The sequence below is a fragment of the Stegodyphus dumicola genome, chromosome 12 (genome assembly GCF_044657685.1).
Source record: "Stegodyphus dumicola isolate Sdum_Otavi_A_Nest chromosome 12, ASM4465768v1".
In the NCBI taxonomy this organism is placed as follows: Eukaryota; Metazoa; Arthropoda; class Arachnida; order Araneae; family Eresidae; genus Stegodyphus; species Stegodyphus dumicola.
In genome coordinates, this window is record NC_140779.1 from 66,786,945 (window position 1) to 67,019,531 (window position 232,587).

Genomic DNA, 232,587 nt, shown 5'->3' on the forward strand with positions numbered 1-232,587 from the left:
AACTTAACAACATGATTCAACCTTTATAATCATGAAATCAAATGTCTAAAATTAAAATTCTATTATTACAAAAGTTGGGATTTTCCATGGACACATTTCATGAAATGGATATTCACTTCATATTTCATCTAGAAAAAATGTTTAACGAAAAAATGCTAGCATTTACCCTTTTCAGCTTTCCATTTACAATTTCATAAAACCTTTTACTAATTTGCTTTCTCTAAATTTAATTTTTCACCGGTGCTTTCTAGCCTTGTAATACATGGAAGTTTTTCTAGCCTTGTAGTACATGGAAGTTTTTCTAGCCTTGTAATACATGGAAGTTTTTCTAGCCTTGTAATACATGGAAGTTTTTCTAGCCTTGTAATACGTGGAAGTTTTTCTAGCCTTGTAATACATGGAAGTTGTGTAAAATTGCTCAGAGTTTCAACAGCTGTCTGCTAATCAAAATCCTACATTATTAACAGCTATTATTAACAGCCTCATTAAAACTCAGAAACACCCTACTTAACAAATATGTATCTAATATTTTTTCTAATGGCGGGCATTAGCTGTTATACACGTTGGTCACTACTAAGGCCGGAAGTGGTGGTCTTTGTATTATGGAGGCACCTAATGAGTGGACCAACGTTGCGTTCTATGAAGTGATACAGACAATTTATATCTTTCTTTGAGAAACATTTTGCATAAATAGCTACCAAATAAGGCATTATTTAATCGTCGACAGAAAGATGTTTTGAAAAAGGCCTCATACTGCATGGAACTAGTATTTAAAATATTTAAATAGTTTAGTCAGTTTTTCAATTTTATTCAATGCATTATTATCAGTTAAACGCACGTTCTGCTTGATATTAGTATACGTAGAACGTGGTTTCTTGTTGAAGGACAACAGATACCTTCAACAACAAACCAATTAAATCTTTCTTGAGGAGGACATACATTGACAGCGTAAAGCAGAAAGCCTACAAGGCGCTTCAGAACAGAAGCAAAACTTTTTGCCGATTTTTCTGATTTGCATATTTTACGGTTTCTTGGGTGATATGTTTCAGAAGACTGTGATTATATAATTATAAAAATATATCTATAGTCTCTAGGTTATGCAAGTTTTCTAAACTTACTTCCTTTTTTGCCTTTCTATGAATATTTTGTCGACAGGCGTTACTGCGTATACGGAAGAACACTTTTTAAAAGCTTTTTAAAAGTTCTTTTCTCTCTTCGTTAGATGATTCAATACTTTTTATCCTTTTTTTTCCGATAAATTCCATATATTTTTGCACATTTCGGATAAAAAAATCCCTATCTCACCTAATACTTTCGCCATTGGTAAATTATCACTAACATATCATTCTCAATGAATTCCTCAACGGTCACAATGCCTAGGTCTGGAATGAAAGTTCTAAAACATCATCTTCATCTAGAAATATATCTATAGTCTCTAGTCGTTCGAAAATTTTGCCAAGGCTGGATAACAAACTGATTGGACAATAAAGGGAGAGAGTAGGATTGCCACGATATTTATAGTAAAATATTTCGTTAATATAATTGGCTAAAACTTATAGGCATTGCAGTAGTTTCTAGATGACATAATGCGGAATACGTTTTCAGATATGACGCAGTTTAGAGAAAGTTATTACTAGAGACAAAAGTACTTAAATTAAAAATGAGTATTAAAGAGACATTTTAAATTATAACTTTGATTTGCATTTTTTTTATCTAAACATATATATCAGAAATTTTTTATAATTGTATTAATTGTTTTTCTGAGATAAAAGTAAATGTTTACTACTTGAAATAAAGTAGCAATTATTTTAAACTTCACGTCCTTTTTACTTATTTCTTTTTTAATTCTTTCGTTGCACCAAACCCCTGATGACGATACAGCAAAGGTATAGCTTTCTTATTCCATTTTTGCTTTTGACATGTTTTGCTCCCCTTTTTCTCGCAGCTTACCAGTGTGATCATTTTTTTTTTTTTTTTTTTTTTTTCCATTTTTTTAGTTCGAATTGAATATGGGATGAATTTTAAACATATAATTTATTTTATAAACGTATAATTTATTTATTCATTTAATTTAATTTACATTATATATATATATATATATATATGTATGTACATACATGCACATATATTGAACTGTATGTGTGTACATACATACAATACAAAACAACTTACAAAAGTTATGCATGCATTGAAATGCAATATATAACTTTTGAAAGTTTATACTTTGGAACATTCACACAGCTGGCTTAATTCCGGCAGAACTTATTGTTTTGAAATTCTATTTAAATATCTGGTTTCAGTTTTCTGAATCTCTTCAATATTATAACAATTATGACCTTCGAGGTGAGAATTCACTTTATTGAAGAAAAAGTGGTCAGCAGGTGTCAGATCTGGTGGATAAGGGAAAAGGTTGAGCATTGTAACACCTATTTTTTTTACTAGAAACTGCTTGATGAGAGTATAATTATGTGTCGCCGCATTATCATGCAGCAGGAGTCAGTCTCAGTTGTGCTTTAAGTTCGAACGCGCCGAATATGCATCAGAAATCTGATAACTACGTTATTTGTAAAATGAGGAAGTTCACCACTTGCCCTTCAAGAATAAATTCCTTATGAATTTTTACCTTCCAATCAAAAACGTTCAGTGCTGTGGTCTTTACTTGATATTTCTAAAAGTAAAATTTCTGTAACCGTGGTGAAACTTCACCAGAATTTCTGCTTTATAGAAAACTTTATAGCTGTTCTTTATTAAGCTTTCGAATGCATAATACCATATGTTTACGGAATCAAAGCAAACTGCACAGAGATGTGTATTCATTTAATATTTTATGAAACGAAATTTGAGATATCATAGTAATAATTGCTGTCACTTATCTTTTAGCAGGTTTGTTGGAATTTGAAAAAAAAATACTTAAAAAAAACAGTAAACTAAAACTTTGTAGATGCATTTCGTATGCTAAAAATGCTAGGAGAGAGACAACGTGGGAGGACTCTTCATTTAAGCCTTTCTATCAAAACTGCGTGATTTTCCCCTCTCGATTTTCAAGAGGTAAAATAGTTTATAAAAGGGAGGAATAAGCGAGTAAACATGGAATTTTTATTAGTCTGGCAGGTAAGGTTATTCTGGTATATCAGAATTTATGTTGCTATTAAATCCGCATGCCGGTAAATTCATGATTCCCTTCAGTGAGCTTTCGGAGCAGGTTATCTATTTGGGTTTTCGCGCTTGACCTACTTCAGATAAATCACTTTCATTTTCTGTTTATTAGATCATACATTGCCATTGGAATACAGTGATGGTCAAATAAGAGTACAAAGTCAGAGAAATGAATCATATGTTTTGGGGAGTTAAAGCAATTTTATCTAGTTTATGTTTATAGAATTAACGTAGCAAACATTTCAATGAGGCGTAAATTTTCTGAAATTTTGATTTGTGTTTGTTTCAGCCATAACAGACGTCCATCAAATATTAAAAAATTTGAACTGTTTAACCGATGCGAAGTAATATTGAGAAGTATTGTCTTTTATTATAATAGTTTATAGGAATGTAGCGAAGCTTTGTGTATGTACTTGAAGTTATGTTCAGATGAATGGGAATTAAAGCCACATATGCGCGTGCAAATGTTTTCTTACTATGATACTCGTACGTCAGAGCTTTCTTTGAAGTAATAAATACAGTAACTCCAGATGAAAGAATTTATATATATTTTTAAATCAATTAAAGATTAATTATTTTACATATTGATAAGTCAAAATTCATTTCTTGGATATTCTTTCGATTAGATAATGAATGTATTTCGAATACGAAAAAAATTCTCTCTTCCTGGATATATTCAGTTGGAAACTGAAAATATTTCAGGTATAAAATTATTCATTTTCTGACCATCCCTTTAGTTTAACGAATGCATTTTGTATATGAAACTAAGCACTTCCTCTACTTTCTTTCGATTATTGCTACGAATGAATTTTCGGCTGTGAAATAATTGACTTCCTGGGCATTCCTTCAATTGGAAAATGGATGCAATTCAGATATGGAAACAATTAACTTCTTGGTACAAAGTCTTCATTCTTCAGTTGGGAAATGAACCAATTCAATCACTTCAGTTGGGAAATGAACCCATTTTGTATACGAAATTATTCCCTTTCTGGACATCCCTTAAATTAGGTAATGAATGCATTTTGGATATTCAACAATTCACTTCTTGGAAGTCACTTCAGTTGCGAAACAAATGCATTTCGGTTCGGATAAAACCTTTTTTTGATTTGCTGGATATCACTTGGAAAATGAATTTATTTCGTTTATGAAACAATTCACTTCCTAGATATCTTTTCAATTCAATAAATTGAACACTTCGGATATGCAAAATTCACTTCTTGAAAGTTTTTCATTTGAAAAATAAATGCATTTCAGTGTTATTGGATTCATTTTTCTAACTGGCATACTAAGGAAATATTCGTCGACCGATTTCCGCCAAGTACATCCTGTATAGTCTTTTATAAAAATCCCCGTAAGGATGACAAAGTTATACTCCTCTAAGATACACTACTAACATGTCATGTTTTCACCATGTTAGCTTTCAGCTGCAGAAGCGTACACGAAGATATTGCTTTAAAATTGTTTATATAATGGATGTTGTGCGTTCGCTCTGCAAAGCGAAGGGACACAGAACCTTGGTAGGTATGGAAGACTCCTGATAACGGAAATGAATACAAGGCTGTCAGAATTACTTCCGTAATCTTAGAAATTCGAACCAGTTTCACCTGCAATGCTCTCTCTGGTGGGTGATTAATCTTTGACGAAATTAATTAACCGACGATTTAAATATGAGTAGCTATTTAAAAAAAGCGTGATTAGAAATATACTGACATGATTTAAATAATAATAAGTCAGGCATGAAATTTTTAAAATTCTCTGTCTTTGGAATCTAGTAATACTGCTGAAGGTAAAAATTTGTTTAAACCAAAATTTATTTCCTTGCTGTTTCATATTCTAAATTTTAATCATTAAGTTCTCTTAAAACATTACAGAAATTCCGAAATTCGAATTCTTGTGCCATAGAAGTCCAAAAGCTATATATATTTAAAATAGCTATAAACAACTCTTTAAAATTTCAAATTATTATCGTTTAATTATAATACAGATTATTACCTAAATTTTGAAATTTCCATTTATTTTCAGAATTTATTGAGCCTTTAAGAAATTACTTGAGATTAAAAAAAAACGTAAACTTATTTTTTGATTTCTTACTTCTTCCTACTGCAAAACAATTCATTAGATCAAAATTGCTTAGGAAACAATATTCCTCTTCTAATTTCTGCTTTAATTTTTGCCAACAAAAGCATATTCCTTTTAATAAATTAACGTTCAAATTATTCAATTTTTAGTTGCAATTTTATATCGTCAACATGGCTTCACTGAAAAGAAAATATTTGATTTTGATGTCAAAAGGAAGGAATTTTGTGTCAGGATACGATTAACTGATATATTAGTATTAATAATCCAGCAATAATAATTTACTAAGCATCTAACATTGTTTTATTTTTATCATTCATTTAATAAACTAAATAAATTAATTTATTTAAATAACATATTAAAAATTTAAAATATACTTAAATTACCAAGAATTTTGTTAAAAAAATTTAAAAAACATTATTTTTATCGCATTAAACATCGGACTGATTCCTTTATACATACATTACTTATAGAAAATAAGTTACATATTGAAGTAATACACTCTTTCTTTTGAGATTTTTAGAGTCATTTAAAATAAAATATGTTTTCCCTCGGTGTCCCTATGCCTATTCATGTTATTCCTACGACATGGTATCGGTATTTTTCTTCCATACCTCCAACGCAAAGGCTGTTGTTGTTGTCTTGTCTACGTAGTTCACGGAAGAAGGGTTGCTAAAGCCTCAAGGAGGTAGGATTTCTACTTCCAACCCCAAATTTTAAGGAGAGCACCCCTCTTCCCTACCACAAAACCACACGAGAGGATTTTCGGCTCGCCATATTTTTACTGTTCCAATGCCGCAAAGAGATGACTGCTTGTTTACAAACATCGATACCTTCTCCTAGATTTGAACCAGACCCTTCGGTACCACAGGTTCTCTAACCACTAAACCGTTTGGGAGACGCAATAACTGCTAATAAAAGAATAAAAAGAATAAAAGAATATTTTAATGATTATTATTCCATTCTTAACAGAGAGTACACCATTTTAAAGGCCATGTGCTTTCCTTTCCCAAATACATAATCTGAGCTAGGCAAAATTATCATTAAACTTTTCACAATTCTCAGCTTTCTTTTGTATTATTGATTTTTTAATGTATTTATTAATAGGATAATACAGAATCTGTAAATGCCAAAATCATTGAATTTTGATTTGGATATCAGTAGCCATTCATTTTTCCAGACTATGCTTATTGTCGCTATTTTAATCTCAGAGTATCCCGCTCTGAATCAATGATCTAGAATTTGGCTGCCCGTTTTTAGTAGTAGATGTTAGTAGTTGACCTTCCTCGAAGGAGTAGATATGGTTGTTCTGAACTACTCAAAATGTTGAACGAGTCAAGGCTAGTATTCGGACGTCCTAGAACATCAGCACAAAGACATGTTTGTCAACTTAATATGCTTCAGCTGTCTCTGAGAAGAATTTTGAAGGACTTAAGAATATTTCTGAGTAAACTCTAGTTAGTGCAAAAAATCAAAAATCATTGTAAACTTCAACCATAGAGTTAAAAAAAGCTATGTCTCGCTATATATTTTTGTATATTTTGTAAATTAAGATAAATTTATGCAGCTTTAAACTATCAAAAAAATATTTACATTCTTTTTTGGTGAACTCCTGCAAATAATGAAAATATGAAAGCATATCCAACATGATAAGAGACAGCCATCTGTGGCAGCATTAGAATACTGAAAATAGTTCCCATTGGTTCCCTTTGGTAAATTTTGGTATGTTTATTGTAACAAATTCAGCCAAAATACGACAAAGTACAAAGTTTATGCGCTTACATACCACAGAATAATCGTATTTATTTAGTTGCAAGCCTATTTTTTTTTATTTCAAAAAAAAAAAATTTCCAAATAAAATGTTTACTCAAAAATGTCCCTCGGTCCCTCGGTACAGTTGATAAAATGAGTGACACTCTTATCGACGTTGTCTAAAGTTCGGAGGAATATCTCCACAGATCACCACACATAAAATTTTGCAAATTGCATATATTATTGAGCATGAAGAAGCTTGAATTATGAAGTTCGTGTTATTCAATGGGAATTTTGACAGTTGTTTTATAATGAGGTACTGTAACTGTAATGTTGATTTTAAAAGGAAACGAATTTTGTTTATTGAGGCGATATCTAATCTTACTATGGAAAGACGATATAGAATTGATAAAAGAATACCAAAAGATAGGGAGACTATATCTGCTTTCAGTAAAAGAAAAACTTTTGGTAGGGCAAAAAGTAGTCAGCCTCTTGCAGTGTTTATTTTATAATGATTCACGAATCAGTAGTTTAGTATATGTCTACCACTGGCTGCCAAAGTAATTAAAATTAAGATTCATGACTTTTTTGAGATTAGAAAATCAACAATTTCTCTTCAAGTCGGCACTCGGCTTAATCTTCGTAAAGCACTTTTTTCTTCTTATACATGTATATCAGCTGCACAGTAGTTTTCAGAAAGTTATGACGAAAAATTGGTAGAATTTCACTGCTTCATATAAAAGAAAGCACTGCACTGAAAATAACAATCTTTTCGATTAAACAGGAAATGCTGACCGAACACCAATATTTTTCGATATGCCAGTAAATTATCCATCACACAAAGACGGAAAAAGATAGAATAAGTATTGTCTGCAAAACTGAAAAACAATGCATGAATTGCTTAGTACGTATTCTGCTGATAGGCAAAAGCTTCCTACATTAGATGTGTTCAAACACAAGATACTCTTGAGAAATTTATAGAAAGCACCATCCTACGTGTAGAAGAAAGCGAATGGTTCACTATCTCATCTGAAGAAATAAGTTTAACTGATGTGCCAACGTCGCTTCGGCACTTTAGTTGGGTTTCCTAGCCTCGTTTTATTGAAATTTTATATAGCCTACGTAACATAGGCGGTGAAAATAAAATTTAAAAAGTCCAAAACGGAACTGGCTAAAATTCGAAGAGAGATGACCTCAATTCTTCAACCTCTCGATATCTTTCAAGTTGATAAAATAATGTACATAAAACTGAGAATTTAGAGATAGAATGCTCACGCTTACGTGTAATGTAAAAGCGGGTTAGTTTATCTCAAATGTGTGCGAATATGAACTGGAACTATTACAAATTTGTAGAGACATTAGGTATTTTGGAAGCAGTAGAGATGAAAAATATGCAACGCTTTCGCTGGGAATCGAACCTTGGACCTCTCAATTACGCGCTGAGCGCGCAGACCACTACTCCACGAAGGGTCGCTAAGAAGGCGGGAGAAATACCTTATATACTCCCCCTTTTAAAGGGCCACTGGGATTTTTAGGGGACCCAATCGCCAAATCCTGGGTGAGGAGAATCATCATCCAACACCTTTTTAGTTCGAGCACCACTGTAGAGACATTAGGTTTTTTGGAAGCAGGAAGAAAAATGTGCAATGACTTCGCCGGGAATCGAACCGCGGACCTCTCAATTACGCGCTGAGCGTACAGACCACTACACCACCAAGGCTCGCTAAAAAGGCGAGAGAAATACCTTATAAACTGACAACGCATGGTAAAGTATTTTGAAATGCATCGGTCCCTGCCATCTCAAACATTCCTGATGGCATAGAAGATGATATTCTGTAGAAGGACACTAGCAAAGAATCAAATGCCAATTAATCTGACTCATTTGGTGACAGCATTCAAATAACTGAAAGATATAAAATTTATTCCTTACGGTTGATTACGAGTAATTTACCTTCATCTTTTGCTCATTTCCATCTTTTATTTCCTGCAATCGGCTTATAGTCAGTACCAATATAAAATGGAATAAATATTTGTCATTTCGTGAAAAACCAATATTTATTCGAATCTCAAATAATATCAGATTTTCGTACAATTTCAGAAGTTTCTTACATTATTTAAAGATACATTATTTAAATCTCCATCCCTATATATAATTTGTTACTGTATTTATATTGTTGTACGTATTTATAACAAAAAACTTCTGATTTAAGTAAAGGTTTCTAGATATTGATGCAAGTGAAAAAAAAAAAAAAAGTTTATATTTCAAAATCCATTTAAATCTGTATTCAAGAAACTTCCACCTAATCTTCAGTTAGACGTTATTAATCAGCAATGTAAACGACATTCTAAAATTCAAATATTAAGAGAACAGTCTAATAAAATTTTATCAATATTTTATTAGACTGTTCTTCCAGTTCATAAATAAGCTGAATAAAAATCAAGATAACGTGATTGTATTTCATATGATCATAGATCATATGATCTTTCCTCTGAGGATACATTTTCAAGGATTAAGAGGGAACATCTCGCTAAATATGAGCAGACGAAATTTTAAAGTCGGTTTTTGTAGCAGGAAACATAAAACTTTAACTTTCAATTAAGCAAAATATTGATTGTGCCAAAAAAAATTATGTATAAACCAGGGTCACAAAGAAGATTTATTGAAGCCGTCTATTGAATTTCGTAAATAAAAGATTTGTGGAAAATGTTTTTGTTCATAGCAACGAATAACAGATAAATGGCACCCGAATAGAAATAGCAAGTTTTGACTAATTTTAATATGTCATGTTAATTGATTTAAATTTTGAGCATCCACTGAAATGCGCTCGTTCATAAGTGGAGGCTGTGACAAAGGAATATGTCTGTTCCTGCTACAAATATCAAAATGTAACAGAAAGTTAGTAATTAATAATATTTTTCTTGCTTTTTAAACTTTTCTTCGTTGTGAAAACATTAAAAATGAATGTCAAAATGCAATTTAGATGCGGAAGACAATCGTATAAAGAATTATGCTACTGTTTATGGACATAAAATGATTGCGAAAGCAGATTTGAAACCAAAATAAGGAACGTAAATTTATTTACTTAAATTTAATTCAAGGACTTAATTTTCAATTAATTTGAAATTTCTAATTAATCATTTACAGAGTGTCCAAGCCTTGTAAGAGACAGATTACCTTCTTCGAGTTCATTTCTGTCATTGGTTCTTGCAGCAGTGTGCGGCGCAGGCGGATTTCCCATCGGATATGCTATTCACGGACGAGGCAACTTTTTCGCAGGACGGCATCTTCAATAGCCACAACATGCACGTGTGGGCAACTCCTAATCCACACGACTCACATCCACATGCATTCCAAACCCGCTTCTCCGTGAATGTGTGGGCGGGTATTGTTAACTACTACCTCATAGGCCCATACCTCTTATCTGCACGTGCAAATGGCTTATGTTATCATATTTTTCTGCAAGAGGTGCTACCGGAATTGCTGCAGGATGTTCCAACTGTCGTTCGTGATCGCATGTGGTTCCAGCTTGATGGTGATTCAGTCCATAACCACGTGCGGGTCCGCAATTACTTGGATGGGGCATTTCCGTGCCGATGGATTGGCCGTGGGGGACCCGTTCGATGGCCACCCCGTTTGCCAGATTTATCCAGCTTGGATTTTTTTTTTATGGGGCCATCTGAAGAGCATCATTTACGAGACTACCGTTGACTCACTGGAGGACCTCGTTGCACGACTATCCATTGCGGCTGCAAGCGTGCGCGAAATTCGTGTCGTTTTGCAAAATGTTCGTTAATCACTTCTGCGACGTTATTAAGCATATATTACTGCTGGTGGTCGCAATTTTGATCATTTATTGTAAATACTGTATTGCTACAAAGAAGCACTTTGTGTTGATTTTGTACATAGACACATTTTCCTCTCGTGTCGTTTTTTTGCATTCCTTCCTTAACCCGTCACTTTAGACCCTACATTCCTATAAAAAATGCATGTTTTAGTACGCTCCACCACCCCTCGAAGTTTGTACCATGATCTATGAAACACCCTGTATACAAAGAAATTGTAAGTTAGATATACAGTGGAACTTCGTATCAAGAACATCTCTCTTCGCGAATAAATTGGTTGACTAATGAATTATCTGAACAGAAAGCATCACAGGTGATGAACAATGTCTAGAATCTCGAACACATAAATGGGCAACAAATGGTTTTCAGGCAGCTTTTGACAAAAAGTAAACACTCAAAGACTTCTAAAAGCATCGTTTTAATATTTAGTGTTGCTTAACTCTCATCAACAAGGCCTGGCAGCAAGTGACTTACAGAATCAAGACTTTGGATTGTATACGCCAGACTAAGTCGCTGGCAGATATTTTGAAGTTTTGAATCTGAAAATGTTTTTATGTATAACATTGTGTCTCTGCACAAATTCATGGTCTTGGAAGATAAGAATAAGGACATGGAGGAGTTACTAAAAGACCATAAAAACGAACAACAATAAGGAACTGGAACAGCTTCAGAAGCAGCAATAAATGTGACTGGGGAGGAAATGTTTTCAGAGGAATTAAAAGGAGAACAAGATGAATTTAATTCTTTAATTCGTGAAATTATTTCAAAATGGAATAAAGGTACTTTCTCCCGTCTTCCAGCATGCCTTCGTACTATAACGGTAGCACACTCGGCGCGTATTCCAGGGGTCCAGGGTTCGAATTTCGGTAAGGGCATTGCACATTTTTTAAGTCTCCAGCATCAAAAAGCCTAATGACTATACAAAATAATACGGTTCATGTAATGATACCACCTTGATAAAGTAGTAGCAAACTACAAAAAAGCATTTTCAATAAAAATGCCATTTCTCATTTTAGAATGATTTTAAAGGGCAGATAACAACAAATCTCACGGGATAGTGAAATGGAGGAGCAATTAGTCAGTGTCGAGTGGTGCTAATCCACAAAGAAAATATTTTAAAAAATAGGTATCGGAAAAACAGTTGCTTTTGATACCTGGAGAGAATTTCTTAGACAGCATCTCTTTCTTTTCACTTTCCATCTATGCCGTACACTCTCCTTCGTAAAGGTGCAGTAAATTTAAATTAAATTTGATCTGTTTAATATTATTTTATGCTTTTTGATTCAGATTTAATATTCTCCATTGATTTTTTATCATGAACCTGTGCACCAAATGCAGCTGCAAATTTAAAAAAAAATTGTCTATGGTTCACGAACGAATTAATCGATTTTGCATTAATTGCTTTTATATATATATAAGCAATCGTTTAAAATGATATACATATATATAATTTTAAAATATTTTTATTATCTTTATTAATCATTCTATAAATATTCATAAAACTTGCTGATTCTTTCAGACTCATATTTTTCAACAACAGTGTGGATTCATTAGGTTTTTGAAGCAAGAGATGTGAAAAATGGACAATGCCCTCGCCAAGACTCGAACCTGGACCTCTATAATACGCGTCGAGTATGTTTCCAATTAAACCACTAAGGCATGTGGAAAGGAGAGAGAAAATATCTTAGAACAGTGTCCCCCCCCCACAATTTTTTTATTAGAAGAAATGTTTTTTAAAAATATTTATTGTGATCATATTGATACTAATTTTGTACATAGATATATGTGAAATCGCTGTATTTTTCTGTATAATGTCGCATGAAAAATCTAGGGAGACAAACTATCCGGAATAGTACGAATACAGGGAAAAGTCCATTTAACATTGAGTAAATGGGTATCTCGGTAATTTGGCGAGATATTGGCAAGCCAAACTATTGGTGACTAATTTTTGTCACCAAATTTTTAGAGAAATCGCCAAAAGTAGCCAAACTTGGCGACCTTTCGGTCTTGTTCCTGTATCACCGTAATAGGTATTTTAATTGAATAAAGGCAATTGATCACTTATTAGTTGTAACTGTAACTCGACCTTCATATTGCCTTATAATAATTTCCGGAAGCAGAGAGTACTAGCAATATCTCGGCGGCAGGACGAAAAGGCTCAGTTTGTTGTTTTTAGCTGTTAGCTCAGCGTGTGTTCCGAGTACAATCTCCGGTGTAGCTTCGCTGTTTAACTGTGTTTTGCATTGTGTTGTGTTGTGTTTAACGTTCATAGGGGCTTGAAGTGTAACTACTGATTGTATTTTCTGATACTGTGGGGAGTTATACGACTATATTTGTGCAAAATTCCAAATCTCTGAAGTGTTTCTTTTGCTAAAATTAATTTTATCGGCCTATTTTTTATCGAATTTTATCGGAACTGTGCATTTAGGAACCCGTACTCATGCAGCAATATAAGTTTTAATAAAACACATTCTCATTGAAGAGTACTGCAGTGTTATAAAAAACAGAACACTGTTTGATCATGGTTGTGCAGTAATAACAAACAATGTAGTGTTATAATTTGAAAGATTTTTGAAAGTTTTTTACGACGTGTATAATGGAAACAGCTTTCTGTTATAATGGAAAAGGATTTTCTTGGCAAAGTGAAACAAGGATTCTGCATTCAAAGTAAAATTGTAAAATGGAGTAGAATTTAAATTTTGCAGATTCGAGATATAATTTCCGCCCCCCCCCGAGTTTTTCCCCGCGTAATTATAATTTTCAAATTAGTTTTTTTTTCCTCTATTGGAAGGGAAATCAAGTTTTATTATTAACCTATTAATGAGTTTTAAAATTTTATCTGTTAATTTAAATAATATAGAAATTTAATACATGTGTCAGCAAATTTTTTTATTATAAAGGCATATTTCAGAAATTAGAGATATCTACGAGTACTGTAGTGGCACTGCAGTAGTGATCAAAAGTCTCTCCACTTTACATTTTTTAGCAATCGCTGCAGTCGGTATTGCATAAAAAGCATTCACCTTTTTCTTTATAATAAGCAAAGAAGCAAAGTCAAGTCTATCTACGAACAGAGGTTATGGATGTAAACGACATATGTATACGAGGTTAAAATGTACGAAAGCAATGTATGCGAAAATCATGCGGGCAGAAAGTAATTCTCTGTATGCGGAATCATGTTTCCAAAAGTCAAAAATTGATTGTTCTAGCCATGCAGTATTATCTTAATGTCACTAAAGTTCACTTTTTATAGAAATTTTAATAATAGAATTTGTACATTTGCTAAAATGGCGAAGATATATTAATATCTTTAGTCCAAAGGAGCTTTGTCCCTGAGGGACTATTGCTTTCGTTTTGCGAATTTGCGTCGAATCACTCCGAATGTCCGTTTCACTTTTCAAACGGTTGCCACCAAATATTATCGCCCTGTATTATATTTGAAGAAATTAAATAATGAAGAATCTGAATAAATGTATGTATGTTTCTCGCACTGTGATAAAACAACGGTACCTAGAGCCATCCAATTTTGAATGACGTAATCCTACTGCGAATATGGGCATGTGGAAGCCCAAATTTGAAATTTGGAATTTGTTTTATTATCGATTTCATATTTTGTAAAACTTTAACATATATTTTATTAAAAAAACAAGGATTTCAAAGCGAGCAATGGCAACGTTGTACAGAACAAAAATTTATATCTCCAGCGCGTGAGACTATATATCGGAAGGTCTAAAGATATGCTCAAATTAAAATTATTTTGCAATATTGCTTTTGAACTGAATTTTATGATTTATGTTCGAAGAACATGATATTTAATGAATAAAGGCAACACACAAAATGTTAAAAAAACAGCCCTTTGGACGTAATTTAAAATCTGAAATCTTTCATATTTTACTTTCTTTTTTACTAAAATTGTTCGTTACAATTACAGGCGTTTTTTTCAAGATACCTAAAATTTCAATTTAGATGGTTGAACGGCAGCACTTGAAAACTGTCTCGCGAGCACGACGTTTTCGATCCCTGATCTTCCTTTGTTTTAATTCATTCGAAATAAAAATTTTCTAAGCAAGTAAATTTACTTTATAATGTGTCATTTTTCCCGGAATAAAATCCGATAAAAATAGAGAAACAGAATCCCCCCACTTTCGATGCAGGAAACACAAATTTGGAATATCCAGATATGCTGTATTCCATTTAGTCTGAGTATTTCAAATGCTTTTGCATTTGTAACGAATAGAAACAAAATGGGAAAACAAGTAAGATTATTGAGATTAAAATTACGCAATAAAATTATGACTATTTCTTTTGGGAAAATACTGCAACGCACCCAAAAAAAAAAAAAAAAAAATCGCTCACTTGTCTGAGCTGGAGAACTTCGCCGTACAGAATAATAACCAGCTCACGTGTGGGAATTACATTCATTCCCAGATTATGTAAGATCTTACTTCCAGTTATCCATTTCATGGCCTTCACGTTCCGATAGCACCAACTACCTCATTTGTTTAACATGCACGAGAAAAGAAGCTCACGTGTATCTGAAATCAAAAATTCCTAAAATTGAAAGAAACACGTGATTGTTTCTCCATTTCCCTTATCTATGCATGGGAAATTATTTTAAACTGTTCCATATGACAGAATGATAGTCTGATTACAATACTACTTTCAATAATCTCTTCAGATAACATTCGCTTTCTTAGGAATTGCCCTTTTCTTGCTACAATATGATAAGAAATGCAAATGAACCGGCCATGTGCCCTAAAATGACGTCATCCTTGCGGAAAATGACGTCAGTTTTGGGAGCATCAGCCTTTAGACGTGCTTACACATTGTATTCAGAGTTATTTATGGTACTTAGTTGCAGACTAACTAAATTCCTTTTTTATGACAGATATTAAGAATAGCATCCACAGTTGTTCATAAGTAGTTGAGAAAATACAGACAAAAATTATTTTTACAAAAGTTATTTATGCAACATGATTCTGCTAAAATACGCTTGAAAAATCGAGGAAATCTCTTTATCACATGGGATGCTTACATCACAAGCTCATCACTGGCCAAGCGAATCAAGCTGTTAAACTATGGTAGTTGATCCGAGATTCTATTCCTGGTAAACCAAATTGGAATTTCCGTGGTTTCCATTATGAAAATGTCGTTACAGAATTCTATAAAATAAATCGTTGTTAAACTTCTTCAGGGTGCTTTAGAATTGTGGCTTAATTTGCTATAACTTAGGTCAGAGACCTCCAGAATTCTACAAAATTTTAGATACAGCTTCTACAGAGTTACGTATAGAGATTCTATAGAGATGTGTGTAGAAATTCTATAAAAATTTGTGCAAAGATTCTATAAAAATTTGCACAGAATTTCAAAAGGCTGTATGTATAAAGTCTGTTACAATGCGTATACATTCAACTAATAGGTCTTACTGAAAATATCAGATCCAGTTTATTGAAAAATATTTTACATCACAAAACTTCGATAAACCATTTTAAAGTTCTAAAGCAACTGTCCTTATTTTAATTTTCTATAAAAATATTATAGAAGCTTTTGGATATTTAAAAGCATCATATACTCAACAAAATTTTCTTTTGCAATTAAAAAAATGAATTAAATTTCCCTTTTCGAATAAAATTCTTTAACCATTTCTAAATTTTGAGGAATCACTGATATGGGCGAAAAGTTTTCGGAACACGCTGGAATAAGGTTTTACTACTGAAAATCTTTATGCCGTTTCGTTTCAAAAATATTTTAATCAAATTAATATTTTAATAAATTTAATCATTTAATTAGTTTTATGATTTAAATTGACTGTCCTCTTTTACGAGATTTAATTTTTGTATTTTAAATGCAATTCTTTATAAAAACTTGCATATAATATTAAGTTAATTGAGAAGTTAAAAAAGTTAAGCTGGAAGAAAAAATGTCAAAAACTTCCTTCCAAAGTGATTCAGTCCTTATGAATAAAAAAAAATGTTTATTTTTGCTCTGCTATATCCCAAATAAAACAACAGAAATTGAAAGTTTGCTTACAGTTTGAAATCTTTGCATATGTACGAAAACAAACTGGCTTACTACTCTTACCTTTTCAGGAAGGTTTACATTTTAAATAGCTTTCCGGTAAAAAAACGAAGCAGCAAAAAGCAGTCTATCTAGGCGGAAGTGTAGAAAGTAAGTGACTTGTGTTCAGGATGAAATCTTAATTCAGAATGCGTTAGTTTCTGTTTTCAATGCAGTTGATTTAATAATTAATAAAGCTGTAAAATTATTATTGGCTGTTTGAATTTACTTCCATTTAAATTACCAGCTATATGTAAGTCATACAACATGGATGAGTCTCGAAATAGCACAGTACAGAAAAAGATTGCTATTTTTGAAATACAGAGGGAAATAACCAAATTAAACATTAAGATGCTATTGCTAATTTTTAATTATAATTTATATATACTTTTTCTTTGATCTTTATATATATGAGAAAGTGAGAGGTAATTGGATCGCATTGGCAAAAGGCAAATTATCATACTTTCAATAAACCTTATTTTTAAATGAGCCTACAATCTGAATTACTGAGAAAAATGAAATGACACTTAAAAGCCTTAACGTTATTCTAATGAAGATATTTCTCTGCAAAGAAAACTCTTTCATTTAAACATGCGCAATAAAAATGAAAACAATAGAAGACGCACTGCCTTATTTAATATTAAATTGAAGGTGCAACACGTTTGATCATTAACTAAACATCTTTAACGAATATATCTTTATGGTACACGGTCTTCCAAAAGTTAAGAACGCAGTTCAAGTTAGCAACTTTGAAAGCGTAATTGAATTTGAGTGGTTGAAAATCGCTGTAAATGCAGACAGTAGTATGCAGATATCATATGTGACAGCCAATCACGATTGACTATCCGAACATATGCAGTTCGACAGTTGTTGAAAACTTGAAGGGTTTGAGGATATTCATTTAAATACTGACACGTAGTGTTTATAAATTTCATAGAATAATTGGGATGATATTTGTGTTTCCATGGCTAAAAGAAGACGAAAGTCGGGTAGTGAGGACCTCTGCTCTTTTGAATACCTTGAAGTAAGACAGTCATCAAAGACGTTGTTCTTCTCTTTAGCATTCATTATTCGGTAATTTATCTAATATCAAAACATTTCCAAAAACGTCAAACAGTTGTCCGCAGACCTATGCCGGTCCACCAAGGATTACTTTCCCTTCTTAAGATAGGTATATTGCTATAGTACCCAAACTGATTCGACGAACTGTTGTCCGCAGAAATCAGAGATATTAATAAAAAATCGGAAAAACGATAATTTTCGCCATCATTTTTCCGAGTGGCAACAGTTTCGCAAGCTGGAGAGGAAAATCTTCTTTATTTCGAAATTTGTTGCTACTGCTCTCTTTTTAATCCTACAGTTTGTTAATAAAAATTTTCTAAGTTTTAGGATGAAATAAAAATAGCACTGTAAACATTTAATACATTATTTCCGATTCCAAAAATTTGTGGGAAGCCATTTCGGCTGTTCCCATCTTCGTATGACTTTAATCAGCTGAAATATTAATTTAAAAAAAAAATCTGAAAGGCTTCAGATTTCATATCAAGTCCACAGAGGCGTTTTTTTAACGTTTCGTGTGTTACCTTTATTTATTAAATATCATGTTCCTTGCACTTAAAACATAAAATCCAGTTCAGCAGCAATGTCGCAAAATAATTTTAAAATGAGCATATCTGTAGAATTTCCGATACACAGTTCCACGCCGCTGCAGATAAAAAGGTTTTTTTTTTTTCCTCCGTAGAGTGTTGCCATTGCTCACTTTTGAATCGTTGAGTTTTCTAATCAAAAATTCGTTAAAGTTTTACAAAACATGAAATAATATAATATGAACGATAATAAAACAAATTTCAAATTGGGCTTTCCGATGCCCATATTCGCAGTAGGATTACGTCATTCAAAACTGAATGGCTCTAGGTACCGTTGTTTTATCACAATGCGAGAAACATACATACATTTATGCAGATTCTTAACTATTTAATTTTTTCAAATATAATGCAGGGCGATAGTATTTGGTGGCAACGATTTGAAAAGTGATACGCCGTTTATAGGGTTTCGAGGCAAAATCGCAAAACGAAAACAATAGTTCTTCAGAGCCCCTTTGGACTAAAAATCTGAAAGCGCTAATTTTTGCACTCATTTTTCCGAGTGGCAACAATGTTGCGCGTTGAAGATAAAAATGCTTTATTTCAAAAAGTGTTGCTACTGCTCACTTTCAAATCGTAGGGTTTGTTAATCAAAAATTTGTAAATTTTACAAATCTATACATGTAAAGAAGAATGTTTGTTTGGGTGTTTGTTCGCGTTATTGATATCTGATCAATTACAATATATTTTTTGCCACATTTAATCGACTAAAATTGAATATATGTGAAATACTGGATGAAAACTGAGCCTTTACGATCATTTGATTAGAAAGACGAAAACCATTAAAAATTGCATGCCATTGTTGCTAATATAATGAGAGAGAATTAGCCTATTTTTTTATCGAAATGTTTTATGTGGGTTCCATATCGCATCAGAGTGAAAAATTGTTTGACTATGGATCATATTTTTTGCATCGTTATTAGAGAAGGATTACAGCCGTATGATTCTCTCTGTTGTTAGATGCATTATTCTCAATCTAAGTTAACTGGCATCGGGTATTACCGCTAGTATTAAATACTTTACAATTTGAGTTCTTACAATTTAACAAATGAAATACTTAAATTTTTTAAATAAAGGTAATATTTTAAACAAAGCAAAAGATGATAAATAAAATTTTTATAAAAGCAGGAGTATGCTAGTAATTCATCAATAGCATTAAAACTCTATACCTGAAATATAGATATCACATTTATTAAATTTCGATTATATGTCTTTTCCATTTATATATTTTTGAGCCGTCGTTGGAAGATGTACAAAACGTATTAATAAATGTTATTAGCAAACATTAATAAAGCTTGCCATTCGATGGAAGCATTAATTTACTGCTGTAATCTGGAAGTTAAATGAAAGATTTCTTTCCTGTCAATTTATAGTATCTTTTAACAGCAGACTGAAGGTAAGAGGCACAATCAAAAGAACACATCTTAAATGATAGTAATAACGATCCTGTTTGTTAATATTTAAACATTTTTTTTATTATTATGTGCTGCATAATAATCATAATCATATTAATGTTTGTACATTCGGATTATTGAATATTTGAAACATAATAATCGTTCACTTTTTAAGTCAATAGAGTTATACCGAAAAGATAGATAAACTACATATTATTATCTTAGAAAACTGCGATCATTATGCTCAACAGCTTAAGGTGATTCGGAGGAATTAAGTGCAATGTTTGAAGGTTAGTTTCAGGTATTCTGTGTAAATGACCTGCTCAATAACAAGAAACAATGAAAAAAATTTGTTTATAAAGATTGCCTTCAAATTTGTAAACAGATTAAATATACATTAGCAAATTTGTTATTTTCAAATAAATGATTTATTTACAGATTTTCAGATACAATCACGATTGCTCTAAGAGTTTACCTTTCAGTTTACAAGAAAGGTTAATGACTGATGTTACATTCGACAAAAGTGACATTACATACTTCTATTCTTATACTCTAATGTTTTTTAAAACCATTTCCAGGTATTTATTATCTTCCGCTTATAATAAAGTACATCCTCAGTAAACTGATATTGTTGCAAAATGACAATAATAAATTATTTCATTCCTTTTTAGTATTATTTAAATTGCGTTTTCTAGTATGTGGTTATTCCTAAACTGTGCCCATAGCCAGAAGAGCTGTATGAATTTAAAGCTTGGCCAAAAGGTAGATGTTCTACTTGTCGTCGCTTTAGACTTTCGAAATCATGTAGGTGATAGTACGAGATATTCAGCTTATTTTCAGTTTTGAGACAGAATCCAAGCGAGAAGGAAGAATTTAAGGGTCTCCCAATCATCTTTCTCCATGGGACCCTGCTGCTACGTGCTAAAAAGAATTTTCGGCTCTTCAATACTTTAACTGCAGACATGCAACAAAAACACTATAAACTAGCAAACATCTATGGATTATCCAGGATTCGAGAGAATTATTCATTTACAATTCACTTTGACATGGACTTCTTAAAAATGCTGTTTTACTCTATGCGTATATTATGATAAAATAATAAAATTAGTAGATCGATCCAGAGTCAAAGCTTGCCTGCATGGGCGTTTCGGCATGCGCTCTGTCCAGGAAGCACAGGGACACCCTATAAAGCGACTAACGATGACGATACCTTATAGAGCAACTAACACGACCATACGCCATAGAGCGACTGACTCGCAATGATGCGAGAAACTTTTCTGAGGAAAAGATTTCTTCCTTCACTATTTTGGTATCATCAGGGTAGAATCGTAAAATTCCTGTTCACTGCTATTCGATCTGGACAGGCTGACTGCATGGGCGTTTTCTTGGTTTCCTCATACTTGTAGATACGAATAAAAGTCCCTCAGAAAGGCATGAAAAGCAAATACCTACGAAGGTTTCTCTCTCTTTAGGCAGATAGCCTCGCATGCTTTACCGTAACCAAACAAAGTAAACCACACCAGCACTATTTTGAAACGGAAGTCTTCTAGCCGAAATAGTTCCACTCCGTGATATATCACAACTACTTACCCAAGACATTTTACATGCCCGGGCAAAGTACTTCTCCTTGTCTTGCGTAGGTCTTAGATACGTAACTGGTCTTCGCGCAAATCAACCAATCAGATGCACTAGAAGAGAAGATTTTTGAAAATGTTCCCTTAGACGAGCTAGACATGTTTGACACACAGCGCTGTGATTAAATTAACGGAATATTCGCATAAATTTCATTGATTGATACTACTTATGGTCAAAAATAAAGAAATTTATTAGAATACTTTCTTATTGTATTAATTATCAGTGTGTATCAGTATTTCACCGTTACAATAAATTAGGTAGAAATTCCAGCATTACTTGGGACATCGTACATGTAAGCATCCTATGAAGTCTAGAACTTTCCCACAATTCCCACAATATGTGCATAATGATTTCCTTATATTCTTTGTGACACATCGATCCAGTTTATGATGCCATTTTATTAACAGCCGTTCGAATGCAGTAGGATGAATTTAATGATACGCAAGACTAATTCTACTAGTGATCTTGCTTAAGGAAGCTTATAAGGTATCACTTAAGTTTATAACCGGTTACTTTATGTTAATTTTCGTCCTATCGTTCTAATTTGCATTTTCCTGCCAGACTAAATTTCTATCTCGTGTGATATTCAAACGAGGTTGAAAGAAGAGACTATTTAAAGGAAGGTTGTAGAGGATAAAATCACAGCGTGTTCTACTTGTTTGAATGCCAGACTGCTAGTTTGATTATCTTGCGAATAGTATTCTGCATAGTTGAGTTATTCTCACCATTAGGTTTGTTAATGTCAACCTTAGATCGAAGCCAGTTTGCGCGTTATTCCAATTGTTAAGCCGTTAGGCTAACTTACTTCGTAGCTTTAGTTAATCCGTTATGTTTGATTTCAGCTATAGCTGTTGGCTTCTGTAAGCACGAGTTGGTCTGTTAACCTTTATTTGAGTTAACGAAAGGGTCTTTCACACCCTTTCCCTGTCTCTGTGGTGCTTACAAGGCTTAATGAAAATTTACATATATTCTTTTAGAGTTTTAGTCTATTTTATGCTACCTGAGAATACCAAACTGTACAAGACTTTTTAAGAGACAAAACAAGTTAATGTCAAATAGTGTCAGGCATAACTTTCGTATGGATCACTTAATACTCCTCAGCAAAGTACCGGTATCGTGACGTTTGATTGCTGTGATGTTTAGTTTAAGTTAAGAAGAAAGAGAAACAGTCTATTCTATAGAAAATATTCTACATAAATCAGAAGCGTAATCCTTCTGAGATAAAATATATGAACGTCCAGGGAATTATTATTTTCTTCCGTATGTACATTTGTGATGTAAATGGTTGGTACGTCCATCTATCGCTCATAGGTACGTGGTTCAAATCCCAAGGAGAGCACAGTTCGTGCTTCCTGCTATGAAATATTTAGTCTTTACAGCTGTAGAGATTAAATTTAGATTTATCATTAGATTTTCGAAGCAGAAATGCGGAAAAACGAGCGATGCCCTCGCTGGTTTCGAATTCCGGACTCCCGACTGCTACTCCACGTCCTTTCAGTTACGGGCGGTATGAAGGAAGCAACCTAAAGGAAGGCGGGCATGAAGGAAGGAAAAAAAATTCTTACATTCTTCATCATTTAAAAGGCGACTTTGGAGGAAGAACCCAGTGATTAAATTCAGGTAGTGACGAATTATCAGCCACATCGTTTATTTCGGATGCCACTTGTAAGGTTATTCAAAACGTTTTAAAAGGCAGGAAAGCGAAAAATCAACAATGCCCTCGCCTGGATTCGAACTCCGGGCCTTCTGATTGCTAACTGGACGCGCTTCCATTTACATCATGAAGGCCTGCTGTGAGGAAGGAGAAAATTTCTTACGCAAAAATCGATATAAAATGTTACAAATGATAAATTACTCCTATTAAAATTCGACTGGGTCTCGTGTCTCTCGACAGTCGTGCTTTAAATATGAAAAAAAAAAAAGTGGTTTTCTTATTCTCACATGCGTACTCTTGTCGGGTAATGAGTTATCACGGCCATCTTGCAGTGGGAAATCAGATGCTGAAATTCTGTCGAAGACACAATTGATTTTTCTCGTTTCCTGGTCTGAAATATCTTAAATCATCATAAAAGGAATTAAAATCATATATGTGCATTTAAACACGTTAGTAAGGCATTGAAAACCCGAATTTCAGTGGCAATATTTATTTCCATATGTGTTAGAAAGAAACGAGAAAAATAAAAATATATATTTTACCAATATTAAGGGCTTATAATTAATAAACCTTACTACAATTTGTTTCTGTTATTATAAAATTACGAAATATATATTACCCTATCCTTTTAAATATCAAATCTTCCCTGTTATCCCTTTAACGCCTAATGCTTACACGGATTTTTCATATGCTCCCATAAACAAGTGCCTCTTTGCGAAATAATAGGCTTTTTTCCTCCTGGTGCAATCTCTGTTGTTATTCTGCCGTAAGTTGCACTCGCACGGTTGGGCAGATCTACAGCTGTCGAAGCCAGGGAAGGAAATCTCCCTTCCCCCTATTTGGAACGATCACCACGAAATATGTTAACACAAATAGATATGCAATTAATATTTATTTAAGTAAAATTAAATAGTTAAAGCGACTTGGAAAACAAAAGCACTTAAGACTAAAGCAGACAAACAGATATTTAAAAAAGTTTATTAATCTATATTTTCTGATGATTTAAAAATTGTTTTAAATTTTGCTGTCAATAAAAAAAATAAAAATGCTTTTCGGAAGTTTTGACTTCTTAATTTTTTTTCCCCCATCAAAATTAACGTGTTTAGCTACTGCATTTTCAACGGAACCGTTAAAATGAGGAACCGTTAAAATCAAAGGCAGCTTTCAATCAACTACTTTGAAAAGCTTCTTTTGCAAGAAGCAACTGTCAACTGGAACACACACTGCCAGAAAAGGCTTTGGTGTGAAATTTAAGTTAGTGACTGATTCTTGGAAGTCCATCTCGACAATAAACTAACATTTTAAATGTAGACAAGTTTATAGCTTCCTTTTTTATATTCCTGCATATAAACGTATATAATATTACTGAAAAACTTAAGGTTCTAAGGATGCGTCTTCCTGATCAGTGGTCCGAGGCTGTCCACCCGTCCTTCCTTCCCTCGTTACGACCCTGACGGTTGACTCGGCTTTAAGGCCAGCCTTCACATGGTGACAGTGGGGAATATATTTAAATTTATTGGATTTTTTATTGCTATTCATAATAAAAAGGCTATTTATAATAAAATTATAATATTTATTATAAATTTATTTATACAATTATTATAAATTAATTTTTATTTATAATATTTATTATAAATTACTATTTATAAAAAAATAAGGAAATTCGCATAAAGGATTTTAAAAATAAAAAGTTAGCACTGCATAGTTCTCATTTTTCCTGTAAAAAGAAAAAGAAAACCTCTTTTCTGTATATTCCTTTTCTGAAATAAAATACAGAGATAAGACGTACCTGTTTTATTCCTTTGATTAAACAAAGATACTTAAGTCTTTGCCTAGACCCATAGAGATCGCATCCTCTTTTTTTGACGGAAAAATACGCCCACCTTAGATATGGTGGCGGATATATTTTCTGGGTTACGTGGAGGCACGGAAGTGTCAAAAGTAATTGTTAGTAGCGATTGAGCGCAGTATGTCAAGGCACTTTCTCTTGGGAAGAACTAAACATTTATGAAACTGGTGAATCTTGCAAAATTTTAACCACTTTTTAAAAAACTAGGGCGTTGATATAAGAAATGAAGAAGTATATGATCTTGACTGTGATTTGTTTTATATGTGAATATCTCTAAAATACATAATCAAACCAAAACAATTGTAATAAAGAAAAAAATTGCGAAATTAAAAATATGCTTGAATAGAACTAATTGCAAATATCTTGAACGAATTTTCTCAATATTAAACCTAATTTAAATTATACTTTATATTTGAATAAAGAGTACAAATGGTAATATCATTTTTTACGGACAGAATTAAGAGGAAAATATATCAAATTGAAAATATTACTTACAATATGTTTCAATTTTTATTTTGAAAGAATACTTAAAATCAACATTATGAAAGTAAATTCAACCTACAGATGATAGTTTTTCCATTTGTTAATCTAGTATTCGCAAATAAATTATGCAAATTATTAATATTTAATTATAATTGCAGTCATTTAGATATATGCAAGTAAAGTTATTAAAAAGTCAAAAATTATGATGGTATTCCTGTATTGCTATGGAATTTTATTGTTAGTCCAAAGGAGTAGTTTGCCCTGAAGAATTCGTTTTGGCATTTTGCGTCGAAAACTTTAAAAGGCTGTATCACTTTTCAAATCGTTGCCACCATATATTATCGCCCTGTCTTATATTTAAAGAAATTAAATAATGGAGAATCTGCATAAATGTACGTATGTTTCTCGCATTCTGAACAAACCACGTTACCTAGAGCCCTCAAAATTTGAATAACATAATCTTCCATATAATATGGGATGTGGAAGCCCTAATTTTAATTTGAAATTTGTTTTAGTATCGATTTCAGACTCTGTAACACTTCAACGAATTCTTGATTAAAAACTAAACGATTTCAAAGCGAGCAATGGCAACACTGTTCGGAAAAAAAAAAAAAAAAAAAAAATTGTCTCCAGCGCTATTGCTGTTGAACTGAATTTTATAGTTTGAATACGTAGAACATGATATTTAATAAATAGAGATAACACACAAAACGTTCAAAAAACGCCCCTTTGGACGTAATTTAAAATATAAAACCTTTCGGGTTTTTTTTTTTTTTTTTTTTAAATCTTTAAGTTAATTTTTAATGCAGACGATAATTCTAAGAAAATTTGCGCATAAATCCAGTTATTGAATTACAGATATCTAATAATAATCTGACTGTCCACAAATACTACAAAATTATTATTGTGAACTATTTTTACTTCCTTGTACGAAGTAAAAAGAAAGTATTGCAATCGCAAAAAATTTCGGGTATCATATTTCAACGAAAATATCCATTTTGACTGCTATCGAATGCAGTTTAACGATGTTTTTGCGTGACATCGGTACGTAAGGACAGAATAAAGGACTTTTCCCACAAAAAAATTATAAAACTGATTTAAAATGAATTCTGAAGAGATTTTTTCGTGGCGTCTGTACGTACGTACGTATCTCGCATAACTCGAAAACGAATAGTCTCAGAACGTTGAAATTTTGTATATAGCACTGCTATAACATGTAGATGTGCACCTCTCGTTTTGGTTGTAATAGGTCTCACCAAAAGTATATAAATATATGTTCACTCTGTTACACGGCTCAGTGAGCTCAGTTTCTTTATTCTTATACGTTTATAAATTGTGCATTTTTTGCTTTAAAAATGATTGAATTATGTTGTTCTCATCTTCCGGTTTTGGTTTTTATCCTTTTAGTTAACCTGCATGCAATAATTGTGGAGTTAGCAACCATTTAAAAATATTTTAAGTGCGACTAAGCTTAATTTTTGGTTACAATTGCAATTATATTTGTTTACATTTGAAATTTAGCAGAATAGTGGATTTGTTACCAGTCTAAACAAAGTAACGTCTTCTTTCATTATTGCGAATTAAATTATGCTTAATTCATTCTGGAATTATCATTTAAGTTATTAGCTTCTTTTTGCGTAGTAACTGTGATTTTAATTGTAAAAATTGCTTTTAATTGTTTTAACTGTACTTGGTGTTTTATGTTTTCCTATATCTTTCAATTTTTTATGAAAATATTTTGAATTTTTATGTATTTTTGGCTTGCCGTGAACTGAATTAATTAGTAGCGTATACACATTAGGTTAGCGGCCCTGAATCGTCTGTGAAGAACTGTTCCTTTTTTATTTGTTTAATTTCTTTTATACATCATTTTATATTTACTATAGTATTTGAATAGAACATGTGGTAATTCTTCAGAGGATATAATTTTTGTGCATTCTGAGTTATAAAATGAATGAGATATAATGCTGTTAAGTGAACCTAGCGCCGAAGTGTCGCTATGGTAAATAAAGAATAGTGAATTTTAAGGAGTGCATTTATTCTATTGTAGTTTATGCGCTATCTACGAAGTATATTTAATTCAAAATTCGTTTACTGTTAATTCAATATGTTTAACTGAAATGCAGGAAAGTTTGATATAATTTAATATTCCGTACAAGGACGTCATGTGGTGTACACATCAGATTTTTTTTTACTTTTAAAACATGCATGTCAGATGTTAATGTTTATCCTTGTTGCAATTCTTAGTAATGAATTTTCTTTTGAGTTACGTTAGAGGAATGTTGTAAAAGAAATAAGAGACAAGCATTAGAAGAGGTAAAGATTCTAGAATATGCACTCAAATATTTATTCAAACGTAGAAATCTTTAAAGGAAATGAGTGATACAGACTTTTTCTATTATTATCCATTTTCAACCAATATGAACAGCGATTAAAACTTTGATTTCAGTTTCCTTATGTTGCATTATCTTAGAGTATATATCAAACTTTATTCGGTAAGAAATTAACAAATTATCTTCATGCTCTGATTGTATATTATAATCCTTTTTAAAAGTTGGCTGCAAATAGGTGAATTGTAAACGATCTGTAATACAAACAATACCGGCAAAAATGAAATAGCTGTTCTTCGATAATAACTGGCAATTAGTTTCTAAAAACTGGCAAATATTTAACAGAATAAAGTTTAAATAATTAATTAACATTTTTTGGAAAGTATTTTTACGCCAATTTAGAGTTCGAGATCTTTGTTTGTGTACAGTTACAACCTTAGGGAAAAGTAAAAGACCCATTTTCTGGAAAAGTAAGACGCATTTTCTAGGCACAAAATTTTAAGTTGTCATATTTCTTTAAAATTCATAATATTTAAGAGGAATTCATAATATCAATAATATATTATTCATAATATCTCACTCTTCCCATATATTCTCCTTGTGCAAGTGGAAAACCATCCAACTAGCAATCGGAAGCTGCATGGGTACCTGCCCCTTGTTCCCGCCGACCTTGCAAATAGGAGGATATTCTGCTGAAACTGGGCCGATGATCGGTGGAAGTCTGCAGGAATAGATTGCTGCTTATTTAGTTAAATAATTACAAATCGCTCTTTATTTAATTAAATAATCAACACATACAATTTATAGATATGTATATAAAATCTTAAATAACTATGAGCTCAAGTTCTGAGATTATCTGGCAAAGAAATTCATTAAAACTACCGCCAAATATTCCTACTGAAAGTTCCCAAGTCCCTAATGGAATTCAAAATAACATAAAATTATTCACCTTCTTAACGAACTCGAAGCCACATAAATTCACTTAAATACTGAGTGGTGTCGCATTATTTCACAATATCTTTTATTGCGCCATTTTGATAAATCTAGTGTTGTTTTAATGTTTTGAATATGCCAGTCAGTATATCAAATTTTAAAATACTCCACAGCCTGCTATGCTGTAGAAGGCAGGTCACAAATGTCGATCTTTATTTCAAATATTTATTTATTTTAATCTTTATTTTAATCCTTATATTTATTATTCTCAGTGAATTTACAACTTATTTTTAACTGTTTATTTATAAACTTGCAAAATTTTTTTTTAAAAAAAATTACAAATTCTCTTCTATTCAAGCATAAGATCAGGATTACGTAAAACCAAAGCTAAGTTCTTGTGAGTGCGCTGTGACGTCATGCGTATCCATTATTGGCGATAAATTGCGGTGTTTGGCGATATAATCGGAAACTTTTGACAGCAAAATAGTATGTAAATATTCGATCTGTGGCTCATATCCGTCAAAGACACAACTCATTTTACGTATTTCCTGATAAAGAATAAATAAATAAAAATTTTTAAAGAAGTAATTTTTCAATAAACCAAACAAGTAATTCTTCAATAGATCAAACAAGTAATTTTTCAATAAATCAAACAAGTAATTTTTCAATAAATCAAACAATGTCCATTTGAAATGTAAGGTCTTTGGACTCCATTTCAGATTTATATTCCAAGCCTCATCCTCAACGTATACTATTGTTAAACTACTGTTACCCTTTGAAATGCTGAAGACAGAAATGGGCTTCGGTTAGCTTTCGTTTCATGAGGAGATATGGATGATTAGACCATAGAGGTGATCCTCTGTGTTATTAGTACTTTTCGATGCAAAATCTCCAGAAGCAATTTACACTCGCCTTTTTACTTGAGATGAGGTATGTCCCGACGGAGTGAAGTAACAGTGGAAGGGAGCATACGATAAAGTCTGGCTTACATTTGAACCTTGCACCACCTGCTTGGTTGAAACAAACTGTGGAATTTTTTTTTTTTTTTTTTTTTTTAAATTTCTTCTTAAATCTTAGACATGAACGTGATCTGGTGATACTTATGATGCCAGTAGCTTGACCGATGTAGTCTTTCATAAGATTTCAGTTTAAATTGCTTGGAAATAATTTATACAATTTTGGCTTCTAGTATATAAAATTTATGAGCTATAAATTCTCGTATGAATAATGTAACACCAATGTGTCAAATTTTCCAATACCAGTTCCTTCAAGGAGTAAGAAATTACTGAGCCTACTAAACTCATTCATAAAATCGTTGCCAAATAAAAGTGTATTTTTCAGAGGAAAAAACCTTTTATTTAGCAACGATTTTATTTTCTTCTCAAATATGAGCTGAACTTCACAGTTAGAAGATCGAAAATTTCGCTATCGAAAATTACGGAGAGAATCGAAAATGGTGGGATCGTATTTCGGTTTGCAAGCATTTTTTCCAGGCACAACGAAAAATTTGAAACGAACTACTGCAATCATGTCCCAGTCTGAAATATTGCTGATCCCTTCAATGTGTGTAACACATACATAAACAAGTTCCAGTTTGAAATTATAAATCATAAGTTAAGAAACAGGTTTAAAGTACTATCCTTGTCATTTCAAGAGCAGAAGTCATTGCTAATCTTCGAGCGCGTAAACTGTTTAATGGACCATATCGGAGGTAAAAGTGTTTCAAGCAATAAGTCAACAATTTGCCACTGCCACTGTTAGTCGTTTACTTTCAGTTAACCTTGACGACCGTTTCACATATTCCATCATCAAATACAACATTGAATATCACGAGATCGAAAAGAGGAAGAATTATTTTTTTGCTCTGTCTTAGAATAAGAATATAACAGAATTTAGAAGGTCAATATGGGCAATAAAACTTCTAAGAAGGGCAAATAAAATAATGTTATCAGGTACGTTTAGCTCCGCTATTTATGATGAAGCTCTTAGTATATAATTTTCTGCGGCTTCTGTGAAACGTGCAGAATAAAAACGTTTCAAACTGCAGTGAATTCTGTTAATGTTGATCCCGACTCGAGATGATTTTGTTCTCCTGTGAAGGTGGATCGCCTTGATCCAGCTGCATAGTTCATTTGCATTCTCAGAAATGTTGGCCACTTTCTCAGAGGCGTTTTTCTTAGGGAGATCATCGACAAGAGAGTTCACTGCATTAGTATTTTACTAATCTCTCTCAGCTCACTTGTTGGATTTCTACTGCAAGTGGAGATTTATTTGCTAGACTACGTTTAACTAATTTAAATACAATAACGGAAAAGAAGCCGCATAAAAGTATTGTTGAATTTCAAATATTCGGAATAGTTGGAACTCCAGTCCAAACCAAAATTTGAATTACTTCCTTTTTGTACCTCAAATACGTATTTATTGTTAGAAAATAATGTAAATCACATTATTCCCAGCAGGGAATTCACCTTTTTTCATACGTAGCAATGTTAATTTTGTCTTTGAATGCTTAAATAATGCACTTTTACCTTACTGGCATATTAGCTAAGTTAAAAAAAGTATTATATTTAATACTCAAGTAACAAAATAAAATGAAAAGTCACAAAAAAAGTCAATGGGGCAAAAACAAAAGGCTAAAAAAAGTAACAGTCTGTAATTAAACTGTACTTGATAAGCCATTTTTACTCGAACATAAATTAGTGTGACGTCCCCATGTCTGTTTAATCTTTTCAAAAAATAACAGTGAGTCATTTCGGCTCAAAGGCGGTTTTAGGTTTTTTTCGGGTTTAGGTTTATTTCGATTTAGGCAAAGCAGACTAGTTCTGTTTGCCTAAGGGCCGAAAACTTTGTGAAGGCTTTTTTAAGAAAACTGGCTCATGCTCAGGTTACGTACTAGAAAGTCATAAAAACTCTCATGCAGCTAATCAGTTTGCAAGGAATAGAACCCTAGTCAAACATCTTTTTTTCAAGAAAATTAAAAAATGAAATTGTTTTTTTATTTACCTAAATGTTTAATGCACTTCTGCTTCAAGCATAACAAAACAGTGAAATCAATTTTCATTGATATATGATCTTAGTTTATTTTTATTGCTCTCTAGAATTAACAAAGAAATTATTTCTCGTTTTCATAAAACTAGCTCTAACTATAGTGGTGTCTCACAAAATGAAGACGATCTGTTCTGGACTAGCAATTGTTATACTATAATGTTCATGTAATATCAACGCATTATTTTACTATTTTATTTGTATTTTCACTTCTACTTTCGTTATCTCCCACCAGAATGCACATAAGTTATAGAATTCATAAGAACAGAATCCTCGAAGTTAAAGGAAAAACGGTTGGCAATGGCATTTCTCGCACAGTTCATTAGAAGTGCGTAATTTCGCTTTAGCCCTATCGTAGCCGTGTTGCTCGCGCATTTAAGAAAATTTGAGCCAAAATTTGACACGATTCTTTCTTGTAAATTTCAAGCTTTGAGTATTTTACTTTAATAGTTTTCTCTTAGTTTAGATCCCGCAAATTTCGAAAACTGATTGTAAGCACGAGCTGTGCATTTTGTTGAGTTCAAGTTGCAAGATTCCAGCTAATTTTATAGTTTTTAGCTGCCAGAATACTTAAGAAGTGTGTAGAGACTAATTGCTTACTTCTAAGGCTTTAAGAAGAAGTCCAAAGAAGCGGTTAAATCAACCTTTTATTCAACTCAAGAATATTTACAGTTGGCCCCTCTCGGGCTTACAGGAAGCCTCTACTTAAAGTATAAAATAAGAAACAAATCTAATGCTAACTAAACTAAAACCAGCCTAAGCTGCACAGCAATAACTGACAGAGTTAAAGCCTACCGGCGAAGGGTAATAGACACATAACAGTACTAAGATCATATATCAAGTTCTTCTGACGTGGCCAGAAGGTAGAACACGCTCTACTAAGACCTTCTAAGCTCTTCTATTGAAGTTGACGGTCGCTTAGATATTGGTTCTACCACATGAAACGCGATCCTGAAAACTAATTTTGGCAGGGAATTGTAAATGGAAAAATAAGAATTTAAAGGAAAGCATGTTTAAAAATAAAGATAACTGCTAGGAAATTAAAATAAACCTCTACAAAATTTTAATGAAAGATTTATATAAATATTCTTTTAAGTTTGCAGTTGATTTCCTAAGATGAGGTGATAAGTTGCCTGATTACCTTATATGGAACCAAGTTTAGTAAAAGAAATGAGCTGTTCCCTACAACACGGGATGCTATTTTCGATACGTTACTATGGGAATAATTTTATAAGAAATTTCCGAGTTCGATCCCAAACTGCGAAACACAGAAAAAAAATTAGAGGATGTTAAAAAAATCACTAATCTTAGATATGTTGGGAATGTTTTGACTTAATACAGATAAAAAAATGTTTACGTACAGTTTTTCTCTTTGATTTACTATGAAATTATTCAGTTGAAAATGGAAAACAGTTATCCTTAATTTTCTTGCGTATTTGCTTTTAGATTTGTGGAATATCCAGGATTCTAGAAGTTTTCTTAAATAATTGACTTATGCCTTTTGTCCAGTGTGGCCATATTAAAGAAACTTATTTTTGTTACTTGCCAACCGCGTGCCCGAATCTCTAGCTGTAATTGTAACGGAGATTTTTGGGACGCACTAAAATCAGTTCACGCTCTGTCGCCATCTCCGCTCGGTCACATTTTGTCCTCCAATGCAAATGTCTTTAATGCTAATGTAATGCATAGGTGGTAATTTTTGTAATTAAATGTTTATTATTTAAAATCAACCATCTCTATGTGTATTAATCCATCATCTAGTGAAACCTAGCCAGGCCTCTATAGATATTAATTGTCGCATTCCGCACACCGCGACACCAGTATGGCAGTTAAGTAGCTCACGCCATTGACAAAGCAGATTTCTCATTATCCCTTTCGGTTTGATTTGGATAGCCGCTTTAATTGTGGTCTGGATTTCATCAGGCTTCTTTAGACGATATTGGATAGGCAGAAGGCTTCGATTCTTTTGCGTTCTCCAATTTATTGCCAGAATGAATTTCCTTCTGAATTTCTTAAAAACAAAGACTCGCATTTCTTCAGTGGTGAGCTCCTCTTGAAACTCTTCTAACAGCTCCTGGGCATTTCTTCGTCAATATCCAAATCTAGTTTCTTTGATATTGAAACAAGCTCCTCTACCACGTCGTCATCATCAGCTGATCATTCTAGACGTGAACAGGGAAAAGATTGCTTTGAGAGAAGGATCCTTTGAGTAACATCTGGATCTACTTCATAGCTTTTAATAGATTGAATTTTTCTCTGCTACGTCTGATGTCAGGTGAAAATTGCAGCACCTTCTAAAAAGTACTTTTACGCATATTTTTTTAAGGCGGAAATCCTCATGCTGGCCTATCAGTTTAGGAAGAGGTAACTGGATCTTTAGATAGTTATATCTAAAACGAATGATTCTCCTACAGGTATATCAGGTATTTTTATCAAATAACATAGATTAGATTGGTTCAACGCTAAACTGTTTCTAAGCTACGATTGACTGGGAAAACAGATAGTATTATTTTTTTTTTAATTTTTATATACTGTATAATATTAGAAACTGTATTTAATTGCCCATTCCGGTGCACTTTTTTATTCAAGCTGGTTTTATGAATTTTTGTTTTCATACTTATGCTCTGACTAAACGAAAAGTAGTGCTAATTTATTTTCGAGCTTAATAGGAAAATAATGTTGGACCATATAAGTTACCATACTAGAGTTCTGTTCTTTATGTGCCTGTTTGTTGCGTGAGACGCCATTGTTAGTTCTATTTAACTAAACTGAAATAAAGTCATTGCTTTCCATTGATGTAAAATAACAGAATGAAAGCTATTCATTTATTAATACACAATTTACTAAATCTCCTGAACTTTCGCACATGCATTCTGTAATAATTTTTTTATTTTAATGTAAAAACTTCTTAAATCAACGGGAAATAGCTGTGAATAAAATACCAACAGGTTTAAATTTTATTTCCTCTAGAAAGAAATGGAAAAGTGACTCAGGTATTTCGGAGGTTTGAACATCGGGAGCCCATTCCATTTATTTCATTTCGCCGATGTGAAGAATTTTAAGACGATAACTATTAAGTCACATAGTCCTTACAAAAATATCCTATACAATTCAATAAAAGAAATCAATGTTAAATTTCTTTACAATTCTTTCAAATTATGGTCCAATTTTCTGTAAACTAGGTGAGAGATCTTTTACAGATTTCTATAAAATTTCCGATAATGCTTTCGTTATGGAGCGATTTCCTACAGAGATGAGTGTAGATATTCTTTAGATATCTGTGCAGAGATTCTATAAAAATTTGTACAGAGTATCTAAATATGTAAAACTTTTCAAGTATGGAGTCTAATATAATGAATGTAGAATCAACTAATAAAATTCTACCAAAACTGTCAGATCAACGTATAAAAAATTTATCCGTAATTCTAATTCTAAACAAGTTTCCTTGCTTTAATTTTTTGTGAAAAATATGTTTGAATAGAATTTTTTACCCTCGTATAATTTCTAATAGGATCTACGACATAGAAGAAGAGGAGGGGTAACTTTCCGAAGAGATGGTGATTTCTATCTCTAATGAAAAATGTTAATATCGTTTTGATTTCAAAAAATATTTAAATATAAATAAATATATTTAAAACAACAGTTTCTTTTAATTAAAATTAAAAAAATTAAAAATTTCTCTTATCAGATGTGCACATACAATTTGCTTGATTTTCTACAATAATTAAAAGCAATTATTTCAGGAGTTTTTTTAATTTACTGCATAAATTTAATCTTTTAATTAATTTCATATTTAAACTGAATTCACCCTTTTGAAGGATCTAATTTTTTTATTATATAAGCCACACTATGCAAAAATTTGCCCAAAATATTGCACAAATTTAACAGCTAAAAAATGGAAAGCTAAAAAAAGAAGAAAAACGAAAAGAAGCCCAATATTCCCTTTAAAAATAGTTCACCACTTATAAATAAAAACTACTTCTTTTTTACATACAGACACACATATATATATGTGTGTGTGTGTATCATACAGTACATCAAAAACCGAAATTTTGCTTTTATTACAGTAGTAATGATTTGCAGATTTCTGTAAAACATAAAATACTTTATAAAATTTCTATAAGATTTTATAAAGTAATATTTCTATAGAATCCTGCTTTGTGAGAGCTTTAAAAATTTTAAAGAGAATTTTATGAATAAATTTCATAAGATGTACCTCTGAAGTTCTGTAGAGATCTATCAGCCTCTATAAAAAATTTTCTTAAGGGAGAACTGTTGCCAGCTCATCGTAATTTTAAGATAGTTGTTGATTTATTGGCTGGAATACATTACATGTTCAGAAAACTAAATTACACACTGCACTGCGATACTTATTAACAGAAAGTACTAACACTATATAAATTAAAAATAATTTAATAAATCTAGTATTACAGCGCAAGTTTGAAATAGCAGCATACTTTGAAATTTTACAGCAAAATAATAAACGGTAACCGAATTAGAGTCTGAATTACACCCAAACATATTTAGTTCAAGTCATAGTAATTGCATATTAAGTAGAGGACTATTTCTATGATATAGGGAGCTCAGGAAACTGAAGTAATTAGAAATACTCTTAACAATATTAAGTATGTAACTGACCACCTCTTTCGTGTGCCTGCTTAAAATCTGACCCACTTCTAATTAAATATAGTTCTAGTTAATTTCTTTAAGTAGTTATGCTACTCTGCTCTCCGAATACGTAAAAGATAGTAGTGCTGTGTGTAAAAGGTAGCAATGTTTCTATTAAACAAGTTTATTCCTTTTGCATATGACGGCATTATTCAAGTACATTGAGAAGACCGAAGGGCTCTAAAGAGGCCGTAAACTAATAGGTTTGCTGTCAATATTGAATGACGAATATCCTTGGAAGGAAAAGAAAAAAGAAAAAATGATGCTATTTCGTCCTACAGTATGTCAAGTTTTCTTTCAAACTCGTTTCAGCCTTAATTTAGTTAAATTGTTTCAAGCCTTCTTTTTTGCACTTTTTTCCTTTCTCACGTTTTAAGAACAACCTGCAGTTTTATAAAATGTGGGATTTACTCCTCGATATTCTATAATAAAATACTAATAATATTGATTGATTGAATGATTTGCTATAAATATATAATTGCTTGATCAATGATTTGCTATAAATATATAATTGCTTGATCTTCTACAATAAAATTCGGGGCACCAAATATATTATAAATACTCTAAAAGAAAGTGTTGTTGCTGTTGTCACGCTCTGAGAATGTACTCTTAACAAAACTTCAACTTTGCAAAGGATCTAAGTCAGTACATTTTGGGGGTTAACGAAATAAATTCGAAGATTTTCGCTTTTGCAAAGAAAGAAGAAAAGCAGAAGTGTGGTTCGCTATTTGTTTCATACAATGATGACGAAAAAGCAAGACTTTTAATGATATAGAATATAAATTTGCATATTTTGTAAAATGTTCTGATCGCTTGCAAAGAACTGTATGGAAGAAAAGAAATGCATCAGCCTTAGAAACTAAGATTGTTGTTTTATTTGCAAGGTTCTTCGCGTCAACCATGGCAGAAAGTTTCGACTTTCGACACAAAAGGTGCAAATTCAGTGATCTGATAGATACAAATGAGATGAGATGATTGATTTTAGACTTATTAGGATTCTTAAGAGCCGGAAAATTGGAGAAATGAGCAGTGCCCTTACCAGGATTCGAAATCTGGGCCTCCCGATTGCTAACTTGATGCACTTTCCAATTACACCACGAAGGCATGCGGTAAAAAGCAAGAAAGGACTTTACATTCTCCTCCATTAAAGGGAGACAAAGTGTGGACTAATTAGCCAAATTCTGTTAGTGACGATAAATATCGTCCATCACATTTTAGCTCGAGCGCCAATGTAGAGTCATCTAGAAATTTTTGCTGCTAAACATGAAAAACATTCCATTCTATTGCAGGGAGTCAAACTATGGCTATCCCGATGCTAACCGGACGTGCTTCTAATTACACCACGAAGGCATGCGGTAAGGTGGAGAAAATATTTCACAAGATGGCTTCTCATCCTCTTTCTCCTGCACCGTAAGCCGTATATTCCCACACGACTGCTTCCTAACAGTGTATCCTTAAAAAACAGCTGGCGGCTGTACGCCACTGTTCTCTAATATACAAACTTTCTCAAAGTGTCCCGTAATGAAGGTGCATGCACCCTTTCAAAATTCAGTTATGATTTTTATAGGAATATATATACTTTAATATCGGGGTACTGTTTTATAAGTAAGATTTCAGTTTTGGACTCTGAGCAAGAAAAAAACAAAAATACAATTCGAATTCTACTGTAACAAAATGTAAAGGAGCTAAAGCTTAGTTCGCTATATCCGATAGGATAAGAAAAATGAATGATATAACTAAATAGTCTAAAAATTGATTGACAAATCACAAAAAAAAAAAAAAAAATGATTTGCATCTTCACTTTCCCCAACGGAAGTGAATAATAACTATAAATTTAATAAATTATATTTACTGTTAATTGCAATTATCATTATGTACAAATACTAATATTTTCGGTTTCACCATAGGTTAATAATTTTGCACAATTAAATTACTTATCATAAAAGTCATGATTTAATTCCGACCCTCCAGTTACACATCTCCTAAATTACACATTAATAATAAGCATTTGCCCCAAAAAATGGCAAATTGCGACTTATTCAAAGCAATCTATTTTAACAGTACTTTGTTGATATGCTTATGCTCGGTATTTTTAAACTGTTTTTTCGCATCCAAATTTTTTTCCATGAGTAAAAATTATTAAGTCTCGGTTTTTCAACATGCTGCCAACTGTAGATTTGGATAACTGTATTTCTGTTATCGATTGGCCATTATAGAGATTTCCGGTTATGTTTTTACCACCAATCCTCAAATTCCATATCACAGATTATGTTCTTACTGCATTAATATAAATATTAACAAGACATAGTGCACAATAAAAATTAAGCTTTATTTCGGAACTTCGCGCACACTGCCCGACAGCCTGCCTGTTTCGCTCTGCTCGCTACTCGTAAGAAACTTCTCCTCTAGGGTTGCCACACTTATCGGAGGGCGCAAGGCGCGCTCCTTATCGCCATCACCACAGAGTTTCCCCGCCCAGTTCCTTTAATGGCTATTCAAAGGAACGACATAGGTTATGAAATTATCTCAGAGTATCCGTGCTGTCGGGTATTTTTTTTATGATTACAAAATTAGAATATAAAATTAGAAAAGATCAAAATGCAATTCAATATATAACAAGGTATTGACACATATAATAAACATGAAATAACAAGAAATATGTTAAGATATGAATTTTAAAAAAGTGTTTTAAATTGTTATGTAAGAAGCAAGTTTCTTAGGGAAGTGAACATGTCTTCCCGATCTGGTGACAGTTTGTGTCTTAGAGAGTTCGTTTGCAGATTTATTCTGCTGAACTGTCTTTAAGTCTTTATTTGTTTTTAGTTCAGGCAAATTAGAGTCCGAAAGCAAATAGGCTGGTTTCACACGGTCTATAGACACAGTAGATTTCAGACCGTTAACATCAATTGTGAAAGTTTTGTTCGTTCTAGAAAGAACTTTATGCGGACCTGTGTATGGTTGGCACAGAGGTGGCTTTACTCGATCGACACGTAAGTATACATGCGTACACGACTTTAAGGTAGCACTTACGTAACATTTTTCTTGGCAATGTGCAGATGTTGCTATTGGATTCAATTGTTGCATTCTATGCCTAAGATTCGTGATAAATTGTGTGTCATACGGAGATATCTTAGATGACGTTATCATATCACTAGGCAGCTTGAGAGTTGTGCCGTACACCAGTTCAGCACAAGATGACTGTAGATCTTCCTTTACGGCTGTCCGAATACCAAGCATAACAACTGGTAGTGTTTCAGTCCAGTTATTGGTCTCGTGAGCCTTGAGAGAAGATTTTAAATGTCGATGAAATAGTTCAACAATGCCGTTTGACATTGGATGATAGGCTGTTGTTGTGATTCTGTTCGTACCCAAAATGCGCGTAAATTCTGCAAAAAGTGCGGATCTCATTTGAGAACCTTGGTCTGTTGTTATGATCGATGGGCAGCCAAAACGAGATATCCAACAGTTGAAGATGGCTCTGCAAATGGTTTCCGTTTTCATATCCGGGATGGGAATGACTTCAGGCCATCTGGAGAATCTATCTATTAGAGTCAAAAGGTACACATTGCCTTCTGATGGAGGTAACGGTCCAACGATATCCATATGGATTTCTGAAAAACGTGCATCAGGAAGAGAGAATGTGCCCAGTGGTGCTTTAGTATGCCTAGTAATTTTCGATTTTTGGCAAGATTCACAGGATATCACCCAATTTTTGATATGACGTTTCATATCGGGCCATACATAACGAGAACAAATAAGCTTCGTAGTAGCTGCAATTCCTGGATGTGACAGATTATGCAGATGATTAAAGATGAGTCTGCGAAAGGAATTCGGAACACATGGACGAGGAATGTCTGTTGATATGTCACAAAGAATATTACCATCAGAATATTGGCACGGTTTAAATTCCAGTTTCAAAGATGATGTGTTGTTTTTGAGAAGGTCTTGTACCTCCGGATCATGCCGTTGAGCTTCCGAAAATTTTTTAAAATCCAAAAATGGAGATTTTGTTATGGAATCAATTTCCATTCTTGAAAGAGCGTCAGCAACGACGTTTTTTGAACCTTGCACATGCCTAATATCAGTAGAGTACTGAGAAATAAAATCTAAATGTCGCAATTGTCGAGGTGAACATTTATGAGGGTTCTGTTTAAAAGCGTATATTAACGGTTTTTGATCCGTATAAATTATAAAATTTCTGCCCTCTAACATGTGTCGGAATTTCTTAATTGCAGAATAAATAGAAAATAATTCCCTATCGTACGCGGACCATTTCTGTTGACTTTTATTGAGTTTCATAGAGAAAAATGCTATAGGTTCCCATGTTTGTTGAGACAACTGCATAAGTGTGCCGCCGATTGCGACGTCTGAGGCATCTACCCAGATGCTTAGCTGGGCTCCGGGAATAGGGTGTCTCAAAAGGGTAGCCTGAGCAATGGCATTTTTGGCAGCAATAAAGGCTTGTTCAGCATTCTCGTTCCAATTTAATTGTGGGGATGAATCCTGAACACGAGAATGAGGTTTCTTTTTATTAATATAGCCTTCTGACAATTTTATTAAAGGAGAAAGAATATGTGCTGCTTTAGGTATGAAACATCTGTAAAAGTTAAACATGCCTAAAAATCGGCGAAGCTGAGTGAGAGTGGTAGGTTGAGGAAAATCTAAAATACATTTGACTTTGTCAGGAAGAGGTTCAATTCCGTTTTCACTAAGGTGAAAACCTAAGAAATCAATAGACGTTTGACCAAAGGTGCATTTTGAAACATTTATGCAAAGTCCATATTCCTGAAGTTTGGAAAATAAAGCTTTCAAATGCCTGCAATGTTCCTCAGAATCTTTAGAGGCTATGAGCAAGTCATCGACAAAAGCGTAAACGCCTTCTAAATCCCGCGTGACTTCATCTATAAAACGTTGAAAAGTCGCAGATGCATTGCATAAGCCGAATTTCATACGGATACTTTCGAATAAATCGAATGGTGTGCATATGGCGGTTTTGTGGATGTCGGCTGGGTTAATTGGTATTTGATGGTATGCCTTAATCAGGTCGACATGACTAAAAATTTTAGTACCGTGCAATGCAGCAGTAAAATCGGTTAAACATGGAATAGGGTATTTGTCTTTTATTGTTTGAGCGTTCAATGCTCGATAATCTCCTACAGGTCTCCATTCCAGACTTCCCTTTTTTGGAACCATGTGAAGTGGGGATGCATAATTGCTGCTCGAAGGTCTCAAATGCCCCAATTGCATCATAGTTTGAAATTCTTGTTTTGCTATTTTTAAGCGATCTGGAGCTAACCGACGAGGTTTTGCAACCACAGGTGGACCTTTAGTTATGATATAATGAACGGTGTTATGTTTAACAGGTTGGTTAGGATCTGGTAATCTAGTAATTGAAGGAAATTCTTTTAAAATTTTGTGATATGGTGTATCACTAAATACAGTTTTTACTGAATAAATGCTTGCATTTTTCACGCAACCGACGGTTTTAAAATGCGTTTCTAAATCTTTGAGACATTTGTTTCTGAGATCAGGCACCAATTCAAAGAAATGGAGAAAATCTGCTCCAAGAATGGGTGTACTAACATTTGCTATAAGAAAAGTCCATGTAAACTGTCGTCTTAATTTGAAATCCAAAGAAAGTGTTTTTTGACCATAAACATGAATAGTAGAAGAATTAGCAGCGAAAAGTGTTTGTTGGGACGAATTCCGTTTTTGAGAATTATTTGCTGGAAGTAAGGACGCGTCAGAGCCGGTATCGACCAAGAATGAAAGGTTTGTTCTACGGTCACGAACGAACAGGCGACGTGAAACTTGAGGCAAAGAATAAGTCGCCTCTATTCTTTGCTGGTTTCGTTTCCCTGCCATGAACAAGGTTTTGTACATTTGTCATCTCTAAACTTTTTCCCAAAACGTCTATGATACCAGCAAACAGAATAATCTCTCCTTTTGGAATTGCTTCTTTCCTTATTGCGATCTCCGCGATTTGGCGAGCGACCACGAGAAAGAGAAATGCGATCAATACGTTTGTTTAATTTTTCTATTTGTTTAAATAATTTATCCTCAAGAGACTGATCGACTGTGCGAGAAACGGCACAAGTCCCTGGGGTTGGATTTACTTCTAAAATTCTGTCGGCAATTTCTGCAGCTTTATCTACAGTTAAATTGGACACCGCTGCCAAAATAGACTGAACAGTCGAAGGCAAACGTTGAAGGAATAATTCTAACATTAAGTTATCAGGAACATTTAAAGATTCTGCTCGACGTTTCATATTTCTAAGCAAATCGGAAGGTTTTCGAGAACCTAATTCTTCTCCAGATAATAATTGGCGAATTTCTTGCTGAGAAGATTCTCCTGAACGATTTATTAACTCAGTTTTAAGCTTTGCATATGGATCAATAGGGTCTGGTTTCATAAGTAAATCCCGTACTAGTGATGCGATATCTGGAGGAAGATGAGAAACTACATAATTATATTTAGTAATGGATTCTGTGATAGGTTTGGGGGTGGCAAGAGCAAAAGTACTTTCACACATAATAAACCATAAAGATGGGTCTGATCGGTTATAAACCGGAATTTGGACGGCATAAACATCAGACATTGTGCAAGGTTTTTAAGCCAAAATAAAAGCAAAAATTTTACTAAAGAAAATGAAATTAAATGATAAGTAGAAAACAGAATGATAAAATGATCTATAATTACTACTCATCTGTGATCCGGAGGACGAAAACCGATGTAATCCATTACTTCTGGTTTGGAGATCTTGAGTGATGGCTTGTAGTCAAAACCGAAAGTGCTTGAGAACTGTTCATACGATTTAACACAGTCCGGGTTACCATTATGGAGATTTCCGGTTATGTTTTTACCACCAATCCTCAAATTCCATATCACAGATTATGTTCTTACTGCATTAATATAAATATTAACAAGACATAGTGCACAATAAAAATTAAGCTTTATTTCGGAACTTCGCGCACACTGCCCGACAGCCTGCCTGTTTCGCTCTGCTCGCTACTCGTAAGAAACTTCTCCTCTAGGGTTGCCACACTTATCGGAGGGCGCAAGGCGCGCTCCTTATCGCCATCACCACACCATATCCTTTCTTTTCAAATAGTGCTAACCCGTATTTTCAATGAAGAATGCTATACGTTTACCACTCAGTATACGGATGACCTTTTTACTCCGAAAATTTGCCCAAGTACAGAGTGAACAAATTTAGGTACAAAGAAAATGTAAAATTTCACCGTTCTGGAAGATATGAAAATTTTATCACTAATCTGTTTTATCCAATTTCTAGTAATAATTCATTCATTTCCTCAGAAATATGTATACTTGGCAAAGCTCTTATAAAGAATAGCCTATATCTTTCGACAGACCATAAGAATGAAAAATTCTTCATTGAAGAGGCTGTAATTAAGATAGCAATCTAAATATTGAAAGCAATCAAACCGATTAGGATAAAAAAAATTCCATTGCACAAAAGGCGAAGACCAGCTGGAAAGAAACAGTAATGAGACCATAGCGCAATTTGTACGGCTCTGTGAAGGCAAGAAACTCACCATCTCGGAGGAAAAGTCAGAGTATTTGATCGTACACAAACCAGGTCAAACTCTTGCAAGAAATCCAGTTTTGAAACTAAAGGGCAGTCCGCACGAGGACACACGCAATTGCAAATACTTTAAGGGCCCTTTAAGGCTCAGACTTGGGCCTTAGACCACATATCCTAAAAATCCTCTATCAGTCCGTCGTGAAAAAAATGGCCCTTTATGGAGCGGCAATCTGGGCAACTCCAATGAACTAAAGGAAGTGGAAATTTCTCAGTAGTTTATACATAGCAAAATTTTTGATTTGTTATCATAGCATCAGTCCTTGCAAAAAAGAATTCTTTCTGACAGCTCAATCAAAGACCTTAATTGAATCAGAGAAACCATTCAAGTTTTCACTCGCTGGTCACGGACAACATACCGTGTTTCAATATGCTTATTGTGCTTCCTGGTTCTCCGAAAACTAGGTTTTACACCTTCCTCGCATGGCGTTTGTTTAGATCACAGAGAAAGGTGGACTGAAGTTGAAATAAACAATAATGTAACCAGAGTAGTAGCTAGGGTTTTCAGCGCCCAGGGACAGCTGAAGATTTCGCTCCCCTACTGCTTGCTAAGGATGGAAAACATTTAATTCTAAAATTTCGTAATATAAATTTGGCGTCCCTTGGATGCTGCGTCCGGAGACAGATGTCCTCCCTTGACCCCCTCTAGCTATGCCCCTGAATGTAACAGTAAATCATTGCTATTCTAACATGGATCGAATTCTAATATTCTAGACATGGATGATTTTAAGGGTTAAAAAGAATGTTAAAAAAAAAAAAAATCTGAAGCGTTTCAGATTTAAAATTACGTCTAATTACGTCTACATTTTCTGTGTTACCTTTATTTATTAAATATCATGTTCTTCGCGCTTAAATCATAAAATTCAGTTCAACAGCAATATCGCAAAATAATTTTAAAATGAGCGTATCTTCAGAATTTGCGATACACAATCTCGCGCGCTGGAGGTAAAAATGCTTTTTCTGTACAACGTTTCCATTGCTCGCTTTGAAATCCTTGAGTTTGTTATTCAAAAATTCGTTAAAGGTTTAGAAAATATGAAATCGATAATAAAACAAATTCCAGATTTCAAATTTGGGCTTCCAGATGTCCATATTCGCAGGAGGATTACGTTATTCAAAACTGGATGGCTCTAGGTCGTTGTTTTATAACAGTGCGAGAAACATACATACATTTATGCAGGTTCTTCGTTATTTAATTTCTCTAAACATAATACAGGGCAATAATATTTGCTGGCAACAATTTGAAAAATGAGACAACGCTTGTAGTGAATCGACGAACGAAAATAATAGTCCGTTTGGGTAAATTGATCCTTTGGACTAACAATTTTTCAAATACAAGTTGCTCAGTTTCTGGAATAAAATTAAAAAAAAAAAAAAAAAAAAATTAAATTTAGATAAAGTTTATTATAACTGGTTTTCATACATTTTAAAGTTCGCTACAGCCATATCAAATAACACTGAGCGTATAGGAAAACGGACGGAGTCAAAAAAAATTGTTCGTTACAAACTAGATTTTGCATAGGAGGTTTTGATTGTTATACTACTATCAATATTTAAAATTCCAATTTGTCTGAATCTCCTACTCTTCTTTCTAGGGTAGGCAAATTAAATTTATGCTTAACTTCACATCCGAAGACCAGAAAAATCCCTTGAAACTGTGGGTGCTTATCTTAATGTTTCACTCTGTTTATTACATTAATTTATAACATTAATGTTATGAAGGATAGCACTTTCGAATCCTAATCCTGTAGTCTAACGAATATTGAGAAAGATTTGAAATTATCTCGCCAACTCGAAAAAACTTGAAAATCTTCTTACTTTTTTTCGTTATTCGCATGTTCCAGATCCAAACCTAAAGAATAATTGTATGTTTTAAAGCTTTGGAAAGTTTATTCTGATTGACGTATAATAAAGGCATTCATTAAAAAAAGAACACGACTCTTCAAGTATTATCAGCCTTAGGTGATTAATAGCATCTCGTGGTAGCCCTGCCTGCCACAATTTTAATACTTCATATTTAATGCTTATCTGTATTAACTCTTCGAATAATACCCTCTTAACTTCAAAAAAATTACGAAAAACTGAAAAAAGTTTGAGTATTTAGTCAAATATATTTTTCCTAATTATATTGATGAAATGAACCTCAAATTTCAAGAGTTTATGTACGGCATTTAATAAATGCCAGATATATCATCTTAATAAACAGAATTTACATTTTTAAAACCTATATACCCCGTTATAGCTAACCCTTTTTATAGCAAACCCATGGATATAGCGAACGAACATTGGTCTTGTCCAATTTCCTGTACGCTTAATATTATTTTACAGGGCTATAGAGAACTTCCAATACTTCTGTATTTTTCATCATTTTCCCATAATATTTTCAAATTTTAATTGAAAGAATTATTAATTCTTAAATTCATCCTTGTTTAGAACACTAAGCTGGTACGACTACATCCACGTTAGAATAACGGTAAATACTTCTGCTTCACTTAATTTTTTTATAGTGATCTAACCAAAGACTATACGAGGCAGGTGTAACACCTAACTCTTGGAGAAGCGAGACATACAATAATCATAGCTTAGTACAGCATATGGTACCTGTAACCGTTAAATTATTAAAATAAATAAATAAAATAAAATAAAATTTGAAAGCTTTCAGATTTTATATTACGCCCTCAGAGGCGTTTATTTTCACTGGGTATTCAAAACGGGATTTGAAAAGTGATACAGACATTCAAAGTCATTCGACGAAAAATATCGTTAGACATTGTAACGTCTTTGCGTTGCTACGTTACCAACATAACACCAGGAAGAAATGTAAAAAAAACCTCCCGCATAAATTATAGATACTTGAAGATACAAGAGATGTTAATATTAGTGAACCACTTTGAAATCGTTGAGTTTTATAATCAAAAATTCGTTAAATCTTTACAAAATAAGAAATAGATAGTAAAACAAATTCCAAAGTCCACATTTGGGTTTCCAGATGTCTATATTCGAGTAGAGGACTACGTTATTCAGAATTTGATGTCTCTAGGTACCGATGTTTTTTCAAAATGCGAGAAATGTATATACATTCATCCAGATTCTTCATTATTTAATTTCTTTAAATATAATGCAGGGCTGTAATATTTGGTGGCAAAAATTTGAAAAGTGAAACTCTGTTTTATAGTGAACCAAAGCAAAATGCCAAAACGAAATTAATAGCCCTTCTGAGCTAACGCTCTTTTGGTTAAAAAAGACTTTAACAGCTCAGATTTTAATGGTCACTCCAAACGGCTCTTTTGAAGTTTAATATGATTTATCAGTAGAGTTTGCTTATAGAGATGAGCCAATTGAAGTAGCGAAACATTTTATGGAACATTATATGCATACATTTAGATTAACATAGGAAAATTATACATCTTTTTAATATTTGAAAATGTAAAAATATATAATGTTCATTATACGAGTATATATATTTAAAGCTTTCAGTTAGAAATATCATGAATTAAATGCATTTTTCGTTTAAATCCCCCCAATTAAGAATTAAAAAAATTATATTCTTAAGAACTGCATATATTGATTTTAAATAGTTTAGTTCATTAGTTAATTGCAGGCAGAGTAAATCTGAAACATAAATTGAAAAAAAAAAAAAAAAGAGAGAGAAAGTCTGAAGTCTGAAAGGTTTCAGATTTTAAAATTACGTCCAAAGGGGCATTTTTTTTACATTTTGTGTGTTACCTTTATTTATTAAATATCATGTTGTTCACACTTAAACCATAAAATTCAGATCAAGAGCAATACCGCAAAATAATTTTAAATTGGGCGTATCTTTAAAGAATTTCCGATACACTACAGTCTCGCGCGCTGGATATAAAAAAGGTTTTTTTTTTTTTTTTTTTTTTTTTTTTTCTGTACAACGTTGCCATTACTCGATTTGAAATCCTTGAGTTTGTTAATAAAAAATTCGTTAAAGGTTTACAAAATATGAAAGCGATAATAAAACAAATTCTAAATTTCAAATTTGGGCTTCCAGATGCCCATATTCGCAGTAGTCATTGGCACGCATTATGTCATTCAAAATTGGATGGCTCTAGGTACGGTTGTTTTATCGCAATGCGAGAAATATACATACATTTATGCAGATTCTTCATTAATTTCTTCAAATATAATACAGGGCGATAATATTTGGTGGCAACCGTTTGGAAAGTGAAACGGATATTCAGAGGGATTCGACGCAAAATCGCAAAACGAAAACAATAGTTCCTCAGGGACAACTCCCTTTGGACTAATAACATTTCGCCAAATAGCAACAGGATTGAATGAAAAGTGAAATAACGCATTTAAAGTGAATTAAGGGAAAATCGTCTTTCCAAAGAAATTTTTGCTATTCTGAAAAAGAGAAAATAGTGAATTGATTCTTTTGAGTTTCAGGCGTTAGAGAGGATTCGGAAATAGAAATTTTTTATCTTTATCATTTTGTTTTGTTTTAGTATTTAAAGCATTTTCAATGTTATTTCGTTTCAATCAGGTAATTTGCATTCTTTAGATCTTTAGCAAGATTTAGAACATAAGAGCTATTGCACATTTGCTTTGCAGCGATGCATATCTTGAAGAAAATTAATGTGCATTCTCACAGAACAGTGTAAGTATAGATTAATGATGAAATTATCTTTACTTTTGAACCTTTATTTTACTTTCAATCATATTTCGCATGTTTTCCAAAAGAACGAATCTCATGCTTTTATCCAACTCACTTCATGAAAAATTCGAGTGTCAAATATTCATCCGTATGCCGAGCTGTGAACGTATACCGTTCTGCATCCAAGCTGAGATGAAAAGAAAGAAAAAAAAATTGGATACGAGGAAAAATTTTAAAAAGGCCGAAAATAAGGAAGTTCAAGAAGCATTTTTGATATGGTTCACTATTCAAAGAAGCCGCAATCTGCCATTATCTGAACTAATTATAAAAGTATATTTCATATTGAAATACTCAGCTGGGGGATAAATATAAACCATAACATTTCTACTAAGTAATTTACCGTGTAAAATTATTAAAGTGTGATAAAACTGAAAAACAACGAAAGTAAAATTTTTAGTAACTTAACGTAAAAGTAATCGCAATTAAACCTTAAAATAATTCTAAAATTAAAGCTTTTATTCACTTTAAAAACAACGTAAGTAAAATTTTTAGTAACTTAACGTAAAAGTAATCGCAATTAAACCTTAAAATAATTCTAAAATTAAAGCTTTTATTCATTTCATTTTGGAGATGTAACAATGCTAATCGGGTTTTTTTTTTTTTTTTTTTTTTTTTTTTTTTTTTTTAAGTCAAAAGGGGCAATTTGCCCAGAAGGACTATTAATTTCGTTTTGGCATTTTGCGCTAATTCACTACAAGCGTTGTTTCACTTTTCAAATTGTTGCCACCAAATATTATCGTCCTGTATTATATTTAAAGAAATTAAATAATGAAGAATCTGCATGTATGTATGTTTCTCGCATTGTGATAAAACAACGGTACCTAGAGACATCCGGTTTTGAATGACGTAATCCACCTGCGAATATGGGCATTTGGAAGCCCCAATTTGAAATTTGGAATTTGTTTTATTATTGATTTCATATTTTGTAAAACTTTAACGATTTTTTATTATTATTAACACAACGGAAGGATTTCAAAGCGAGCAATGCCAACGCTGTACGAAAAAAAAAAAATTTTTATCTCCAGCGCGAGACTGTGTATAGGAAATTCTAAAGATACGCTCATTTTAAAATTATTTTGCGATATTGCTCTTGAACTGAATTTTATGGTATAAGTGCGAAGAACATGATAGCAAGGAAGAACATGATAAATAAATGTAGCGCACAAAATGTTAAAAAAACGCCACTTTTGACGTAATTTAAAATCTGAAACCTTTCAGATTTATTATCATTATTAGCGAAACGGAGCGTTAGCTCAAAAGGGCTATTAATTTCGTTTTGGCATTTTGCGTTGGTTCACTATAAACGGCGTTTCACTTTACAAATTGTTGCCACTAAATATTAGAGAACTGCATTATATTAAAAGAAATAAAATAATGAAGAATCTCCATGAATATTTGTATGTTTTTCGCGCTGAAAAAACAACGGCTTCTAGAGACATCAAATTTTGAATAACGTAGTCCTCCACTATAATATGGGCTCTTGGAAGACCAAATTTGGAATTTGTTTTATTATCTGTTTTGTAAATCTTGAACGAATTTTTTATTAACAAACTCAACGGGGGGAAAAATTATGTCTAGAGCGCGAGATTGTGTATCAGAAATTCTAAAGATACGCTCTTTTTAAATTATTTTGTGACTGCTGTTGAATTGAATTTTACGATTTAACTGCGAAGAACATTATAGTGTTCAATAAATAGAGGTAGCACGCAAAACGTTAAAGAAAAGCCCTTTCGGGGGTAATATAAAGTCTGAAAGCGTTCAGATTTTTTATTTGTTTATTTATTTATCTTGTGTGTGTGTGTACGTGTGAGATACTTTAAAAAAAAAACAAATTAACGGAAAATTGTTTTTTTTTTTTCATTTGCTTCAAATCGCGGCTGGGTTTAGATGCGTAAGACTAGTTACATTCTTAAGATTTTTTAATGTTTCTTAACGTTTATTTTATTAACGTTATTTCTTAACGTTTATTTATTATTTTTTTTTTGCGGGGCATGTTACTTTGTTATATTAAGTATGAGTGTTTAAGTAAATATAGAGAAAAATAAAATGAGATATTAATGTATTAATTATTTATTGCTTAACATTATTCCTGAATAGTTTAGCATTGTTGTTTTCGTAAAAGTAAGATCTGTATATGAATTCTAAAGTACTTGGATAATTGTTTGGTACTACGTTAAATTAAAGTGCTGTTTCATAAAACTGGACGCTGTATCATCTCTTTTTGCACTGATTTCAAAATCCCCCATAATAATCATTAGTATATTTTTGTCGACATGAAACTCTTCATCAATTAGCAGACTTGTCTGTAAATATTTTATGATCGCACTAAAAAGGAACATTTTTCAATCCGATACATCTACTGCAGGATGAATATAGTCAGATGACAACATACATCGCGAATAACCAACCGACCACACAAATATCCCCTGTACCAATGACTTGCAATCTACGCCTATTGTATACCTCAATATACTATATTGGTGTACAATCTGCAACACTGTTTAAATGTCTATAAATCGCTGCACCACTAGCTTTTCGGTTTTGAGTGTTCTTCTTACTCTTCAGTGAACTACTTATGAATGCTTTTAATTCAAATCCCTCTAAGTGAATATATTTCTCTTTAAACATCCAATTTGGTCCACTAGCGGCCGAGCGGTAAAAGCCGCAGAACGCTAGTAATTCGGTCCTGAGTTGGAGTCCCGGCGAACAGGCTGGCTGCATGAGCGTTTTCGAGGTTTTTTCCATTGTAACGTGGATACGAACAAGTTTTCCTTAAAAAGACCTCCACGGGGCATCTTTTCCTTTTCGTGTAGTGCTAAGGGCGGAGCACGTAATAAGTAAAAAAAATCAAAATTTCGGGGAGAACAATAAAATCAATATGTCGCACTCACAGCCACTCTAGCATAGAAATGAACGACGTTGTAACCTAACTCGTGATTACGCTCTTGTTATGTCATCAAAAAATTGTGTATTTTCACCTTAATTTGAGATTTATATAAAACTCACTCGACAAGGATTAATTTAGCAGTGACGTCGTTTAAAGAGGTTTTTTTATAAGCAATTACTTGTTTTAGAACAGAAAGAGAAAGTATATCAAGTTTAAAATAGAGACATATAAAAATATTGTAAAATAGAAGTGCAAATCTCCATACTGTATTTATCTCCATAGACCTTTAAGGGCGCCTTTAGACCCTCTGGTAGCCGGTTATAAATAGCGCGCTTCAGGCAGTTCATTTAATAGCAGATCTGTTCAAAATTTATGGTAGTTATCTGACAGAACTTTATTAATAGCACGGCATAATGGTGTAAGTTCCAAAACTCAGAAAAGAGTTTATTAGCAGGGATCCTCTGTGCGCTCTCTCCTGTTGAATTTATTATTTAATTCCATCCTCATAACGAAATGGCCGGATAATATTAATATATTTACGTATGCTGACAACGCTGGCATCCTAATCAAAGAACGTACCAGAAAAGAGCTCGAAACCTATGCCTCAACTGCATGCACAAAATTCGCATCTGTATACCAAAGTTTAACTTGAAATATCAATAGAAATATCAGTAGCAATAATAATACCAAGACTATGTACTGATCCATCAAGAGGCAGCTGTATTAAACTCCTAGCTAAAAATATTAAAGTTGTGAAACAACTAAGATATCTCAGTCTTACATGGGATCCAGGACTTAAATGGATTTTACCACATTCAACTCATAAATAATGCAATAGATCATAAAATACGTCAGTTTCAAGGAGCGAACTGGAGCCAAAATCCATATACCGCATTAACTGAAAAGATAGCACTTTACACAACAGCATTATGGACACAACCAAAAAAAAGGGGGGGGGAAGGAAAAAAAGTCAAATATCTTTTAACGCTCCAAAGTCCGTTTACCCTGAACCTGTGTGAAGCACGTCGAATAACTGTCACCAACACAGCAAATAGTTCTTGCAGAACTGATCTCGCTTCATATACGAGTTGAATAGGAAGCTTTGTATTCAAGAATCATTCAACTAAGAAAAAATACTATTTTCAACAATATCACATATACTAGTCAATATAATATCAACGACCTATAAAAAAATTATAGACACATCCTGAACTGAAAGGTTCAAGGTTTACTAGATTACGGAAAGCACTCTAGGGCTATCTGCCTTAAGGGATAGATGCCTTTGTGGAGGACTTTTTAAGGAAAACTGGCTCGTATACACGTTACACATGGGGAAAACCACGAAAGCACCCATGCAGCCAGCCCGTTCGCGGGATTCGAACATCGGACCGAATTACCAGTGTTCAGCGACGTTACCGCTCGGCCGCTGGTGGGCTACCAGGACTGAAAGGATCGGGTACGTACATTCTAATCAACAATATGTAAAGTGACCTTATTATATTCACAGATGATTTCAAAACTACTGAATTCTACTGCTGAAAGAACTGGAAGCTCTTTTGTAAGATTAGAAGGCGAACGGGAACTTTATACCTGGAAAGAACATCCCAAATAACAGAATAGCATTTTTCAAGCTGAAGCATTAGCTGTTACAACAACCATCCAATACGTAATTAAAATACCATCAGGAATATAGTAATCTACACTTACAGTATGAAAACTTTATTTACAATAATGAATCACAAGCACATCTCTCGCTGTAGTATATATACAACACCTTTTACAGTATAACAATCAAGACTATATACAACTTGTATGGGTTAAAGCCCATGTAGACCTTATAAGTAACGAACCAGAGGACATTCTTATTAAAGAAGCGAATAGTCACTATAAAGCCAAAGGAGCTAAATATCCCAGCACCTTCCTCTCACATAAAAAAGAATTGTACACGAAATGATAATTCAACTGTGGCAAATGGAATGGCTAGGAGTAACTGGTAGACGCACATATAGTTTGATTTCTAAAGTCAGCACAAACATACACATAGCCATCTCACAACTAAATAATTTTGTTACGGAGAGTGGGCCTTTTCTCACTTATTTTCATAGCTTTTGCATTTCAAATTCAAGTATATTTGTCTGCGGATTATACAATTACATTTGTCTACAAGTATATTTGTCTGCAATACAATCAACACTATTTCAGCTACAGGAAAAGATATTTGCCAAACAAAATGAAGACGCTATTAAAGTACGGAAGTGATAATTACAATAAAACAAGTTCTAAAGAACTATCCGAAAACCTTTAAATCAAATTCTAAGAACTGACATAGACATTTAACTGTTAAACATAGTGATTAAAATTTTACTTTAGGTTGCAACAGTTATAACATGTGCGGTTTAAAACTTGGTTTTAAATGTTCAGCTATAATTTTACTAATGAATAAATAAGGGAAAGACCCGTTTGCATTAAAAACCTTAAATGGATTTGTATTTAATCTAAACACTTAAGTTATTTCTTTTTATTTAATTGACCGTAAATTTAAAATTTTTGCATACTTTTAATGTTTAATTTAGTTACATTTTAAGTGTTCTATTTAGATACATTGTTATGTTTATTTATTTATGTTTTTAATGTATAGTATTTACTGCATACATTGCACGCACATTTTATTGTCATAGTATAATATTGGATATTAGTCTGTAAACACAAAAAATATTGTATACTTTGCCACCTCCATACTTGTGTCTGAATCTGTTGTTTATGTATTCCCGATAGCATGTGACCTCACCGGAGTGTTAACAACGCCATATAGTGGAAGACGTGGGATAAATACCTGCTACACGTCTCAGACATCAGCTATTCCTGTTCCCTGTATAAAACTTTGGGGTGTTTGTCGCATCCATTATGATAATGTGAAAAGAGGAATATCTGTCCTCAGAATTAGTTATCAAGGAATAAGATTATGCGTTGAAAGGCCAAGTCTGTCTTCAAATCTTGATCTACGCTGTAACGAATTTCTAAGTTATTATGACGCGGTAAAAACATCGGCAGTCTACTACAGCTATTCTCGAATCTTCCTGTTACACGCACAGACACACGCAAGTGACAGGTGACGGAAGACGGGGACGCCTGGTGCTTAACAGTGGTAACCAGGCATATGTCCACGCCTTCCCCTAGATAGAAGCAGCAACTCCCTGGAGTCCCACGGGGCTGCATCGGGAGTTTATTGAAATTAATAAAAATATTTACAGTGCTATATATATATATATGTAAAATAAAAAAATACAAATCAAAATTATAATTTAAAATGCTTCTTGATTGCTCATTTTTGGTAAGCTCAATTTGGGTTCTTTATCTCTAGTAATAGCTTTCTCTATAGTGTGTCATATTTGAAAACGTATTCCGCATTATGTCATCTTGAAACTTCTGCATTGCCTATAATTTTTAGCCAATCAGATTAACCAAAAATTTTACTATAAATATTGTTGCAATCCTTTCTCTGCTTGTGCTTGCTGAAGGAGGTTTCTTGCTTTGCTGCTTTTGTGTAATGCGCCATCATCAAAATTGCGGGGTGCAGATTGGCCCCCATTGTGAAGTGCCACAAGTAATAAAGGTTTATTTGGAATATCAAGTAATTTTTGTGATTCTTCAAGAGCTCCCGACTGCCAAACTAAATTTTATCATCACACACACATACGAGATATATATCTAACAGCATATCGCTATTTATTTTATTTTGTACGTCGGCATTTCCATTCCATTATTTATTATCCTTATTACACCTTATAAAGTATTTCTCCCACTTCCCTAGCGTGCCTTCGTGGTGTAACGGTAGCACGCTGGGCCGGTATTCCAGAGGTCCGTGGTTCGATTCCCGGCGAAGGCGGTTGCTAATTTTTCATCTTGCCTGCTTCCAAAAAAACCTAATGTCTCTACAAGTGGCGCCCGAACTAAAAGAGTTGTGGATGATGATTCTCCTTAATGTGTTTCTTCAAGCGGACGCGTCGGGAAATTGGAACAGAGAATTGAGACTCAAGATTCTGACAAAGTTTATTTAATTAATTGAAAAATGTGTCGCGCACAGTATCAATTGTCTGTTTCGGCGAAACGCGTGATGGAGTTAGCTTAGTTCGAAATTCATCAAAAAAATATTTCCCCTGACGTGCCTTAATGAAGTTCGAATTGGGTTAATCTGCCATTTACCGCTTCTTAATTTTTATTTTTAACTCGAATAATTAATTAATACTTTTACTAATGTTTTAAATATACCTTAATTAGATTAGCATATTGCTTACTATTAGTATTGATTTTACTTGTAAATAATCAAATGTTATATTTTTTTCTCATAACACATTTCATTGCTACTTATTTTGCTTATGTTAAAGTTTTCACGGAACCACAGTATTTCAGCGGCTTTTTAGCGTTCGAACTAAAATTTTTCTTTTAATTTTTTTAAATTTTGCAGCACAATGCGCAAAGTTTTTGACCACATAGGTCTTTTATCGTTTGTTCTTTCTACTTTACTTTAAATTTGGGGGGATGATGATGTAGTTTTCCAGAAGATGAAACCAATCCGCTTATTAATCATGGCCGAGAAAAACTGATGCGTAAATAGACTGGAGAGAAAGTCACTACTGCCTTGAGAACTAGTTTGGTTAAAACGTCCTTTTCATTTTGAACAAGAACAAGTCTCCAGAAAATGCAATTTTGCTTTTAATTGGCACAACACTAGGGTACTAAATACGCCCTATAATTTTTACATACTCAATTTAGATTTTGGATAATAGAAAAGGAAGCTTAGCGAAGAGACACAACTTTCCTAGGAAAAGAAAGCAACTAAAAGTGTAATGCGTACTGATTGCAATAGTATTTATAAGCTCGAAAAGTCTTTGCTTTAATCCCCAGCAGCGATTATTATTATTATGTTATGTTTTCGTATTTTTAAATTTAAAGAAACCAGTTTTGTCGAAATTACTAAATCTAACTTCTTATGCATCCATCCGATTCCTATATTTATGTTTAGAAAAATGTTATTCTCCTTAGTAAAAAACAAAATGCAAAAAGTTTGACTATCATCCGGCAAAAACTGACTGGTTAGTTAAATTTAAAATTTTGCATTTCTCACATCATTTTTAATTGGCACTTACGATTCGAAGATGATTTAAATTCTCCTTAAAGCTGATTTCTCCTTAAATACTGTTCAATGATATTCTTTTATTATTTACTAGTGTCTTTAATTTATAATTTTGTTGTTGTGTCTGGTGAGCAGAAATTTTCACATTATAAATTTTCTAAAGTAATTTAGAAATTTTCAAAATTTAAAAATGCATTATTAATATAGGCATAAAGTTTTATTCTTTTAGAATCCTAATTTGATAATCATAAAAAAAACTTCATTAAACTATAAATGTATTTTTCATATTTGGGTGCGTACCAATACTGAAGCCTAACAGTGTTTTCTAGAACATGAATTCTATAAAATTTTGTGAATAAGATTTCCATTTCGAAGAAACATTTATATTGATTAATTCTTTTCACATTAATCTGCATAGAAATGCTCGTCATACACTTGACATCAGCTACATTTTTTTAAACTGATATTTTATTTTTTGTTAAGTACAAATTTTTAATTAGTGTTTTCGCTGTTTAATTAGTTTAAGGCTCTTAAATAGGATGTTCAACTCTAATTTTAAATATCTAAGTCAAGTTTTTTGCATTTTATTTTTCATAACGAATACAAAATTTTTCTCAGCGTAAGTATAGGGACCGGAGGAACATGTAAAAAGTTTGATTTCGTAATTTTTGCAAAATTAACGTCTTTAAATTTAAAAATTTCAAAACAAAAAATTTTGCTTCATTTAAACATTTTTGTAACTGGAAGTATATGCGTGCCAACTAATGTCTAATTGGAAGAATATGACTGCGACCAACATATGGTTTATATATAACCGTTTATTGATTGGCACAAAAGTGTGGATCGAGACTAGTAGCCACTCTGGTGCTTGGGGGGGGGAACCTCATTTATATTACTGTACTTGGTCATTTATTTATGCATTTGGTCTATGCGAGGAAAAATAAAAAAGAAAGAAAAAATAATAATAATAACTCAGTTTCTGGATGTGATATAGTCGCAGTCAGTTTAGATATTACGAATTTTACTGTGTTCCCAACATAGCATCATTTCGCTAAAAGGTCTGTACAACACGTAACGAGTATTTCGGTTTTTTTATAAAAGCACTTCAGTCATATCCCAACGGCGCCAGCGTTACCTCAGATAAAATTCTAACCTCCTTGGTCCTCCTGCAACATCTTGCAAGCACCTGTCCAGAAACAACAAAGGAGAACACTGCCGAACTAGAAAAAAGAGAGAGGGGGAGTTTGGGGGCAAGCGGCGCAATCCGGATTTAGCGAATACATCTGTCCTGTCTCGATCTTTAAAAATCTAAGAGAGAGAGAGAGAGGGGGGGGAACTTCTGATATGTTTCTGCTAAATACTTCTTCTATTGCCATTCACCTTTTCAGAAACTAGCGGAGGAAACTATATTCCAGTTTACAATCGGGGTCATTTCTTTTTTCCCCCATCGCCTGCTCTGTTGTACAACAGCGAGCCACAACTGGTGACGAGGAAAGGAGGGGAGAATTTCTTTCCAAAGGAAGTGAAAGAAATAGCTAAAAGTAGTCGTTCAACCCCAAAAAATATTGCATTGCACGTTTCTTGCCACTAGAAAACGTTTTAGAAAAACGTTTCATAGAGATAACCAGATTTTATCAGTTTTGTAAGAAAACTGATGGAAGACAAAATCCCAAATAATGTAAGAGGAGGAAGGGAGAGAAACTTTTCATTGCCACAAACGATTTCTCAATTTTTATAAAATAATGCTAGTAATTAAAATATAATTATTAATAACTTAAATAACAATATGTTACATTTCAGCTTAAAATATGGTATAGTAATATCGTACTTTGATAATTACATATAGGAAGATAAGTCATCAAAGGAAAATGATAAATAATCGTCAAGTGTTGTCATTGCACGAGACAAAAGATTATTAATTTATTTTCCGTATGACTTGACAAACAGACTGCTTCCACAGTGTTTGCTAGGATATGATTAAATATCTTCAATTCTTTAAAATTGTATCTGCTTAACCAAATTGAATGGCTTAAAAGCAATAAACATATAATAATAATAATAATTTAAATCTTTATTTAATCTTAATTAAAAATCATTAAATAATAATAATTTAAGTGTTCATTATATTTTTATAACATAGCTAACTGATATAATCTAAAATACATTTTATTTAATAATTCAACGGATAATTATGAATTTTCGTAGTGTAACTAGTTAATAAAAATGTTTCGAGAGCCATATATGAAGTACTACTTATATACAGAAAGTTTCATTTAGATTATAGATATGGGATTATAAATGTCTTTCCAAATCTTGGAAAGCTACGTTACGCTGTCATTCTATGTATTATTCTCAGAGCCTAACAAGTGTTGTCATTAAACGAGACATAAGATGTTTAATTCAACCTCTGTGTGCTCTAAGAAACCGTCTACTGTCATTTGGATGACATAAAATTTCAATTTTCGTCTTCTAGATTTCTGCACTGTTTAGCAAACTAAGCGATTTAAAATAGTTTCCCATTAATACAACATTATAAAATGCTAAATGTTTTCGCCAGTTTCGCGCTAAACCAAAATGAGACCTATGCTAACGCTATGCTGTTAATTATAAACAAAAGAATATTGCTATTCGTGAAAGGAGAGCTGTTATTATAAACTTATAATAACAGCTTATATAATTTAAAGCTGTTAATTATAAACAAAAGAATATTGCTATTCGTGAAAGGAGAGGGGGAAAAAAGTATTTTAATCCCTCGTAATTACCTTCATAAAGCAATTCTGCCAATTTAAATTCATGAAACCATAGCGTAATGTCTCAATTATAAAATTATTTAATTTGTTTCAAGTTAAAATACTAAAGTTGCTTAATATTATGTAAGAAGGAAGAAAAATGTTAAAACTGTTAAAAGAAGAAAGCAAAAACTTATTTACTAATTCGTTTAATAATTCAAACTCTGGTAAAAATTACGAACCAAAAACCGTATGAATTATATAAATAGCTATTTTATTAAATTTCAAAGAAAATTAATAAATAAATAAAAAATTAATAAATAAAAATTCTGAAAGCTTTCAGATTTTACATTAAGCCCATAGAGGCGTGGTTTTTTTTTTTTTTTTTTTTATTATTGTTTTGCGTGTTATCTTTATTTATTAAATATCATGTTGTTCGCATTTAAACCATAAGATTCAATTCAACAGCGATAATAATAGCAAAATAATTTTAAAACGACTATATCTTTAGAATTTCCGACACACAGTCTCGCGCGCTGCTAGCTTTGAAATTGTTGAGTTTTAATCAAAAATTCGTTAAAGTCTCACAAAATATGAAATTGATAATAAAACAAATTTCAAATTAGGGCCTTACGTTATTCAGAATTCAATGGCTCTAGGTATCGTTATTTTATCACAATGTAAGAAGTATGTATGCATTTATGCAGATTTTTCATTATTTAATTTCTTTAAGGGAGATAATATTTGGTGGCAACAGTTTGAAAAGTGAAAAGGACATTTAAAGTTTTCGACGCAAAATGCCAAAAAGAAACTAATAGCCTTTCTGGTCTAACGCCCGTTTGGGCAAATAAACTTGCTCAACAGTACGTAACATACATATGCAATGCTATGCAAAAAAAAAAAAATTTAAAATCTTTTAAATTTTTATTTGTTTTGATATTAATTTGTTTTAAATCGGTTTTAGGCTACACATGCAAGACTGTTATAATTTTCAGAAGGGAAAAAAAAGCACAGCATTATATTCGTTAAATAGTAAGTAAACTATTGAGGAAATAATATTAGCTAACAACAAAGAAATAATATTTACTCATTTTTTTATTATCCTATATTACTTCTTCATTAACAACTTAGCAAGTACTTTTGCCCAATCAACTGAATTCCATGGCCCAAATTATATTTAAATTTGCCATGAATGCTTCGCAACGACACTGAGAAGAAGCATTCTAAGTTCGAAGAACTTTCAGTTTATTACAAAAGTAAATAAAAAAAAAAAGAATTCTTCCATAATGGTTGCTTAATTTATAACAGGTCATGGTTCGTTTCATTCCTATTTCTTTTCGAGAAACCTTTCTCTTTCAAACCTGTGCATATGTGGAGAAATGGGAGATCCGGATCATTACCTGTTCTTCTCTTCCATCAAAAAGAATTTTCATTTCGAAGAATCTCCTAGTGATTGGAACTCTTACATGAAACGTATAATTAAACCTCCGCAGCTTAACCAAAAATTCAATGCAGTGGCGTAGCTAGAGGGGGCAACCCGTCATGAACGACATTCTTTATGAGCAGCATTTTTCATGAAAAAAAACGTGATTTTATAAGGATAGTCAACCTTTTCCCTACCTCCCACTAGTGGGCGATTAAATCCTTAATGGTGGGCAATGGAAGCTTTTGTCCATAAAGTCCGTTCTCCCGCGTGCACCTCTCTTCTGTTTCTATATGGTCTATGATTGTACTATTCTTCAAGTACCTTGTTTGCACATGTATATGTTTCTTTTTGCATTTAATAAATGCTTTCTGTTTTGTCGGGGTGGTCCAGGACTACGGCGGCCGAGGCTGTTTGACTCTCGTTGAGTTGCTAACAATTTCTACCATACCGGGTCGGGAGCCAATTCAGCGGTTTACTGTCACTAACCACTACACCGGCTGGGCGACGGAACAAAATGTGCAGGAAATCTGAGCACCTTATGAGAAAAATCCCTCATTTCCAAATGCTGTCTCTTTCGGAAGGGGAATATTTATAGACTCCGTCCATCCGACCAAGAAGATTTTTACGAATTAGAAAATAAGAAAAGCAATTCTACCTGTCCTCGGAGATACAAAGTTATTCAAAAGCTTTCCTTTGCCTTGGATTATAAGGTATTTCTTCCGCCTTCGTAGTGTAGTGGTCTGCACACTAGGCGCGTATTCCAGAGGTCCGTGGTTCGATTGCCGGAGAAAACGATGCTCATTTTTCACTTCTCGTGCTCCCCCCCCCCGAAAAAAAACCTAATGTCTCTACAAGGTAAACTATGCCTTATCATTCATTTAGTACCCATTCATTAATTTATAATTTATCATTAATTTAGACACCGCTTTTCATTTCTTCACTTTTACAATGTATTCGTATAATTTAATTAATTGACACATTAATCGGTAATTTATATTATAAATATTTCTTTAATTTTATTTTTACTATGGATTTATTTATTGATTTCTCTTCGTAAACGGCTTTCCATAGGGTTCCAGTACTTTTAATTTTAGAAATCAAACTCTGTCTATATCTTACCGCAGCTTAATAAAATTCTAGCTATTAACCTTAAAAATTTAAGGGAACAGTTTAGAAAATTTAATATTTTTTTCTGCTGTGTACATAAAGTAGGGCTTTTAAAATCCGTTGGTACGAAAGTATCCTAACAAGTTGGTAGAAGAAAAAAGTTCCAAAAACCCTGATATTCCATTCTCTGGCATTCATGATCTGATTATGGGACGGCATTAAGCAAAAGTGAATTCTCTTACAACCTGGTTATCTAAGCTAGTGAAACACTCTCATTCTACCCATAATTATTAATGGATCCGTCCACTGAAAAACTCAGAATAAGCAAAAGGCAAACTATTTAGCTTAAAATAGCACTTACTAGCATGGAAAGAAACTGTCAACGAATCTGCGAGGATACATTGACTTATTTGGAGCACCTTTCTGCAGATTTTACAATATGTATGTTACGCCTGCATTTCCTGATTTAATGGTTATTAAGAAATGGGTAAAATTATAAATTTAATTACCATATTTTCCGGCGTATAAGACGCACTAGTCTATAAGAGGCATCCACTTTTTTGTACACATTTTTCAAGGATAAAACTTTATTACTGATCATTATAATGAATTTACAGTATTTTAAATATAAAGTAATACAAATACAAAGTAAGAATTTCTGCAAATATCCAATCTATCCAGGAAGGAACACCTTTTAATTTCCTTCGTCAAAACCCGAACAGTCATCTCCAGAGCTAAATGAAGAGTCACTTGAAACCTCTTTTAAATCAGCATCTGAGTCCTCATACAAAAAATTGTCCTCTGAACCATCCAGTGCATTACTAATGCCACACTTCTTAAATGATTTAACCACTGTCTCTGTTTTTGCAGCATCCCATGAAGCTTTGACCCATTCACAAACAACGTATCGATGCAATAAGGATCGACATAATAAGACGCACCCCATTTTTCAGACCTATTTTCAAAGAAAAATAATGCGCGGGAAAATACGGGAGTTTTAAAGTGGAAAAGAGTTTAATAACAGAGAAAACTTGAGGATTAATTTGGGTTATTGATTTTAAAATAAAAAGACTGTATTGCTGAAAGAAGACTTAGTAAACAATCAGTGCTGAGGTAGAATAAGAGAGTTAATAATTTGATTAGAAGAAAGAATCAAAACTCTCAAAGGAAGTTCAAAAATACCCTTGACTTCTTCGTTAAAATATGCGTACAAGTTTCTTTGTATTAGCAGCAGTCACGCCTTATCAAACTTTCATTCTCCTTAGGGCATTTAAGAATTTCCTCTCAACTTCATTTCTGTTTCCTAGTAAATACGCATGACCTAAATACATTCTGGAAAAAAAAAAAAAAAAAAAAAAAAAAAAGATTAACTTTCCTATTTTAAGCATATATCTATAATAATTTTGACTACCTGCGTGAGATGGATGTTTCTGAAATTAGAATGAGACAGTTATTCTCTGTGGCCGTTTTAGAGTCACAAACTGTTCCGAATTCTACCTCCCAAAGCGTGATGCTCAATAATTTGCTTTCATACGCCTTTTTTTCATTTAACAGATGTTGCACTAACAATACTCTCCATGGCTCAGGAGTGAATATACGTATAATAAGACACAGTTTATTCTCAATTATCCGAACTAATGTCAGGGAAGCAGGTCGCGGATAATTCAAACTATCAATTTTCATGCATATTGTATGCGTTATTTTCTTTAAATAAATCAATACTTTGTTTCTGAGAGCATTTAAATATTTGTCGAATTTTACTGTGCGTTTTCCAAGTCCTATTTCATCATTGTATTCGATTTCAAGTTGGTCGACGTAGTCTAACAGAATTTCGAGAGAAGTTACTGCTATCTCTGGATTAATGTAGTTGCCAGTATCTTCTTCGCTTGTATTTTCAGTATCACTCACTACCTTTTCTGTTCTTTTACATTTGAAACGATATACTCATCACTCAGGCACTGAAAGCCCGGGTCAGTCGAATTGCTATCAAACCATTTCTCGATGCTTTCCCGATCGACAAATTTGAAGAATTTTCCTTTTCTTGCTTTTTTTTTTTTTTTTCCCATACAGCTTTAGTTTATTGTCTTGACTTCTTTACAATTAGATAAATAGATAAACCTCATTTTCGTATTAGGAAGATTAAATTTATTTTATTATGGCTGTAAGGATTATGTTAATTTTATTAACAGCTAAATTTTGAGTTAAACTTCCTTTCCTATCGCTTCTTAACTTCAACTTACCACTTCCCGCCAGAACGTAGTTTTGGAATCACGTCTAAATGCTAATGAGGAGGAGCGGTATTTAACCGCGAAGTTCTTCTGTCTTAATGAGAGAGATACCAGATATTCTGGCTGCACGCGTCCGCCTTTTCAGGCTACTCACTCGTAAGCTATTATTACGCTCGGCCGTACTTTAGACCCTTGATAGCTTCGCAGTCAATTAGCGTTAAGGGGCCAACTCTGTTAGAATCTTGATAGCATCGGCTATATCTCTTTAGTTAAAATTAGTTTAGTTTAATTCTTAGTTTTTTAAGTTCAAGCCCAAGTGTCGGCTTTATTGTACAACTCCAAGACAGAATTCTGTTAAATCTTATTTTGAATAATAAAGGGTTATTTTAGCCTTCTTACTTGTTGTTTCCTGTCACACGAACTCAAGCGATTACTCGCTTATCAGTTCTTAAGATTCTTCACATTCAACTGTAACTTAAAGTAAACAGTACAGAATCTTTATATGGCAAAGTACACGAGGGCTATCTGCCTATGAAAGGATGGGTGCATTCGTGGAGATCTTTCTAAGAGAAATTGGCTTGTATAGACGTTACATATGGGGAAACACGAAAACGTCCATACAGCCAGCTCGTTCTCCTGGATTCGAACTCCAGACCGAACTACCAGTGTTTAGCGACTTTATCGCTCGGCCGCTGATGTGTCGTATTAGAAAGAATCTTTTCACCGTGATCAGACTTACCCCTGTTTATTGTTACGCACTCTCACGTGTAGCGTTGAATGAAATAATCGATAGTACAGATAATGTAAAACTATATATATAAGAACAACGTAAAAAGAATGTATAAGGTTAAACTAAATTACACTTAAATTAAATAATTGTTTGATCTTCCTGGGCTGCAGAAGACTTATCGCCCTCTCCTCAGATTTTAAATCTAAGTACAGCGAGAGCTGTATGCCCAAGGAAAGATGTCTTCATTGAGAAATTTTAAAGCGAAATTAGCTTGTATTTACATTATGCATGGGAAAAAATACGAAAACTCCCATGCAGACAGCCTGTTCACCGGGATTTGAACAGAGATCGAACTACTTTTGTTTTTATTTCTAACCTTCCTGATTTAACAGATCTCTTCATTTATCGAATTTATCGTCGCCAAGTGGTATTGCGTTCATATAGTTGGCTTGGTCTTGGGCAGCTTACAGGTACAACTTTTGCCCAACTCCTCTTTCCAGTTTTGTAGGAAAGCCTCCAGGAGACGGAGCCTAGGTCTTTTCCTTACAGCTAGCTTCTTAAGGAGATTTTCGGCTAACCAGAATTTCAGCTATCCATTGCATGAAAACGTTACACATGTTTAAACAACCATGCCTTCTCAGAGATATCAGTCAGGCCCCAACTCTATGGCAACTGTCCCCTCTACCATCATATCAACAGGACGGCCCAGGCATCGCGTAAAAAGGGCAGTCTTCAGAGATTATACCCTTGGACACTGGTTAGTAGTACAAGAGAAAATCAAATTAAAAGTTTATTTATATTACAACAGATAGACGCAATTTAAGACGTAACTATTTAATCGTCGCTCGTTGTGGTGTCAAGCACAAAATAAACAGTAAATTAAATACCTTGTAGAGTCATTACGTTATACCGAAGCCGGAACGTGAAAAATGTGCTATCTCTCTCCCGGATTCGAACTCTGAACCTCCCGATTAAGCATCGAGCGTGCTTTCAATTACACTACGAAGGCATACGGAAAGAACGAAGAAAATGACAAGCAGCCTGTTATTTTAAAACAGGCATTTCAGGTTCATTTTTCTCACGCAGGAATTGCCTCATAACCATAGTAACGAGAACTGCAGCAGAGTTATGAGTCTTCTAATAGTTCTCCCCACCCACCCCCACACTTCATTTCTGTATAGTGTGTTTTTCTTCGTAAAAAACGAACAGATAAAAGCTGGCTATAGTTTCAAATCAGCTGGAGAAAATAAGTGCTGACAACACGTATTACTATCGCAAATGGAGGAGAGTTGGAGCTCAAGGAATCAGATTTTACTATTAGTTGAAAGTGATTAATACAATATCTCCTAATAAATATGTGCTAATGTTATGAATAAATAAAATTATGTTATAATAAGAAAACTTGTTAGATTTGCTTTAGCATTTTATTTCATTTGTTGATTATTTTAAAACTAAATTTCCTTTCAGTAAATGGTACTGAAACTAAAAAATGCACCTGATAATCAACGCAATCTTATCAATGGATAAATGTTTATTGGAGTCTAATTATTTTTTCAGGGCTTAATTAAAGTCGTACTTACTTCTGCTGAAACATAATACAAACTCTTTATATATTCTAAAAACCTAACTTCAAATTTAAGATAATAACACTATCACCTTTCGGATTTTTTTAACAAACATTATTAGATCATCTGTGTGAGCACGTTTGTTAGAAGCTAAGTTACGAAATGCAACCCTATTCGTCTAACAAGCTTTCGCCAAAGTTTTCTGAGGGTAAGAATACCACGATATTTCAACTTTCTGTTTTTAGATGTGAAATCTTATTGCAACAGTCTTTCGAAAAATCTTATGATTAATGAACTGTCGTTGCATATACGGTTATCTAATAAAGGAAAATCTTGCTAATCTGTTGGTAAGAGTATAATGAAGTGAAAGGAAATCTTCCAGCCAGACTGCTTTTATCTTTTTGTGAGCTTCTACTACAGTATGAAGTCTCGCATTGTCTTGAATCCGAAGTGGTCCTTTACGATTAGCTAACGCCAGATAGTACTGACGTAATTTTGTGTGTATTCTTAGTGACAGATAATAGACAGTTTTACTAATGATACTTTGGCTGCGTCAAATAACTCCTCATGTATTATACAAACAGATATCCAGAAAATAAGAAGAAGAAGTCGCAACTTTTTGAAAAGGAAGTCTTAGTTTGAAACATTTGGAGAGATTCTTCTAGAGATAAACATTGCTAAAATCAAAAGGTACTATATAAAGAGCAAGATTGTCGAGCTTTTTTGTATGAAAGACCCCTTAAAATTTTTGTTCGCAACATGTATTCCACAAGTTGCTCTATATACAATGTAATAAATGCCAGAAATGAATCGTAGAATTAAAAATAAAATTATCATGATATTATACTACAGTCCGTTACTTTGAAACAGGCAATTCAATGCCTTTCTGACTCTTACCTATTAGCAATCGCAACACATATCACCTCAGAGCATTTATTTTATTCCCCGACCATCTGAAGCCCAGCTTTCAAGTCATGTTTCGTTCGTTTGCTTTTCACGAGGCAAAATACGCTAAATGAAAATGATGAGGTAGGCAGAAAAGAATTAGGGAAGCCGATAATCTGCCACAACTGTCATTACTATGGTTACGAAGCAAGCAGGGAGGGAAGAAATGACCTTGAAATGCCTTTTATAAATAGCAGGCTAGAGCATTAGTCTGTACTCATATTACGTCAGCTATTAGTTTTCCTTTGCTAAGACCATTGTTTACGTACTTAATTGTTTGACATGATTGATTGATTTAATTATCATTGATTCTAATTGCCATGTTGTTGTTTCTTATACTGTCAATAGTAGTCCTTGATAGTCACTGCTTGTCTAAACAGTGTAACTGTTTGCCCGAACACTTGATGCGAAGAGCAAAGAACTCCAAACGGGCATTCCTGGGTTTGCATTTATGATTTCTATTTTTGAAAATAGTTGTTCGTAATAATATATGCTATCAAGCAGTGAAATTAATCGAAAGGCATATTTTGCCATTTGTATAAGAATATTAATTTCTCCTTCCGAAAATAAGATTATCATTCCTTGACATAAAATTTTAGCTGTTTTAGTTTGACCAATATATGGAGAACTATGGTATTTAACGCTACGTGGAACCAAACTAAACGTTTGGCTGAATCATCATTTGGCATCAAGGATCACGAACCTTATATTTGAAAAGGAAAAATAAAAAAAAATTTACTAGCTAATCATAATTGGACGTTTGATCAGAATTTCGAATTTGGTTCAGAGAAAATTATCTACGAAACTTCTTCAGCTGATGAACTGGATTTCCTTGAGAAAAATTATCTTCTTAGTTAATGGGACTAATTGCAATCTTGCTCTTCCTAACGCTTTCAGAATTCTAATATTTTAGTTTTTCATATTTTATTAGTATTTCACCTTGACTAATGATTCTACGTTCGTTTTCGCTTTGCTCCAACCGTTGTTTTAAATAGAAGGTTATCTCTCCTTCAATGTTTGCAATTTTGCTGTTGTTGCTATTTTGTTTTAAAGAAGAGGATCTGTGCCTTATCACTCGCGAAATCGATAGTTTTTATTTAAAATCTATGCCAAACTATGATTGCTGTTTCTCCTAATTTAAAATAATTTGTTAGTGAGAACTAAACGGTTATTTTTTAATACGTTAGGCAAAGTTTTACTTCATTAAGTTCTCTTAAAATGTCATCATAAAAGGTAATCTGTTGATTTTCAAGTAGCACTTCATGTCTTTCACTACGAACCAATACTGAGTTTTCGTAATTGGCAGTGCAACTTGATCATACGTAAGGTGCATACTTTAACAAATTTCATGCTTGCATTATGTGTTAAACTCAACAGTAAAGCGACTCGATTTTACTCTTTCACAAAATTTTGGAAACCAGAATTGTCCTTTCCTGGTTTGCAATGAGAATTTAGATCCCATACTAAGCACAAATTTTAATGCGCTGTATTCTCATTACGAACTGGACTGAACTGAACTAATTGAACTGATTTTCAGTTTATTGTGTATTCTTTCATTTACGTGTGAAAGGAAAATTTGGTCTAGCTTTCTGTCGTTTTCAAAATCACAAGACATTTTGTTCTTGAAAAAGTGAAACTTCGAGTATTCCTCCTCTCCCAAATTTAAATTTTACATTTAAAGTTATAATAAATTTAAATTAATTTTATTAAATTTAAAATTTTCATTTAATGAAATTAAAAATTATTGTTGTTAAACTATTTCTGATTTTACAATTCATTCTGGGAATATTTTATGCGGGATAATTCTTATGATATATTGAAGAGAAGCAAACCATTCTGAAATTTAAAATCAAGCACAAATTTAGATTAATAATGATTTTATTGATTACATGTACATATTGACCCTTTTATTTTCTATCAAATCTGAAAATAAGAGGGGAAAAAATGCGCAATGCAGAAACTTCTTCCGTTTACAATCGAATACCTCAAAGAAGAATTTATTACTAAATATTCCTTAATTAAAAAAATTAATTAAGAAATTAAATATAATACTTATATAAACAATATCCTGCTCTATTTTAAATAAAAAGAGCAATTACCGTTTTAAATCTTAAATCAAAACTTAGTTATAAAATAAAATTAAAATTCAACACGCTGCCCAACTAGGATAGTAGTTAGCGACGCTGACTGCCGTACCGAAGAGCCCAGGTTAGAGTCTCGGAGAAAACATGGATATTTGTAAATGTATAATGCGTGTGCGGCCCGGGGGAGGACTCTAAATACGCGGCGACCCGAGTGTCCTCTGGAGGGGTTGCGGATAGGGCAAGAGGGCTGGGAAACCCTTGGACTCCGTATCCCCTGAGTGCTCCCTATGGAGGTAGGAAGTAATGGTAGGAAGTTCCTACCTCCATGGTGCTCCCCATAAAAACTGGGGGGGGGGGAACTGAACAAAGTCGTTCTGTCACCTTTATTGTACTCAACGCTCTTACCAACGATAGATGCAATCTTGCTCGCTTTGCCACGATGAATTTCGTGAGTTTGTTCTGATGTTACTGTCGAACAAGTGAGATAAGTCGCAATAAAAACAATAATAACAAAATTCAAAACAAAAGGAACTTTATAAAAACCTGGAGTTTGTTTTTGTAATTTCTTTTTGAACGCAAAATAATGCAGAAAGGGAACTACAAAAATAATATTTAAACACCATAATATGATTTGAATAATGTAAGAAAATAAGATATTACTGTCTATACATTACTTAATTTTATCATCACCAACTGAACTTATTCTGGTTTCTGAGAAACTGCAAAAAGAAACAGTAGAGTCAGAAAACCTGAAAACGATGTACTATTAAACATCAGAAACATATTTTATTTGCCACATTTAGAGTAAAAAGCAACACTCATTTCAAAATAATTTTAAGAAGGACAGATAAGTTAACTCCTTAAACGATTCATTTCATATGCAAACAAGAAACTCACTCTTATAAAATAAAAACTCTTATGCATTGTGGATTATTAACAGCATACTTTCGTGCTTCTGATCTTTATTTGCAATGAAAAGTCACAATAACGCGTTTAAAAAACAAAACACGCAAACACAAAGAAAAAGCCATTTGCGACCTGATCATTTTGGATTTCAACCAGTCGTAAACATATATTTTTAAATAAAAGGTGAACCATAACAAATCAGTTTGAAAATGTTACATTTAAAATGTTTGGTAACATAGTGTAAATGTAGCGTTAAACTTTTTAAATAAGAAAGAGAAGAAAAAGAAGTGTTGAAGAATGAAAGAATTGCATTATTGTCTCATAAATCGCTTATTTTATAAATGTTGAACAGCTGAAGGTAAATACAATTTATTTTATTGTATTTTATTGAGATAGAACAAGGCATAATTCCTCTACCTGACTCCGAAAAAATAATTACAAACATAAGTCGACTGTTTTATTTTAGGTTCTAACTCCTCAGAAAACGCTTTATATTTCCCAGACGTAGAATGGCAACAGTTTCCTATTTTGAAAGGGCGTTATATTCGGTGATCACAGAATTATAGGGTCACATTAGCTAATGCAAACAGTAACACCTGCTTTCATGTGTTAATAATATTTTTTATTAAAATTCTTAGTCTTCTTGTTCGGTAGGCTGCTTGTAGGAAACTGACTACGCAAGTTCTGAGCATGGGTTCTAATCCTGGGCTAGACATAAACTTCATCTCGAGAGATAGCTGGTAGAGAAAGAGAAAAAAACTGGTTGAATCTTAGGCCGATAGCTTTCGTATGTTTTTAAATCATAAAATCCAATTTAAAAGTCTTAAGAGCAGAAAATTAATAAAGCACGTATGACAGTAATTAACAAAGTATTAGCTCTAAAAATTAAAATAATAGCATAGCAAAATATCATAAGACATTTAGTGCAAAATAATCAGCTAATTAAAACGAAAACAGCCATTTATCGATAACCTGCTGATTAATCTTAATAAAATTTGCAAAATTAAATTAGATCTTACTCATCCTTATTGGAGCACCTCGATAATATGCACTAAAATTTCAGTAAATCGTCTTTTTAAGCGACTGGAGAGCTTGCTAGTCCAGATCAGTCTCCTTCTCACTTGAGTGCTGATTTTAAATATAAAAAATATTCAGAAAAGTAAAGTCTCGTCTTACACGTCTGAAAAATGAAGAAAGAAAAAATATCCCCCCCCCTCAAAAAAACGAATAATGAAGAAATTGCTTTTTCCGAGGAATACGGAAATTCTCGGAAAACGCTAAACGAGTTTTGCATCAAAACAAAGCACCGAAGACAGTGACCAAAAAAACAAAAACACCACGAGTGAACAAATCAGAATTTCGAGACATTAAACGAGTTTTGCATTAAAACAAAGCACCGAAGACAGTGACCAAAAAAACAAAAATACCACGAGTGAACAAATCAGAATTTCGAGACATTAAAGAAATATTACTGTGATAATAGCTCAAATTTCTGAGATCTTGAAATGTGACAGTTTTTATTGCACTTCTCAAAGAAAAAGCTACGAAAATCTCTTGAAAAAAAACTTGATGATGAAAACTTTTAATGTTATTATTGGTTGGACAGAACGTTTTAAAGAAACAAAGTGGGAGTAAAAGTTGTCCTAGTAAAAAATACAGTAAGCACCTCATTGACAATTTTTTTTTATGCAGACATGAGTGGAAAAGGAAAATGGAAGTCATTGGTGATCAAGTAATGCAAAAGCTAAGGTGCTTTAAATATCTGCACTTTATTCCGAACAATGATTACTAATATTTGACGAATTTGCTTATTGCTTTTATGGCTAGAACAGAAAAATGAAGTATTCAGCCATCAGAAAAGCAGTTCCTTAGATTGTGTATGACAAAGCCACGAGCAGATGATCAAGAGCTTCAAAATTCTGAACTTGATTAAGAACAACATTTTATAATATTGTTTGATACCCGTAGAACCGCCCAGATGGAAAAGTGGTTAGTGACGCTGACTACCGTGTGCCGAAGGGCCGGATTCGAATCAGGGTAGAAGGATGGAAACCCTTCGGTCAATCCCCAGGCGTGTTCTCCTTCGGAAGCCCGATGGTATACCATGGGACGAAATTTTAGCAGTTAGCATAAAATTTTAAACCTCCAGCAATCTGTATAAACCAAATACACAGATAATTTTATCCGGGCAAACGGGCTGGCTATATGGAAGTTGTCGCCATTTTCTCCATGTTTGACATCAATACAAGCCAGTTTTAATAAAGAAGGTCCTCCACTAAAGCATCATTTCCCTTACGCAAATCGAGTTTTTTGTCATTATCAAGTAAATAACGAAGAATCTAAACTGCTTTGGAAACGTGACAGCTCTCTCTTTCAATAATTAACTTAAAGCATATTAATTAATTAATTAAAAGGTAAAGCTAATTAAAGCATATTAATTTTCAAGTAATTTCTGGAGAGGGTATGACAAATTGGAATATCGCATCAGACAAAATGTTAGCCGCCTTTCTGTTTTCAAAAGGAATCAAATTAAGCGGACTCGATTATTTATGAAGTCCTAAAAACAAAAAAGCTTATAAATTATTGGGTTCATAATTTAGAAACTACATTTAAAACGATGTAAATTTTCTGAATAAATGTCATAGCTCATAAAAACGTATACCATAGTACATAAAAGGCGTTCATTAAAATTCAAGTTCACTGCACGAATTATATATAATTGGAAATGTGAAGTAGATAGCAAAGATGTAGGATACTGAGATAAAGTATAATCGCAATAATGGTCCTGTAAGTCAAACAACACTATGGGAGAATACACTGGTGTGCAAAAATTAAGGACGAAGACGAAAAATTAGCATATCAGCTGAACGAAGAGGCAGAGCGGACAGAAAGACCAATCAGGAGATTAAGTAAGGTGATGTATGGTAGCACATGCGCAGATATGCAGGTAGACGTGATGGGGAAGTGTCTGAGTAGTATAAAGCATGTTGTCGGTGTAAGATCAGTATTTCTGGCAAAGAGATTGCACGCCGTATAGCAGTTAAAATCACACCGAGTTGCTGCCTCAGCGAGAAATGGCGAATAATCAATCTGTTAGACGACATCTGGATGCTTTTACCCGAGGTCGAATCATTGGAAAGTTGGAGGAAGGCCGCAGTGTGACAAGTGTGGCTGCAGAGTTCCTAATTGCTCACAGCATCGTTTCACGACTTTGGAGACAATTTCAAACTACAGGAACAGCTATCCGGGGGATTTAGTAGTGGTCGTCCACGAGGAACCACACCCGCAGATGACCGGTATATTGCCTTTACAGGCCAGAAGAAACAGGCGGCAGACAGCGGGAGAAATCGCTAGACACACGACACAGGCGACTGGACGACCGATATCGCGGTTTACCGTGGCCAGAAGACTGCACGGTGGTGGTCTGTTTGCACGACGCCCAGTACGGTGTGTACCTCTAATGCCTGCCCATCGGAGAAGGCGTTCTCTGTGGTGCCGGGAACACCGGAATTGGAGAGACAATGAATGGGGACGAGTACTCTCTACAGATGAGAGCAGATTCAGTCTGAGTAGCGATTCTCATCGCATACTCATCTGGAGAGAGCGGAGAAGCCGCAATCATCCCTCGAACATCATTGAAAGGGACAGGTATGGAGGTAGCGGTGTTCTCGTTTGGGGAGGCATCATGCTTGGTAGTCGTACAGACCTTCACATCTTCGACGCAGGTTCAGTCAACGGGACCCGTTATTGTAACGAGATTCTTCTTCCATATGTGCGTCTTTTTAGAGGCGCTATGGTTCCGCAGTTCCTTTTCATGGACGACAATGCACCATGTCATCGCACAGTAGCTGCCGAACAGCTCTTAGAGAGTGAGATATTGAACGTATGGATTGGCCGGCATGATCTCCGGATCTCAATCCCATCGAGCATGTATGGGATTTTCTAGGCAGACGCTTGGCAGCTCGTACCTTACCACCAGTAACGATTCCGGAGCTTCGATTGGCGCTGCAAGACGAATGGGCAGCAATGCTTCAACAACTCATTGACACCCTCATTCTCAGCATGGGCAGACGCTGTAAAACCTGCCTAGCAGTCAGGGGAGATCATATACCCTATTAAAGACCGGATGTTTCTTGCTGGACACCCATCATAGGGATGTTTCGGCCTTCAGTCGCATTGCGCTCCATGCTACTTTTTCAATAAAGCTTCTTTTTATCCCTCTGATTTCTCTTTTAGTAAGTGTTGCTTACATTACTCATGTCCTTACGTATTGGGGATCTTACGGTATTAAATGTGTTGATTTGGAAAGCTTTTGTACAAAGTTATATTGAAAAAACCGTCTCGTCCTTAATTTCTGCACACCAGTGTATTATGACGGTTTTTCCTACTGAAGGAACTACTTGATTCAAATAACGCTTTGTTAAGATTCTAAGAATTTACATAATGAATGTAAGAAAGAACTTCTTTTGGAAATTCAGAGATTTCATAATTTTGAAATGAACAGATATTGAAACTTGGGCAAACGCGAAATGATAAATTTAGCTTTCATAAAATTTCATTTCATAGAATAAAAGCAGTATGAATTTATGAAGAATTTATCAGTTTTATTGGCAAAATCTTTGATTTTACACTTTGTATACAAAAATAGTTATTAAAAATTTTTAAATTAATTTTCTTACGACTGCTTTTATATTTTGATTTTGTTGGCATTTGTTTCTATAGCCTTTTTTAAAAAGATTTCAAACAACCTGTCCAATGATGATTAAGCCTATCGCTAGTTTAACACTTAATCCTAAAATGATTAATGTCAGTATTATTGAAGATATTGGTGGCTCAAGAAATTACAGCTTGGTTTGGATAGTTAATTAGTTATGCTGTTGCTTCAGTATACTGAAAAATTTCTTTCACATCGTCTCTTGTAATTGCTCTCGTTTTGTTGCTGTCTTCTTCATTCTCTAAAGACATTGGCTTTCTCCCTCATCCTTTTCTTTTTCTTGCTCCCTTCTTGCCTCCTGTAGCTTTTCAATGGTCAGTTGAAGCCCTGTGCTTCTGTACCAGCTTCTCTGTAATTAATCTGAGCTAATAAGTCAAACAAAATAAATAAATGAATACGTTTAAAAACAAACTAACACAACTGAAAACGGCTTAGATAAAAATTACTTGCGTGTATTATGGCCTTGATTAAGCAAAAACGAAAATTAAATTTTTAAACTGTAACTATTTAATTTTAAAGACAAAAGTGCACATTGTACACGTAGTAAATAAAAAAATTTAATATATACTTACGAAGTTTACTGCTTGTTTAAGAAATAAAATGAAAAATTGCAAACAGCGCTCGTCGCACATTAGGTAGGCAACCAAAAATATAGGCAAAGTAAGTAACAACTAAATTACAGTACAGTAAAATCTTTCGTAGGCAAATAAAGGCAATTTTGAAAATCATAATAAAAGCAATTTTGAATGCGAAATTTAGACTGTGAGATAAAAATACGTAATGGGCTAACAGTCTGAAGACTAATATGTGGTAAACATTTGTACTGTGTTTCTGCCATCTAGTGTAACAAGCCTTATCCAATTAGTAAACCAAAAGCTAAATCATATAAAGGTAAACAAAAAGGTAAATTACAGATCTCTTTCTACCTGTCGATATGTAAATTTTGAAAATAATGTCTATGATTTTTCAGAAACACTTCGCTTTAAAATAAGTCAAATTTAGTTTATCTCTCGTTTGAGAAGCTATAAAGAAGAATACTCTACGTAGTTGTTGGCGTAAATTGTGGACTAGGATCACGCTCGTAGATGACGATTCGAGTAACGAAGATTCTTTTGGTTATAAAACACGTTACCTGCTCGTGATTGGGATCTTGGATGTAGTTATATATTCGGAGAAAGTTAGCCTCACTGGAGAGATCAGGCTTTGGTGGATGTAGACAATTCTCTTTCCAACAGACTCTTTGAAGATGACGAAGAAATAATCGGACAGTACTGCAAAAAGAGAAAAATGATGATGAGGGAGAGGGTGAAGTTGAAGACGACACTTACAACAAGAAAATTAGGTGGAATAGAGGAGATGAAGGATTGCAGTTTTTCATAAGAAGTGCTAAGAAATGTTCATCTATGTCAGTACAAGATGTTATAAGGCTTCATTGGACACACAAAGAATTAGTTAAATTACAGAGGCAATTTTGTAAGCAGGAAGCCATTTTCGAATGGCTTCCTGCTTACAGACTTACTGCTGCTGCTGGTTATACGCAATCAGAATAAGAAATTTGCAGCTTTCATGTGATAATATATATGGTAATTTTAAAATGTTGTTTTTAATTTTGTTTTTCTGAAATACGAAATCATGTGTAAACGTTTTAATCTTAAATAATCTACACGATTTTTAATTTTGTTTATTTAATTGTGTCGAATAGCTCGAAAACCTTGACCAATGGACATCGCATGCTGCAATTTCTACAGATGGCATCATAAATCATGAATAAGTTCGTTCTAGAAATATATTCAATTAAGTAGAATCCCCTAGGTCCCGTTACTGCTGATCTGCTGTACATACTAAAGAAACTTTAATACTGACATTTTAAAGCTTAGTCAGGCCACGATACTATAAAGGATTCCACAATCCAAACAATAAAAGCCAAGTAAACAGACAAAGGAATTAAAACTTCGGCATAGTTGAAAATTACTTAAAAATAATTTAATTAGTAATTATTATTTATACCTCTAATATTATCAAGAATGAGCGGTCTTTATCACGTTAACTGTTATATGCACGTATATGTTTTTAAAAATTAAATCAGATTGGTAATTTTTTTAACTTATAGAAAATATTTTATCCAATTTTAAGAAGTATCCGAAGAATTTATTTGTATTGCAATGTTAAAAATATTGTAATGGCTCATAGCTAGAGTAATTTCGGATCTAGAGACCAAAATGGTATACAGGAAATGTTCCTACCACAAGAATAAGTTCATATCCAGAGATCGAAATGGAATCTAAGAAATGTTTGTTCTGGAAAACTTCGCACTTTAAGCTGTTCGTAAGTCGATGTACCACTGTAGAATATATTTCACTGACTGTTCTCTAAATTGTTTAATACAAATTTAGAGAACAGTCAGTCTCAAAACATCCATTAAATCAAATTCTTAATTGAAAGATTATGTATCATTTCTATTCATTTGTTTAAGAGAGTTTTGGTTTGTGTAGGCGTATCATTAAAGCAGAATACAGCATTAGTCTTTGAACAAAATAATCAATAATATCAAATTTTAAAATTTAGTAAACACTCGGCTATATCACTGGCGCATTAGTAACTCAAATCAAATATCGAATAAATTGATAAGCATGTACAATTCACTAGTTAGATACCTCAAACAGTAGATCACAGCCAGTAATAAAATACCACCGCCTGTTGAACTAGCGCTCTATATGTCTTATATTTAACTTTATGTATTATATTTACTCATTTCACAATAGCTTTTTGAGAAAAGAAGAAAAAAGAAGAATAAATAACAAATTATTCAATACACTTTAATTATTACTCCTTACATATATAAAAGTATTTTTTAGACTTTATGCCTAGGTGATTTTATATATTAAATCAGTGCTCCGCAACCTTTACTCACCTGCGACGTGCAAAAAAATCTTTCTGGAATTTCGTGGCACACCAAAGAGTTCCGAGTTATCAAGGAAGTGCCGAAGAAATTCAAATGCTGACACACTTACAATCACACGCACAACCACACAACAGTGAAATATATAAAAACTTTTAAAATAGACATTATTAAGGAAAAAAAATTGTCATTGTGTATTAAATACATGATAAAAAATTGGAAAATGTCAAATACATGTATTTGATTGCGGCACACCTATATACTACTCATGGCACACCAGTGTGCCGCGGCACACCGGTTGCGGAGCACTGTATTAAATGATGAACGTATGTTGCTACGAACTTCTGTTCAAAATACAACCTTTCAAATAACTTTCATTTATTTCATAAAATATTTATAACATGATACATTGATTTGAATTTCTCTTGTTAATAAAGCTTTGCTTAAAAAACATAGACTCCTGTGAAACTTTAATTTCTAAATTTCATCATTAAGAAAATTTGGTTAAAGCGACCTTCCCGATCTTGCTGTGTTCTAGCAAGAAAAAGGGGAATCCGCTAAATTTTCCTGAAGTAAACATAACTTATGATATCAGTGCTGAAACGAATTAACGTACCGAATGCATGTGTACATTTAAAACAAGAATGAATTTTTCTTAATTACAGCTGGCATCCCATTATAACCTAGTATGTACAATAATTACAGCTGGCATCCCATTATAACCTAGTATGTACAGAAATTATTTTTGAATAAATTGAATGTACGTATAATTTTAAGAGCATAGTTCCCACTTTTGATACTTCCCGTTCATTCAGTCCTTTCGATAAATTCGCGCCCACCAGCGGCCGAGCGGTAAAGTCGCTGAACACTGATAGTTCGGTCCGAGGTTCGAATCCCGCCAACGGGCTGGCTGCATGTGCGTTTTCGTGGTTTTCCCCATGTGCACCATGTATACGAGCCAGTTTCCCTTAGAAAGTCCTCCACGAAGGCATTCCTCCCCTTAGGCAGTTAGCCCTCGAGGCTTTGCCATAATCACACACACACACATTTCGATAAATTCAATGTTTATATCTCGTTATTAATTAATTCTATAAACATGTTTGTTGATTCTTGTTTTGTAATCAGTCATAAATTATTATTCATAACTTGTAATTCTGTGTCAGAAATGTAAGCATGTTTGATGGGTTTCAATCATATTTTCTTTCGCAAGAAAACTCTTCTTTTATGCTGCAATAAATGTACGGAGATCCTTATTTAAAATTATGATTGTTGTTTGCGAAAGATCAGGCCTCTACATTTCGAACATACATTTCCTTAAATAAAAAATCTGATGTGTACACCACATGACTTCCTTGTACGGAATATTAAATTATACGCATTTTTTCTTGCATTTCATTTAAACTTATTGGATTGAATTAAATCTACTTCGCCGACAGCGCATAAACCACAATAGAATAAATGCATTCTTTAAAATTCACTCTAGTATTTGTTTACCATAGCGACACTCTGGCGCTAGATTCACTTAACAGTACTATATTTCGTTCATATTATAACTCATAATGCACAAAATTTATATCATTTAAAGAATAGAATTATCTAATCGTTGCCACATGTTCTATTCAAATACTATAATAAAGCTAGAATGATATATAAAAGTAATTAAGCAAACAAAACAAAAAAGAAACAGTTTTTCACAGACGATTGAGTATTTCTCATTCAATTAATTCAGTACTCACTTCGCGAGAAAGCAAACATACATAAAAACTCAAAACATCTATATTAAAAATTACGAAGTAAATCTTAAACACTTATTTCCTCGAAAAAATTCCAGAAAGGATTAAGCATGATTTAATTGGCAATAATAAATGAAGGCGTTATCTTTGCTGTTGCGAAGCTAAGTTTCTCTAGATTGGCAACAAATCCACTAATCTGCTGTTTCAAATGTAAACAATAAATGGCCGCCGTCACAAAAAAGGGCTTAGCGGCACTTAAACAACTTTAAAATTGTTGATAATTCTAAAAGTATTGCACACAGATTTACTAAAGGCATAAAAACCTTAACCGGAAGATAAATACAACATAATTCAACCATTTTTAAAGCAAAAAATGTATAATTTACAAACATATAAGTGTAAAGAAACTGAGATCGCTGAGCCGGGTAACAGAGTGGATATATATATAAATATATTTATACACGTTTGGTGCTGCCGATTGCAACCAAAATACGAGGTGCACATCTACATGTTATAGCAGTCCTATATACAAAATGCGAGATACGTACGCACGTACCTACATACGTTCGTACAGACGACACGAAAAATTCTCTTCAGAATTCATTTTAAAGCAGTTTTATAATTTTTTTGGAGGAAACGAGTCTTTTATTCTGTCCTTACGTTCAGATGTCACGCAAAAACATCGTTAAATTGCATTCGATAGCGGTCAAAATGGATATTTTTGTTGAAATATGCTGCCTGAAACTTTTCGCGATTACAATACTTCCTTTTTACTCCGTACAAGGAAGTAAAAAAGCAGTAGTTCAGCTACAGAAGCAAATCTTTCAAACAATTTAGAACAGAGGAAAAGGAAAATATATGTTATTATTACTAATAAAAAGATATCTAAAATTATTGTTAGCTTAAAAAAAAGTTAACGAAGTTAAAGTTTTTTTTTTTTTTTTTTTTTTTTTTTTTTTTTTTTTTTTTTAATAATAAATGAGAATTTCTGTGAAAGCAGCTTAGAATATGGGAATACGGTCTAGCAAATGGGTAGAACACTAACAAATGGGTTCTATTAAGGAAGACATCTAAAGTGAAGATTTCGTCACACCTTCCAAACTGAAGAAACTCAGGTATTCCATCAAAGGACCCAGAGCTTCAATTATGTAGGAATATACCGAATCCAAGTTTCTGCATTTCTCACTTTCCAAACGAAATTGCAGTTATAACCAGACCCTTATGTAAGATGAGCTGCGATACATTATATAACTGATTCGTAAAACAAGCAGAAATTTCACTTACTCTATAATATTAAAATAGGAACCTCAAGGTTATTTTCTGTCCCTTTCCCGATTTGACTCGTAACCATGGAAATACCAGTTGCGGAAAAAGGTCGAATCGCTTGATTTTCCTCTCGAAAGAAATCTGACTAGAACTACAGCCTCTAATGATATGGAAAAAATAAATGCTATGCGGTAATGATGATGAGAAGTACATTACAAATGATGGGGCTAATAATGTCCTCGAAGGACCTGTTTTAAATAACAGACTACAGTACAATACTTTTGTTAGAAGTTAGTAAAACTCTCATTAATTCGAATAACTCAATGTATACTGAATTTCAGTTTTCCTCAGAAGAACAAAGTGTGCGGGAAAATTTAACCACCTAAGCTACAAGTGGTCGGAATGGGAATAATTTAAGAAATTTCATTTATTTTTTACATTTTTTATTATTGATTTTTTAGTAATTGATACATTAAATAATTATTAATGCATCAATAACTGTATTATTAATGTATCAATAACTGTATTATTAATGTATCAATAACTGTATTGATACATTACAAAGTATTTAATATATTCCTTCAAAAGGGAATTTGGAACTTTTAGAAACTAATAAAATAAACTCTTTAAAATCTATAAAGATTCGATGCGTGGAGTAAAGAGCCTACTCCTGTATCGGATAGAACAAATACAGACTTTTTCTTATTTTCAGAAATTTGTAGAACACATCTAAACTTTCATGATTTTTGTAAGAGTACGATTCATTCTTGAATTTTTAAGCCATTCTGTTTACTTCACCTGTGAAAGAATATCTTCTGTTATGAACCGTATTCAGTCGATGATAAATCCAGGTAAAATAATTTTTAGACACTAAAAGCTGTACCATTTGCGAGAACGACGTTGGATCATACAACATGACAAATTTTAAGATACGATATTTCATTAGCAAAATATTCATGGTATGATCCTGTTGATCTCCAAGAAGTTCTTGAGCTTTGATATGAGTTCTATTCCTTAAGAATTCAAGCTCAACATATATTACATATTTCTAACTTTGTACCATCTCGATATCCTGCTCTATCCGACCCAAATTATTCTAATCTTAAAATATTTTAATGAAAAGAATATTTAAAAAATAATAAAAATCTGAAAGCCTTCAGATATTACATTACGCCGGGCGTTTTTTTAACATTTTGTGTGTTACCTTTATTTATTAAATATCATGTTCTTCGCTCTTAAACGATAAAATTCAGTTCAACTGCAATATCGCAAAATAATTTTTAAATGAGCATATCTTTAGAATTTCCGATACACAGTCTCGCGAGCTAGAGAAATTTTTTTTGTACAGTGTTGCCATTCCTTGCTTTGAAATAGTGGAGTTTGTTAATCAAAAATTCTTTAATGCCTGACAAAATATGAAATAGGTAATAACACAAATTCCAAATTAGGGCTTCCAAATGTCCATATTCGGTGGAGGATTACGTTTTCCAAAATTCGATGGCTCTAGGTACCGTTGTTTCATTACAATGCGAGAAACATACCTACATTTAATCAGATTCCTCATTGTTTAATTTCTTTATATATAATACAGGGCTGTATTATTTGGTGGCAACAGTATGAAAAGGGAATCGAGGCAGAAAGTTAATCAACGCAAAATGCCAAAACAAAATTAATAATCCTTCTGGGCTCACACCGTATGGGCTAAGAACTATTATATTTCGATCACAAGAGCACACATTTTTTAATAGTAGTATATTTACTCTTTAATCATTCACTAAACTGCTTCTTTAATCTCTAATTTTCATAATCAAATTATTTGCATAAACTTAATCTTGATATCCTTTCCACTGATATTCCTACAAAAAAAGAAGTGGCTGAATTAGATCAAAATTTATTATTGCGAACTGTAGAACTCTCTGCCTAGGAAAGAAGAAAACAACTCAACTCTCTTTTAAGGCTAAAGACTCCACAGATGTTCAGAGCGTTGACTGAGTGCGGGGCGTTGTGCTTCAGAACGGAACGGGAATGGTGGTGCATTGTTTCGTGTCGCGTCGTGCATTTCATTGTGTGCCAGTGTTTACAAGTTAATGCAGGTGTATGTTTCTAAATGTAATCATATAAGCAATGGCTGTTCGATTGTTAATGTTGTAAAAACTGTGCTATAATATTATGATCGATTGGAAATACATGGATCGGTCGTCAGCAGGAAATTTTAATTCCTTGCGGCCTTTTCTTTAGAATGTTAAATGGCGCTTGTGGGATCTCGAGCTACTCAGCAAATGAGAGCTTTTCAGACTGTCAATTCTGCATCGCAGCATGCTATTTTGGCTGCTGCACAACCTTTTTATCATCCTACTGTAAATTCACAGGATGCGAAACCTGACAGACCCATAGGCTATGGTGCATTCGGAGTGGTTTGGTGAGTGCCCAACTTCCTTTGTTTGGTTTAGTTGAGATGGCCGCGTAAAGGCATTTTTGTTGTAAACATTAGTTGCACCTGGTTTTGTTTATTATTATTTGTTAGAACTTTGTGTTTATACGTAATGTTTTGTCACACAATCGAAATTTTACATTATAGTAAAAGTTTTCGTTTATATTCAAATAATTTAATTACTTTTTGGTACACAGCTTTTTAGGGCATTTAAACGCGCTAAGCATTCTGTAATGAAAGAAAAATATGTTGCTGTCTTTTTCAGTGCAGTTTGAAATTTTTAATGGCTTATTAAATTAATGCCTTAGTTAATATACTTCCAGAATATTTTAGAATGTTAATTTTTTTCCAAATGAAGAATTTTAGCTAGTACGGAAATTTAATTTTCTGGAAAGTGTTTTTAACAGGTAATGAAGAATATGTTAGTGAAATTCTAAAATGTTAATTCTAATTTAATATTTTAAAGGATAAGTAGATATATTTATTAATAATAATACATTAATACAAATAATTACTATGTATACATTTTTCTTGCCTTGAATGAAGCAAATTTATCAATTACTTCATCAAAGTCGATCCTTTCAAATTTTTCTGTTTCCACACTTTTAAAAATCTAGATGACTTAGGGGATCTTGTCCCAGCATTGATTGTAAATATGTCAAAATTTATTTTAATTTGCTGAACGAACGTTCATAGCTGGCATTTGATAATGAAATAGTAAGGAGTATTTGAAGTGTGATTCTTAGGTTTAGAAAAACATTTTATCCATAGATCTGTAATGGAGTTTTAGGTTCCTTTTTTTTCTACTGCGGATTAGCATCTTGCAGTCACATTGACTGCCCAAAACGATTAGGAGATATTGTGGGTTTGGTATGAAATAAGCATATAATCGACAACCTTTTTAACAAAAGGAAATAGAAGACTTTATAAAGGAAAATTATAACGGCTACAAAGTTGGGAATATTCAAATTTAGTCTGTGGCATCGAAAACTATGCGTTTTAGATATGGAGTAAGGAGCGACTTGCAGCATTCCTTTTGTAGTAGGTGATTGACATGCGTTGAATGCTTCGTAGCAGTGAATATACAATGCCTCAACAAGATGAATTGAGTCGGTAGCCAGGAAGGCCATCAGTCGTTTACAAGTCAAATGCAATCCATTGTAGTGGAAGTATTGGGAGTTTCTCAAAATGTCATTTCCAGACCATGGAATCGGTTTCTGGAAACTAATTATGTTTGAGGAATTTGGGACAAGGTCGTGTTATCGTTTTAAAATAAAAAGCAGAAGCTATACATGCATTTCGTTAAAAAAATAAAAATATATCTCTTAGAGAAATAGTCTTTTAGAGAAAGAACGTTTTGTATGTGGAGGTATTTAATTGATGTACTGCAAATATTTTATTACATATTTTATCAGACAAATCAGGAAAATAAATAATTATATTACAATAATTATTAATTTTAAATATATTTTTCAGAAATCGATCAAAATAAAAACTGAAATTTTCCAGAAAATCTTGTTTGGAGACCCTTTGCGAGCGGCGCATATTATAATTTCATCATACACCTCCTTTCCCCCCCCCCATCGCTACACCACTGCTTTAAATGTTTGATTTATATTAAGGTACAAGCATCGGTAAAATCCTAGTATACGGTGCAGCCTTGGCACGACTTAAAAATTATCTCCAACACCAAAAATGATCCAAAGAACGTCTATATATATATATATACTATACACTATATGTGTGTATACTAGTATATACTATGTTTAACTATATATTTTCTTTGAATGACACGTTAACTACTCATCGTATATGTCCCGTTTTTACTGCTCATCATAAAGTCGCCAAATCCTGTGCGCACCGGATACTAGGATTAAACCCAAACATCTTACACCACTTCTCTCCTTTTGTACATTTTTTATTTTATTCTTATATTAGTAAAAAAGAAAAGGGGTTTAAAATGTGTAGTTTGACTTTCTACCTTATGTTTGGAACAAATAAATGTGTATTTTTTATACACAATATCTTAAGACAAAAGCTTTAAATATTCATACATTCAATAATTTTGAGGTTACAAAATGATCCTTTTCATGCACCATTTTTCTTTCCTTTGCTTACTTATTTATGTACTTCTTAATAAATAAAATTCTGGAAGTAAAAAATTAAGTTTTTAATGCATTTAAACAAGTGAAAAAAAATTTTAAAGTTTCCTTGTTGTTTGGAAGGAAATTTTTAACTTTTAAATATTTGTTAAAGGTTAAAAAGTTGATATTGACATTTGTAATGCAATTTACTGTTATGAAACTTATGCAATAGTAATATATTTTCTAGTCTTAAAGTGTGACAGGTTTTGAAAAGTTAAAACAGTTTACACAAAATTAAATTTTGAAAGTAAAAGAAATAGTATTTATAGTTTATACTTTAAAATAATGATACTTAACCCACAAACGTTGTATTTAGGGCTATCAGCGGTGTTTCCTTTCTGTAAAGAATTATAATTTTTGTGTATGAAATTTAGCATTTAAAAGGCCTTATAAATATGGAATATTTTCCATTTTGATATCTGACTCTATGTAAGCATGAAATATTGAGGATTTTTAACCCATCTATGGGTTAGAAAGCCATATGAACATTTATTTGTTGTTAAAGAAAAGTAATGATGAGGGAGAGAGTGAAGTTGAATACAACACATATAGCAAGAAAATTAGATGGAAGAGAGCTGATGAAGGATTGCAGATTGCTATAAGAATTGCTAAGAAATAAATGTTCATCTATGTCAGTACAAGATGTTATGAAGCTTCATTGTACACACAAAGACTTATTTAAATTACAGAGGCAATTTTGTAAGCAGAAAGCAATTCAGTATCTTACTTATTAGGTTAAAAATACAAGTTGTTGCTTAAGTGAATGTCATTGATAATAGTAGCTTAACTTATTTTGAATACAGAACATGGTGTTTAGCTTGAATTGTGCTGAAGCAGTGCCGCAAAGGTAACATCATATTCAAATCGTACAGAATAAATGATAACATGCAGTACTAAAATTTGAAAAACTTGGGTACATTGTTTGATTATTTCCACTTAATGAATCCAGTTGAAGCTGTATATGTTATTGGCTTTATTATGTAGAACTGTAGTTTAGAGCATTTCCTTATTGAAGCATAAAGAATCATGAGGAATTTCTTAATATTTATCATACAAGCATTCAGTATTTTATCTTTTAACATTATATAATACAGTCAAAAGTCGTTAATCCGGACTCGTCGGGACTTCGGCGATTCCGGATTATAGATCATCAGTTTAAATCTGGTAAGATGGCATGCAAAAATTACAAAATTAAAAATATGAAACCGTAATTTATGAAATAAAGAACAATTATGATCTAAAGGGTATCAAAATTTACAAAAAGAAAAAGCTTAATATTTATTTGTTTACTTTATTAAAACATTTCCTTCAATGTAAGTTGCTTCGTTTCATGTGATAATACTTTCTCTTTAATTCTATTAAACAGACATAATTTCTCGTTTAGTTACAAAGTTCCGCTGTTCATTATAATCCACATAAAATAAAAACATCTGCTCTGAAGATAAGGATAGTGTTTACAGATCAACTTCCAATCGGCTGTGTGAAATTCATAAACAGATTTCGGATTTCAAAACATACTTTCGCTTTGTAGATACAAATTACGTATTAGTAAATATATATTGGAAATTCTATTTGACATAATCTTTCTAATCTATCATAATCTAATAATGACGTTTCTGCCCCCACCTCTGCGGCAGAGCAGCATGAAATTGATAAACAGATTTCGGATTTCAAAACATACTTTCGCTTTGTAGTAAATATATATCGGAAATTCTATTTGACATAATCGAAAGTTCAAGCTTACTTTTATAAAATTGCTGTAACAGTCTGCAAAAAATAATAAGCCGGATCCAATTCGAAGATTAAGGAACAACGCAATCTGCAACATTAACTGAATTAGATAACTTTAGCTTAGCGTATAACTCCGTTAAACATTAAACGCGCATGCGCACAAACATATTCGCAGCCGTAAGGGTCTTATGCGCACTCGTAAACGCCTGTGTGCATGCGTGAACGCGAAGCATGCGCAGAAAGTTTGTAGCTTTGAGGTCCGGATTATAGATCATTCCGGATTATGGGTGTCCGAATTAACGACTTTTGACTGTATATGTTATTGTATGATGCTACTGTTTCAGTTAGACTAGAAATTTTATGAAGAAATTAGTTTCTATTTCTCATTTGTTTAAATAGATATGTTTGTTCTTTAACCCTTTCGCTGTCTTCTCCTGTCCACGAAAATTTTCCCCCCAGCGGCCGTCAATGTTTTTCGTAGCATGTAATGTTGTTTTCTCTGTACATCATAACTTTCCATACATGACTTTCGTAGTGGTTTCAATGAATTCGTAGTTTCATTTCAATGAATATTAAGTAAAATTATAAGGAAATAAAGCATCGTGTAAAAATAATAATATCTGCTTATTTCTAACAGCAGTATAATTTGATATCTGATCCAGACAGTCCACTCCTCCCATTTTGTTGTTGTAATCTTTTACAATTACAGTCAAAAGTCGTTAATCTGGACTCGTCGGGACTTCGGCGATTCTGGATTATCGATTTTTCCGGATTATAGATCATCAGTTTAAATCTGGTAAGATGACATGCAGAAATTACAAAATTAAAAATATGAAACCGTAATTTATGGAATAAAGAACAATTATGATCTAAAGGGTATCAAAATTTACAAAAAGAAAAAGCTTAATATTTATTTGTTTACTTTATTAAACATTTCCTTCAATGTAAGTTGCTTCGTTTCATGTGATAATACTTTCTCTTTAATTCTATTAAACAGACATAATTTCTTGTTTAGTTACAAAGTTCCGCTGTTCAAGTCCTATAATTGCTGTGTTGAGAATACGGACTAATTTGTCAATCAAAATGTTTTCGTTTTCAATAACCTCTGGGTCACTTTCTTCACTATCAAAAGCGAATTATAATGACCAGGAACTTGATTTAAATCATATCAAAGACTGAGTATATGGAGATGAAATACTACACTTAGTACTGAATTATAAACCAAATAAAATAAAAACATCTGAAGATAAGGATAGTGCTGACAGATCAACTTCCAATCCCCAGCGTGAAATTCGCTTTGTAGATACAAATTACATATTAGTAAATATATATGGGAAATTCTATTTGACATAATCTTTCTAATCTATCATAATCTAATAATGACGTTTCTGCCCCCCCTCTGCCCCAGAGCAGCGTGAAATTGATAAACAGATTTCGGATTTCAAAACATACTTTCGCTTTGTAGTAAATATATATCGGAAATTCTATTTGACATAATCGAAAGTTCAAGCTTACTTTTATAAAATTGCTCTGACAGTCTGCAAAAAATAATAAGCCGAATCCAATTCGAAGATTAAGGAACAACGCAATCTGCAACATTAACTGCATTAGATAACTTTAGCTTAGCGTATAACTCCGTTACACATTAAACGCGCATGCGCACAAACATATTCGCAGCTGTAAGGGTCTTATGCGCTCTCGTAAACACCTGTGCACATGCGTGAAAGCGACGCATGCGCAGAAAGTTTGTAGCTTTGAGGTCCGGATTATAGATCATTCCGGATTATGGGTGTCCGAATTAACGACTTTTGACTGTATTGGTTTTTTTACAGTTCTTTTCCGTGTTCCAACATCAATCATCGAGTTATTATGGACTGTACTCATCAAATGTATATCCTTCTTGTCTTTACAATTCACAACCTCATTTTTTCTCTTTTTCTGCTGAGAAGACATTGAAGCCATCTCTCACTGTCTTGCATCTTATGTAAAATGCCGCGAATATTCATAAAACCTGGGGCAAATTTAATTAGAAATAGAATGCCTGATTAGTGCTACCCTCTAGGAGGTATTAGAACAAACAAAAATAAAAACTCAAACAAGTAAACATTTAGAAAGCATTTTAAAACGTTGAAGAACGCTTGAGGCATGTTACGGCCATTCTGCGGAAGTTTCACTTGAACGTGCTAGACGTCCTACGCATGAGAAAGAGGTTAAAATTCTTCTACTTTATAGACATTTATTTTGAGCACATAATTTTTCTGCATTACATTATAATGCTAAATCTGTTCTCTGAGCATACCTAAAAAAAAGTCTTTAAAGTTTCCGTGAAGGGTAAAATTTTGTAGCTTGAAAAAAAAATTGTGTTTCAGATAATGTGAAGATATTAATGTATATACTAACGTTTCGTAACGATGTAGTATGTAATCTAGGGCATTTATTTATTTATATTTTACATGACACTGTGAAAATTAGTTTTAATAATTTGTTTCTTATTTTATTGTATGTTCCAATATACTGTGGAATTTTTATTTTATAAAGTTATTGAAATTTGAATTAAATGAAATTAGAAATATAATGGGTTATTAAATTATCTTTTCAAACTGAATCTGTTTAACTAACTAAGCTATTTGAAAGCAGAGGATTTCAGTGCTTAAGAATATTCATTTCTTTTGAATCAGATTGATTTAAGTAATAAAAATAGTAGTACTTTTCCGTTTTGCCGGCGCAAATGATAAAGTCGCCAATAATGGTTTAACTGATGCCAGACGGAATATCTTCGCTGGTAACCTTTTACGCCTCAGTTTCAAAACAAGTTGAAGCCATTTCTTATCAGATTGTTTCTTTCAATACTGGGATACAATAATATAGAATTTTTACACGATATTTAAATTTTATCCCCTAAGACAATTCACGGTAATTAAGTCAATTAGAACGCAATTACACCGCTCATCCGAATGCGAAATCAAGTGTTAAATTCATCAATTCTAATGAGAATGCACTAGCGAAGTAAAGCACTGCGGTTTTACATAATTTCTGAGTAAGCTATTCGTACGAATTGAAATAATTCTTGCATTTAATCTTGTATTCCAAATTAAGATTTAACTTAAAATTAATGTAGATAATTACTGAGCAAATTAAATTTTAGTAGCGTAGTTTACGTGAGATGAGATCGTTTGGAGTCACGTAATACGAACCGGCGAATCAGGATTTTGAACCATGAAATCATAGTAAATTCTTAAATTAATGTCTTTTTACAAATTTATTGTCTTTATTTATTGGCTTTTTACAAAATTTTAAACCATATTAAAATGTTTATGCCTTCACAATAAAAAAAAAAAATTCTTAGAATTAACATTTTTTATGTGTATACTGTATGTTGTCGCCAACAAAGTCTGCTTGGCGAGATTTGCGCCGGCGAAACGAAAAAGTACCAAAATAGTTCATGATCTGTATAATTAAAATATTTAATATTTTCATAGAATAACATTATATTTATTTTATATTTAGTAAAACTTTAATGGGTTTTTTGGCGACATTTGGGCACAATAAATGAAAATTATGATAATAGTGTTATTTATGGTAACCCTAAATACTGAGCTGAAAACATACCGCCATTTTTTTCCATGTAACTTTAACGAATTTGGTAGGTGTAGGTATCAGAGCTTGGTTAATCTTTGGATTTATGGTAACTTGTCAATTTTTTGGCGAAAATTTGGCGACCAACCCTGCTACAGCAGCCTGGTTTTTTTTTTTTTTTTTAACTTAACATTTTTTTCCAACAATCTGCTAGCCAAATTACGCTTATGCTAGAACTTTTATGGAACAAAAGTGCTTAATCATGACGAAGATTAGGTACGAAATTGGGAGAAAGTGCAGAATCACAAACTGCTTGCCGCGTTTTTAAGAATTCCACATACACGGTATCCATGTACACGTCGACCTATTTTCACTTAAAAAAACTTCCCAGAATTGCACAAAAATGACATTGCGCACACTCTTGACTTTATCCATGTACACTGCTAAAGTCCTAGCTAGTAACCTTTTATCGCCTTACCAAAATGTCGCCAAACGACCTGTTACCAAAGATTAGCCCAGAGGGTTGATTGCATGTTTTACGTGTTAGGGTGTTAGGAAAGCACAACTTTAAAAATATTTTTAAAAAAGTCAAAATTTGATAGTTAAAACTGATGCTGTTTATATTACACATAAGTCTATGCACATGAGTCTTATGTCAACTCTGCATATTATAACCCCCCCCCCCCCAAGGAAAAAAAAAACACATTTTTAGTAGCATGAGGAAAACTTGGTGGTGATTCCTATGCAAAGGAACCACATGCAAATTTAGACTTATTGCATGCTTCTTAAAATGGGCAATGGTCAAAATCACCATGGTCTAAAAGTAAGTTTTTTGCTTCATTTCTTAAATTAGAACTATAGGGATGTGTAATTGCATGAATTCATAGACCAAAATCAGGTTTCATTATAGCTTTTATAACATTTTTATAATTTGTCTGACTATAAAAAATCTAATGTTGCTTAGATTATGGAATATATTGCTTATAATTAACAGTTATGAAATTTTGTAAATCTCACAATATATATGAGCTGTATATGAATAACTTTCACTGACTATTATTACTTTTTATTAATAGTATGTTGACATAACAGTCGACTTTTTATTTTAAATTTTATGCAAAACATTTAATCTAACAGAAATCTGAATTTTTTATAATAAAAACTCTATAATAAAAGTAAGACTACAAATTATATATAAAAATTTGACTATATGGCAAGAACTTAGATACTGATTTCAGTATCTTTAAATGTAATTATTATAAAGTTTAGATATATTTTTATTAAGATTTACTCTTATTTTGTTATAAAGTTTGAATGTACAGAACAGTAGGCACACTTTGTGCTTACGACTCGGTCAACTACTGTGGCAAGATAACTTATGATAACAATTAAGTTCAAATGTAAAATTTAAATTCAAATAAACTTGTAACCAAAGGCTGCACAAATCAATTTAATGCAAAGTTGGTTCAAAACTTAACTGGCATGGAATTCAACTATCAGCAATTATAATGCAAGACTGAAGACTACAAATCTTATTGTATCCAGCAACCTAGTTACGTGGCCTCGAAATGCAAAACACGGTTTGTTTTACAAACTAAAAGCTTCATTTGGATTATGGTGAGAACATGTATGGGGAAATTAACAGTAAAGATCCCAAACATAAAATAACCCTGGTTACAAAATAAAGGAACATTACATTATAAAGTCTAAGCTCAAAGCTACAAACTTTCTGCTCAAGCTACAAAAGCTCAAAGCTACAAAAACGTGCATGCGCGTAATACCTTTACGCATGCACGTTTAATGTATAACAGACGGTGTAAGCTAAGCTAAAATTATCTAATTATCTATTTCAGTTAATGTTGCAGATTGCATTGTTCCTTAATCTTCTATTTGGATCCGGCTTATTATTTTTTGCAGAATGAGCAATTTTATAAAAGTAAGCTTTATGTATGCGTATGCAGTAAATTTTGTAAATAATATACTGAAAGAGATACTAGATGTCTAACAAAGCCATGCTAAAAGCAGGATGTTGATCAGCATTCCATTTTACTATGGATCAACTTCAGTGTACATACAGATATAACCTTGAATAATTAGGCAAGGTAATTGAGTTGCTACCTTGAACAACTGGATAATATAATTGAACTTCATTTGAAAGTAATCATTTAATTCATTTTGCATTAAGTTTCAGCAGCATTAATAATTTTAAGCCCTTTGCCATAATCAGTTTTGTAATATCTTAAAATAGTAAACTTTAACTGAAAGAAGAATATGCAAAATTGTTGTTAAATATGCAAAATCCTCTTCATAAACATTGATCAAGTTAGGTAATTTATTATCATTTGTTGGTGTTTTCAAAACTGATTTTCACAGAAAGCTCAAAGATCTTTACTTCTGGCATTTTAATTTTTTAATTTAATCTCAAATTAATTAAAGCTGTTTGAAAAACATATCTCATCTATTTCAAAGCATTTAAGCAAGTTATTCCTTTAAGAAACTATTGTTGAATATTTTATTTTCATCATGATCATCACAGTTTACATTTGAAGAGTAATGATTTTACTTGTTTCTAGTGTTTAGTATTTGTGTCCGTGAATTCCACTGTGATATCAGATGGATGTAATCTCCAGAATATAATTTTAATGCAGTATTTCAGGTTTCCTAAGATTATATTGTATGTTTCTTACAAAATGTTCTGTGTTCTGTAAAGTTTCTTCCTGCTGTTACATAAACTTATGTAATTTATTTTCTGACCATAAACCAAATAGGTAATCTTATTAATTGCTATTATTTTGCTACAGATTTGACACCTAATGATTAAATGAATGGCTGCATTAACTCTCCCCCTCAAAAAATTATGTTAAGTGCCCCTATATGTGCATGCCTGCACAGAGTTTGAGCAGGTGTTTTTATTTCATGCAGACACAATCAGCTACAGGACATAAATACTGCATTGCAAGGTTACAAGAAAATTTAGGGAGCATTGCTTATGAATGTGGAGTAGTTTTTAGAAAAGCGATATCCCTTCTAGGACAAGAGTTCTCATATGTTTTGATGTAATAAGAAAATATTAAAACAAGGAAATTTATAATAATTGTATAAATTTCCTCCCAAAGAAATTCAAGATTTTAATTTTATTTACATTACATTTAAAGCAGCTGGTTAAATATATTTTGTAATTAAGACACAATAACACGCCGAATAAATACTGATTCAGAAGTCAAACAACAAAAATCAGCGTTAATTCACAAAATTTTCACAGGACTAGTTTCGATGGTTTTACCGAACCATCATCTTCAGCTGCAAAACCGCAAATGAACAAGATAGGAAATAATGTTAAGATAAGATAAGAAAGCCTGGACAAGAATAAGCAAGTGGCGCCATCTGTTGGCGAAACCAGAACTAAAACATAATTTCTCTAAAAGCCGAAGGCAAATTTGGATTGGAATTAGGATCGTTAACTAGAACAGAAAGATTTTTGTGAATGTGAAATGCCTCTAGAAAATCCAGTTCTCCAATGGAAGATGTTTTTTGAATAATTTTGGCAGCAGAAAAATTGAAAGTGTGATTTTCGGACCAACAATGTTGAGCAACAGAAGACTTCTGTGTTTCCTTTTTTCTAACATATGCCTCATGTTCTTTGACGCGAAATTTTAAGGCTCTCTTAGTTTGGCCAATGTAAATTAAACCGCACTGGCAAGGAATCCTATAAATACCCCAGGAATTCATATCCGGAATGGGGTCCTTGAGTATAGAAGTTGGAATTTTATTGATGGGAGAATAAACAACCCGAAAGTTAAATTTCTGCAAAATATGTGCAACTTTATAGCTAATTGATGGAAAGAAGGGAATGACAACAGAATTTTTATAATCTCCTAAAATAAGAGTGTGGCTTTTAGTGTGTTGAGATGAGAATTTTTTAACTGCTTGATTAATAATGTTGGGTGAAAAGCCCCTGTCAATAGCTATTGCTTTTAAATAATTTAGTTCTTCATCAAGGGCTAGTTTGGAGGAGCAAACTTGAAGAGCACGGAAAACATAAGAATAAAATGAAGCTAACTTTTGTTTAGTCGGATGACATGATTTAAAGTGTGGTGGAAGGCAAACCGATGAAGGTTTACGGTAAACTGTAGTACTGAAGTTGGATGTGTTACGTGTGACCAGAATGTCGAGAAACGGAAGAGAATTGCAAGTCTCAAGTTCAAAAGTGAACTGAATAGCAGAATCAATAAAATTCATTGTTGAAAGAACTCTATTTAAATCATCTTTATTACCTTCAAACAGGGTAAAAGTATCGTCTACGTAGCGGAACCATGCCGGGAAGTTTAAAGTTTCAAACAATTTTGATTCATAATAATGCATGTAGATATCAGCCAGGATGGGACTGAGGGGGCTTCCCATGGCTAATCCCTCAGTTTGCTTGTAATATTTATTTTGGAAAACAAAATGTGTTTGTTTCAAACAGAATTGAGTGAGAGAAATTAGCTCATCAATTTCGATGCAAGAGAAATGAAATTCGCGAAGTCTGGTTTCTAGACATCTTAATGCACCCTCCACTGGGACATTGGTGAATAATGATTTTACATCAAAAGAAACCATGAGTAAATTACAAGGAGAAATGTTTTTAACCTTTTTTACAAACTCTATTGAATTTTTTATGGTGTAAATGTTATTGTCTAATAGAGTGGAAAATCTAGAAACTAAATATTTAGCTAATGGATACGAGGCAGTACCTAAATTTGATACAATAGGGCGGAAAGGAATACCACTTTTATGAATTTTGGGAAGAGCATATAATCTGGCACAATTCGCAACAGATGGGATAAGCGAATGTTTTAAGTTGCTTGAAATGATTTGCGAAGATTTGATCGCAGTTTTTATTTTGGATAAGTCCGAAGGTGAAGGATCTTTAGGGATCGGATTATATGGTCCTTCGTTTAAGAGTTTAGTGACACCACAACATGACATTCGTTTAAGAGTTTAGTAAACTCTTAAACGAAGGACCATATAATCCGATCCCTAAAGATCCTTCACCTTCGGACTTATCCAAAATAAAAACTGCGATCAAATCTTCGCAAATCATTTCAAGCAACTTAAAACATTCGCTTATCCCATCTGTTGCGAATTGTGCCAGATTATATGCTCTTCCCAAAATTCATAAAAGTGGTATTCCTTTCCGCCCTATTGTATCAAATTTAGGTACTGCCTCGTATCCATTAGCTAAATATTTAGTTTCTAGATTTTCCACTCTATTAGACAATAACATTTACACCATAAAAAATTCAATAGAGTTTGTAAAAAAGGTTAAAAACATTTCTCCTTGTAATTTACTCATGGTTTCTTTTGATGTAAAATCATTATTCACCAATGTCCCAGTGGAGGGTGCATTAAGATGTCTAGAAACCAGACTTCGCGAATTTCATTTCTCTTGCATCGAAATTGATGAGCTAATTTCTCTCACTCAACTCTGTTTGAAACAAACACATTTTGTTTTCCAAAATAAATATTACAAGCAAACTGAGGGATTAGCCATGGGAAGCCCCCTCAGTCCCATCCTGGCTGATATCTACATGCATTATTATGAATCAAAATTGTTTGAAACTTTAAACTTCCCGGCATGGTTCCGCTACGTAGACGATACTTTTACCCTGTTTGAAGGTAATAAAGATGATTTAAATAGAGTTCTTTCAACAATGAATTCTATTGATCCTGCTATTCAGTTCACTTTTGAACTTGAGACTTGCAATTCTCTTCCGTTTCTCGACATTCTGGTCACACGTAACACATCCAACTTCAGTACTACAGTTTACCGTAAACCTTCATCGGTTTGCCTTCCACCACACTTTAAATCATGTCATCCGACTAAACAAAAGTTAGCTTCATTTTATTCCTATGTTTTCCGTGCTCTTCAAGTTTGCTCCTCCAAACTAGCCCTTGATGAAGAACTAAATTATTTAAAAGCAATAGCTATTGACAGGGGCTTTTCACCCAACATTATTAATCAAGCAGTTAAAAAATTCTCATCTCAACACACTAAAAGCCACACTCTTATTTTAGGAGATTATAAAAATTCTGTTGTCATTCCCTTCTTTCCATCAATTAGCTATAAAGTTGCACATATTTTGCAGAAATTTAACTTTCGGGTTGTTTATTCTCCCATCAATAAAATTCCAACTTCTATACTCAAGGACCCCATTCCGGATATGAATTCCTGGGGTATTTATAGGATTCCTTGCCAGTGCGGTTTAATTTACATTGGCCAAACTAAGAGAACCTTAAAATTTCGCGTCAAAGAACATGAGGCATATGTTAGAAAAAAGGAAACACAGAAGTCTTCTATTGCTCAACATTGTTGGTCCGAAAATCACACTTTCAATTTTTCTGCTGCCAAAATTATTCAAAAAACATCTTCCATTGGAGAACTGGATTTTCTAGAGGCATTTCACATTCACAAAAATCTTTCTGTTCTATTTAACGATCCTAATTCCAATCCAAATTTGCCTTCGGCTTTTAGAGAAATTATGTTTTAGTTCTGGTTTCGCCAACAGATGGCGCCATTTGCTTATTCTTGTCCAGACTTTCTTATCTTATCTAAACATTATTTCCTATCTTGTTCATTTGCGGTTTTGCAGCTGAAGATGATGGTTCAGTAAAACCATTGAAACTAGTCCTGTGAAAATTTTGTGAATTAACGCTGATTTTTGTTGTTTGACTTCTGAATCAATATTTTGTAATGTTTATTAATTATGCACTTTATGGAGAAAAAATGGTACTTTTCGGTTTCGAGGGCCGTAAAAAATCACCAAATTATCCTTGATGCCAATGCTGCCGAAAAGAATTGCAGCAAGAAAAAAAGTATAATAGTAGATAACTATCTAAGATTGATGTTTTAATTTAGATGAAAGGTTAATTTTATATAATACTTTATTATTATAATTTATATAAAAAAGGCTAAACATGACTGAATGGAAGCATAAGAGTAAATAACTATTTCAGATCATTATTATAATTTATATAAAAATTGCTAAACATAACTGAATGGATGCCTGCATCGCTATTTCGCTAGCGACTTATCGCTAAAGCATAATTTCATCTCGTTGGTTGTCCAAACGTAATTTTCTATAATGAATGATGTCTTTTCTTTGAAAATATTCTCGGTAAAGTGCAGAATCGCTCACTTATTTGCCGCTTTTTTCAAGGGTAAAAACAATTGGATTTTTGTCAATTTTCATTTACTTAAGTGAAAATAGGTCGATGTGTACATAGAAAAAGTCAAGGGTGTGCGCAGAGCGATTTTTGTGCAATTCTAGGATTTTTTTTTTAAGTGAAAAGAGGTCGATATGCACATGGATACCGTGCAATTATGTATCAATTGACATGGCAATGTTGACACGTTTTCAAGAATTGCACAATCCAGTATGTGCAATTCTTAAAAACGCGTCAAGCAATGGGTGATTCTGCACTTTACCCAAAATTCTATTGCCTACTTTTCGTCATGGGCAATTCCCAAATTGTTAAATCCATAGGATATCAAAAAAGAATTTAAAAATTAAACTAGTATTTCAATGGCGTCTTAAGAAATATAGAACTATATAAACTTACGCAATCTCAAATCAACGCGTACGCTAGATTTGGCACTCTGTTAAATGGGCGTGTTTGCTAGATTTGGCGCTTTTGCGCATACATTTTCGCTGCAATTTTCTTACGGCTCTCAAAACAGAATAATACCGAAAAAATTTATTTCATAGTAATGAAATTTGGATGATTTTTTAAAATATCTGAAGTTATGATGTTTTTATAAAATTAATAGTGTTTATTTAACATAAATTTTATTTTGTAGGTCTGTAACTGATCCTCGTGATGGAAAATTAGTTGCATTAAAGAAAATGCCTAATGTCTTCCAGAATTTAGTTTCCAGCAAAAGAGTATATAGGGAGATAAAAATGCTTTGTTTTTTCAAGCATGAAAATGTATGTACATTTTTAGTTACAATTATAAAAATACATTTTTTCTAAAATTATGAAAAATTTTATACTTAGTATAAATCTAATTAAAAATTTTGTGTTTAGGATTAAATGCATTAACAGTTTTTGATTATTTATTGAAACCAAAAAGTGTAAATTAATCTATAGATAGTAAGTTCTTAAGTACGATTATTTTTCAGACTATTCAGAAAGGTAACTGGAATTTATAGTGTGGAACTGTATTGGCTAAAAATATATATTATGAAATGAAAAGATTCATAATCTATCCATGTGTGACCATTTTCTTAAAAAAGTCACCATACGATCTTCCAAAGATTGGTACAGGAAGCAGTCAATATGCAAAGATCTTGAACATTTTCATGAAAACTATATTTAAAATTTAGTTTTTTATTTAAAAAAGGGGGAATGGAAAATCAGTGAAGCATAGCAAAAATTTGTATGTTCAATTTAGTTGTGTGTGTTGTGACTTATCTCACTTGTCTGACAGTAATATCAGAACAAGCCCACGAAATTCATTGTAGCAAGTAGAGTTAGATTGCGTCTATTGTTGGCTAGAGCAGTGATTCTCAACCGTTTTTTGTCGTGGCACACTTTTAACGATTTCAAAATTTGGCAGCACACAGAGAAAAAGATAAGGTTAAAAGTAGTTTACTTACCCCTGTGTAATATAGTTTATGATAATAAATTTAAATGTAAAATAAAATATGCACTACGTTTATTAAGGGATTAATTACAAGTTAACAACAAAAATACTTTTAATGAGAAATTTTGAGCTTGATGTTTTTTATAATTTCATGTATATTCGGTCGTAAAAATGACAATGCTACTCTCATATCGTCTTCTACATTTAACAGTCTCAATCTTTTTTATCGTTTTTATGTTGGTTAATACTGAAAATCCGAATTCACACAAATAAGATGTAGGAAACTGTAATAATATTTTTAAAGTTTTTGGGATAATCGCATCTAAAGTTAATCAAAAATGAATTAATTGATTCTTCCGATAATTTAAAAATTAAATCTCAATTATTAGAAAGCGAAGTTAGTTCTTCCTCTTTGCTAAAAGTTAATTCAAATACAGAAGTCTTCGGCACTAAAATCAGCTTGGATACCACAATTGGCGCGCATATTAATGTCTTAAAAATCTAATTTTGCCAATTCTCATGTGTACCCTCATTATAATTTTGACTATATACATTTCTAAAATTTGGCGGCACATAAAAGTGCCCCGACACAGTGGTTAAGAATCACTGGGCTATAGCCTTGATCACCATATAAAACTTCCTTCAGTGACAATACGACTTACCTCAGTTTCACCTCAATTTTGATGAATAGCATCCCGTGAGAGCAGGTCCAAGGGTCTCCCAATTAGTGCAATATAATATACACTAATTCAAAAAAAAGTCCCTATTCCTGACTAGTAGGACCATTTATTCATATCAACAGCAGAAGAATTCTTCCCTTTCCTTACCACTAACCTCTTGAGAGGACTTTCAGCTCGGCGAGTATTTATGAGGGTTGGAACTTTAATAGTGGCAACACAGCTGAAAAAACGCTACGCAACAAAACCAAAGAATATCGCGTATACCACACGTAAACTACATACCTACCTTACCTCTCAGCAAAAAGACTCGTCCTGCCTACGTCAAGCGCATGCGGAGTAACGCGAAGAACGAATCCTTGTATTAGCTTGCAGTCTAAAGTAAGTGTTGTCAGTATATTTTCAAAACAAGAACAACGATGTTGGATAAAAATTAAATGTGCCAGAGGTCGTACAGCATGACAGTGTCATCAAGGGCTTCAAGAGGCTTGCGGAGAATCTGCATTGCCTTACAGAACCGTAGTAAGATGGGTGAAAGCATTCAATGAAGGACGCCAAAACGTGCCAGACATGCTGCAACCAGGTCGTCCGAGTGTCAGCGATGCAGACGTGCAAGCTGTTGCTGCACAAATGGACAGTGATCGCCGCCAAACGTTTCGTCAGCTGGCCAGACAAACAGGATTAGCGCATACGACTGTGCTGCACATTCTGAAGGAATGCCTGTCCATGAGAAAAATTGCTTCACAATGGGTTCCACATCAATTGACGGAAATGCAGAAATGGCTACGATACGATGCTGCCCGAACCCACCTGGAGCGCTATGAGGAGATGCTTTTTTATGCCATATCATTACGCTGGATGAGACTTGGGCCCGATCGTACCAGCCAGAACTGAAACGCCAATCAAACGAATGGCATCATCACAGTTCACCACGACGTTTGAAATTTCGTCAGAACCCCAGCAATGTGAAAGTTATGGTGATTCTCATGTACGACTGTGATGGTGTCATCCTAACGCATACCGTTCCTCCACAGCAGACCGTCACTGCACATTATTACTGCTCAATTTTGGAGCACAATCTCCGACCAGCTTTGAGAAAAAAACGGCGACACTTTCTGCAGAACGCTCCTCTCATTTTGCATGACAATGCTCGGCCGCATGCAGCGCAAGCTGTGACTGATTTGTTCAAGCGATGGGGCTGGGAAGTGCTTTACCATCCACCATACTCCCCAGATCTAAGCCCTTGTGACTATGACTTAATTCGTAAGATGAAGGAAACACTTCGTGGCACTCGCTTCTTGTGGCAGTAGACTGGTCCATTCAAACTATCAACAAAACAGGCGTTGCTACAGGTATTCTGCGACTTCCACATCGTTGGAAACGGGTTGTACACAATGCTGGCGACTATATTGAAGGACTGTAAAACATGGTGACATGAATCACTTTTGTATTCCTTGTAAATAAATAGTTGCCACTATTAAAGTTCCAACCCTCGTATAATACCTCCGTGCTTACAAAGACACTATACATTTACACATCCATGTCTTCGGGATTAGAACCCGGGCCTTTCAGTATCGCAGTAGGCTCTTCTAACCAGTATACCCTCCGAGTGGCATATGTGCAATATAATATACACAAATTAACAAAAAATGTCCTTATTCCTGACTAGTAGGACCATTTATTCATATCAACAGCAGAAGAATAATTCAGTATTTTATTGTGTCACTTTTAAATTGGTAACAATCTGCTAACCAGCATAAATACTTTTATATTCAGTTTTTGTGTGGTGTCATTTGGTAGCTTGACAATTGTCAGTCCCTGTGGCAAGTCAATTCATTACAGTTCCTGTATGAGTTTGGGAGAGCATTTTTATTTTCCAAAAGTGTGTGATTATGGGGACATTGAGCAGTCAGGTTGGCCTAAATTAGAGTTAGCAGTATGCAGCTATTCTTTTCGGAAACATACTGTTTGAACTTGAATATTTACGTGTTGCTAAGGGTGCTTGTGCTAAAATGTGTAAGTAGCAAAGCAGAAATATGTGATCAGTGTAGTGCTGTGAATGTATTGACAGTCGATGGTGTAATGTAAAATACAGTTTACTCTGTCTGGGTATGGGAGATATGATGGAAGCAGATGTAATGTGATAAGCAGATTCACTGTAGTTAGCTATCCATGCAAACTATAGAGGAAGGAAAGATATGAAAGACCTGAACTGGTTTTCCCCATGAACTCTGTTGAAGCAGTGACCCGTCTTGTTTATCAAAACATTTAGAAATTTGCTATTAAGATCAGTAGGTTTTGACATGTTCAGAAATTCATTTTGTAATTACATAAGTATAAATACATAAGTATAAATGTGCATATATATATTTTTTTCTATAATGTTCCGGTATTCTAAATATGTGAAAGAATATGTGTTTAAACAGCATTTCATTCTGAATGGAATCAAATGTACCTTTCCCATGCTCAGAACAATTTGAATTTGAATGAAATATTTTCACTAATAGCATTAAAACAAATTTTAATGTAATTCAATTTTATTCGGTTAATGATTACAAAAATTAAAATCGAAGTTTATTGTATTATTAATATTAAAATCATGCATTATTTCCTTTATGTTTACAAAGCTTTCTAAAATATGAGATAATTTTCAGCTTCTAAGGCATGTTTTAAATCAAAAATCCCTCTATAATTAATGCTCCATTAGGTTCATTACAAATTAGAGCGGCTTTTATTTTAATAGCTATAAATATGTTGAATATAGCTGCTGATTTCTGATTTTCCTGTACTTAACTTTCTATAAGGATGTCAGAAAGGGATAAAATAGGATTTATTAATATTATTTAAAATTTTAACTGAATTATTATAAAACATAAGGAAATAATTATTTTTAATACGTATCAAAATTTTTGGTTAATCTATCTTTTAGGGTACCCCTTGGATTATTGCAAAGTTGTTGTTATGGTAACCTGAGTAGTTGAGTGTTATAGAAACCCTATTATGATGTGATTGGTTTAATATGTGATTGCGGTGATTTTGACTGATGGAAAAATATTTGTAAGGGCTTACTTAGGTATGGATGTTGGCTATTTTGCTTATTTTGTGCTTTACACCATTAAATGCCTGCTGGGGATATGATTAACCTGAAGTGTCTGTACACTATGAAATGATTGGGGAAGAAATATTGATTATCTGGTGTGTAAATGAAGATTTAAATGGCTTTGTTCGCCTCTTGGTAAATTACGCAGCGAGATTTAAGGATTTTGAAACCAGAGCTCTTATCAACACTTAAGGAAGGTATGTGGAGTGTAATAAAAATAGATTTTCGAAAGAAATGCTATCGACAGTACGAGGGATATTTTTCGTATTTACTTTTGTGAATTAATGTGTCGACGGCAGCATACAGATTCCGGTTTAGATAATTTTAAATAGTTTTTGGATGCTGATAAAGAATTCTGTAGAAGTCGATATTTCCTTTTTGTACTGCATAGATTAGATAACATGTATTTCCATTCTTATTTCCTTGTTTGATTTAAAATGCAATTTATGGAGGTTATATATTTTTTGTTTTAATTATGTTTTGGACTCAATTTTACTGGGAAGGGCATTGGACGTAAACATGAATGGTGCCAAAAAATCCCCAATTTTTGCCAAAGGGTACCCTGAAATATATTTTTACCAATTTTTTTTTTACTTTTTATTCCAACAATGCAAATTCTACTTTATATACTTCCGTAAGTACACATCTCGTACACCATGCTTTACAAATCCTTTAATAGATTGTTTCCCTTTACAAACAATTTTTGTTTATTTTTGTAAATATATTTGCTAACAGAATTCTAACTGTAATCATTATAAATTTAGATATATTTAATAACTAGATCATAGTAACATTCACAGGAGTTTATGAGTGAATAAATCCTTCATTTCCAAATACATTTATAAGTAATTTAATTAACATTTACATATCAAATTAAAGCCAAGTGTGTGTTTTTACAAGGATATGGATAAATTTTCATACATATTTAATATTTTTCAATTTCTAAATGTGAAAATCTTTTATTTTTATTATCTGTGCTTGGAGTAAAGTAATTATAATTATTTAGCATATAGCAGGAATTTTACATAAGAAATATGTATAAATATAAAGTGAATGAAAATTACGTGCATTTTTTTAATGTACATTAAAAAAAGTCAGTTTTCCTACAAAAGCCCTCTATGAAGGCATCTCTCTCTCCTTCAAGGCAGTTATCCCTTCCTTACTTAAAATACTTGACCTGACGCTGAATAATAAATACTGTATATTAAACATGTATAACTTTATATTTACGTTTTGCCATCAAGTTCCAAACTTTTGCCTTAAAATGTATTTTTGGATATTCATTATAAAATTCAAATTTTCTAATATATATTTTGACAAAGTATTTAATACCTCTCTTAACAATTTTATCAAGTTTAATAGTTCTCTGATAGTGTAATAATTAATAACTCTCCATTCCACATTTAAACATTAACCTCGTTGTCATCAGATTGCAGTCTTGATTGCTTTACTCTGCATACCAAAATTGCTTCATTTTTTGAAACAGTTAAAAGCAACTAATTGATCTAAATTCACAAATAAGGCATCTTGTAACTCTTGTGCGTTGTGATTTAAGGCATCTTGTAACAGTTCAGATTTATACATTCCCATAGTTCTGGATGATATTGCTGTAAGTAATGGAAATTAGTGACATGCGTAATGGAAACCTGTTCTCATGATTTCATAAAATATGCTATATCAATTGTAGTATTAGTTTCTTTATCTGTTTCAGTTTTTTTTATCTATTTCAATGAGTGTATTTCACTGGTTATGTCTCTGCTGAGCTACTGCTATGCTGATTTATATACTGGATTATAAGTTAAGTGGGTTAACTGGGCATGTATGTATTCAAATGTGACATCTAAGTAACCAACCACAGGAATCCACATAATTCCATTTACTATTAGAATTACCCTAGTGTTTTGCTCTTAACACCTCTAGCACATCAGCTGCATAATGTTCATACATAATGTTGAGTATTTGTATGCTGAATTTCATTTAGATATTTTTTTTATTTTTGTCTAAGCATGTGCATGCAAACAGTAGATCATAATTTAGTAATTTAGTATGTGATAATAATAATGGCAGTTTAGAGGCTTCACCCTTCCATACACACAAGTGATTTCTTGTAGTGGGATGGCTTGAATTATGAAAAAAGAATGTCAGAGAATGTTTAAAATCATTTAGTTTAACACAATTTAGATTTTAACAGTTCTGTTTTTGTAATCTAAGCTTTGAGATTTTTAGAATGCTCTTTCTGGAGATTGTAACATTATATGTAGTTTATGCCCTTTTCTGAAAGCCTTTTTATGTAAAATTAATTGGTTTTATTTATTTTGTTGCATTATAATATATATAGTAAACATTGTATGTGTTTATGAAATAGGTACTCTCTGCTCTTGATCTGCTGCAACCACCACATATTGATTTCTTTCAAGAAATGTATCCTTTATTTTTAATATAGATAACATACTTATTAATGCCAGATATTTAGTTTTTTTTTTTTTTTTTGGTAATGAATAATATAGTTATAAATTTTCCTTAATAACTTCTTAGTTATGTTATTACAGAACTGATGCAAAGCGATCTGCATAAGATAATTGTTTCACCTCAGCCACTGAGTGCTGATCATATCAAAGTCTTTTTATATCAGATTTTAAGAGGTAAAAAGAATTTTACTTTGTCTTTAAAAATTGCATATTTTCAAAACTGTGCTTTATGTAGTGAAATGTATTTGCTAGTTGTAATCGTGTTTATTATATGTACTAATAATAGTTCTTCAATTCTGAATTAGTTTCTATTCATATAAGCATTTTTTAACCAAGTGGTATGACCATGTCGTGAGACTTTTTGTCACCTAATATAATTAGATTATGATTTAAAATATTTTACTTTCTTATTTTCTTTAATAATGTAAATACCATTGTAATGAATGAAAGTTTATAAAAGCAGAGATGAAAATAAATAATTATAAAAGTTTACCTAACGGAGGCCATTTAAGGATGTATCTTTATGAGCAAATCCAAAAAGACATGCACTCAGATGGTTAAAATGTAATGCAGTTTTTTTCTTTTTTCCCCTCTGCACCTTTGTACATATTATCCCTTCACTCCTCAGATTTTGTTCATTGAGAAAAATGACACATTTATTGAAATTCTCAATGGGTTGAAAAACTGTATGTTTTGTAATAGTGAAGATCAAAATGTCTTAAAAGAACTAGATTTAATATGAAGTATATTATGATGTAAAAGTGCAGATATTTCTGGGTAAAAATAACCATAAGTATAGTTGTTAATATAGACATATAAGTATAGTTGTTAAATAAAATTATGTTAGAAAAAAGTATTTTATTAGATATAGTTTAGTATTTTATTTAATTAATTGTATTTAAATATGCCTCCTTCCATGAGCATAACTATTTAATACCTATTACTTTTGACTAATGTAGCAAAAACCTTGTTTACTCAGCACATACTTTAGTTAATATAAATGTAGTTAACGTGTTTTATGGGTCTATATTTTTTGTCTGATTGTAATTTCATGAAATTTGTTATTGGCCGTATTTATCATTACATTTTAATTGACTCTGCAAACTTTGACTAATTTTTGGTAATTGACTGTTAACTGTTTGTTCTTAATTGCATATTGCTGAAAGCTGTTTGTGTATATAATATTGGATGTTGTTATATTTCCAAGTAAAAATCTTGTATTTACATAAGTATTACAGGGTTCATACTGTCCTTAAGAGTCCTTAAAATACCTTGGATTTTTTGGAATTGGTTTTTGGTCCTTAAAAGTCCTTAATTCTGGCCAAAATCAGCAGAATGTCCTTAATTTTAATCATCTGAAATTTCTGTCTATTTTAACGACTGTTATTTTGAGTGTGAATTAGCATTTTGAAGGAATATTTTTGGCGATTCACTGACATATATGGTTATCTTTTGTATGGGTGCATGGGTTATAATTTATTTCTATTTCTAATATAAATAATGGGATACACGAGTTTCTAAGCATGAAGTGAAACATAAGCTTTTCGTTTTTTTTTTTTTTTTTCCTTTAATAAAGAGCTCTTAAACAACTTTTCACTTTTGGGGATGTGAATTCTTTTATTAAATGGTTCTAAATTTGGCGACTTATCAACATTTTGGTGATTTTAAAATCAGTTTGTATAGAAAATTTTTAATTCTGAAATCTGAGAATTTTTCAGCGATTTTTTTTAAAAACATCGTAACATTGATAAATTTCATTAAAATAATGGTAATATATGAAATTATATTTAAAAAATAACATTAAAATAAAACATTTTTATTTTTCACTCTCATTTTATAAATTTTCGTTTTGGCAACTTATTTATACAATATTTTGAATCAGAAAAATAAACAAGGTATAATGCTATAAAGCACAATTAATGAAACAGCTCTTAGCAAAAGCAAAATTAGCTATGTAATTAATTAAAAATGTTGTTTTAAGTTTTTTCCATGTAATTGTCTCAGAATATGCATCAGTTTTCTCTATAAAATTAATTTTACACTTTTTCCCTCCTTTTTTTTTTCTAAAATACAGCTTTTTCGTGTTATACAGAATTGTTAGGGATAATTTTTCTTTCGTATTTTAAACATTGCAACTTAGAAAGTTTAGAAGGATTTGAATGCAAGATTTATAGACCCACGATTCTAGAATATTCGAGAAATGTGTGACAAAATAAAAAAATGTCTCTATGGTATTAACACGTAAGGGACGTATTTTACAGAAAGTTTGCAATGATTTTTTTACTTTTTGCAAAACGTCTGGAAGAACAATGAAAATATAATATTTTACTCCTGATACTAGAATCTTTTTCTTAACATGTTTATCTTCCCTTTATTTTCTCTACTTTTCACTAGCCACAAGCAGGGAAATATCAAAAATGCTTCTAATCTTATCACATGGGCAGGCATTATAGAAAGGGATTTTTTTAAATAATAAAGAAATTGAAAACTTACAATTTAAAAGATTCATGTAATATGTCTTAATGCATAATACACAAAGCTGGCACTAAACATTTTCCCACCTGATGCAATCTCTGTGGATCTTAAATTCTGCTGCCTAGTTCCTTTCTAAATTCTGCTTCCAATGCCTCTTCTAAATTCTAAAAGTTTTGCCATTTCTAGATTTGTTGTTCTGTGTGTCATTAAATTCTAAAAATTCTGCCACGCAAGCTCTGTAACCAGCCTTTACCATATATATTTCAACTTTTGGTACTTTTCCGTTTTGCCAGTGCAGACGATGAAGTCGCCAATAATGATACAACCGATGCCAAATGGAATATCCTCGCTGGTAACCTTTTACTCTTCATTTTCAAAAACAATTTGCACCATTTCTTATCAGATTGATTGTTTCTTTCAATACTGGAATACAATTACATAGAATTTTTACCAGATAGTTCAATTTTATGCCCTAAGGCCAGTTACTGGAGGTAATTAAGTGAATTAGAATGCAATCGCACAGCTTACCCAATGGCAAAAATATAGAATAGATGAATTCAAGTGTTAAATTCATCAATTGTATTTAAAATGCACTAGCGAAGTAAAGCACTGCGGTTTTACATAATTTCTGAGTAAGTTATTCGTACGAATTGAAATAATTATTGCATTTAAACTTAATTTTCCAAATTAAGATTTAATTTGAAATTAATGTAGATAATTACTGAGAGAATTAGATTTTTGTAGCGGAGTTTATATGTGAGATGAGATCACTTGGGGTCACGTGATATGAAGTGGCGAATCAGGATTAGTAAATTCTTAAATTAATGTCTTTTTACAAATTTATTGGCTTTTTTACAAAATTTTAAACGACATTAAAATGTTTATACCTTCAAAGTAAAAAATTCTTAGAACTAACATTTCTCAACATTTTTTATGTGTATACTCTGTGTTTGTAGCCAATAAAGTCTACTTGGCGAGATTTGCGCCGCCGAAACAGAAAAGTACCCATCTTTCTTCTGAATGTTCATATTACTAAAATAAAATTAGCCACTTTAAACATTCTAAATGCATATAGTGTTTTTTACAATAACATAAATCCTTAATTAAATCCCAAAATTCTAAAATGTAAAGGAAGCGTGTTGAAGAAAGAAACTGAGTACATAAAATTATTCTTCAAAGAGATGTGCAGTTATTATTATGTAAATTACCAAATTGTTTATGATTTCAGCCTTTACTATAATTTCCCATTTTTGTTTCCTCATATGATAGAGTTATTAAGTCAAATTAAATTTTATGATCTTTGACCACTAGTCCACATTTTAAGTTTGAATTTGATTGTTCTTGTTTAATTACGTCACCCTAAGCTGTAATTGATTTTGTCAGCATCAGAACATGCCTTTATGTTCTAAGTTATTTTTAAATAAGATGCTGATTTAAACCTTTGTCTGATATTCTAGTTACTTTCAGACATAGCAATAATTTGCTTCATGTCTATCGGGAGTTTTGGACTATTTAACTTTACCAGATCAAGTAAAACATCGTTACGTGCACTGTTAAGAGACTGGCAAATTAGGAGATAATACACGCAGAAACTAGCGAGAGCATTGGTTTGCATTTTGAGACAAATCTCTGATTGTTAGAAAAGATACTTAAAGAGAAGGAAATTGTTATAAACTAGCCAAAATGTTTGGGAAGGCTTCAAATTAAAATGATGGATAAATATTTGAGTGTTGTTACAGAACATAAATGTTTTGTAGCTTTTAATGTGTAATTATCCTAATATCGTTTAAGAATCAATGTCATAAATTACATGTATTTTAAACTGTGGAATTTTATTAGATTTTATTTTAGTATGGCTTTTTTTAACAAATATTCTTAAAAAATAAAATCTAATAGTGGCCATGTAAATCCATAATGACTAAGGTTATCCAATTACCTAATTTAATTATTTATAACTAACTGCTTTCCCTTTAAAATTATCTCTACATGTTAAAACAAGTTATTGCTTTTCATTAATACTCGCTATGGAAACAAGATAAAACACAAAAATGTAAAAATTCAAGTAAAACTTATTCTTTGCATTTAGTGAAACTTAAAATAAAACAACTTATCACCTCTGGTGCTTTAATGGCTTAAACCTTAAAGTATATTAACTGTGTTACAACCCCTGGAATTCTACATGAAGCTACGACACTAACTGCATCAAACAGAGCCTGACTAACTTTTCTAATCAGCAGGTCTCTCATTCTAGACAAGTAGCAGCAGTGACAACATTCAGTCTTTTATTATGAATCATGCTGATTACAATCTTACTTCTCATTTTAACCAATGCCATTTGATATAAAATCTACCTGCTATTTACTAAACCTCTAGACTGATCAAGTATGTGACAAAATGAGACAAAAAAAAAAAAAAAAAATCAACATAAAGCTGTTAGTAAAATGTAAATGTCACTTATCATCTTTCATATATGTCCAACTATTATAAGTGTAAAATATTTAATGATACTTAATAAATTGCATAAAGTTTATTTTATTCTCAAATTTATTTTAGGGTGGTATTACAAAAGTGAAATTCAGGCATAGATAATATTTTTAATTGAATTTATTCAGTTCCCATTTGCTCATAGATCCTTAATCTTTTCATTAATGGGCCTTAAAAGTACTTAATTTCCGTGTGCAGAAATGTGTATGAACCCTGTATTAGTACTAAGTAGGTGACAAATATCAGATTAACTATCAATAAAATGCTTCTTAATTTTGTTGCTTTGTGGGAGAAAAGTAACAATTATACTAATACAATTCTTCATCTTTGTTTGCTTTTACAGGTTTAAAATATCTTCATTCATCCAATATTTTACATCGAGACATTAAACCTGGTAATCTTTTAGTCAACAGTAATTGCGTGTTAAAGGTAATATTACTAGTTTTCTCTTTTAGTTAGTTAATTTGCATGTTCTTTTCCTATTTTACCTTTTTAAAGTTTATAATTTATATTTATTTTGATATATATACAATCTGTTTTTATAGATTTGTGATTTTGGCCTAGCTCGAGTTGCTGAATCTGATTGTAACAAGAATATGACGTTAGAGGTTGTGACTCAGTATTACAGAGCACCAGAACTTTTGATGGGAGCTAGACACTACACGTGGGCTGTTGATATTTGGTCAGTAGGTTGCATTTTTGCTGAACTTCTTGGACGCCGAATATTATTTCAAGCTCAGTCACCTATACAGCAAGTAAGTAAGAATGATGAGTGCATTGTATTTTTAAATTCTTGAGTAGATTTTCTTTTAAATCTAAATTGCATGATTGCAGTGTGTGGTCTGTTGTAGTCAATTTCAGGGTATTTAGTTATTTAGAAACATTGTATAATTGAGTTTTGTAGTTTTACCTTCTAAAGTTGTCATCTTGTATAGTTTACTCAGATGTATTGTAATTGCCAAAGAATTTCAAACCAACTTGTCTTATCGTAATAGTTTTAGGTGAGCATTATTTTCACAGAGAACCAATTTCAGTATTTTTCTGTTAACTGGACACCAGTCACCAAATATGCACCAAAGCATTACATGTGGTAGCTTGTGCAGTGTTTAATATACACAATGCCAAATTTTTTTTACATTTTTGCTTAAAAAATCAGAGAATTGCTCTCATTACATTTGTTATTACAAGCTCATTCCCCCTGAAGTTTTACATATCATTAGGATGACCATCATCTAGTTAACATTTTGTGCCAACATTTACACTTCACACAAAATTCTACAACATATTAAGGATGTTTTTTTATACAAATTCCATCAAATATACCAAACTATAATTGACAGCATTTATTACTATGTTATCTCAGTTTACACTGGTCATTAAAATTAAAGGATAACGAGAAAAAAATATGCTTACTAAGTTAATGTTGCAACTAGTGCTCAATTCTATAATTATTTATGTTAATTAAATGCAATAGAACACCTAATTGCACTTATTTGCATACGACAGAGCCAGAAATATGTAAATTCAGTGATTGACAGTGTGGTATACAATGGATACATGTTGGAATTTTGGTCTGTAGTGTTGTATAAATTAAATGTGCTTTCTGAGAGTGATCAATATTCAGTAGTTATGGCTCAATGGCAAGATTTAAGTGACGTTCAAAAGTGGCGAATAATTGAAAGAATGAAGGAAAGTCAAACGCAAATGGAGGTCACCCAGGATTTGAATATATCCTTCAAAGTGTCGTATCAGATGTTTGGAGGCACCTTTTTAAGCACTGGATCAATTGTTAGACAGCCTGGTCAAGGGCAACCAAGAGCAACAACTGCATCCAGAAGGTTGTTTTCTGTCATTGTCGACTCGAAGAATCCATGAAGTGACTACAAGAGATTTGATTTTAGACCTTCAGGGCAGGCACAGGAATTCGAATTAGCCATTCTATTGCTGCATGAAGTCTTAACAAGATTGGACTGTATGTGAGAAAACCAATATTTATGCCCCATTCACTCCAGCTTCCAGAGGGGCCTGTTTAAATTAGTACCATCATGTTCAATGGAGCCAAGACGACTGGGCCTGAGTATTGTTTACTGACAAGCCCAGATATAGTCTGAACAGTGATTCTAAACATGTTTTGATCTGCAGAGAGGAAGGATCATGCAACTTGCCCTCCCTAGTCTGTGAAAAATCTCGTTTCTGTGACCACAATTTTTTAGGGGGAGGAATCAAGACAAATAGCCACTGAGCTGCATATCTTTCAAAGAGGGTCTGTAAGTGCTCAGAGATATGGGGACGAGGTACTGGAATCTCAAATTAGGCTGTTTAGGGGTGCTGTTGGCCCAGATATTTTGCTAATGGATGACTGTTCTGAGCCTTATCAAGCATATGTGCTGTCAGAATAGTTTCAAACAGAAGATATCATGTGAATGGGTTGACCACCTTACTCACCTGACTTGAACTTGATTGAGCATGTGTGGAATGCCTTAACCCTTTGCGACACGCATATTTAAAATATATTTTAATCTTTAAAAAAATGTCTTAGAATAAGTCAGATGGACTTACTTAAGTGCCTTTAGGGCTTGAAAAAAATTCTGCGCTTTTATTTTTTACGGTGGAAGGTGGGATACCGTTTGTCCCACCATGCAACTAGCACATGTCTTACAGCATATTGGTGTATAGCAGGGAAAAAAAATCCTATGTGGAATGAATAAACAAAATAAAGCGTGCATTCTAAAATATTCAGAATAAACACACTAAAATGCATTTTGTACTTATTGCATATATGCATGACTTGTAAAATTTTGCATATGCACATTTTGCATACATATATTTAATATTTTTAAATTTTAGGAACAAAAGAAAATATTTTCTTGAATATTATTTTAAGATTAAAATTTGATACTCGTACATATGATACTAAATAAAATATTAAAATCGGCACTTGATTCAAAAACATTTATATACGATTAAAATTGAAAAAAAGTCATTTTTCATGAAACTTTGAAAAACATGTTTTTTCATTCTTTTGTAAGCATAGAGGCACTTCACATGTTTCACACACCCAAAATGTTCGTCGTTCTTCTTTCGATATGCTGCAATATGCACATCTTCTCCTGCTCGTTCTCTTTGGCGTTTTACTTACATTTTTTAGTCTCTTTTCTGGTTGTACGAAAGAGTTTTTAGTTTTTATTTGAACTGGGGATTTCAGTTTTCTTTCAGCTGTTTCTTGCCTGCAATTGCCATTAGACCTTTTATAACTGAGAGAGGAAAATCTTTCATTGTTTTTACATCATGATCAGGTTCGCGAACAAACTTAAATAGAATAAATGCGTTTACTATACTCGCATCTAAAAAGTAAAATAAAAAAAAAAAAAAATCATGTGCCACCATTTCTTGCTTTTGCGGTCTATTTCATATAGTCCTTTCAGTTGATCAATCAGTCGACATATCCCATATTCTTAATATATGACATAATGCTGTTTGGGCACAGTACTTTTTTTTTTTTTTTTTTTGTCTTTCCATCTAGTTCTTTTCTATTAATTTCTTTCATTTCAGTTGCCTTTTCCAAGCAAGACAGGATAGAAACTGATCTTTTTATCCTTCCATTTTATGCAATAAATTGAATCATCGCTAACTGAAAAGTCTATATATTCTCTTGACATAAATTTGTCTTTTAAATTTTTGGGTAGATACATCCGATCCATATTTACAGTACCACATGCATAGATGAGTCTATCTTTAAAAAGCGAAACAAATTATAACTACTTCCTTTTCTTCTTCAGCAATAACTTCAACCTCAGTTATTCTTTCTTGGATTTCAATTTCATCTGAATCAGAACTGACATCTGAAGCATTTGAGTTGCAATCGGATGGCAATTCAGCAAAAAGATCCAAAGCTTCCTGAGTTGTTAATTTTTTTCTAGACATTTTAGCACATCAGAGCATACAACGGATGTAAAAGCGAGCGCAATCACGAAAAAAAAAAAATGCAAAAAAGAAAAGAAAAAATAATCGTGAGTGCTGCCATCTATTGAGCGGAAATTTAAGTGTGTGGTGGGACAAATTTTAACCCACTTATTTCAACTGCAAAATTAATGTTATAAAATATTGAATCCAATTAAGATTTTTGAAAATAAAATACCTTTGAATATTAAAAAGAATCATACATATCATAAATTGTATACCAAAATTTTTAAAATATTGAAAAATGCGAGATACATGGATCACTTTTGTGATCCTATTTTGAATATTTTTTGCTTATAAACTTAAGCCCTGGTATAGTAGTAACATCTACTGAGAAAAATAATAACTAAAATAGATTATTTTTAAAAGATTAGAAAATTTCTAACGGAAATTGCTAACTGAGAAAATAAATATTAATTAGGTGGGACATATATTGACCCACCATGCCGCAAAGGGTTAAGGTGCCAAATTTCAGTGCGCCAAATTAATGTTGAAATCAGCATGTGAAGTAGGCATATATGTCCGAGGTGAACATACACCATATTGAAGAAAAATTTTCCTCACAAGAGGTGGCTTAATTTTTCCATCATTTTCCAATTTTCATAAATCTGGTTTTAATTTCAATATTTTGCTAATAATCAACTACCAAAAATTTTAATTTAGGTTGACTAATCTTTTGTACAAATTTCTATTAATAATTTTTCATTAAATATCAGTTTCTGTCATTATTTTTTAATTTTGATGATCAGTGTACTTTTTCTAAAATGTCATCCGTTTTCTTGCATAAACTGCATAAAAATCCACAGAATTCCTTATGTAATTAATCGTTTGCTTTGATCTAGCAAATATTTGCTGTCATGCTTTTGAAAGCTAAGCAGATAACAGCAAAGTTTTTCAGCTAAGCAGATTTCAGCAAAGTGTAGAAAATAACAGTAGAGAACATTTTTGAAAGTCATATAAAGCATATGGGGAATTTTAGCATTAACATAATCCATTGTTTTTCATTGGAATGGATTTGATTTTGTGATTGGCCGTAAAGATGATAATGACGAACCTAGGAGTGTAGTCTAGATAGATGAGAATATAAAATAAATTTGACAGGTATTGCTGAAAAATTAATTGGCTTTGTATGATAACTAATAACCTTAACATTAAGGATATGCTCACAAAATTTTAGTGGATCTCTCTCTCTCTCTCTCTCTCTTTTTTTTTTTTTTTTTTTTTTTTGTTGTTGTTGTCTTCCTCCTCCCACATTGGTCGTAGAACAGAAAAAAAAGATCAAAGTTTTTTCATGTCATAATCTGATCCAGATGGCAAATGTTAATATTGGTGGATGTAAAAACTTGGTTCTTTTCTTATGACCACGGAATAAAATGGCCATCATCTACGTAAGCTGCAGAAGTGCATTATGGCCACAGAAACTTGGGTTTCAGAAATTGTGTGTAAAGATTGCCAACCATATTTTATTCAAAAGGTGTAATTCACTAAGAATTTGTTCTGCTGAATGAGAAATGATGAATTGTATATTTTATAAAGATATAACGAAGAAACTTGTGAAGAGAATTAATTGTATTGGGCATGAAAAAGCTGTTGAAAAACTGGTTTCTGGTGCACACCAATGTGCTGTCACATAATTCTATTCTTGTCCAGCAATTCCCAGCAATGAAAAGTGTCACAATTCTCAACTACATTTCTTATTCTTTCTTTCCTAAAGGGAGGTGTCAGCTCAAAGATTATTATTTTATCAGCATTAAAGAAATTCAGAAAACATAATCAGAGACTTACTTAAACAGAATGAGTTTTACTGAGGAATTAAACAAACTAAGCATAGTATAAACTTACAAAGATTGTATATTAAAAGCTTAGTAAGAATTTTTTCCTTCCTGTTTGTGTAAACTTTCGACTCCTGACGCTCTACAGACATATTGTGTATCTCTGCCGCAAATTTGTGTAGAATGAGAATAGAATAAAACACAAATCAGATTATAAGGTTTTGGTATTTAATTAATAGAACAAATACATATCATTTTTCATTCTTTTGATATTTGTTTCGTGATTTGAAAAAAAGCACAAAAAAAGTCTTTTGGTTAGGCATGTGAAATAATTGTTGCAATAAACATTTGAATAAACCTAAAATGTTTTTTTCAATTGATAGTGTCATATAAATTTTATGCATATGCAATCTAACCTTTTTCCTCCCTTCAGCTGGAGTTAATTACAGATCTCCTTGGGACACCAAGCTTACAAGATATGAAATATGCTTGTGAAGGTGCTAAAAGTCATATCTTGAGAAAGCCACAGAAACAAGCATCCCTGTCGAAGCTTTATGTTCTCTCAACCCATTCTAATGCTGAAGCTGTGCATCTACTTACACAGATGCTTATATTTAATCCAGTAAGTTGTTCTGGAAGTTTTATACAATTTAGTTATTATAGGTAGTCTTCAGCTCTGTGTTAATGAATTTCCATAAGTGCAGTCATTTTGCATCAAAGTGTGGTGAACAGTTTGACAAATCTCCATTATAAATAATGAAAATTTTCTTTGATAGATACTGATGTATGAAGTAATCAGTATAACCAAGGGGGAAAAAATATTTGCTAGTTATGACAATCATTTTCTTTTTCTTTTGTATTTTTCAAAAAATTTTAGTTATGATAATTTTGCCGACAAAGAAGTACACCATATAACTGTAAAGATAGTTAATGCCAACTACACTACTGTAAAAATGTATTCAAATCCCAGACAGATAAAAAGTTTTAATAATGATGTAAAATCTTTTGAATAATACAATTCTGAGCAAACCTGTTTTATGATATCAACATTTTAACAAATACATAATTTCATGAAAACTTCAATTAAACTCAATAATAAGACCATTATTAAAGCTAAATCGATTTCATGGTGAATTCAAATATGTTTATATCTATTTTCAAATTTAATACTTGTTTCACTTTTGTGTGTGTGTGTGTGTGTGTTTGAGTTAGGAACTGATTCAAGCCATTTTTGAGGAAGGTTATCTTTCAGTGCATTTTTACTTGTGTGTAATAGTTGCTGAATATGTTTTTCATGTTTTAAGATTTCTAATGAAAGTAGGGCAGAAATGGCCTCTGCCATAGCAATAATTTCTGATTATCTGCACCCCATTAAAAATCACCAATTCATTGCTGATTTTGTGAATTGAGTAGGTGTGGAATTACTTTTCTGCCTTTGTGACTTATAAGTATTCATCAGTCAGTAAGTTCTGCACTTTGATTAAAATTCGTGAGGGGTAAAAAAAGGCAAAGGAAAAAAGGGAAAGGTGGAATTTGAGTGGAATACTACAATGATGTATTCAGTGCTGTCTTCCCTCTCCCACCCCCATTTTTTTAATAGAAGACATGTTCATTTCTCAGAGGAAATTGTACCATTTAATAGTTGTGTCTGAAGATAATCCCAGTTTTTCATAGAATTTTATTGACATATATTTCTTGTTCTACAATAAATAAAGCAAACAGTTGTTATAAATAAGATAAGCATATCTTAAAAATAGTGACCGCTCCACATTGTTGAATTTTCCATAAAATTCAGGCATTTACAACTTCATATTATGCAAATTTTTGCATTCTCTGTTGTTGGGCAAAATGCCATATTTCCGAAACAAATCAATTCTTTCAATGAACTTCACTGGTTTCACCATTTCAATTCATTACAATAAAAACAAATGTACTTGATGCAAAAAGAAGTATTAATTAGAAAAATCACCATTGAATTTTAAAAATGCACATCCACTGAAACATGCTAGGTGCACTGAGTTCTATATAAATAATTTTTATGGACATGCTACATTGCTTCAACAATACTTTTACACAACTTTTCGATTGGGGTACATATAATCAGAAAGTAATAAACTTGGTAGCAAAAATGATTCATAAACGATAAAATATTCCAAAAGGATTTATTTTTTTTTAAAATAATGAATATGTTTAGGAATATCAGTTTTTTTTTACGGAGAGAAACTGAAACATCATGACAGATGGTACCTAAATCATCTGTATACAATTTTTGAAAAGTGTATATTTTTCTTTTTCACAAACGTAAATAAGATATAAGATTGTAAATTCTTAAACTATTTCTCAAAATCAAAGCACATAAAACATAGACTGAAAACAGTGTCAGTCTGGCTTTGTGCTTATTGGTAATACATGCCAGAAGTAAGTCACAGCTGTACATGATGCTGAGTAGAGTACTGGAACTTGTAGTTTTCAGATTCATCTTGCGTGCATAATGGTAGGATGCTGTAACATATAATTAATGATTTTTTTCCTTCTTTAAATAATTTTTAAAAAGAGTATGGGGATTTCTTTTGCTGGATGTCTTTTGAGTGCAAACAATTAAGTCAAGCCACATATAAAATTTTTTGGGTAAAATAAAGATTAGTGAATGTGCATTCAAAATGTATTCTGCTTAAGTTGGAAGAGTTGGCAGAAGACCAAAACAATCATTTTGTTTTCAGAGGGAAAAAATGTAGTTCATTTTTTATATTTCACTAATAACATTATGGCATTACATTTGTACAATTTAGTGCTCTGTTCTAAAATGTCTATCTTTAGTAATTTTGAGGAATATATATTAGTTGATTTTTAGATCATCATGATTTTTCTGTATTGGCAGTCCTATGCAAATAATCAAAGCTGTATAAACTTTTGAATGTGCGTCTGTGAATATTTTCTGGAACTGATTGTTGTATGTACTAAATCTCAAGATTATAAGTAAATTTTATACTTTTTAGGATGCTAGAATATCTTGTACAGAAGCACTGGCTCATGCTTATATAGATGAAGGCAGACTACGGTATCATTCCTGCATGTGTACGTGTTGCTATACAACACCTGCTGGCCGCCATTATACTGATGATTTCGAACCTGTTGCAAATCATCCTTTTGATGATTCATTTGAAAAAAATCTACGCTCAGTATATCAAGTTAAAGGTAACTTTATCATTTTCCATTGTTATTTGTATCATTTTATAAAATGCTTATTATAATGGAATATTTTTCATAAACAGAATATAATGGTATTGTAAAAGATACATATTAAAATTATTATTTCAGAAAAACTTCATAGTTTTATATCGGACCATTGTCAAAGGGCAACACGTGTGCCATTGTGCATAAATCCACAATCTGCAGCATTCACCAGTTTTACCAGGTAATAATATGAATATAATATTTTATATATTTTTTTATACATGCTGCAGTTGTCTCATAAATTCATCTATTAAGCAGAGGATTTGATGTTCTTGAATAGAGAAAATCCAATAAACCTGCCATATAGTTATTAAAATGCATAAAAATACTGTAAACTTTTTGTAATGTGACAAATTAAAAGTATGAAACCCAAGAAAAGCTAGTTATAGATATTAGTATCATTCTGTTCATTGAAGGACATGTAGATTCAATTTCATGTACAGCACAGTATGAGTAACCAGTATATGCCATGTTCACAAAAATTCTTATCTGCCTTTTAATTTCATAACTGTTGATCGTAGACATTTACTTTCAGTTCCAAAAATGTTTAAAATGATGCCAAGCTTCATATTTTTGTATTTTTGAAATTTAAAAAACATTAATTTTGTATAAAATATGAAAGTAACTCTATACATGTTTCTCCAGTCCTTATATTTAAATTCAGGGCAATATTGTAAAAAAAAAAAAAAAAAAAAAGAACTTTGACTTCTAAATGAGAAATATTGAACAAGACATTTAATTTCAAAATGTGTGATTTTTGATGTTATTTTCAACTTTCCACGAGGCATTGGTTAGTGAATAAAAATAGTTTGAGGTCGATTTCTCCCCAAATTCCAATTGATAGTATTCTGTTTAAAAATTAGGAACCTATGTATGGCATATTACTCCCAGCTGAATTTACCGAGAAGTAAATTCACTTATCTATTAAATACAGTGTATAATAGTTCAAATAAACACTAGAAAATACAGTATGAAATGTAAAATTATGCTTACAAACATGCTGTAACAAAATTCAAATGAAAATTACATGATGAAAAACAAGCATTTTTTACTCACACTTAAAAACATGCTGAAAGATAATGCAAACCCAAAATTTTTTTTAAAAATCAGATTATTCATAGCATTTCACAGACATATTACTGATTTCACAGTTTTGCCACTACTGGTAGTCAGAGGAATAGTTTGTTGTATCCTTTCGCACTCGAATATCCAGCTCAAGTGAGTACAGTCATTTAATTTGTCTCAAAAATTGAGAAGTCCCTGTTTTTATAAGAGCAAGTCTTATTTGTTCATCACAACCAGATATCAGTTTTATCACACGTGTTAGATTCCAAAATGTGCATTTCTCGTTGCTGTCTTCCAGCAGAACATTTCACCCATCATGAGAGGCTTAGCCATAGAGTTTTTAATGGATTGTTGATGTTATCGTCCTAGATACAGGTAACTCTCATATAACACAGTAGATAAATTCCTAGAAAATGCTGTGTTGTGTGAGACCCAGAGCCAGTATAAAAAGGAGGGTTACATTTCGGAAACTTATCAAACACAAATCTTTTTCCTTAATTATACATAAACAATTTAATTTTTATTAAAAATATATATGTAAGTATAGTATGAAACAAAAAATATTACATATTTTAATTTAACACAACTTTAGTTTAATAAATTTCTTCATTGTCATTGCTCAGTATAATCAACGAGAACATGTTTTTGGTGGAATGATATTGCTTTCACTTTCAGAATTTCTTTCTTCATTTTAAGTCCTGGCATTTTCTTCCCTCTTTAAAAAATCTGTAATTTTACTTTGCTTACTAGTTCTTACTGGATCATTTTAAATTACTCGGTATAGAGCTAGACAGTTTTGCAGCTCCCTTTTGAATTTTCGGCTTTTTTCAGTGGAAGGGTCTGCACTAAAAAAATAAATAACTCGAGATTTTCAGCTAAGCGTAGGCCGCCTTTTAATTTTTTTAATGTGAAATTAATAACTTCACAATTTTCATCAGTGGAAGTGTCCTCAGAATCGATTTAATTTACGGCTTCGGATGTCATTTCTATCAAATCTTCATCAATTTCTTCTTCCGCTAATAAATCTTGAACATCCTCAATAGCCATGTTCAGAAAACCTCCTCCAATTGATTTAGCAAGTTCTAATATGCCACCAAATTCATTTTCTGATGATTCATGCTCATTTTCTATTTCAACTGAAGAGGGCCATATATTCTAACATGTATTTAACATTGATGCTTTCAGCTCTTGATTAAAAATGTCTTTCATTACATTAATTGATTTTTAATCGGTTACATCTAAAATCTGCTGTAATGCTCTTCTTACGTAATATGTTTTAAAGGTATAAATAATAGCTTGATCCAATGTTTGGAGTAACGAAGTAGTGTTAGGTGGTAGGAAGTAGTGTTAGGGTTTGGCAATGTCATGATTCAAATCTTTTGTGTGACATGGAGCATTATCTAATAGTAATAAGCGCCTTGAAGCTCAAATTTTTCTGCCATAAATAATGTTCAGCATCTGGCACAAAACAATTTAAAAACCAATCTTTAAATATATTCCCAGCTACCCAAGCTCTTGGATTTTGATTTGCTTTCCAACATACCGGTAAGGTGTTTTTATTTACACCTTTAAGTAAAGAGGATTTAAAGATCTATAAACGGCAAGGGTTTTGTCATAAAGTCCAAAGTCTGCACAAAAGTAGCATTAGACAATTTTTAGACACCTTAAATCAGGATGCAGTTTTTTTCTTTTTTCAATATAAAGGTCCTACTGGGCATTTTTTCCCACCAAAGCCCGGTTTTATCAGCATCGAAAACTTGAATTCCTGTGTATCCTTGTTCTTCTATAATACTTTGAAATTTTTCAGGAATCGTTCCTAGCAGCTTCATAATCAACCGATACAGATTCCCCTTGAATTCTTATGTTATGAATGGGAAAAACACATTTTGAAATTTTCAAACCAACCTTTACTTACCAAAAAATCTGGGTCGATAGAGGGTTCTCCACATTCTTTGAGGTGCCTGAAAATTTTGAGTGCTTTCTGTTTAATGATATTACCATCTAATGAAATTTTCTTTTGACAGCTATTATCAATCCAAATGCTGAGTGCCTTTTCCACTTCTCAATTGTAGGCGCCCCTGGGGGCGAACTGCACCTTTTGCGGATGCCGAAGATCCTGCAGCAACTGCACTTCTTATTTCTTTTTCATTTTTCTTAATGGTCCAGACTGTTTCTTTATCCCAATTAAAAGTTTTTCCAATTTGAGATGCCTTTTCTCCTTCTAAAAGACGGTCCAAGATTTGTATCTGTACTTCTAAAGAAATTAATTTTCTCTTAAACGTTGTTTTTTATCTTTATCGGACAGGTTAGGGGACTGAAAGTTAATGTCTTAAAGACGAAAAAGTTATTCTTTAACACACCATGGATCGACACAGACTGCCGACCAGCAGCGTGAGACACTTTTGTTTTCAGGCCATGGAGACGAGGATTCAAATTTTGAAAGCCGAACGTGCAGGTTGTACATTTCAGAGCACTTACTTTGACCTCATGCTGTTCACCTTCTGCAATAGGTTTCTTCATTGTTATCTGGGGACATTTGTTCATACGGGTCATCTGAGGACATTTTGTTCTTACGGGTACCAGATCTTGGAAGACAACTGGCAGAACTTACGACACAAGGATTCTTATGTGTTACTATATGGGTGTTTTGCACAATATGGGAAAGCTTCGTGCGGAGTTCGTTAAATTTCTTCGGATTGCTTGAGCAATTTTCTTATCGTGTTATGGGGAAAACATGTTGTAGGAGGATTCTTGCAATTTATGAATCATGTTATAGTGAAACCATATTACAGGATGCCTTGTTGTAGGAGGGCTACTTGTAGTTTACGCGAAATCTTACTTTGAGTAGCTGTCTCCTTTTTTGTACGTACTTAGCTCATTCGCTCAGTTTTTCTTTGTCCACTATATTAATATCAGGTACTCCAGATTTGGAAATCTCCTGCAAAAACATATATCAGGAGTTAATGGTGATATATTTTCAATGCCTTCTCACGTGTAGGTAAGTGTCCTAACATTGATTACTTTTTCACAGTCGCACAATACCGTAAGCAGCTCCTTGTAATTTAGGGGAGCACAACCTAGGACATTTCTCAGAATCTGTTTTACCATTTGAAGTATATGCTCCCACTATGGTGCAGTGGGAAGATTAAATTTCTACTGATCTTTTGCTCAATGGCCTTTGAATGCAGACTCTCCTAATCAAGTGTATGCAAAGGATTCTCCACCCTTTTAAAATTACTGCCATTGTCCGAGTATATTGTAGGTGTCTTCTGCAATGAGAGACAAAACATCTCAGTGATTGGGGAAAAAGGCCTGAGTTATCAAAGAATCTGCATCATGCACGGCCAAGTTTCTGGAGTTGCATCACAACTTTTGTATTGAAATCTTCGACATTTAACACACTTTCTAAAACAGTTTCGTATTATCTTGCAAGCTTTGACGATCCAATACTTTCCTCGTAAATGATACATCACCATAGAAGTACCAGCATGCAGCAGCTTTATTATATGCATTCATTATCAGTAACTTTACTGCATGATCCAATGGCAAAATAACAGGAAATTTTAAGTCATTAGTATCATCCCAATAAGCAACATTGGTCTTGGCTTCTAATCAGACCATCACAATCAACTATAGGTCTAAGGTCTTTAATTGTATTATTATTTACACTTTTAAATGATTCCTTTTGAATGAATAACATAAACACTACCTCACTCCTTTCGGTTTTCAAAAGTGACAAATTTTTGGACATTCACTGGTAGTTTTTGTAATTTCAAGTAAAATCTAAGGATCCAAGCTAACATGCATACAATTTTCTTTACAGATGTAAGGTATCTATAATACTAATTGTGAGGTTTAGAATCTTTGTTAAGAGCTGTCAATACTGATTTATGCTTTTCTGAACTTATGACTTCTTTGTCTGGCAAGTGAATGCATGCTTTTAGGCTACAAAAGCATTTTGATTCCTGCAATCATGCAGATCCTTCCCAATATTTTGACTGCAAAAACTGAACAGCCTTTAGAAGGGAGATCGGCTGCATTCAGCCTTGAAGGGATATGTGTCCTCTGTTTTTGAAAGTGTTCTGATTTCTTGGACATGATTCCAAGCGAAAGTTCCCCTGGATCAAGCGCAAAGGAGTTGTTGACTCTCAGTCCAATAGAATGTTCTTAAATTTGGCATATTTAAATCAAAAATGACATCACTTCCCAAACATGCTCTGATTAAGCAGGACAGTAATTCCAAACAAGGTGTATATACATTCTTTAAAAGTGCAACTTTTGTGTGTGCTTGTACAAAATTTAGGTAAACCTGATTCTTGTTCTTCACTCTAAAAAATAATGTAGCATAGGCGTGCTTGGTAGCCTCACTGGAAACATGAAGACTAACTTCTTTTCAAAATAGTGTGCCAATATTAAACTTTCTATGAATTTAGACATCAGAGAGCAGCTTCAGTTCTTGTACCCATTTCATGGATTTTTTTCTAAATATTCAGGCAATTTCTGATGCCAGTTTAGTTGTAATTTCCAGCTCTCTTTTAATATCGATTCTGGAAATAGGGTAACAAGAGAAATGAAACTCATTGGGTCAAACAACTTTTGTGTGCAAGAAAGGAGCATTCATTTACTTGCAGTAATATCCTTTTTCTTTTTTGACTGAGTGTTACAGGAAAGAGGATCATCCTTTAAATCCCAGTTTAACCCTAAAATGCAAATAGACATATCTCATTTAGAATTTGAAATTATTTCTGTTTCACAATTCAAGCTGCCATTCTCTAATATTAATCTTTGCCAGTGACAGTAACATTCTTGATTCTAATACAAATCTATTTAATTCTTCAATGTTCTTAAAACTAGTTAGGCAATTATCAACGTTGAAGGATTCCTTCAAAATTTTGGCTATAGCTGCAAACAGATCCAGGACACAATTTAAAATGGTAGTTCTGCATAGCAGCTAACAAAAGTGGACTACACTAAGCCCAAAAATTATAAAATTATGGCTGTAAATTTTTGTATTCTCTCCTTCTGCACCTTACCACAGAAATGTAAATAATGTCTTTCTCCCTTGTACCTATCTGCAAAATAATGTCTTTCTCCCTTGTACCTATCTGCGAAAAGGTCTTTCTTAATGTCTGAAATTGCTGCAGTGGATTAATTCTGAAAACAGTTTAACAAGGTAGGAGTTAATCATGTTGGTACTTTCTCCAAACAATAATTTAAGGAAAGTTCTTCTTTGCCATGTGCCAAAGCATCAAAAACTGGCCTTACTCACATAGTTTTGCTAAATTCTTTAAACACTGGCTTGGAGGCAAATAGTCCTCTGTACATATTTTACCTTCTGTAACCTCTTCAGTAATTTGCTCCTTTAACTAAATATTGAATACTTCCTCATAAACTCTAATTTGGTTGAAATCTAATAATATCCTATGCATGCCAATGAGTTTTTTTTGGGGGGGTTAGGGGCATTTCTTTATTGCTACGCAAACAAAAAGGTTCCTATACCCAAGGCAGTGCGACTTCATACCTGCTGTGTGGATCTAACATTAAATTTTCCTCTTAACATTGTATGGTCTCCTAATGAAGTTCAGCTTCAACTTTCAATTTTCAACTCAACTGGGTCATTTATACCAATGTCTAACTTCCAGAAATTTTCTGTTGATCTTTCCTTTAACATGCATATGCAAGAAAATCACTTACATTACAAGTTTTCTTACCTGGAATCTTACCCATTGTATGTCATCCTAAATGTGTCTGCATTGCAACCTGTAAACATTTAATATTTCTGGTGAATATTTTTTCTGCACTATCAGAATTTTTCAATGATTTAATGTCACTTTTGGAGTATTTTCCATAGTGTCTGAATACAGTACGGAGTCCGGACGTCCATTATCCGATCTCAAAACCACATTTTCTCGTAGGCTTTACGCATGCGCGTTTGATTCCCCCTCTCTGTGCATAATAAAACATCTGGAGAGTCCCTGTTCTTAATTTCACTTTGACACTAAATAAAATACCTTGTTATTGAAGAAACAATCATTTTAGCCTAAATTTGTATGATCAGTAATTTGGCTCCATTGCTGCATAACTGCTTGCCATACATCTCAAACCAAAACATTCCACACAGATACATCATTGATCTGACGCCAACCTGGCGAATCATTATTTATTATACTTTCCTTTCATCACCGTATGTTTATCAAAATATGACAAATTGAATAATGACTCATGTAGTGATGCCTAAACAATTTTTTATGCTAGTAATTGAATAATAAAGGAGTGTGGTAACCTTTTATGTTGACATTATGCTTGGTGATGATTACAGATTTAAGTTAAATGCGATAAAAAATGTTGACGAAAAATTTACCAAAAATTTCTTTACATATGCTAAAAATAGATTTTGTTAAATGATGCTCATAGACCCAAAGATTACATTTAGGGCTATTTGAATTAAAAACAACTGATTTGTTATTCACATAAATCCAGAACTAGTGCCAGGGCTTGTATGGCTGCATTCAATCTCAGAATTTAGGCCCACAGAGACTGCATCAGGTGGTAAGATATCTAGCACCGGCCCTCAGTAAGGCTTAAATATATGGTGGGAATTTATTTATTCAGAATTTTGATAACCTGAAGCATGTGCAAGAAATAGACATAAGTATAATAAATAACTAATACAATTCAGGCTTAATTGTCTCAGTGCGCGATAGAAGCGAGATAAAATTTAACAGAACAACTTGTCATTAGTCGCCAAGCTCATGATGCATAGCCAAATATGTATAGTAAAGGATAGCTAAACTTGATGATGATAGCCACTAATTTTAAAGGTTTTCGGATATCGCAAAACAACGGTGAAATTTTCCAATTAACGCATTTTGTAAAGAAATGTGATAAGCGGTAATAAATGAAGATAATGTAAAAAAAGTTTTTATATCATGAATGGCGAAATCTGTAATATGGTTCTAGATCCAGAAAATACTGCTACCGGTAATGAAGAAAGTGACAGAGAAGTTACCAAAAACCAGAAAATTTTGATTGACCAGTTATTTAGAATTCTCAAAACAGCAGTTACAGGATTTCAACAATGTAACTAAACAAGAGATTATGTCTTGTCTACAGAATTATAGAGAAAGTATTAGCACAAAAAAACGAAGCAACTTAAAACAACTTATATTGAAAGAAATGTTTAATAAGGTAAATAAATAAATATTAAGCTTTTTTATATAAATTTAGATACCCTTTAGATCATAAATACTTTATTATTTCATAAATCATGATTTTATACTTTAAATTTTATTAATTCTACATGCCATCTTACTAGATTTAAACTGATGATCTAATATACAGAAAAATCCTAAATCCGGAATAACTGAAGTCCCGATGAGTCTGGATTTCAGACTTTGTACTGTATTTAATTTAAGAATCCATTGTGTCCCTTGAATATTTAATTTAAAAAGTTCTTTTAACCAAGGACCTTTAAGTATTTTTTTTTACTACAGAACAAATGACAAATTTGCTTAAACAGTGCACATACATATTTATTATCAAGGCTAATAAAACAAATGGTATATTTAGAATGTAATTTTTTGTTTCTAACCCTCTGAATCTTCATGGAAACTTTCACATTCCGAAGTGTTTATAATACCTTTCATCCATTATCCCTTGCTATATTTTCCCTGGTCTCATTTTTTTATCCTAATCTAGTATGTTTGCAGTAATATGTCTGAACTCTCACATCTGCTAGCTAAAACATTGATCCCATTTTTGACATCTGCAAATCTGTTTATTCTCTTTTAACTGGGAAGGAACTTGTGGAGACATTGTTGCTAAATGCCTTTTTGTGGCAGATTAAACACTTAACTTTGACTTATAGTTACTGCAAATCTATTTTCTCTTTAAACATAGTAAAACATGTACTGTTTTAAATATTAAATCTTTTTATCTTGATATGTAAGTGTGCTAGTCCTAAGACATTTTTCTGTCGAATGTGGCTTGTCACAGAATAAACTTGAATTTTCAAACTTCTTAACTGGAGCCTAATTAACACAAGTCTTAGGATTTTTTTTACTTTTATTAAAGTAGAAATTTTTTTACTTTTATTAAAGAAAAACATGCTAATTTAATTCTTTCTTCAGGCATAACTTTATTTTTCAAAAACAAAACAGATTCAAGATCGCTCTTACCTAGTTATGACAAACTCTCCCATATGCGTAAATGACTCTTTAAATGTTTCAATAATTCTGTTTAGTTGTGGAAAAACTTGGAACTATTTCTTGTGGTTTCGATTTTGGAGCAGTCACATAGATCAACTATACAAATTTCAAATGGTCATCCAGAATTGGATCTTCATGTATCTTAGTACAGAGCAAAGTCCGTAATCCGGACGTCCATTATCCAGAATGATCTATAATCCAGGCCTCAAAGCCACAAACTTACGCATGCGCGCTTCCAATAGTGAAGAAAGTGACAGTGAGGTTATTGGAAACGAAATAACTTAGATTGACAAGTTAGTCAATATTCTCGACACAGTAATTACAGGACTTGAACAGTGGAACTTTGTAACTGAACAAGAAATTATGTCTGTTTATAGAATTAAAGAGAAAGTATTAGCACAAAAAAAGAAGCAACTTAAACAACTTACATTGAAGGAAATGTTTAATAAAGTTAAACAAATAAATATTAATCTTTTTTTTTAATTTTGATACTCTTTAGATCATAATTGCTCTTTATTTCATAAATTATGGTTTCATATTTTTAATTGTATAATTTCTGCATGCCATCGTACCAGATTTAAATTGATAACCTGTAATCCGGAATTGCTGAAGTCCCAACGAGTCTGGATTACGGACTTTGTAATAGTATTCCAGAAATACTATTACAGTACTATTCCTTCAGGTCACTGTTAAGTAAATGAATTTTCTGAAGCTTCGTACTTATCATATATTAGCTTCGTACTTATCATATATTATATATATAATCATGTATGGCATAGCTCTCAACTGAACAGTTCTGGTTTCATTTTTAGATGAATAGATCAACATTTTTCTTGCATTTTCACAGTGACTTGCTTCACTTTTGTCCTGACTTTATTAATTTCTTCTTCACATGAATCATTTTCTTTTGAGGCTTTGGATTTTAATAGAGATCTAATAATTCTCCATCCAGTTGTTGCAGCCAAATTCCTCTATCTTCCTTCATGATGATTCCATCTTCAGACTTTCATGATGCATTGGAATTCTTTTTTACTTTGAAGGCTTCCATTTCTGTTACTGAACCAAAATGTTCTTTACTTTGCTAATGTGTCTTATCGCAGACACCACAAATTAATGTAGTAATCGCTGCCACAATATATTCAAAAGCTTATTAAATATCCTTGCACATATCCTGTTAAAGAATAAAAAATAAAATATACACTTTAATTTACAGGTCAAATTTTGTGTGCAGCTTCGCACATCTGCATCTTGGCTTCTCAAACATACTCTCGTTTCACACAGACACCTTGTGAGCAGTGACAAAATTGAATTACAAATTTTAGCAAGTACTGCCAGATGTTGAACAATTTAGAAACCTATTTCCAATATCTTCTGATACATCATAGGATGCTGGGATATACATGGCTTCAGCCTTTTAGGTAAAACATTAATCTGAAAGCTCAAATCACAAACACAAGCATTAAAAGCAATCCTAACAATATTTTTTACACCCCATTGTATCAAAATTGAGGTATTTCTTTATAACAAAATAGATTAAGAGTATGTTTTGTACTGGCAAAATGCAGTATATCTGCTAATTTTTAATTGCTTATAGCAGTTTTCTGTAATTAGCATTTTTGCTTTTACATAACATCTCCTATTAAGTCACTAATGATTTTTTTTACATTTCATTAGTAACAATTACAATTTAAAAATTTTTCCATGTATTTTTTTACAGCTCAACTGTTGCTCATCCTTCAGAACTGCCACCATCTCCTCATCAGTGGGAATGAAAGCCAAATGAATGTTTATTTTCCTTTTTAATACTGTGATGCATATAAAACTGGTAACAATTGGGGGTTCCATTTCTTCCATTTAAACATAGGTAATTATTTAATCTTTTGAAAGAAGGAAAAAACAGTTTAAAATGTAAAATTTGGTAAAATCTGCCATATTGCTGATTAATCTCCTTCTATGCACAATCATTTGAAGACTTTTTTTAAGATGTTATCCAATGGGACACACAGTTTATTTTACACTGAAGTCTCCCCACCCTCAAGAGTTTAGGATGAGACTGAAAACTTGTTTATGCCAATTACTCATAGACTTTGAATGATTCAACATGTTTCAGCAACATTAAGTTGCAGTGAAACTAGCCTTATTGCTGTGTGTGTCTTTGTTTTGTAGATTTGTCCATTCACAAGTCGTACATTGTAGTGATCATCTCTCAGAATATTTAAATTGTGTTTTGTGAAAGCTGTGAAATTTTAACTGTAAAGGACAAATCATACACTATAAACCAAGATCAAAAAGTATTTTTATATAAATAGAAATTGGTTATTTAAATAATTGAAAAAAAGAAGAGAGGTACAAGAAAAGATTGACTCACTTATTAATGGTTGAGTATATGTAACTTTGCACTTGACATTATCAAAGATGTTTAAATGCAGTGCGGTTAATTACTTAGTTGATTTTGTTTTTCCTTGTGCCATATTATAGAAAAGAAAATATATCAAATGGAACATTGGTTTATACTTGAAACCAAAATTTTGACAATCATTACAATAAGTAGCCTGGAATTTTTGGACATTATATGAAACATCTCAATTGTGCTTTTAACTCAGTTTTGACTAGATGAGCATTCTTTGAATTGATATTGATCTCAGTAACAGAAAAGAATTTCTTCAGTGAAATTTATGGATAAACTATGTTAAATGTGCTGTTTATTCCGTCCAACATATTTACTTTTGGTCTCATTTTGATGCATATGTTAAAGTGAAAGAATAAAATTTTATACTGTTTGAATTATATTTAAGTTATTATTACTTAAAATGTTTAACTAAATTATTAAATAAAATATCAATCAATAAAATACTGAATTGAAATTCTTAAAAATAAGCAAAATTCCAAATGCTGTATATTTTCCTTCTAATGCTAGAGCAATTTTATCAAGCATGCAGAACAGTAGTAGTCTATCAGTCATTGCATATAAGAAGGTTCCACTGAATATTTCATCTTTTATCTGTTAGAACTGATGATTATCTTTTAATATGCTCAAAAGTTTTACTTATAAAAGTAACTTTCGTTTAATCTGTAAGTAGTAAAATTAATAAATGGATTTCCAAATTTATATTTATAATCTTCCCCACCCCTGAGTACTGTAAATTTTTAGAGTAATGTTATTTTATTTAGCTAGTTTGATTACTTAATGCATAATTAAGTTTTATATTTATACAGTTTAAAAATATATATAAGAAAGTATATGTAAATGTTTTAGATCAGTGTAAGATTATTTATCAAGATTCAATTTAAACACTTGTATTTTTAACGAAAATATATAGAACTCTGTTAACTTTCTTAAAGTAACAAAAATTAAACCATCAAAATATTCTATATAAAGTTTGCTATAAAAATAAATTGTAATAGTATAATCCATTTGCATCATGGGCAGACTTTAACACTTTGTACACTACTGATTATTACTAGAGCACTTATATGCATTCTTAGACATGTGTAATATCAGTTAAAGCATGGTAAACATAAGTGTTGTTCAAACCACACTAAATGGAAACAATTGCTTCCAGGATTACAGCCAGTGCAGAAGTTTGTGGAAAACTTTCTACTTAAACTGGTTTGTATTTACTTAATGTATACATGGAAAAAACTCAATTTATCCATTAGATTGAATTGAGTGCTTCGTGGTTTCAACCAGTCACTGCTGGTTAGTATTTTGACCATTTATGATTTCAATATTGCAAAATATCGTAATTGTGTCATTCACACATCGTAAAGTTTAACCATATAGAAAAGGGTAAATTTCTTCAAATTACAAAAAAGTTTTAAATGACAAAACTGTTCATAATTTGGTGTTTTAAAATATGAATATATATATGGAAACATTACAATATTGAAAAAACATTTCCTCTGTCCTTATATTTAGGAAACTTATGTAGACATATCCTGTGTGATCCCTGTACGATACAAACTCGTCAAGATATTTCATTTTAAAGTTGCAAATCATACTCATATATTAATGAGCGATATTTCTGCGATTCTATGCAACTAATTATAAAATGTGAGTTTAGAAGAATGGTTTTCATTTTAAAGATTAATTTCTCAGAATAATTTTTCGTGAATTAGAAGTTTCAGCAAGTGTATTTTGTTGATGAATTTTAAATTTCTATTTTTACCCCTCTGGCCTTTGAAATGAATAAGATGTGCTGTTACCATGGCAGAATATTAATAGTTTCATATTTAATCTAATAAAAATTAAAATATCAAAAGCTTTTATCAAATGTGGCCATGTTCTTAAGCCTAACATGAATGCTCAACTAGTTTCAAATGACATCGTAGAGTGTGTTGTTGTAATTGGAAATTTTCTGCCATACCAGTCTTGGCTTAAAGTTGCAAAGTACACCTTTCAAATCAAATATATTATGTAATTTTTGATAATGTAGTGAGGTTTGACAACCTATCAAGGAATTCTTCTAATCTTATTTGAGATAATTATACGATTGTCTTAGACATATTTTTTGGTCATTGCAAATGAAACATGATCAGAATTCATTATGTTATATACTTTATTTTAAATTATTGTAAGATGTATTATGATGTATTTTAAAATTACATTTTAATGTTTTTCTGATTAGTTGCTACAGTCTAAGTTGACAAAAATATACCTTTCCCCCCACCATTTCTGTAAAATGATGCAAGTGGATTAATATATTGAGATATTTTAATTGTAATGTGATATTTTGCTGGGACTATGCTTTGAAAATAATTAAGTTCATATCTGTATAGTAATGCATTAAAAAAAACTGACTACATGCATATTAAATTATGATGCAAATGAATATTAAATGCTTAAATTCACTGTTAGGAGGCTCATTAAAATTTGAGGAATACGTATAAACCATATTTTTCTGTTTTTTAATTCTCTGAAAGTATTTATGTTAGTAATTTGGCAAATATAATTTTTTGTTTGTATGACATTAAAATGTAGTGTTCCTTATATGTTACAATGTAATATTCATTTAATATATATATGCATCATTAAGATAAGTATAATTTATCATTAGTCAGTTTACAAGGGCTGATGAAATTTTAAATAATTTTTTAGTTTAAACTGAACATTAATTACTGCCAAGTCCATCTTTTCTTGTAATTGAATATGATCCCATTTTCTATATTTAAATATAAGTCTATGCAGGTTTTGAGAACATGTGCAAAAATGTCACACTGCCACTACTAAGCCAAGAAAATCTTTTGTATATACTGTTGCAAGTGATATCCTGTAAATATGTTTATACACTAGTACACAGAAACATAGCTGTACTACAGTTTAAACCTTTAAATATAACCAAACCTGTGTGATAAGATTATTGTAATGTATGAAAAATATCATTAAGCACAGATTTAAGACAGCTCTTTTGAGTAAAAAATGTGTTATGCTCAGTCTATTTTAATGTAAAAATGTGGTATTTTTAATGTTTTTGGTGCATTGCTGAGGAAAACACCATTTTTTGTGTTATGCAATTCCTTATATGTGAGATATTGCAAACAAATTATTTATATTCCTTTTGTTTTTACAAGCAGTGCCTTTTTTAGTCAATGTTTGTGATGTTCTTATGTGTCGTTTTATTTAATGACTTCATCATAATTACAATTTAACTACAGAAGTTCACTTCATGCTGTGTTAATTGTAGTTTTCCTTGGTGTACTGCCACTTGCTATTTTTAATTTTGTGGCATGTTATTAAACATGAATTTGTATCTTGTATTAAAGTAGATTAGCTCAAAAAATTTTCAGGGAAATAACAACTGAAAAGTTGTTATTCTAAGCTTGTTTTTTGTCTTTTGAACTTTTTTACAGTAATGTGAAAAATGTGGTGTACCTCAATTTAATAAAGTCAGTTGAAAGCTCATTCTTTGAACTGTTATCTTGTAAATCTTGAATGAATAGTCACTACATATCTGACCATTTTTAATGGATTCCATATCATGATTTTATGTACATATTTTCATTCAAATTTCTAAATTTACTCCAGCAATCATTCCTACTGAGATACAGAAAGAAAGGAATAGTTTTTACTTATGGACAAAGTCTTCTCCCTTTTTGATATTTGCTTTAAGTTCTGGAATAGCTTTTTCAACCAAGTCTTTCTCATAAGCTGAAAGTTTTCCAAGACCTAGATTCTTCTCAAGACCTTTAGACTGTAAAAAAAAAAAAAAAAAAAAAAAAAAAAAAAAAAAAAAAAGGGGTTAAATTTAATTTATTAAAAATAAATTTAGAACAATTGTGAAACAATGATTTTTAATTTTATTGAAAAGTAAATACATTACCCCTAGCTGTAAAGGTGTAGCAAAGTAAGAAGCCTCTGTTTCACTAGATTTCACAAATGCACATTCAACAATATGTTCTCCCTTCATGGCTTTTAATAACTAAAATCCCAAAAGCAATTAATGTTAGAGTAAGAAAGTAATATAACATACATTATTTGAGTTACTGCTCAGGAAAAACTTACAGAAAATGTAAAACGAGCACCAGCAAAGGCCATTGATAATGTTGCAGATCCCTAGAAGGAAAAAAAATATTGTGATACAGTATTATTTAATAATGAAATATGCATTATATAATAAACTCATTTTCTGTTAAAATACTTTTTTCTTTCAGCATATATGTCAATAACTTCACGTTTGTCGCCTAAAAATACTTCTGTTGAATAATCAGAACAAGAAAGATAACATTGAAACAATACATAATAAACATAATGTGTGTTAAAAAATAAGCATATAGTTCCAATTAATTACAGTAGGGAAATTTTTCATTCAAACTGATGTGCTGTGATTATTAAAATTGGACACACACAAGGTGTTTTCATAGGTTTCTGTGCCATTATTTCATAATACAAAGGAAGGGAAGCATTTGAAAAGTATTTTAAAACCCAATGGGCTTACTAATTTTTTCCAAACTAAAAATTCTCCCATGTAAAATATTTTTTCAACCACAATTCTTATTGCATGCCTTTTACTGGAGGATAATCTTATTCAACTACATAATGCTACTAGATATGTCATGACCATATTCAAATATCTGAAAAGCACTAGTGTGTGACAGCAAGTTAATCCTTGCAAACAGAGCCTTAGTTATTTACATCTTAAGTTTTCGTTAAATGCTGGAAAGAAAAGGAAAAAAACAAATAGGAGTGAGACATTTTTATAAGCCTAATGGCTATGCCAATAAAATGGGATACTTTTATCATTTCCAAATAAATAGCAGCTCCAATTAACCATAAGTATAATGTACTCATATTTAGCACCCGCCTTTTAATGCAAAGAAAAGGAAAATTGATGAAATCCGACAATAGTTAAAGAAAACATTCCGAGGTTATAAATACCAAATTTAAATGTCAACTAAGATAAATGAGGTTTTATTAGACAAAGGTTATTTTAAAGTTCAAATAATGGCAGGATAGTCTCTTCATAGGAACATGGTTTCCAGCACACAAGATGTTACGTATACAAATTTGATTATTTTTTTCTTTACAGTGCAGATTTTCAAAATAAATTTTGCACATACATGTTATCTTGTTTCAATTTAATTACCAAATGCTAGAATTTCATTCATACACAATATGCAGAGCACATGCCATTCTGACATAACAATGTATTCTTTACAAAATACAGTGTTGCTTAGCTGAGTAATCCAGTCTGATCTGTGATCATTTTACTCATACCAGAACTGTAACCATGTATTTATCAGTGTTTATCCTCTTCTCCTTTTGCATTTGTATTTCTATTAATTTAAGAAAAAATTCAGTATGTCATCTAAGAGGGAAAACTAAGATGATTTGAAATTCTGAGCAAATGCCCGTGTGTAGAAGTGGATCCTGAGTAACAAAACCCTTTTTAATGATAGCTTTGAAAATTTATTTGTCAAAGAACTCAAACATTGCTTAGAACAGCATACACCTGAAATTTAAAACTTTTTCTTGTTAATACTGTAGGACATGATTTTGAAGCCCTCACAACATTGCTTCTATATGTGAAGGTTTTATTCATCCCACCTGACATCACTCCTTTAATCCAGCCATTAGATCAAGGCATCCATTCTTATCAGAAGCTGTCATCAATTTTAAAGGATATCCATTGATTAAAAATGAAGCCAAAAAAATGTAAAAATTGCATAATTCCTCCAATTTACATGTTTCCTTTTCCATTTTACTTCCTTGTATGAAGTACAAGTATTGTCATCACGGAAAATTCTGGGTGTCATATTTCAAAGAAAATATCCATTTTGACTGCTATTGAATACAATTTAATGATGCTTTTTGCATGACATCTGCACGTAAGGTCAGAATAAAGAACTCTTTTTTTTTCCCAAATGGATCCAGAAGATATTTTTTCGTGACATGTATGTATCTCTCGTAACTCAAAAGCGAGTAGCCTCAAAACATTCAAATTTTGTATATAGGACTGCTATAACATGCAGATGTGCACCTCTCATTTTAATTGCAATCGGCCACACCTAAAAGCATATATATATATATATATATTACTCGGCTTAGTGACCTCAGTTTCTTTATTCTTATATGTTTGTAAATTGTGCATATTTTGCTTTAAAAATCATTGAATTATGTTGTTCTTAGCTTCCAGTTAATATTTTTATGACTTTAGTTAATCTGCATGTTATTAGTTGTAGAATTATCAATAACTTAAAAGTTGTTTAAGTGCAACTAATTTTTGTGCCATATTTGTTTATGTTTAAAACTTGGCAGAATAGCGAATTAAGTCAGGTTCTGCACCAACTTCAATGTCCTTTTACTGAGTGGGACCAAGAGTAAACTAGTTTGGGACATCAAAAAAATCTGCCTTGTTGCCTGCTGGACAAATTGCTTGTTTTTGTTTACAAACTTTTAATTTTAATAGTAATTTTTTTTTTTTTTTTTTTTTGTTGTTGTTTTAACTATATTTGGTGTTTTAATTCTTTCTATATTTTTCAATTTTTTATGAAGATATTCTGAATGTTTTTTCCCCCATTTTTCCAATACCTTGAAGTGAGAACTGAATTACTTGAATGAGAAATCTATCTCTAATGAAATTTGAGGAATTTAAATGAAATGTAGCAAAAAATGTATATAATTTAATATTCCATACAAGAAAGTCATGTGGTTCCACATCAGGTTTTTAATTATTATTTAGGTTTGTTTAAATTACACATATTTTCCTTAATGAGTGAATTATAACCTACACTTTTTTTCTATAGAAAGTTAACTTTGTAGAATATGATTTTGCTGAACGTTAATGATGTAACCCCGTGCCTTTGTCAATTGTTTATTGTATTTAAAATATCATGTGAAAATACACTGGATAACTTTTTATATAGTTATAGTTATTTTATAAATATTTTAAAATTTTCAAGACAGAATTATGAAATCGATTGATTTATATATTTACAAGTTATCAATAAATGATGCCTTTTAATAAAAGTAATCACTTACTGCTCCTGCTTTGGCTTTAACAACTTCAGTTCCAGCTTCTTGAATTCTTTTAGTTAAAGCATCCAATTTATCAGCATCAAAGGATACTGATGGTTTACACTGTGAGATTAACGGCACAATGGTAATACCTGAATGTCCACCAACTACAGGCACATTAACTTCAGTTGGATCCAAACCCTAAAAGGATGTTATAATACATTTCTTAAAAATATAACACTAAATCTTGATTGCTATTCAGCAATTCTTTCAAAATGACAAATGCTAAACTAAATAATGCAATTTATTTTCCAAAGTAATATAGATAACAAGAAGTAAACACTCATTTTTACTTCCTGTACAAAGTAAAAAAGTATTGTAATCACGAAAAATTTCGGGTATCATATTTAAAAGGAAATATCCATTTTGACCACTATTGACTGCAATTTGATGATGTTTTTGCATGACATCTGTACGTAAGGATAGAATAAAGGACTGTTTTTCCCCAAACAAATTGTAAAACTGGTTTAAAATGGATTCAGAAGAGATTTTTTTGTGGCATCTGTATGTTCGTACATACATGTATGTATCTCAGAACGTTGAAATTTTGTATGTGGGACTGCTTTTACATGTATCTGCACCTCCTATTTTGGTTGAAATCGGCTGCATAAAATTATATAAATATATGTATATATATCCACTCTGTTACTCGACTCAGTTTCTTTATTCTTTCTTATATGTTTGTAAATTGTGCATTTTTTGCTTTAAAAATGTTGTTCTTATCTTCGAGTTAAGGATTTTATGCCTTAGTTAACCTGCATATTATAGTAGTAGAATAATCAACAATTTAAAAGTTGTTTAGGTGTGGCTAACTTTTTTAGGCCATAGCAGCCATAATTCTTTACATTTGAAACGTAGCAGAATAGTGGATTTGTTGTCAATCTAGAGAAACTAAGCTTCGCAACAACAAAGTAACGTCTTCTTTTATTATTGCAAATTAAATTATGTTTAATCCATTCTGGAATTATCCCATATATTGACTCAGCATAGCGTTCACAACAAATTAAGTCAGTTTCTTTTTGCGGAGTGAGACCAAAAGTAAACTTTCAGTTTTGTACATTAAAAAATCTGTCTTCTTGCCCCAGGCCAAATTGCTTGTTTTTGCATAGAAAATCTAATTTTAATTGTAGTTTTTTTTTAATTGTTCTAACTGTATTTTAATAAAGATAATTTGAGGTTTTATGTATTTTTGCCTTAACGTGAAGTGAGAAGTGAATTAATTGAATGAAAAATATATCTCTAATCAAATCTGAGGAAATAAGTTTAAATGAAATGCAGAATAATAAATTTAATATTCCATACAGTGAAGTCATGTGGTGTACACATCAAAATTTTTTTATACATGTTTAATGCATACTATGATATTTAATATATAATTTAGCAAAACAGTATTTAAATTTCTAAATAATTTTTCAGCTAGTGTTGCTGGGGAAAAAAAAAAAATCATTTTAAGTAAATCAAAATGGAAAATTGAATTTCTTTATAAATAATGTTTAGTTCCAAACATGAATTTAATATTCAGCATTTTTAAAGTACCCTTTTAATTTATTTATGCTAGTCTTATTTCCTCTTATTTACAGAATAAGGTTTATAAGATCTTTTTCATAATAATAAAGAAGGATTAATTTCTTCCAAAAGAAACTGGAAAATTTAATAATAATGCATCCAATGGGCTGCTAAAAGGGATAAATTTACCAGTAACAGTTTAGTTTATTTGAAAGTGAATATTTTATTATTTATGTAAAAAATACAAAGTAATTAAATAATTTTTCTCCAAAAAATTCAGTGAAAAAGGTGGAAGAATTCTTATTAATTTACTGTTGCGATAACTGCATCGACACTTTTCTCTCAAACATATTGGCCCACTAAGGAAACAATCATTACAATCTGACATCTTATTAAATCAATTACAATTTTTTTTATGTACACATATTACCAAAGAAAGTTATTGCAAACTAAATTTGAGTATGATAGAAATATTTAAATTGATTAGTAATATAGTAGTGTTACATATAAATATATCAATACGAAATATGTAAAAATCTCTTTTTATTTAAAATTTTATTTTATCAATTTAAAAAATTTGATTTTCTCTACATGGACGACTTGCAAACTGGAAAATCTTATTTACTCTTATACCTTGTGAAGTACATTCAATCTTGTGTAGTAAAAACGAATGTGTCTTTTCCAAAAATTTGACATGAACTATCTAATGTAGTTGACAGATAATTTTAGTAGGATTAGGGCCAATTTTCGCCTCTTTTAAAGTTGCCTATTCAAAATTCTGTTTCATTACACATTTTTGCAATAATTTAGATTCTTAATTTTGTTACTTAGTGTTCTTTTTTGTTTTCTATTTTTCTGAATAATTACGTTTTACTATTTTTGTTAATGATTTGAACTGAAATACAGTTTTAAAATTCATCTAAGTTCACATCTGTGACAGCAAATCTCACAGCAAGTACCCCCTTTAAAAACATATATATAAAATTATCGGGGGAAAAGGTTATTGCAAACATGTAGGTGGCATTTATACAGAAAACCAAAATTTATATTATTAATAAAAATTATTATATTACTTTATAAAACAGACATGACTAAAATGCAAATATAATATAAATACAACATGAGTTCAAAAAAACAGTTTCTTCCATTCCTTCCGCTTTAGAAGAAGATACATACTTCTTCCAGCTGTTTTTTCTCAATGTGGTAGAAATTTTCAAGCTCTGAGGAAAATTAGTGCCAAAAAATTTTTCACAGAATGATTATATGCATCAATGTTGCTTTTCAACCACTTAAACATGTGTTGTTCTTATCTCTTTTAAGTGTTCTTGTTTTGAAACTAAATACTGACAGTAAGAAAAATTTTAACTGCGTCCATTCTACTTAAGTTTTTTGTTTATTGGTGCCCGTTTTCCTATAATGGAAAAGATCTGTTTTATAATATTCCTTTGGTTTTATAACAAGTGTTATGCATTCTTTATGTCTATATTTCCCCATTAAAATATAACAATAACAACAGTAAAAATATGCCTTCATTCTCAAACTATTTTTTATATATTAAAAGAAAACCTGATAGAAAAAGACAGAAGTGTGAAAATCGCAAACAAATTAAAACTTAGAAAATGACAATTACTAAAATTAAAAATAACTTTTACCTTTTTTTAAAGTTAAATTTTATTAAAATATAACGCAACATCAAGAAGGAAATAAAAAAATTAAAAAGTGATTTTTGATCTACACCTGAATTAAACAGTCTGCCATTTCAAATGCACTATGACACAGCACTAACTTTAAAATGATTTTTCTAATGGAAACTAGTAATTAACTGGGTGTTCACCTACCTAAGAGAAGCGTTTGCATGTGCATCCATTATATTTTTCTATATTAAAAAGAATTTTAAGATAGTAAACATTTCTATAATATTCTATTGCTATATTTTCCCATACGGATAATCAAGTTGAGATTTGTATCATAATTCAAGAATTAGAATGCATAATAAAAACTATTATACACATAAATTATAATAATATAGCTTTTGGATCACAACTTAGGAATAGTTAGCCAAATGATATACACTTTAGGTGCTTTGGTTCTTGAGCCGAAACCCTATCCCCGTGTAGCAAAGTTTGTTCTTTTCCATATCTGTAGTTGTGTAGCCAATAGAACCTTGATACAGTCAAAAGTCATTAATTCAGACACCCATAATCCAGAATGATCTATAATCCAGACCTCAAGGCTAAAATCTTTCTGCGTAAGCGCAGAATACGTTTTCGCGTGAGCGTTTAATGTATAACGGACGGTATAAGCTAAAATTATCTAATTATCTATTTCAGTTAATGTTGATGATTGCGTTGTTCCTTAATCTTCGAATTGGATCCGGCTTATTATTTTTTGCAGACTGTAAGAGCAATTTTATAAAAGTAAGCTTGAACTTTCGATTATGTCAAATAGAATTTCCGATGCTGGAGCTCCCAAAGGATCTAGAAAACGAAAGTATGTTTCGATGTCCATCAAACAAAAAAACAAATTGCAACAAAAAATGGATAAAGGTATATCCTTTGTTTATCTAACTGTTCCGAAATCTGTTTATCAATTTCACGCTGCTCTGCGCGGGGGGGGGGGGGGGACGTCGCGGCGCGCAATGAACTGGAAGTTGATCTGTCAGCACTATCGTTATCTTCAGGGCAGATGTTTTTATTTTATTCGGCTTATAATTCCTTACTAAATGTAGTATTTAATCTCGATGTACTCCGTCTTTGATATGATTTAAATCAAATTCCTTGTCATTATAAATATCACAAATACAAATATCAAATAGTTTTCTGGTTGCAATTTTCTAATTTTGGCTATGCGTAAGGTATGCTTTACGCATGCGCGCCTTGAAAAAAATGTTTAATAAAGTAAACAAATAAATATTAAGCTTCTTTTTTTTGTAAATTTTGATAGCCTTTAGATCATAACTGCTCATTATTTCATAAATTACGGTTTCATATTTTTAATTTTATAATTTCTGCATGTCATCTTACCAGATTTAAACTGCTGATCTATAATCTGGAAAAATCGATAATTCGGAATCGCTGAAGTCCCGACGAGTCCGGATTAAAGACTTTTGACTGTATATTATTCCCTAATAACCATTTTCCTATAAAGTATCATCAATATCATATAAAGTATTAGTCTCAATGTCCTATATAAATAAGGTTAACTCTTACACCCACTGTTCTCCAAACAAAGCATATTGATCATTTAAAAATCATGTTTCCAACAAAGTATACAGATCCTTTGGGAAAAACATTTAAAAAGTATGTATTTATTCTTTGCATTATCTTCTTTTTAGATTATTTTAACTCTCTGCATGTAGCCCTTAGCTCCACATCCATATTATCAGCCTCATTAACAAATGTTACTAAGTTACAATAAGTCTGTGTTATTTCTCACTGGTTTATTGCTGAATTTTTAATTTGAGTCTACAGGGAATATGGAAAAAGATCATTATGGCAAAAATGAACAAGTAATGAAGCCAAAATTCAGAAGGCTTTACCAAAAATTTTTTTTCACTGCCCTAAAGAGAAATGGCAGATAGCGAGAACACTTTATATCCTGAAAAGTCATATTTTCAACTGAAGCAAAATTCAGCCAAGAAGCAGAGCACAACACTTTTGATAAATGGTTTTGTATTTGGTTATCTGCATCCCTGCCAAAAAGTTGTGAAAAGTATTCATGAGACAATGCAGTACACCACCAAAAGAGTTATGTGGCAACCAATGATTGTTGCCATGAAATATTTGTGTGAACTCACATATGCACTCAGCACATCTGTTTCGATCCCTGTACGATCAACAGCTGAGTTTGTGAAATTCTCTGTTGTTTTTTAAGTGAAAATAGGAAACATGGGGAAAAGAGCAGCACAAAAAAAGGATTTCTCAAAAATGTTAATATTTTATTACTAATGTTTCTTGCTTTTCTAAATTTTTTATTGCTCTTGCATGGAATTCTTAATGTGCTACCATTTTTGAAAAGACTTTTCCTTTTTTTGCATTAGCTTGGCAAACAATTAGTCACTAATGAATTTGTGAGTACTTTCGAAATTTGCAATAAGTACATAGCTTTTTGGTGGGATTGTAAGTAGTCATGAAGTTTCAGCAGCCTTTTTAATGTAATGCATTCATGTTGATAGTACTGAATATTTATATTACCTTATTTACAATGTGTAATAGTTTCCTGTTTAATTTTCCCCTCCCCTTCAATCCCACTGAAAAATGATGGCTAGAGATTTCATTATAATAAAAATTAGTTAACTTGAGACCCTTAATATAATAATAATTATATAAGGTAGTTTTTAAAAAATGCATAAAAACTAAATGCAAAAACCCATACATAGTGTTACGAATTTGGCATTTAAATAATTAACTTTAGTTGAATTGTAAATTAAATGGTTTTATCTCCCGCGAAGTGCAACGCGTGACGAATATTAAAAAAAGAAAGCTAAGCCGGAAAATTGAAAATACAAGAGCGCGTGCATGTAACATTTAATAAATATCTCTTTTTGATTTCGAGAAAGTACTAGAAAATTCTCACGTGCGATTTTAAAATCTTATAAAAGGAGGAAAACCTCTCAGTTCGTAGGAGTTACTTAGTTTATTGTTGTTTAGAAAACTGCTCTTGTTGAATGTAGCAAATTCGCGGATTAGCTTTTAGCTGTTTTAAGTTCTATTGAACGTTTGAGTAGTTAAAAGATAACTACTGTGAGATATTGTAATTCTGCACGATAATTGGAGAAAATTTAAGCATATTTGTTGTGATAATAATAAATTTTGTTCATTTTTCATCGGACTTGTGCATTCATTTCGTAACGAAACCGTACGCACGCAACAATAGTATTACAAAAAAAAGTTACCCAACACTACAATTAACATCAATTTCATTTTATTTTTGTTTATTACACTTCTGGAATGGAATGGAATAGATGTTAGAGTAACATCTTCATTTCCTTTAGAAACTACTGATCGTTTTATGAACCTAACAAATGAATTCATTAAAAGTTCAACAAGTTTCTTCTAAAGTCATGTATATAAAAAGCTTGTTATTGCAAATTAATACTACTTTTATAAACAAAGGCAAAGTATTTTTCAAAAATAATAAGTACAATTTGGTGGTAGGTGATCGTAACATTTTTAGAATTTAGATAGAATAGATCACATTTATAGAAAAAGATTTTAAAATACCACGGAACAATTAGAAACATTAAACATCTGCAAAAATCAGATTTCAGTAAAGAAATAAACTTTTCTTAGCTTAAATCAATTGTTCATGTGCGATTTCTTTATATAGTTATCCCAACAAAGATTAAAAAATTCTCACTTTCGTACAACTTTAATCAGCCGAGATATTAATGAAAAACATTGAAAACGCTAAATTTCGATCTCATTTTTCCGAGTGGCAACAGCCACACAATTTGGAGATAAAAAATCTGCTTATTTCGAGAAGTGTTGCTACTGTACATTTTCAAATTGTAGTTTGTTAATAAAAAATTTGTAAGTTTTATAATATATGAAATAAAAATAGCATTGCCAAACGTTAAACACATTATTATTATTATACAGTCAAAAGTCTTTAATTCGGACGTCCATAATCCGGACCTCAAAGCTACAAACTTTCTGTGCATGCATCAACACATAATGCGTTAACGCATGTGCATAATACCTTTACGCATGCACATTTAATGTATAACGGGCAGCATAAGCTAAGCTAAAATTATCTAATTATCTATTTCAGTTAATGTTGCAGATTGCGTTGTTCCTTAATCTTCTATTTGGATCCGGCTTATTATTTTTTGCAGAATGAGCAATTTTATAAAAGTAAGCTTTATGTATGCATATGCAGTAAATTCTGTAAATAATATACTTTCATGCGCTTTCTGCGCATGCATTTAATGTATAACGGACAGTATAAGCTGAGCTAAAATTATCTAATTATCTAATTAATTTAATGTTGCAGATTGCATTGTTCCTTAATCTTCTATTTGGATCCAGCTTATTATTTTTTGCAGACTGTTAGAGCAATTTTATAAAAGTAAGTTGGAACTTTAGATTATGTCAAATAGAATTTCTGATGCTGGATCTACAAAGGTAAAGCATGTTTCGATGTCCATCAAACAAAAAGTGGAATTGCTGCAAAAAATGGATAAAGGCTCCTTTGTTTCTCAAACCATTCCGAAATCTGTTTATCAATTTCACGCTGCTCTGCAATGGGGGGACGTCGCAGCGCGCAATGAATTGGAAGTTGATCTGTCAGCACTATCCTTATCTTCAGGGCAGATGTTTTTATTTTATTCGGCTTATAATTCCTTACTAAATGTAATATTTCATCTCGATGTACTCTGTCTTTGATATGATTTAAATCAAATTCCTCATCATTATAAATATCACGAATACACATCAAATAGTTTTCTAGTTGCAATTTTCTAATTTCGACTATGCGTAATGTATGATTTATGCATGCGCACGTTGAAAAAAATGTTTAATAAAGTAAACAAATAAATATTAAGCTTTTTTTTGTAAATTTTGATACCCTTTAGATCATAATTGCTCTTTATTTCATAAATTACGGTTTCATATTTTTAATTTTATAATTTCTGCATGCCATCTTTACCAGATTTAAACTGATGATCTATAATCCGGAGTCGCCAAAGTCCCGACGAGTCTGGATTAAAGACATTTAACTGTATAAGGTCATATTTTGACAAAGAAAGCATGCGATTGCATGTGACCTCACTTGTTTGTTAATGCCAGCTGCTGTTGGCAACTTTGTTTCTGGTTAGTATAACTGATATGATATATATACTATTACCACGTTAATTCTTATATTAATTTTGAGAAAATGTTATATTACATTAAATTTAAACCATGATTAACCTGAAAGGTCAAAATTTTTTGTTTCTTGGAAAGAATGAACTAATTTCCTTCATATTGACATTTTTTCATACATTTGCTTTTCAGGGATACATAGAACTTACAACTTTTGCTTTGGCTGCAGCCTCCTCATCCAGTGGGCTTGCACGCTAATACTAATATAAGAAAGGTTTAGACACAGTTGATGAGATCTTAACTTAATTTTAATCAATAGTCTCTCCAAATGAAAATGAAACAATTCAAAACCACAGTAACATTAAAAGCATTTCGTTTAATTACAACAACACTACAAATGATCATAGATATTATCTATTGGTTATATTATATTTTAAATTATATCAATTAGATATACTTTTAAAAATAAATATTTTAATTATTTTTAAGCAAGTATATCACTTATTTCATTCAGTTGTTTCTGCAAATTGAAAGGCACATTAAAGATCTTAGGTTTTGATGAACAGAAACATTCTGAAAACTGGCTATTTAGGAGGCTACATGAAAGATAAATTAAGATATTATGTTTAGTATAATGTAGATAATCAATATAACACAAATGTCCAAAAATGTTAGAAAGACAAATCTCTAAAGCAAAAAACTCACAAAATAAATGCAATTTTATTTTCCTACCAAAGACTTTGTATGAATGGTATCCTAAGCAGAATTTACTTTATATAATAATAATACTAGGTAGTTAATTACAACACATTCAAATGTTATCTACTTAAAGATATATCTTTCACAGATATTTTGTGTTCATTTATATAACACATAAAAAATCAACTCATGCAACCAACTCTTCCAGCTATCAGGAATAATATCTATAATCTCTATATTTTATTTTAGTTACTTAGGGATCAATCCCAGCAACCCCTGTGCTGATATTAATGAAATTTACTAACTAAATAATAATAATAATAATAAACTGAGTAATCTAAATTGAAACTTGACTAAATATGGCATAGACATATAATATTTAACTCATCATTTTTAGAAGAACGAAACAAGTACCTTTGCCTCAGCAATGAATGCATTGGCTCTAACTACATCCAATGTAGTTACTCCAAATATTTTCTTTGGATCGAACACATTATGCTTCTTAAATACTTCTGCAGTAATAGGTACAGTAGAATTGACCTAAAAGAGAAAAATACTGATCAATAACAGTTTTAAACAGCATAAAAATTTATTACTATTAAAGATACATAAACAAGGGCTCCTACACATGGAAATAAGTACTTTTAAGGATCACCAATGGGAAAAAAAAAAAAAAAAGGATCTATGAATAGCAGAAGCAAATAGAAACTGATTAAACTAAAGCAATTATCTACACCCGAACTTCACATATGCATAACCACTTTTGTAATTTGTAAAAATAAAATAAATCTGTAAGTGGAATAAATGATTATTAAATATAACCTACTATTTGTATTTTACATTTTTAAGAGTCCCACATATTTTAACCTTTAAAAGACTGTAAAGTTTGGAAAGGTTTCACTTTACAGGAAGGGAATCAAAATGCATTTCCACCCCTTTTAGCTGCCATTGTGAAGGGAAACCTCTCCTTTAGGGGTTGTCTTTGTTAATTTTCAGAGAAGAGACTAGGGAATACAAAGGAATTTTTTTCTTTTCTGCTGTCTCTTTTCTCTAAACTAAGGAAACACACGAAAATGAGATTTTATAGCTGAAGTAATTGTTGAATGATGGAATATTAACTTTTGCAAGCACTGTATTTATTTCATCTTTCAACTACTCACTGTTCATTGTTCCTTCTTCCATTTGCATCATAAAAGCTTCTTTTTTTTCCTTTCTTTAATGTATTTTTTTTTTTTTTAATATTCTCCTTTAGTTTAAAAAAAATATTTTATTGATTATATTTTCATTGTATTGCATTGCATTTTGCATGCTTCAGACAGCAATATTAAATACAAAAATTACAATAAAAATGAGAAATATAAAGATAAAATTTGGCAATAAAAAAAATTGCCGAACTGAAATCTATTATCATAAAATTTCAAGCGGATTTAATAAACTTTTATTTATTTATCTATACAGATCCACCAGAGGATGAATGGTAAAATCGATGAACACTGATAGCTAGGTTTGGTTCACATTTCGGTGAGCTGGCTGCATGTGGCCTCATGTGTAATATGAATACCAGCTAATCTGCCTTAAAAAAGTCCTCCAGGAAGCCCCCTTCTTCCTTGTGCAGTCCTTGGTCATAATCCAAATATTCTGATTTTTATTTATATAAGTGTATAAAAATTGGAATTGTTATAAACAAATAAATATCATGTCAAAATATAGATGCTGTTTTGCAGGTCACTTCTGCAGGAATTTTGCTTGTACTTTCATCATGCACAGAAACATAAGGAATGATAAGCTTACAAATGTTATTAAAATAGTTTTCTTGTTATTACTTTATCACAGTAATGACAATTTAATTCTTAATTTGGGGGGGGGGAGAGAGATGTGCTGAAAAGTAATTCAGCCTCTCGGTAAAATAAGAAATATGATAAAATAGATCAATTAGATTCTATGATTATGTATGCAAAATTATGCTAGCATTGTTTGCCTATATGGACAAATAACAATGTTTTAATGACTATATTTATTATTATTTATTACATGGTCCGCCCACTACACAGAAAGAGAAGAACGTTTTAAGGAAAATTTGCACATATCCATATTGCACATGGAAAAAAAAAACATGAAAACGCCCATGCAGCCAGCCCGTTCATCAGGACACAAATCCTAGACCAAACTGCCAGTCTTCACTGGCTTTTACTGCTCAGCCACTGGTGTGAGAAATTATATTTAGTTACAGAAGAGTATACAGCCTTTCAGAACTACCAGTGTGTATCAACCTCACTGATATGTCACTAGGCAGTATTCAACTGACCGAAAATATGACCTGACTGTTATCAGTACACGTACAGTTTCTTACAAGAAAGAAGCAAAAGGATGTATATGTATCTGTGTTTTCATTATTAATATTCATTTTGAAAATCTCTTAAGAAATGAAGAATAAATGCTAATTTAATGAGAGATATTTTAAAAGTTAAATCTTTGTAAATGCTGTAAAACTACAGAAAGCAAATGTGAGAAACTTATTAAAATTAATAAAACTCAAAAATTAAAAATGAAAGAAAAAACAGAAAGCAAATATTTAATATTAATTATTGCTGGGCTCTTTCCATAAAATCACCAATAATTAGAATATTATCGCATTTCATTTCTTTCGTATTTTTGAATAAAACTTATAATGCGGGAAAATATAAATTAATATAATATTTGAATTTAAAGCTGCGACTTTCAAATATATACACACACACACACACACACATATAGACATATCTATTTGTCTCTCTCTATATACATACTCAATTATCATATACATGATACTTAACACAGATGCACATGTGTACACATTTATCTACGTGTGCCTGTAATATATCTGTTTGCACATACGTACACAATTAGCATATACACGTTACCATTCATGTTTGTGTTGAATATGCACGCATATCTCATTTGCATATGAATATAAGTACTATTAGGCTACTTGTGTAGAATTCTAGAGAGCAAGTGAATCATGCGTGAAACTTTTTGCCCTGAGCTAACCTTCCACTCTTGAAAGAAAATAGAAAGGAATTTGCAAGACCCCATAGATGTGATGGATGAAAGTCATTGAACAAGAAGCAGGGGAAGGTTATCAGATAATGATTCTGCAACCTGAAAGGGGTAGAAAGAATTTCTCCAGCTGAAATTTTGGCCACAGCCGTGTTTTGAGACCAACTCTAACAACTTTTTACTACTAACTCTTAGCTTTATATCAATTTTTTCATTTATGCCTCATTTCATCACATACATGCTCCATCTAGAGGTATATGGAAATTTTATGTTAAGTGGCGTAAGTTAAACTGTGAAGTAAAATAACAATCAGCATTACTCATTGCAGAAGCTTGGCTGTTGTCACTGCAGTTGCCTGCTTAGAGACAGACAGCCACTGATCAGAACAGACGTGAACATCTGATGTTATTAAGTGTTGAAAGTTAGTTGCTCTTTACCCAGTTAGTGTCATAGCTGCTTAATAGATTTGCTGAAGTTATAACCCAGTTAATATACAGTATTTAATATTAAGTTCCAATAAACTACCGAAGTATTAGAGATGATAGATTGTTTTCTATTATTTTAAGTCTCATTAGCTGTAAAGAATAAATGTTTACATTTTTGTATTGTCTCTTGCATACACAATAAGGATAAAGCTTTCGGTTTATTTAATTACCAAAGCACCTGATGGCTATATGCCTAAAGGAAGGATGCCTTGTGGAGGACTCTCTAAGGGAAGTTGACTTGTATACACATTACACATAGGGAAAACGACAATAGCGCCCATGTAGTCAGCCCATTCAGCAGGATTCGAACCCAAAACTAACTGCCAGTATTCAGTGATTTTACCACTTGGCCGTTGGTGGTCCCAATAATGATTAAGGAAAAGAGATAACTTCTAAGGGTGAGCAGTTAGTTACATATAATTAAATTACATAGTTAAGATATTCTTAGTCATAATAGATTACATATACATGGTTATAATTGCAATTTTTTTTTTTTTTTTAATTCTAAAATGATATTAGTATCACTATACATTAAAAGCTACAGAGAATTTAAGTTTTGCAGTAACAACAAAATGTTTATGCATCTTTTCAACTTGAAAAATTTTCCAGATAATTTAATTAATTTACATCAATTTCCTTCTCTTTAGCATCTTTTTGAAGCTTATCTATTTCAGTAAACAAATCAATGTTCACATCAGTATCCGCTTCATTTCTTAATTTATTTTCAAAAATGAACCTTTGAACAATAATTTTCTCTCTCTTTATAAAACCAATTTCTTTTTCAATGAACTTTCTCTTCATTTTAGAATGTTTAGATTTAATTAAAGATTTTTGTTACTCTAAAGTACTGCTTGTATTTAGAATGTATAGAAGAAACTGCTAACTTTATTTCTTTAATAAAATGAGTATTAAAAATAAATATGAAATGACATAAAGACCGGTGCCACAACCAGTGTGGCAGACTTTTTAGAATTTAATGAAGCACTGAGCAACAAATTTTAGGACAAAATTTCTAAAACTGTGGCAGGCACTCAGGTATGTATGAAGGTATATACTAAGACATATATGACGAATCTTTTAATTCACTGTCAGTTTTCAGTTTCTCTGCTTTCTTTGATGCTTGTTAGACACAATAAGAAATAAAAGATAGATAATAGAAAGATAAAAAAATAAAGAGAAGATAAACACAAAAAAATAAAAATTTCTTGTATCAAAAGGAGAAAATTCAAATAATTTTCTTTTCACTGTTCTTCTAAAAATTCTCAAAAGATAAATGGTTCATCACAAATTTTCTATAAAACACATCCATTACATATTAATAGCCATGAAGATACAACCTCTGTCCAGGAAGTTCGATGAATGTGTCTATAGTTACAATGGATTGTTGTCTTATATAAAGCAGCTGTTACCTCTCTTCAGAGTAATTCCCATTGGTGGTAATGTACATCTGCGAACATCTGTACAAATCCCAGAAACTCCTGGCACAATTGTCTTTAGAGATGGCCTTCAATTCAGTCACAATATTCCATTGCTATCCAGAAACCTCTGGCCCTTCAGGGCTGATTCCAATTTTGAAGAACAAGAAAATGTCCGGAAGAGGCACGTCTGGGATGCAGACTGGGTGATTCAGGGACACAACTCCCCTGCTGGCCAGGAACTGCTGTAACAGAAAGGCAGTAAGTGGCCGGGCATTGTCATAGAGTAGAGTCAAGTTGCCTTCCTTGGTGTACTGGGATGTACCCACTTGATCCGTTGAGCAGACGTTTCTGTATTTCCACGTACGTAGCAGCACTTAATGCTATATCCTCAGGAAGAAATTCTTTACGGATGAGACCCTCAAAAATTGAAGAACAGCACGATCATTGTCTTGATGCGAGATTTCAGATGCTTTCTCATCACCTGTGATGTCACTGAGGTCTCCACAGTCATCAAGCCAAAGTTGCATTTGTTCTGGCATCAAAGTATGTGTGGGGCATAAGTTGGAAGCAAAAGCTTGCATTTGCCCAAATTGTGGGCCACTATGAGATGAGCTATCTCACAACTAATTCCTACTTTTTCCGTTATCATTCACACTGTCACACAATGATCCTGGGTCAAAACATTCCTTCACTCTCTCTAGGTTGTCTGTGGTACGTGCAGTTGCAGGCCGAGCACTTCAGTGGAGTCTTCAATTGTGTAACACTCTTCTAAGAAGCATTTAACCCATTTTTACATGCACTTCAAGGTGACAGTATGTTCTTCATAAACTGTTATCAGCATTTCACAAGTCTCTTTTTCTGATTTTCCAAGTTTGAAACAGAACAGCATATTCGTTCGCTGATCCATTTTGAGTTTCGACTGCACACACATTGCATTCACTCTAGGATGAGCTGTTTCCAGATAATAACATACCTGCAGCACCACTACTCAGGAGCTGATTCAGATCAGTCTTGATCTTGCCAGCTCTGGATGCGCCGGTTGCACATTCTTAGGTCCGTGAGCACTATAACATCATTCACCTAACTTTCTGGACAGAGGTTGTACATTTCATGTAACCACATTTTTCTGGAAACTGTAGGTCTATAAATCTTGTCTTCAAAATAAAAATTTATAAATTGTGTCTGAGGTGCAAGATCTAAAGTCTAAAAGAAAAATTTTCCTTACCAACTCTGTAACAGGAAAAAGGCAGAAGATTTTTGAAAAATACTTTTAAAAAGAGAAGTGTAAAGTGAACTTTCAAGAGGAAACTGACAAACATTTAAACATTCTAGAACAGTTACATATGAAAAACTCTTACCATGAAAAAATATCAAAAAAGACATATTAATTTTTAAGTAATTATAGTAGCATTTTTTTTTCCTAAGAAGTATTTCAAAAACCGTGCTTTGTAGCATTTATTATCTCGTTTATTTTTCAGAATCAAAGTATTACGAAGTCACCAAAATAGAAAGTAATATTCTTTTAAAAATGTTTTACTTAAATACTATTTGTTAAATATAATTTTAATTTATTATCATTATTTTATGATATTTATCAGTGTTATTGTGTTCAAAAAAATCACAAAAACTTCACAAATTTCTAAATAAAAAATTTTGAATACAAACTGATTCTGAAATCGCAACTATATTGATAAGTGAATAAATTTAGTGCCACCTAATAAAAGAACTCATATCTCAAAAAAGGAAAAGTTGGTGTTTCAATTGAAGCAGGGCATCATACCTAAAACTCGAGTATCTGCCATTTATGTTAAGAAGTAGGAAAGTACTCAAACATTAACCCATTAAACACATATTTGTCAATGCATCACCAAAAAATATTCCTCCAAAATGTTAATTCATACTCAAAATGGCAGTCATTAAAAAAATGCACAAAAATGTCAGATGATTAAAATAAAGGACATTTTTCTGGTTTCAGCCAAAATTAAGGATATTTAAGGATCAAATAAAACCTAAAGACTTTCAAGTACTTTAAGGACCGTACGAACCCTGATTAACATATTACCATTACAATTTGGTTTTAATACAGTATTGTGACTATAGTCACATAGAGCTATTTGATTAAGGTTATAGATCTGCTTTAAAGCTCATTATCAATCAAAATACATAAAGAACGAATACTATTAACATCTGAAAGTCAGGACATAGTAGAACCACTTTATTATGTAAATGCAATCAGCTATCGTAAATTATCTGGAGTAAAATGTATATTTTACCTTTCAAAAAGTTTCAAATGTAAGGTAAAGTTTAAAGCTCACTTTAAATGTGTGTAACAAAGTATTAATACAAATTATGGTCTAAAATTATTATAAATGTGTATAATAAAATAATTTGAAAGTGCAGTTTTTCAGCATGATCAGTCTCTTTCCTAAGAGGAATATCATCTATCCAAACTGTATGCTCAGATGCACTCAGTGGACTGCCAATCTTGCTGACAGATTTTCTGTTCGATTCACAAAACATATTGTTTAAATGACATCTTTTTAAACAGCATATTCAGATGCATAGGAAATATATCAATGGACTGTCGATCTTGCTGATCGAATCTCTGTCTAATTCAAAATATACTGTTTATAAGATGAAACCAAGTTATTATGAACTAATGAAAAATAGTAGGGTTTTTTTCTGTTGTTGTTTACTGAATTTTATCAAAATTGAGTGGATAGGTGAGAAGAATGCGCTGTTTCTTTATGTAGGACAATGGTTTGAAATATATAAAAGTCATTTGCTGCAACACTACTCAATAAATTCATAATAAAATTTAGAGAAAAGGAGGTACTGTTTCCAACAATTTTTATCAGATCAGGCGAATGGACACATACAGGTTAGAACAGAAGAAAGATGCAACAAAAACTTATAAGTGACATATAATAATTCAAATACAAGCCAATACTATATTTCATAAATTCACTTACGGGATTTGCTATGATGCAGATCATAGCCTGAGGACAAACTCTCGCACAAGCATCTGCTAAATCACGAACAATTGATGCATTTGTATTAAATAAATCATCCCTAGTCATACCAGGTTTACGAGGCACACCAGCTGGAATGACAACAATATCACACTTTTCCAAGCAAGCCTTAAAAAAAAAAAAAAAAAAAGTTTGTTTTTTAAAATATTGATAGACTAAAAAATAAATGTGACTAAGCTTTAAAATAACATTCAAAACATTTATAAAAACAATTTAATTAAATTTATATACTAATATCTTTGATTAACTTTATACACATACTTAGTTTGACTGCCCCCCTTATTCCAAAAAGATAATTTCCAGCTTTCTTATGCACTAATGAAAAAGTTGATGCAATTAATGTCCTGATGTTAACACAATAAATTTTAAGATTCTCCTTCACTTTGAAGGATCCTAAACACATTTCTCCCTATTTTTTTTATACATACACCATATGAAATGCGACTTAAATTTTCAATATTGAAAATATAATAAATAAATTATAATTTCATTGTTTCTGAGCCATTTTAAAAGTTTGTTAGGCTAGGTTATTTGAATATGATAAAGCATAAAAGAGATATCTGCCTAAGGGGAGGAATGCCTTTGTAAAAGAGTTTCTAAGGATAATTGGCTCATATTCACATTGCATGCGGAGAAAACCATGAAAACCAACCATGCAGCCAGTTGTTCATCTAAGGTTCAAACTCAATTAAACTACCAATGTTCAGTAGCCTTAATTACTTGGCCATTTCGTGAGACATTTATAAGCTTGATTTGCTTGAAAATAAGTAAAGTGTGAAAAGAATTATTACAGTGATATGTGGAGAGTTGGTGAAAGCATTGAGAGATCTACTAGAAATCTAACAAGGTGAGAATTGGATTCACTTCTAAGATCTTGAAAGCAAATAGGAAAGTGCAGTGTGAAAAATCATCTAAATTTAGGTCATCGCCATCCAGTTAACGAGAAATGTTTAGTTATATCCTTGAACTACTATGCAACGATTTGTGAAATCAGAGCTGCAAGGCCAGTGTTTTGCCTTATAAGGTATTTTCTATTTTCGCCCTCCTTTCAGCATGCCTTCATGATGTAGTTGGAAGCACACTTAATACATATTCAAGACGTCCAAGGTTGAGTCCTGGCGTTCTTATCTCCTGCATTTAAAAAAAAAAAAAAAAAAAAAAAGCCACTTATTATTCTACAAGCTGTGCTTGAACTAAAAGATGGTGGACAATAATTTGTCACCAACACAATTTGGCCTTTCGGCATGCCTTCGCTGTGCAACAGTAGCACACAGCATGTATTCAAATTGTCCAGGTTCAAGTCCCAGTGAGGGCATTGCACAGTTTTGCATGTCTCCTACTTCAAAAAACCTAATGATTCTACAGCCTCAGCAACATCTGTTTTGGAGAAGGCAGTAGTAGTTTTAAAGAAGATGCCAAGTTCTAGTGCTTATTGTAGGATTGAAAAACACATTACACCAACTGCATAACACTCGATAGAGATTACTTCAGTTATTTCCAGAAAAAAGTTTTATTGAGTTGGATTGTTTAATGTGTTTCATAAGTAATAAATTTATACTCATTCTTTTTTTACCTGCTCTTATAATGTGTTCCCCATTTATTGAGCACATAGATTGAATAGAATATGTACAACAGACCAGCTTTTTCAAAAATTTGCTTGAAAGGGAAGGGGGCATCAGGTTAATGTGCAAGCATTTCTAGGAAAGAAGCATGCATTGAAAAACCATGTATTTGAAGCTAATATATAAGCACTTTACAAATTCAGTTATAATTCTGCAAGCTATAATCAACTATAATTATTTATTTATATTACTATTTAATTAACTGTTCAGTGTGCTAGTAAATTGCATTATCTCTATGATATTGTATTATATTAACAGTAGTTTCATCTTTCCAGATTATCATAAAATTAGAAAATAAGTTTCAGTTAAATAATTAAACGCTAACAAAAGAAAACTTTCGTAAAATGAAAAAGGTAGCAATCATTCTTTGCCTGATCTTGCACACATATGGAAAAGCTAATCCAATGGTCATTACAGATATTGCAAGAAAAATAATTTCCTTTTTGGCCTTATATTATAAATGCAACTTCAAGTAGGAAAAAAGTAACCAATACATTTGCTGCAATTTTATTGCCTTTTTGCATCATTCCCTTTAGATAGGGTTGCCATATATGCCAAATATACGAGTCTCGCAGCATTTCACTACTCGGTCTCATATTATTATTTGCCCTATCAGATCATGTCTAACAAAGCTATGCAAATAGGTATTGGCCATTCTAGCCCATAATACAGATGCCGAGAGAATATTTTCCCTAATTTCAATTCAATGGTCAGATGAAAGGAACAGGTTGTTAATGGAGATAACTGAAGAAATTTTGATTTGTCAGTATAATTTTAAAATGATTTGCACTTAATTTTATAATTATGTGAAAGAAAATTTTATAATTAAGACAGCACATCAACTTTAAAATATGACTGGATTACCTTTGCATCATTTTTATTATTCTAAGTGATTATTTTATTAGATTGATAAAAATATCAGTACAATTGTAGAGTAAAATAATATATCAGCTACACATTTTTTTCATCTTTTATTTATTTGACACATACCCCGTATTAATCCTTGACAATTGTGGTAACCCTACCTTTAAAATATATCCTAAATTAAAGTTTCTTGAGCATTCTTTAGATAATGGTCACAAAGTTTATATTAGTATTTTTGTACTAACAGTAAAAGATTGGTTCATGTAGGATAGAGTAAAAATAAATTAATTTGCACTTTTTTTAGATTTCTTATTAATTCTATTAATTCATAGAAAATTAAATCATTTTGGGCTATTCTGTCGAATTATAGCTACCAAACTTGAAAAATTGAAAGTTGGGAAGTTTTTGTCCCCAAAACTGGAAATTTCTGGGAGATTTTCATGTTGCACAGAGGTATCATTCCAAAAGAACTCAAAATTGATTTTAATTCACTTTAAAATGCATATTTTAGGTTATTCAAGTATTTGTAATATGATTCTGATGTAAAATATTAATATTTAATTTTATATTTTATGCTCATTAGTTAATTGCGTTTTGGTGTTTCCTTAACACTCTTTAAATGAAGAAATCACGAGCATGGAAGGAAAGCTGAATTAATCAAAGTATGCACGAAGAAATAAAATTAATAATTAGAATGCAAAATATGAAAAACTAACGAAGAATACGATACTCAATAAAAAACAAGAGTGCCATATATCAAGTTTTCTCTTGACCACCCGATATTTCTTTTGCTGATAAACTATATTATCCAAAACAAACACCCTGCATATATGTATCAAACAATCATCCTATTGTAAAGACAGTGAATTCTCATGTTCTAGATATATGTTGGCAGTTATGCTTAGAGCTTCCATATGGTTTCAGAATCATGATGTGAACATTCAAGACTGTTCCTATCAAAAAAATGTCTTAATGTCACAAGGTCAGTGTGCAAGTATAAAAGGGTATGTGCACCTAACAAAGGGACTGCTTCCGGTAATAAAAGTTCACCTTGCAAAAATGAGTTTTTTGTGAACTGCACAAGGCAAGTTAATTAACTCTTTGAAATCCAGACCCGTCGCTAACCTGTATCCTCAAAATACCGAACCGCCCGAAATACTTTTCCAGTTTCACAGCAATTTCCTCCCCTCTCCGTCCATTAACGCAGAAAATAGGTGTGAAGATTTCGAATGACATCCTTTGTACTTTCTAACAAAGATTCCATTAGCCTTTGACCCCATTCTTTATAAACCTATTCTGAAGGTCAGGCCAACAAGCCTTTCTGGCTTTGTTATGATCACGACTGAGATTTTGTTTACTTCCCTTATTTTTACAGAAGGAATAAATTGATTAAAAATAAATATAATCCTTAAATTTTTAAACTGCACTTTTATTGCTGTTTAAAATTTATGATAAAATAGCTCTGGTTCAATGAGTAGATATTTTATCATAATTCTGTTAAGTACCGAAATATTCTTGGGTTTTTATAAAGGATATAAAATGGACCCCGCTAAACAAAATACGTATATTTATTATTTATCACGTGTAACATAAATACGAGCCAATTTTCATTGGGAAAATCACTCCCATGACTTTGCCAATCCTCTCGCACTTTGCTATATATAATGGGCTAATTTAACACCCCATGATGAATATAACATAAATAAATAATTTTCTTTTTTAAAATTTCATTTTTACAGGAATTTCTTGTTTTTTCTTTTATTGAATAGAGGATTAAGATTTCACTTCATGTACTTTCTTTCTTTTCATGTTAAGTTGGTATTTTTTAGTTAATGTGGTACGTTATTGTTTCATTTTAGTTTATTTCACTTTGTTTTTCCTTTTGTAAAAATAATGAGGGTCTTTCCATTTGTTGATCAGTTGTTTGATCCCATCTTTGTGAGGAATAAACCGTAGTTTATAGACTTTTTTTATGATTTTATTTATTGTGCGAGTTTCAAAGTGCATTTATAAATGTCATTGTCTTTCCATGTTTTCATTAACTTAGTTATATATGTATATTATTATTTCTTCATGTTATAAGTAAATATGCACATTATCACTCATATAAATTTGTAGCTAGATATATGCATACATAAATGTATCTATGTTTATATACATATTGCTGTTCATTCCACATTTATACACATTTTCGTCATAGTGCAATAATGTTTTCACTTTTTTAAATTGGATACTGTTCTGTAATCAGAACCGGATCATTAATATACGAGTATATACACACATACATTCGTACTTACAGTATATGCATGCATACATGAACACATACATAAATTTCTGAATCTGGTCCTGATAAGAGAACTGTACCTGAAATTGTATGGCCCTGAAGAGAGCCTTTTGTGCTCCTGAAAAGCGTCTTTTTTTTATATTTTAGCGAGGGAATGAAGCCTAAAAGCATGTTTTGTACAAGTATGTTGTTCATATATCACATTCCAAAGAACTTTCAATATACCTCTCCGAGTTTGTCTTTTTTCATAATTCTTTACATCGAACACAAGTGCGTTTACAAGACCATTAATTTTTCGACATTTGTGATCATGAAATGCACTAGGCGAAAATATGCCTGAGGTTTGTTTTCGAAACGAATTTTGCGATGCGGATTCTTCAATCAGTTCTAATTTGTACATACCTGTAAGTCATATACCTGCTTTGGTCACTTTAGGATTGATTAGTTAGCAACTCTATGAACTATACAGACGTTATTCACTGCGGTGTCTAAAAAGAACCAAAATATGTACATCCACCATTTCGAGTATTTTCTAGAAGCTGAGTAATATTTTTGACGCTGATCTGCTAGATCTACACCTCCCATATTCTTATTGTACTTGACAAATGCGGATGGACATGGTACTATATTTTTTTTTTTTTTTGAGACTTTTCTTCTTGTAGTAAAACACAGTTCATTTTTACAGTTTGTGGAAATGATATGTATCAATTTTTTATCAAGCCAGGATGAATAAAGTAAATTCAGCAGGCTTTTGCATTGAATAATTATGCTGTCGTATTGATTTCCCAGCTTCATTTGCTTGATGTTCTCGGGCATGTTTTTCCGATTTGTCATTACAGTTCCACATGATAATTGTCCAGATTTATATAACTCAAATATCAAGTCTACGTAGGTGGAAAAGCTGTCAAAATAGATTTCATGACCTTTGTTTTTAAGTGCTTTTATTAAGTGCATAACTACATCATATCCTAAACCCTTCTGATATCTGATCTTTTTTACCACAATAAAGTTCAAAGTTATCCTAAGTATATCCTAAGCGAGATGTGCACAGCATCCATATCTTTAATCCCTGCTTAGCTGATTTCATAGGCATATACAGTCAAAAGTCGTTAATCCGGACTCGTCGGGACTTCGGCGATTCCGGATTATCGATTTTTCCGGATTATAGATCATCAGTTTAAATCTCGTAAGATGGCATGCAGAAATTCTAAAATTAAAAATATGAAACCGTAATTTATGAAATAAAGAACAATTATGATCTAAAGGGTATCAAAATTTGCAAAAAGAAAAAGCTTAATATTTATTTGTTTACTTAAATAAACATTTCTTTCAATGTAAGTTGTTTTAAGTTTTGCTTCGTTTCATGTGATAATACTTTCTCTTTAATTCTATTAAACAGACATAATTTCTTGTTCAGTTACAAAGTTCCGCTGTTCAAGTCCTATAATTGCTGTGTCAAGAACACCGACTAATTTGTCAATTGAAATTTTTTCGTTTTCAATAACCTCTGTTACTTTTCTTCGCTATTGGAAGCGAATTATAATGACGAGGAACTTGTTTTAAATCATATCAAAGACGGAGCATATCGAGATGAAATACTACATTTGGTGAGAAATTATAAGCCAAATAAAATAAAAACATCTGATCTTCAATTATAAGCCAAATAAAATAAAAACATCTGCCCTGAAGATAAGGATAGTGCTGACAGATAACTTCCAGTTCATTACGCGCCCGCCGGGCGGCGTTCCCCCCGCCGAGCAGCGTGAAATTGATAAACAGATTTCGGATTTTAAAACATACTTTCGCTTTAGATCCTTTACATATTAACAAATATATATCGGAAATTCTATTTGATATAATCGAAAGTTTAAGCTTACTTTTATAAAATTGCTCTTACAGTCTGCAAAAAGTAATAAGCCGGATCCAATTCGAAAATTAAGGAACAACGCAATCATCAACATTAACTGAAATAGATAATTAGATAATTTTAGCTTATATGTCCATTATACATAAAACGCGTACGCGAAAACGTATTCTGCACTTGCGCACACTCATATGCGCAGTCGTAAAAGGTCTTACGCGCACGCGTAAACGCCTATGCGCATGTGTCAATGCGGCGCATGCGCAGAAAGTTTTTAGTTTTGAGGTCCGGATTATAGATCATTCCGAATTATGGGTGTCCGAATTAACGACTTTTGACTGTACTGCACGATCCCTAATCTACCTTTAAATTTAATTAGTGCTTCGTCAATTGATACTTCAGCATAAGGCGCAAAATGCTGCTGAAATTTGTTTCCGAAATATGAAATGATGAGCTCTAATTTTTTTGCATATGTAAAGTTCTCTTCACTATTTTTAACTTCAGTTTCCCTATCAGACAAATGAAAATAATGCTTCATTTCCAAAAATCTCTTTCTATTAACCATTTTCTTCACCATTTCATTTCCAAGCATTGTGTTATTTGACCAATAATCACTTATTCTTGGTAATTTACAACTCATTAGGAGGACTGTAATGAATGCCCATATTTCTTTTATGGACGAAATTTTTTTCCATTGACGATCAACAGTGCTACGCTTTCTTGCACAGAATTCAGCATATTTATTTGTATTTGTGAGAATTCATAAATTTCATCCGTAAGAAATAACTTTACATATTATAAAGGTGATGCACCAACAGGTAAATTATGAACTGGTCCCGAAAAGCTGTTAAATAGAGACGGCAATTACGGCATCATAAACCTTAGAAGACCAGGTTTTTACTGGTTTTTCGTAACAATTTTCTGAAACATCTGCTTCCAGATTTATTCTATGCTCATCTTCATCTTCTGCTATAAATGATTCTTCTTCATTATCAATTATTTCATTTTTTATTTCTTTTATCACTGCCTTCTGATTCCAAACCTGACTCATCTGTATAATTAAAAAGAATAGCCTCAATTTCTTGTTGAGTTAAAACTTTGTGATATTTGTGCATTTTAATTAAAGTTTAAAAGCACACTCAAAAATGAATCAACAACGAAATGTCAAGAGCAACCAAAAGATAAGAAACCTCTTAGGAAAAGCTGTCTGCGATAAATTGATACAAAGCATTGGGGAAGCTGCACCTGCTACTGCATACCTTAGGGGAAAGGGAAGAAAACAATATTGCAATCTCGACCGTTTTCGGGTGGTTCTGGTTATCTCAATGTAGAGCCATGTGGGGTGGATTGGTTGTGAAAGAGTTAAAGATGTTACTTGATTATTTTGATTGTAAATAGTTTTTATTGTATTTTAGTCCAAAAATAAAGGTTTTATGCCTTTAACTTCCTAGTCCTGATTTTCATGATAGTCTGTGATGTTAGACCTAATGAGTTGTGAAATTTTGGGTCCTGATTCCCTGAAGATTGTGCAAAGTTTTTAGTCCAAACGGGCTTTGTCCCTGAAGGACTATTATTTTCGTTTTGTGATTTTGTGTTGAATCACTATAAATGTCCGTTTCACTTTTCAAACTGTAGACACCAAATCTTAGAGACCAGCATTATATTTGAAGAAATTAAATAATGAAAAAACTGCATAAATATATGTACATTTCTCGCATTGTGATAAAACAACGGTACATAGAGCCATCGAATTTTGAATGACGTAATCCTCCTACGAATATGGGCATGTGGAAGACCAAATTTTAAATTTGTTTTATTATCGATTTCATATTTTGTAACACTTTAACAAATTTTTGATTAACAAACTCAATGATTTCAAAGCGAGCTATGGCAACACTGTATGGGGGGAATTCTTTCTGGTGAATCTTCGGATTATGGTATCTTGGCAATTTTTTGGTGCAAATTTGGCAACCCACCCTGCTACAGCAACCTGCTAGTGTTTTTTGGACACCATTTTGTTTTCCCGAAGTAAAGACCTTTTTGGTTAATCTTCGGATTATGGTAACTTGGCGATTTTTTTGCGAAAATTTGACGACCAACCCTGCTACAGCAACCTGCTAGTTTTTTTTGGATGCCATTTTGGAACAAAAGTGCTTAATCATGACGAAGATTAGGTGCGAAATTAGGAGAAAGTACAGAATCGCCCACTGCTTGCTTCATTTTTAAGAACTGCACACGGTATCCATGTACACGTCGACCTATTTTCACTTAAAAAAACATTCCAGAATTGCACAGAAATGGCACTGCTCACCCTCTTGACTTTATCCATGTACACTGATAAAGTCCTAGCTAGTAACCTTTATCGCCTTACCAAAATGTCGCCAAACTACCTGTTACCATATTCCAAAGATTAGCCATGTTTTTTTTTTTTTTACTCAACATTTTCCCAACAATCTGCTAGCCGAACTACGCTTATGCTAGAACTTTTATAGAACAAAAGTGCTTAATCATGACAAAGATTAGGTGCGAAATCGTTTCTAAGCACTTATTAGCTAAAATAACGGGGAGGGGGCAGAATCGCCCGCTGCTTGGCACATTTTTAAGAATGGCACATACTCGGTATCCATGTACACGTGTACCTATTTTCACTTTAAAAAAAAATCCCAGAATTGCACAAAAATGGTATTGCGCACACTCTTGACTTTATCCGTGTACAGATCGACCTATTGTCACTTAAAAAGTCACAGAAATTTGGCAAAAGTCCAATTCTCCTTACTCTTGTAAAAAGCGGCAAACAAAAAAGTGGGCAATTCTGCACTTTAGCCAAATCACGATCGGAATTTTCTAGAAAGTGCAAACGTGCACAGAAATTTGTTTTTACAGGGCAAATTTGGAACTCTGTACATCTCAGATTATTGCTAAAGTTCTAACTAGTAACCTTTATCGCCTTATCAAAATGTCGCCAAACTACCTGTTACCATATTCCAAAGATTAGCCTAAATTATTTCCATGCACGTTTACTTCAACTGAAACATATACCAAATTCCTACAAACATAAAATTCCCAAAATAACTATCATTTAATTAAAATATCACTAAACCATGTACATGTCGACTTATTTTTACTTAAAAAAACATCCCAGAATTGCACAAAAATGGCATTGCGCACACTCTTCACTATAACCATGTACACTGCTTTTTTCTCATAAATTAGAAAAATGCATGAAAATTTTGTGAATCTTTAAATCCGGTAAAAAGAACATATATGAAATTACCTGATCGCGAAAAAGTATACACCCTTTCCAAAGATGAACATTTCCACGTATAAAATAAATAAAATATCCAAAAACTTTTACCTCTAAATTATCTATTATATTATAAACGTCACCGAATTCATACCTCAAACATTACAAATGGTTACAAATACTTAGTGTCAAATATTTAAATTATTTCCATGCACGTTTACTTCCACTGAAACGTATACCAAATTCCTACAAATATATAATTCACAAAATAACTATCATTTAATTAAAATATAACTAAATTCAAAAACACTATTTAAAATATAAAAATCATTGCTAATAACAATTTTCCAATAATACCATATTATTTTATTTACTCCTTACATTTAGAACAATGCATAAAAATAATATCCTCAAATAATTAAAAATACTAACTTACCTAATCTTCTTCAGAATCTTGATTACGTGGTCGATAAACTTTTCTTATTTCCTCCGCTAAATAAAAGGCAAGCGTATGTGCGCCTGTTTCAGGATCTTTAAAATCATTCTTATAGTTCATAATACTTAATCATACTTATAGTACAGCAAGGTACCAAGTAAAATAAATAACTTAATAAAACATCTTTACTTCTATCTCGCACAACCTTAAAAAAACACTTATTACTACCCCTTTCAATCCCACTAAATACCCATTTCGAATTCACTTTAATTAGGGCCATGGGATCCAAAAATTAACCAACACTGTTTCACACAACACAGAATAAAGCTAAATACAAAATTTCCAGATTTTTTCCAGATTTCCCCCCTTTTCCGATTAAAGAATTGTAATTCGTCCATTAATGTCACATGACATATCTCATGATCTCTCATTTCCCTCACACAAAATAATGCGTAATCGGAACTGAGTACTTCTCACATTATTACCACAAAAGTCCTAGGCAGTAACCTTTATCGCCTCCAAAATGTCGCCAAACTACCAGTTACCATATTCCAAAGATCAGCCGAATTTTTCTATTAATGGGACATGTGCAAAAATGCAAGTAAATGCTAAATGAAGATGGTAGAACTGAAATCTTTCATCTTAAATGCTCCAATCATCAATCAAAGGATGGTGAAATCTGTAGCATGGTTTTAAAGCCAGAAAATATCACCTCTGATAGTGAAGAAAGTGACAAGGAATGTTAGTGAGAATAAAAGGATTTCAAAGGACATAGTCAACATAGCAATTACAACACTTGCACAACAAAACGCTGTAAATGAAAAAAAAAATTTTTTTTTTTTTTCCATTTACAGCGTTTCAAAAATTTTTTTTTTTTTTCTTTTATAACTTTAAACAGAAAATAACAACATAAAATGAAACTACTTAAACAATTCATATTGAAGGAAATGTTTAATAAAACAAAATAACCATTAACATTGAGACTGTGTGTGTATGTAAATTTTCGTTCTCAAAAGATCATAAAATGCTTTATAGTTTCACAAATAACCATTTAATATTTTTATTTTATAATTTTTTCATATAATCTTATTAGATCTGAGTTTGATCTATAAACTGAAAATTTCCACAATATAGGTTCGCCAAAATCCTGCTAATCTGGATCTCGGACTCTGTACTATATTAATTTTACATGTTTAACCTTAATTAGCAACAGTTTTATAATATATAAATGCAATTCTAAGTGTACAAAATTAAATCTTTAACATTTAACTCATATGAACAGTTATGCTTTTGGACTATAATTATGATATAAAATATATAATATTCTGCTTCCTATTTTTAATATAAATATGCAGAAATACTTTCTGTGTTTACTATGAATTTGTGTTATTAGCAAAATTCTCCCCCCCTTCCTTTTTTTTTTTTTAATTATTATTATTATTATTACAGTGATCACTATTTACAATCTAAAATTCATCAATATAATTTTATTCTTTCAGAAATTATTTAGATGAAATATCAAATATTCATCATACTAAATAAATAACAAGTATAACACAACTTTACTTACATCTAACTGTTCAGGTCCCAAATGACCAGTAACTTTAGCTGCAGTATTGATATGGCTAAGGTCAGCAGCAACACCTGGGGTATGGGCAATATCATACAGAGATAGATGAGACACGAGAGGACTTTGCTTTATGAGTAATGACATTGGCTGCCCTATGCCACCACTTGCTCCAAGCACAGCTACTTTGGCAGACCTCTAAAGAATAATGCAGCATTTAATTAAAAATGATCTCTCATGGTTACAAATAAAATAATGTCTAAAGCCTATTTTACAAAGTAAGTGCAAGGGTTATATAAAATAAAATCTTCAGAGAATAAATGACGACACGAGACTTGATTTCTTATAGTTATTCACACTATTATGCACCTGCCACGTTTTCTGGAGCTTGACATATAATCTAATGCCCATCACCTGCCACACAGTGTACCTGCATGCATTTGTTGCCATCTATAAATTATTTTTATAATTAAAAAACAGTTAATTTTCCATAATCCGGCTGAGCGCAAAACTCGGCGAGTTTTTAATTAGGCATGATTTCTCTTTTATTTATTTTGATGATTGTAATGCATACGAGTTTAGTGTAGCCAGATTTGTTTTTATTAATTTAATTATGAAATACTGCATTTGTTTTTAAAAGTTTTACTATTTAATATTTGCAGGAGGTTAAGCTGTTGTTGGTGGGAGAATGTTAGATTTCAGATGATGTGAAGTTTATAATTTATGAATGTTTTCATTTAATTTTTAGTTAATGTTTTCTGGGTTAGTTAATTATTATTTTTTTTTTTTTTAGTTATGTTTCTTGCATGTCACAATCCAAAGATGTGGAATTTTTAAAGTTTTGAACAAAAGTTGTTTAGTATATGCAATTCCATGACAATAGTAATTTGTATACTTTAATGAGTTTATGATACATCCTTTGTTAGTGAATTTGAATATATTTATTTGGTTAACAGTTATGGAGTACAAGGAAAGTGTTAGACAATTTATTATTCATTATACTATTTTATCATGAATTACATAGATAAGGATAGGTTTTTACTTGCAAAGCTGATGGACTTTGTTTTTACCCATCTAGCATTTTATCATCTCATTTTACTTTTCTGTTTACATATAATAACAGCGTTTCACTACTGCAAAACTTGAAAGATACCATTCTGTTTACGTTTAAAAATCACATCTTAGCACTCTCATTGCAGCCAAAAAAATTCGACAAATTTTGAAGGCCAAAATAGTTTGGCACCAACTTACCCAGCTTATGGAAGATTACCCTAAAAAACCTACCAAAATGTGTGGCAAGTGAATATAGATAAGTGCCAAATTAATTTATTTTGAGATTAAATAATGAATCTCCAACAGTATTACAACTACCGATATCATATTCTCTCAGCCACATGAAAACTATCTAAGCTACGTTAGTCCCTCCCCCATATGCTTACACTGGCAAAGGTTTTAAAACTATTAATTCCAAAGGTGAAGTATTCTTACTCCTAAAGGAGAAGGAACTATATTAGTTCATTGTCAAAATATGCCATTTTACTTAAAATATATATGACAATCTAAGTTCCCCTCCCTTACTTAATTATACACTCTTTTCGATACTGGCTCTGTAATTTTTCCTTTAACAATTTCAAGTAACTACTAAATCCACAGCAAAGTAACTGATTATTTTTAAAATGATGTAATCTATATCTGCATTATAACCAGCTTTATTTCAGAAATTGAGACTGGTAAGATATGATGAGACAATGTCAGTGGTTTTAATGACTTTATTCACTTAACCATTTGATATTTAAAGTACTTTTACAGGTGATGTAAAGCATTTATTTAAGATACTAAATATTCTTTAATGATGATTTCTCTCTCCAAAATTTAATCAAATGAAAAAAAAAAGTAAGGCTTGATAAAAGTCCAATTTTTTAAATGAATCAACAGTTAAACTAATAATTCTATTTTTAAAATATTAATTACAAGTAAGCCAAATGAGAACTATCTACAAGAGGAGAAATGCAGCACTGTACATTTTTTCCTTGAAACCTAAACAAAATTGTACGGATGAATAAATTTGGCCCGATAATAGCAAGAATAAAAGTTACATTAATATACACAATAAAATAAAACTTGCACGAGCTCTAGAAATAGCGCATTTACAAATCAAATCATCTAAAACTTTTAATTCACAAAATCTTATAAAAGTAATGCAAGAGGACACAGGTTGATTTACAAAATTACATTTGATTCCACAAAATATGAACATCGAAATGAAGAATAAAAAATTGAACTTTCGAAGAACAAATATCATAACGACAAATTTAAAATGAATTGACTTTTGTACTCGCATGAAGTGCTTATCCAAGCTTACTATACACCTTAAATTTCAGTATAAGAAAACGCAGTACAATATAAACTTTAAAATAAAAATTTCATGGAAACCTTTGCTGATGAGGAAAAGTTCCTGCAAAATATGCTGGAAACAACAGTTTTAGACATTGTAGAAAACATTTTGGAAAATTTAACTTCTCAAATACGGTGATACAGATTTTCAAGGAGCAAGGGTAGGACAAAGCGATTGTTGCCAGATCTAAATAAACGTATAAAACAGGGACGAATAAAATGGAAATTTTTCTGATTTTTTGAAATTTAATATTTTTTTAATAAAATGAACATATGTTTTTTACTTTAGAACCTTAAAAACTATTAGTAGAGAATACAGAATTTTCCTTTAATATTTTTCTTATCTATATGATATAAACAGCAGCAGCAGAAAAACATTACAACGTGAAAAGCCTATTCCATAAAGTTTTAATGGTCGAAAGGGAGAGCGGAAAACGTGTAAAGAAGGTATAATTTTGGAAGTAATATAATCCCTATTCATCCATTTCTTCGTAGATCGTATTTAATGAACGTTATAGAAATTTTGTTAAAGAGAATTTCTATTTTTAGGAGGAATTGTTTTATTCTGCAGAAGAATAATCATGTCGGACATAGAAATGTGAGTATTTTATTGTATATTATTGTATTGATCTGTATAAATGTACTGTAAATGAATTCATGAGCATTTACAGTAACATGAAAGTATTATGTATTCTAGATTGTAGTATGTATATTTTTAAGAAAATTTTTTAAGTTGATGTAGACGCCAGTACAAATGTCGATTATTTTAGTGAAGGAACGGGTGGCGATGGAGAAATGGACGTAAATACCGCTCTCCAAGAAGTTCTTAAAACAGCATTAACACATGGAAAATTATCCAGGGGTCTTCATGAAGCTGCAAAGTCGCTAGACAAACGTCAGGCATTACTGTGTGTGCTAGCTACAAATTGTGACGAACCTCTCTATGTAAAACTTGTTGAAGCACTTTGCGCCGAGCATCAGATTAACTTGCTGAAGGTATGATTTACAGAACTCTGTAGTTTATTTAGATTTATAGTGTATCTAAAAAATTTTCTTGTGGAATATTATTTAAACGTCGTTAAAGGTATGTGCAACAATGTAAAACTTTTTAGGTCACATTTTAACACCTAAGTTTGAAAGAATTATGCACATTTTTTGGTGTTTAAAACTGGATTAAATACAGCAGTGTTACATGTGCGGAACTAAAGTTACATTGATTTGCAAAACTGTTATGCATTTTTAGAACCTCATATTAATTGCATGGAATTTCCAGTACTGCTAAAATAATCCTAATACTAATTAAAGGTTGCTTTTATTTTAATGCTTCATAATTGGGGGAAAAATTATGTGTAGTCGTTACATGAATTTAAATGTTTTATTTAATTCAAAATTTGGCAGCGTTCTACCATTGTTACCATCCACCACTAAACTTAAATGCTATGTCACTTTATAAGTTATTCATATTGATTTCCTTAAGTGTTTAGCCTAAAGTTAAGTAGTAGCTGTGTTAGGCTCGTAGAAGAAATACTATTTTCCCAGTCAATCAAACAAACCCTTTTTGACTTCCTAGGGAAGATGTAAGATCTGTCCATGACAGCTGAGATCACTTGGCAGAACAGCATTCTGCGGTATCGTATGAAGGAATAGAATGTAAGAGTGGGTTGCTGATCCCTTCAATATAGTTAAAGAATTTGGCCAAAGCACACTTGAAAAAAAGCATCTAAGGAAAGAACTTTTAATTTTCACAACAAATCTGCCCAATACGGCCGTACATTGAAACGACCAGAACCGCCCAAAAACGGTCAAGATTGTAATCTTGTTTTCTTCCCTTCTAAGGTATGCAGTAGCAGGTGCACTTTCCCCAAATGCATTGTATCAGTTTACTGCAGACAGCTTGTCCTAAAAGGTTTCTTATGTCATGAGCAAGCAAAAGTGCTTGTTCATGACATTTCGTGGTACAGTGTGCATTTTAGCTTTTAACAGGAAAAAAAATTGCAGTTTAAAAATTTAAGGATTATATTTATTTTTAATCAATTTATTCCTTCTTATAAAATAATGGGAAAAAAACAAAATCTAAGTGTGATCATAATGAAGCCAGAAAGGCTTGTTAATCTGACCTTCAGAATAGTTTTATAAAGAACGGGGTCAAAGGCTAATGGAATCTTTGTTAGAAAGTATAAAGGATGTTATTTGGAATCTTTACACCTATTTTCTGCATCAATGGACGGTTAGGGAAGGAAATTGCTGTGAAACTGGAAAAGTATTTCGGGCGGTTCGGTATTTTGAGGATACAGTTTAGCAAAGGTTCTGGATTTCAAAGAGTTAAGGTCAGAATGTAGTACTTCATTTCATTCTGGACGTACCATTGGATATAAGTGAGGTTGCAAAGCGTGACATTTTGAAACGCATGAATCTTCTTCAGGGGAAAGTCGGCTGCAGTGGCCCAAATAGGAGTGACGTATGTCAGGATTGCAGAGTTGCCAACTTTCCCGATTTAAGCGGCAGACTGCAGATTTTCGACCGCTCTCCCGCCAACCGTATTTACAATATATTTCTCCCGACTTTTTCGTATTCTTAAAATTTCTCACGATTTTTATGCAACTTGGCTTAATATTTGTTATATGAACAAAAAAAAAAGTGCTTTTGGGCGTGTGAAAGCAATTGAATTTTCAGTATACGTATCCAGAAACGTTGTTCTCCAATGGGCATCGAGCTCCACTGTGTGTCAGCTGACATATATTAGCCAATAAGAACAAAGCAAGTTGTTATTTCGATGTTCTTTAGTTATTTCGTTCATTTTGTCCTGAGTTGTGTACGTGCCTTCGGGAAATATTTCTAGAAATTATCATCTTTTGTTACGTCTGCAAGAAAAGTGAAATATTCGTGTACGTTTCAATAATCATACACAGTTGACTTTCCTTCCATTATTTTCTCAAGGAAATGTAATAAATTTGCTCTGTGTACCGCCTGTCGTTTCGATTTCGCATGGTGGAAGGACGGATGTTCTCAAATAATGTGCGTACACAAAAACACAAGGATAATATAAGTTGTTTTTTAAAAAACGAAAAATTAAAATTTTCTTCGGAAACGAAGGACCGAAAAGTTATTAATGCAGAATGTCTGTTCTCTGCTTTTTTACTGGAGCACAACCTGCCACTGAATGCATCGGATCACGCTGCAGCTTTATTTAGAAAAATGTTTGCCAATAGTGAAATCGCTAAGAACAACAAGTGCAAGAACCAAAACAGGTGCAATTGTTAAAAAATGGGTTTGAAAAATAAATCTTCATTTATTGATTGCATTAAAACAGCTCCGTTCTGCCTCTCTACAGATGGAAGCAATAATGCTGATTCAAAACTGTATCCAATTGCTGTTTCATCTTTTAATCCAGAGTCTTCAGAAATTGGTTGCAGTTTACTTTCTGTGGTAGTAGATTTGTTGCCAATCTAGAGAAACGTAGCTTCACAACAACCAAGATATCGCCTTCATTTATTATTAAATTATTATTATTAAAGTGTCTTTTTTTTTTTTTTCCCTTAAACGATGCAAGTTAGGAAAATGTTTTTACTTCCTTGTACGAAGTAAAAAGGAAGTATTGTAATCGCGAAAAGTTTCATGCAGCATATTTCAACGAAAATATCCATTTCGACCACTATCGAATGCAATTTAACAATTGTTTTGCGTGATGTCTGTACGTAAAAACAGAATAAAACTCTTTTTCCTCCAAAAAAATTATAAAACTGCTTTAAAATGAATTCTGAAGAGAATTTTTCGTGGCATCTGTACGAACGTATGTACATCCGTATCTCGCGTAACTCAAAAACGAGTAGCCTCGGAACGTTGAAATTTTGTATATAGGACTACTATAACATGTAGATGTGCACCTCGTATTTTGGTTGCAATCGGCCGCGCCAAACGTATATAAATATATTTATATACTATATATCCACTCTGTTACCTGGCTCAGTGATCTCAATTTGTTTACTATTATATGTTTGTAAATTGTACATTTTTTGCTTTAAAAATGATTGAATTATGTTGTTCTTGTCTTTCGGTTAAGATTTTTATGTCTTTAGTAAATCTGTATGCAATATTTTTAGAATTATCATCAATTTTAAAGTTGTTTAAGTGCCACTTAAGTTGTTTTTAAGCCAAATAATTTTTTTGATGGCGGCTATTGCTTGTTTACATTTGAAACAGCAGAGTAGTGGATTTGTTGCCAATCTAGAGAAACGTAGCTTCACAACAACCAAGATATCGCCTTCATTTATTATTGCGAATTGAATCATGCTTAATCCTTTCTTTAATTTTTCAAGGAAATAAGTGTTTAAGATTTTATGTATTTTTGCCTTATCGTGAAATGAGAACTGAATTAATTGAATGAGAAATACTCAATCGTCTGTGAAAAACTGTTTCTTTTTTGTTTGCTTAATTTCTTTTATACATCGTTCTAGCTTTATTATAGTATTTGAATAGAACATGTGGCAACGATTAGATAATTCTATTCTTTAAATGATATAAATTTTGTGCGCCAGAGTTTCGTTATGGTAAACAAATACTAGAGTGAATTTTAAAGAATGCATTTATTCTATTGTGGTTTATGCGCTGTCGGCAAAGTAGATTAAATTAAATCCAATAAGTTTAAACGAAATGCAAGAAAAAATTCGTATAATTTAATATTTCGTACAAGGAAGTCATGTGGTGTACACATTAGATTTCTTATGTGTATGGTAATTTTGTGTTGCTTGCATTTAAGAATGAGTTACTATTTAAAGTTAATTCATTATTAAAAACTATATTTTTATCATTTAAAAAGTCTTTTTAACATTGTGAAGAATCTTCTGATTTCTTAAAAAAAAGTCTCCTGATTTTTGAGTGTCGTAGGTTGGCATGATGAGGTTTGTGTGCAGAACTTTGTTATTGTGAGAGATGCTTCTTCATCTGGAGATGAGTTGCATAAGTTGGGTTCTTGTAGTCCAGGTTTTGGACATGATTGATATGGATATTCCAAATGAGCTTCGAATCCAGGTACACTCGTAGATATTTACAGTAGTCCATCCAAGATACGTTTTCTGCGTAGAGCTTGAGTGGGCTATGTACATTCCGGGAAATCTCAGATAAGCGACACTTGGTGCAGTTTTTCCCGCCATTTTGAATTGCAAAAAATTGCCGTATCATTGGTAGGAATTTTTTGACCCCAAGAGGGAAATAGCATCAAAAGACGCTTTCTAAAAAATTCTCTCTTCAGCCCAATATCGGCGGGGGGGGAAACTGTGTTCAGCAAAAATCGCGCAAGGCAAAGTGTAGTGTTTGTGTTGAGAAGGTAAATCATACACATAGAACAAATTGTAAATGATTAATTATTGTTGTGATTAAGTAAATCTGCATACTTTTTTAATCTTGGTATTTTAAATTGTGATACATATAACTCCCGCATTATTAACTTTTATACTTCTCTGTTTTAATTCCGACCATTAATTTGAACAGTTATCGGTAATAATGGTATATATGTTTGAAAATGTTCTTTATATAAGTGCAGTAATTTTACATAGTTAAAGAAAATAGAAAATGCAATATATATCACATAGTTAAAGATGAAAGTTTTAAAAAGTAAAATATGCATGTATTTCCACAACAATATTACCTTCTCAAAATGTATTCCAGGCTATTCAGTCATCATCCAGTCTGGTTTATATTAAACATTCCAAATTCTTTTATGCGCATAATTTCGCCTAATAAGGTTAAGAGGGTTATTTTTATTCTTTTAAGTGCAAAAATAGTTTTCATGTGGGTGAATGAATCCTGAATTGCAATAACTGCAGGGGAATAAGATTTCTAAAAGCGCCTCTATGGCTCTTCATGTTATGCAATTGTTTAAATTTCAGAAAGAGACCAATTAAATAGAATAGGATAAGGTTACTGAATTGGTCTGTAGTTATTCCATGAAAAGTTAAATCATAAAATATTATTTTTGTGCGATTTGAACGTTGTCTATAACGGTTATTTCAGACTGGCGGGCCTCCAAAGCAATTTTATGCTGTCTGCGAATGTATTTCAGCTATGCTTTTGTTGCATATAGTGGTGCAAGGATTTCTATGTTTTATTTGTCTGAGTTTACATTACATTCATTGTTATTAATCATGAACGTGAGTTTAATCATGAACGTGTTATTAATCATGAACTCCAAAAGAATCTATCAATATAAATCTTATTAAAATATTTGAAGATACAAATTTAATTAACTTTTATTCATTTTTGTGAAAAAATAAAGAAATTGGTTTAAATTTTTTACTGATATACCTAAGTTTTAATCCACAAAATCCTCTATATAAAGAAATCAATGAAATATGCTTGACATAGAAAAATAGTGGAATAAAGTTTAATATTTTATACTAACTTATTAGCGTTTCAAAATCTAATTTCCGGAAGAAGCGCCGCTGCGTTTACGTGTTTAAAACTTAAATTTTCTGTGGGTGCGGCGTTTCTACCCATGCAGCATGTAGGTGCACTAAAAATAAAATATTTCCTATGATGGTCATTGTACATAGTTTGGATGGCCTTGTAATTGTACATAAATTGGTGCTGTTCCCACACAAAAGACCATTCAGTTGCTTTTTTTGCGAATGTTATTTTGTTTACATTCTTTCCCTTGAACGGACCTTATTCACCCTAAAAGGGATCTCAGAACAATAACTTTCTTCCTCCTTTCAAATCTGCATTCTCATCATTTTGAATGATTTTTCTTGGCATTCTGCCAGATACAGATCCCATCAGTTTGGGTACAAGTATATGTTGAATAGTTTTTAAGTAAGATGGGAGTGGAAAATTTTTGAAAATGGCACCTAAATGGTACAGAAGCTATACTGCTGGTGAAAAGCTTAATGTAATTTCACGTGCTGAACAAATTGGAAATAGAGCAGCAGCTCGAGAGTTTGAAGTGGACGAGTTCAATGTTGTATACGATGTTGTAGAACTGAAAAAGAACTTAAAAACTTTCTTCTGGAAATTATGGTATATTTGAATATAAAGGATTTTAAAACTGCTTTAATGATGCAGGGTGTCTTTCATCTGCCTAAGAGTAAAACTGTTGCACACTGGTAGTTTGTCTTGGAATCTAGTCCTGGCTAACATGCTTCCCTCCCCTTAAGCAAATAGCCCAGAGTGCTTTCTATATTATAAATAATCCTAATCGTATTCATATATGGACATAATTAGAAAAAAGACATTTGTTTAGATTAAATAAATGACTTCCATTAAATTAAATGTATATATACAATTCATATTAGGAGTACAATTTATTTAAAAATTAATTCATGTTTATTATAATCAGACACCTATATATTTAAATATTAAGTAGATAGTTAAAAAAAAAAGTTTCATTCTAATTAGAAATTATCTCAAAATACGAGCGATAAGTTAGAAAAAAAGCATTTTTTATTCTATAAAAATAAAATCATTTTGTTCTGATTAGAAGTTTAATTAATTTATTTAGAAATTAATTGTATGTAAAATACACGTGGGTTAATGTGAGCCATAAGTACCTACTGTTTGGCACCTATTGTCCAAGTTGGCGAACCTCGCCAAGTCCCGTTATCTGAGTATTCCCGACATTCCTCTTTCTGGAAAAAACAACTGGCTGCACATTTGGCTACATTAGTTTTGATTTTCCAGTCAACGACCCAGAACTCTAAATCTGACAGGTATCGCTAGAGATGATGAAGTGAGAGTGAAGGTTGTGATATAATGGCAGTGTTCTCTACATAAAGAGCAAGATTAACAGTAGGTGGTATGTCATTTACATACAGGTTAAAATCGTGTTTTGGTGATAGGGGAGAAGGGTGGGAGACCAACATACATTATAATATGAGGTTTTATTCTTCTTTCAAAATGTGGCACTGTTTGCTTATCTAATGATTGTTTAGGAATAACCAAGCCCATTAATCATTTAGCTGTTTGGTCTCCAGAATGTTCTACATAAAATATGAACATTTGTCTTTAGCCAGCTGAAAACAAATAGGGCACAAACCAGTAGTAAAGTTTAAAATCTTCATGTTCGTGATGTGTGTTATGCATCGCCACGGACAATGTGGTTAACAGACTGAGTAACATTTTTCTTCTGGTAGAAATGTGTTTTAGTCTACTGCTTGACATGATTTTAAAAATCACAGGTATGGTGCATTTCTGTGCAATTCCTCCTGAAGGATTACATTTCCTGGCAATATGGTGAAGCTAGCAAAAAAACTTTAATATTCTTCTTATGTATACAGTAAATTTGATGAGCCAGTGTGAAACATCCTATTAATTTTTGTTGGTTGTGAAATACAGAATAAAACTTAATTTAACAAGAAATTTGAGATAAGCAACTTTTTGATCTCCCATGAGAGAAGACAAGATGCTGACACAAGAAGTGGTTATGCATATGTAATACTTTCTGAAAAAGATTATAGAAAAATGAAATTTATTAGGAAGCAGGTATGTATGTGAATTCATTAAATTCCTGATACTTGTAGTTAGGTTCAATCAAACCCCCTGTCAGTCTAAAAAAATTTTCTTGTGTTTTCAAAACTCTTGGGAAGGTACACTTATTTACTCTTTTTGTACTTGAAATCCATATTGTGATTTAATGCCTAGAGTATCCAAAGAACATAAGATGAAATCGCAGGAAATCATTAACACTTAAAATAAGTAATTGTTAAATCATCTACTTCCTTTTTTTTCCTCCTCCTCCTACTATTATAAATAATAACATATATTTCCCAGTTATATAAGCATAGAAAAAGGGAGACTGCATTAAAAGTGTCATTGACTTAAATTATTTTTGGTACTATTCGGTTTTGAGGCCCGTAAAAAATCGCCAAACAATTGTTGATGCCAGTGCTGCCAAAAATAATTGCGGCAACCCTAACACGAGGAAGTATAATAGTTAATAACTATTTAAGATTGATGTTTTAATTTAGATGAAAGGTTAATTTCATATAATACTTTTTATTATTATAATTTATATAAAAAAAGGTTAAACATGACTGAATTGAAGCATAAGAGTAAATAACTATTTCAGATCATTATTATAATTTATATAAAAATTGCTAAACATAACTGAATGGATGCCTGCATCGCTATTTCGCTACCGAGTTATCTCTAAAGCATAATTTCAACTCGTGGTTATTCAAACATAATTTTGTATAATGAATGATGCCTTTTCTTTGAAAAAATTCTCGGTAAAGTGCAGAATCGCCCACTAATTTGTTTGCCGCTTTTTACAAGGGTAAAAACGATTGGAATGGGATTTTGCTATCTTACCAGATTTAAATTGATGATATATAATCCGGTAAAACCCCTAACTCGGAATCACCAAAGTCCCAACGAGTCCGGAGTACGGACTTTGTACTGTAGTGTAAATTTATTTTTGAATAATTTTTTCTGAAATTTTAGTTGTTCAGATTTTAGATTTGTATAACTGTGATGAAATCACAGGTTCCCTCTTTCGAACTGAAATGAAGGCCTCACCTAGTTTTGTGGTTGTGAGTGCTTCCATTGTTATATTCTTTAGGGGGGAAGTAAATGCATATGGAGATCCTTCTAAAGTTTCAGTGGGAGTTCAAATTTTAAATTTGCAAAACTAAACTATTTTTATATACTAAGATGAAATTTTACAGGCTCTCTTCTTAAATGAAATGAATACCTGATTTCATTCTGATAAAAGGGTAAAAAAAATTATCAGGCTATTTAATTGCAACCTTCCAGCTGTTCAAAGATTCGGCTGTGAAGTGTCTCTGAAAATCACAAGACATTTTCTTGGTTATAATTCTGAATGACTCATAATTTTTTTGCCTAGATTCATTTTTTATAACATATTTCATTAATTATTTGAGTATGCATGTGTGTGCTTGTCACAAATATTGTTGAACATAATTATAATACTGATAGCATTAGCGGTTTCCCACCCCCTCTGTGAGTAGAAAAGTGCTATTGTAATCCATAGTTTTCAATAAGCACTTGGATTCAGTATTACATTCAAGTAGAGAAATAATTATCAGAACTCCGTTTAAAATGTTGATTTATCAATTATTATCTCTTTACTAAAATATTAATTATATAGAACTCCTATATTTATTGCATGCAAATAACCAACTTTTGTTTGCTATAAAAGTCATCTCAAACCTGCTTGACAATGGCTAAAGCTTTACTTGTTCAATTATGTTTATTCTATCCTGTTAACTATTTTTATACCCCAAACGAATATTTTTCAACCATATTATTTCTGTTAATTTATCAATGTTTATCTCTGTATTTAAAGTACTTTTTTCCAGTTATATACTTGATACAGTTTTTGATTCTCACAAAAACTTAGCATTGCAAAAATATAGGTGTTTCGAGACCTTTTTGCAGTCTCGCTTACTCGGATCATGTTATGTACTGCTTACTAGATGCCTTAAATGTGATTGTGAGATAATAACACATATTTTGTAGAATTGTTTGTAATGAATTAGTACATTATAATAAAATTATAGGCTCCCTCTTCTGAACTAAAATGAGGAACTAATGTATTTCTGATAAATTATTTTTGGATGTTCTAAAACTAATGGCAATAGATCAGCACATCGGAATAAAATTATAGGCTGTCTCCTGAAATGGTATGTTGAATTAAACTATTTCTGATAATAAGGTTTATTAACTCATATATTTTTTAATAAATAGAAAGTGCCTTAAAATTAATTAGAATGGATCGATCCATTGTAATAAAATTATATTCTCATTCTTCTGGTATATGATATGAGGAATTGACCTATATCTGATAGAATGGCTTAAAACATATTAGATTTGATAGTATATTAGAAAGTTGGGTAGTCTTCTGATATCGGAACCGAATTCAGAAAGCTGAATGTATGCACGTCAGAAATAGATCATTGTAGGCTCCCTCTTTTGAACCGATATGAGGAGTTCATGTGTTTCTAATAATTTTTTTTATTCTAAATAATTGTCATATATATTTTTTAAATTAATATTAATGCCTTAAACCTAATTAATATGGATCAGTCCACTGTAATAAAATAATAGCCCCATTCTTATAAAACGGCTTAGAACATGTCGTGACAATGTATTGAAAGGTTTTTAATTTTAATGGCATTGTAAAGAAGTACACTTTGTTATGATGAAATCATAGGTTCCCTCTTCTGAACTGATATCAGGAGCTAACCTATTTCTGATATTTTTGTAAATTATTATCAGATATATTTCAAAAATAATATAATTAATTTTTAAAAAATTTAATTTTTTAAGAAAAAGTTTAATTCTTGACTTTACTTGCTTGTTACTCAAAAGACTTTTTAATTCTTAAATGTTAATACTTATATGTTAATTTCTAAGGGTACCACTTTATTGGAATTACTTTTGGTTTTGACTTTTACCCTTGCCTGCATGAATGACGAAACACAAATTGAATGATTGGAGAGTTAGGTTCGGAGGCAATTTCCCCTTGATAAGTCTGTCTCCTGCCTACTCTACGGTCATTCACATATGCATTTTTTTAAAAAAATTGTTTAATTTAATTTTAATTTATTAAATTAGTAGATTTATTTTCATGGATAAATTTTGCACTTGATTTGCTTATGCTTCTGAATTTAAATGATATTGTAGATTAGTTCGAGAATTAAATATTTTACATGTTTGCACATTTTTTTAAATTATTTTGGCTTTTTCCCTTTTTTTAGAAATTAATTTTTTTTTACTTTTATACACATTTGTTAAGAATTTAAATTTGTTTAAATTTAAAAATAATATAAATGCTTTAAACCTAATTGGAATGCAGTCCATTGTAATAAAATTATAGCTCATTCTTCTGATATATGATATGAGCAATGGAACTGTATCTGATAAAATGGCTCAGAACATGTCAGATTTGACAGTGTATTAGAAGGTTTTTAATTTTAATACCATTGTGTTGAAATTCAATGTGTTATGATGAAATTATAGGCTCCCTCGTCTGAACTGATATGAGGAATTCTTTTTCTGATAAAGTTTTTTATTGTAATTAATTATTATATATATTCTTAAAATTAATATAAATGCTTTAATATGGATCAGTCCATTGTAATAAAATTATAGTTTATTCTTCTTATAAAGTGGCTTAGAAGATGTTAGACGACAGTGTATCGGAAGGTTTTTAATTTTAATGGCATTGTAAGGAAGTACAATGTGCTATGATGAAATCATAGGCTCCTCTTCTGAACTGATATGAGGAGCTAACCTATGTCTGATATTTTTTTGTAAATTATTATTAGATATATTTTAAAAATAATATAAATACCTTAGACCTAATTGGAATGCAATCCATTGTAATAAAATTATAGCCCATTCTTTTGATATATGATAGGAGCAATGGACCTGTATCTGATAAAATGGCTCAGAACATGTTAGATTTGACAGTGTATTAGAAGGTTTTTAATTTTAATAGCATTGTGTTGAAATTCAATATGTTGTGATGAAATTATAGGCTCCCACTTCTGAACTGATATGAGGAATTAACCTTTTTCTGATAATACATTTTTAATACTAAATAATTGTCAAATATATTTTTTAAATTAATATAAATGCCTTAACCATTCGAGCATTATGGGTTTATCCCTGAAATTTCAAAATGTTATGAATAAATCTTCTTTTCTTGATTCTAATGGAACAACTCTCTCACTTCATACATTGATTCCTTTTCTTCAAACATACATCCAACCCGAAATCAGATTCATTAAAAACTGGCGGAAATTTTCATGTGTAATGAATACAAAGAATGTATACAAAAGACATAAACCTGCATGCACATAACGAACGGTATAAGCTAAGCTAAAATTATCTAATTATCTATTTCAGTTAATGTTGCAGATTGCGTTGTTCCTTAATCTTCGAATTGGACCCGGCTTATTATTTTTTGCAGACTGTTAGAGCAATTTTATAAAAGTAAGCTTGAACTTTCGATTATGTCAAATAGAATTTCCGATGCTGGATCTACCATATCTACAAAGCGGAAGCATGTTTCGATGTCCATCAAACAAAAAGTGGAATTGCTGCAAAAAATGAATAAAGGCTTATCCTTTGTTTCTCTAACCATTTCGAAATCTGTTTATCAATTTCATGCTGCTCTGCGGGGGAGGGGAACGTGGCGGCGCGCAGTGAACTGGAAGTTGATCTGTCAGCACTATCCTTATCTTCAGGGAAGATGTTTTTATTTTATTCGGCTTATAATTCATTACTAAATGTAGTATTTTATCTCGATGTACTCTGTCTTTGATATGATTTAAGTCAAATTCATTATAAATATCACGAATACGCATCAAATAGTTTTCTGGTTGCAATTTTCTAATTTCGACTATGCGTAATGTATGCCTTACGCATGCGCGCGTTGAAAGAAATGTTTAATAAAGTAAACAAATAAATATTAAGCTCTTTTTTTTTTTTTTTTTTTTTTTTTGTAAATTTTGATACCCTTTAGATCATAATTGTTCTTTTTTCATAAATTGCGGTTTCATATTTTTAATTTTAAAATTTCTGCATACCATCTTACCAGATTTAAAGTGATGATCTATAATCCAGAATCGCTGAAGTCCCGACGAGTCCGGATTATAGACTTTTGACTGTATTTATGTAAAATTGTATGCAAAAGCATTTGCCAATTCATTGGAAATACCAGATGTGGTCGCGAAATATATTTACAGGGAAATTTTAATTTTGATAATGAATATATACGGAAATGTGCTTTAAATCAAAATTTTGCAACTTAATAGCTAAATATAAATATAAAATGGTGCATATTAAATTGTTATTCAGCACATGTGGCCATATTAGGTTATTTAAATAGGGCAAAGCGACGAGGGCTGTTTGCCTAAGGGAAGGAATGCCTTTCTGGGGACTTTCTAATGGAAACTGACTTAGTACACATAATTATAGAAGTATGCAACTTATTAATGAAGCGGTGAAGTGCTCCATAACACTTCATAAGATTCGTATGCATTAAAAAATGCCATGGTTTGTCTGTCGCTCCATCTCTGCATTTTCAACATTATAGAACTCGCTGTCACAACGTCTCTGCAAACGCTGCTCAGATAATTTTTTTCAACAGGTTCAAAGTAGAAACAGAAGCTGACTCATCTCCCTTACATTTCTACTCGGTCGAAGTGAGTGTTTACGTTGTCAAAATAATCGTAAAGAGCGGCTTGCTAAGAGCTGCTCTGACAGGTGTAAACTGGCCTTAGCCATGAAAACCAACCATGCAGCCAGCCTGTTCTAATAGTATTAAACCCAGGTAGAGCTTCCAGCATTCATTGGTCTTAGCCATTTGGCCACTAGTAGAGCCAATGTTATTTAAAACATATGCATTTAGGTGTGATTTTTGAGTGTGTATTAAAAATAATGCATGTAATTTTCGTTGAATTCATATCTGTACATATTTCTTGCATAAAAATTCTTTTAAATTATTCTAAATTACCTTACCTAGAAAATATAGTGTACGGATTCTGAACTTTTTTTTTCCCCCGTGTATCCCTTTCACAATTCTTAGATCATTTCCTTCCCTTCCCAAACTGGAAAAATATGTACATTTATCTAGATGGCTTTTTAACGTGTTTTGTAAATGAAGCAACAAAAGAAAATATTGATAAATATTGGAATTTAAATAAAAAGTAGTTTTATGTTCATAAACTAAAACCTTAATTAGATACCTAACAGCTAAATAAAAAGCTGACTGCATTTCATCTGGCCAAATGACAGTTTTCCCATTGCCCTACAGTTCAGGTTTTATGACTTTGGCACCACTTTTTTCTCTTATACAGGTATTTTGATCCCTGGTGAGTGGCTTTTGAATTTTAGCTCACCCAAAAGTACCCTGGTTGCAGAGCTCCCTTTATTGTTTTGTTTGCTTGTTGAAAATCATAGGTGTTGATACATAGAACATAAAGGTTGGAAAAATATTTGGAAACGTTGAAATAAAAGCATATTGCTGTGATTAGAGGTTTTGTATGCTTTGCAAGGGAATCTTATCATTTTTCCTGCAAAACATTGGCAAGTTCAGTTAACAGCGGTAGTGGTGGATAGTGCACATGCAAATTTCTCACTAAAGGCTCAATAATATTGATATCTGGTGACCATGGTAGATGTGAAAGTTCACTCTCATGCTCAGAAAATTGGAGATGAGAGCTCTGTCATCCTGGAATATGGCATCACCATTGGGGAACAAAATTTCGACCATGAGGTGGAGGTGATCAGCCAAAATATTCACATAATCCTTGGCAGTAATGATGAGTCCCATGGAATACCACAATATGGTTGCCTAAACCATAATCAAACTCTGCCATGTTTCACTCTGGGCAGCAAACAGTCTGCATCTTATCATCAACGTGCATTTAACGTTGATGCTTTCAGTTCTTGATTGAAAATGTCTTTCGAGCTCCCATTACATTAATCGATTACGTCTAAAATCTACTGTAATGCTCTTCTTATGTAATATGTTTTAAAGGTATAAATAATACCTTGATCCAATGGTTGGAGTAATGAAGTAGTGTTATGTATTAGGAACAGTATTTTGACATTGGGATGATTCAAATCTTGTGGGTGATTCTAATAGTAATAAGCGCCTTGAAGCTCAAATTTTTCTGCCTTAAATAATATTTGGCGTCTGGCACAAAACTATTTAAAAAACAATCTTTAAATATATTCCCAGCTACCCAACATCTTGGATTAGCTTTCCAATATACTGTTAAGGTGTATTTATTTACGCCTTTAAGTGCAGAAAGATTTAAAGATCTGTAAACTAATAAGGGCTTTGTCATACTCTACAAAGGTAAGTTAGGAAATCAGGATGCAGTCCCCCTCCCCATTATAAAGGTTCCACTGGACATTTTTTTCCACCAAAGCCTGATTTTGTCGGCATCTAAAACTTGAATTGCTATGTATCCTTGTTCTATAATATTTTGAAATATTTCAAGAATTGTTCCTAGTAGCTTCATAGTCAACTGATGCAGATTCCTCTTGAATTCTTATGCTGTGAATTGCAAAACGCTTTTTGAAATTTTCGAACCAACCTTTAATTACCAGAAAATCTAGGGTTCTACACGTTCTTTGAGGTGCTTGAAAAATTTGAGTGCTTTTTGTTTAAAGAAATTACCATCCAGCAAAATTCATTTTTGACGGCTATCAACAATCCAAATGCCGAGTGCCTTTTCTACTTATCAATTATAGGCGCCCCTGGGGGCGAACTGCACCTTTTGCGGATGGCGAAGATACTGCAGCAACTGCACTTCTTATTTCTTTTTCATTTTTCTTAATGGTCCGGACTGTTTCTTCATTCCTATTAAAAGTTTTTCCAATGTGAGATGCCTTTTCTGCGTCTAAAAGAAGATCCATGATTTGTATCTGTACTTCTAAAGAAATTAATTTCCTCTTAAACGTTGTTTTTTATCTTTATCGGACATGTTTGGGGACTGAAAGTTAATGTCTTGAAGACGAGAAAGTTATTCTTTAACACCTTGTGGCTCGACGCAGACTGCCGACCAGCAGTGTGAGACACTTTTAAGGCTATGGAGACGAGGATTCAAATTTTGAAAGCCGAACGTGCAGGTTGTACATTTCAGAGCACTTGCTGTGACCACGTGTTGTTCACCTTCTGCAATATGTTTCTTCATTGTTATCTGGGGACATTTGTTCATACGGGTCATCTGAGGACATTTTGTTCTTACGGGTACCGGATCTTGGAAGACAACTGGCAGAACTTACGACACAAGGGTTCTTATGTGTTACTATATGGGTGTTTTGCACAATACGGAAAAGCTTCGTGCGGAGTTCGTTAAATTTCTGTGGATTGTTTGGGCAATTTTCTTATCGTGTTATAGCGAAGCTGTGTTACAGAATGCCGTGTTGTAGTGTAGGGGGGCTACCTGTACTCAAGTTACTTTTTCCATTCATGCGCATGTAATCGTCATATAACCAAGAAGAGCTTTTTTAGGGGGTGTAGAGTAGCAGGCCTCCCCATGGCACACCCTGAGTAATGCTAAATCTGCTAAGGTATTTAGAATCTAGTGTTTTTTAATCATAGGCAGAAGCTCTTACTCTTTTACACGCTTCCCAGCAATGCTCGTTTCAGCACTTCACTTTCGTATTCTTTTCAAACCTCTATCCATTCAGTGTACCCACTTCGGGCACACCCACAAAATTAAAACGATAAGTGCAATCTCCACAAAGTTTTACCCGTGTACTCCTAAACCTGATTAAACTACCTACTTTTGGGGGGGTCGAAATTCCATATTTAAAAGGTAGCGTGCCAGAAAGGGTTAATATCCTCTCAGAATCCTTTTGGAAATGAGCAGCAACATTTAACTGTTAAATTAAAAAGTGCTGTAACATAAAATAAACTAATGTTATAGAATGACTATGGTTTTTAATAGCTCAGAAAGTTGAAAATTGTCTCACATTTGAGAGAGTATTTCAGGAGAAGGCTTTTGTAAATAAGTAAAATACACGATTTTAATATTAATAACACAATACATTTTAATTTTTGTAATCTTTAACTGAGTAAAATTGAATTACATTGAAATTTCTTTCCAATGCAATTAGCAAAAACATTTCATTCAAACTGAAATATTGTTAAAAATTTATTCTTTCACATATTCTTCTGAAATGATTGTAAGAAATGTAAAACAATCTAACCTGAGAATACATACAAGGCTAGAACGACCTTTTCAGCCTGCTCTTCGAATTATCCATATGCAGCAAACTGAAGTAATCAACTCATGAGTGTTTAATTTCATGCACTCAACTGTGTTCTCCAATAGATGATCTAATTTCAACATTTTCTCTTCTGTTATGTGCCTCCTGCATTTAGCCAATTGCATGAGAGTTGTGAAATCAATCCCTGTCTCAATCAATTTATAAACTTCATCCTTTCTAAAAGTTCTGTTTTCAGATGTTGCTTATCCTTTCATGCTATTCCACATGATTTCAGTTGGGTTCAGTTCACAATTATATGATAGTAAACAGAGTACAGTATTTCTGTCTTTAACAGCTACAGTATCAATACAATTCAAATTGTTTTATAACCTTAGAAACAAGGACTAAATGTTCTGCTTTCCTTGTATTGAAGAAGGAATGTTTTCAGACAAAATGCTATAAAACACATTATCTAACACAAGTACATTGATTAGTTACAAATTATGTAGCAGTCCCCTCCCACACACACAGCTAATTTTCATAGTATTCCATGTTTTATTTCCCCGTAATAATTTCCCCCCGGCCCCCCAGCTTCAAATATATTGCATGCTTCAAGAATAAATTCATCATCGCGACTGTGTGTTTTCCTGCCTTATGAGATTGGTAATTATACACATATATTAAAAATCAAACAGATGCCATAACAATTACTTCCTTCTTTTCCCGGTCATCGAATGAATGAATACTTTGCTTTTTTCATAAAGAGTAAAGCGAGGGTAAGGTTGCTAGAATTTCCAGTTTTGCCAAGAAAGGGGGTTGAAATGATTGTCATATTACCAGATTTTTTAAATAAAAAACTAACTTTATCATTTTACAGTTTTTTGTTCCATTGTCTTGCTGAACAATATTTATATTTAACCCTCTGAGCATTATAATCGGTTTTATCCGGTCGTCAGAAGTTTTGCTACTTGGCATATATTAGCTTAGAATTTAAGATATTATGCTTTCTTACTTTCTTTAATAATGTAAATATCATCTTAATGATTGTAAGTTTAGGAAAATACAGACTAAAATAAGTAATTATACGAACTCAATTAATAAATGCTGTTTAAATACCAGTCTTCATAACTGATCTAAAATCATGTGCCGCTCAGACAGCTAACATCACTTTTACAATTTGACTTCTTGAAGTAATAGAACTATTCTATGGCGGATGCATATCTTTTGTACCACTGTTGTCAACTTAGATTGACAGTTAGTATAGCAGTGATTATAAGGGTCATTAATGCTCCCCCCTTCTAAAAAGGCACTGAGTGTTATGGCTTTAATGGAAAACAATTTTAATATTAAACAAAAGTGAGTATATATAATTTTCGTCTCTAGTAATTCTTCTCAAAAATTTTTAGGTGCTGAGTTGACTAGATTTATCTCTACAATCACAGTTAAAGCCCATTTTTTATGTGGTAATTTTACTGCTGTTCTTGAAGTATAACTGTGGAATATTTTACAATAATTAGCGTTTAAAAGGTAACTGAAAAAATTCAGGTCCTGAAGAGTGAAATTTAATATGTTACAGTACTGAAAAATAAAATTATATGGTGTATGAATTGATATTGTACATTTTTACAAAGGTTTTTCCTGCTATGAACATTGAACTTTTGAGGAATAAATAACAAGTTACTGAAATATTTTTAGACTTCCATAAAATGATGATAGCTATCATTTTGAAGTAAGGTGAAAATTGTCGACTGCAAAAAATTTTTATTACTTAGATGTAAATTTTAGTAGTTGTTTTTATACAAATCATATGCTATCTCCTTTTATGTTTTAATATTAAAATATCCCTGTAGGTTGACAGTAATAAGAAATTAGGTGAATGGGCTGGTCTTTGCACATTTGATAAGGAAGGAAAAGCAAGGAAAGTAGTTGGATGCAGTTGTGTAGTAGTTGTTGTAAGTCATTTTTCTTAATTAATCTATCATACATATGTGCTTTTGTTCAAAGCAGTACTTATTTATGTATTAATATTCTTTGTATGATTTCAGGATTACGGAAAAGAAACACAAGCCCATGATGTCTTGAATGGATACTTTAAATCCAAGAGAGCATAATGTTAAAAACATTTTAAATAAAAAAAAAAAGTAAAGAAAGCTTTGTTTCATAACTGTTATGACTAAAACATATGTGATAGTTAAAATAACATGCCAAACAAATATTAATTCAGAAGTCAAACAACAATACTATATTTTCAAATTTTCACAGAACTAGTTTCAATGGTTTTTACCAAACCACCAGCCTCAGCTGCCAAAGTGCAAATGCACTGAGGATGATGGTTTGTTAAAAACCATCAAAACTAGTTCTGTGAAAATATAGTGCTGATTTTTGTTGTTTGACTTCTGAATTAATATGTGATAGTATTGAGAGTGAACATGTCATGAATATCAGGGACTGGAAAATCAGATCATTTCGTTTGAGTTTTAGAATAGATTTTCAATTCTCATACTGGGTGTAAGTGGAGCACAACATGCACTTTAAATGCATCTCATGTCAGCTTTTTGGGAACTGTGAAATTTATTCTCGACTATACATATAACATAGTATCTAGGAACATGTTCTGACTCTTAACATAGCCAGAGAATTACGGAAAAAAACTCCATATAGTAGATTACATCACATTATGGACAAACAGGGAAAAAAGTCAGCAAAAATGTCAAGTTTTATGGAAGAAATCGGGGTTCATACGGTCCTTAAAAGTCTAGATTTTTTTTAATTGATTTTTGGTCCTTAATTTTAATGATCTGGAATTTCTGTCTGTTTTTACGACTGCCATTTTGAGTGTGAATTAGCATTTTGGAAGAATATTTTTGTCGATTCACCAACATATATCGGGTGGCCAAAGTGCAGCTCGCAAGCCTGATACGGCTCTCGCAGGCAATTTGTGTGGCTCATGCATAGAAAATATATGTATGAAATATGGTAAAATGAAACTATTCAGTGTCTAAAAGTAAGTAATTAATTAGTTTAGAATCGTTTTTCAAAGTCTCCAGGATTTCTTTCTCTTTAAAACCTCCTCCACTACTTCTATAATGATGTAAATATGAACTTGTGGCTTTTAGAAAATCTAGATGCTCCTCTCAAACATTCCTGAATTCAAACGTGTTGCTCTTACTGACATGAAGTTTGGTCAACCCTGACATATATGGTTACCTTTTAAATGGGATCGTGGGTTATAATTTGTTTCTATTTTTTAATATAAATGATGGGATCTCGAGTTTCTAAGCAAGAAGTGAAACATAAACATTTTGAAATTAATTTTTTGTAATAAAGAGTTCTTTAAAAACTTTTTAACAAACAAACGTTTTTGAGGCATTTTGGGAACTTATTATACAATACAGTGAAAAGTCTGTAATCTGGAATGATCTATAACCTGGACCTCAAAGCTGCAAACTTTCTGTTCACGCGTTTAATGTATAATGGACAGTATAAGCTGAGCTAAAATTATCTATTTCATTTAACTGGATCTGGCATATTATTTTTTGCAGATTGTTAGAGCAATTTTATAAAAGTAAGCATGAACTTTCGATTATGTCAAAAAGAATTTCCGATTCTGGAGCTACCAAAGGATCTACAAACAGAAAGCATGTTTCGATGTCCATCAAACAAAAAGTGGAAAAAGGCTTATCCTTTGATTCTCTAATCATTCCGAAATATGTTTATCAATTTCACGCTGCTCTGCGGGGGGGGCACGACGCGGCATGCAATGAACTGGAAGTTGATCTGTCAGCACTATCCTTATCTTCAGGGCAGATGTTTTTATTTTATTCGGCTTATAATTCCTTACTAAATGTAGTATTTCATCTCAATGTACTCCGTCTGATATGATTTAAATCAAATTCCTCGTCATTATAAACATTACGAATACGCATCAAATAGTTTTCTGGTTGCAATTTTCTAATTTCGACTATGCGTAATGTATGCTTTACGCATGCGCGCATTGAAAGAAATGTTTAATAAGGTAAACAAATAAATATTAAGCTTTTTTCTTGTAAATTCTGATACCCTTTAGATCATAATTGCTCTTTATTTTGTAAATTACGGTTTTCGTATTTTTAATTTTATAATTTCTGCATGCCATCTTACCAGATTTAAACTGATTATCTATAATCTCGACGAGTCCGGATTAAAGACTTTGGACTGTATTTTTAATGTGAAAAATAAACAAGGTATAATGCTATAAAGCATAATTTACAAAACAGCTCTTAGCAAAAGCAAAGTTAGCTATGTAATTAGTTAAAAATGTCTTCTTTTTAACTTTTTCATAGTAACAGTTTTTCCCATGTAATTGTGTCGGAATATGCATCAGTTTTCTGTATAAAATTAATTTTACACAATTTTTTCTTCCCCACCCCCAAATATTTCTGTTATATTATATATTTTTTGCTGTTACAGAAGTGGTAGGGGTAATTTTTCTGTAGGATTTTAGACATTTCAGCTTGGAAAGTTTTGAAGGCAAGATTTATAAACCCACAATTCTAGAATATATGGCTGTGGAGTCGGTAGGGAAAATGACCGACTCCTGGAATTTTAAAGACTCTGACTGCCTCATATATATATATATATATATATATGTATATATATGTAAACATATACACATGGGTTACTCCTTATTTTTTTAATATAAAAGAAGTAATAGATGCTACAGAAAAAAAAATTGATGGCATGGCAAATTATATTAATTAGCATTTATTATGAAATGAAAAAACTGGCATTAGTTATTTCTAAGAAACAGTACAGCTTCGGTAAGATCTTTGTTGGAGGACCATAGATCAGATTTGATAAACTTCAGAGCTGAGAGGAGTCTTTTCACACTAACTTGAGTAAGAGGAAAAACTGTTACTGTTAGAGTTACTTCTTTCAGGATAGATTTTTATAAGTTCTAAAAGGGGTGTCTTGCAAGTGCAATCACATTTCTTCAAAGGTCCTGTAGAAATCTTGTTTGTATTTTTTTATTTTTATACCTAAAGGCTCTTGGTTCTTTTATTTTCATTCGCTTTGCCTTAGCCTTTTCAAAATTATCCAAAAATGTTTCTCAAAATCTAATTCATCACTGGAAGAGGATGATAGAGACTCAATTGCAACGTCTGCAGTTTGACTGTCCTGATTCAAATTCTCCAATTGTTCTTAGAATAATTTCATTCTTAATGAAAGTTCATAGATGGCTTTCTTTGCCTTTTAAAATTTGGTGTTTCAGATCTACATATATTGAACCCAGCAAGATCTCATTGTCTAGCAAACTAGTTTCTCTTTTCTTCATTGAAGAAATGATTCCTTCTGCAATAAACCCTCCATTTCAGAAAGAACAAATTTCACATTCTTCTATTCTCACCTCCTGTCAATTCTTCAGATTGCAGCTTTTTTGTGTCTGTAAAGGGTGTAGAAAGAATTTCCAATTCTGCAAGATCATTCCATAGTCTTTCTGTTAGTGAAACATTAGGGTTATCTATATCTTCTAAAAAAAAAAAGTTCTTAATTCTAAAACCCTCTTTATCAAATATGTACTTCCTTATTTCATCAATAATTGCTCCTTTTCCTGCTTGCTTCCTGAGGAATGGCATAAATTTAGGGAGTTCTTGCTGCTTACCTAAATTTACTAGCAAGATTTGTAACTAAATAAATCACTTTAATCACTATTGGCAAATATCACATCCATCCTCCTCCCTTATATTTATTTATTAATATGTCAATAAAATAGAAAATAACTATTTATTAATGCATATAGTTCATAAATAAAAATAACTCAGTTTGTCATTAATTTTTTTCAGTTCATTTTAATTTAATTTCAAATTCAAACTGTCCACCAAAAACTGGAGTCGACCTATTTTTAGCAACTCTGACTCCACAGCCCTACTAGAATATTCGAGAAATATGTGAGAAAGTGAAAAATGTTTCCATGGTATCAACATGTAATGGATGTATTTTACAGAAATTTTGCAACGAAGTTCTTACTCTTTCTTGAAGAGTGAAGAACAATGAAAACATTATATTTGAATGTTTTACTTCTGATACTAGAATCTTACCTTCCCCCCCCCTACTTTTCATTAGACACAAGCAGGGAAAATATCAAAAAGGCTTATTTTATCACATTTATAGATAGGAATATTTTTATTAATAAAGAAATTGAAGACTTACAATTTAATATATTCACCTAATATGTCTTAATGCATCATACACTAGGCATTTTCCCACATGATGCAACCTCTGTGTATCCTAAATTCTGCTTCCAATGCCCATTCTAAATTATAGACATTCTGCCACACAAGCTCTGTGACCGACCTTTACCATATATATTTCATAATTTCTTCTGAATGTTCATATTATTGAAGAAATAAAGTTAGCTGCTTTTGCTATATATTCTAAATGCATTTAGTGTTCTATGTGTTCACTAAGTATCACTAGTTGTGTGAACATGGCAGCATAATAGGATGTTTTTCATCATCTATTAATTATGCTTGCTCCAAACGATCTCTGACATGCAAAATACGTCTATTATCCAGATATGGTTCTAAACTGTAAAGCTTCGAAATCAGGCATTATTGGATTATTCCCTTCTTGTTGAATATTCGAAGAATAATTCTCTCCCTGCACTTCTTTTATCCAGTATTGTGCAGTTTCTATGATCTCTAGTGAAGTAAGAGCATATTCCTCGCAGGCACGTCCAAATTTTTATATCAGTTTGTGGTTTCAATTCTTGCTCAGGCCATTGAACCAAGGCCATCTTGATAGAAGACCGGAGCTAACGTTTGATGATGTCACAGCCAGGGGCGGTCAGCGAAGATGATCTTCGATCAGCGCGCTTTCTTTTTCCCGATAGTATATAAGAAAAAATCTATTTTTCTCTTCCTATAAGCATTAGTAACAAAAAAATACTGAAGAACTGAGTACTAATCTTTTACAATTAGACGACAGGGATGCATCTAAGGGTAGTTTTTCAAATAATATTAATTTTTGTTTGCTAATACTAACATTTTTTACAATACTATACTTTTGTTACATAACATTATGTGCAGTTGAATAGCATTAAATACTGTAAAATCAAATAGTTCTGTCAATTTCATAATGTTCTGAAATATCTGAAATGTAACTGCAATAATATATACAACAAATTCAGCAAGCCACAATAACCCCCCTCTATCGATGCACTCCAAATAATCTGAAAGATTATTTTCACATTCTGAAACATCAGAATGTAGAAAATTTTTGCATTTTGAACAATTTGTTTTATTAGACTTTTCGAGCCACCAATCCACCTATATAAATTATTACTCTCATATCTTTTTCCGTTATTTTAAATGTTTGTGAAAAGGAAAAAATTTCATTAAACTTTTCAGTGCTACATTCGGTACTGTTGTCTAAATCATAATTATCCGTTTGTAATGTCTTTACTGTGAACTCCCCATTTTTTGAAGAATTCAGTTTCATTCAGCTGATAACTGGAGTTTCTTTTCAGATTCTAAAGCCTGAGTCAGTGAAATATGGCAATTTGCATCACTCATTTGGCAATATTGTCCAAATCTTGCCTCCAAATGGTCTGTTTGAAATTTTCCATACAGCACGTACTGGAATTTTAAATTCTTTAATAAATAATCCGAAAGCTGGATAAAAGTAGTGGTTGTATGTTTCAGTGCATGATATGTTTCTCTGGTGAGTCGACCAGCAGTTTTTCTGGACTTTTTCCTGTCATCACCATTTCATTTGTCATGCTATAAAATGATGTGCAAGCCCATATCATCATTTCAGCTGTGTAGGTTGGACGTTTAGCTTTCAGTAATGATATCTGTTTCCTAAAAAAATTTAAATGGTAGATCATAATCTGTTCTGATGTATTTTTAGAACACTTCTGAAGAGTTTCAGTTACCAAATCCAGCATTTCTTCGACTGTTTTTGAGGTTTTCTCATAACTGTACAGATGATTTGAAAGGTTTTCAAATTGTGACCATTTATTACATAATAGATCTTTTCCCAAAAGCCATTCAAACAAACTTGTTACGTTTAAACCTTCACGAAAAACTGAAACAGTTAAATCATGCTTGACTTTAAATGACACAGTGACTAATGGACAATCTTCCATCTCAATATGCAAAAAAAGTATATAATCACATGCTTTCATTATTGCTGTTAAGTTTCGAAAATTCTGAAAAGGAGGCAATGTTGTCTGCAGCACACAGTTTTTTTTTTAATTATTTTCACGCCGTTCATTTATTTCTCTTGTCCTGTCTTCTGGAGTCTTTCGTTTTTGTGGTATTGGACAAGATAAATATTTAGGTTGACCGTAAAAAATAGTAGGATATGCATCTTTCGATAAAACTGGCACTTTTCTTTGAACTGTTAATCCTGTCCCATCAGGTCCTGTTGCTCTATCGTCTCTTATGATGAAACGTTCATCAAAATGCATACACAAGCACTTGATCCCGGTACAAAGTCTTTCCTATTAATTTTACTAATCTATGTTTTACACAGCATATCATCTTTGGGGAAACTTAAAAGTTGTAATATGATCTTCGTTTGCATAGTAATTTGACTTGCATCTCGGAATGCTACATTTTCGCAGCATCTAAAAATTCAATTAACACTGTATGCTGCACCTTAATTAAATAATAACTAAAGCGAAAGGAATTACAGTGAATTGTTTAATGCTATATAATAAATATACTGTAGACTAATTATTAATACACTCCTATTAAAGCAAGAAGATTGCCTTTGTCAATTATTGCAAAATACATTACAGTACGCTCTGCTTACACTCGTACTGTGTTGAAGATGACCTTCCTACTATTGCCCTCGCTCGTGACATCACAGCAGGGGAGAACCCCTTTGGATTGGGCCTTCTCAAGGTGGTCTTGATTGAACTAGCTTTTCAACCGCGATGAACCATTTCACCAAATGTTATCCTTCAGCTGTTTCACCACAAGTTAACTTGTTTTCAGGTTTGCTGACCCTGGACATTACTTCCATTTACCGTCTTTTTCCGAAAATAAGACACTGTCTTACTTTCTTTTTTGGTCCAAAATACGCGCTAGGGCTTATTTTCGGGGGAGGGCAAAAATAAAAGTATATTTATATATTTTTATTTAATATTTATTTTATACAGAAATTTAAATTTATTGAATTACAGTCATGTCATCTTCTCGTCATAAATAAAATTCTGAATTATGTTCTGATTTTCTTCCAAATCCATTTCTTGTTGAATCATTGGTCCGAATCTCTCATGTCTTCCGATATATCGTTAAATGAATACTTCTTGTCTGAGTAGCCTGTTCGTAGCGCATTGAAAACATCACTATCAGTTATTTTGTCCCATGAATTTTTTAACCAATTCACAACTTCTTGTAAGTCTGGTTTTACAAAATTACCTCGATGATTAATCATCGAGGTTCTGTTTTGGCTATGAAACCTCATTTCCGGTTACCATGATTGTTTTTAACTTTGTTTTAGCTTCCTGATTTTTTAAAAGTGAATAGATCGATGCCCATGTGTACCTGGTCAAAGTTAAGGCAGTGCGCAATGCCCAGTTTGTGCAGTTCTCTAATTGTTTAAGTGAAAATAGATTGATGTGTACATAGACATAGATTTTATACAATTCTTTGACTTTTTATTTTGGTTTCGTATAGCGGCCATCTTGAAATTGTACCTTCCTGGCGCAGATCTTGCCGCCAAAAAAAAGGGACACCCAATTGTGAACTTTTACCCTTTTTTCCATTTTGTGTACTGGAAAAAGAATGTTTTTTTTCCCTCTCATCCCTTGAAAATAGTACGTTCTACCTTATATTCAGGGCTTGAATTCAACCACAGGCCTAATAAGCTATTGCTTAGTTTTCTTCTATCTCAATGAATTGTTCTCTTACAAAGTTGCTATTTTTAAATTCTCGATGTACTCTTTCGAACTGCATTCTCGCTAAACCAAAGTTAAATTTCCAAAACAAGCGCGCCGCATTTCTCCTATTTGCGTATTGAAAATCACCTTCAAAACTGCTTAATTATTTTTATCACACTCGCTCCCTTCCGACGCACAATCAGTAATTCCTAAACTTTCCACTTCTAACAGCTGATGAATCTGTTCCGATAATTTTTTGCCCCTATCAAATCAAGCTGTATAAGCAAACACGTTGAATTTTCCTCTGATGAACGTAGCTTCATATTCTGTCTCCTCACTCAATGCTCAACCGAATATGCTTTCGTACAATGTGTTTTCTTAATTAAAATATGCACCTCAGGTACACTGTCAGATAACTCAAATCCCTTCCTACACAACTTATTTATGACTTCTGTAGTTGGCCATGCTGTTGTATTGCAACATAATGGTTTTAATTTTGAGCACTTCAATAATCAGAATAGACCCATTTTTGTTTTTTAGTGAAAACTTTTTTCTTTTAAAAGTCTATCACTGGATTCGAAGATGCTCTGAAAGTTTGGTGATAAATCAAATTAAATCGTTTGGAAGCATTTCGAGGAACAGTGAGCTAACATTTGTTGGTTTTATTTTCTCGCAAATTTGATGAATTGCATATGCTCTGAAAATGAGATTTAGATTTGCAAATGTTACATTTAACCTATTTCTCTTACAAATTGGTTTTTTGTGAACCATGGATGTTAGAACAGACGGAGTAAGCATGGCGTCATGAAAGTGAAGCCAAAAAATGTCAACAACGTAGTGTCACAATTTATCATGGCCGCTATACTGATTTTGAGAGCAAATATCTACGTCCGCAGGTTCCGAAAAGTGTCTTTAGATATAGTTTGTATAAAATAGCGTTAAAACTTTCACTGGTCCTCTAGGTGTTACATGTATGTCTTACAATTACCATTTACACATTTGCATGTAATTAGATTTTTATGAAATTTGAATGTTATTTGAAGTCCTTGTCATTTTTTATATGTTAAGTAGAAAACCATGACAGGAATTAAAACCAGAATGTGAAAATTTTAAACAATGGAGTATAGCTAATATATACACAACGCCGACTAGAAAGTGAATAAAACCAACCAGAACCTGCCTATGGAAGTGGCCATGGTAGGTTATGACATCGTACCGTCACGTGACATGGCTTAATTTTCTTCCACAGAACATATGATTCGAAGTGCCGCTTATATGCCACATTTAACATGTGTTTCGCTTGTTGTTTACCGGCTATATTGATACAGATGTTTCTAATACACTGACTACCAATAAGTATTTGGACACCTGTGCAAGTGACGATATCAGCGGTCCTAAGGTACGTCACGGACTCCGCCGGTATATATTGTGTAGGAAACAGCATCTGCTTTAGTCGCATGCAGGATGCCTCGCAGTTCGGAGCTCTCTGATTTCGAGAAAGGTATGATTATCGGGTATCACAAATGTGGCCGATCCTTAAGGGACATATCTAGCGATCTGAAGTACCCAAAATCGACAGTGGCCTATGTGATTAAGGAGTGGAAGGTGAGCGGTGATTGTCTGAATGTGCCCGACTCGGAGATAGAGGCCGACGAGTGCTGTCCAGAGAAATTCGGAAGAACCGCACCCAACCGATGGCCCTCATCCGCGAGGAGTTTCAACAGGCATCCTGGAGTATTGTATCCTGGAATACCATCCGTAAGGAAGCACATCTGCTTGGTTTTCATGGTCGTGCTGCTGCCCATAAGCCTTTGATCACAAAGTCCAACCGCGCTGCTCGGTTAATGTGGTGCAAAGCACATCGAAATTGGACCGTAGATCAGTGGAAACGGGTTTTTTGGAGTGACGAATCAAGGTTCACCCTTTACCGTTCGGATGGCGGGGTCTGGCGTTTACCTGGAGAACGTCTGCTAGAATGCATTGTGCCAACAGTCAAGTTTGGCGGAGGTGGAATTATGGTCTGCTGGTGTTTCTTCTGTTATGGGCTGGGACCACTGGTCCCCATTTATGGTAAGCTCAACTCCAATGCCTACTGCACTATTTTGGATGACAATGTGCTTCCTACGTTGTGGCAGTTTTACGGGTTGGACCCCTGTTACTTTCAGGACGACAATGCCAGTTGCCATGTTTCGACGTTAACCAAGGCTTGGTATGGTGCCAATGGAGTTCATCGAATGGACTGGCCTGCCCCGAGTTCAGACCTTTACCCTATCGAAAACCTCTGGGACGAGTTGCATCGCCGAATTCAGGGGTTCACTACCCGTGCAAAATCGGTGAAGGAACTTCTGTCTTCTCCAAGCCGAGTGGAAGAAAATACCACTAGCTCTCATATAAAGACTGATGGAAAGTATGCCCCGGAGGGTCCACGCTGTAATTACCTCTCGTAAAGGCTCTACCAACTATTGATTTTGAATAAAGTTAGTTTTTCTTGTCTATCACAGGTGTCCAAATACTTATTGGTAGTCAGTGTAGTAGCGTGTCAGATGAGATAATGCCTGATGTGTGAAAGAGGTCAACTTAGGAGGTGGAGAAAATTACACAGTATCAGGCTAAAAGTCACCCACCCAAGTGCTGACAGCGAATGCTGCTTTAGTTTTCAGATCTTCACTATTTTGAGAGATATAACTATGTACAACTAAACTTTATGTGGGAAAGTCTTGGTTCTCATTTAGTAAAAGTGCAGCAAAAGGTCGTAAAAGAGCGGTCCTGAGTTATGATTTCATACTGGAAAAGTCCAAAATAGTTCATGTACTCACACAGTTTCGCGTTACAAAAAAAATTTCATTCATGTCTCTTGTAAACTTTGCAAGTGCATCTGTTTTTGAGTGTCGATGAGGGAGTTTATTTCTTGCGAAGTAGTGAGCATTGGTACATATTCTTGAGAATGTATTTTGTACCACGGAATTTTTGCATGTCTGACGTCGCAATAGCCCAGGCCAGCGAAGCATAGGTCATGAGAGGCCTGCTGGTTGAAAGGTAGATCAGGTATTTCTTAAGTCTACCTTAGAGTACTTCCCAAATAATGGGAAGAAGACATAACCTTGATTGCTTTAATTTTTATATGTCCAATATGTGTAGTTCTAATGAGTTGGTCATTGAAGATGGTTCCCAGATATTTCGCATGCGAAACTATCGGCATGGGTTCATAAAATAAATATAAGTTATTCTTAATAGCAATATTTCTTTTCTTCTGTCTGATGATAAGAAGTTTAGACTTGAGCATTGGTGCAGATTTTCCAACACTTGCACCACTGTCCGATGTAAGCAATACTGGTTTGCAGCTTCGTGATTGAATGGTTTACGTTCGTGGAAGTTACTACTAAGGCAATGTCATCCGCATAACAGGCCAGTATAGAGCTATTGTTTAAGTGAATTTTCGGAAAATCTGCAACGTAATACAAGTAGAGGACGGGGCCAATGACCCATCCCTGAGGCACACCACTTTGAATATGGCTTGTCGTGGAAAGGGAATCAACAACTGACACCTTAAAAGTTCTATGTCTCAGGAATGTGTATATCAGCAAGATAAGTTTTCTTTCGAAATCCATGTAAATGAGTTTCGGTATTAATCCCTCATGCCATACGCGATCGAATGCCTTCCCCACATATCCATCACGAGGATGGCAACATTCACTTTTAAGTGAAGAGCAGCATCTACAATTCCGCGATTCGAATGAGCTGTTTAGTCGTGGAACGGGGCTTTCTGAACCCAATTTGTTCTGATGGAAGTTTGGATAGATAGGATCTGATTCTGCTGAGGATGATTCTTTTAAATATCTTTGCAAAACCAGGCAGGAGGCTGACAGGGCATGTATCCTTCCGACTTTGCACACGGAGAGTTCGACCAACCTCGTAATTTGGTTAGAGCTACAAGTTCAAAGTCAAAGGTCGATCGACCAGTTATTTCGCGTGAATTGTGTTTCGAGGTAAGTAGAGAAAAAATTCGCCTTATCCTGATTAGAAACTGCAACCTGATTCCTAAAATGAAGAGGTTGATTACTTGAATATACTATCTTCAGACTTTTCAAATTAGCGTCCAAAAAGTTTCATTGCATATATTAAGATTTAACATTTTATTTTGCCTTAACTCTTCCTTGTGATGTTTGATGAGTTTCTCTATTGAATCTATTAATTTCCCATTTGAGCTCATAGTCCCGAGTAAGATGACATGTTTTCCGCAATCGGTTTTTTTGTTTCATTAAGCAACGATTGTTTCCTAGCAGTCTATAAATTTTTTCTTTACTGACAATAATCTCACTTGCAACAGCGATGGCATTCTGAATATTGTAGGTGAGAGAATTAATTGCTGAAATCAATTCCAGGTTAGGAAAATTCGGAGTGTCATTTCCCATTAAGTTCTCAAATAGTAACCGGTCAGTAATTTTTCTAGTTGCATTGTCCGTAGACTTTGCTATACCTAGAATTGCAATAACAGAAAGATGATCTGATGACATGTTTCGCTTTCAAAGCCATACAGATAGTTGTGGGGGACAAAATTAAATCCAGTATATTCGAATGTTCCAGTCTTTCAGGCCTGTATGTGTATTCTTCAGGAGCATGAATGACAGTAGGGTTTAGTGTATAATCGTGAAGAATTTTACTCTTGGCATTGCTTCTACAACAATTCGAATCAACACGTTTCGAGTTTAAGTCTCCTGTAGCATTGTAGGAATATCCTGAGGCAGAATAGTGTTTAAAAGTTCTTCAGTAATTCTATTTTGCAGAGGACTGTAGATGGCTGTAAAATGGATTTCCTTATACGTAGGAAGGGAGATACACACAGTCACTACTTCGCAGTTTAGATCAGTGCTTCTTTTAATGAAGCATGTATTGAAAACATCATCTGGTATATATCATTACTCCACCTCCGCGGTGGCTGATGCGGTTGCATCGATACTGCCTGTATTTAGGAATACTGAGTCTCTGGCATGCTTTTGCATACCATTGTCAGTATCATTTTTATTGAAAACGTGCTGCAACTCCTGCAGTCTGTTGTTGATGCCATTTTCATTCCAAAATGCTAAACGGATAGAAACACTGATGTAGATGTAATTATCCGTTAACAGTCTTGTTTTCTTTTAGGGTCCTGAGGTAGGTGATCTTCTAGCATAGATTGCGGTTCAGCATTCTTTGAAGTTTTCTGTTCAGTCTTACGCGAATCAGAAGTGTCCTTTGCTATTTGGGAAGCAGGCTTTCTGATTGGTTGATTGCATGTTTGTCTTGTGACATCACCTTTAGGGGCTCTGTCAGAATCAGAGCTATCACCGAGAGCTTTGTCTTTTGGTATTTAATCTTCAGAATTTGCTGGACTTTCAGCACGCCTTATTTTTGCATTAATGTTCGGGAGAGGTGGGAATTCTAGATTGTTTATCCAGCGGAGGGGTAGTAACATCCTGCACAGTGCTAACATGTTCCTCCTTCGACTTCAGAAATTCTTGTATTTTGAAAGCTTGGAATCTCCTGAAGAAGTTCAAATACCGTGTTTCAGTTTCCGTGAGGATACCTCTATCCTCATTAATAATCTCCAGATTGGTGATTTCCTCACCGAGAAAATTCGATAATCAGTCCACTATGTAAGCTTATCTGTATTGCACGCTAGGCCGTCTTACAGTTCTCAGAACACTAAGTGCTCAACGAGAACTAACTTACTATAAGCACAATACGGATCTATCTAAAAGCAACTCAGAATAGCAGAGGTATAAGCAGGTATAACTGTTTCTTCGAGACTCATTTTAATTTCCAGAGATAAAAACATGCAAATAGAAACTTTATAACTCACCTTGTTTCAAGTTAACTTTAAAACAAAATTAATCCACGATGTCTTACCCAATCTTACGATGATTGATGCTTTAACCAGTTCGCCGACCTGGAAAACCAAAAATTTCGTACCACTTTTATCCTGCAAAGATAAAATTTTTTGTGTCCAAAACTGGCCACAGACTATTTCTTTCCCCCCTTTCACCAGCTGTGAAGCTCTCTTTAGAAGTTATATTCAAATTACTTGTCACACTCAAGCACACTGAATAAGGACCCCCTAACGAGGACCGTAAGCACAAAGACTGGTGGCACAAAGACCTACGCTAAATATAAGGTTGTTTTTTACGATTTTGACTGGTGTATCACTTAGATCAGATATTTTTCGCTTTGACTTTACTTCTTGTACGAACCCCAAATCTATTGCAATCTCTTACAATGTAAATAAAATTTTTAAATGACAAGTTTGTTCATTGGAGTAAAAATAAATTCATTAACTAGTTGCCTATTTGAAATATCCTTAATTTTGTTTTATTATTTTCTTGATGCATTGTAACAAAACTAATCATCGAATTATTTCCCGTATGTTTTTATATATTTAATTAAAAAAAAATTATATGAAAAAAAAATCTTTAGCCTAGATATTTAAGGTTCTGATTTAAAATTGCAATTATTTAACTTGGAGTCTTTTTAGGTTATTGTACTTTTCCTGCAGCAAAGAAAGTTTGAATTGTGCAAAGTACCAGTTTCAAAGGTTAAGAAGGTAGTAATCGTTTTTAGTTGTTCTTGATAAAAAGATTACTAGAGAAGTAGCACTTGTTTTTTTAAATTAGGCTGAAAATTTAACATTAATCATAATAAAATTTAGCAGTAATTTTTTTTACCATTTCTAATTTTTAAATATGTAACTGTTGCAACTATCTTTATAATTCCGTTAATATTTCGTTTTTCTGAGCCTCATAAAAGTAAATGGCTTCAAGAATTGAATCTTCCAAGCCTATCCTCTCAAAAACTTTCCTGTGTTCTTAAAATTAGATTAGGCGAACCTAAATACTGATCTAAGTTTATTTCAAGGTTTTGGTATATGTAGGTTAAAAATATGAAGCATTCACATTATAACCCGTATATTTTAAATGTTATAATAATACATAAAATCTCGGATTTCTATTTTGTAATTAGGCCCTCGAGCGGTAAAGACGCTGAACACTGGTAGCTCGGTCCGAGGTTCGAATCCCGCGAACGTGCTGGCTGCTTGGGCGTTTTTGTGGTTTTCCCCATGTGTAATGTGTATACGAGCCAGTTTACCTTAGAAAGTCCTCCACGAAGGCATCCCTCCCTTTAAGCAAATATCCCTTGTGTGCTTTCCCATATTTGAATAACCCAACCCGTTTTGTAATTAGAATTTAAATACATTAAAATTTTTAATACTAAATTTTAAGTGTTAACATAAGTCTGTAAGTATTAAATAAATAACGGGAACTATGCATAATAAATTATACATTGTAAAATACCAGAACTTTCATTCTTATTTACATATTTCTATACGACTTTAGCTGTAGTTTTCTCAATCAGATTTTAAAAAATATATAAAAGTATCCGTTGAAATGTAAAATATTAATTAATAATTAAAGTTTTGAAAAATTAATTTCAAAAATTTCATTTCACCAATGTTATTTATAATTGGTGCGGCATAAGCCTAATGAAACTTAAAGCTGATAATATTTCCATGTATGCAGGTAAGGTGATAAAATAAAATGCAGATATTAGGTATAACATTTCAATGAAAATAATAAACTGATTATATTCTCAGGGAATCATTTAGGAATTGAAAAGAAATTTAAAACCTCCAAACCTCTTTGTTCATTAAGGAAGAATTTATTGTGGAACTCACGAGATGTGTTGAGGGTGTATCCACTCGGAGAGTGATTCCCCATCCTTTCTTTTTCTTATACAGCCCAGCTGTGATCCTAATGCAACGCCGCTGAGAAGATAACCAATCAATCACCCCTTTTCATTTTCGACTCATTCTGGGGCTCTGGAAAAAGACGCTATAATAAATAAAGGTAACACAAATGTTAAAAAAACGCCCCTTTGGACGTAAATTAAAATCTGTAACCTTTCAGATTTTTTTTTTTTTTTTTTTTTTTTTTTCCCCCTCATTACTTCATTTGTTTACTATGGAAAGCAAGGCTCTTCTGCTTCTTGATTAAATGGCTACCTATAATCTTTCGGAAAAAAAAGAAAAAAAATGAGGGCCACTACAAGAAAGACCTTTATTTGTTTTATTTAATATTTTTATTTATTTATTTTGAGTCTGTGTATGTGAAAATGAAAAATATTGTGAGGTTCCTCAAAAGCTATAGTCTGGATATGACTAATTATATATAATGTTTCTGTATCAAAAAATTGGAGAGATGTTATTTAATCAAAGAACAAAATTAATTATTTTTATAGTTAAAAATAATTTATTTTATGGATTAAATTATTTTAATAACCTCTTTAGCTCTTGAACAATAATATGAAGCATTATCTTTGAGGATAACATTCCGAGATAAACTTAAATGAGAATTGGGGTTAAAGTTTCGTTTCTGAATTTTAAGAATAGTGCTATTACAAGCATCCCATCATAAGCTATTCTTGGACTTAACGTTTCTTATAAACACAGCTGCTAATTTCACGACGATAATTTATAAAATTTAGATCCTAATTTTTAAACCTGCAGTAATTTTTCTAAAGAAGAACCCTTTTGACTTCCTTGTACGGAGTAAAAAGGAAGTATTGTAATCGCGAAAAGTTTCAGGCAGCATATTTCAACGAAAATATCCATTTTAACCGCTATCGAATGCAATTTAACGATGTTTTTGCGTGACATCTGAACGTAAGGACAGAATAAAAGACTCTTTTCCTTCAAAAAAATTATAAAACTGCTTTAAAATGAATTTTGAAGAGAGTTATAATATGAGATGTTCTGAGTTATTATAAGAACGATTCTGAGTTATAATATGAACGAAATGAAAACGGGATTCTGAGTTAAAAAACAATCGTTATAATATGATGACATTCTGAGTTAAAAAATGAATAATATGACTCTTGCGACGACGACTGCTCTTCTTGATTTTTGGTAGTAAATATAATTTTTGCTTGTTCTCCTCGATATATCCAGTAATAGCGAACCACCTGATAGGGGCAAAATTCCTTGGCATGCTACTTTCAGCGATAATGATTCTACTTATTCGAATTATTCAAGAAAATTGACTACATCCAAAGAGATGCCTGTAATTGCTTCAGATGACCCGTCGCTTCAAAGTATAATTGCTACTCTTATTTCTACTAAGAAAAGTAAATCCCAGAAAAAAGAAAAGAAAACCGCAGGAAGTCCTAAGAAAATAGCCGATAATACTAAGAAATTCAAACCCTCCCCTTCAAATTTTGAAGCAGTAGTTAACAAACACAGAAAAGTTTTTCCTAATTTAACAGAAGCTATCTCGCAAGAATATCTTAATACTCAGCTTCCGACTAACCCAAAAGAGCTCTCATTCAAATTAGAAAACGAAATCGCCGATAAATTAAACTGTATTGAGTCTATGAAGACATGAACCTCCCCACCAGCGATAGAAATGCGTTCAAAGTTACAAGAAGAAATTCAACAAAATTAGTTCATTTTAGCAAGTATTGAGAACACCCCGAAGCTCGCAAATTCTAAAACAGATGATAAAACAATAAATCAGAAGGATTGGCAAACTCCAAAGAAAACAGCGAAAAATTCCGAGTCTATCCCATCACCAGATATTCCGCAAAATAACAGATTTGAAACTCTTAACGAGAATAACGAAGCTATGGAAGTTACAGATGAAACGCAGACGACTAACACACAGAATAACGCAGAAAATTAAACGAAAATTCCCCCATTAGTTATTCCAGAAAACGATGTTGATTGGCCTGAAATGGACAAAATGCTCAGAGAAATATGTAAAAACGAATTTGAAGTTACAATCAAAGCCAGACAGATTTTTCTTTACACTACCACCGAAGCCGATTATAAAGCTACAGTTGATAAATTCCAGAAAGGACAGATTAGTTTTCATACGTACCAAATTTCCTCAGCCTCTTCAATTAAAGTTATACTTAAGAATATCCTAAGATCCTACACAGAGCAAGCAATTCACGCAGACTTAGAACGCAGGAGCTTCCCTATAATTAAAGTAAAGCAATTCACGAAGAAAGCAGACCGAATTATCTGTTTACCTATATTTTTCCTTGAACTAAAAAGAAATTCTGCAGGAGAGAAAATTCATCAATTGAACAATATGTTCGGATTCAATATCACAATAGAAAAATATCAGCCCAGAAAACGCCCAATTCAATGTTTCAATTGCCAGGAGTTCGGGCACTCCCAAAATAACTGCTTTAAAAAAAGTCAGGTGCTGTAAGTGCGGACAAAATCACAGATCCAATACCTGTAAATTAAAACCAGATGAAAAACCAACTTGCATTTACTGTCACGAAAATCACGTTTCTTCTTATCTTGGCTGTAAGGTATACAGAAAAAGATTCAATCATTTAGAGAAGATAGAAAAACCGCAAGAAATTCCCACTAAAGATGACTTCCCCGAATTCATTTAAGCTTCAGGCCAAACTAATCAAGAAATGCCTAAAAACCTTTACAGTGACAAAGTTAAGCAGAAAAACCCGCAGGAAAATTTAGCAGAAATCATTAACATTTTCAAAGATCAGAAAAAGCTTTATCTCATGAAATCAATAGCCACACTAGCTCAGAAAATTTAATCAGCTAAATCAAATATGCAGAAGCTTTGTCTAGCTTTTCAAGCCGTCGAGATTATTTTGAACTTTGCAGATCAAGATTAATTCGCACCTCTCAAGACAAGCATAGCCGAGCGGCAGAAATCCTCAAGCTGCAGATCCTCCACATCGTGGGGCTACGTTTACGTCTCTTCTAGAGACTCTGCACTAGGTGCGAAAAGTACGTTCCATCTTACTAGATCCAACTCATCATTAAAGACAACCTACTTATAATGTATTGGTAAGGCCGCACTAGGCCGATTGCCTCTTATTGTGTTACGACATAGACATAGATATAATATGAACTTATCGGAAGCAAATTTCCACTTGGATACTGATTTCAATTTTTTTTGGAAAACAGAACTTTTCAAGTTCGTATTAAGAACGAGCTATCTAATATCAGTGTAATGAAAGCAGGTGTCCCTCAGGACTCGAATTTTTCACCCTTTCTTTTTAACGTCTACATAAATGATCTTCCCAACCACAAAGATGCCATTATCGCCTGCTATGCAGACGATACTGCAATTTTCAGCAAATCCATCAATCCGCAAAGAGCCATCCAAAACCTCCAAAAGCCAATAGACTATATCTCTCCATGGTTTAACGTTTGGAAAATTAAAATCAATGAAAGCAAATCCACTACAATTTATTTCCAAAAGAAACCTTCCAGAAGACATCTCAACAATATCACAATTAATAATATCTCCATCCCAAATGAAAAATGCGTTAAATATTTAGGCGTTTATCTCGATCAAAAACTAACCTTCAAAACCCATATCGAAAATATCTGTAAAAAAGTCAACCAAGCAACAGGCAGTATCTATGCACTCATAGGAAGAAATTCTAAACTTAGTCTCGCTACAAAAAGAGTTATTTATTAACAAGCTATCCGCCCGATTTTACTGTATGCTTCCCCAGCGTGGAACTGCAAGAATTCCCTGCAACTGCAAGAACTCATCGCGAAAAAATACAAAGAATTCAAAACAAGGCCATCCGAATATTTACAAATGCGCCTTGGTTCGTACGAAACAGCACTCTTCACAATGACTTAAAAATTAAACCCACGGATTCTGAAATTCTAAAAAGCTTCTCATAACATTTTTATGAAATGTGAAGTCATCCTAAGAATATCATCAAAAAATTAGGAAATTATGATTTCACAATTGAACAACGCGATAAGAGGCCCCGCACTATTCACCATAATATAATAATGTATATAGTTTCGTTTTCTTCTTATTTAGCCAAGATTTTACTTCATTTTCTTTACTTTCTTTCATATTATTGGATACAACTTGCTCGATTCTTCAAGCATTTAAAAGTCAAGTATCATATATTGTTAAAGGCCGTTAATGGTCGATTGCCTCTTACTAAGTGATAAGACATAAATATAATATGAAACCAACTTGCATTTACTGTCACGAATATCACGTTTCTGCTTATCGTGGTTGTAAGGTATACAGAAAAAGATTCAATCATTTAGAGAAGATAGAAAAACCACAAGAAATTCCCACTAAAGATGACTTCCCCGAATTCATTCAAGCTTCAAGCCAAACTAATCAAGAAATGCCTAAAAACCTTTACAGTGGCAAAGTTAAGCAGAAAAACCCCCAAGAAAATTTAGCAGAAATGATTAATAACATTTTAGCTTTTCAAGCCATTGAGATAATTTTGAACTTTGCAGATCAAGATTAATTAGCAGCTTCTCGCAAGACAAGCATAGCCGAGCGGCAGAAATCCTCAAGCTGCAGATCATCCACATCGTGGGGCCACGTTTACTTCTCTTCTGGAGACTCTGCACTAGGTGCAAAAAGTACGTTCCATCTTACTGAATTCAACTCATCATTAAAGACACCCTGCTTATAATACATTTGTAAAAGCCGCACTAAGCCGATTGCCTCTTAATTGTGTTATGCCATAAATATAGTATGAACAAAATATAACGCTGTTAAGTGAACCTAGCACCAGAGTGTCGCTATGGTAAACAAATATATAGTGAATTTTAAAGAGTGCGTTTATTCTATTGTGGTTTATGCCCTATCTACGAAATAGATTTAATTCAATCCAATAAGTTTAAATCAGATGCAAGAAAAAATGCGTATAATTTAATATTCCGTACAAGGAAGTCGTGGTGTACACATCATATTTTTTTCTTTTAAAGACTGCAATTCTTTTTTATTCTAATTTGAGAAATGTATCACTTTCAATTTTTCTCAGATAACAATACTTTTAGAATATTAAACTGTTTACACTTTTGTAGAAATTCCTTTACATGCGGCTATTTTTTGATAAATCAGATTCTTTTCAAATTACATGCATACTTCGGCTCGTTGAAAATTTGATATAGGAAGAAATTTTCCAGGAATACCACTCAGCTAAATGTATAGTTTCGATTTCTCAATAGTACGTTAATTGGGTAAATATGGTATCAGGTATCATCACTTTATTTGCTGGCATACAACTAAGAGTTTTGACCAGTATATTAATAACTGTACATTAACATTTGCTTGCAGAAATAAGATGCACTATTTATAAAGTGCATCATCGCACAGAGACGCAAATGAAAAATGAAGAGTTTAAACACACTAAGTAATATTAAAGATAAACTTAAAAACACAAAGTCCTTTCAACAGGGATGATGATGAGGGTAAAATACCGCAGTTGAAGCGAATTAAGTTGAAGCGAAGTTGCATTTGTTAATTTAAAGTTAATAGACTAGAAATCAAAACTAACGTTTGAAAATAGTCTACTGCGGAAATTCCTATTTCAAGTTTATCCGTAATAGATTTGTCAGCTCTGAATTTCGCAAAGAATTCTTTGACTTTCTGTAAGTGAATTTTTACCCATTCAAAAAAGGGTAATTCATTTTTCTTTAGTATCTTTCTGGGTTTTCTTTCTAAACCAGGCTGAAGCGTTTTCTGAGCAATTATGGTGTTTGGTAGAGAAGGGAATTCTTCATTTGATAATGTGAATTTATTTTCGTTTCCTGATTTTAAGGATTCTATTTTTGTTTCTTGCAGCTTCAATAGCTTCTTGAATACTTCTTGGCTGTTTGGCACAACCCCTTATGTAGGACAAAACGTATGCTTCGCCACATAAGGCACAAGTGATAAATATGGTATATAGTGAAAAACATAGTATGATTTAGAATTATGAATATTCCGTTACACTGTTTAATTTCCTTAAGAAATTGCTAAAATTAGCAGCTACTAATACACTCAAGAGCCAAAATATTATGACCACCTGTCAATAACGAGTTGTGCCACCTTTGGCGCGCAACACAGCTTCAACCCGCCGTGGCATGGATGCCACAAGTCCTTGATAGATGGCCGGAGACAGATTGTACCAGATGTTGTAGCAACGGTCACGCAAATCAGAGATATTGCGAATTGGTGGTTTTTGACCTCTGAGCTGTCGTCCCATGACATCCGAAATGTGTTCTATCGGATTGAGATCCGGTGAGTTAGGCGGACAGGACATTAACTGGAAATCAGCATCATGTTCCTGGAACCACTCCAACACAATTGTAGCCTTGTGACACGGGGCGTTGTCATGTTGGAACATTCCGTTTCCAGCTGGAGAAACAGAGGCCATGTAAGGGTGCAACTGGTCCGCAATGATGTTCAGATACCCTGTAGCATTCATGGTCTGCTCTACCACAACCACGGGTCCCAGAGACGCCCAAGAGAACGTCCCCCAGAGCATAGTACCGCCATCACCGACTTGTGTATGACCTACTGTGCATTGAGGGAGCAACTGTTCGCCTGGAAGACGGCGTATCCTAACACGGCCATTCGTGTGATGAATGACAAACCGTGATTCATCTGACCAGGCAACTCTCCCCCATTGATCCATGGACCAGTCGCGATGTTCCCGGGCCCAGCGCAGGCGCAGTTGGCGATGACGCTTGGTCAGCAAAGGTACACATGTGGACGTTTGCTGCGTAGCCCCATATCCAACAGTGTCCGCTGAACAGTGTGCTCCGATACTTTTCTACTTGGCCCTGAATTGTATTCGTCTGTCAGCTGAGCCACTGTCTGGCTCCGGTTTTGCTTCACCATGCGAGACAGTCTCCGACGACCTTTTTCTTTAATAGCGTGTGGACGTCCAACACCATGTCGTCTTCTGGTGGTTTCACCGTCATTCATCCACTTTTCATACGTATTAACAACTGTAGATCGCGAACAACCCACGAGTTGTGCAGTTTCGGAAATACTTGTTCCGAGCCTTCGAGCCATTACAATCTGCACTCTATCAAAGTCGCTTAGATCCGCAGCCTTTCCCATCACACATAGAAGTAAGTGAAAGAATGATTCTTCAGACTCTCCAGCAGCAGTTAAATACCACTTCCACCTGATCACGTGCCTTCCACGTCGTCCAGGCGCGTTCATCGCAAAATGTAGGGCTGGTCATAATGTTTTGGCTCTTGAGTGTATACAAACAGGTAAAGTAGTGGTAACATAGTATACTGAAGATCGAATTTAAAAAATATATATATGGCGGAAGGTTTCATTGTAGTCGGTGGCAACGTTCATCTTTGCTGGCAATATGCATATGTGGTTGCCATAGCGCGAGTATTAAAAACTAGAACTTTTTCGCCGAGACTTACTATTCACTTCTCAATTTTATTCCTATTATTTGACGAAGTCTGGAGTCAGCTTGTGTGCGTTAATGTTAAATGCTTAATCCTCGTTTAAAATGTTAAGTTGGTTTTGACTAATAGCTGAAGTTTGTGTCCGTCTACTGACCTGATGGATTCTAAAGGCGATAAACCATCAGACAGACAAAATAGACTCCATAGGTATATCAGGAGTAACCAAGCGCAGTTATGATTAATATTATAAAGATTAGGTTAGTGATTCCCAACCATTTTAGGATTGCTACCCCAAACGTTTATAATACGTTTGGACCCTATTATGCAGCTTTTGAACAACTTAACGTCCTCTAGTTTGAAGATTGCTGGATTATGTTATTTGAATTTCGGCACGAAGGCTATCTGCCTGAGAGAAGGGATGCTTCAGTGGGGGGAAGTTTCTAAGGAAAACAATCTCATATTCCCTTTACACAAGGGAAATCGACAAAACTAATCCTGCAGCCAGCCTTTTCGCGTGGGCTCAAACCCAGGTCTAGTACTCACCGGTCTTAACCACTGGTGAGGTATAAAGATAAAGTAGTGTGTATTTAGACTAAACTTCTGAATCTATCGTCGTTACTATAACTTCAGATTGCGTGAAAATATGAAATATATAGGAATTGTTATTGATTAGAAAATTAAGTTTTGCGGAACATTTTAAGCATATACATAGAATCACAGACAACATTTTAAAATGTTATAAGTATAATTTTAGTGTTGTTACTTTGAATAGAAAGAGTTCCACCCTGAAAGAGATATTTGGATATGTATTCATCCCTAAAATATTTTATGGAGTCGGAACTTGGGGATAACGGGCAGAGGAGGTACTTAGGCTTAGAATGAAATTGGACACCCTGCAAAGTAGCTGGATGCTTGCCATTACAAGAGCCTTCAGAACCCTTCCGACTGAAGTTCCCTGCGTCCTTGCGGGTGTTCCGCCCCTCTCGATTTTATACAAATTATACTGCAAAAAGTTTCTATTAGCTAATAAAATTATTAGAGATACTGAAATTGAACAAAAAGTACACACAAGTAAGGCCTTTCAAGAAGAGAATGAGGATTTTACTCCCCCAATGACACGATTTGGATTATTTTATGATCTTGAGTTTTCTTCTGGTGGTAAAATAGACGTTTTTACCAGATGGTTCTAGAATTGATGGGTAATTTATTTCCACTGAGTGGAGATAGACAATGTGAGAATAAAATTTAAACCAATGAATACGGTTTATCAAGCAGAACTATACGCATTGACAGAGACTTCGAACTGGATTAATAAAAAATTAACAGTTCGATGTTTTATAAATATTTATACTGATGTCCTATCTTCGCTTCAGGCGCTCGCCCAACCAGATCATAAAAAATAGACTGATTAATGAAATAAAAGACTTGTTTGAAAAGGCTGAAAGAAGACATATTGTTAAATTACACTGGGTAAAAGCACATAGTGGAATTATCGGAAATGAAACGGCGGACACTCTTGCTGAAATGGCGGCACTTCGGGATGGGACCGACAATTTTGATAACCAAGTTTCAAGAAAAAGACCATTGCTGAAGTTAAAACCTGGATTATAGAATGGAATTTTTGCTGGGAGTCGTCTAATAAGCAAAAAGAGTTAATGAAAAATATAAAGTTAAACAAGAAGATGAATATTATAAATAATGTTGATATAAATCAGGTCCTGGCTAATCATGGGCGTTTCCGGGCTTATTTTAATCGGTTCCATCTACAGCTTAATTTGTGATAAGTTTGGGGACGCCAGGCACTTTGTCGATGAATGTACGCTTACCCGGAGTGCAAGAGAGAAATATAGAAAGACTATTACGGAAGATTTTAAAAGGAAATATTCAAATTTGAAAGATTTTGCAGAGACAATAAGAAAGATTATAAATACGAACAAAGATAGAATTGTAATTCGGCACTGAGACTCAGATTTTGGACTTTATATGTGCCGGCTAAGAGGATCCGGGCTTATAATAATAGTAATAATATTGGATTATCTGCAGCTATAATGTTTAGATATCAAAGCAAACTATTACTCATATAGATATCATAAAAATGATTAGAAATGTTAAAATCTTGAATTTTAAGCTTCAAATAATAATATACTTATTACTACTTGAAGTATAAAATTCCTACAGTAATTTAAAAATTATTTGTATTGTGTAATACTAATCAAATCTAAGGAAATCGTTTGCTTCTTTTTTAAAATTGTGGCAGTATTGCATTGCTTCAGAATGCTTTTATGTTAGTTAGAAACTGAACTATTTGTATATAAACAGCACGCACATTCAGAACATAATTAAGCAGCCTGATAAAATCTTGTAAATTTTCTCTTGGACATTACAGATATTCAAAATATTACGTACATAAATTAAAGAATAAACAAGATTTCGTAGCAGTTAATTCCTGGAGTTTTTAATTTTTAGCTTTTATTAAAGAAGATGTTTCCCTGCAATAAATGAAACTTGAGATGTGTAAACTCATCACCCACTTTTAGTGATTTTCAGCATAATGTTGCGTGCGTGCGGGTTCGTAATAGATAGAATGCACACAGGTCCAATGATAGTTTAATAAAATTTATTTTATCAAAAGAAACAATTCAGAGTTCTGGAATTTTCCACAAAAATTGTCCTGTAAATTTTCTTAGTATCACAGAGTACAATCAGTAGTGTCACTTCAAACTGCTGAGAACGTTAAACACAATGTAAACAGTGCTTAAATTGCGCCGGAGCCCGGCTCCGGTACTTCTTAATTTTTAAGATAAATTACAATTCTAGCCGGAGCGCACCGGAGCCCTAAATAAGATGTGCTCCGGTACTTCTTTTTATAAAACTGAGCCACAATTTCAAGGAAAAAATTTTAGAATTTCTAACATTTTAGTTAACAATAAGCAGATCTTTCAACACTCTATTTCCTTAGAAATACGAACACATGAGAACATGAGACGTTCAAGTAAAGTCCCCTCACTCGCATGCGGAAACCTTACCCTCTAAAAAGAGCAATAAATTTTGGGGAGTTTGTTTAGGAATGCTTAAATTTCTCGTTATGCCATCGTATCTAGTGTACTGTTGTCGATGGTTACAGTTAGTTATCCTCGCAAGAAGGAAAATTTGAGTTCTTAAATGTGCGTTAAGTGACAGCGAGTACAATAAGAGTGAAATACTGAGATAAACTGCTCAAGCCCATCCTATACATCGTCTTCCCATAGTATCCACTAATGTAACCAAATGCGGAGAGGGGGGCGAAAAGGGTAACCAGCAACATTACATTCATCCTTAGGAGTCAGATTCAGGACTTATTTTACTCTAGATACATCTGCTTGATGGCTATAATTATATCAGCAAAGAGCCGCGGTCAAAGAAAACGTTCTCTCTCACCAAGAATTCCCTCATGCTTTGTTTCCACCCACTCATACCCTCATTCTGTTTCACCCTATTTTTAGCATTATCTGAATTTTGATCAGCTATATTTTAAGTATATTTAATTTTTGTGATGATAAAAGAACTCCCCCCCCTACGATCAGAGCTTAAATTGCGCCGGCTCCCGTGCTTCTTAGCTTTTGTAATAAATCATAATTCTAGCCGGAGCGCACCGAACTCCTAAATAAGAAGGCTGCAGTATTTCTTTTATGTAATTGAATAACAATTTCAGTAAAAATTTGATCTCGAAAATATAATTTTTAGCAATAAAATTATATTAAAAATTGCTTATTAAATTTTAATTTATCTCTTTACATTTAATTTAATTTTAATCATTTAATTACGTTAATCTTTAATTATTTCAATAAATAATTAATTAATTATCTAATAATTATCAATTTAATTATATAATAATTATTGATTAAATAACAATTTATAAACATTAATTAATTTGATAATAATTAACTATTTAATTTTAAAATTATTAATGAGTTTAATAGTCATTTTATTTATTTATTTACTCTCGTTCCTCTTTGCTGACAGTCTTCCATAGGGCTCCGACACTTCTAATTTTAGAAATTAATCCCTGAATGTAAAACGTAGCAAAAGAGGGAAGCTTAACAGGAGACAGTACTTGGAACTGAAGCTGAATTGAAGAGGTTATCACACATGGCTACAGTCCCTGCTAGACGGGACTTTTCTGAGAAACGCGATTTCTGGTAGCACTGGTTTAAACGAGAGGATTCCTAGAAAAAAGAGCACCGCCTGAAGCGAAGTCTCGCCTAGCTATGGAAGCAATGTTGCGGCTCCGCGGGATTTTTTCAAACCTCACCGAAAATGTCCCGGGTAGAGACAACCAATCAGACGAAAGTTCTGCTTCTGAAGAATCGCGTGATCCCGATTTGAGCAATAATCGATTACTTTAGCTTTCAAGTCTTTGTAGTAAGTGAGAATGGTAACCTAGCTACGTAGGTTTCCTGGAATTGTGCGGGTTCTTAGAATTGTCTCTTTCGACGTCAAGTCCCGCGTAGCCGAAACATAATGTGATTGGGACCTAACAGCTAACAACAACTGAGGGCAGATGCTCTCTCCGGAACTTGTATAGTTTTCACTCGGCCGCCGAGATATTTCGAATACTTTCTACTTCTCGAAATTACTAGACGGCATATGACGGTCGACTTACCGTTACAGCTACACAGAACATCAAGTACATTTATTCAATTACAATATCTATTACGGTGATAAGGAGACCGGATCCAAATAACCGCCCAGTATGGGGACTTTTGGCAATTTTTGTCGCCAAAGTTGGCGAGAAAAATTATTAGCCAAAACCGTTGCTCGCTTGGCGATATCTTGCCAATTTAAAGAGATAAAAATTTGCTCAGTGTTAAAATAGACTTGCTCCTGCATTCTTATTTTTCCGACAAGCTTTACTCCTTTAGATTTTCATGTTAAATTATGGAAAAGAAATACTAGAATTTCATGTATAATTTCACTAAAATTCCCTAGCTATGTACGAAATTCGTTAACATTGCGCTCTTCCCAAGGACTGCAAATCCTGAGTAGGAAGCTGTGTAACGTGTATACGAGCCAGTTTTCCTTAGAAAGTCCTCCACGAAGGCATCCCGCTCCTTAGGCAGATAGCCCTCGTGTGCTTTGCCGAAATTAAATACACCAACACCAACACCTGAGTAGGAAGCCATACTCACAACTAAGGCAAACAAGCGGAAACAAATCAAATACTACTAAATCAATAAATGAGTGAACAAATTTAGAAGCAAATAAGACCATAGTCTTAATATACTATTTACATCACATATACTATGGGGATTACGTATTATGGCCGTAGTTAAGGGATAGCCTGTTGTAATGAACAACTTTAGGCTTAGAACTTTGTGACTTACGGACCCGAATTACGAGTTCGTTCAGCTGTGTAAGGACCATCCCAGGTTGATTGCAGTTTAGGAGAGAATCGTTTCCGTCGAATCCAATTCCATAACCACACATTGTCACCTTCGTTGAATCGATGTCTTATAAGTCTAGGGTAGTATCGGGGCTTCACCTTCTCCGTCGCCAAGCTGACTCGTTCTCGTGCAAAACTGTGCATCACTTCAAACCGTGCCTAGAGAAAGTGGACGTACTTCTCAGGCGATGAAAGCGCATCCGGAGAACGACTGAACAAGAAATCGCAAAGCAGACGAAAGTCACGACCGAAGAGTATCTAGGATGGGCAATAGCCGGCAGTGTCGAAGACAGCACTGCGATATACCAGTAGAAACATAGGTAACTTCTTGTGCAGTCCTGTAGGTTTCTGGAAGGCACCAGCGAGAGGTTATTAAGTGTGATTCGATTAAACCTCCCTACCATGTCTTCTGACTGGGGATAAAAAAAGTGTCGTTTGGGTTTTTCGATGCGAAGTAGCTTGCAGAGCTCTTTAATTACAACCGATATTAAATTTCTTCTTCATCGGAATGTAACTAAAGAGGCACTCCGAACCTGAAAATCTAACGCTGTATCATTACAACTGCTACAGTGATAACCTCTTGATCAAGAATAGGATACGATACAGGACACGTGGTGAAGTATCATTGATAACGAGGATGTATTGGTCATCAGCAATTCGTGGCAGAGGTCCCAGAATGTCAAAAGCGATACGTTCAAAAAGCGTCCCTACATTGTAACGTCGCAGCTTCCCTCGGCTGCATTTCTTCAGTCCTTTCCGACCCGCACAGGCATTACAAGATCGGCACTACATTTTTCACGCCATCCTTTGCATTACTTCAGTAGAAGAGCTCACGAACTCTCAGTCTTCCAGCTGGCCTTTCCTGACTTCTTCCTTACTTATAGGTCTGTGTCAGATGATTGACATACGACCGGACTAAGCAGCTCATATTTTGCTTCGACCCTCGAATATAGACAGATTTCGTGGCAGGGTCTTCTAGACAGGGCGTCAGCGTTTTCATGTGATGATCCTTTCTAATGATGGATAATGATGTTATATTCCTGGAATCTCTGTATCCACCTGGCTATTTGAACCTCAGGATTCTTGAAATTTATCAGAGACGAATGACCAGTGCGGAGCAGGAAATTTCTGCCGTAGAGATATCGATGAAATTATTCCACGGCTTTAACTCTTGCGAGCAAATCTTTCCTAATGACACAGTGATTCCTCTCCGGTTTAGATAGACATTTGCTTCAGTATGCGACGACACATTCTTTATCGCTTATTTCTTGGGACAAAACAGCAGCGAAACTAACATTGCTTGCAACAGTGACGAGAATAAATTGTTTATCGAGCTGTCCGTCATTAATCTCTTATAGAGGTGAAAAGCCCCAAGAAGCTTCCCAGCTGATGAACATTTTCCGGGCGTCTCCAATCTTTAGCAACTGACAGATTTTCAGGATTTACATGCACTTTCGGCAGAGATAACATGTCCAAGGTACGTAAATTCGAGGATTTGACAACGAGGATGTATTTGTTGCTATCAGCAATTCGTGGCAGAGGTCCCAGGATGTCAAAGTCAATATGTTCAAAAGGCGCTCCTACATTGTAACGTTGCAGCTTGCCTCGGCTGCGTTTCCTCGGTCCTTTCCTACCCGCGCAGGCATTGCAAGATCGGACCCACGTTTTCACGTCATCCTTTGCATTACTCCACTAGAAGCGCTCACGAACTCCCTGCAATGTCTTCATTATTCTGAAGTGGCTTCCTGTAAGACTGTTATGTAGTTCTTTAAGGGCATCCTATATCTTGGAAGTATCAGCTGCCATAGGAAAGCCTTTCTTTCATCTGATTCGAATTTCTGGTTTAGACAGGCACTTGCTCCAGTAAGCCACTACAAGTTCTTGGCCGTTTATTTCTTGGGACAAAACAGCACTGGCACTTTTATTGCTCACGTCCGTGTCGAGAATAAATAGTCTGTCGAGCTGAGGATACGTCAGGATTGAAGCAGATGTTAAAGCTTCCTTCAGGTTCTTAAATGCATCCCCACATTCTTTTATTCACAAAAACTTTTGCTTGCTCTCTGTCAGCTTGTGAAGGAGTCTTGCAATGGAAGAAACGTTCTTTACGAATTTCCTATAGTAAGTGCATAGCCCTAGGAAGCTTCTCAGCTGATGGTCGTTTTCGAGCGTTTCCACTGTTAACACCTTTTTAGGATCCTTACACACACCTTCAGGAGAAATGACATGTCTGAGGTAAGTCACTTCCTGTCTGAATAATTTACATTTAGCGGGACTTCACTTTAGACTGGCTTCTTTAAGTTTTTGAAGCACCCTTTCTAAGATTTTTTAAATTTTCTTGAAAACTCTTCCCGATGACGATGATGATGTCACCGAGGTATATCAGACAGGCTTCGTAGGAAAGACCTTTCAAAACAATCTCCACGAGGCATTCGAATGTTGCGGGCGCATTACAGTATCCAAACGGCATCATCTTGAACAAACAAACCCCTTGTTCGGTAGTAAAAGCAGTCTTTTCTCGGTCATCAGGGTGTATCTCTACCTACCAATACCCACCCTTTAAATCAAGTGTCGAAATCCACTTGCTTCCAGAAAAAGTGTCCAGAATGTCGTCAATTCTAGGAAGAGGGTTGCTTCTTTATCTCGTTCAACTGGCGGTAGTCAACGCAAAATCTATTTGAATCGTCTTTCCTTTTGACCAGAACGATTGGAGAAGACCATGGACTTGTTGAAGGCTCGATAATGTGGCTTTCTTGCATGTCTTTTTGAAGTTTCCCTTCCTCTTCCTGTTTAGCAATCAGTAGATGTTTCGGATGTTGCCTGACTGGAGTTTGATCGGTGGTAGTCTCTACAAGTTGTTTGCTGGGTTGCCTTGAATTTCGTGCCCTACACTACAGCGCCTTTTTAAATCCTTGACATCCACCATTCACATTCTGTATTTCAGGTTTCCGGATGATATCGATGAAGTATTGTAGGGACAGGATTTCCCTTGTTTCTGTCGGACACTCCGAAAAGGCGAAATGAGACAGTCTTTTAACATCCGTGTCAAGTTCCTGGAGTGTCTCAGAGGGCTTCTGTTGACGGGATTTCAATTGAAACCTGCTATAATCTCTTAAACTCTTCTTACCAAAGCGCAGCTCCAACGTGCCGGATAGAACTCTGAAGTCTACCCTCTGGTTTTCGGAAAGAATTTGAAGGATATCCGCTGCGTATGCTCAGAGAAGCGATGAGATGACAGTCCTTAGCTTAGGAATCCCATCCATTCGAGTCTGCCAATATAGAAAATTGTGTCATACACTTGCCAGGAGGTCTTGTCATGTGGATAGCTTCAGAGGGGAACGAGAAAACATGGGTAAAAGTTTAAAACTATCAGAATTGCTTCTTTCTTTCGCTGTGCATTTCCTTACGATGTCAAGTTCTTTGGCGACAGCAGCAGAAACCCTGTCTTCAATTTGTTGTTCGATTTTTTCTTGGACGGCAGAAACTGTTTTATTTGTTGTTTCACCGCAGAAACTCTTTCTTGAATTTCCCCAACTTTGTCTTCTCCCGTGTCTGTTCTGCCTTCTGTTACCTAGAATTTGTTTTTTATTATGCAGGTAATTTCTCTTTTCATTTCCTCTTGACCTTCTTCGATCTATTTCTTGAACAGCTTTCATATCCTCTTTAATATGTTCTTGATCAGCTGACATATTTTTTCGGAATACAGCAAAAGCACTCACGAGCTGTCTTAGTTGTTCAGCAATCGCTTTTGTCTCCGGGATTGGATTCAATTCCACTTGTAACGCCAAAATGTGTTGCGTGCGTACGGGTTTGTAATATATTGAATACACACAGGTATTATTTCTCAATTGACAAATTACAATTTTAAGCGATATTCAAACTATAAATTTAAAGTATCTGTCTTACAGTACAGAACTTCATTTAAATAATTGCATTAAGTAAAAATGTCGTGCAATTTGTTTCATTAGCTGATTAATGTGAATTTTAAATATTTCTGAATTTCCTAATTACCTTTTGCTGCACTGTTAACAGTTAACATTAAATTCAAATACGGTTTCACACAGTTCATTACGCAAAAGCATAACTAATTTGCGCGAATTAATAATTCATCGAGTTTCAAAACTATTACTGTTACCAAAGCTGAATTACGGAAAATCTGTATTACGTAAAATAAACAACTGGTTGATGAACACTTCACAAATATATGGAATGACAAAATTGATGGACTTAACTCTGAGGACGATGCGTTTTGGAATTTTAGTCGTAATCTAAAATCAAATCGTACCAAAAATATGCCCATCAAAGATAGCACCGGGTTCAAATATTCAAGAGGAGAAGGCCAACGCATTCGCAAATCACTTTGAGGTACAGTTTAAACCTAATGACTCTCCCGCTGACACAAATATATATCACACAAAATTAAATACATCAACCCAGGCTCCTAATATTGTTACCCTCACCACCCCAGCAGAAGTTAAAGCTATTAGTTCTAAATTACATAATAGAAAAGCCCCGAGAAGAGATAATATCTCCAATAAAATAAATACCTGCCTAATAAATACATTAATAAACTTCGTGGAATTTACAATGTTTGTTTTTGAGCTATTTTCCGAGAAAGTGGAAGCAAGCGACAGTCATTCTCCTTTCCAAACCCGGAAAAGATGCATCCTGTGTAGAAAACTACCTCCCCATCAGTCTGCTACCATCCTTCGGAAAAATACTTGAAAGAATTATTAACAAACGCTTTGATCCGGCTCTGAATTCCCTCCCTGAACAGCAGCACGGGTCTTTCTACAACTATGAAACTAGTCAGGATAGTGGAATGCATTAGTGCGACGTTACAAAAACATTGGACCACTGCTTTTCTCCTGCTAGACGTGGCCAAGGCCTTTGACCGCGTCTGGCATGACTGACTTATATATAAGCTCATCTCCGTCGGTCTTTGCAGGGAAATTATCTGACTTCTTTACTGTTTCCTTAACCACCGCTCTTTCTGCATTAGGCAAGGTGCTCTGAAAACAAAATTATACACGCAGGCATCTTGCAAGGTTTGATCCTTGGCCCAGTGCTCTACCTCATCTATGTCATGGATTTCTCAATGTTTGATGATAACCATAATTGTATTACAGCATGCTACGCCGACGACATGGCAATTCTTTCTAGTTCACTAAACTCCAGTTTCGTCATTATCCGGATTCAAAATAGAACGCATGAAATAGAGATCTGGTACCGTTACTGGAGAACGAGCATCAACGCCTTCAAGTCAAAATTGCTACTCATTGGCCGTCACAGACGTTAAATCGTTAATAACAACTTATCGCTTTTCAGCGAAACGATCCCCAAAGCGAACTACCTGGGAGTTCGTTTCAACACCTCTGTCACTTGGAGTGTACATATTTCGACTAGTTTTGGCAAAGCCATAGATGTTTCAAGAAAACTAAAGTGACTTCTCGACCCGTCTTCCTCAGCACACCTTGCGCGGAAAATGAGGACCTACACATCTATCTTGCGACTCATTCTCACATATGCTTTGCCTACTTGGAGTGCTACTCCTAAATCAGGCTTCAATAAGCTACACGTTTTCCAGAACACCTTCTTACGCCGTATCTCTTAGCAGCCCCCTGGTTTATCAGAAATAAACAATTACAGAGACTTAAATCTAGACGATCTCATCACCTTCATCAACAAACTCAACAGATGGACTTAACACCAAAGCTATACATAATGTCGCAAACCCCACAGTATAGAATGGAGTGCTTCCAATTTAAACTCCGGGCATCTGCGCATGCCCAGAAACTTTTATGACTCTAATTTCTTTTTGATTTATTGCTATGTTGTTTTTCTGTTAAGTGTCTCCTGTATTGAGTCTGAGTGTGTGTTAAAATGATTAATAAATGGTGTGTGTAAACTTTTAGTAGCTTTTTGGATTTAAGAAGACAGCCTTCCCAGCGTCAACATTTATTTACGTGCAAAGAGACAAGGTAAGAAGATTTAAGATTATTCCATTTGTTTCAACTGATTAATTAGAATTTAGATTGCTCGTGAAATCTTGGCGCCCGAACAGGGACGATGATTTTTAGTAAAAGGCTGTTTTTTTTTAATAAAGAGAAATAGTTAATAATGGATCCATTATTAAAAGTGAGAACACCACTCAGAACAAATTTTATCAAAGTCGTTAATAGGCTAGATGAAGCTCTAAAAGCTAAACCGATAGATTTAGAAGAAACTGATGTAGCGTTCTCGCTATTAAGCGATAAGTTTACAAAACTAGAAGCTATTGATCGAGATATTTTAGATCTTTTATTAAAAGATCCGAACACGGATCAAAATATGTTTGATCAAGAATATGAAAGGATAAATTCTTATTCTGACAGATACATATCATTCAAAACGAAAGTGGAACAATTTCGAAGTGAACTGTGTGATAGAGTATCTTGTAATGATTTTTCTGTTGAAGTGGTAAATAAAAGAAGTGTTAAATAACCTAAAATCGAGCTACAAACATATGATGGTTCACTTAAAGGGTGGCTTGGATTTTGGAGTTTGCTTAAGAAAGTTCATGATGACCCATGTTTATCGAATGAAGACAAGTTTATATATCTCATTCAAAGTACCACAGAGAAGTCGTGAGCTCGTGACCTTGTGGAAAGTTTTGCACCTACGTCAGATAATTATCCGTTGGTGATTGAATGTATGAAGTCGCTTTTTGGTAAAGACGAATTACTAATTGATGTATATGTGCGTGAATTGTTGACTTTAGTATTGAGCCATAATAAATGTAATTTAGCGAAACTTTATGATAAGATCAAAGTATATTTAAGAGCCTTAGGTACTTTAGTTGTTACGTCCGATAAATATGCAGCTATGCTCTATCCTCTTGTCGAGAGTTGTTTATCAGAGGATGTTTTGAAAATGTGGTAGCGGCATATCAGTTCTGTTTTAGTTAATGAAAAGGGAAGTAAATAAGTTAGCTGTTCTAATGGAATTTTTAAAATCAGAAGTGGATGGGGAACAAAGACTTGCGATTGCTAGAAATTCATTTGATACTGAAAGGGAACCTCTCAAAAGATCATCTAAGCGGAATCTTAACGAAAATAAATGTGACATTCCGATCGCTGCTAGTCTTTTAAATACGAATGGTTATAACGAAAAGAAGTGTATTTTTTGTGAGAAAAAACACGGTTCTCAAGATTGCAATAAAGCGAAAAAAATGAGTCTGGATGAAAAAAGGGATATAGCTAAGAAGGCTGGTTGTTGCTTTTCCTGCATTAAGAGGGGACATGTTTCGAAGCAGTGCCATAGCAGAATAAAATGTTTTATATTCAGTAAATTTCATTGTACTGTTATGTGTCCAAATCCGTTATTTGAATCAAAAGCAGATGTTCAAAAATCGGTTGAAAACCCCGAACTGTACTCAGCTCAAGGATCAGGCCCTTACAAGTCAATCTAACTCAACAGGGGTACTGTTACAAACATTGCAAGTTTATCTTAGGGGTAAAAATGGTAGACACATCGTAAGAGCCCTTTATGATACGGGAAGTCAGCATTCTTAAATTAGTGCCAAAGCAGTTAAGCTATTGAAATATGAGTGTTTAGGAGAGATACCAATAGTTCACAGTTTATTTGGTGGTCTTGAATTTCCTCAACAGAAGCATCGCCGTTTCAGAGTGTATTTGAGTAGTTTAGATGAAAATTACAATTGTAATTTTGAAGTACTAGAACAAGAAAAGATTTGCGGTAACGTAATGAAAACTCCGCAAGGCACATGGATGACAGATCTTCGCAAGATGAAGATAACGTTGACTGATAATACCAGTAACGCCTTACAAGAAACTGATCCTAGGATTCATCTACTTATCGGAGCGGATGTGGCTGGTAAACTTTTAAATGGGAAAGTACAAGTTTTGGCTGATGGACCCGTTGCAGTTGGTACTCATTTAGGCTGGACGCTCATGGGAAAGATTCCACAGGTACCCAAAGTATCTGAATCTTATTTGTCTATCATATATCTACTCACCCACAACTTTAACCTTCTAGACATGTGGAGTTTAGAGCGTATAGATACCGCAGATCCAGTCGAAAGTCAATCTGCTGTGGAATTGCAACAAGCTGCACTTGTACATTTTCACCGTAGTTTAAAAGTTAATAATGAGGGAAGGTACGAAGTAACGTTACCTTGGCTCAAATTGCATCCCACTCTTCCTGAGGGAAAAGACTTAGCCGAAAGAAGATTGCGCACTATATTTAAGAGACTGAAAACAGCTAACATCTTAGAAGTCTATCAAGAAGTCTTACAAACGTGGTTAAAGGATGGAATAATCGAAGAACTGAAAGAAGATGAGGTAATAACTCCTGGCCATTTTTTGCCTCATCGAGCGGTAGTTAAGAATTCAGCAACAACGAAAATTAGGCCTGTGTTTGATGCCTCTGCACATACTAAAACCTCGGTATCTCTGAATGAATGTTTAGCGAAAGGTCCGAATCTTATAGAACTCATTCCAGCGATATTAACTCGTTTCCGCATGAAAGAATTTGCTGTTACAGCAGATATAAAACAAGCCTTCTTGAAAATTAGTATCTCTAAAAGTGATAGGAACTATCTTAAATTTCTCTGGATGGAAGACGGGGATCCAAATAATTTGAAAATATACAGACACTGTCGTGTTGTTTTTGGACTTACGTCCAGTCCCTTTTTGTTGAGTGTGACGTTAAAATACCATTTGGAAAACGCTCCTCTTCAGTTTAAAGACACAGCTTTAATCTTACTAGACTCATTTTATGTCGATAATTGTCTTGCTAGTTTTGACAGTGTTAACTAACTGAGTCAGAACTATTCGTTGAACAGTCAAGAGAATTGTTACTCTCGGGTAAATTTGAGTTAAGAGGCTGGCGAAACAATACTCCATGCTAGAGATTGTCCAGTTTCCAAATGAGAATGCTAATGGACTCGAGGATCCAAACGAAGAAAATTTAGTACCGGTTTTAGGATTAAAGTGGGATCTGACATCTGATACATTATTTTGCAATTCCACTTACCATCAAACTGCAGATCCTCCCGTTACAAAAAGGAAGATTTTAGCCGTAGCGCAACAAATATATGATCCTTTGGGAATTGTTTGCTCATTTACACTGATGCCAAAATTGCTACTACAAGAATGTTGGAAACAGAAAATCGCATGGGACGCAGAATTACCTGAAGTTATTAAGAAGAAATTTTTAAACTGGCAAAATCAAATAACACAGCTGAAAAATATCTTTATTCTTAGATGGATGACGAAAAAACTTCTCCGGAGAAACAGTGTAGTTTACACGTGTTTGATGATGCCAGCAAGAATGCTTATGCAGCTTGTATTTTTATCCGAATTGAAACCGAAGAGTCCGTATCTTGAGAATTCGTTAGAGCTAAAAACAGGATAACTCCACTAAAGACAATCACAATTCCCAGACTGGAACTCCTAGCATGTTTGATTGCTGCTCGTTTAGCTGCTAACGTGAAGACAGATATAAAAAGACCAGATATTGAAACTCATTACTGGACGGATTCTAGCAATACCTTAAGTTGGATCAAACGAGATGAGCATTGGACAACATTTGTCGCCAATAGGACACAGGAAACAAGAGCTCTGTCTCACCCTTATGATTGGCATCATGTTCCGAGAAGTCTTAATCCAGCAGATGTTCCGTCTAGAGGAAGTTCTGTTAGATACCTTATTGAATTAAGATGGTTACAAGGGCCAGAATGGTTAAAATCTCCACCAGAGGAATGGCCAAAATCTCAAATCGTAGCTGATGAGGAAAGTTTAAATGAAGAGAGAAGGAAGACGGCTATGATCAAAACTAAAATGGAGATATCCTGGTACCACAATAGGTTTTCTTCCTACTCGAAGATAGTTAGAACGTTTGCCTGGATGAAACGTTTCATATCAAATGCCAAGAAGCTTAAGTTAGAACGATTCTATCAAGAATTGACTGTCAAGGAAATAGAACAAGCTGAACTGATATTACTAAAAGGCATACAGCAAGAAGCTTTCGGCTCAATAACTAATCCCGTTTTGAAATATCTGTATCCTCAACTTGTTGAAGATGGTTTAATCCGTGTTACTACACGTCTCATACAACGAGATGACACTAATAGTTTCAAACGGCCAATAATATTGCTCAGCAAACATCCAGTTGTTCATTTGCTTATCTTGGAACATCATAGAAGATTGAACCATGCTCAGGTACAAACGTTAATAACTCAACTGAGATAAAACTTCTGGATATTGAGATGTAGAAAAACTGTTCGTGAAGTTTTGAGATATTGCAAGAATTGTAGAAGATTTGAAGTTTCCAATGCTGATGTTATGCCTGCCCCTTTGCCAGAAAATCGTGTAAAGAATGTAGCTGCGTTTGAAATAACAGGAACAGATTTAGGAGGGCCACTATACTTAAGAAATGGTGATAAAGCTTGGTTCGTTCTCTTCACATGCGCTGTGATTCAAGCAGTGCACATAGAATTAGTACAATCACTGAGCACCGAAACCTTTTGTTTAGCATTTCGAAGATTCGTATTGAGAAGAGGAAGACCCTTGTATGTTTATTCTGATAACGGTACAAATACTGTAGGAACTAATAATATTTTCCACCAAATAGAATGGCAAAAGGTACAGGAATTGGCTTTAGTTAAGCGAATTCAGTGGGTTTTCCTCCCTCCTACCGCCGGTAGGAGTAGGAGCGACTAATTGGAATGACTAAAAGAATCTTAAGAAGAAATCTGGGACGAGTTCGACTACATTATGATGAACTGGCTACCATTTTATGTGAAGCAGAATACATAATCAATAGCCGTCTCTTGACTTATCTGTCAGAAGATGTAAGAAAATTTATGATTATTCCATTTGTTTCAACTGTTTAATTAGAATTTAGATTGCTCGTGAAACATAATGAGGATGTCCATTACGCAGACAACTTTAAATATTAACTAATGGAAATGGACATTAATCTAAGACCACATACCACCCATGTCATCAGAAATCCCACCCTGAACAGTTAACCCTCTCCAGCTTACATTCATCTTATTTTTTAGATTTTCTTCACATGTTCTTATTATATTACAGTTTAATTATCCTGCTTCGCATTCTTCTAAATCAGAAGTGTTGATGTACATATGGCAGCGCCCAGGTCCGAAATGCTTATTAGCATATTCGGACGTTCTGATTCGCTGTGCTACACCTCGCGATCTGCACTTGCTTCTACTGCAATTTCTACAGACAAAAGTATCTAAGTATCAAAGAGGAGACGATAACATCGGGGAGCCATTTTGTCTTGTGCGTTCGTTCATTTGATCATTTCTCAAAGAGTTTATTTAAAGTTATAAGTTAGGTTATTGATAAGCACAGAAAATTCATGTTTACAGTCAATTCTTTATAATAGGTAAATTTTTGAATTATAGTTGGCAGTTTTTTGTATTTGACCTCCAATAGAAATCTCTAATTTGTTACAGTCGAATTATGTTTTCTACTTGCTGTGGAAATCTATAAAAAAAAACAAGAAATATGCAGCAGAGGAAAGCTGTTGAATTATTTTTTGCCCTCTCAAGTGATCCCGAAGATTCAGACAAAGATGCAGATGATAAAACACATGAAAATATTTCAATCGAGGAAAACAGGAATGTTGATTTATCTGATCCACAGCCAAGCACTAATAGAGGTACAAATAAAGCAATCAAAGAAGCGGATATGAACCAAAGAATTGATTCAATATCCAGAATTAGAGAGGTTCAAAATGATTCTAGTGATACTGAAGAATATAATGCATATGAGAAAATAGACGAGGGCTGGTTTAATGATACCAGGCATTTTGATTTTCATGTTATTTGCATGGATAGAGAAAGAATTATCAATTCCAGTCTAACACGAACCAGTACAGAAAAAGACTTTACTTTCCAAATATTCAATGAAGTAATTTTAGAACATGTGCAAACAAATTTATATGCGCTCCAAATCAAAACAAAAAGGCACGCAGGTCACACTGTAAGTGAAACAGCAAAAAACTTGGAGGATTTACATCCAGAGGAACAAGTATGAATTGGAATGCATGAACATTATGATGGGAATTATTGGGTGCTTTTGTGATAATTTTTTTATAGTTATACCAATTATAATTGGTGGATTTGGGAATTGATTAGTTATATTAATGTTTAGCCTAGTTTCAATAACTACTGGAGTTCTGATCCTGCATTAGGACAACAAAGTATTTCACAAATTATGATGTGCAAGCATTTCAAAAAAATAACAGAAGCAATCCACGTAAACTACAAAGAGACCGTTTTTCCAAGAGATACCCAGATAATGACAAACTTCATAACGTTGAAGTTTGCCAAACAGTCATAAGGACCTCTTACTGAAAACCTCAATAAGCAAGTCGCTGAAGCTTTCAAACTATCTATTGTATTTGCTGTTGATGGAAGCATGATACTTTCAAAGGCTGGTCTACCCTGAAACAATACATGCCTTTAAAACATGTGAAGAGGGGATGCAAAGTTTGGTGCTTGGCTAATTCAAAAAACTGAAAGAAGAAGAAGAAGAAAAAGGTTTGACATTTATACTTTTAAAGCTAAAGATCAAATTGCAACCGATACATTGGGAGAACGAGTGGTACTCAATCTAACAAGTTGTTTGAAAGGCACATGGAGTGTTTGACATTTTTTTTATGATGGTAAAACTAGTAAAAATGCTACATCAACACAACATTTATGCTCTCGGCACTGTAACAACAAATTGAAAAGGTCTTCGCGCAATAGCGAGAAAAATGTAAAGCTAAGAGAGTGGAGTTTCAATTCAATGGCAAGGAGGACATTGCAGCCATTAAATGAATGGATAATAAACCTGTAACCATTCTTACAGCAGTAAATAGCCCAAGTACAACTACAACAGTCCCAAGGAAGAACAACGATGGAACTACTACTCGTGTCCAACTGCTATTGCCACATATAATGAGATTGTGGGAGGTGTTGATCACTTTGATCAACTTCGAGAAAGATATGAAATTGGTCGATGTTCCCGAAAATGGTGGCATTGAATCCTCTACTTCCAAATTGATCTGGCAATGTTCAATGGCTTCATTCTCTGGAAAGTAAGTAGAAGATATTCGGGACTTCAAGAACACTTACATTTTCGACTTCGGCTAACATGACAATTGATTTCTGGATTTTCAAGTTGTAAACGCATGCGTTTCCTGAGCAGCAAGAAAACTGTTCGAGATGACGTACGCTTGACTAAATTTGGTGACCATAAGCCAGCTTTACAAAAACATGTAGAGGTTGCCGAACTGTTGGAGATGACGTACACTTGACTAAATTTGGTTACCATAAGCCAGCTTTACAAAAACAAGTAGACTCTGCCGTTCGCACTCTATAAAGCCCACAACAAGAGTACATTTGCATAGCTTGCAATGTTTCGCTATGTGTTGATTCCCGTTTTCTGAAATTTCATGGGAAGTAATATATATAAATTCTTAAATTTTAGAATACAAAATATATCTAATTTATAATTTTTTTTGTAGATTTTAGTATTTGCAAATTATATTTTATAAATATTACATAATTCGATATAAAAAGTAATGCAATGCAGATGTCCTAACTTAGAATAACTCCCAGTGGGTGATGGGAAACATACTTCTCACAAAATAACAAAAGTCTCGAAGATCAAATTAATTTTAGGTAATAAGCTAAATGAATTTCTTTTTATAAATCGATCCCAAAAGTATTTTAATATTACTACAAAAAAATGGCCGCCTTTAAAGAGTTGAAGACAGGGCTTAACGTTTAATCTCTTTTTAATCCAAGGGCAAGCACAAATAACAGGTTTTACAAGCTGTACATTAGTTTGCCTTGATCTATTTAGCAATATGAATTGCATAGCTAAGCACCCAGTTTACCAACAAGCGACTTAAGGAAATTAGGAGTACCAACACTTTGGGGGAATTGACACACCATAATATAAAATTTCTCCCAACTGTTGGCTCACAAATAAATTTGTTAATAGTACCAATATACAGGTGAATTGCCATGCAAAGTTTATAATTTTTGTTCCATTTAACTGACATTGTAAATCTATTCATTCTATTTCATTTAATTGCAGTTGTGCATATAAACACAATCCGTATATCCCTAATGTTGTTTATATTTTAAATTGTTATTTCCTGAAATGTGATGATTAATGTCCTTTTCTTTCCTTAGCTTCTTTTATAGATATGTCAGAGTGCTGTTATATGTGTTACTTACACACTTTTGGCTGTGTTCCAGCACTAGCTTCGAATTCAAATGTAATGTAACGACTGCTAGTGCTTTTCTATTTTGGTGAATGTAATTTTTTTCCTTACACTTTCTTTTTGCCATTGCCCATCAGGTGCTTTTCAGCCTGTTGGATCCCACTGATGGAATAAATAAAATAAAATAAAAAATAGAGCTTAGTGCTATATAAAGTGAGGAACACAAAAGGAGGACCACAGCAAGAAAAGAAAATGCATGGTGATTGTAATTC

At 32.9% G+C, this 232,587-nt stretch overlaps 3 protein-coding genes across 5 annotated transcripts; 2 read left to right on the forward strand and 1 right to left on the reverse strand.

The window, feature by feature from the left end:
• Positions 1 to 83,132: 83,132 nt before the first annotated feature.
• On the forward strand, positions 83,133 to 135,016 carry LOC118199368 (serine/threonine-protein kinase NLK-like). The gene is made up of 10 exons (XM_085806514.1): positions 83,133 to 83,581; positions 98,885 to 99,014; positions 105,815 to 105,870; positions 105,985 to 106,091; positions 111,220 to 111,305; positions 111,422 to 111,631; positions 117,042 to 117,230; positions 119,605 to 119,803; positions 119,927 to 120,023; positions 130,832 to 135,016. Exons 1-10 carry the CDS (start codon positions 83,409 to 83,411, stop codon positions 130,884 to 130,886), a joined length of 1,302 nt encoding a protein of 433 aa, XP_085662640.1. The 5' UTR covers positions 83,133 to 83,408; the 3' UTR covers positions 130,887 to 135,016.
• Positions 135,017 to 135,062: 46 nt separating this feature from the next.
• On the reverse strand, positions 135,063 to 170,078 carry LOC118205604 (malate dehydrogenase, mitochondrial-like). Of its 2 annotated transcripts, XM_085806515.1 has the most exons (8): positions 169,919 to 170,078; positions 167,489 to 167,683; positions 155,548 to 155,715; positions 148,051 to 148,176; positions 138,593 to 138,769; positions 135,617 to 135,667; positions 135,435 to 135,533; positions 135,063 to 135,305 (listed from the first exon to the last, which is right to left on the reverse strand). In XM_085806515.1, exons 1-8 carry the CDS (start codon positions 169,985 to 169,987, stop codon positions 135,180 to 135,182), a joined length of 1,011 nt encoding a protein of 336 aa, XP_085662641.1. In that variant the 5' UTR covers positions 169,988 to 170,078; the 3' UTR covers positions 135,063 to 135,179. The 2 variants fall into 2 exon arrangements, with proteins under 2 accessions (XP_085662641.1, XP_085662642.1); XM_085806516.1 differs by lacking the exon at positions 155,548 to 155,715.
• A 145-nt stretch (positions 170,079 to 170,223) lies between these two features.
• RpS12 (ribosomal protein S12) lies at positions 170,224 to 189,717 on the forward strand. 2 transcript variants are annotated; one of them, XM_035363035.1, is made up of 5 exons: positions 170,224 to 170,326; positions 170,429 to 170,477; positions 170,650 to 170,875; positions 189,418 to 189,519; positions 189,613 to 189,717. In XM_035363035.1, exons 2-5 carry the CDS (start codon positions 170,461 to 170,463, stop codon positions 189,676 to 189,678), a joined length of 411 nt encoding a protein of 136 aa, XP_035218926.1. In that variant the 5' UTR covers positions 170,224 to 170,326; positions 170,429 to 170,460; the 3' UTR covers positions 189,679 to 189,717. The 2 variants fall into 2 exon arrangements, with proteins under 2 accessions (XP_035218926.1, XP_035218925.1); XM_035363034.2 differs by having other exon boundaries at positions 170,236 to 170,340.
• The last annotated feature ends 42,870 nt before the right edge of the window (positions 189,718 to 232,587 follow it).

What these genes read in the sequence shown, in the direction of transcription:
- LOC118199368 (XM_085806514.1), top strand. Translation starts at nt 83,409, where the DNA reads ATGGCGCTTGTGGGATCTCGAGCTACTCAGCAAATGAGAGCTTTTCAG. An exon ending in ACAGTAATTGCGTGTTAAAG is followed by an intron (nt 111,306 to 111,421) that starts GTAATATTACTA and finishes CTGTTTTTATAG; the next exon opens with ATTTGTGATTTTGGCCTAGC. An exon ending in CTCAGTCACCTATACAGCAA is followed by an intron (nt 111,632 to 117,041) that starts GTAAGTAAGAAT and finishes TCCTCCCTTCAG; the next exon opens with CTGGAGTTAATTACAGATCT.
- LOC118205604 (XM_085806515.1), bottom strand. Translation starts at nt 169,987, where the DNA reads ATGTTTTCTACAATGTCTAAAACTGTTGTTTCCAGCATATTTTGCAGG. An exon ending in TCTGCATCATAGCAAATCCC is followed by an intron (nt 148,177 to 155,547) that starts GTAAGTGAATTT and finishes TTTCTCTTTTAG; the next exon opens with GTCAATTCTACTGTACCTAT. An exon ending in TTAAAGCCAAAGCAGGAGCA is followed by an intron (nt 135,668 to 138,592) that starts GTAAGTGATTAC and finishes TTTTCCTTCTAG; the next exon opens with GGATCTGCAACATTATCAAT.
- RpS12 (XM_035363035.1), top strand. An exon ending in ATCAGATTAACTTGCTGAAG is followed by an intron (nt 170,876 to 189,417) that starts GTATGATTTACA and finishes ATATCCCTGTAG; the next exon opens with GTTGACAGTAATAAGAAATT. An exon ending in GCAGTTGTGTAGTAGTTGTT is followed by an intron (nt 189,520 to 189,612) that starts GTAAGTCATTTT and finishes GTATGATTTCAG; the next exon opens with GATTACGGAAAAGAAACACA.